Raw genomic sequence first — 288358 nt, forward strand, 5'->3', positions numbered from 1 at the left:
CGGGAGCTGAAGAGGCGTTCATCCAGGTCTCCGTGAGGAAGGCAACGTCAGGGGCTGTGGCGTCTAGGAGGTTCCAGAGTTCGATGGCGTGTCTGTGGACGGAGCGGGTGTTGAGCAGGATGCACTTGAGGTGGGTGCTGCTGGTGTTCGACTTGGCGGGTGCTGGTGCGAGGCAGGTCCGGATGCAGGTGAATTTGCAGGCGTGGCAGCTGAAAGGTCCGTGGGTGCGTCGTGGTGTGGCTTGGTGGCATTCTGGGAGTCGGCCTGTGTTGAGTGCGATGAGGGTGGCGGCGGAGTACGTCAGGCGGGTAGGTCGGGGTCTTCGTGGGCCAGGGGTCCTGGCGCTGGTCGCGATCGGGTCGCGGACGGGCGCAGACGGGCTTACCTTTGGCGCACAATCGGCGCACCCGCTGCGCGTGACCGCTGCGCGTTCGCACGGTCTCCATATAAGGCCAAGTGCGCGGGTGGGCGGAGCAGCTGGGAGGCGGGAGAGGGGAGGGTACAGAAGAGAAAAAGGGGCGGGGTAATCGGCGGTGGCGGGAAGCGGGGAGGGAGAGCGGAGGGCGGCGAGGTAGGCGGGCAAACAGGAAGGAAAACGTCAGCAAAACACCACAAATTTACAAGGAAACAAGCACAAATTTAAGGCAAAACAAGAGAAAGCAGTCAAAAGCGCGGACCACGCCGCTCGGAGGAGGGGGCGTGGTCAGCGGCAGCGAGGCAAACAACGAGGCAGTGTAGCCAGGGCAAGGGGCACACGCAGCAGCTGGTGGCCGTGCGGCGCGGGGGTGTCCCACAAGTGGGTCACACTCACCTGCGTCGCACGGTCTCCATATAAGGCCAAGTGCGCGGGTGGGCGGAGCAGCGGGGAGGGTACAGAAGAGAAAAAGGGGCGGGCTAATCGGCGGTGGCGTGAAGCGGGGAGGGAGAGCGGAGGGCGGCGAGGTAGGCGGGCAAACAGGAAGGAAAACGTCAGCAAAACACCACAAATTTACAAGGAAACAAGCACAAATTTAAGGCAAAACAAGACAAAGCAGTCAAAAGCGCGGACCACGCCGCTCGGAGGAGGGGGCGTGGTCAGCGGCAGCGAGGCAAACAACGAGGCAGTGTAGGCAGGGCAAGGGGCACACGCAGCAGCTGGTGGCCGTGCGGCGCGGGGGTGTCCCACAAGTGGGTCACACTCACCTGCGTCGCACGGTCTCCATATAAGGCCAAGTGCGCGGGTGGGCGGAGCAGCGGGGAGGGTACAGAAGAGAAAAAAGGGCGGGCTAATCGGCGGTGGCGTGAAGCGGGGAGGGAGAGCGGAGGGCGGCGAGGTAGGCGGGCAAACAGGAAGGAAAACGTCAGCAAAACACCACAAATTTACAAGGAAACAAGCACAAATTTAAGGCAAAACAAGACAAAGCAGTCAAAAGCGCGGACCACGCCGCTCGGAGGAGGGGGCGTGGTCAGCGGCAGCGAGGCAAACAACGAGGCAGTGTAGCCAGGGCAAGGGGCACACGCAGCAGCTGGTGGCCGTGCGGCGCGGGGGTGTCCCACAAGTGGGTCACACTCACCTGCGTCGCACGGTCTCCATATAAGGCCAAGTGCGCGGGTGGGCGGAGCAGCGGGGAGGGTACAGAAGAGAAAAAGGGGCGGGCTAATCGGCGGTGGCGTGAAGCGGGGAGGGAGAGCGGAGGGCGGCGAGGTAGGCGGGCAAACAGGAAGGAAAACGTCAGCAAAACACCACAAATTTACAAGGAAACAAGCACAAATTTAAGGCAAAACAAGACAAAGCAGTCAAAAGCGCGGACCACGCCGCTAGGATGAGGGGGCGTGGTCAGCGGCAGCGAGGCAAACAACGAGGCAGTGTAGGCAGGGCAAGGGGCACACGCAGCAGCTGGTGGCCGTGCGGCGCGGGGGTGTCCCACAAGTGGGTCACACTCACCTGCGTCGCACGGTCTCCATATAAGGCCAAGTGCGCGGGTGGGCGGAGCAGCTGGGAGGCGGGAGCGGGGAGGGTACAGAAGAGAAAAAGGGGCGGGCTAATCGGCGGTGGCGTGAAGCGGGGAGGGAGAGCGGAGGGCGGCGAGGTAGGCGGGCAAACAGGAAGGAAAACGTCAGCAAAACACCACAAATTTACAAGGAAACAAGCACAAATTTAAGACAAAACAAGAGAAAGCAGTCAAAAGCGCGGACCACGCCGCTCGGAGGAGGGGGCGTGGTCAGCGGCAGCGAGGCAAACAACGAGGCAGTGTAGGCAGGGCAAGGGGCACACGCAGCAGCTTGTGGCCGTGCGGCGCGGGGGTGTCCCACAAGTGGGTAATGGAAACGCCTTTAATTCCCCATACTTTAGATGATGCACCAGTTAATACGGTGTTTCTAGATAAAGAAAGAGAAGCATTGAATAGAACTAAAGAGGAAATGGTACTGAAAATAAGTCAATTGAATTTAAATACTGAAGCTTTGACAGTACCAGTGACTATAGGTCCTGTTTTCCCATTATATTGAGATAAATTGAGTTGCTTAAAACCTCAAGCTGTAGCAATTCTTTTGAATAATCCCAGAAAAGAGATAGTGATATCTGATGATCAAGCTAGTGAGTATGATTCAGTCATTTCCTTAATGGATCTTCAGATAAGGGAACCTTTAATTGAAACTCCGAAAAGAATTGCTGGAAATTCGAAAGAGAAAAGGTCTGTGCTACCTTTAGGAACCAGAAGCTCGACAGCGGTCACTCCAGAAGATTTAGAAAGATAGGCACAGGGAATAGAACAACAAAGCTCAACACCAACAGATTGAAAGTGGAGCTTCGGAAAGCTTCATTTTATGTGTGCCGCGCTTCATACTTATTTGGTGCTTAAGCGAGCTCATTAATAAGCAGAAACGCGATTTTAAACGCAATTTTAAAACACTTCCGTTTTTTTTTCACTAAAGTGTCTATTATTGTTTAATTGATCCCGTATCTTACCAGGACCATTGCCCACACACTTGCACTGCAATTGTGCCCCCACCGCTCTTTTAGCGGGCCGAGTTGACTGGTGAATCCTCGTGTAGCCGCCATCTTGGGGGTAGTTGGGGAGGTCTGCCTGTGACATCACGCTGAGCGCTCTAGTGCTCAGGCGGCCAGGTCAGGTGAGCCCTATTTAAACCTACCATGCATACGCGCAGCGGTGATGCGCAGCAGGCGCGCCAGACTCGCGCCGGAGTCGAGCCAGAGTCCTGCCCGTCTGCGCCCGTCAGCGCTAAGGTGGCGCTCGAGGCGGGGGACTCTGTGCTGCTTCATGGCCCTCGTAAGGCTCTCATAGGTATGTCCAGGGAGTTACTAAATTCCTATAATACGACTAATACGCACTGTCATGGGGTTGTAACCCCTGACAACTGGTATGGACCCGTGTGCTGTGGTCAGTGTAAGTTTACGCTGACCCCAGAGCCTGTCCTGGAAGTTCCCTCTCACAATCCTGTGTTTCGAGGAGGACTCATTAATGCCCGATCACTCTGTAGAAACGCCCAGAACATAAACGACCTGATCGTTGAGACCAATCTGGACTGGCTCTTAGTCACGGAAACCTGGTTAAGACCTTGGTCCAATCCTGATTTGGCAAAAGCTCTTCCTCATAATTATCGATACAGCGCCTGGATAGGAGTGAATAACGAGGAGGAGGGCCTGCTATAATCTATCGCAACTCACTTAAATGTTCCACCTACAAATTGGCGTCATTAAAGGTGCTGAAGCTTTAGCCTTTTGTTTAGGTATCCATGATTCCTTCACCTTTTCCGGCGCCCTCATCTACCGTCCCCCTGGCTCTCCTACTGAGTTCCTTTAAACTGTGGGAGATGCACTGAGTGATTTGGTGCTCAGATATTCACACTTTATGGTGTTAGGAGACCTAAACCTGCAATTAGACTCCCCTAAAGAGCCAGGAGTGGGTGGCTTACAGATATCATTGACATTCTTGGTCTCACTCTCTGAAATCGAGAACCGACCCATGTAGCTGGACACCTTTTGGACTGTATTTGCTCCAATTCGGCTAGGTTAATGGTTAAATCACCGCGCCCTCAAATTTGGTCCGACCACTTTTTCATTCCTTTTGACATTGCACTAAATAACAACGTCTCAGCTGACACCATGAAAAATAGAAGATCTGACAACACGTACAAACTGGAAGAAATTTTCCAGCAGACCAGATCTGATAGGAATGTTAAAAGAAGGCACGCCCGCTCTAACAGGCAATACTTCAATAGACAATCAGAAATTCTGTGACTGGATAGGTACGGCTGGCGCTCTATTAGGACCAGCTGATAGGAAAAATTCAGCTGCCATTAAGGGCAAAAGGAATGCCCCATGGTTCTCGCCTGCCCTGAAGTTGGAGCTGGGAGAAGTGAGAGCACTTGAGCGGAGATGGCGTAGGAAATACGAGTGGGCCGCTCGTAATATCTACAAATCAGCCAGAAGGCATTACCATGCAGGGATTAAACTAGCTAAGAAAGCCCATTACCTACAGGCCATATCCACGGCGGGCTCTGGACAAAAATAAATCTTTAAAATGGTAAAAGATTTCACTAACCCATCGGCCCTGTCACTAGAGATTCCTCCATCTCAAAACCTTTGCAATTTGATCGCTGATTAATTTGAAAATAAGATCCTCGACATTGTGAAGACCTTTCCCCTGACACCTTCTACTCCAGGAAACCTAGAACTGGTTGAAGGAGGTAAGACAGTAATGAGGATCCCTTGCCTCGAGTCTTTTGCGCCTGTCTCCCTTGAGGAGACCTCTAAATCCATTCTGGCTAGTAAATCTGGATCTCCTTTTGACCCATGCCCCCCTTTGGTTTTGCAGGCATTGGTGGTGGTTGTTAATCCTACCATTAACAGCATCATAAATTCATCGCTAGCCACAGCAGGAATCCCCAGCGAATGGAAGCTCGCAGCAGTTAAGCCCCTCCACAAAAAGGCCCTAGCTGACCCAACGACCCTCTCTAACATGCAGCCTATATCCCTGCTCCCATTGGTGTTCAAACTGGTGGAAAAGTTTGTTAACAGTCAACTTACGAGCTTTCTGGAGGAGAACAACATCCAACATCCCAAAAAGTCAGGGTTTCGGTCGAAACACTCTACCGAGTCTGCCCTGCTGTTCACAGCAGAGACCCTACGAATGGCCATAGACCAGGGAAAGAAGGCTGTCCTGATTTTATTAGATCTGTCAGCAGCCTTTGACACGGTTTCACATAACATCTTAGTGGACCGGTTGGTGGCCGCAGGAATAGGAGGGACAGTCTTGGGTTGGCTCAGGAACTTTTTAAACAACAGACGCCAAATTACAGTTTGGGGAAAATTCCAGTCGGAAGCTAAGGTCATCAGCTACGGGGTCCCTCAGGGCTCAAGGTTAAGCCCTGTTCTTTTTAATCTATATATGGTACCCCTGATTGAGCTAATTGCATCATTTCATATTAGTACAATATCATATGCAGATGACACTCAGCTCATTCTGGTACTGGATGGGGAACTGCCTGGGGCGGAGGAAAACCTGAAAAATTGCCTAACAGCTACATTTAAATGGATGACTGAGAACCATCTCAAATGCAATTCCGGCAAGACGGAGATCTTGCCTTTCGGAAATCAAAATCTGTTTTCCCCGAAAAACTGGTGGCCAGACGATGCTGAAGCCCCCCCCCGGATACCATCTTGTCTGCTCGAAACCTGGGCATTAAATTTGATGACCAACTGTGCTTTAAACAGCAAGCGGTGGCCGTAGCTGGTATGTGTTTCCACATAATTAAATCTCTGAGGAAGTTTTTTGATCTTCTTCCTCTGTTAGCCAGAAAATCAGTCGCAGTTGCCTTAATAACCTCGAGGCTGGATTACTGTAATAGCCTATATGCTGGAGTCAATAAGTCCGTACTCCATAGGCTACAGATGGTCCAACATGCTGCTGCCCGGCTGGTGCTACGTTGGCCCTGTAAGTCATCTGCGTCAGCTGCGCTTAAAGCGCTGCATTGGCTACCAATTGGCAAAAGGATTCTATTTAAGATTTGCTGATCACATTTAGAGCCTTCCAACAGCAAGGGCCTAAATATCTGTGTAACGGTTTTAAACGGTACCATCCCACCTGTTGCCTGCGGTCTGCTAGTCAGAACCTGCTAATAATCCCCAGATTCAGACTGGCTACCAAAGGAGGAAAATCTCTCTTCGTTCTGGGTGCTAGGGCCTGGAACAAGCTTCCACTCTACCTTAGGTCATTGTCCCACGAAACTCAGTTTAGGAAAGCTTTAAAAACTTGGGTGTTTTCTCTAACAGATGTGGCCTGCAGAGCATTGGTGTAAAGTGTAAAGCATTCTCCATCGAGTTGATCTCTTTCCCTCAACCTTGTCATCTGGTTGTCTGAGCGCCAAGATACTCCTTGGAGTGATAGGTGCGCTATAAAAGTGTCCTTTACTTTTACATTTACAGAAATGATAGCTGTAAATGTAGGAATATAAAGGTTAAATCTTTACAATGATGAGTAGTTGTTATTTGTATGTAGGAGTATAACCAGAAAAATAAAACGTGTTTCATGAGAGATTGACAGAGCTTGCTTCAGAGATTAGAGTCGATACAGGGAGATCAACATTATTACAGAAACCATATCAAGTAGAGTTTACTGACAAGGATTTGGAGACTATGAATTGTCTGGTAAAAGACTACAGATCAAAGAGTTAATGAACATTTTGCAGAAATGGGGAGACATTGACAAGTGGAGGACTAGGTGGACAAGAAAGTAGGAGGAAGCACAAGCAAAGGAAGCATCATCTGCATTCTTACTAAAAGAATAGGAAAAAGCAGAGAGATTGTGTCTCATGAGAGAGGTTCCTGGAGGTGGGTATGTTCATGTTCCATGGAACAGACAGGATATTTTGTTATTTACAAAGCATTCTCCTAGGTTGAGAGAAAAACCTGTTGATTGGAATAAACAGTTTGAAAAATTTGTGAAAGTTTTGAAGGTTCTGTTGAAGGACTTGGATAGTTTGTTTGATATTGTGGTACCTGCTGACTTATGGACAGAATGTAAGATCACAGTTGATTGGCCAAGTCAGAATGTGAAGAATTGGCTTGGTAGTTTAGTCTGCCCTGTTCCCATGATGCACTGGGCCAGGGACAGACTGATTTGCATATAGCCAGGTTCTGAGCTGGGATGGTGCAGTGAGCTAAATAACGGTGATGGATCAAGCCCTGATCTTTGGACTGGGTAAGAGTGGTCTGCTTAATTCAGACACTCTGTTCATCACCACCCCCTTTTCTGAATCGTCTTTGGCCACTATAGGTGTGGCAGGGTATACTCAGACATGAGTCCCTTGCTCACTGCACCATCAGGATTCAAGCAAGCCGGGCCGAAGACGGCTGAAATGCCAGAAACCGGTCCCCGGAAGCTCGTCTCCTTTCTGGTGAAGAATTGTCTTGGTAGTTTAGTCTGCCCTGTTCCTATGATGCACTGGGCCAGGGACAGACTGATTTGCATATAGCCAGGTTCTGAGCTGGGATGGTGCAGTGAGCTAAATAACGGTGATGAATCAAGCCCTGATCTTTGGACTGGGTAAGAGTGGTCTGCTAAATTCAGACACTCTGTTCATCACCACCCCCTTTTCTGAATCGTCTTTGGCCACTATAGGTGTGGCAGGGTATACTCAGACATGAGTCCCTTGCTCACTGCACCATCAGGATTCAAGCAAGCCGGGCCGACGACGGCTGAAATGCCAGAAACCGGTCCCCGGAAGCTCGTCTCCTTTCTGGTGAAGAATTGGCTTGGTAGTTTAGTCTGCCCTGTTCCCATGATGCACTGGGCCAGGGACAGACTGATTTGCATATAGCCAGGTTCTGAGCTGGGATGGTGCAGTGAGCTAAATAACGGTGATGGATCAAGCCCAGATCTTTGGACTGGGTAAGAGTGGTCTGCCTAATTCAGACACTCTGTTCATCACCACCCCCTTTTCTGAATCGTCTTTGGCCACTATAGGTGTGGCTGGGTATACTCAGACATGAGTCCCTTGCTCACTGCACCATCAGGATTCAAGCAAGCCGGGCCGACGACGGCTGAAATGCCAGAAAACGGTCCCCGGAAGCTCGTCTCCTTTCTGGTGAAGAATTGGCTTGGTAGTTTAGTCTGCCCTGTTCCCATGATGCACTGGGCCAGGGACAGACTGATTTGCATATAGCCAGGTTCTGAGCTGGGATGGTGCAGTGAGCTAAATAACGGTGATGGATCAAGCCCTGATCTTTGGACTGAGTAAGAATGGTCTGCTTAATTCAGACACTCTGTTCATCACCACCCCCTTTTCTGAATCGTCTTTGGCCACTATAGGTGTGGCAGGGTATACTCAGACATGAGTCCCTTGCTCACTGCACCATCAGGATTCAAGCAAGCCGGGCCGACGACGGCTGAAATGCCAGAAACCGGTCCCCGGAAGCTTGTCTCCTTTCTGGTGAAGAATTGGCTTGGTAGTTTAGTCTGCCCTGTTCCCATATTGCACTGGGCCAGGGACAGACTGATTTGCATATAGCCAGGTTCTGAGCTGGGATGGTGCAGTGAGCTAAATAACGGTGATGGATCAAGCCCTGATCTTTGGACTGGGTAAGAGTGGTCTGCTTAATTCAGACACTCTGTTCATCACCACCCCCTTGTAGCGTAGTTCCTATTTTCCCAATAGGCCCTGCGCATTGGAATAACATAAACAGTAGTATCGACGTAGAAGTGCGGATCTTCCAGGCCTCTACTGACTATGCTAAACTTAATTGGGTTTGTTACCAACTAGCTCAGAGGTCACTGGAAACGCTCTTGACTGAAATAGGAAGTGATCAGCTTCCCTGGCACAGACAAGAAGGGATTCAGTTTTCCAACAACCGTGCAACATGACAACTTTGCTCCTCAGATCAAGAGTCAATCTCTAGGGTCGTGTGAAGCAATAGACAGTTATTTTACTCAGTCAGGTTGGTGCAGTTTACTTTCACAATATGTAGAGAACAGAGAGACGGGCGTTTGTCAATAAAAGGTAACATTTATTGAACAGTCTTTCTTCTCGTACAAGAGAAATGTATTGCCACAATTGCAAGACTGGAAAGGGGCGACCATTCGGTCCCCCCGAACGTATGGTGGAGTACCACGATCCCCCCGGGAAGCCATCTTGGGCGGGAGGCGAGTCTCGGCTGGTATGCCCAAAGCGGCGTAGCCGGGGCGCGCCTTTTTCCCGCCCTAGAGTGGGCTGGCCTAGACACCGACGCGGCCGGCTCCGCCCTCGGAGGCAGGCGGGGGCGGGTTCACGCCCACCCTGAAGACGGATAAAAGGAGCGGAAGCCAAGAAAGCATCCTCTTGTTCCTGTGCTCTGAAGCTGCACCTCCCCGCTGCACGTGAGCTCGAGACGGAACGAAGAGCAATTTTGAGCGTTGTAATCTCTCTTTTTGTCTTATAGATATCCCGTCTGAGAATGCCCAAGAAGGTCGGAAAGCGGGTCGGTACCGAGGAGATGCTCCGCATACTCATGAAGGAGATAGCCGATCTGAAGAGAAAGGTTGAGGCTAAGGATGGGGAGGGAGGACCGAAACGGCCTTTACAGGGAACAGTCCCCGGTGGAAAAAGCAAGAGGCCCAGAAGGGGAGCACTTGGGGGGGAGACCCCGGTTCCCGAAGCCCTACGAGAAGAGCCAACCCCGGTGCCGAAAGAGGGGAATCCAATCTCTGTGGTGGTCACCCCTGCGAACAGGGAGGATATGCCCCCCGAGTTAGCGGCACAATTGGCAGCGTGGTTGGGAAACGATAGCGAGGGCGCCACGGCTGACGACGCCCGGGCAGTGATGAGGCAACTGCGGGAATCTAGGGAGGCTGCGAAGGCGCCATCTTCTGTTCCCCCACAGGTCCCGGCGGTTGGAAGTACAGCAGGCCCAAGTTCGGCGACAAGCGTGGGGTCTACTTCAGGTAAGCGGCCATTGCCGATTGCGGGGGGGGGAGTCTGCACCTTCTCGAAAGGAGAAGATTGCCCAGCACGTCCCACAAGAAATCAAGGAATTGATTTGGGCGGATAAATATGTAAATATGTTTTCATTGCTTACCGACCATTACGAGATCGAGCATGTGAAGAGTCAAAAGGAGCTCATGCATCCGAGTGTTTGGCGTGCCAAAATGGCCGCCTTTAAGGTCGACGAGACCATTGGTACTTGGGGCAGAGCGTGGGGAATTTTTACTTCCATCATGGGGGAGCGCAGGCCTGAGTTGTTGACCGAGTTACCCATTTATCAGTCGCGTATTATGGAGTATTCTGTGGCATATGGGGGCAATCAGTGGTTCTGCTATGATAATCTGTTTAGAAAAGCTAAAGAACACAACCCGTTGTTGTCTTGGGATTGTTACGACTCTGTGTCTTGGCAAAAGATGGAGAGTACAGGGATGTTGAAGGTGCCATTAGTAGGGAGTAACGGGGGGGAATCCTCCCGCCAAAACTCTGGGACGCCCTTTTGGACGGGTCCAGGTAACGAGTACCACTCGAAGCCGAGTGGCAACACAGGTAAAAGGGGGATCTGTTGGAATTTTAACAGAGGCAAATGTACTAGGCCCCAGGGGTCATGCAAATTCAGACATGAGTGTGGGGGGTGCGGGCAGCCATCCCATCCTGAGTCCATGTGCAGAGCCAAAACGGGTGATAACGGTGGTAAGGGAGGCGCCAAACAGGTCTAATATAGTCCGAGGGGCGCCTTTACCTACCCCGATTGACACCATGGCAATGATTCCTTGGCTCAGCGAATACCCGGATCATGCTTCCGCTGGGGTGTTACGGAACGGGTTTTCATATGGTTTCCGCATCCCAGTGGGGGATTTTCAGGGGGTACCGGACTGTAAGAATCAAATGTCGGTCTTACAGAACACGGCGGTGGTGCAGGTAAAGATTGGGAAAGAGGTGACTCGAGGTCGTGTCGCCGGTCCATTCGATTTGCCACCAGTTGCTAATTTTGTGTGTTCTCCTCTAGGGGTGGTCCCCAAGAAGGACCCGGGTGAGTTCCGGCTGATACATAATTTGTCAGCCCCACGTGGTCTTTCCGTGAATGACGCGATAGACCCGGAAGTATGTTCGGTGCGGTACGCATCTTTCGATGAAGCCGTTGCCATGTTGAATCGCCTGGGGCCCGGGACGCTGATGGCCAAATCGGACATCGAGTCAGCGTTCCGGTTGCTCCCGGTACACCCAGACGATCAGCGTCTCCTTGGTTTTCAGTTTCAGGGTCACTATTACATGGATAGATGTATGCCTATGGGATGCTCGATTTCATGTGCCTATTTCGAGAAATTCAGTTGTTTTCTGCAGTGGGTATTCACGAGGAAGACAGGTTTTCAACATGTTATGCATTATCTCGATGACTTTCTGTTTCTGGGGGCAGCCGGGGATTCTGAGTGTGGACAGGCTTTACATGAATTTTGTGTCCTAATGAATCACCAGGTAAGACGGTGGGTCCCTCGACCTTGATCGAGTTTCGGGTGATCGAGCTCGACTCTGTGGAGGGTTGTTTTCGATTACCTAAGGAAAAAGTGTTAAAATTCAGGTTATCCCTTGAGACATGTATTCGTGCAACGAAAGTGAACCTGCATCAATTGCAACAGGTGGTGGGTCAGTTGAATTTTGCCCTAAGAGTAATGCCGATGGCGCGCCCCTTTTCCCGCTCGATTGCACAGTCCATGGTCGGCTTGAAGGAGGGACATCATCGTACGAGACTCTCGGCAGAGGTTCGCCAGGACATGCGCATTTGGATTGCATTCCTGGCGAATTTCAATGGTCGAATTGTCTGGAATAAACCAGCAGTGTCTTCCGAGGAGTTGGGGCTTTGGACAGACTCGGCGGGGAGTATGGGTTTTGGCGCCATATTGGGTACACAATGGTCGGCTCAAAAATGGCCGTCATGGTGGCATGAGTGCGGGTTGACGAGTAACATTGCTTTTCTCGAACTGTTCCCTATTCTGGTGGCTTTGAAAACATGGCCAGAAGGGTTTAGGGATCACTCTGTGGTGTGCTGGTCTGATAACATGACCGTGGTTGAGTGTATCAATAGTCAGGCAGCACGTTGCAAATTGATTCTGAGACTGCTCAAGGAAATTGTGTTGTTGTGCATGCAACTGAATGTACTGTTTAGGGCGCGACACGCGCCGGGGGTGATGAACCAAGCGGCTGATGCGCTCTCTCGTTTCCATATGCAGGCCTTCTGGGGTTTTCTGCCCACAGCGGACCCGGTGGCGGCACCCTTTCCCGAAGCTCTCTGGTCTCTCGGTGCCCCGAACTACAAGACCTCGTGGGAGAGAGTTTAGCACCCAGGACGAGGAAGGCATATGAAGGGGCGTTCCGTTCCTATTGGGCCTTTTTGGGTACTGCCGGGAGGGAGCTTTGGGGTCTGGAAGAGTGTGTAGTAAGATTCCTGCTCTCTTTACGTCACGCAGGCAAGTCAGTAGCTACGGCCCAGAGGCATCGGGCCGCCATTTCCTTCATGGCAAGGGCTCATGGGATCCAGGACCCGACAGCGTCTTTCGTTGTGCAGAAAGCGCTACGTGGGTGGCAACGCCTTGAGGGTCGCAGAGTAGACGATAGGCACCCGATAGGTCTGGATAGGTTGGCCCTGTTATTGTCCGTACTACCGGCAACGTGTTCATCCCAGTACGAAGCAGTGTTGTTCCGAGCCGCATTTGCATTAGCATTCCATGGGGCTATGCGGGTAAGCAAATTAGTGGCAAAGAACAAGCAGGATACGATGGGGGGACTGTGCCGGGAACACATTCAGGTCAGAGAGGAGACGATGACGGTCTCGTTTGTCAGGTCCAAATCCGATCAGGATGCAATCGGGGACTGCGTAATCATCCAGAGGATCCCCGGGTCTGCCATGTGCCCTGTTGGGTGCGTAGAGGAATATTTAGCGCAGAGGGTGGCAGCATGGGGGGGGACCTTGTTAAGACACGCTGACGCCACCCCACTGACGAGGTTTCAGTTTCAGCGGGTGCTTGCGATGTCGATTTCTGCCGTGGGCTTGAACCCCGGCGACTTTGGGACCCATTCCTTTCGGATAGGGGCTGCTACGGAGGCTACAGCCAGGGGTCTGAATGTTGAACAAGTAAAACGTGTGGGGCGTTGGTCCTCGAACTGTTATAAGAGGTATGTGCGGTTGCACATGTTGTGAAGCTGTAATGATGTACTCACGCTTCTTGTTTTTTGTTTGGTTTTCAGTTGCGCAAGCCTACGAGGCGGGGCGGACTGTCCAGTCGACCCGACACCGGGGGGCCAGCGGTCAGACATTACCGGCTGTGAAAAAGGAGGTGTGGGTCGTGGGCCACTCATACGTGAGGCGTGCCGCGGACGTATTCAAAGCAGGTGACATGATTCACGTGGCTGGGGAATACGGGTACAGTGTGTCCTTCTACGGAAAGGGCGGGCTCTGTATTGACCAGTTTCGATCATTTTTCGAGGGTTTGTTAGGGCGGACGAGGTCACCGCCGTCTGTAATCATAGTACATCTTGGGGGCAATGATTTGGTGACCACTGGTAGACGACTTCTTCTTGAGGCGATGCTTTCCACGGTAAGTTGGTTGGCGAGAAGAGTTCCAGGATGCACAATTGCATGGTCCCATATGATCCCACGGAAAGTGTGGCGGGGGGCTATTTCTGTTTCTGCTCTGAATCATTCAGTAAGGAAAATTAATAATAAAGTGAGTAGACTGTTTCGCTCAAGTACACTGCATTCTATTTCGCATGGTTGTATTAAAGGGGACAGTATGTATTCGGGGGATGGTGTTCATTTGTCCCGGATGGGGAACGAGTTACTCATAGGAGACCTGATAGCCTGGCTAAAGACTTTATGACATGACCTTTAGGCAGGAGTTTTGTGGGGGGTCCGGATAGCCGGTCAACTATCCGGCCTGTGGTGGTAAGGTCATGATCGGTGAGCAGTAATTCGAAGATCCCTATGAGGGGGCGTCACCCATTACGGATGGGAGCGCGCGGGGGAGGTGGCCAATTGGCCCCTCAACGGGGAGGCGGTCCTGTCTAAGGAGAGGCCGCCGGAAGGAAAGGAAAGGTGGTCAAGGCCCCTTCCTGGATAGGAGGGGCTACGGCCCCTCCTGGGGAATTTCCCGGGGCCAGGTCATCTGCGACGGCAGATGGGTAAGTTGTGTGGGGTGCGGGAGGGGGTTTACGCTACCTTTTAGACACCTCACACGAGTCCTCGAACGACCGTTAAATGGCGTTGAGTTTATTGGGGCCCCCGTCAAGTACAAAGGGAAATTGGTAGATGCACTTGAGGTACGCCTCTGTGCGGTCGCTCCTCTCACAAGTGAGGGGGGTATTTCTGGTTTAGGGATCTGACACCGGTTACGACCTTGCCGTTGGCCCTTAACGTTAGGATGTACAATTTCAAGTCAAATATTTTGTAGGATGTTAGTTCGGCTAGGAGAACCTTTGTATTAGAGATCTGTTAAGGTTAGCCAAACATCGTAATGTGGAAATGAAATTGTACATTATATGAAACTGTTATTTTAATGTTTTCTTTTGTTTCATATTTTTAATAAATACGGCCGGGAAGGGTGACTCCCTTCCCGCCTTCCAAAAATTCAAGAACTGTTTCCAGTTTCCCAATTCTTGGGGATTGTGTTGAGAGGGGGTGGCGGGTATCTCGGCCATATGGAAAGGGGCGACCATTCGGTCCCCCCGAACGTATGGTGGAGTACCACGATCCCCCCGGGAAGCCATCTTGGGCGGGAGGCGAGTCTCGGCTGGTATGCCCGAAGCGGCGTAGCCGGGGCGCGCCTTTTTCCCGCCCTAGAGTGGGCTGGCCTAGACACCGACGCGGCCGGCCACGCCCTCGGAGGCAGGCGGGGGCGGGTTCACGCCCACCCTGAAGACGGATAAAAGGAGCGGAAGCCAAGAAAGCATCCTCTTGTTCCTGTGCTCTGAAGCTGCACCTCCCCGCTGCACGTGAGCTCGAGACGGAACGAAGAGCAATTTTGACCCACCCACCAGCCCCTGAGGACAGCGATTCGTTGTGAATACAGTTGATATCGTATCTTTTTTGTTTTCTCTGTTTTCTTACAGGTTGTGATGATTGTCGTGAAATGTCTTAAAGATGCAATAAAGATTGGTTATTTTCAGTATGTTTTTCAAATAAAGTAATTTGAACAAGGATTGATCAGTATTTACGCTTGATAATAGATGATGTTTTGCTTTGTAAATCTTAGTAACTTAGGTTAGAATTGTCGTATTTATTTTGGTCGGGCGGTAAGGTCATGATCGGTGAGCAGTAATTCGAAGATCCCTATGAGGGGGCGTCACCCATTACGGATGGGAGCGCGCGGGGGAGGTGGCCAATTGGCCCCTCAACGGGGAGGCGGTCCTGTCTAAGGAGAGGCCGCCGGAAGGAAAGGAAAGGTGGTCAAGGCCCCTTCCTGGGGAATTTCCCGGGGCCAGGTCATCTGCGACGGCAGATGGGTAAGTTGTGTGGGGTGCGGGAGGGGGTTTACGCTACCTTTTAGACACCTCACACGAGTCCTCGAACGACCGTTAAATGGCGTCGAGTTTATTGGGGCCCCCGTCAAGTACAAAGGGAAATTGGTAGATGCACTTGAGGTACGCCTCTGTGCGGTCGCTCCTCTCACAAGTGAGGGGGGTATTTCTGGTTTAGGGATCTGACACCGGTTACGACCTTGCCGTTGGCCCTTAACGTTAGGATGTACAATTTCAAGTCAAATGTTTTGTAGGATGTTAGTTCGGCTAGGAGAACCTTTGTATTAGAGATCTGTTAAGGTTAGCCAAACATCGTAATGTGGAAATGAAATTGTACATTATATGAAACTGTTATTTTAATGTTTTCTTTTGTTTCATATTTTTAATAAATACGGCCGGGAAGAGTGACTCCCTTCCCGCCTTCCAAAAATTCAAGAACTGTTTCCGGTTTCCCAATTCTTGGGGATTGTGTTGAGAGGGGGTGGTGGGTATCTCGGCCATATTGTTATTATAAAAAGTACGTACAGTAAGATGAGTATTGCGAAATAATACTGTAAAAGCATTGATATGGTTTCTTAGCCATACAATGGTTTAAAAGTAATAACACATATATACATTCATATATACATTAGGCTAACATACTCAACTGGTGCTTCTAACTACGCCTACCCCAGTGTGCCTGACCTAAGCCTAATACTTGGGAGGGGAGTAAGTAAGTAGCTTTAAGTTAAGTTGGTTTTGCCAAGGTTTGCTTCAAGAATTTGCTCTCAAGGGTTTAGTCAACACCATACCTCTGGAATAGAATGATGGAGGTCTGGTATCTCCCTCAGGGCTCGATATCCCAGTCACCCGCAAGGGTAGACCAGAAACGCTGGAGCTGGATTTCTCTGCAGGAGAAAGGCAGCGTCTCTTCTTCAGCGCGTCGAGGAGGAGGAGGGGCAGCGTCCGCGGGCAGCTTGCATCTGCTGGGCTCTTTGCAGGGGACGGCTGTTCAGCTCCTAAGTTCACCACACCATCTTTCGCTAGTTAGCAGCGATAGCAATAGCGATAGCAGCTATGGTATCATCAGCATGACAGCTTCTTCAGCTTCAGAGAAGATAGCAGCGATGGCATTGAGGCAGCTAGCGTTTGCTTAAGGCAACGTTGGTAATATTTATACCTGAAAGGTGCCTTGTTTGACGTAAGTTTGCTGGACATAAGACGTCTATAAAGATGTCACTAGGACGTGATCGTCTATCAGTGCTCATTAGAGTTCTATTACTAATCAAAACACAGCAAGCGGGGATTTACAGGTTTGCTGAGTTTTTATCTTGTTGAAGAACTCGGAGTGTTAATCTAGGAATCTCAGATAGTGACTTCTGCTCTGTCATTGCACTAATTGGTTGCAAAGGAAGTGGCAGAGAAAGCTATTCTGGAATGTGGCTCTGTTCGTGTGAGACCAGAGATGAGTTACTGAATATTGCACTCGAACGGTTATGCCAATATAGGGAATAAATGGATTTATAGCCGAATAGGGGCATAAGGTCACAGTATCGATCAGGATCCTAGATAAGCACGCAACACCCACTCCACGAATTCATGTCCATCAAATTACTAAAACTAGAGCAATAAGATGCATGTGTAACATTGCCCACCCCAAAATACATATATGCATTTGAAATAGGCGTATATTGTAATACGTGAAAATATAGGTTCTGTACGTTTTTGAAGCATAGAAATCATTCAAAAATTATTGCATATGGAATCAATGAACGATTATGCAAAAAGAATTACACATGAAATATCTCTGAAACAGAAGAAGGGCGAGATAAATGATCACATATAAATGCATTGCAATAACATGTGCTAGAGGCTGGTGTAAAGTTATTATGTCTCTAGATGTGTTTATAAATAGAAGTTTGAAGCTTCTGTTCTCTAAGAATAGTTTTTACCTTAAGCAAAGAATTTTTCGTGCCAAAAAAGGGTGAATATTAAAAAGTGTTCAATTCAAAAGAATTATTGCTTGATCGGGGAAATTAGAGTTCCAACGCTTTTAGCAGTTTTTGTTGATCAAAACTGAAGGCCGAATTCTGAGTTCATGGGAACGCTGTGTGTTGGAAAGCTTCTCCAAAGTTATTATTTCTGTTCGGGTGAGAACATCATATCAGACAGGCTCTCAAAGAATTGGTCTACAAAATCAGGTGACAGTTCGACCAAATTCGATAGTGCTGTAACTTGGCAAGTGTGAGAATGATTGCTGTCATCATAGTCTGGATCAGCAATGCTCACAGAAGGTCGTACCTGGTTGATGCTGCTTTTGTCACTCGCTCCATTGTTACCACCTCGTCGTAGCACAGGAGTCTCAACGAATGCCGTCATCAGGATTGGTAGCCGCTGGGGACAACACAATGCGTGAGCCGTTATCGGACTGAGCAAAGTATCGACGTCCATTGGTACTGCTGATGGAAGTGAAAGACAGATGTCCAACACGCACTCATCTCCGCATAGCATACATCAAAGTACCGGTAAGATACAGGTCTGCCATATAGGTCTGAATGAAAGGAACCAGGTCATGTTTAGATCTCTCAGCCTGGCCAATCCAAGGACTCTAGTTATTCTGTCCCGGTAGCGCATTGCTAGGATTGTCTCTTCCATTCCCATGGGAGCTATGTCTGAGCTTTGGCTTGCCATAACGAAGCAGAAGGGTCAAAAATAAAATCCCTGCTACAAGTCCCAAAAATAGGGGTATGCCGCCAAAAACAGAGTGGACAAAATTTGGAACGATTCCCAGAATTGCTTGAAACGGTGTTAGCAGTCCCGTAAAAATCGTCTTAAATATGCCTGGGATGCCTGTGGCACTAGACATGTTAAGGAGTTGGCTAAGCATTTCTACGAAATGCATGGGGCAATTTGTTGATAAAAGTTCATGAACCTCCGTAGCTGTCCTTGCAACTAGAAGATCATACATCTCTTTTGATGACGTTATGGGCACTGTTGTCTGCAAAAGCACAGACTTCATTTTGCTTAAAGTATCAATTCGTATAGAATAGAGATTCAGACGAGGCCAAATGGGAGTCTCTGTGTCTACAGGCCCGCTCGGAAACAATGCTTGCATACAGCATTTGACCATGGATGTTACGCTTACTAGATAACTTTTCCCTGGCACAAGGCCACAACATCTGTGATCCATTCTAAGAATGTAACTCCCGTTAGCAAGTTGCATAAAGAAGGGCTCTATCTGAGTTGCTGGTGTGACTAGCTGGTGGCATGAAAGGTTGTTAGAATTACCTTCACAGGCTCCGTGTAAATTAATACCCTGACACAAAAGTATACCGCTTAGTGAATTTTTACAATTTTCACCACTAAGAAATACATTTTTGTCGCTGTCACTATAGCATGAATGTGTGTATGGTAATTTCCATTCTGATTTTACATAACCTTTACCCAATCGTTCATACTGGCCAGTAGGTATGTATTCAAGGCACTTTTTAAATCGGAAAGTTGTTATCGGAATTGTGATAATTCCGTGTATTATCCATTCAATGACAGGACTCTCTGACATTGTCAATGGTAATCTCTCAAGTTTTTCGATGCTCAGGATTGTATAAAGTCTGCTCCTTTCTGTGCCAAACTGATTTGTTTATCAGTAAGGTTAAAAATGGAAAATAATGATGTTGTGTTGATTAAACGTCAAGGCACATAGCCTGAACGAAGATTTTGCAGCGTCCAGCCTAATTGTACAATAGAACGTAATTGAGATTGACCATGCTGTAACATTAGCAAGTCTCTATCTATTATGTCAAAGGCAGAAGATACAATATTCTCCAACGAATATATTCTGGAGGACAGAGTCATTAACCCATTGTCCACTAAGAAAGTGATTTTTCCAAATTAATACGATCAATTTCTCGTATTTTTTCTGCTGTTTCAATTTGTGTGACTTTCCAAGCCTCGTTGTACGCAGCATAGATACTGGTCGCTATGAAACGCTTTTGACGCTGTTTGCGTGGTCCAAGAATGAAATCGCGCAAATCAGCACCATCTTTTAGTAAAGACAAGTGTTGCTTAATTTCAGCCAGTGTGGATGTTCCTAGCCATTCAAGGCAGAGTTTCCCTACACTGTATGTTGTTACTATCCCTGGATGTTGTCTCTGGGAGTATCTAGGGTCTTGTCTGGTCATTTTTAACCCCTGTGTTTTGTTCAGGAATCTATCTTGACAGTTGTTTGTGTCAGTAGGCCAGATTAACCACTTTTTCCAATCAGGATGTGTTCTGTTAAAATGTAAAATTTTAGTTACGTCTATCTCAATATCTGTTGTTGCATTTTCAGGTATTGGCTTCGGAATAGACGGGTTGTTTAGGTCTTTGATCTTAGCTAGGCCAAGACACGATGTTTGGTGTTTTGTGTCATTTAAAAACATCATTTGTTCTGGTATCATGCAGGTTCTGAATAGTGCTTCAAGGCCTTGTACCTGCCAATCTTTTGTACCCCAAATGGTTTTTGTTTCAATGTTATTTTTCCAATAATCAAAACCAAATGTCATCATTTTGTCATAAAATGCTTCTGAATATATTAATTTAGAATTTGTCAGCATTGTTTTCATTCCTGTTTTATCTAACAGTTTGTAATAAAACGTTTCTGCATCACTGGTGTTAAACCCTGAGAAGTATTTGAATTTCTCAACTGCTTTTAGGTGGTGTAGCACAATGTTCCCATTGATTATACTGAAAAACATTTCTAGGCTGTGCAGATTTATGCAAATAATGATCGCCATAATGTGTGTAGCAGAATGTTTGCTCATAACTAGATGAACCTTGTAAATAATCATGTTCTGTGAATCTAGCTGACATTACTAAATCAGACATCATGTCATTTATACCTTTAAAGTCCCAATCATCAGAGAATGTACTAGGTTTTACAAAGTCACTTAAGGAAACCTTCAGTTGATGAGGATACTTCAGGATCTCGACCGGACCATAGATCTCATAGTCAGTTTTCTCCCATACTACCCCACCAGGTATTGGAATGGCTGTGACATTTACTGTTGACAGTTCTCTTTTCTTCACGTGGGATGATCTGTGTGGTTTCAGGACTAGGTTGATGTTCTGACTTGCTGTGTCCATTGTACTATATTTTCCCTCAATGAATTTTCCCAAACAAAGTACCATGATGAGCCAAAGCAAGATGAAAAATACACCTAGACCGAACCAGAACTCTAACAAAGGGGAAATAAGGTAGATTTCCTTTAGTTGATGAAAGAGTTCCGTTGCTTTTTCTTTAAAAGTCTTTTTTGTTTCTGGCATCACTTCGGGGTCGTTTTGATCTTCAGAGAAGTTGTTGAAGTTGAAGAAATAACCAGAGGCAGTTCTGTCAATTGTTGGGATTGTTCTTTCAATCTGTCTTTCGGGAGCATTTTCTAATGCTATATTATTGTAGACTGGTGTTTCTTGATGAACTGTTTCAATCTTTGTCTCAAGAGGCACGAGTTCCATGGCATTATTGCATAGTCCTTCTCTGTGCACTGCAGGCTGATCGAATGTGATTAGTCTTTCAGTTTGAACCTCTTGGATTGTTGCAAGTTTGGGTATTCAGTTGTTTCTTGGGAGTCCACTGGGCCTACTGTTGATTATAGGCCACATGGTTGTGGTTTTACCAGGTCAATAGACACGACTCTGTTCTCCTTTTTACCAGCAAGGGGCGGTAGTACTACTGATCTTGTTCCGGTGACTGCCAAGACAGGTACTGCTTTTCTGTAAGAAGGCCCAAATTCCTTCTTCACCGCGATTTTTTCTCTGACTAGATCCCCAATCTTTGGAATCCAGACAGGCCTTGCTGGGGCTGTTGCTTGTGGTGCCTCGTCAGTGGTATCTGGCTGTTGCTTTAACTTTATGTTGCTTAAGGATTTTCTTGTTTCATTCAGTTCCTGTAAAACAGCCAAACGATCTTTGATGTCAAAGTCTGTTTTCTTATCTTGTACCACTGATACCTGACTATCTAAGTCCTGAATTCTCATTCTAATTCCGAACAATAGCTCGTATGGGCTGAAACCTTTTAGAGATTTTCTTGGCAAATTGTTAAGACTGGACTGGACACTTATTAAATGTTTGACCTACCCAGCGCCTGAACCTAATACCTTCGCTGTTATAGATCGCTTTATGTCCCGGTTTTTTCTTTCAACCACACTATTCCCTTCGGGGTGCGACGGACAAGAATACTGCAACCCAATTCCCATGCTGGCCATGGCCTCCCTATGAGCTCGAGAGCTAAAAGCAGGACCCTGGTCAGAATGGAAAGTGGTAATTGCGTATGTGCCAATAAAGACTCGCAGATCTTTTATAACCGTTCTAGCGTCAGCCGAGCGCTGGAGGCCTCATTTTTTAAGTGTGTTTTAGCTTAACGATGTACAATGGGACGCGCTTCTCTTTTTTGATAGCGCGGATAGATTGCCTGATGCTTTCTATCATGGCTTCTGACACTACACTGGCCGGTTCTCCACTGCAATCTCTATTGCAGTCTTCACAGTTTTTTGCAAACTCATGAATGCCTTCACTCATTTCCGGCCACCAGTACTCTGATTCCAATTCTCTCAGAGAGTCCCTGATTGTTTGGTGTCTCGGACCCAACCCCATATGTGCTTCCTGTAATAGGAAGCCCCTCCGGTCCCTGTTTGGAATTACCCTATCCCCCACTCCAGGGATTCGAGCAAAAGGAACGGAGTTTGCATCAATTACGTATGCATAATTGAGTGGATAGTTCACGGGGAGTGCTGCACAGTTGCCTTTTACGGTCGTTTTTACTGCCAGCATGGTTTCCCCGTCTATGTATTTTTCTGTACGCTTTTTTGTGGCTACGGAAGCCGGTTTAGTTGCTTCCGCTATGGCTGTATTAGCCAATGAATTCCCTGCAACGTGAACGCCATCACGTCGAAGACTCTGTGCGTGTATCACGTGAGTCTTTTGTAGTTCTTTATGTAAAAGAGCTACCTGTTTCCAGAGCAATTTATGCTTTATTGTGGCACCTGTGTCATCTTTGTAGTCGTTTTCAATCCACCTCTGCAGTTTATTATTGTAAGAGTTGACGCAAAAATGAGAATCGCACACGATAAGTGTCGGGAATTCACGTTCTGCATTTTCGAGCGCCATCTTCAAACATCTGATTTCGGCTCTTCGAGCCGAACAGTTTCTCAATGATTCAGTTTTTGTTACTTTCGGTCTGAATTTACCGCACAGCCAACGACCTTTAACAATCGCACAGGCTGCATCGTAGGATTTGCTCTCTGCGTTGAAATGCTGTACAAATCTATCTGTATAGATTATACAGGCGTATTGTGGGAGAGGCAGAATTTCGATTGGCAGAGGATATTCTTCTTCATATTCTAAATCATTCAGTTCTTCGAATTGCGGAGCGAAATAGAATCTCACATCTTCCGCTCCTAGAGAATCTACACACTGTATCCATTTCGGATCCAGTGATACTGTAGGCAGCTTTACTGGGCTGAATAGCGCCTCGAAGGCGGATTCCGCTGTGAGGATATTAATCCTTTTGCCGTGTGCTAGTTCTCTTTCATTTGCTAATGCGATTTGCACTGCTTTCACAGTTCTTTCTGTGAGACTGAATGCTTTTTCTGCTTGTGTGTACAAGTGAGATTTAATTGAAATTGGTACCTTTTCACCCTCATTAGAGGTTAGGTACATGAATCCGCATCTTCCTGGGATGACTTGGATTACAAGACCGCGTGTGTTGTCACGTGTATCTAATTTAGTTTTAGCTAACATATCTGTTTGCAATGATCTCAAAATTTCTGTGTGTTTTTGAGTCCAATTGATTTGTTTAAAATCAAGTTTTATTAGTTCGTAGAGAGGTTTAACCCTCTGCGTAATTTAGAATGTAAGTTCTTCAGAAATTCAGAAAACCTAGTATGGATTGTAAATTCTTCAGCGTTTTTGGAGCTTGGAGTACAGCGCACTTCTCTAAGAAGTTGTCCGCTAGGCTTTTTCCTTCACTTGATAATTCGTACCCTAAAAATAGCACTGTCAGATGGGCAATTCGAGACTTTTTAAAGTTGAATTTGTAGCCCTCTGCTGCGAACCCAAGTATAATGGTGTTCACTCTTTTCAAGTGAGTATCCAAGTCGTCGTCTGTGAGATAGATATCATCTACGTAAGATAATGCCTCATCATCATATATTTGTAGTAACTCTGTTACCCTAGCTGAGAATAGTCCTGGGCTGTTCTTGAACCCCTGTGGGAGTCGACAGAATTTTTTCTGCGACCCAAATGCTAAGAAAGCGGTCAAATATCTGCTTTCTGGTGCAATGTTTTGACAAAAGAAACCATTAGATATGTCTAATGTCGTTTTATATTTTTTCCTAACTATGTTATTCATTAGGGCTGCACTATGCGAGTTTTGTACTGCAAATGTTTTACAACATGCATTAAGGTGTCTGTAGTCCAAAACTAGACGATATGAATTGTCTGGCTTGGAGACAGGAAACAAAGGATTGTTCATTTGAGAGGTGCATGTTTCAATCACCCCCTGGTATTCAAGTTGATCTAAGATCTCCCTGACCTGTTTTTTAGCTTCTTGCTTAATGGGATACTGCCGTTGGGCAGTTGGTTCATTTTTTAACTGGATTTTGTGAGGCGGAGAGTCCTCATCCCATCCTACATGATTTTTATGTAATGCCGGTGCCTGGGCTACTGCCCATTTCCTTGCATATGTATATTTTTTGTGAATTGGAATGTGATCCGAGAAGGCAGGCATAATCACTTCTTCGCCACGAGGGCACTCCCTGACAAACTCTGGGGGCCAATCTTTTTCAGCTAACAGAATATCATAGCCTTTTGAGAGCTTATCCCAAAATAGACCTCTTATTTTCCTAGTTTTATCACCCTCTATACGCAATGTTATTTCGTATATTTTATGGGGCTCGCTAAGTCTGGTGTCGGCAGTTTCAACCTGAATGTATTCATTCGTGTCCACTGTCTCCAGATGACTCATCAGGATCTTGTGGGCTATACTGATTTCTGCTGCACTGTCCAACATTGTCAATGCCCACTCCCCGTTTTTCAACTGTGTCCTCAGTATTCTCGGCATGGTTGATTACTCTAATACTGGCTACCTTCTTTTTTGGAAATTGAGATTTTTTACTCTGAGCAGGTTCCTTGTCTTTGGGCTTGGTGTGCTCTCCTGGGTCTGACCGTCCTCTTCTTTCCGATTTCTGCGAAAAAGATCGAGAGGGACGTGTATCAATACTTTGATATCTATCAGGTTTTTTCAAATTATCCCCATTTCTAAGGTTATACCTTTTCCCAGAGGGCTCCCTCTGGGGAGACTGGTGTTCTCGAATCGGAGTTCTTTCCCTCCGTCGAGGAGACCTTCCTCTGGACTGGAAAACTTTTTCCTTGGGAGTGGATTGTTTATTTCCATCCCAGCTCTTTTTAGGAGTATTTGAATTATTTTTAATAAATAATTTTTCAGGATTTTTGAGCAGTTGGGGCTTAACTGGTTTCCCACCCAAGCTGTCTCTACCTATTTCTTCATAGCATTTTTCTATGATTCTGGCCAGCTCAACTGGCTGATCTTTTATATTTGTTTCCTTCAACTTCTGGCGGATCGCCACAGATGCTGCTTCTCCCTTTATGTTGGCTAATAATATAGCCGAGACCTGCTTGAAGCCTTTCAGTAATTTCATACCAAGATTTAAAGCGGGCTCTGGACCGTATTCATTTTGAATCTGTTTTAGCACTTCTGGTATTACTGCCATAGACGGAACACCGTGTGTTTTTGTGTAAATGGAAGCAAAGACTGTACCCCAAGTGTCGCAGTCCTCTATGTGTGGTGTGATTCCCATAGGAAGGCAGATGGTCAAGATTCTGTGTTTCTCTATAGGGGTAGTATCAGGAAATACTGCCTCTATTTGAGTGATTTTCTGTTCTAACCAGAAAGGAATTTGTTCCCGTTTTACAGGTGTTTACCAAGACATGACTGTATGGTCTGTGGTGTAATTTTATTAGTGTTCCCCTGATGAGGGGTCAGCTGTGGTACATTAACAGCTGGCTGGACTGTTGTATTTTTATTAATGTTTTTAGCTGTACTAACAGCTCTTCTCTAGACATTTTTGCAATGTCTGGATGTGGTGTGTAGCTGGCTAGAACCGGCCACGTTGCTCCTGGTCTACCTAGTGGACCGAGCCTGGTAATATGATCATTATGTTTTAGGGCTCCATTAAACCAGAGCAGGTGCTCTTGGAATTTTAGTGGGATTTCAGTCTCCTCGAAAGGAGCGTACTCTTCCGGAGGTTTCTCTATTTTGTAATAGTGAAACTCTTTTGTTCTAGCGTTTGTCACTGGAAAGTTTATCCATGAATAGAATACCTCTGTCTGCCAATATTCGTGAGCCTCTATCACGAAAATTACTGTACCACCTTGTGGTGTCAGTCCGTTTTCTATAAGTTTTAAAGTTATAGATTTTCTTAAGTGGACCGGGATGATAATTGCATCCGGGTCTGTGTCTAGGAGACTCGTGTCTTCCTCTATTAGTAGGGTTGCCAGTCTAACTGCTTCCCTTTCTTCTTCACTGTCTGTCATTTTATAAATGCAGGTTAAGTAAAGGGGGGTTCACCCAAGTAAGTCACTGGGACCTGGGTACATATGTTGCTGAGAGAAAGGGGTCCCAGTAAACAACCACAGAATTAAATACAATTAACAAAAATCAATTGACAACAGTTTGCTAACATTGTTTTTATTTTCAATGTAGCTCAGCCATAATATTCAGGCAATTGAAGTAACACTTATAATTACTATAAAGTGCCCTGAAAAAGGAGGGGAGGGGGATTGGTGCAGTGAGTGTAGGAAGGGTAAGTGACATAAAAAACAGAGCCAAAGGCTACAAACAGTCAAAGGAATTAAAGCTAGTTCAAATTGGTAATGACCATAGGTTCCAAATTATTATTTATAATATAACATGCTTCATGTAAGTATTAGATATCGTTGTTCATGGGATGAAGCTGAGAAGCACACAAAACAGTCGACGTTTCGACCCCTATTGTGACCACAGGAAGAAGTTGATGCCTTGCAATGGGGTCTTCATCAGGACAGAAAGAAGGGGGCACAACCTATTTTATACAAAGGGAATTGTATTAGGAACTAATCCAGAATTTCAAAATTAACCAAATAGGCACATCCAAAGATAAAACAACAAGACATACCGTGGATGCTTGTTATTGTTGGTGGAGAGCGATATACTCCCACAAAGCAGAAACATGCAAGGACTAGATGGAAGGCATAAGTCTGGTCTCAAAACCACTGAAGAGCGTTGGACAGAACGCAGAACGTAGTTCTAGATAGGAACAAAATGATGGCATAAATGTGATGGTACACAGAGCTAATAGAATAAATAAGGAAACTGGAATGATAAAAACATTGTAAGTGCCAATCGCAGAGATATTCAAGTCTACAAGGGAACTTCATTATAAAGCCAAGAAACTATATAAGTGCCCAATCATAGGGTCGGTATTATCAAACAACCCAGAGTTGGATGTATAACCGAATGTGACCCGATGTTACAAAGCGCGGCATGGCCAAGCTAGGTTGGTAAGCAGAAGGTAAGGCCTTCTCAAAGTCAGGCATACCCGGTTGATTGAGTCGGTGTCTAGTACAAATAAGGGTACCGGTCCAGATTAATCATGGAAGAAACAGCAGTCTCTGTGAAAGAGGGGGCACAGAGGTGAACTGTCACTAATAGTACTGTGTTACACGGCTGAGTAATTCAAAATGGTAGACACTCGTTCTGCCCTACCCAAATCAAGCGTACCTGGTTATACACAATGTATTCTCCTGGTTAAACACAACGCATTCTCCTATGGATAGTAATCTCAGTGATCATACTACGTAAAAAATGCATCAGCGAATGAAAAAACTGTAAAGAAAAAAACACAAAAATAAAACACTATTACCTGTGCAGTATTGAGTAACAAAAACATTTTAAAAAACGTTAATTAAATAAGGCATATCACCACATTAGTCAAGATGGTAGACTGACACAATTCTTACTCCAAATCAATAGTACCTGATTGGGCAACTTCGTGTCTACTATGGAAATTGTCACAATAAATATACGTTGTGGCGGGAAAATCAGCAAGTCTGTAGAGAAGCAACACAAGAAAGAGTTCACGCTGTGTGTCAAGTATTCATGGAGGAGATATACACGTTGGTAAACAATCATACTCACTACGCCAATGATTCATACCTTATACAACATGACGAGATGTCATCTCAATAATAACCTCAATGAACCTGCTACACACTAAGTGGATCAGCAGTTGAATGGCTAAAACGAGAGAGAAACAGAATTAATGTGTAGCTACTCGCGCAATGTTATTTATCTGGACCGGTACCCTTATTTGTACTAGACACCGACTCAATCAACCAGGTATGCCTGACTTTGAGAAGGCCTTACCTTCTGCTTACCAACCTAGCTTGGCCATGCCGCGCTTTGTAACATCGGGTCACATTCGGTTATACATCCAACTCTGGGTTGTTTGATAATACCGACCCTATGATTGGGCACTTATATAGTTTCTTGGCTTTATAATGGAGTTCCCTTGTAGACTTGAATATCTCTGCGATTGGCACTTACAATGTTTTTATCATTCCAGTTTCCTTATTTATTCTATTACCTCTGTGTACCATCACATTTATGCCAACATTTTGTTCCTATCTAGAACTACGTTCTGCGTTCTGTCCAACGCTCTTTAGTGGTTTTGAGACCAGACTTATGCCTTCCATCTAGTCCTTGCATGTTTCTGCTTTGTTGGAGTATATCGCTCTCCACCAAAAATAACAAGCATCCACGGTATGTCTTGTTGTTTTATCTTTGGATGTGCCTATTTAGTTAATTTTGAAATTCTGGATTCGTTCCTAATGCAATTTCCTTTGTATAAAATAGTTTGTGCCCCCTTCTTTCTGTCCTGATGAAGACCCCATTGCAAGGCATCAACTTCTTCCTGCGGTCACAATAGGGGTCGAAACGTCGACTGTTTTGTGTGCTTCTCAGCTTCATCCCATGAACAACGATATCTAATACTTACATGAAGCATGTTATATTATAAATAATAATTTGGAACCTATGGTCATTACCAATTTGAACTAGCTTTAATTCCTTTGACTGTTTGTAGCCTTTGGCTCTGTTTTTTATGTCACTTACCCTTCCTACACTCACTGCACCAATCCCCCTCCCCCCCTTTTTCAGGGCACTTTATAGTAATTATAAGTGTTACTTCAATTGCCTGAATATTATGGCTGAGCTACATTGAAAATAAAAACAATGTTAGCAAACTGTTGTCAATTGATTTTTGTTAATTGTATTTAATTCTGTGGTTGTTTACTGGGACCCCTTTCTCTCAGCATTTTATAAATGCAGGCTTTGCAGAGTTGGTCTCCAAGGAGACAAAGATTAGGTGCACAATATTTTGGAACACTGTATCCTTCAACGTTGAATAAACCAGAGCTTTACATAGGAATCTCTTCCTACTGAGTTCGGGCGGATTTTAACCTTTCACACACTCCAGACGTCTATTGGAGTATTTACGGGAGAAAGGGGTCTGTGTGAAATATGCACGACTGAGTTACTCTAACGTCTTGCGTTAGTTTATCGCCTTACCAAACGTTGGGCGCCATGTAGCGTAGTTCCTATTTTCCCAATAGACCCTGCGCATTGGAATAACATAAACAGTAGTATCGACGTAGAAGTGCGGATCTTCCAGGCCTCTACTGACTATGCTAAACTTAATTGGGTTTGTTACCAACTAGCTCAGAGGTCACTGGAAACTTTCTTGACTGAAATAGGAAGTGATCAGCTTCCCTGGCACAGACAAGAAGGGATTCAGTTTTCCAACAACCGTGCAACATGACAACTTTGCTCCTCAGATCAAGAGTCAATCTCTAGGGTCGTGTGAAACAATAGACAGTTATTTTACTCAGTCAGGTTGGTGCAGTTTACTTTCACAATATGTAGAGAACAGAGAGACGGGTAACATTTATTGAACAGCCTTTCTTCTCGTACAAGAGAAATGTATTGCCACAATTGGAAGACTTGTTATTATAAAAAGTACGTACAGTAAGATAAGTATTGCGAAATAATACTGTAAAAGCATTGATATGGTTTCTTAGCCATACAATGGTTTAAAAGTAATAAAACATATATACATTCATATATACATTAGGCTAACATACTCAACTGGTGCTTCTAACTACGCATACCCCAGTGTACCTGACCTAAGCCTAATACTTGGGAGGGGAGTAAGTAAGTAGCTTTAAGTTAAGTTTGTTTTGCCAAGGTTTGCTTCAAGAATTCTCTCTCAAGGGTTTAGTCAACACCATACCTCTGGAATAGAATGATGGAGGTCTGGTATCTCCCTCAGGGCTCGATATCCCAGTCACCCGCAAGGGTAGACCAGAAACGCTGGAGCTGGATTTCTCTGCAGGAGAAAGGCAGCGTCTCTTCTTCAGCTCGTCGAGGAGGAGGAGGAGGGGCAGCGTCCGCGGGCAGCTTGCATCTGCTGGGCTCTTTGCAGGGTACGGCTGTTCAGCTCCTAAGTTCACCACACCATCGTTTGCTAGTTAGCAGCGATAGCAGTAGCGATAGCAGCTATGGTATCATCAGCATGACAGCTTCTTCAGCTTCAGCGAAGATAGCAGCGATGGCATTGAGGCAGCTAGCGTTTACTTAAGGCAACGTTGGTAATATTTATACCTGAAAGGTGCCTTGTTTGACGTAAGTTTGCTGGACATAAGACGTCAAAACACAGCAAGCGGGGATTTCCAGGTTTGCTGAGTTTTTATCTTGTTGAAGAACTCGGAGTGTTAATCTAGGAATCTCAGATAGTGACTTCTGCTCTGTCATTGCACTAATTAGTTGCAAAGGAAGTGGCAGAGAAAGCTATTCTGGAATGTGGCTCTGTTCGTGTGAGGCCAGAGATGAGTTACTGAATATTGCACTCGAACGGTTATGCCAATATAGGGAATAAATGGATTTATAGCCGAATAGGGGCATAAGGTCACAGTATCGATCAGGATCCTAGATAAGCATGCAACACCCTTTTCTGAATCATCTTTGGCCACAATAGGTGTGGCAGGGTATACTCAGACATGAGTCCCTTGCTCACTGCACCATCAGGATTCAAGCAAGCCGGGCCGGCGACGGCTGAAATGCCAGAAACCGGTCCCCGGAAGCTCGTCTCCTTTCTGGTGAAGAATTGGCTTGTTAGTTTAGTCTGCCCTGTTCCCATGATGCACTGGGCCAGACTGATTTGCATATAGCCAGGTTCTGAGCTGGGATGGTGCAGTGAGCTAAATAACGGTGATGGATCAAGCCCTGATCTTTGGACTGGGTAAGAGTGGTCTGCTTAATTCAGACACTATGTTCATCACCACCCCCTTTTCTGAATCGTCTTTGGCCACTATAGGTGTGGCAGGGTATACTCAGACATGAGTCCCTTGCTCACTGCACCATCAGGATTCAAGCAAGCCGGGTCGACGACGGCTGAAATGCCAGAAACCGGTCCCCGGAAGCTCGTCTCCTTTCTGGTGAAGATTTGGCTTGGTAGTTTAGTCTGCCCTGTTCCCATGATGCACTGGGCCAGGGACAGACTGATTTGCATATAGCCAGGTTCTGAGCTGGGATGGCGCAGTGAGCTAAATAACGGTGATGGATCAAGCCCTGATCTTTGGATTGGGTAAGAGTGGTCTGCTTAATTCAGACACTCTGTTCATCACCACCCCATTTTCTGAATCTTCTTTGGCCACTATAGGTGTGGCAGGGTATACTCAGACATGAGTCCCTTGCTCACTGCACCATCAGGATTCAAGCAAGCCGGGCCGACGACGGCTGAAATGCCAGAAACCGGTCCCCGGAAGCTCGTCTCCTTTCTGGTGAAGCATTGGCTTGGTAGTTTAGTCTGCCCTGTTCCCATGATGCACAGGGCCAGGGACAGACTGATTTGCATATAGCCAGGTTCTGAGCTGGGATGGTGCAGTGAGCTAAATAACGGTGATGGATCAAGCCCTGATCTTTGGACTGGAAAAGAGTGGTCTGCTTAATTAAGACACTCTGTTCATCACCACCCCCTTTTTTGAATCGTCTTTGGCCACTATAGGTGTGGCAGGGTATACTCAGACATGAGTCCCTTGCTCACTGCACCATCAGGATTCAAGCAAGCCGGGCCGACGACGGCTGAAATGCCAGAAACCGGTCCCCGGAAGCTCGTCTCCTTTCTGGTGAAGAATTGGCTTGGTAGTTTAGTCTGCCCTGTTCCTATGATGCACTGGGCCAGGGACAGACTGATTTGCATATTGCCAGGTTCTGAGCTGGGATGGTGCAGTGAGCTAAATAACGGTGATGGATCAAGCCCTGATCTTTGGACTGGGTAAGAGTGGTCTGCTTAATTCAGACACTCTGTTCATCACCACCCCCTTTTTTGAATCGTCTTTGGCCACTATAGGTGTGGCAGGGTATACTCAGACATGAGTCCCTTGCTCACTGCACCATCAGGATTCAAGCAAGCCGGACCGACGACGGCTGAAATGCCAGAAACCGGTCCCCGGAAGCTCGTCTCCTTTCTGGTGAAGAATTGGCTTGGTAGTTTAGTCTGCCCTGTTCCCATGATGCACTGGGCCTAGGACAGACTGATTTGCATATAGCCAGGTTCTGAGCTGGGATGGTGCAGTGAGCTAAATAACGGTGATGGATCAAGCCCTGATATTTGGACTGGGTAAGAGTGGTCTGCTTAATTCAGACACTCTGTTCATCACCACCCCCTTTTTTGAATCGTCTTTGGCCACTATAGGTGTGGCAGGGTATACTCAGACATGAGTCCCTTGCTCACTGCACCATCAGGATTAAAGAAAGCCGGGCCGACGACAGTTGAAATGCCAGAAACCGGTCCCCGGAAGCTCGTCTCCTTTCTGGTGAAGAATTGGCTTGGTAGTTTAGTCTGCCCTGTTCCCATGATGCACTGGGCCAGGGACAGACTGATTTGCATACAGCCAGGTTCTGAGCTGGGATGGTGCAGTGAGCTAAATAACGGTGATGGATCAAGCCCTGATCTTTGGACTGGGTAAGAGTGGTCTGCTTAATTCAGACACTCTGTTCATCAGCACCCCCTTTTCTGAATCAAGTGAGGAGTACCCCAGAGACTTGAAGACAGGTGCACCATCAGAGGAGGTGATGAAGAAATATCACCAAGTAATTACTTTCCTGAAAGGGAAAATTCCTCCTAAAAAAAGCTGATTGGGTAAAGATAGATAGAACAACTCAGGAGCCAAATGAGTCTGTTCATGCATATTATGAACGGTTTTTACAAGTGCTTAAACAGTATAATGGTTTTGAGTCCATTGGAGATGAAGATATAAGACATTTTGTGTAACGGTTTGTGTATGGTTTGAAACGGGAGATTTGTCAGATGATTCAGCAGCACATGTTGTGCTGTCAAGGAAAAATGATCAACGACATTTTGAAATATGCCAAGTATTGCGGAGACGACATTGAGGAAAGGCATAGAAAGTTAAAATTATGTGGGCACAAGTGAAAGTGGCAGAATTGCAGGAGAATAAATTAAATGCCCAGACTGATAGTCTGACAGGTGAAAGAGCAGAATCAGAATGATCAAGTAAGGTATGGTGATAGAGTGAGAAGAGGAGTGAATGGAGAGGAAGGAAGAAGAAGTTTCCTTGTAATGCGTGCGGAAAGCTTGGAAATTGGAGGAATGAGTGTAAGAATATTCAGCATAATAATGGGCAAAATATAAATTTAAATCCACAGACGCAGAATGAAGTGAATTTTAATCAGCCGCAGCGGGTAGTTACTCCACAGTATCAGGTGCCCCAGCTCCCATGCCAATCTTTATGAACCATCAAAAACTACAGTGTGGACGCCGGATTCCCATTAGGAAGTGGTAAGAAAAATACTGTGGTTACACAATTTTTTTTACATAATGATAATGACAAGACGCACAATGTACAATGATGGTGCCTGAGGGGAGAGGAAGAGGAGTGTGCTCTTGGCGCATCCTTGCAGGTAGATCTGTCCGTTCCATTTATTGATGGGAAATTGGAAGTAGTATTTTGTTCATGCATAACAGTAATTAGGATAGTGTAGCTTAGTTCTGAATTGTGCATGCCCATCTGCAGTGTTAGTGTTCCATCTCTCATCAGGTGTGATTCCAGCTTCAAGAGGGAGCCTACGAGGACAAAAAACATTGAAAAAGACTGAAGAGGTATCAATAGCGTATCACTCTTCACAGAGAGCCCAAGGTTGAAGGTTGTCACTCACTGTATTTTCTTCAGGGTCATACTGTGCCAGTCCATGCAAGTACCTATAGAGAAACAATTGCGAAAAGGATTTAAAACATTTAAGTGGTACAGACCTTATTATAAAGTCTGAATAGGAATGTTTACAATAATACATTAAAAAGCCTCTTTTAAAACAATTTCTAATTGTACAGTTGCACAACACTATTATTCATAAAAGTTTTTCACTTACGAAAAAAGGATAGTTATTAGGAGTAATCTAAATAACATATGAGAAAATCTTACTCAACTCAGCATAAGAGAATCATAAATAGAAGAGGAACAATAGCTTGTCTTATTAAGGGTATGTTCTTTCAAGAAGAGTAAAATACCTAGAATAATAAGCATGATAAGTTTGGAGATTATTTAAGTGTGAAGTAATATGTTCATTTGTTTTACAGTGTTCTAAAATATAAAACAACAAGCTCTAGAAGTAGAAGTAGAAAACACCTTAAGAAGAAGACCAGGCAGTCTCTTCTCTATCCCCATCCCCTTTCCCCTCTGGGAAATCCTTCACCCCCCTTTAGTTCTACTTAGGGGTGTGAAGAGGATGCCAGAGAGGGATTGGGAAAAGGCTTCATTCTGCTCATGTGAAGTTCTGATAGACTCTTGATACCTATAGAAACATCATCTATCAGTGGTGAAACCTTTCTCCCTTGAGAAGATGGCTGGGTTAGGAATGAGTGACATTGTCTACAGAAGTCTAAGCCCACACTTTTGCCTCTTGAAATAATAACAAATTTGCTGAGCCTTAGGTGTTGCAAGCTTGTATCTTTGATGAACCAAAAACCATGAATGATGGATATAAACTCTCTAAATTACTACATCAACTTGGACATTAAATCATATTTACACACCACGTGCATTAACCTTTATTTGAAACACTGACTTAAGAGTCTGATGACTTCAAAACACTTCAATGCAAGCTCCCTCTTTCCGCTCTGTTTAGTGATCACTGCGGTGAACACACTTCAGCACCCTCCCATACTCTGCAGTAATCCCTGCAGTGCAAACCCCTCAGTGCCCTTACATACTCTGCAGTATAATCACTGTAGTGCACACCCCTTGGAGCCCTTACATACTCTAGAGTATAATCACTGCAGTGCACACCCCTCAGCACCCTTGCATACTCTGCAGTGTAATCACTGCAGTGCACACCCCTCGGCGCCCTTACATACTCTGCAGTATAATCACTGCAGTGCACATCCCTCGGCGCTCTTACATAGTCTCCAGTATAATCACTGTAGTGCACACCCCTTGCTGCCCTTACATACTCTGCAGTTTAATCACTGCAGTGCACATCCCTCGGCGCTCTTACATACTCTGCAGTATAATCACTGCAGTGTACATCCCTTGGCGCCCTTACATCCGATGCAGTATAATCACTGAGGTGTACACCCATCGACACCCTTACTTACTCTGCAGTATAATCACTGCGGTTCACACCCCTCAGAGCCCTTACATACTCTGCAGTATAATCACTGCAGTGCACACCCCTCAGCACCCTTCCATACTCTTTAATAATCACTGCTTTGTGCACGGATGCTTAGGGGTGTGTATTGCAGAGTCATATGCAGTAGTTTCTAAAGTTAAGAAACCATGGCGTACCACTCGCAGTCAGTGCCTTACATACTCTGCACTATAATCACTGCTGAGTATGTAAGTGTGCCAAGCGGGGTTCACTGCACTATTTTCTTAGCACAAAATGCATCTTTGCATCCATTTTTGGACGCAAGGGTGCATTATGTGCTAAGAAAATAGCGCCAAATGCCCGTCATGGAATTGAGCGGATTCTTATGGAATTTTATTGTAACTCAGTTGTATCCTGTAGAATTAAACTCTGCCAATACGGCCAACTTCTATCTCTTAATTAAACTGACACAGTGAATGAACGTTATCACCTTTTTACTTAAAAAAATACTATTCTATATTTATAATCTTTTTATTATTTGGAGCATGCTAAATAAAATGAGTTTGAGTTTTGCAATAAAATTTTATAGAAAGGAACCAGAGGCTCAAAGGCGGCTTATTTTTGCAGGTTCTCATCAATCATATAAGTCAGGAGCATAGAGGCAGGTTCTTTGAGGTGGTCTTCTTTACTCAAGGGGTGTGTTCTTTTTAAGGGTGGGGTACTAGGGGACTGGATCAGAGTAAATTGTTCTGGTGGATCCAAAGAGTAAGAGGTAAGAGATTGGTCTGATCAGATTACTGGTGCGGTAGAGTGAGCCTGCCTGTGGGCGCGTCTGCTGAGAATGGCTTCAAGAGCAGCTCTTTGGTGTGGACCGACCAATGCTGAGTACAGTAGAAGGGTTCTGACTTCATCTATGGGCATCAATTAAGGGTCACAGCGACTGCACTAGCATGCTCATGGTACCCTGCCCTTGATGCCTCTGTTTCAGGACCTTAAGGTAGCAGCAATTGAAAGTGAATGAGGACAATTTACTTTATTATTCAGATATTAATGTAAACATATAGGTCTTTATGTATGTCAGAAATAAACAAAACTCAAATACATTAGTCATACATCTAACATACAGGCGTATACCTATTATGTATCTTGTAAGAACTGAGCATTTGAATAGTAACAGAAATCACAGTACATAAGGTGCCCCCAGTTATGGCGGTGTGTACACAAAAATGTGTGAGCTGTATGATTGGTAGCTAATTTGAGTAATATACTTTCTAGATCAACTAGTAAACATATCCAAAGCAACATATTGGCTCTAAAGGGCATGAGAGAGTCATGGGGCATATTTACAAGAAATGACAGAGAGGGAGATGCAGCAAATCTTGCATCCCCAAGGTCCGCCATTTCCAAAACGCATGGATGTAAGAGTGGGCGTAGTTGCCGGAGTACCACTACATGGAATTCTGCGGAATTGATCAAAAACACAGGTAATTCCGCCCCACAACTCCATTCCGTCTCACCACAATTAATAAAACAGAAACCTCACATACCCTTGGTAAAGAGAAACAACTCTATTATTATGTGCTAAAATTGCATATAATCATCTCACAAAAGTGAAAATGAGAATACAGCAAGCAGTGAGAGAGGTGATGATTTTGATTTCCTCACTAACCTAGGGAGAGAACCAAGCAGATGCCTTGAAAACAAGGATCATGCGGAACGATTGGTGGTGGTCCCATCCTCTTAGGACCACCCCAAGCACAGTTATGGGCAAAAAATACAATTGCAACCAAAGGCCGTGCAAAGCATTATGGGACAATATTCTAGGGTGCCGTGAATAATATAGTATCCAATATCAAGAGGGGCAGGCTCTTGGGCTCAGCTGAGAGCAAATACTATAATATTCACTAAACTCTAGAATCTTGCCCCATAATGCTTTGCTGGACCGTTGGTTGGCACTGTATTTTTGCCCATAACTTTGCTTGGGGTGGTCGTAGGAGGATGGGACCACCACCGTATTGTTCAGCATGATATGCTCTTTGTGTTCAAGGCGTCTGTTTACCCTCCCCCTAGGTAAGGGGTGACCCCAAAATCATCACCTCTCTTATTGCCTGATGTTTTTCAAAGTTCACTTTTGTGAATTGGTTATATGTTTTTTAGCATGTAAAGGTAAAGTTGATTCATCAAAGGATTGTGGGTACAGTGGGTGACTCCATTGCGTAGCAGAGTGGGAATTATTGCATGAATTCCATGTTGTCAATGAAATGCGTAGTTACCAAATCGCTGCAACTTCCGTTAGCGGAGCGGAGTTCATTGCCCAGGGTCAATTTAAGGGTTTCTCATCTGCAGGAAAGGATCACTTTCAAAGCAAAAGCAAGGAGAAATAAAAGTGTTTCTCCTCGTTGCGCCACTATAGCGCCTGTTTTTCAATGGCATTTGTTTTTGGCGCTGCCTCAGATTTACAGATCCTTGTACATCTGGAGCAGCATGAAAAGCAATGGTGTTGAGGTGGAACGCCCAAAGCAACACCCGTTGCACGCCCCTTTCACGCACATACCTGTGTGAAAAGGTACCATGTTTACAAAGCAGCGTTAAGCCTCAAAAAGTGGCTTAATGCCTCTTTGTAAATATGGTTCAGGACATTGTGCCACTGGAACGTCGGTAAAAGGGACATTCCGGTGGTGCAACTCCCTTGTAAATATGTCCCATAGTGTTTCAAATTAGGTGAACGAGGATTAGCTCAGGGTCCTCTCCAGACTTTGGGGCATATTTACCTTTATCTCTATTCACAGCACTTTCCCTTGCACAAATGCCTCTTTTCACTCTTTCTCTCTCTCTGTCCCTCCCTCTCAGTCTCTCTCTCTCTCTTCCTTTCTCCCACCCACCTCCCTCCTACGCAGCACTGAAGATAGGTGTTGGTGATGCTGCCTCTTATCTTGACACTCAGCATCTCTCCATCTCACACAAACTGCAGCAGTTACAAGATTGTATCTGATCCTCTGCACCTCCCTCCCTCCCCCACAGTGTGCATCATGGAGAGATGCATCAGCACTTTCTAGGGTGTTTCCTGTGTATGTATTAGGTACAAACCACCTCTCTTCAAGCTCTTCTCTTCACAGAGCCCTGTGGATTGCAGAGGATCAGATGGCTTCAACCAGTGCTCCGAGGAGGGGTGAACCTTCACCCTCAGGTAAGGCCGCCCTTCGAGATGCTATGAGGATACAGTGTGATGGGGGCAGCTTTCCACTCACACTGGGATTGACTCAACAGTCATGGAATACACTGTGTTGTCTCTAACTGATAGTCAGTGTCTCATCTTGGCAGACACTGAAAGCCAAAGCTCTAAATATGGCTCTCACTGAGACACACAGGCTAGTCATGGAGCTCACTGGGAGTCACTGACCATGAATGATGCACACGGATATTTACAGACTAGTCATGGATACACTGAACTGACCTGCTAGTGTTGTGGCACGCTGTTAGTCAGTGTCCCATCTTGGGAATCACTGAGTCAAAGACCACAGTACTCGTTGAGACTCAGAAGCTAGTCCTGGTGGACACTAGGAGTTACTGGGTACACCTGGTACACACAGACAATCAGGGACTGGGTTTGGCACAAACAGAGTCACCGGCCTGACTGCAAACACGCTGAGAGTCAATGGTCAGTTTTGACACACATTGAAAATTGATAACTAGACCTGCCACACACAAGGAATCGCTGTCTAGGTCAGCACACACTGAGAGCCAATATTACACTTTGGTATACACCAGCAATCTGTGGTGTCTTGGCAGATTCTGAAAGTCATTGACCAATGTTGGGACAGATGGGAGGCACTGGTTACCCTAGCACACACTAAAATACTCTGACAGTTGTGGCAAACGCTCAGTGTCTTGTCCTGGTACACACTCACTGTCATTGACTGGGCCTGACACACACAGGGTCACTGACTAGTCCTGGCACACACACTCAGAGGCACTTGCTGGACCTGGCACACACAGAGAGGCACTTACCAGACCTGGCGCACACACAGAATCACTGACTCGACCAGGCACACACAGAGTCACTCACTGGACCTGAGACACATACAGTGACTTACTGGACCTGACACACACACAGAGTAAGTTACTGGACCTGGCACACACACAGAGTAAGTTACTGGACCTGGCACACACACAGAGTTGCTTACTGGACCTGGCACACACACAGAGGCACTTGCTAGACCTGGCACACACAGAGACACTTACTGGACCTGGCACACACACAGAGGCACTTGCTAGACCTGGCAAACACACAGAGTCACTGACTGGACCTGTCACACACAGAGGCACTTGCTAGACCTGACACACACATAGTCACTTACTGGACATGGCACACACACAGAGTCACTGACTGGACCTGGCACACACAGAGTCACTGACTGGACCTGGCACACACAGAGTCACTCACTGGACCTGACCCACACATAGTCACTTACTGGACATGGCACACACACAGAGTCACTTTCTGAACCTGGCGCACACACAGTGTCACTGACTGGACCTTGCACACACGCACAGTCACTGGCTATTCCTGATACACAATCAAAGACACTCGCTATGACAGGGCCGTACATCTTCACTGAGGTTGTACTTCAGGTATTGAAAGGTGAATAATAATCATGTATTATTTTATTTGCAGTTCTCTTAGAGCTCCGTCGCGTGAGGAGACAAGCTATAGCCCTGGGAGTGATGACAGCCGTGAGCACCTTCATAACCATCGTTCTTTACCGTTTGGGTAAGCAGCAGTGATCAGATCTTCACACACCGGACCGGTCTATGGCCCACCAATACAGCTACAAACATAGATAGTTTTGTTAGGAGCCGGTAGCAAGGATTTGGAATTGGATATACTATTCCCATTCACAAACTAGGGATGTGCAGTTTCCCACCGACTGATTTGCGAAAGGAAATGCAATTTTTTTTTTACTTAGAGTTCAATTCATAGTATGACATATATATACAAAATAAAGTGCTTGGTGCTTGCAGTGCTCAATTTCGGTTGACATCATTACCACATACATAACCCATTCTAGATCACATCAAAAAACATTGATGAAAAATACATAGAACAGGAAATAACAAAAAGGGAGTCGCAGTTTACACAATTTCCTTTTAACATTTCTCTTTTTTTTCTCATTCTTTTTCTTTAAATCAAATCACAGATTAATTTTCTATGGAATTCCTGTGTGTCTCAAATTTTGTAAGAGACCCTGATCTTAAAGCATATCGTCTCTCTAACTCTTTGTCTTTATGGAGTTTAGCTCTCCAAGCTTGAAAGGGGGTATAATATCGCTGCGCCAATTTTGAAGAATTAATGATCTTGCCTCTAGGGCTGAAATCAATAAACATTCCTCTTGCATTTTATCCATCCATATGTTTGGAGAGCATCCCAGGATGGAAATATTGTTATCAATAGTTAAAACTTGCCCTGTAGTCGTTCTGAGGTACTTCTCAATTTTTCCCGTACTTGCTTGATCTTTGGGCAATCCCAGACAATATGAGACCAAGTACCTCCTCCCTCCCTGGAACAACAAAAACACCTCTCCTCAATCTGAGGGTATATATTATGGAGAAACGCTGGGGTCCTATATATTAACCATTTTGTGTAAAATTGCATTCTTCTAAAATTGGTGCCTCTGATTGTTGTTACATTAAGTTTATTCATTCTAATCCAGACTCCTCTACAGATCTGAAGGCCTTCTTTTTTCTGCCATTCATCTTGAGCTTTTTCATAAACAATGGAGGATTTATTTTCATTGAAGATTTTCACCCAAGTGCTTACTGACTGCTTATCTGTTTTTTCTTGTAATGCTTCGCTTAATTCTGTTCTTATTTTTATCTCTCCAAGATCAATACTTTCTAAAAAATGCTTGATTTGGATATATGATCAATTGAGCATATCCCTGGAATAAAGCAGCGCAATCTCTGAGTTAAGAAAGTCTCCTACTTGTCTGTACCCCCCTTCTTCTCCCATTTATTTAATACACCGGTTTGCAACAGACTGTCCTCCTTAATGTATAGGTCAGCCAGTCTTGTAGAACTATTTATCCAAGGGCTATCATAACATTTTAACATTTGGGTTTTTTGTTTTAAAAGTCATTGGAGAACCCTGTACTGCACTTTCTTTGGGTTCTTAGTTATCCTCATTGGGTCTGTGATTTTATATTCATCTAACATTTTTGTCATAACTGGAGAGTTGAGCTGTGATTATTGTGTGCAAAGTTTGCGTGGTAGTACTCCCTTATGTTTGGGAGGGAGAGCCCTCCCTCCTCAGTCGGGTAGTTTAAAGTAGGTAGCGCTAGTCTTGGTACCTTATTGGACCTGGTGCTGCTGCAAACAGAAAATTAATTTATGGTAGGAGTGTCATTTGTAGAAGCACCACCCGGCCTATTATTGATATTGGAAGTTGATTCCATTTTGTTAGTAAATGTTGAACTTTTTGCACCAGGGCAACGTAGTTTAAACTATAGAACTCCCCTACTCTTTCCGACACATGTATCCCCAGGTACCTCTTGAGTCGGGAGTAATATATTAGCCTAAAACTTGCTATTAGTGTATCAACCAAGGAATTATAAAGCAACATTTCTGTTTTGGCCCTATTTATTTTATAGCCACCTATCGCCTGAAAAAATCCCTCATATTTCCTTCTGGATACTCTCCCTGAGTTTTAGAAATAAAACAATGTCATCGGCGTATAGTTTTATATTGGTCATGCCCTGTAGGGGAGCAGTATGTGATGCATTATGCCCAGAGGTTCTATAAATAGGGCAAATAAATTGGGGATAAGGGGCATCCTTGCCTTGTGCCCCTACTTATTTCTTGAATTAATTGTTATTTGTGTCTGCGAGCCCTTTTATAAACTTCTATTTGTATAAAACTTTCTGAAAGCCAAATTTATCAAGAATTAAAAAAGCCATACCTGTGCCGCTTGGTTGTTTTTATTAAAATAATCCAATGCTTCTATTAAAATTTCAGGTTGGCTGACAGTTGTCTGCCAGCTACAAAGCCACATTGGTCCATGTGGATCAAAGATCCCACAATTTTATTGAGCCTGTTTGGTGGGAAGCTTTGTAAAAATCTTATAGTCAACATTAAGAAGACTTATTGGCCTATAGGAGTTGATATTTTCCCTATTTTTATCCTTCTTCAGAATGCTTACTACCACCGCTGTATGAAAGGAGGCCAGAGGTGTGCTCCCTTTTAGTGTGTACTTAGTAAATTTAAGGAGTTGGGCATTCAATATTGAGGCAAACCTTTTGTATAGTTCTACCGGCAATCCATCCTCCCCAGTCGCTTTGCAGTTGGCCATTGAACTTTTGCATCAAATTGGTACCTAAAGTGGGTTTCTTGTAGGAATATAACACCTGGTAGTGACTTCTGAGCCAGCTTTCTATTGTCCTGTTTTTATGTTTATTATTCAGTCTATTGGCATTATAAGAGAGTACTGTGAGGTCTTTACTACTTATTACCTACTAGTAATTAAGCTTGAAAAAAGGGGGCCTGCGCTGTTCTGAAAACCAAATGCTGTAAACATATACTCTCCAACCTCACAAAAAGTGCAGTGTGCAAACAAGGCTTCTTGGTATATCTAAAGGCTTTACAGGTGGAGGATTTAGAGCTCATATTAGCCAGAATGAACCAAAAATATATAAAGTGATTTGTGCATAGCCTCATCCTTTAGGAGACATTTCATCCAGTCGGATACCGTATCAACTTGGAAAGAGATTTGTACTAGCACAAAAAAAGTGCATCAGTGTGTATAAAGTGACACGTGCTCATAAAAACAGGTACTATAATAAAATAGGCCTCTAATCTATTGAAAGATTGTTGCCCTTATACCTCGCGTCTCAATTGGGCTGATTCACAGAACTAATCTGAGACAAAATACTAAACTTACTACTTTTGGTATTCACAGAAGGCATTTAGTAGTAGTAAAGTTAGGATTTTGTCTTTAAATTGAGATTTTGTCTTAAGTTAGGATTTTGTTTTAAGACCAAAACTTAAGACAAACTTAAGGTTGACTTAAGACAAAATCCTAACTTAAGAAAAAATCCAAATTTAAGACAAAATCCTAAATTAAGATAAAATCTTAACTTAAGAAAGAATCCTAAATTAAGATAAAATCCTAAAGTAAGACAAAATCTTAACTGAAGACAAAATCCTAACTTTGCTACTACTAAATGTCTTCTGTGAATACCAAAAGTAGAAAGTTTAGGATTTTGTCTCCGATTAGTTCTGGGAATCGGCCCCAATACAAAGATCCCTCCAGTTGGAAACCTTAGCAGGTGAGGTTCTAAAGTGCATCTAGGGTGTATTCGAAGTGCATAGGTGCATAAAGAGACTTGTGCTATGTAAACAGATACTGTAAAGAGAAACATCCATTTGAGTACCAAAGCAGCTGGAGTTTGAAAGTATGGCTAAAGAGCATAAAAGAGGCTGGTACTTTCTAAACAAATACCATTAACATAGATTATAGTTATATATCCCTGAGCTTTCCAAGCAGGCACTGCGTGCAATCAAAGCATCTTAATTGATTGCCTTTCATCCGTTTGCCTACTATATCAGCTAGGACGTAGTCCATATCAAAACAAAAGAAAAACACTGAAATACAAATACATTTTTGAAAATTACATACCCTCTTAGTGTACCCACCCCCGAAAGGTAATGCAATTTGTGATGCAACATATGTACAAAAAGTTGAATGGCTAAATGTACATTCGCAGGAGGTAGCAAAAGGACCTGTCTGATGAACATTAATTAGGAAGGTCACAATTTGCGATCCTTATCCTTAACTGTGAATTCAGGGCCGAGGACCTGCCAGGAGATGCAGACCTCCATTCTTGTATTTACATTGCAAAACACTTTTTCTTTAAAAAAAGGAGCCTTGTTTCATTAAAGGGGCTGGTGCTGCTTTAAAAAAATCTCATTTGAGAAGATCTCGGGGAGAGCAAGCCGTGGTCCCGTTGACCGTTGCTTGTGCCCCCCGTGATCGACTGACATGACTTTCAAAGGTCCCCTTCTGAACCCCTTCCTCTTAGCAAAGCAGTTTCCACCTCCTTTGAGGTTTCGGGAACTGGTCAATGGTTTGTGACGGCAGATACGGTGGGAAACCATTGTGCGTACAATACCACACTGTAGTTAAGAAGGAACACCCCTTTTACAGCCCTTCCTAATTGAGATTTGATATGTGTGGCAAAACCTATGCTGGTCCAACGGATTTAGTACATAGTAAATGGACATTTTGTGGTGGCAAACCCTCTGATTTTGTGAATTGTAGGGTTTGTGATTGTAAAATGGCTTTGTATGTGTAACCCTAAATTGTGCTTCTAAACCGTAGACTTGCAATAGCGCCCATCAGATTTCATTATTTGAGTCCATTGCAAATGTTCTGTTTCAAAGTATTTTTAATTGCCCTATATTGCTCTAAGGATTGGCTTCATAATCTGACTGTTATGTTCCAGATGTCTATGCATATAAATGAAATATGTGACATTGCCCAAGTTTTGTACGTATGTATGTGGTATGTATATAGAGCTAACATAGCTGAAAGGCAGCAGGGCATTTAGAGTGTCAAAGGCAAAGATAGAGTCATCGTGTGACTGTAGAGTCCGCTGTTTATTAATAACAAAGGCACACTGTACTGCATTGTTAGCTAAAGTTCTGTATTGAGGTGGATATTTAGCGCTTTCTTTAAATTGGAGCACTTCTGGCTGTTATGGGATTGTTGTTCCATATTCTAGATGCATGGATGGAGAAGGCCTGTTGCCTTGTTGTTGATTTTTCCATCTCTTCATCGTCAGTCTGATAGTGTCCCTGGTGGAGGTCCACGGGAGATGGTTGGCTTACGAGCTAGATGTGCGGGGTTACCATTCGTTAAGGTTTTGTAGATGATACAGCTGGTCTTGACGATGCTACAGGCTGTGAGGTGCCATCAGTGGAGATCCATCAAGGCGGGGGTCATTGGTCATAGTTCTTCAGGTCCATCATTAGCCGTCCTGCTGCACTGCTGTGTGACGAGTGCTTCTAAGGAGAAGCTTGTGGCGCAGAGCATTGCAACCAAGCAGATTAATGGTGGGTCTAAAGTTGCTTTCTAGTTAGTCTCAGTTAGTAGAAAGGGCTGGCCTCCGGCCCTCTTAGTTTTCTTGGGAATGTGTTCCATGAAGGTGAGATCTGTGTCTAGAGTGAGATGGCACCGGGTGTAAATTTGTGTTTAAATCCATCCAGGTTCTTTGTCCTTGAGCCAGGCATGACTAGTTGTGGGATGTTGTTCTTGGTAACATCAGGATTTCTAGTTTGGTCAGATTGAACTTCAGGTAGTTGCTGTACATCCCGGTCTGGACGAAGTACAAAAAGCACTTTAAGAATTGGGTGTTTGTCACAGGGGTGACCTTCGAATACAGCTGTGAGTCATGAGTGTAGTGGTGTCCTTTCATGTTATCTGTGAGTAGAGCCAGAAGGGGCTCCCTGTTGGGGCTGAAGATGATGCAGGACAATATGAAACACTGAGGTACTCCACAGGTGAGCCACATCTTTGGGGACCATCAGGGGCCCATATGAATGAACTCATGTTAGTTGCAAAGTCAGGTGGAGAACCAATGAAGGGCATCTCCATGGAAACCCATTTGAGACTAAACGGTGTCAATTAGGATGAGGTGCTCACTACTGTGATGGAAGCTGGGAGGTTCAGTAATATCAGGAGGCAACCGTCATCTCTATGGGTAATCAGAAGGACACAGTCTATGGTTTGTAGGTTAGTTGTCTCTGTGCTGCAGGACGACGGACGTCAGATCGATAGTCAGGCAGGGGATGGTTGGTGTTGATCTTGAAGTTGGGCGTAGTCTGCTTTCTCTGTGATCTTGTTACAAAATGATCAAGACATGAATAGTGGCACATCTTAGATGCCGTGGACCAATCAGCATTGTTTGTGTCTAGTAGTCTAGATCCTAGTTATCATGGTCATTCTCTTGTATTGTTATATCAATTGGGTCAGTCACTTCTCACACTTTACCAATGTTTACATTGATCGTGTAAAGTGCCTCTTGAGTGCTTCTTGTTATTACTGTAAACAATGTAGACCTATCTATGTTGGTCTTGCTGAAGAGTACCTTTTCTCCTCGTTCAGTCTCCCATCCTGTACTCACTCTGTCTTTCCTGGTCCTTCTGTCTTGCAGTGGAGCGAGAAATATTTTACAATCCCAAAGCGAGGAGCTCTTCTGATCTCCATCTTAATGGAAAGAGCTGTGCTGGTCTTCAACAAGCCGTTCAACATGAGGACCGGTCATTCCAGACTTCTGTAGCCTCTCTTCTGAAACCCACTCAATGCCTCCGTCCAGCTGAAAAGAATCATATACTATTTCAAAAAGGTATGTACTGGTAAAGTTTCTGTGATGAGCTTGAATTACAAGGGAGGGATGTCAGTGTGCACCAGGGACCAGTGCATAACAAGGGAGGGATGTCAGTGTGCACGAGGGACCAGTGCATAACAAGGGAGGGATGTCAGTGTGCACGAGGGATGAGTGCATTACAAGGGAGGGATGTCAGTGTGCCCCAGGGATCAGTGCATCACAAGGGAGGGATGTCAGTGTGCACCAGGGATCAGTGCATAACAAGGGAGGGATGTCAGTGTGCCCCAGGGATCAGTGCATTACAAGGGAGGGATGCCAGTGTGCACCAGGGATCAGTGCATAACAAGGGAGGGATGTCAGTGTGCACCAGGGATCAGTGCATAACAAGGGAGGGATGTCAGTGTGCACCAGGGATCAGTGCATAACAAGGGAGGGATGTCAGTGTGCACCAGGGATCAGTGCATTACAAGGGAGGGATGTCAGTGTGCACCACGGATCAGTGCATAACAAGGGAGGGATGTCAGTGTGCACCAGGGATCAGTGCATAACAAGGGAGGGGTGTCAGTGTGCACCACGGATCAGTGCATAACAAGGGAGGGATGTCAGTGTGCACCAGGGATCAGTGCATAACAAGGGAGGGATGTCAGTGTGCACCAGGGATCAGTGCATAACAAGGGAGGGATGTCAGTGTGCACCAGGGATCAGTGCATAACAAGGGAGAGTTGTCATTGTGCACCGGGGATCAGTGCATAACAAGGGAGGGATGCCAGTGTGCACCAGAGATCCGTGCATAACAAGGGAGGGATGTCAGTGTGCACCAGGGATGAGTGCATAACAAGGGAGGGATGTCAGTGTGCACCAGGGATGAGTGCATAACAAGGGAGGGATGTCAGTGTGCACCAGGGATCAGTGCATTACAAGAGAGGGATGTCAGTGTGCACCAGGGATCAGTGCATAACAAGGGAGGGATGTCAGTGTGCACCAGGGATCAGTGCATAACAAGGGAGGGATGTCAGTGTGCCCCAGGGATCAGTGCATACAAAGGGAGGGATGTCAGTGAGCACCAGGGATGAGTGCACAACAAGGGAGGGATGTCAGTGTGCACCAAGGATCAGTGCATTACAAGGGAGGGATGTCAGTGTGCACCAGCGATCAGTGCATAACAAGGGAGGGATGTCAGTGAGCACCAGGGATGAGTGCACAACAAGGGAGGGATGTCAGTGTGCACCAAGGATCAGTGCATTACAAGGGAGGGATGTCAGTGTGCACCAAGGATCAGTGCATTACAAGGGAGGGATGTCAGTGTGCACCAGGGATCAGTGCATTACAAGGGAGGGATGTCAGTGCACACCAGGGATCAGTGCATTACAAGGGAGGGATGTCAGTGTGCACCAGGGATCAGTGCATAACAAGGGCGGGATGTCAGTGTGCACCAGGGATCAGTGCATAACAAGGGAGGGATGTCAGTGCACACCAGGGATCAGTGCATTACAAGGGAGGGATGTCAGTGTGCACCAGGGATCAGTGCATTACAAGAGAGGGATGTCAGTGTGCACCAGGGATCAGTGCATAACAAGGGAGGGATGTCAGTGTGCACCAGGGATCAGTGCATAACAAGGGAGGGATGTCAGTGTGCCCCAGGGATCAGTGCATACAAAGGGAGGGATGTCAGTGAGCACCAGGGATGAGTGCACAACAAGGGAGGGATGTCAGTGTGCACCAAGGATCAGTGCATTACAAGGGAGGGATGTCAGTGTGCACCAGGGATCAGTGCATTACAAGGGAGGGATGTCAGTGTGCACCAGGGATCAGTGCATAACAAGGGAGGGATGTCAGTATGCACCAGGGATCGGTGCATTACAAGGGAGGGATGTCAGTGCACACCAGGGATCAGTGCATTACAAGGGAGGGATGTCAGTGTGCACCAGGGATCAGTGCATTACAAGGGAGGGATGTCAGTGCACACCAGGGATCAGTGCATTACAAGGGAGGGATGTCAGTGTGCACCAGGGATCAGTGCATAACAAGGGAGGGATGTCAGTGTGCACCAGGGATCAGTGGCTTATGAAGGTGAGAGGCGGATTCAGTAGAGCTGTGGATTCATGGTAAGTTGGCTGCACACACAACACTAGAACCAGCCTGCAATGCATTCATATCATAATCAGACATTACTTTATATTATAGAAACCATAGATGAACTTAGGGCCCGATTCACAGAATTAACTTAAGACTCAATCCTAAACTTACTACTATTTTGGTATTCACATAATGCACTTACTACTTATGGCATTCACAGAAGTTAGGATTACGCTGAGTGTTACGTGTCTATCTTGTCAGTGTGTGGTACCTTTGCATGAATCATGCTTAAACTAGTGCGTTCCACACCCACAATATAAGGGCGTTGATGGCCTCAGCATGCACTTGTTCTCAATGCACAGCATGCTATTTTTTGTTCTGTTCATTTTCTTTGTTTTATTTACTTCTTTAGGTCATCTTTTATCCTGAAGGTATACTGTATACAAGTGTGATATTTTGTAGGGTGCGGCATAACTCACAGACACTTGCCACCGACCTCACACGAGTAGATTAGGGCACTGGTCCTGATGAATTGGTATGATGTTTTCGACAGTAATTAGATAAGAAAAACTTTGAGCTTCTCTTAAAACATCACCTTGTGCTTGATCGGACCATTGCATCCATTTCTAGCCGGCCTGACTTTAAACATAACAAAGGAGCGCAGTTATTAAAATCACCGAGGGTTTTCCAAGTTATTTTTACCTCATCTCTACACCAGTCTACTCACATTATCACACCCACTCTACACCTCACTCTTCACATCGGCAAAAAATAAAAGAACTCCAGCAAAACCCCCCCTGCTGGGCCCTTTGAGCATTGCAGCGCCGGCCGAACGAGGAGCTGCCCGATGATGAAGCATGACACCCCTCGGGGGGGGGTGAGGACCCGTTGGGTATTGCAGCACCGACCGAATGAGGAGCTGCCCGATGATGAAGCATGACACCCCTCGGGGGGGGTGAGGGCCCGTTGGGCATTGCAGCGCCAGCCCAACGAGGAGCTGCCTGATGATGAAGAATAACACCCCTCGGGGGTGAGGGCCAGTTGTGTATTGCAGCTCCGGCCCAAAGAGGAGCTACCTGACGATGAAGCATTTATTTATTTATTTATTTATTTATTTATTTATTTATGCGTTTTTATATAGCGCAGACTTTACCGAAGGTGTCAGAGCACTTTACAATAGGAACAGAACTGATACATGAGAACATTACAGGTGAACAAATTACAAAAGCAGACATTAAGTTACATGAGGCAAAAGTGACAATTGTGAACAAACAAAATACACAAGGTGCAAAAGGTGCATTACAGGAGGAAAAAGTGACATGTGTGCAGGTTACAAAAGCGTACAAAACAATTAAGTGAGTGTAAACAGACTATTTATCGCACTCACTAGGGTGCTATAAGTGTGACCGCAGGTCCTGACCAAGAATCCCGGTCAAAACCCCTTGCCGCATCACTCCAGGGAGCACTCACAGCAAAACGCTAGCGTATGCTTGGTGAGGGAATCCCCCTTGCACACTTATAGCACCTTAGTGAGTGCAACACGATTACAATCACTTAATTGTTTTTAACCTGCACTTGCACTATCTACGGTCCTGAGGAAAGTCAGCATTACTAAAGGCACTGGCTGAAACATGTCGACCACTACTGGATGTAGGAGGTCTTAATTTTACCACCACAACGTCCACCTGCCTTGTTTTTAACCGCTAACGGAGGCCCAGGTATTAAAATGTAATTCACCCTCGGGTACTGGAACCACCGTCTTAGCCGTTTTAACTTCACTTCACAATCCACCACACTGCACTTTCAGTAACATACCTGCTCCGCTGTAATTAGGCATCGAAGCACACCGGGGACACGCGAGGTGTCAGTGGGTGGGCCCGATGATGAAGCATGCCACCAACCAGGTTGGTGGGTGAGGGCTTTTTAAATACACCCAATGGGTGCCTGCTGATAATACCGTCCAGAGTCCAATAATACGTTTACTAGTAATACTAGTAATACATTTAGCTAGTCCTTGTTGATAACATATAAATCCCTGGGGATACGGACTAGCTTTCTAGTCCTCTCTCTCTCTATTGATACGCATACAAGGCACTTCCATAGTCATGGAGAATAGACATTTTCTATACTTAAAGGTCTTCCTTCAGATAATAGAGAGAGCATGAATTAACTTTGGAAGTGTCTTTGAAGGAGGAGAACTTTGAGGTCAGTTTTGAAGGCCTGGGAGGAGGTGGTGGTCTGGAGTTGAGGCGGAAGTGAGTTTCAGTTCTCACTGCGTTGCCTGAAAAGGATTGGGCCATCAGTCTTTCCTTCTTAAAAGTGGGAGGTTCACACAGTAGATTTTCCGCATTTTGTGATGGTCTAGAGCCTCCAGAGAGTTTCAGTTTATTCGCCAGGTAGCAAGGAGAGGAGGAGTGCAAGGTTTTGTGGGTGATGCAGGCAGTCTTGTAGATAGATCTTGCCTCGATGGGAAGTCAGCGGAGGGTGGATAACATGGGTGTGATGTGGTCACTTCTTTTGGCCCCATAAATGAAACGAGCTGCTGAATGGAGAACAGACTTAAGGGGGGACAGGTGGGATTTGGGGAGGCCAGTAAGAAGAGAATTGCAGTAGTCCAGTCTGGAGAGGACCAGTGATTGGACCAGGGTTTTAAGGTCATGCTCCGAAAAGAAGAAGCGACGAATCCCCCAAAGAAGGTGCAGTTGGTATCGAGCAGACTTTGCAATTGAAATAATGTGGGACAATAGATTGAGTTTTGTGTCAAGTATGACACTAAGGGATTTTGCACTGTCGAAAATGATGGGTTTATTGTTCAGTAGATTCATCTGGTCCATCCATGATTGAACCGGGGGAGGAGAAAGTGAGGAGGAGAGGAGGAGGAATTCAGTTATGGAGGGATTAAGAATTAGTTGATACGTTGACATCCAGTTTTGAATGGAGTCCAGAGTAGAGCTTAGGATGGAGAGATCGTGAGTAGAGGCAACCTTGAGGTAGATTTGAGTGTCGTCTGCGTAGAGATGATAGTGGACCCCGGATTTACTTAGGAGATTTCCCAGTGGTTCCAAGTAGAGATTGAACAATGTGGGTGCAAGTATAGAGCCTTGAGGAACACCTTGACCCACCGCCGAAGGAGATGAAAGACTGTCCGCTATTTTGATCATTTGGGATCTATCAGAGAGGAACGAAGGCAACCATTTAAGCACAGTGCCCTCACTGCCCATTCTCTGTTGAAGAGTGTTGAGGAGGGTGTTGTGATTGACAGTGTCAAAGGCTGCAGAAAGGTCAAGGAGAATAAGAAGACAAGACCCCCCCGAATCGAGAATCCACAGCGCGTTATCAATCCCTTGCAGCAGAGCTGTTTCAGTGCTGCAATTTTGGTTGAAGCCGGACTGAAAATTGTCAAGAAGATCATTGTGCTTGATATGACAAGAGAGATGTTTCGCAACACATCGTTCTGTGATCTTTGCAAGAAAGGGTAGGTTAGTGATGGGGCAGAAGTTGTTGAGGTCATTCGAATCAGAGGGGTGACCTGCCCAGTTTTGAAGGGAACAGGAAGGGAGCCTTGACAGAGGGAGAGGTTGACCAGAGTGGTCCAATAGGGAAGAGAATGGGTATAGAAGTCAATTGCAATGGCACTAGGGATGGGGTCAGGAGAATGGTTGTAGGGCTTTGTTTCGAGGATGCACTTGAGGAGGACTTCTTCAGAGATGGGGTCGAAGTTCTGCCAAACGACTAGTGATTTGCGCTCCTCTGGAGGGGTAGGATGAGTGACCTGAACCACAAGAGATTTCCCTTTTTCGTCAAAGAATACAGCGAAATCCGCAGCTTTCTTTGTAGAATCCTCCAACTTGGAGGTTGGGGGAGAGCAGTTAGTATTCTTCATGAGATCAAATAGTTTTTTGGGTCTATTTTTGGCTGAGTCAAGGAGGGTTCTGAAGTGTGATGCTTTCTCAAGGAAGATGTGCTTGTGGTACTGGGATCTTGCTGAACGAAGAGCGGCCAAAATTTTTCTAACAATCCGGCGATAACTGTAATGCCGGCGAATAAAGGAGGGGAAATAGTGTTGTGGGACACTTAAAAATATTATCAAGAAATTACGAACCAATTGTCCAATCAATTGTTTTATAGACCACTAGAAACTAACCCTACACCTATACTTAAGGAACAGATTCGAGTTATAACTCAGGAAGGTTTAGACGGGGGTTGGCTGTGTAAAAACAAATTTGACTTCCTTAACAGTGACCAAAGGAAGATTCCAAACATTTATGTACTCCCAAAAGTGCACAAGTATCTAACAAATCCACCAGGGAGACCCATTGTGGCAGCCTGCGGTTCTATTTTAGAACCATTAGCACAATATGTGGATGTATTTCTGCTCCCACTAGTGAAAGACATACCAGCATACATTCGTGAGACTATGGACTTCATATCGAAGGTAGAAGGATTGAATTTTAATCCAAGTGAACAGCTACTCTCTACATTCGATATAGAATCGCTTTATACCAATATACCTGAATATGAAGGCATTGAATGTGATGGAATTTGTACTTGAATTACGAGATCGCCCCCATCAAGTACCAACTAACTTTATTATACCTTTGGCTCAGTTATGTTTGAAAAACAACTTCTTTAACTTTAATGATAATTTGTTTCTTCAAATTTCCGGTGTGCCAGTGGGGTGTAGTTTTTCACCTGAAATAGCCAACATAGTGATGGCTCAGTTTGAACTTAAGTGGATATATAGCGACACCAACCCATATAAAGATCTAGTGGAGTTTTGGTGTCGCTATATTGATGACATTTTTATGATTTAGAGGGGTGATACTGTACAGTTGGCTGAGTTCCACAATTGGTTGAACTGTAGAACACGTGAATTTAAGTTTACAGTTTCAAGCAATTCCAATAAAATAATTTTCTAGATTTGTACATCGAACATGAAATTGGTAAATTAGTTGTTAGTCTGTACACAAAACCAACAGACCGCAACACGTTGTTACACTTTACAAGTAACCACCCACGTACACTAAAAGAAAATTTACCCAATGGGCAGTTCCTCCGAGTGAGGAGGAACTGTAGCAATAAGGAAGACTATTTTTTCCATGCCAACAAACTGAAAGAAAAACTTATAATGCAAGGCTATCCCAAACGGTTAATCAAAATAGCCCTCAAGAGAGCCTGTACACCCCCAGAGAAACATTGCTAGTACCGAAAGAGAAGGATACTAATATGCCACTTACATGTGTTTTAACTTTTGACCCCCGGGCCAATAAGGTCAAGAAAAGAATTTAAAAAACTGGAAATTTTTAGGTGAACTTGACATTCCAAAACCACTGTTTGCTTTTAAAAAAGGCCAAAATATTCGCAACTAATTAGTAAGAGCAAGAACATCGAAAAATGTGTCTCCTTTAACAGACACACGAGATCTACTTGGATTACCTCGTGTGGTTGGACATTTTAGATGTCAAAGCTGTGCGGCATGCGGCCTAACTAAAGACTTTAAAGAAATTGTGATCAATGGAACGACTCATTTGCAAAGATCATTTACCAACTGTAATTCTAAAAATACGATATACTGCATTAAGTGTCCATGCGACAAGTTTTACATTGGGCAACCAACTCAGCCAGTGAAATCTCGTATACTGCAACATAAGTCTAGAATAAAATGTAAAACTTCAGGGGCCCCGTTGGTTAGCCACTATCTAGAACATAACCACTCTGAAAAATACATACACTGGTCAGTGTTATGTAGTGTCACTAAATTAAATAAAAGAGAGGCAGAAATGAAACTCAACCATCTGGAAGCCAGAATGATAGAGAAATACCAGACGTCAAAAATGGGTCTGAATGATAGAGATGAGATTTGGGCTTTACTGCTATAGAACTGTTTATACCTGTCTCATTTAATACTGCGTTTACAATTCAATCTGTGAATTTACGTATTGTACTAATGGATATTTGATTATTAAATATATAGAATGTACGAGGTTGAGGCAACGCACTGGGATATAGGTTTTCTTCTCTTTATAACTGACTTTAAGGGTGTGCAATTTTAATTGTGATTATAGTGGATTCAGAATATGGATTTACATTTAGGTAGAGCATAGGTTTGATTTATATCAAAGTGTTCATCTAGTAGTGCCGTGTGTCTATGTAATTATTCAGTACTTTGTGAGTTGTTGTGTTAGGTATCACAAATTTTCTAATAGATTATTTTTGTTGGTATTTTTTATGTAATTTATTTCGTTTAGATATAGATTTAACTAGCACCTCCCTCCCCTGGAGAATTATTATTATTTTTCTTTCCATTTTTACTGCATTATTGCAGTATTGTTTAGATGTAGGTACAAGAAGCGCGAGTCCTTTGTTTATTTCCTTCCGAGGCGTATCCCGCCTTAACACGCATTACAAGTGGTCCTCTCTCTATCGCTATGCCTAAGGTGAAGAACCCCAGCGGTTTGTGTGACGCGAGCGCTCACTAAGGAGGAAATCGTCACACACGGAAGTTAGAACAGCGTCGGTGGTGACTGAGAAACGCTGAGTAGGGTCGCGGATGAGAACCAGAGCGTCCGGGAACTAGAATTTGGGTTCCCAAGTGATATTGATTTGTGGGAGGTAGGTTTTCTTGGTACTTGTATGAGCGTCAAGAGATGGATTGATAGCCAGAGGGTGCATGACCGCACACCGGATTTATTTCTATTATGATTTATTTCCATCATTTCTAGATACTCCAGGTTGGGGTTTCGTAAATTACAGTCAGCCAGCCCGGCAGGGCAGGCTGTTTACCGACTTGTAGAGTAGTGTGAACTACAAGGACAGCACTTCGTTGCAGGTATATTTGTTTATGTTTATTGTGGTTTTAGGTTGATAAGCACAGTTGTAGCACTGTCACATAAAGCAGATTTTTCACTGGGCACGCTGTTGTGTTTTTGTGTTGATGTGGTTTTAATTGAAATTGACTTTTTCTGATTTTCTGCACTATCTATGAGCACTAGTAACACCTCTGTTGCACGATATTGGTGTGATATATATAAAATTGAGTTGCCAATATACCTTTAGGGATCGAGCATTTCTATGTTAAAATGGTCACTTAATGATATGGTGTATGGCGTCGTGACTAGGTAGTCTGAAAAAATTTATATTTGTAATATATAATTTATTTACTTTTTTTAGGAAACTACTTTTTTGCCCAAGTCCTGAGGAGGCCTTAATAACTATAGGCTGAAACGCGTCGACTGTTATCTATTTGTGCACCACCAACAACATTTTGAATTTATTTTGAAAGAGTTTATGAGAGCCAAAAATATATATAAAAAATAAAAAGGAAGTACAAAGGATTTTGATCTTCCCCGGCTCCATGTAAATATTTTGTGGTGACCAAGATAAAGGAATAAGGTCCTATAATTAAGTACCATTTGTATCCTTGTATAAATAATTGGGGTTTTGGAACCAACAAAACGGTTTGGGAGAAAAATATTTTTTTACTTCTTTGTGTTTGTTCATATGTTTGTAGATAGTGTAGATATTGTACAAATATGTATGTTGAAAAAATGTCCAATGTGTTTTATATATGTACAAAAAGTAATTGAAAATTAGATTGAGAGAAAATTGATTTTCCTGTAAAATAAAAAAATAATTGGTTACTAAAATAAGACATAGAAACCTATTTTTGTTTTGTGGATTTATTGAATTGTTTGGATAGTGACCAGATGAATGATGAAAAAGCAGATTTGTAGATTAATTCATGAAGTTTTTTTTCAAAAACTGAAGACAGATAATTTGTTGTATCTGTCTTGAATTAATGTTTCTTAGAACTAACACCATAGGCATTGTTTCAGATAATTTTTAGTTAAGAGTCCCAGATGCCTTTTTTGGTTTAATGGGTTGCCCCTGTGATACATACGAATTATCGGTGAGGGCGCTTGCCTCCATTGTTTCTCCAGGAGTCTTAGGTGCTTCCTTTCTTCATAGAGGGATTTGTTGAACCAAGGTGCTGAGGGAATGAGCCTTTTCTTTTTGCTTCGGAGAGGAGCGACGTGATTGATTTTGACTGCAAGGACTGAGAGGCATTGGGAGTCGAGAATGTCAACCTCTAGGTTTCGGGTCTAGCCTTGGAAGTGACAGCAAAGCTGATTCACAGAGGGAAACAGTGTCAATATTTTTAGTGTCACGGAACCAGGAGGTAGCCCTTTTAGGTTGGCCAAGAGTTATAGAGTGCGCTAGGTTAAGAGAGAATGGGATGAGAAAGTGGTCAGACCAGTCTACGTGAATTGGGGTAGCGATAGAAAGCATACCTGCTTTGGAAATAACAAGGTCCAGGATTGAGCCCTTAGAGTGTGTTGATTCTGTGCAGTGTTGGATAAGATCATTTGTAGAGAGGAAGGTGGCCAGCAAATTCGTGAAAGAGTCTTGCAGAGAGCCCCAGTGGAGATTGAAGTCACCCACGAAGGTCTGATTGTCACTTTGCGAGTATTGGTCGCTGATGAAGTCAGTGAGTTCCTCCATAAACGAAGGGCCGCTGCCAGGTGGGCGGTAAATGACATGGAATCTGAGGGGTGAGTGGTGGTGTAGTTGAAGCTCAAGAGATAGACATTCAAAAGTGTGGAAGGCGCTGATGGGAGAAGCCTTAAGTTGAAGGGAGTTTCTAAAGATGACTGCAACACCTCCCCAAACTTTGATAGGTCTGTCATTCCTAAAAATAGAATAGCCTGTGGGTAATAGAAGATCAAACATAGAGTGAGAGGTATTGTTGAACCAGGTCTCTGTTAGGAAGAACATGTCACTATTGTGAAGGGTGATGGGGTGGTGAGGGCCCATTGGGCTTTGCAGCGCGGCCCAATGAGGAGCTGCCCGATGATGAAACATGACACCCCTCGGGGGTGTGAGGGCCCGTTGGGCATTGCAGAGTCGGCCCAACGAGGAGCCACTCAGTACAGTACGCTGGAGTGTTCAGCGGTCTGTGGGGCCATGGGGCGTGGGTACAGAGGGGTGCCAGTGGCCACTCCCGGAGCCACTCAGTACTGTACGCTGGACTGTTCAGCGGTCTGTGGGCCGTGGGGGGTAGGTACAGAGGGCAGCCAGTGGCCACTCCCGGAGCCACTCAGTACTGTACGCTGGAGTGTTCAGCGGTCTGTGGGGCCATGGGGTGTGGGTACAGAGGGGGGCCAGTGGCCACTTGCAGACCCACTCAGTACAGTACACTGGAGTGTTCAGCGGTCTGTGGGGCCATGGGGCGTGGGTACCAAGGGCGATCAGTGGCCACTTCTGGAGCCACTCAGTGCTGTACGCTGGAGTGTCCAGAGGTCTGTGGGTACAGAGGGCGGCCAGTGGCCACTCCTGGAGCCACTCAGTACAGTATGTTGGAGTGTTCATCGGTCTGTGGGGCCATGGGGCGTGGGTACAGAGGATGGCCGGCCAGTGGCCACTCCCGGAGCCACTCAGTACTGTATGCTGGAGTGTTCATCAGTCTGTGGGGCCATGGGGCGTGGGTACTGAGGGCAGTCAGAGGTCTGTGTGGCTCTTGGTGAGATGGCACAGAGAGCAGCCATGGACAACACCCAGACACACTGTGTACTGTCCACTGCAGTGCTCAGCAGTGTGTGGGCCTGTGGGGGGTGAGCATAGTGGGTGGGACATTACACGGCTGGTTCTGGAGCCACAGGACAAAGGATCCACCCTGCAGCAGAGTGCAATGCGGGATGTACAAAAGGTTGTAATATGCAAACTTTTTGTTCATTTACTTATTAATATATGAAAATGTATTTTTATCGCACAAAACAGCTGCTGCAAAAGAGAGCGTCTTGGCGCTAGGCAGAAAATCAATCATGACAAGGAAAGCACAGTGAACCCTTCTAGCTATCTATATTCCATTGAAAGGCAGGTTTTGAGGTTAACCTTGAAGACTGGCTCTATTTCAAGACAGCGAGGCTGGCCCCCAAAGAGTTCCATAATTTAGCTGCCTGGAAAGAGAAAGAACTACCCCATATCCACTACTGGGTATTGTAGGAATATTAAGAACTATTCTTAGAATATTAATGCACTCTTTGTAATCTATTTAACAGTCGGATTGGTTGTCCCAAATACTGGACATTTGCATATTCCAGCCTAGAAATTGCTAGGGCATGTACAATATCTTTCCGTGCTTCAGCTGGAAGAAATTGTAGAATATTTTGTAAGGCCTTTAATGAGGGAAAGCCAACTGCAACAGCAGCTTGCACCTGTGGTTGGAAGAATAGTTCTGCGCCTAGTTTAACCCCCACATTTCAGGCTATTGCGGTTAGCATCAGGGCAACCATCAACTATATATGCCACTGACCCCAACACCACCCTCAGAGGAACACTCGTCTACAGACCCCCAGAACCCCGGCCACAGTTCAGCGACACCATCGCCGACCTCGTCAGCACCCACGTACTCGCCTCCACGGACTACATCCTCCTCGGGGACCTGAACTTCTACCTCGAGAACAACAAAGACGCCAACTCCGCCACCCTGATCGACAACCTCGGCCTCAGACAACTCGTCACTGCTCCCACCCACGCCGCCGGCCACACGGTTGGCCCCATCTTCTCCACAAGCACCCACATCTCCTTCGATCGCTCCACCGAACTCCACTGGACAGATTACCACTGCATCCATTTCACCTACAGGAAGCCCACCACGCACCACCACACCAAACAGCTGCCCTGCCGCTGCTGGAACAAAGTCACCAAAGACCAGCTGGCCATCACCCTCGCCCAGAACTCACCCACCGACCCCACCAACCCAGACTCCGCCGCCCGCTACCTCAGACAGTGGATCAACGACTGCGCCAACACCCTCGCCCCGCTCAAGAAACCCTCCAACAGCCGCACCAGCAAGAAAGCCACCTGGTTCACCGAAGTACTCCAGCCCCCCTATGAACACCCGAATCAACCGCCTGACCTCCTGGACCAATGTCAACAATGACGAAACACGCAAGATCATGAACTCCATCCACTCAGGATCACCGTCAGACCCCTACCCACACCACATATTCAACAAAGCAGATGCAGCCATTGCATCCCAACTACGGAAAGTAATCAACATCTCCTTTGAGACAGCTACATTCCCGGAAAGCTGGAAGCACGCCCTTCTCAAGAAGCCCAAGGCGAACCCCAAGGACCTCAGGAATTTCCGGCCCATCTCCCTGCTTCCGTTCCCTGTGAAGGTTATCGAGAAAATTGTCAACACACAACTGACATGCTACCTCGAGGACAACCACATACTTTACCCATCCCAGTCCGGATTCTGAAAAAAACACAGCACCGAGACAGTCCTCATCGCTGCCACAGACGACATAAGGATCCAACTAGGAAACGGCGAAACATCAGCCCTCATCCTCCAGGACCTATAAGCCGCCTTTGACACGGTCTGCCACCGCACACTAAAGACACACCTCCAAGAAGCCAGAATCCAAGAGAAGGACCTGAACTGGACCACATCCTTCCTCTCCGGCAGAACCCAGAGAGTCCGACTTCCCCCCTTCCGCTCCGAAGCCACCAACATCATCTGCGGCGTACCCCAGGGCTCATGCCTCAGCCCGACGATGTTTAACGTCTACATGGCCCCCCTCGCTCACGAAGCCCACCAGCACGACCTCAATATCATCTCCTATGCCGACGACACCCAGCTTATCCTCTCCCTCACCAAGGACCTGCACACCGCCAAAACCAACCTCCACGAGGGAATGAGAGGCAGCCGACTAAAGCTGAACTCGGAAAAGACCTAGGTCCTCATCCTCGGATCCACCCCCTTAGCCTGGGATGACTCCTGGTGGCCGACCACACTGGGAACAGCACCGACACCCACCGACCACACACGCAACCTAGGAATCATCCTCGACTCCTCCCTCTCCATGTCGAAGCAGGTAAACGCCTTCTCCTCCTCCTGCTACAACACCCTCCGCATGCTCCGCAGGATCTACAAGTGAATCCCCACTAAAACAAAAAAAACAGTGACACAGACCCTCGTCAGCAGCAGGTTGGACTACGGCAACGCACTCCATGCAGGAATCCCCGCCAAACACCTGCGATGACTGCAACGCATCCAAAACGCCTCCGCCCGACTGATCCTCAACGTCTCTCGCTGCAGCCACATCACACCCCACCTGAGAGACCTACACTGGCTCCCCTTCGACAAGAGGATCGCCTTCAAGATACTAACCCACACACACAAAGTACTCCACAACACCGGACCAGCCTACCTCAACAGCAGACTCAGCTTCTACACCCCCACCTGCCGGCTCTGCTCTGCCAGCCTCACCCTCGCCGCTGTCCCCCGCTTACAATGAATGACCTCCGGCAGCAGATCCTTCTCCTTCCTCGCCGCCAAAACTTGGAACACCCTCCCTACCCACCTACGGCAGACCCAAGACCTGCTCTCCTTCAGAAGACTCCTCAAGACCTGGCTTTTCGAGTAGTAGCGCCCCCCCAGCGCCTTGAGACTGTCACGGGTAAGTAGCGCACTTTAAAAGTACAATGATTGATTGATTGATTGATTCTTTGAATGTCCAGAGGGGATAAGTTTCCAAACGTTAAAATTTCCGAATTCCTTGAGTTTGCCTGAAGGCAACTACTTTGCATCACTCATCATTAATGGACCTGCACTTGTCGTTTTGAGTAAAGGCCCCACTAGTGCTTTCTTCCAGACATAGAAATAGTTTTCTTGCATGAGTGACAAGTTAAATAAGGAGTTGACCAAGCCCTTTATGGAAGAATCTGCCCTGGACAGACCATGAGGAGGTCAGACTTCAAGGGAGATTCCTTCAGGGGTCTTTGGATGTCCATAGGCCCTGGATGGAACCTGTATGGCGCATGGACACTGACAGTGCAGCGGACTTGCAGAACGAAAAGATCTGGAGTAGAAGGAGTCTTCCCGGTCACAGTCTTGTTGCCCAAAGTGAAGTTCAATGGGGTCAGTCCGACGCAGTCAGAATGGCCAGATGGTTGAAGGGGACACAGAGTTATATCTGAATCAAATCCCATGACAAATCTAGGGACCCACCCTCAGGTAAGCCCTTAAGTACACTAAGGAAAAGGTTGGGATGTTTCAGGGGTCCCTCCCAAGGACTGGCTTGACAGCGGTGAGGATACTCCCATGTCCTTTGCTCAGTTTCAAACCAGAACAGGGGGCAACGGTTCCCCGAAATAGTTTGAGCTGGAGCATGCAAAGAGGGTACCAAGTGTACGCCTCAAGCAGTCTGAGTGACTCTGGTAACCTCCTCACCCTGTCCCAATACGCTAAACCCCATCTGGGAGGTGGTCACACCTAACTGTGACAGGATATCTCTTGTTCTGCTTTTTCCTGCATGAGGTTGGCTCAGCAGCAGGAGGCCAGAATCAAGTCTCAGGTCGGCAGCTGCACTAGCTTGCTGTCTGTTCTGGATGACTGGTACCTGAAGCACCGAGGGCCCCCCAAAGGAGACTTTACAGTGCATGGATTCATGCCTCCCACACCGTATGATTCCAACATTTGTGATACCAAACATGACAGGGTTTGTTACAGCCAGTTTAGAGATGGTCATCGTGTAATGACGCATGGCCACTCTATATATCATAAGGGCTGATGCACGGACAACCCAGGAGAATGGACTGGAATGAAGGTTGAAGGGGTGTCCTGCTTATGCTGGGACACTCTCACACTTAGAACCGAGCACCCTGCCTTTGGGACTGAAAGGCCTACTAAAGGGGTGACTTAGAGGTTTTAAGTGCAGTGATGTTAGATATAAGGATAGGTATATCTGTCATGAGAGGTGCAAGCACCACCTCACACAGGCTACAATGTCAGGCCTGTAGTAGAATTTTGAAGTGTCCCTCATGGGTGGCATAATAGATGCTGCAGCCCATGGGGACCCCTGGTGTACTAGGCCCTAGATACCTTAGTACCAGATACTAGAGGGCAGATTTATGTTGCCTGACGCATCTCTGCAAATCGGCAGAGATGCGCCAGGAAAGATACGGCACGCAGGTTTATCCATGCGCCACATTTACAATGCGGCGCCCCATGGTGCAGGAATAAACAGATGTGTGTCTAGGGCGTGAAGTTGAGGCAGTGCTGAAGTTGTGTTGCGTGTGGCACGCAACTCCAGCACTGTTCCAACTTGCCCTATCTCTAACGTGGTGTGTCAAGCCTTACGCCTGCTTCAAGCAAGCGCAGGGTTTTGACACATCAGCGTTGGGAAAGTGACTCAATGAAATCTTGTAGATTTCACTGAGTCACTTTTCAGGGGCGTTCCTGCGACAGAAACCCCCCCCCCCTGCGTGGAAACGCCCACATGAAACCTGACGCATGTTTCATGTGGCGCAGGGCTTACACCGTGACGCATCTCCATAGATGCGTCACGATGTAAGTATGTCGCAACGTGGCGCAGGGTTTACGCCGCTGCTGCGTCACAGAAGTGACGCAACGGTGGCTCAAAAGTGCCGCAAGTCAGACATAAATCTGCCCCTAGGTACTTACTAGGATACCGCAGCAGCCAATTAGGAATGTACCATAGCCAATTTAGGGAGGAAGCACAGTGACTGGTGCCCTGATTAGCAGGATCCCAGTCAGACTAGCCAGAGAAACAGTATGACACCAGCAAAAGGGGAGAGGGGGTAACCATGAAAGCAGACCCTACTTTCCTACACACAGAGAAAGTGAGTTCAAACATGGTGAGAACTATCTACCTGCATTAGCTGAAGGAGATATATGCGGAGCCAACGGATTTTAGAAAAGGATATCTGAACACCTACTGTGAGTGGCACAGACATTAATGACTTGCAAGGAACGTGGCTATCTCAGGGGTCTCCGGCCTTTCGCAAATAGACATACAATAGGGGAGGGCCCTTGAGTGAGACAGTCTCCATTTTGTTCTCGCCCTTATTTCTTTCACAAGCCACAATCCAATAGAGAACCCATTTCAGTGACATAACCCCAGACTAAGGCTCTCTCTGTGGCCATCTCGGAGTAACACGCCAATGTAGCAGCAGAGTGAGAGGTGACCTCAGCAGTAAAATACCGAAGACAACCCTGTGCTCATTTCAGTCAAATTCTTTAAAGCACACTGTGTGTGCTAGCAGTCATGGACAACATCAAAACTACACGGAGACCTGGAGTTTGTGCGGTAACATGGATGGGCATTCTCCCTCCGACAAGGACACTGATACTCCTTCACTGCTATGCAGCCAGGCCACTGGATCAATGAATCAGTGAAAAATGGGCAAAACAGACAAGCAGCAATCTTGCCTCACATTTGAGGCCAAGAGGGTGGCCAAACCCAGTGGAGAGGCGATGTCGGATTCAGAGCAGGTTGTTCGGCCCAAAGGATCTGCTGCGTTGGCTTCCACGCTGGTGGCGATACAGCAGAGCCTTCAATCTATAGACGCCAAAATTGATGCGCTCAACCTACGCATTGACCACATGGCGACTAAAATGGACAAGCAGTCGTCCAGGATAATGAAGGCCGAGCAACGTACATCCACAGTGGAGGACACGCTCCGCAGCACTTAAGAAAAATGGCTGAATGTGGAGAAGGTTTTGGAGGTGATTCAAACCAAGAATGAAGATCTCAAAGCTAGATCTAGAAGGAACAACCTGTGGATTATGGTGTTTCCAGAAACCACCAACACAGGAAATATGGTGGTTGAGAGAGCACACAGATCCCTGATGGCAAGCCCTCCACATGGCACCCCTCCACGTCCCATTATTGCGCGCCTCCTAAACTACCGGGACAGGGATGCGGTGTTGCGCCAGCCCAGAGAATGGCAGAAAAAACAATACCAGGGAAATGCCCTCTTCTTTTTACCGGATTTTATAGCTTGAGTGCATGCTGCTCGCAGGGAATGCCTTCAAGTAAAAAGAAATTGCAAAAGGAGGGCCTCAAGTATGCTATGTTGTACCCAGCCAAATTAAGGATCGACTACAAGAGCACACAAAAGTTATGCAAACTACAAGAGCGGCAAAGGCATATGTGAAGCAGATCAGGTGGACCCGGCGGCCCTCCCAGGAGGACTAAGCAGCCCATTGTGGGATACAACAGCAGGTAGCTGCATGGCTGGGCGAGCTGCCTGCTGGCTGACGTGATTAGTGTTCTCACCGGTTATGTCCAAATGATCTGTAAGTACTATATTTGAAGTAAGCAAGCCTCAGCTAGGCCTACCAGTGCAAGGGGTTCACCCTTCTCTGCACAGAGTCCTCAGACCATAGGAAGAAGTTGGCACGGAAACTGGAAAATACAAAAGCATAGTTTATTAAACCTTTAAAGGTGGTACTACAGTCCACACAACACCCTTCAGCATTGCGTAGAGTAGCACACCGAACTAAAGCACATGGCCCCTTTTATACACAATGAGGAGGCTCAAAAGAAGGCGGTACAAAATACAAGAGCAAGTTTTATGTACATATAAGGACATATTGGAAGGCATAATCGTTGAGTGGGCGGAGTTAACAGTTTTCAGAAACTAGTAAACACATTCCTATCTGGAACTAATTAGTAACAGCTGCAGACCATACTGGGCATGTCTGGGCATGCTGAAAGTGGGGGATGCTAAATATAGCCTGTTACTGGGCAAATTTCAGGCGCAGTTAACAAGGAGGTAGGACAAAGCACAAAATGAGCACATGGCAGTGTATGGCATACAAAATGGCCGCTACAAATGCAAAATGGAGTCGGTTCATTTGCTAAGACAATGCTCAAATACAGAATGTCTTCTGCTAATGCTTAACCTAATCACCGTTAATTTACATCATATTGAGCTGGCACAGTGCTGCAATGGTTAGTCAAGAGACACTAGCAAAGGTCTTGAGGCAGGTGAGACACTATGGATCGTGCACACAGCGTACCTGCCCAGCCCACTTTGCTGCTGGTCTCACGAACGAATAGCGGTGAGTCAGCACCCCGGTTGCCTCCATCCACCAGGAGGTTACCCGGGCAACTAACTGCCCCCACTTGGGTGAACCCTACTCGAGTTCTGTTCCATGTGAGACTTATGTCTTGATTATGGTATTGTTTTGTAATGCACTGCATTTGAAAAGTTCAGTTAACCAGGGATGCTGCCTTAAGCATGTTTGGTATGCTGTAGTGCGAGGGGGTGGTAGTTTTGTTTGTTTTTTATTAAATGTCTGCAAATGAATGTTTACTGAAACTTCCAGGTATGATGACATGCTCAGATTGGGCACACACACACAATGGCTAAAGCAGATGGTTAAAACACCACAAGCTGAACCATTACATCTGATAACATGCAACGTATGGGGGCTCAATAACCCGAAAAAGATTAGACTAGTGCTAACCTATCTGGATAGGCATACGGTCCAAATAGCATTGCTACAAGAGACACACCTCAGGGGTAGAGCTGCAGAGAAGGCGGTGGCCAGGTGGGTGGGGTACTGAGTGGCCTCTTACGCTAACCATGCAAGGGGGTAATGCTATTGATCAGAAAGGGGGTTCCATTTGAGGCAACATACTCTTAGATTGATAAACACTTCCGGTATGAGATAGGTAAGGCTGTACTCTCGCACAATGCTGACTATCATTAACACCTATGGCCCCAACGTGGACGACTCAGATTTCTATGCGCACATTTGACTCCGGCTGAGGGCGTTGCGGCCCTCGGCGACTAAATGGGGCGGAGATCTGAACCTATACTTGGACCCGAACATGAACAGGTCAGCTAACGGGAAGGGGAGTTGAGAGGGAAGCAGTTGGCGCATATAATGCGCAGTGAAATGGACAACGTTGGCCTCATTGACATTTGGAGACTCAGGCATCTGAGCAGTCCATTGTTCCTGGTCTTGCTTAGATTACTGTCTGGGAACAAGGGAGCTGAACACTTTGGTGAAAGATATACGCCACTTGCCCAAAACACTATCAGATCATGCACCTTCTGGCGGTGTCTATCCCAATACACGCCCCTTGATAGTTGCAGTGACGCCTACACCCCACTGAGCTCTTAGATTCAGTTTTCCGGGACACCATGAGGAAAGCTTTAGTGGAATACTACACCATAAATACAGATTCAGTTGATATCGCTGGGGTTCTCTGGGATGCATTCAAAGCCACCATTTGTGGGGTATGCATGGGAATGTGCACAGGGATCTTAAGGGACATCCGCACCCTGTTAAAGAAACTGGAATACAACATGCAGAAGTTGGAGCGGGAGTATGATAGAGACCCAAAGGCAAGCAACCTGACACACATAAGGTACCAAATCTTTGATTATGAGACTATGGCAGAGCAGGAGTCGCGCCATGGACCCCGTAGGAACGTGGCACATGCGTATGGGGAAGCTGACAGACCGGGAACCATTTGGCCATGTCGTTGAGATCACCATCGGCGCAGTCAGATGTGACCGAAGTAGATAAAGTGGAAAGGCCCAATGGAACACCCTGCTATGACACCCCCTCCATTGGTGTGGAATTCTCTCATTTTTTTGCTCAATTAAGTAGTCCCCGCTAGGAAGCAGCAGAGCCTGAGATCTCAGGATATTTGAAAGATATTGCCCTGGTATGGTTATCAAGGGGCCAGAGAGAATACCTGATGCAACCCGTCACAGTGGAGGAAATTAAGGAAATAATAAGTATGCACCCCAACAACAAGGCCCCGGGCCAAGATGGCTTGTTGGGTGAATTCTATAAGGAATACACAGATCTCTTAGCCCCGAACTTGCATATGATGTTTGAAGAAGCATACGATAAGCAAGTGCTCCCCCGTCACTTTATGAAGCCTTTTTGATAATGATTTTAAAGCCCATAATCCCCCAAACCAATGCTCCACATATCGGCTGCTGTCATTAGTTAGCATAGACATGAAAATACTGGCCAAACTGTTAGCGACCAGAGTGCAGCCACTGCTCACCAACATGATTATACCAGACCAGTCTGACTTACTCCCTACCTGCTCAACAGCGCAGAAACTAAATACCGTCTTTGCCATATTTCATCAGCTCGACCCCTTTTTGAAAGCCCCAACAGTCTTGCTAGACTACGCGAAAGCACTCGATTCAGTTGAATGCTCCATCATGTTTACTATCTTACTCAGGGGTGGGGTTGCCCGAGCCTTCCTCCGCTGGGTTTGCTTACTATATACTGCCCGTGGCTCAACTCAGGGTGAATGGGGTTACATTTGAGGCAATACCCATACACAGGGTAATGAGACAGTGCTGCCCACTGTTGCTGATCTTCTTCACTCTCTCGCTAGAACCTCTGGCATGTATTATATGCCTGCAACATGCGGTGGCCGTACTACATTTTAGTCTCCAACCATTAGCGATTTTGATGTACGCAGATGACATGGCCATTTCTGTTCGGGAACCAGACATTTATCTGGACATGGCCATTTCTGTTCGGGAACCAGACATTTATCTGGACCCGATCATTTGGGAATATATTAATTTTGAGTGGATGTCAGGCCAGAGCATAAACTGGGCGAAGTCCTTTGTGGTGCCCCTCACTCCCTTTAAGATACCCTGCGAGCTGGAGTTCTCCCAGGTGTGGCACAGCGATCCAGTAAAGTATCTGGGGATGTGGATTCACAGGGACCCTGAAGTGGTCGTTAGCTATAACTATGGTAGTATGATTTCCCTACTGGAAGAAAGGTTCTGCAGATGGTCACATCCGCCACTCGCCCTAGCCGATAGTGTCGACATCATGAAAATTATTATTATTATTATTATTGCATTTATTAAGCGCACAGCTACCCGGAGGTTTCCTGGCCCTTGCCTTGGGAACCCGTCCTGGCTTTTCCCTGTGAGATAGCCCCAACAGGGCATCCCCAAGGTGAAAGCCAGGCATCCCGCCGCAGGGGGCCGTTGTGGAGATTAAGCAAGCTTAATGCCCAGAGTTGCAGAGTGAGAACCCATGATTAGAGCAGGCACCGAAGCGAGAATTATCGAGTCCGTTGACATTTGAGCTCAAGACCCTGCCGCGTCGGGAATTGAACCCTGGTCCCGGGTCTGACCTCTGCTTCCGGGTCTGCCTGCTCTACACCGTGAGCCACACTTCTCCACTTCTCAATGATAGCATTGCCAAAATTTCTTGATATATTCAATTCGATTCAAATGACCCTTGCACAGGAGTTCTTTAAATCGCTTATCTTCCTCTTAATATCCTTGACCTAAGCAGGTAAACAGCCTAGGATTGCATGGAGGATGCTTACTCTCCCATTTGAGCAGGAGGACTTTGCAGCCCCGGATATGTGGGTATACTACTTATGCACTCAAGATCAGTGCGCACACTATTGGGTCTCTCCCCCTGACTTCACACCACACCTAGCAATAGAACATGATGCTGCACACTCAGTATCACTCAGAACCTTGATCCCGTACGCTATGAAGACCAATAGATCAACGGAAATCTCCGCTATCTCGTGCACCACTAAGGCATCGCCGCTGCTGGGTCATAAAGTGCGCAGAACTCCGCTGTATGCGAAGGCACTACCGTTAGCTCCCCACGCAGCAATGTCAGTCACGGCAGAACGCAAGGCGCTAAGCATACTAGCTAAGATAAAGTTGTAGACAATGGGTGATGTGTTCCCGGATGTGAAATTTATGGAATGGACTACATTTTGCATGCCTGCGGCTGCGCAAATCCATGCTTTGACTGTGCCCACAGTTCTTGGGGGAGCCCTCAGCTATGTCAGCACTCAGTTACTTCTGTCCACTCCAACTAGACAGAAACTAATCACCAGGATATCCAACGCATTACACCTGGACGGCGCTCAGTCCAGCAACTTCATTGGGGACAAATGGAATGACATCCTAGATCCACACCTCACCCCAGAAGAATGGACATTCTGCTGCGCACAAACAGGGAAGCTCATCTCTAATGGGAATTTGTGCATTATTCACTTTAAGGGGCACATTAGGATGGCGGGCGTACTTTGTCCGCCGGCAATCCTCGTGGAAAAGAGGATTGCCCACGATCTGAGCGGCGGTCCCGCCATGCACATTTTGATGAGCCCGCCACACTGGCGGGCGCATCATGCATGTTTAATATTGCGGCGGGCGGTGTTTACACCAGCACCCGCCGCAATATTAAAAATTCATGTTATGCATTTGCATACACAAAGCAGCAGGCACCGCTCGGTGCCTGCCGCATTGTGTATGCAAATGCAGGGGGTACCACAGGTACCCACCATGTGCACCCCCCATCTTGCCTTCACCATGACCAAGTATAGACCGCATGCTTTTCCGTGGCGGCATTGCTGCCACGGAAAGGCATCTGACAAAGCCCATCCTGATATGGCTGGCGGTGTCTGATAGACACCACCACCATATACACCCTTTTCTGCCCCGGTCGCAAGGCGACCGAGCGGAAAAGCGGCGGACGGTGTTTCCGTCCGCCACGGTCCCCCCGCCATAGTAACATGGCCGGGGAAATGGGTGGCGGGCCGGCAAGGATGTTGGGCGGATCGCCACTGCCATGCACCCGACATCCTAATGGGCCCCTAAGTTTCAGTTGTTCCGCACACCACTCAGACTTCAGAGACATAGCCTTAGGAAGGATGATAATTGTAGTTGATGTGGGTACCCAGGGGCTGATTTTCTACATTTAGCTTGGGGCTGCCCCTGGATACTCCACTACGGGGAGCAGGTTACACACATCCTTACTGAGGTGGTGTCTGAAACAGATCAATGTACTCCAAAAATATGTCTACTTGGATACATGAAAGCACAGAAAATGGCTTGTCCTAAGGGCATGGCGGTTAGTCTCCTACTGGCTAAAAGAGGAGTTGCAAAACATTGGGGTCAAAGAACATATCCTAAGTTAGAGGGGTGATATAAGGACGTATTGTAGAGACCAAATGAAAACATATGCAGAGGATTTGCCGAGCGCCTCCAGACCAAAAACATCTGGGCACCGATGCCGACGTACCTCCTTGCCCTTCCGGAGTGATCCCCGGCTGAACAAAGACTGTAGTATACTGTGATGAGCAACATTGGTTCCATGTGAAAAGTGTATTACCATATGTCATGTTATCTGCGAATGTATCAATATCAGTGGGCAATTAATGTTTACTGTTTTTTTATGTGCATTTAACTGAAATGCAATAAAAAAAATTACAAATTTAGAAACACAAGCCTTGGCAGCAGCAACAGACATGGTAAACGAAAAAGGTGCAGCATTGGGACCAGCAAGGTCTGAGGGACTCACCAGGTGCAAGAGAGTCAGAGCAGGCCCAAGCGAGCAGAGGAACCCACTGAAGCCAAACTAAAGACCCTCAAGAGGACCCACAGGCCGAAGGCACAGGAGTCGCAAGAGGACCTCAAGCAGCTCACCAAAGATGCAGGCCACGGTGCAGAAGAAGTGGTGAAGACAAAGATCTTTTCAGGAAGAGATGCTGGAGGCTCGAGCTTCTTGTAGCTCGAAGAGCACTGGAGGACAGAGTCAACAAGCCTTGGCCATGGCAAGTTGATGTGATGCACCGGGGCTCTTTTCCAGCGGTTCCGACCAGGGCCTCAAACTTGCTGCGAAGACAGTGCAGGTCTCGAGGGAGTTGCAGAACCACCACCTGTGTCCAGCAGGAGGAGCAGCAGACCGGTCAGCTTTGTTGCAGTACCTGCAGAGGAGGGGGAGTGACTCCTTCACTCCAAGAAAGATTACTTTGGATGTCTATGATGCCCAAAGGCCTGGAGAAGAACCTGGATGAAGCACAGGCACAGACAAAGCAGAAGACTGGCAAGATGACGAGACGGGGAGCAGCAGGAGTCTTCTTTGATGCAGTCTCAGTTCTAGGCGAAGTCCCATGAAGTCCAAGGTGCCCAGACGGCTGAAGTTGAAGTGGTTTCAGATTTGAATCTTGTCCCATGACGAATATGAAGAGCCACCCACAGATGAGCCCTTAAGTACCCTAAGGAAAGGGTTGGGACGAGTCAGGGATCCTTCCCAGTGGAGGAGCTGTACAGAGGGGAGGACACTCCCATGTCCTTTCTCCAGTTTTGTGCCAGAGCAGGAGCCAATGGCTCCATGGACTGGCTCAAACTGAAGTATGCAAGGTGGGCGCCAAATGTGCCCTTCAAAGCAGACTGGTGGTGCTGGCAATCACCCCTTCCCCAGCGCAATACACTAAGTCCTGTCTGGGAGTGGTGTGTGGCCTAAGGCCTGCTTTGCACGCATGTTATGTTCTAGGGGTGCAGAGAGCTTTTGCTGATCCTGATGTGATTTACTCTTACAGAGCGGAAAGGTAATGGGGTCCCCAAACAAGCCTAAGAGACCTTCTTCAGTTTTATAAACTTAGTTCCTATATAGGGAGGGTGTAAAAACTCGGCGCTATAAGACCCGTTTGCACAATCATTGTAATATGATTTCTCCTTTTGTATTTTATGGAATTGTAACAATGCTGACCATATTATTTCTAATCATATGTCTGCTTATGTTGGCTGAGATACTGCAACTGAGATCACGTCGCTAAAATAAATATTTTAAACTTACCCTTGTCTCTAACTTACTCCTGTTGTCGACTGGTATGAGAGTATAACGAAAGAGTGTTCTTACTTCCCACCATTCCTGAGTTTGTTCTAAGTCGCATATTCTAGGCTGTCTAATCATTGGTTACTTTGCTATTGGACGAAGAGCTAATGTGACACTGATGCTAGCTGGTTGGGGTTTTTCGAGGTACTGAGGTGAGTTTCTGGAACACCACAATTCACTGATGTCCTGGGTCTCTTTGCACAGTTCTGTGTACGAGCAGGATCCTTGCAACAGTAGGTAGTCACACCTCTCTGTGACAGGACACCTTTTGTTCTACCTTTCCCTGCTCAAGCTCAGCTCAGCAGCAGGAGGGCAGAATCGTGTCTGAGGTGTCTGAGGTCGGCAGCAGCACTAGCTTGCTGTTAGACCCTGAAAGGCTGGAGCTAGGAATACAGGGAGACATCCAGGGGGAGCCCCCAGTACATGGGATCCTACATCCAATACTAGAATTGGTGTTGGGGCAGTATTCAAACATGTTTGATACCAAACATGACCGGTTTTGTTGCAGCCAGTATATAGTTAGTCATCTCATATTTGACTTGATGTTCACTATGTGTATTAAATAATAAATAATAATATGAAATTTATAATGCGCTCAGCTTACCCAGGGGCGTCCCGGCGCAACAGACCAGAAGGAGAGACTCAGCTAATCACTACTGTGGAAACAAGTGGGTCTTAAAAAGTTTCCTAAATGGTAGGATCTTGGGCTCTGAGCGAATCCTGAGGGGCAGAGAGTTCCAAAGAGACGCCCCCTGCACAGAGAAACGCCTGCCCCCAGAACGAGCTCTTCTTACTCTCGCTGACTGCAAAAGGTGTTTTTGGTCCGAGCGCAGCAGACGTGAGGGTTTATAAGGACGGGCCATATTAGCAAGGATGGGGGGGCCTTTGCCATGTAGAATTTCGTGGGCTGTACATAGCGCTTTAAATTTCACCCGCTCCTTCACGGGGAGCCAGTGAAGCGCTTTGAGGGCCGGAGCAGCAGACTGCCTTCTGGGAACATCCATAAGGATTCTCGCAGCTGCGTTTTGCACCTGTTGGAGGGTTTTAAAGGTCGCTTCGGGAGCACCGAGAAACAGCGCATTCCCATAATCGAGCCTCGATAGAATTAGGCCACGTATCAACAGCTTCCTTGCTGGATCAGGAAGCAGAGGTAGCACCTTTCGGGCTGATTTCAGTAAGCCAAAGCAAACCCCTGCGGTCTTCCTGGCATGAGTCCTGAAGGACAGATCTTCTTCCAACCATACTCCCAAGGACTTGATCTCCTTCTTGGGGGATGGTGGGTCACCAAGAGACCGGGGCCAACAGCTCGCAATAATGGAGGGACTAGAATTGCCCAGGAGCATCAGCTCGGTTTTACCTCCATTGAGCTTTAGGGCGGAGATAGACATCCAACGATAAACATTGGCGAGGCAGTCTTGTAAAACCTCAGGTTGTTCCGCCAGCTGAGTGAGGCCCACCACCAGCTGAGTATCATCAGCATAGCTGATGATCTTCACCCCTGAAGGGGCGACCACTCTTTCAAGTGGAGTCATATATATATTAAATAAGGTAGGGCTCAGCGATGAGCCCTGCGGGACTCCACATTGAAGAGGGATTAGGGCAGATTGCTCTGACCCTTCCCAGACTTGGTAGAAACGGTCAAAGAGAAAGGATCCCAACCATTTCAGAGCCGTCCCTGAGACACCTACCTCTGACAGACGTTGGAGGAGCACTTGGTGACTCACGGTGTCAAAGGCAGCACTCAAGTCCAGAAGGATCACTGCCAATCACCCTCCTGTATCTAGAGTGCTCCTTGCCTCCTCCACTACTGCCAGCAAGGCAGTGTCTGTTCCATGGCCGGGGCGGAAACCAGTCTGGGAGTCTCCTAGCAGGTGGTTAGACTCAAGATGGTGAGAGAGCTGACGGTTAACCAGCTTCTCTGCAATTTTTGAGAATCCAGGCAGAAGTGAAATTGGCCTGAAGTTGGTCAAGTTGGATGAATCCAGTCCTGGCTTTTTCAATAAGGCCTTCACCACAGCCTTTTTCCATCTCTGGGGCACTGTGCCCTGCGCGAGTGAAAGGTTCAAGAGGTCAGTCAGAGGAGTTGACAAGGTGTTAGCCACGAGTTTAAGATGTTTTATGGGGACTGGGTCACTCGGGGAGCCACTCTTCATCTCTAACAGGACTTTTATAACCTCCTCTTCCGAGAAGGGGCCAAAGGATGCTAGCTCAGTCGGGCGACTTGTAGGACTAGTAACCGATTCATGGCTTTGAGGGATAGTGGGTAAGGAGGATAATATTTTCTCTATTTTAGAATGGAAGAAGCTGGCCAGTTCCTCACATTTTTCTTTGGGATTATCGTGCAACACTGGAGGGACCGGGGCTTTCAGAAGTTCCTTGAAGATTTTAAACGATTCTCCTGAAGAATTGCTTGCTCTCTCAATCCTATCGCTAAAGAAAATCTTTTTAGCGTCCTTCAGTGCGCTTTTATATTTCCTCAACTCCCTTTTGTAATTGGCCCGGCTTTCTTCCGTCCGCTCTCTCCTCCAAGCACGTTCAAGCCTTTTACAAGAGGTTCTGATACACCTAAGTTCGGGGGTATACCAGGGGGCAGAGCCAATTCTTCTCTCCCTGACAAGCCTCCTTTTATTCGGGATCAGTAAGTCCAGAGAGTTAGTAAGCCATTCGCCCAACAGCTGATCAGCAATGTTGGGGTCATCTGCGAGGTGAGGACAGGTTCTAGCTAGCTCTTCCGCCCAACTGTCCACCGGGAGCTTCGACCAGAGTCGTTCCACAGTATGTTGCCTTGGTGCGGGGTCTCTCCGGTTCCCCAGCAGCCAGCTAAACGGAATAAGGTGATGATCAGTCCAGGGGAGAGCCAACATCTGGAGAGCCTGCAGGTTCGCAGAGTTAGCAAAAACCGCGTCAAGCTGATGACCTCTGTTATGGGTAGCTCCCATATTAACAAGATGTAGGTCCAGTGCACCAAGCGAGCTTAGAAGCTCCCTTGCCACTACGTCATTGGGGTCGTCAAAATGAAAGTTGAAGTCCCCAAGAGTGACAAAGTTGGACGAGGCAGCAGCCAGTGGGATAACAGCCTCCATGAAAGAATCCACGAAATTCCCTAGCGTAGCGGGGGGCCGATACACAAGGAGGCCAGAGATAGAGACAGTAGAGGAGATGCGAAGGGTAAACTGACAACTTTCAGCGTTGTTAATGCCGCAGTCTACTGCTTTGCATACAAATGTGTCTCTGTAAACAATGGCCACTCCACCCCCTCTCCCATCCGGCCTATCAAGATGGAACATGAGGTATCCCGAGGGGAGAGCGTTGACAATGTCGGGATCGGAACCTGTAGTCAGCCACGTTTCCGTCAGGAATAAGGCATCCAGACTATGGTCCAAAAGGAGGGAGTGAACCTCGGTGGCATGACAAGGCAGTGATCTGCAGTTAAGCAGAGCCATAGTAAATGAGTTAAGGTCCTTGCAAGTGTTGTGCGGGCGACAGTCAAGACAATGTTTAAATGCGGAACCCTCAGCCCAATAATAGCCGCAGCTGGGGTGTCTGGGCATGCGTAGAGCAAGCAGTGTGTCCCGTGAATACCTGTAGAAGGGGATCCGAGGGCTAGAAGAGTTAAGCAGAGTGGTATGCCCTGGGCCCGTCTGGGCCCGGACGGGCACAGACGGGCTTGACTCTGGCGAAACTCCGGCGATAGTCCGGCGATGACGCTGCGTGATGACGCTGCGCGTCAGCATGGCTGGCTTTATGTTCGCCGAGCGCGTGGACACTAGAGCGCTACCCGTGCCGCCTGCAATGTCCCCCCTCCCAAGATGAACACCGAACGAGACAGTGGGCAGGGACCCGCTAAAACGCAGTGCTTTGACCAAATTTAGGTGGGAGTAAGGTGGCAGCAATGCGGGTATGCGAGTGGCCCTATTTGAAAAGCAGGGGAAAAACGAGTAACTCAGAATAAAATAATGGACAAAAACGGGACGTTTTAAAAATGAATTAAATGCAGCAGTCAGCAGCAGAATAGCGGTAAGTGCGAGGCTTTCCTAACAATAATGGTCAAGATGTTAAGGGTGCTCACCTGAGAGTTGCCTGGCTTTATGCTCGCCGAGCGCGTGGACACTAGAGCGCTACCCGCGCCGCCTGCAATGTCCCCCCTCCCAAGATGGCCACCGAACGAGACAGTGGGCAGGGACCCGCTAAAACGCGGTGCTTTGACCAAATTTAGGTGGGAGTAAGGTGGCAGCAATGCGGGTATGCGAATGGCCCTATTAAATGGCTGACAGCACTTACAAAGCCTGGAAAATAGACTCCAGGGATTGTAGGGGGTGTCCTGCTCATACAGGGCACCCTCACACTTATAACCTAGCACCCTCCCTTCAGGGCAAAAGGCCTGCTTTAAGGGTGGCATAGGGTTTTAGCACATTGACCTCAGATATCATAAAAATTATATCTGTTGTGAGTGGTGCTAGCACCAACGTACACAGGCTGCAATGGCAGGCCTGTAGGTACAGTTTAGGCGGACTCCCATTGGTGTCACAATGCTTGCTGCAGCCCACGGGAGACCCCTGGTGCCCCTATGCCCTGGTTACCTTAGTTCCATATACTAGGGACTTACATGGGTACACCAGTACCCAACTGGGAAGGTGCCAAAGTACTAACCATTGTCAAATTTAGGGAGGGCGCACAGTGGCCGGGGTCCTGATTGGCAGGATCCCAATCAGACTTATCACAAAACAGAGCAACACCAGCAAAAAGTGGGGTTGACCATGAAAGAAGATCCTACCTTCCTACCGGCAAAGTAGCTGTTCTGGACATATTCTGGTTGCATACGGGTGCAGATGGGCTTGCAATTGGTGCGCTGTGCTAAGGAGTTCATTTTATGGGTAAAGAAGTTCCAGTAACCCCGCCCCAACTTCAAGAACTAGATCATGTACTGCCCAAATATATCCTGAGGGCATGGCTTATATGTCCTGAGACAGTTAATGCTGGTGCATTAATCTCATTAGCTGAAAATGGCAGCTCTGCAAGCAACCTTTTTAAAGTTAGGGTTGTTTTCTTTGATTTGTTTTCTGCAAGTGGGTACATATTTTCATTTATTTAATTTGTAATTAAATATCAGTATTTAATAACCCAAATAGTATATAATTAAATAACAAATATGCACTATTCCATATATGTTAACATTAATGTATATTTCATTATATTTGTATCTATTTGAAATCATTTAATTTCATTTAATATTTTTTCCAATGGGATTTAATTTTCTATGGAAGGGTGTTGCAATACCAGTGGTTGGCCATCAGTAGTGCTGGATATACTACAAAAGTGTAAGTTACTACAAAAGTGTAAGTTATTACAAAAGTGCAGATTGTGAATACCACAAAGTAGGTAACTTACTAAAAAGTGTAAACTTACTTAAAAGTGTAAGTTAACTTTGCGAATCAGTACTGCATTTTGAGATGAAGAGAGGTGTTGTAGCCGAAGAAGTGTCTTATGGCAAAGATGCACGGCAACAAGACATCTCTACTCTCAATATAATAATAGGGTTAATATTAATATCACCAGAATATCAACTTATACACAAGCAAAAACTGGAATATAATTCTATCTGCTTCGCTGTCGCTGTGTGAGGTGTGGACATTGCATCTCGTCCCCTCTTTGCCAATGAAAGTTTTCTAGAATTGTAGCCACATTGCTGGTCTTGAATGATGTCCCTGCCTCCTTCACTCTTCCTGTCTATTTCCCTCTCTCTTTATCTCTCTCTTGATTCCTCCATCTCTCTCACTCTTCATCCTCCTTCTCTCTATCTCTATTTCTGCCTCTCTTTCTCTATATCATTCGGTCTTTCTAGATTCTTTTTCTCTCTCATTCTGCCTTTAGTTCTCCTCCACTCTCGTTTTCTTTCTCTTTGAAGTTTCTTCTCCTCTCTTCTTTTTTCTCTTTCTCTCATTAACCTTTTCTCTATCCTTTTCCAACAACCGTGTGCCTATGGACAATATAGCCAGGATTCAAAAACACATTAGGGCTGATTTAAAAAAGTATTTATGAAGAATGGAATGTATATTGGAATAATACTAAAAGAGTAATATTTTACAGTTTTGCTCTCACTCTCTTCCAATTCGCACTCTATCTCTCTATTTCTTGATCTACCTGTATCCCTCTTTCTCTTGCTTTCTCTATTCCCCCCTTTCTTTCACTCTATCTGAATTTCACTCATTCTCCCTACTCACTCCCTGTCTGCCCTTTCTCTTGCTCTGTGTCGTTCATGTTCTCCTAGTCTTTCTCTCAACTCTTTGTCTCTTTCTCTGTCTCTCTCTCTCTACTCAGCTTTCCCCTATGGCCCTCTTGCTTTCACTTTTCTTTTACTCTCTTTTCTTTTCTCTTTACCGCTCTCTGCCTGTAGCTCTCTTTCTTCCGAACCCTCTAATTTCAACTCTCTTTCTCTCACATTCTCTCTCTCTCGGTCTCTCTCGGTCTCTTCCTCTTTAAATCAGTCACTCTCCTTTTTCCCCTGCAGCAGTGACCCAGTGTGACCAACATGACAAACAAGGCAGACCCGGTGGACAGGACCACACCTGTGTAAGACACGAGCCTGGAACTGAAGATTCCTCTTCCTGGATGGGTTTATCCCCCTACCTGAGACAGACACTATGTCTCCGTGCAGGTAAGTTGACTTTATTTCAAAATGTTAAATTGTTTGTTGAATTAAAAAATATAGTACCAGAAATTAAACTTTAAGCCCCTTCACAGGAGTGTTATTAGGTTTAAATATATTTTATTTTATTGCCAGGTTGCCTGCCTTTTATATATAAAAAAAACCATTGAAATGAGAGAAATGTCCAGAACAAAAGATCTCAGAGAAATGTGAGCTAGATGGCAAAAAAAATGTAATAAAGAAAGGGAAATATTCCAACTGATTAGAAAACTGATAACATGGCATAACAGAAACTGTGAATATCTAATTGTGAAACACTGTAAACCCCTGACTCAGAGATATCCAATGTAGGTCCAAGAGGGCTGGATCCATACCATAGGATAACTACATGAGATACCTTAACATGCACTCAAACCATTATACCACAGGATAAATACATGAGATACCTTTACATGCACTCAAACCATTATGCCACAGGATAAATACATGAGATACCTTTACATACACTCAAACCATTATACCATAGGATAACTACATGAGATACCATTACATATACTCTAAGAATTCTATCATAGGATAACTACATGAGATACCTTTACATGCACTCAAACCATTATACCACAGGATAAATACATGAGATACCTTTACATACACTCAATCAATTCTATCATAGGATAACTACATGAGATACCTTTACATACACTCAAACCATTATGCCACAGGATAAATGCATGAGATACCTTAACATACACTCAAACAATTCTATCATAGCATAACTACATGAGATACCTTTACATAAACTCAAACCTGTATACCTAAGGATAACTACATAAGATACCATTACATACACTCAATCAATTATATCATAGGATAACCACAAGAGATACCTTTACATGCACTCAAACCATTATGCCATAGGATCAATACAAGAGATACCTTTACATACACTCAAACCATTATACCACAGGATAAATACATGAGATACCTTTACATACACTCAAACCATTATACCACAGGATAACTACATTGGATACCTTAACAAACACTCAAACAATTCGATCATAGGATAACTACATGAGATACCTTTACATACATTGAAACCATTATACCACAGGATAACTACATTGGATACCTTAACAAACACTCAAACAATTCGATCATAGGATAACTACATGAGATACCTTTACATACATTGAAACCATTATACCACAGGATAACTACATGAGATATCTTAAAATACACACAAACAATTCTATCATAGGATAACTACATGAGATACCTTTACATACACTCAAACCATTATACCATAGAATAACTACATGAGAGACATATACATGCACTCAAACCATTATGCCATAGGATAACTTAATGAGATACATTAACATACACTCAAACGTTATACCATAGGATAACTACATAAGATACCATTACATACACTCAAACAATTCTATCATAAGATAACAACATGAGATACCTTTACATACACTCAAACCATTATACCATAGGATAACTACATGAGATACCTTTACATACACTCAACCCATTATACCATAGGATAACTACTTGAATACCTTAACAAACACTCAAGCAGTTATATCATAGGATAACTACATGAGATACCTTTACATACACTCAAACCATTATACCATAGGATAACTACATTAGATATCTTTACATACACTCAAACCATTATACCATAGGATAATTACTTGAGATACCTTTACATATACCCATACAATGATACCATAGGATAACTACATGAGATACTGTAGTGAAGTTCCTATATTCCCAATAGGCTCTGTGCGTTTGAATAATATATACTACAGAATTAACGTAGGACTTAGGTCGACTAGGTCTCTATCGAATATATTAGACTTAATTGAGGGAGTGCCAGCTATGTCAGAGGTCACTAGAAACTTTCTCGAATGAACAAGAAGGGATTAGTTTCTGACAACCGCATAAACATGACAACTTTGTTTCCACAAGATAAAATGTATCTTCAGAGTCGTGGAAACAATAGATTGATATTTTACTTAGTCAATCGTGCATGCTTCGTTTCACCAGAGGTGCAGAGAAATAGAGAGACGGGCGTTTCCAATAAAAGGTATTTATTGAATAGTCTTCTTTCTCATGTAGAAGAAATGAACCGCTACAATCGTAATACTGGCTGTAAAGTAAAATGCGTACAGTAAGAAGAGTATTATAAAACAATACTGTTAAAGCATGGTATGGTTTCTAAGCCATAACATATATACAAAAATAACAATGACTAAAAAAGTACTCAACTGGTGCTTCTAAATTATGCCTACCCCGATCTACCTAACCTAGGTTTAGTAGGAGGGAAGAAGTGAGGAGTTGCATAGGTTTAGTATTCTTTGCTGAGAATCTATCCAAGATTTCTCTTAGGGTCTAATATGCTCTGTACCCTGGTTTAGAATGAAGGCGGTCGGGTATCTCTCTGTCTCACGACTCGATTTCCAAACACCCCGCAAGGGGAGCTTGTAAACACTGGAGCTGGATTTCTTGGCAAGAGAAAAGACAGCGTCTCTCTCAGTGCTTCTGCTGGAGGGTCGGCTTCCTTCGGCACTTGCTGCGGCTAGTTGTGTCGGGTAGGTAGATAGTCGAACTGCTCCAAACCACCGTGTTGGCTTTGGCAAGTGTGTGCATATTTATACCTTGAAGGTGCTGAGTTTGACGTAAGGTTGGACATAATAATGTCATCAAAGACTTGCAGTTCTTTGAAAACTCCATGAGTTCTTGGACAAATTAATATACAAGCAAGGGGGAAGTCCCTGACTGCTGAAGGCAAGTTTTCCAAGAAATCGTTGTGGATTTTCGGACCTAGTTGAAGTAGCCATGCCGTATTTAGACTGTATGGGCTAAGTCTAAATATGGTTATGATTTCTATGCCTATATACGGACAAGGGGCCCAATTCACAGAATGAACTTAGGACTCAATCCTAAACTTACTACTATTTTGGTATTCACAGAATGCACTAACTACTTTTGGCATTCACAGAATGAACATACTACTTTTGATATTCACAGAATGAGCTTAAAACTTTTGGCATTCACAGAATGAACTTACGACTTTTGGTATTCACAGAAATTAGGATGTTGTCTTAAGTTTGTCTTAAGACAAACTTAAGACAGACTTAAGACAAACTTAAGACAGACATAAGTTAGGATTTTGTCTTAAGTCTGTCTTAAGTCTATCTTAAGTCTGTCTTAAGTTTGTCTTAAGTTTGTCTTAAGTCTGTGTTAAGTCTGTCTTGAGTTTGTCTTAAGACAAACTTAAGACAAAATCCTAACTTCTGTGAGTATCAAAAGTCGTAAGTTCATTCTGTGAATGCCAAAAGTAGTAATGCATTCTGTAAGTTTAGGATTGAATCTTAAGTTCATTCTGTGAATCGGACCCAAGATGATTTATACCTATATATGGGCATGAATCGGGAAAATTACACTAGGGTCCTAAAATGCTATACAACTCCAACTCCACTTTATTATGTTTGACATTACTAAATTCTACGCATTTAAAACATATCTAAAGCGTGTGTTTACAATCCCACCCAAAAATACATAAAATGCATTTTAAATGGTTTGCACACGAAAAAATGAGCATGTGAACTGAACGCATTTGAAAGCAATGATTTTATCTAAAGCATATATTATGATATAGTAAATGCTAACTAAATGAATCATGAAAATTATATTTATGAAATGGCTCTTAATTACAGAATAAAAGTTCGAGACCATCCCATAGCAGAATATATAAACTGTTTTGTTTTGAGGACAAGGTCAAATATTGTCTCTAGGAAGTATTCAAGGATTTTTTGTTCTCTAAGAATAGTTCTACTTTAAACAGATTACTTTGTGCCCCAAAAAAATTCAATTTTGGGAAAAAGTCCAATCAGATTTGTCGAAAAAATAGAGTTCCCAAGTTAGAAGTTTTGTTTTGAAAAACGAAGGTTAAATTCACAGTTTATAGAACTCTGTGTGCTAATTTCAAAAGTTATTCTCGCTGTTAGGAGAAAACATTAAATCTTCTAATTTGGCAAAGAAATCGTCTACGACAGAAGGTGAAAGTTGGACTATTTCATTAAGTAGATCAATCGTACATGAATGAGAAGCATCGCCGTCAGCGTAATCTGCATTAGCAATGTTCACAGTAGATGGTACCTGTGTGCCTGTTGGTCCAGGTATCTTACCCTCAGCTGGAATTGCCGGTGAGACCTCAATGAATGCCATCATCAGGATTGGTAGCCGTTGGGGACAACATGATGCATGAGCCATTACAGAACCAAGCAAATCGTCAACATCCGTTTGCAGCGCTAATGGAAGTGTCAGACAAACGCCCAATACGCATTCTTCTCCGCAAAGCAGGCATCATAGAATAGGTAAGATGCAGTCTTGCCAGATTGGTCTGAACGAAAGGAACCAAGTGGTGTTCAGATCTCTCAAACGAGCCTAGCCAAGAATCTGTGTAATTCTGTCATGATACTGCATGGCCAGAAGAGTGTTCTCCATGGTAGTCTGGGTATCGCTGGTGACATGTTTAAGATACGACCTAACATTTCTGTGAAATGTATAGGGCAATTTGGGGATAGAAGGGCATGTATCTCCGCAGAAGACCTTGCAACTTGTAGTTCATAAGTCTCTTTGGACGAGGTAAGTGGCACAGTTTTTTGCTAAAAGTATCAATTCGTATAGAAGAGATGTTCAGTGAAGGCCATAGCGGCGACACCCCGTCTGTCTTGCTTTAAGGAAACAATACGTGCATACAACAAGTGACCCTGGCTGACACACTAACGAGATAGGCTATTCCTGGCATCATTCCACAACAGCTGTGATCATTCAACATTATGTATCTACCATTGGATAGCTGCCTAAAAACTGGATCTATCACTGCTGCCGGGGAACCCTGCAGGTGGCAAGAAAGGTTAGTCGAAGAACCATCGCAGGTTCCATGTAAATTAATACCCTGACACAAATTTGTACTACTTAGTGCATTTTTGCAATTTTTACAACTAAGAAATACCTCCTTTCCCCCACTCCAACATTTGTGTGTGTATGGTAAATCCCATGTCGACTTTATGTACTCTTTACCCAACCTTTCATCCAGCAATACTGAAACTGGAAAATCGTCACTGGTATCGTGATGGTGCCATGTATTATCCATTCCACGACTGGTTTCTCAGAAACAGTTAATGGTAATCTTTCCAGTTTTTATATGCTCAGTACCGTATAGTCTGCTCCCCTCTGTGCCAAAGAGATTTGTTTATCTGTAAGATTAAACCCAGTAAACAATGACGTTGTGTTGATTAGACACCATGGCATGTAGCCTGAACGGAGATTTTGTAACGTCCAGCCTAGCAGCAGTATAGAACGCAATTGAGACTGTCCATGTTGTAACATGAGCAAGTCCAGTTCTATTATATCTATGGCAGACGATACAATGCTGTCCAAAGAATAAATTCTGGAGGAAAGAGTCGTTAACCCATTGTCCACTACAGAGACAACTTTCTCTAAATTAATACGATCAATTTCACGTATTCTTTCTGCAGTTTCCATTTGCGTGACTTTTCATTCTTCATTATAAGCAGCGTATATATCGGCGTATATGAAACGTTTATGACGTGGCTTAGGAGGTCCTAGTAAGAAGTCTCTCAAATCATCGCCATCTTTAAGTAAAGTTAAGTGTTGTTTTTTTTCTGGAAGTGTGGATCTCTGTAGCCACTCAAGGCATAGTTTTCCTACACTGTAAGTTGTTATTATCCCTGGATGTGGTCTCTGGGCATATCTTGGATCTGGCCTATTCACTGTGAACCCTTTTGTTTTGTTCAGGAATCTATCTTGACAGTTATTTGAATCTGTGGGACAGATTAACCATGTTTTCCAATCAGGATTAGTTCTGTTGTAAAACATGTTTTATGTCTACCTCCTCATCTGTAGTGCCATTACTATCAGGTGTGGGTTTAGGTATGGACAGTTTGTTTAAATCTTTTAACTTAGCTATGCCAAGACAAGAAGTTTGTTGAACAGTGTTATTTAAAAACATTATTTGTTCTTGGATGATGCAGCCTCTAAATAAGGGTTCTAATCCCTGCACCTGCCAGTCTTTTGTGCCCCAGACAGTTTTTGTCTCAATCTTGTCTCTCCAAAACTCAAAACCTAATGTGGACAGCTGAGCATAAAAGGCCGCAGAATAAATGTGCTTGGTATTAGTCAACATACTTTTCATTCCTGTCTTATTCACATTTTTTAAAGTAAAAAGTTTCTGTATTTGTGACATTAAAACCTGAGAAGGATGGAAACTTTTCATAGAATATTTTTGAGCTACCCTTCGGTGGCGTTGGACAATGTTCCCAAGGATTATAGGAAAAAACATTTCTAGGGTTTGCAGATATGTGCAAATAATGATTACCATAATGATTAAAACAAAACATTTGTTCATAATCTGATGAACCTTCTAAGTATTCATGCTTTGTGAATTTTGCAGACATTTCTAAGTCTGACATCATATTATTGACAGTCTAAAAGTCCCAATCATCAGAAAATGTGCTGGGTAAAATGAAGTCACTCAAGGACACCTTGAATTGGTGTGGAATCTTCAACAGCTCAACCGGACCATAGATGTCATAATCAGTTCTGTCCCATGCTATACCACCTGGTATAGGAACAGCTTTGATGTTTACTGATGACAGGTCTCTTTGTTCACGATGAGAGGATTTGTGTGGCTTCAGGAGCAAGTTGATGTTCTTACTTGCTGTGTCCTTTTTACTATATTTTCCTTCTATCAGTTTTCCCACACTTAAAACAAGAATGAGCCAAAGTAGAAGAAAAAGTACACCTAACACAATCCAAAATTCTACCCATGGTGAAACCAGGTATATTTTGTCAAGTTGATGAAAGAGTTCTGTTATTTTTTCTTTGAAAGTTTTATTTGCTGGCTTTGTTTCAGGCTCACTGGGATCCTCAGAAAACGTATCAAAGTTGATGAAATAGCCAGAGGCAGTTCTGTCAATTGTTGCAATTGCATCCGTATTTTTTGAAATCGCTGGAGCTGCTTCATCCTTTGTCATATTATTATAGTCAGTTGCTATCTCCTTGTAGACAGGTGATTCTTGACAAACTGTTATTTGGGTCTCAAGAGGCGTAGGTTCCATGGCATTATTGCATAGTCCTTCTTTTCTTACTGCAAGTTTATCAAAGGTGATGAGTCTCTCAGTTTGAACCTCTTGGATTGTAGTAAGATTTGGTTGTCTGCTACATCTTTGGAGCCCACTGGGCCTATTACTTATTATCGGCCACAAGATGTGGTTTTACCAGGTCGATGGATACGGACCGATTCTCCTTTCTTCCAGCAAGGGGCGGCAGTAACACTGTTCTTGATCCGTGGATTGCTAGTACAGGTACTGGTTTTCTGTAAGAAGGCCCAAATTCTTTCTTGTCCGTGATCTTTTTCCTGACTAGATCCCCAACCTTTGGAATCCAGACAGGCCTTGCTGTGACAGGTGGTTGTTCTTCATTGGTCGTTGGCTTCTGTAGTGTGTTGCTCAGACTTTTTCTTGTTTCATTTAAGTCCTGCAAAACAGCCAAACGGTCTTTGATATCAAAAGGTTTTTGTTCCACCACTGAAGTGTGACGATCAAGATCCAGGACAAGCATTCTAGTACCAAAAAGGATTTCACATGGAGTGATTCCACCTAGAGAATCTCTTGGCAGATTGGTAAGACTACGCTGAACACTTATAAGATGTTTGACCCACCCTTCACGCTAGCCTAACACCCTAGCTGTTATAGATTGCTTTATGTCCCATTTTTTTCGTTCCACTACCGCATTTCCCTCAGGATGGAATGGACTTGTGAATCGCAATGCAATGCTCAAGCTGGCCATGGCCTCTTTGTAAGCTCGAGAGATAAACTCAGGACCCTGGTCAGAATGTAGCGTGCCGATTTGCGTATGTGCCGATAAAGACTAGCAAATCTTTTATAACAGTTCGGGCATCAGCCGAGCACTGGGGCCACATCCAAAAGAATCTTGAGCAGGAATCCACTGCGACCATGATGTATTAATAGTTGCCATCCCTTTTTAGGGGACCACAGTGGTCCAGGTAAACAAACGCTAATGGTTTATCTGAAATTAGAAGGGGAGTCTGCACCGGACGTTTCACTGTGGAAACATTCATTTGTTGGCAGATTTCACATTCTAGTACATAGTTTCTAGTTTGTTTCCTCATGCGTGGCCACCAGTATCTCTGTTTTAATAACAATACTGTGGCGGAAACATCTGCGTGTGCAGAGGCGAGCCCTTCATGTTCTGCTAAAATTAGTCCTAATCTATGTTCCATTTTTGAAAATTACTCTATCCCCCACTCCAGGGATTCGAGCAAAAGAAACATTATTTGCATCAGTTATATATGAGTACTTGAGTGGAAAGCCTTTTGGGAGTGTTTTACCACTGTCTTTTACTGAAGCAGTGACAGCTTGCATTATTTCGTGATCTATTTTTATTTTTGAATGAGTGAAAGCACAGCTGCCTTCGCGGCTTCGTCAGCCAATGAATTCCCTGCAACGTGAACGCCATCACTTTGATGACTCAGTGTATGAATCTCATGAGACTTTTGTAGTTCTTTCTGTAATACAACTACTTGTTCCCAAAGTAACTTATGCTTGATTGTGCCACCTTTTGCGTCTTTGAAACCGTTTTGAACCCAGTTCTGCAAATATTCATTGTAAGATTGAACGCAGTAATACGAATCGCACACTATGAGTGTGAGGAATTCGCGATCAGTATTTTCAAGCGCCATCTTCAAAGCCTGTAGTTCAGCTCGCTGAGCTGTACAGTCTCCGAGAGATTGAGTTTTGGTGACCATGGGTCGAAATTTTCCATCTCCAGCGACCTTTAACAACCGCTGTTAGATTTGGGGGTTTCTGGTTGGCACAGGTAAGAACTTGTGACAAGCAGGGACCCTCTCCTCTAGTCAGGGCAAGGGACTTACTGTTTAAAATAACCCCTGCTCACCCTCTAGGTTGCGTGGCGTGAGCAGACAAGGCTAATCTCAGAGTGTTATTGGTTAAGCATTTGCAATCACAAACAGTAACTCAGTGACAACACCACACCAGGGTTTGCGTCAAAATAAGTATTCTTTATATGATAAAAGACTTAGCACAAGATCCATATAATGTTTTAAATTAGGCCACAATACTATTTAGGCAAAGGAGTTCTTAAAAATGCATTATTCAATAGTCTGTGTGCGGTATACTCTTCAGCTCGGCCCGGTGGTGAAACCAACAGAGTCTGGTGCGCACGGAGTTCGCTTCAGGCCGGTGCGCGTTGAACACAGCGTACGATGCGGGCACAGTACCTTTTACTTGGGGGATTCATCACGGATGGTGCGGTGCAGCGCCAGGCGTCTTACGCGGCGGTGTCCTCCTTGTTTTGTTGCGAGCCATGGCTCGTAGGGCTCAAGGTCGCGTTACTGAAAGGGGACGATGTTTTATTGATACGGGGGCACTTCCTTGCGGCGTCCGCGCCATACCTATAGAGGGGGCGCCTGAGTGTGGTGTGAGGAGGCAGTATGCTTCAGAGGTACGAGACTGTAACCGGGACCGGCCGCATCACCCCGAGGAAGGGCGCGAATTAACAACTTGTGACCCCCCCTCTTATCTCCACAGTCCCCGCAGCTCCCGGAGTGGTCAGGAGAAGAGAAATACAGCTGCAACGATGAGGACGAGTACGGGCTCTTTAACTGGATGGGAGGTCCACAGGAGGAGGAGGAGCCACGTACTCCGATAAGAGACGTCTCTGACAACCTGCAGGTGTGTTACTACACCGGAGGAGTGGACAATGAGAAGCAGAGTGGAGAGGCGGGAAGCAGCGGAGAGGCGTGGAGCAGGAGAGAGACGTGGACCAGCGAAGGGAGTGCAGCAGAGAGTGAGAATATGGAGACACGAGAACCGAGGGAGGCGGGAGTACTCCGATCACCATCTGGGACGGAGGAGAAGCCAGGAGGAGAGGACGGGAGTAAAGCTGAGGAGCCGAGAAAGCCAGAAGGCCAACCCCACGCGTCGCCCAGCCACACACCAGGAGGGGTGTGGCTATCAGAGTTGCGTACCCGTATCGTGGGCTGGGTGAAAAAGAAAGGCAAAAGCCTTAAGTAGTCAATCCTTACCCATCCCCTGGGAGCCTTGCTCAAAACCCCCCCCCCTCACGACCTGACAAGAGCTGCACCTTCGGTTTCCCTCACTCTCCCTGCCCTGTGTGTTGATATCCAGAAAGTCTGGGAAACTGATACGTGCCTCTTTTCTGTTTTCCCCGGTACCGGTGGAGCCTGGGTCATTACGGAGCCTAAGGAGCATAGTCGAAGGAGGAGCCCCATCCGACGGAGGGAGGAGGGAATACTCCGGAAGACCCGAAGGGAAAGAAGCAGATCACCGCGAAGAGGAGCTAATAGAAAGACCTGTACTGACTTTTTGTTGGAATCAATAAACCCTTGTAAAACCAAGACACGTCTCCTACCCTTTCCTGCCCCCGGCGTTACAGTGGTGGAGAATGTGGGCAAAACATCCGTCTGTATGACCAAGATGGAAGAAGTAGTACAGGCCCTCGTGAAAGGACAGGAAAGACTGGAGTGGTATGCAGAACAACAGATCAGATCTGCGGATGCGGACCGGGAAATCATGAAAGCGGCCATGGCGGCCCGCGCTCTCGACCCTCTTCTGACAAGCTGACCTGTGACAGTAAGCGGAGTTCCCCAGAGCATCAGCAGGGTATCCTTGCAAAAGTATCAACCCGGTGAGGATCTCGATGCTTTTCTGTTAAACTTTGAGAGGGCCGCCAGGGCCTGCGGTTGGCCCGGTGCGAAGTGGCCGTTCTTTCTAGCCCCTTTGTTAGTGGAAGAGGCACAAGCCGCTTACCAGGTGGCAAACCCGAGAGGCGACACCCCTATACAGACATAAAAAGGGTCATTCTAGATCATCTCGGCCTGGACCAAGAGGCCTATCGTCTCCGGTTCAGGAGAGAGAGAGGTGTACTGGGAGAGACACCTAAAACTTTATTTGTCCGTCTCAAGATGGCTGCTGATAAATGGCTTAACACCAATGAGTGTTCGAAAGAAGAAATCATGGACAGAATATATCTGGAACAATTTTTAGAGGCACTACCGTTCCCAACTCAGAGGTGGTTGAAACAACATCACAATCTAACCACTAGCCAAGCTATGGAAATGGCTAACACCTTTTCAAGAGTACAACAGAGACCCCTCCCTATGTGGGAACCAGAAAAACAAAAAACTGTCATGAAAAACGAGAAGAGACCCCAGAAATTCATGGAACCGATGAAGAAAAAGACTTGGAGAACAGAGAACCCCTTCCTCATAGCGGGCCCCAATGCTTTGAATGCGGTACCTGGGACCATATAGCCCGGCTGTGCCGAAGGAAGAAACCGTCTGAGGAGCCTATGGAGGTTGGGTACCTGCCAAGGACAGTGCTATACTCCGCAGAAATGGGGCATGCATATCGGGTAAGTATAGAGGTGAATGGTAACCCCGTCCAAGCCCTCCTAGATTCAGGTTGCCACCAATCGGTGGTACAGGCTCATCATGTGCGCCCCCATCAGGTCGTTCCCAGGGAAAGGGTGTATATCAGGTGTGTCCACAGGGATGTGAGACCCTACCCCGTGGCTGTGCTCCCCTTGATCCCCCAGAAGGGAAACCCCTTTAAAGTTTGTGTGGGGGTGCTCTCCTCGCTTCCTGAGGACTTGATAATCGGAACAGACAATCCCGCTGTCTTAGACATGTTCAGGCAGAGCCTAGGTCCAGCCCACCCAATACAAACAACCAAGGACAACCCTAGGTCATTGCCAGCTTTGGTGTCCCCCGAACCCTGGATTCTAGACAAAAGTTTTCATTTCGCTCAGGCCAACGATGCGACCTTATCCAACGCCTGGGAAACCGCTCACCAAAACAACGGACAAATACCGGTTAGGTACCCCCGTTTGTTCATCAAAAATGACCTTCTGTATCGACAGGGGCAAAAGGATGACCCAGAACAGTTACTGGTACCGGTACCGTTCAGAGAACAAGTGCTCTTTTATTTACACACTCGCACTTAGTGGCCGGGCATACAGGAGCCGAAAAAACAACACAGAATATCCTCAAATATTTTTATTGGCCGGGCATATACAAGGATGCGATGACCTATTGCCAGGAATGTGACATTTGCCAGAAAAGAAACATGTCCAGACCCCCAGCGGTACCCTTGTAACCCCTTCCCATTATAGGAGTCCCTTTCGAAAGAGTTGGTCTCGACCTCATTGGCCCTCTCCCCAAGACAAGGAAAGGACACCAATATGTGCTCGTTATCGTTGATTATTCAACCCAGTTTCCGGAAGCTTTTCCGCTCACCTCTACGACCACTAAAAACGTAGCGGATAAAATGCTGGAACTGTTTTCCAGGGTGGGGTTCCCGAAGGAAATATTAACGGACCAGGAAACCCCCTTCGTGTCGCGCCTCAGGCGAGATGCATGCCATCTTCTACACATACACCAAATCCATACCGCGGTGTACCACCCACAAACGGACGGACTAGTGGAAAGGTACAACAGGACCCTGAAGACCACCCTCAGGAAGATGTTGGAGGTGAACGGAGCCGACTGGGATCAGATTCTTCCCCTAGCGTTGTACGTCATACGTGGACAAAAACAAAGCAGCATGGGCTTCTCGTCATTCGAGCTGCTGTACGGTCGTCAACCCCGTTCCTTACTTGATATGACGAAGGAGGCCTGGGAGAAGGAATCCCCAGAAGAAATGCTAAAAACTCTGGAGTACGCTCGCAACCTTCGATCAAAACTGGCGAAACTAAGAGACTTGGCATTTGCCAACTTGGAAAAAAGCCAAATTAAACAGAAGACTCTGTACGACAAGGGGAAGAAATGGTGCAGATTACAGAAAAATGACTGGGTTCTGGTCCTTCTTCCCTCATCATCCCAGAAGTTCAAAGCGGAATGGGGAGGTCCCTACAAAGTGGTCGACACGATAGGGAATACCAGTTATCGGCTACAGATTCATCCAAGGAAAACCCAGGTGTATCACATTAACATGTTAAAGAAATGGCTTGGCACCCCACCCGCGGGAATACACGTGGCTGATCACAAACCCCCGGAAGGATCGAACACAATAGACTGACTCGTGATCAACGAGGACTTGAGGGAGACAGAGAAACAGGAACTGCTGAAAACCCTACAAGAACACTCCGAAGTATTCTCTGATATTCCCGGGAAAACCACCCTGGCGGAACACCACATAACAACCCTACCCGGAAAAAAAGTCAAGATCCGTCCCTACCGGATACCCGAAACCAGAAGGAAGGGGATACGACAAAAAGTGGCTGATATGCTAAAACTAGGGGTTATACGCCCCTCCCATAGTGACTGGTCTAGCCTGATCGTTATGATTCCGAAACCAGATGGGACAAGACGGTTTTGTATGGACATTCGGGCGCTTAACGAAATTTCAACCTTCGACGCCTATCCCATACCGAGGATAGACGAACTGATCGAGAAGCTAGGAGACGCCAAATACATAAGTACCATCAACCTCACTAAAGGTTACTGGCAAGTTCCCTTTAAAGAGGAAGATCGACACAAAACAGCGTTCTCAACGGACGAGGGACACTTCGAATTCACGGTGTTACCGTTCGGACTGCACGGAGCCCTGGCCACCTTCCAAAGGCTGATGAACAACATGTTGAAGGAGATCTCAACCTTTACATCAGCCTACCTGGACGACATTGTGGTCCTTAGTCCAGACTGGGACACCCATTTACAACACCTGCACCAAGTACTCGACACCCTGGAGAAAGTTGGTCTAAAGATCAATGCCAAGAAATCCCGAATGGCTTTCCAAAAGGTGAAATACCTAGGATATGTCCTTGGACACGGCCTCATCGAGCCCCAAATAGAAAAAGTACAGGCCATAGCCGAGACACAATTCCCTAAAACAAAAAAAGAAATGCGAGCGTTCTTAGGCCTCATTGGCTACTATAGACGCTTCATACCCCAATTCGCTCAAATAGCCACCCCTCTAACTAACACCCTTCAGACACGAGTTAAACAAATAGAGTTGGCCACCCCAACCCCAGCGATGTTGGATGCCTTCACTACGCTGAAACGTATGATCACCCCGACTCCTATCCTAACCTCCCCGGACTTCACACGGCCCTTCTCCCTGCATACGGATGTGTCAGATTATGGCATAGGAGCAGTGCTGTCACAGGTGGGGGGGGATGGATTGGATCACCCTATTCCGTATATTAGCAGGAAACTGTTCCCCAGGGAGTTCAGGTATCCTACTGTCCAGAAGGAATGTCTGGTGATCAGGTGGGCGGTAGACAAACTAGCCAATTACTTGGAGGGGAGGCCATTTACTCTCTATACCGATCATGCACCCCTCCTCTGGATGGCACGCAACAAATCCAACAATGCGAGAGCGATGCGCTGGTTCCTGACTCTACAGTCTTATGCCTTTCGTGTGTGTCACAAAAAAGGGACTGATAATAAGGGCGCTGACTTCTTCTCCAGGAACCCACTTCCCGAACGGAAGTGTCCAGGGGGGATGGTGTGTAACCGGGACCGACCGCATCACCCCGAGGAAGGGCACGAATTAACAACTTGTGACCCTCCCTCTTATCTCCACAGTCCCCGCAGCTCCCGGAGTGGTCAGGAGAAGAGAAATACAGCTGCGACGATGAGGACGAGTACGGGCTCTTTAACTGGATGGGAGGTCCACAGGAGGAGGAGGAGCCACGTACTCCGATAAGAGACTTCTCTGACAACCTACAGGTGTGTTACTACACCAGAGGAGTGGACAGTGAGAAGCAGAGTGGAGAGGCGGGAAGCAGCGGAGAGGCGTGGAGCAGGAGAGAGACGTGGACCAGCGAAGGGAGTGCAGCAGAGAGTGAGAATACGGAGACACGAGAACCGAGGGAGGTGGGAGTACTCCGAGCACCATCTGGGACGGGGGAGAAGCCAGGAGGAGAGGATGGGAGTAAAGCTGAGGAGCGGAGAAAGCCAGGAGGCCAACCCCACGCGTCGCCCAGCCGCACACCAGGAGGGGTGTGGCTATCAGAGGTGCGTACCCGTATCGTGGGCTGGGTGAAAAAGAAAGAAAAAAGTCTTAAGTAGTCAATCCTTACCCACCCCCTGGGAGCCTTGCTCAAACCCCCCCCCCCCCTCACGAACTGACAAGAGCTGCACCTTCGGTTTCCCTCACTCCCCCTGCCCTGTGTGTTGATATCCAGAAAGTCTGAGAAACTGATACGTGCCTCTTTTCTGTTTTCCCCGGTACCGGTGGAGCCTGGGTCATTACGGAGCCTAAGGAGCATAGTCGAAGGAGGAGCCCCATCCGACGGAGGGAGGAGGGAATACTCCGGAAGACCCGAAAGGAAAGAAGCAGATCACTGCGAAGAGGAGCTAATAGAAAGACCTGTACTGACGTTTTGTTGGAATCAATAAACCCTTGTAAAACCAAGACACGTCTCCTACCCTTTCCTGCCCCCGGCGTTACAGAGACGTACGCAGCTGCTCTACGCACCACAGCCTGTTGATGACAGAGGCAGGGGGCGCATCGATCAGGACGATGCAAAGGAGAGAAGCGAAGCCCAAAAGGGGAGCCAGGGCCCTGCGTTGCGATGTATGGCTCGAGGATGGCAGAAGTCACGTTGCTCGGGCCAGGCAGGTCCATTTGTTGCGAGCTACGGCTCGAGGATGGCAGAAGTCATGTTGCTTGGGCCAGGCAGGTCCGTTCGTTGCGAGCTATGGCTCGAAGGTGGCAGAAGTCGCATTGCTTAGGCCCGGCAGGTCCGTTCATTGCGAGCTACCGCTCGAAGGTGGCAGAAGTCGCATTGCTCGGGCCAAACAGCTGGGCTCAGGGTTCTCAGAGTGCACGGTGAGTTTTCACAAGGCGCACACAGCTTTCTCCTTCAGCGCTGCAGGGAAGGCGGCGCTCTCAGCAGCTTTTCTCCACGTAGTTGGAGTCCAATGGTCCTGTGACTCCATTCAGGGGGCAAGCCCACACACAAGGCCTTGGAGATCTTTCAAAAATGCACAGGTTGAATAAAGTCACTTCAGTCTTTTCCTCTCCTTTCACAGCAAGGCAACCATGGCTGGTCAATCCCCCAGGTCAGGGACAGTACTCCTCCTGGCAGCTTTCCCAGTTCATTCTTGTTGGGCAGATTAAGCAGGATCTGATTTCTTAGGAGCAGGACTCCTATATTTATACTGCATTTCTTTTTTTCTTTCAGGCCAGGGGGGCTTTGCCTTGTTCAGTCCAGTTCTTGAGCACTTTGTTGTGGTGACTCTGGCTTGTCTTTTCAGTGTGCAGGGCAGAGACAGTAGACGCTCCACAGTAGGTGGAGCCAGCATTGTGGTGGCAGAGCACAGCCCTATTCAGAGTCAAGGGGCACTCCTCCCACCCATCCTGGTGTAATCTTCCTATCCACCACCTGGCAGCCCCAGCCTGTCTCCAGGAATTCCCCAGCCCTGTCACTCACAGCAACCAGACAGCAGATACACATCAGAGCAGAGGCGGGCTGAAATGATTAGGCAAGCAAATACCAACTTTCTAAAAGTAGTATTTGTAAACACAGAACATTAAAATAAACTTTACTAAAAGATGTGTTTTATTATTCTGAGTTCAGGCATACCAAACTCTAATTTCTACCATGTTCCCTGAGTCTGTTAGGAATGTAGAATGTAACAATTCCAACAGTCCATTCTGGACTATGAGAACAGTTAGCTTTACAATAATGAAAAACAAAAATGGCTGTAATTCACTATTAAGACATGCCACACACATCAGGGCTTGTCCTACCTTATGCCTCCAATTCACCCTGCCCTTGGGCCTACCATAGGGGTGACTAATATGAAGTTAAGGGAAGGTTTAGGGACTGGCAAGTGGGTGCACTGGCCAAGTCAGCATGCCAGTACCAGACAGCACACAGTTTCTGCAATGGCAGACCTTAGACACGTTTTACAGGGCTGCTTCTGTGGGTGGCACAATCAGTGCTGCAGGCCCACTAGCAGCATTTGGATTTACAAGCCCTAGGCACTCCTGGTGCACTTTACTGGGGTCTGACAGTAAACCAAATAAGCCAATCATGTAAATCAATCAACATATAAATTTTTATATAGGGAGCACTTGCACTGTGGCACTGATTGGCAGTGGCACAGTGTTCTGAGCAGCTAACACCAGCAAAAACACATGAGGCACAGTAACAAAAATGGACGGGAGACCCACGCCAATAGTGCCAGGTCTAACAATCGCGCATGCAGCACTATAAGCTTGTTTACCCCAAATTGCGGGCTGTGCTGATCCGTCTGTATAAATTATACATTCCTACTCTTCTAGAGGCAGAATCTCAATAGGCAGAGGACATTCCTGTTCATATTGTAGAAATTCTTGTGTTTTTAAGTAAGGGTCAAAAACGTATTCAACGTCTGTTGCAGCAAGAGAATTAACCCATTATATCCATCTTGGATGTAAAGCTTTTGCATTTGGAAAGCTCAATTTTGTCACTGCCTCTAAGCAGGTACAGGGGTAATGACCATTATGCGTTTTCACTGTGCGGGGGCTCTCTCGTTTGCTACTGAAGTTTGAACCGCTGTCAGAATTTTTTCTGTTGAGGTGAATTTCATTTCAGCTTGTGTGTACAAGTGTGATTTATAAGCTATTGTTACCTTTTCAACTTCATTAAAGGTCAGGTATGTGAATCCGCATCTCCCTGGGATGATTCGGATTACAAGGTTGCGTATGTTTACACGTGTCTGTAAATGTGTTGTTGCTAACATGTCTGTTTGCACTGAACGCATAATGTTTGGGGGTTTTTGAGTCCAACTAGTTGGTTTGAAATCAGGTTTGATTAGTTCGTAGAGAGGTTTCACCCTTTCTGCATAATTTAGAATGTAAGGGGCATATTATCAAGGGTGGCGATAGAGAATTATTGCCGCTTTTGCGGACGTTTTTGGCCGCTAAGCGGCAATAATTCTATCGCCCTATTACCAAGTTGTCGCTAACTGCTGTTAGTGACAGCTTGTACCCGATAGCGAGCGGTTTAGGGCCCGCTTTGCATGTCAGCGATATTTATCGCTAATGACATGCAAAGTGGGCATTCCCAACCTGTTAGCGACTGAAAGCAGTCATTAACCTCGCTATAGTCTATTACCAACACAGGCGTAGCTTTGGAAATATTCGCGTTAAGCACGAATATCTCTAAAAACTAACACCTGCTCAGACCAGTTCTTAGCCATTATATCCAATGGGAGGTGGATATAATGGCTAAGACCCTGTTAGCGATAATGCATGAATATTGCTGTATTCTCAGCGATATTCACAGATTTTGCCGCTATCGCCTGGAATTTTATCGCTTTTGAGATAAACGTTGCTAATAGCACGTTATATCAGCGATAAAATCCAGTGATGCGCGGTAATAAAAAAATTGCCGCTATGCCTAGATAGCAATAAATATCGCTATTTCTTAATAATATGCCCCTTAGTTCTTCTGAAATTCAGGAAACTTAGAATTGACTGTAAGTTTTTCAGAGTTTTTGGAGGTTGGAGCAGCGCACACTTTTCTAAAAAGTTGGCTGCCGGGCTTTTGCCTTCACTTGAAAGTTCATATCCTAAGCATAGGATGTTGAGGTGGGCAATTCATGATATCTTAAAATTGAACTTTACCCTTCTGAGGCGAACCCAAGTATAATGGTGTTCACTCTGCTCAAGTACCTGTCCAAGTCATCGTCTGGAAGATAGATGTCATCAACATAAGATAATGCCTCATCATCATACATTTGTAGTTACTCTGTTACTCTGGCTGAAAATAACCCTGGACTATTTTTGAATCCCTGGGGGAGACGGCAAAAATTACGCTGTGTCCCCATTATTGAGAAAGCGATCAAGTACCTGCTTTCTGGTGCAATGTTTTGACAGAAGAAACCATTAGAAATATCTAATGTGGTTTTATATTTTTTACGCACAATGTTATTCATCAGTGCTGCACTGTGTGCATTTTGTACTGCAAAAGTTTTGCAACAAGAGTTTAAGTGGCTGTAGCCCAAAAATAGACGATATGTTTTGTCTGGTTTGGAGACAGGAAACAAAGGATTGTTCATGGACGAGGTGCATGTTTCAATCACCCCTTGGTATTCAAGTTGATTTAAGATCTCCCTGACCTGTTTTTTAGCTTCCTGCTTAACAGGATATTGCCTTTGCATTGTTGGTTGAGTTTTTATTTGGATTTTATGGAGAGGAGAGTCCGCATCTCATCCCACATGATTTTTATATAATGCTGGAGCCTTGGCTACTGCCCATTTTCTGCCATATGTGTATTTCTTATGAATTAAAACATGATTTGAAAAGGCTGGTAGATAGATCTCGTCACCATGTGGGCACTCCCTGACAAATTTTGGTGGCCAGTCTTCTTCAGCTAGAGGAATGTCATAACCCTTAGTTGGCTTCTCCCAAAAGAGTGTTTTTATTTTCCTACTTATGTCCCCCTCCATCTGGAGTGTTATTTCATATAACTTATGAGGTACACTAACCCTGGTATCGGCACTTTCAACTTGAATGCATTCATTCAAGTCCACTGTCTCCAGATGATCCTTCAGGATCTTGCGAGCTATGGTAACCTCTGCTGCGCTGTCCAGCATTGTCTGCCCACTCACTGTTCTTGAGTTGTGTCCTCAAGATCCTCGGCATGTCTGATATTTACACTTGCTACCTTCTTCTTGGTGAATTGCTGTTTCTTTTTTTTTGGAACATGTTGATCGTCTTTGGACTTCACGTGTTCTTCCTTGTGTTTTGATCGTCAGCCTCTTTCTGATTTCTGTGAGGAAGTCTGAAAGGTACGAGAGGAACATGTATCAGTATCTCGATATCTATCAGGTTTTCTCAAATTATCCCTATTCCTGAGGTTATACCTCTTTTCAGAGGGCTCCTGTTGAGGAGACCTTCCTCTGGACTGAGAATGTTTATCTTTAGGAAATGTTTGTTTAGTGCTTTCCCAATTCTTTTTAGGAGTACTGAGATTATTTTTAATAAACAACTTTTCAAGATTTTCTGTTAGTTGGAGTTTTACTGGTTTTCCACCCAAACTTTCTCTACCTACTTCTTCATAGGATTTTTCATTGATTCTTGCAAGTTCATATGGTTGCTCAGTAATATCTTTTAGTTTTTGGCGGATTGGCCACGGATGCTGCTTCACATTTTATGTTAGATAATAATATAGCAGAGACCTGTTTGAAATCTTTTAGTAATTTAATACCAAGATTCAAGGCAGGTTTTGGTCCGTATTCATTTTGAATCTGTTTCAGGACGTCTGGTATTACCGCCATAGATGGAACACCATGAGTGTTTGTGTAGATTGCAGCAAAGACTGTACTCCAAGTGTCACAGTCCTCCAGGTGTGGTGCGATCCCCATTGGTAAACAGATTGTTAGAATCCTGCGTTTCTCATGAGGTGTACTATCGGGAAATACTGCCTCAATTTGAGTAATTTTTTGAGCTAACCAGAACGGAATTTGTTCCCGTTTTGCAGGTAATTTACGAATAACTGATTGTATAGTCTGTGGTGTAATTTTGTTTGTGTTCCCCCGACGAGGGATGTGCTTTGGAATCCTTATAGCAGGTTGGACTGTTAGAGTCTGCATGAAATATTGAACCAATTGTCTATGGATTTTCATTAACTGTTTTAGCTGAGCTAACAGTTCTGGACCTGTCATTCTTTCAATGTCAGGATGTGGTGTATAGCTGGACAGTACCGGACATGTTGCTCCTGATCTACCTGGTGGACCGAGCCGGTTAATGTGATTTTGATGTTGTAGGGCGTCTTTAAACCAGAGCTGATGCTCTTGGTAAGTTAGTGGAATTTCAATATCCTCGAAAGGAATGTATTCCACTGGAGGTTCCTCTACTTTGTAGTAGTGGAACTCCCTGTGTTACTGGATTTGCTTTAGGAAACAGAATCCATGAATAGAATACCTATGCCGATATTCATGTGCCTCTATGACAAATATTACCTTACCACCTCTCTATGATACGCCATTTGTTATAAGCTTTATAGTGATTGTTTTCCTTACGTTTACCAGGATGATTATAACATCCGGGTCATCTTGTTGGAGACCTGTAACGTCTAAAAGTGGTTGGTCTGCTGCTGCAGATCTATCCCTTTCGTTGTCACTCATTTTGTTGACCGAAAGTTTGCAGAGCAAGTTTCAAGGAAGCAAAGATAAGGTGCACAATATTTCGGAACACTGTATCCTTCAACGTTGAACGAACCAAAAAACTAATATATAAGATTTTTCATCCTACTCAGTTATGGCGAATATTTTATCCTTTCACCCACCCCAGATGTCTATCGGAGTATTTTACAGGAAAAAGGGGACTCTGTGAAAAGCACGACTGAGTTACTCTAGTATCTAGCATTAAATTAGTGCCTTACCAAACGCTTGGCGTCATGTAGTGTAGTTCCTATATTCCCAATAGGCTCTGCGCATTGGAATAATATATAATATACAATTGGTGTTGGTCTTACGTCGATTGGGTCTCTATCGAATATATTAGACTTAATTGTGAGTACCAGCTAGCTCAGAGGTCACTAGAAACTTTCTTGAATAAACAAGAAGGGATTAGTTTCTGACAACCGCATAAACATGACAACTTTGTTTCCCCAAGATAAAGTGTATCTTCAGAGTCGTGGAAACAATAGATGGATATTTCACTCAGTCAATTGTGCATGCTTTGTTTCACCAGAGGTGCAGAGAAATAGAGAGACGGGCGTTTCCAATAAAAGGTATTTATTGAACTGTCTTCTTTCTCATGCAGAAGAAATGAACCGCTGCAATCGTAATACTGGCTGTAAAGTGTAATGCGTACAGCAACAAGAGTATTATAAAATAATACTGTAAAAGCATGGTATGGTTTCTAAGACATAAAATACATACATAAATAACAATGACTAAAAAAATACTGAACTGGTGCTTCTAAAATACGCCTACCCCGATGTACCTAACCTAGGTCTAGTATGAGGGAAGAAGTAAGTGAGGTGTAGCATTGGTTTAGTATTCTTTGCCAAGAATATATCCAGGATTTCTCTGAGGGTCTAATCATCTCAGTACCTTGGTTTAGAATGAAAGAGTTCTGGTATCTCTCTGTCTCATGACTTGATTTCCCAACACCCCGCAAGGGGAGCTTGGAAACACTGGAGCCGCCTTTTCTTGGCAAGAGAAAAGACAGCTTCTCTCTCAGTGGGTCTGCTGGAGGGTCGGCTTCCTTCGGCACTTGCTGCTGTAAGTTGTGTTGGATGGGTAGATAGTCGAACTGCTCCAAACCACTGTGTGTTTGCTTGGGCAAGTGTGGGCATATTTATACCTTGAAGGTGCCAAGTTTGACGTAAGGTTGGACATAATAACGTCATCAAAGACTCACAGTTCTTTGAAAACTCCATGAGTTCTTGGACAAATTAATATTAAAGCAAGAGGGAAGTCCCTGACTGCTGAAGGTGAGTTTTCCAAGAAATCGTTGTGGATTTTCTGAACTATTGGAAGTAGCCATGCGATATTTGGACTTCATGGGCTAAGTCTAAATATGGTTATGATTTCTATGCCTATATTAGGACAAAGTGATTTATACCTATATATGGGCATGAATAGGGATAATTACTCTTTTACACGTTGAAATTCCCTCGCTACACAAACCAGTGTTGGAGATCAACCGTAAGATGGCCGCCGTGTTAAAACGAGGCTTGGAACGCACATTTGGAACGCACGTTACGCATAGTCCTGATGCGTCACTTCCACTAGCCCCGGCTCATTATCCGGACTTTAAGATGGATTCCTGTTGCTCAATAGAGAACACTACAGGGTTGCTAAGGAGCGTTTCAGAGCCACGCGCTCTACTCACAAATCAACGGCTGAGGTAAATTTCTTATTTTCTTTAACGCTGTAGATCCAAATTTTCGGACTCTCGCCGACAGCTTTCACTCTCCAACACCTCTCATGTTGTTATTTGATACAATGAGAGTTACATGGGTTTGTTTTCCGCTGGGTCCTCTTCTGCTGTGTCAAACTTGTTTATCCTTGAATATGCGCTTGATTTGACGATATTCTGGATTTTGCTGGCCAGCTGTCAATCGTCGCCAAAATTTAGTAAATAAGCTACACTCCTTGTAGTCTTAAAGAGATGGTTTATTCAGGAGCACAGCAACACTGAAGGAAAGAAGGTTCCTTTTACGGAGAGGCTGGATTAACAACGAGGTTAGATCATGCAGAGCCGCAGTATTAGCCTGCTTCGATCCACGGAACATCAGCCTAAACTGTGCCCTAGTAAGGTTTACGGAACAAGCTGCAACAAAACTAGGGGAGGTAATTTCATCAGCAGCAACCCCCACCAGAAAAAAAAAACTGTAGCACCCCCATGTAGGACAAGAGGGGCTCAGTGCACAGGTCAGCACACTCCGGGACTTGACTTGCTAACACGGTCATCATTCTCAACGAGCCAAAAGGGCCAAACCTAAAGTGCTGGCGGAAGTGCAATGTTGATTGTGCAGCCAGCAAAAATGGGGGGCCTGGGGGCCTATTACCAAGAAAGGGGGTCTACTTTTAATTTTCGGAACTTTACTACATTGCCTCAAAGGGTTACATCTAATGAGTTGGCGAAAGGGCAGCTATAATGATGCACTCCGCAAACATGGGCGACACCGAGGTCATTTTTATAACAAACGGAGGCTTTTTCCTTCTTTTTAAATGTGCAATAATTTTTTATCTTTTGTAACTTGCAAAGGTTTTTCTTAAATCATGCAATAAAGTTATGATTATTATTATTATTACATAAGCACCAGTCATATTACGGGAGGTCTTTTTTAGGCATTGACAGAATGTGCGATTCTCCTAGAATTGCGGAATGTTGAGGCAATGCTGAGACTAGAACCTGGTTCTCCAGTTCTCAAGTCGTCCCCTTCTGCTCAGCGGGAGGTTTCTGTCCTCCCTGACCTCGCCTTAGGACACCTGTGTTATCGTTTGACAGGCTTACCGCCCCAGTCAAAGTCCCCACCTGCCACTGTCTCCGGAGAGGTTCGCGCCCAGCAGGCGGCGGGCGCTTGGAGCCTAAAGCGAAAGCACCACGGGGCTCGCCTCACCGGGTAAGTGAAAAAACAATAAGAGTAGTGGTATTTCACTGGCGGCCCGAGGGCCTCCCACTTATCCTACAGCTCTCATGTCTCTTCACAGTGCCAGACTAGAGTCAAGTTCAACAGGGACTTCTTTCCCTGCTGATTCTTCCAAGCTGGTTCCATTGGCTATGGTTTCGCTAGATAGTAGATAGGGACAGTGGAAACCTCATTCATCCATTCATGCGCGTCACTAATTAGATAACAAGGCATTTGGCTATTTATGTACCACCTCGCGGTGGCTCATTCTGGGTTATTATGCTGCCCATCAGCGTCAAATCAGTTTTGCTTCCAACAATGCAAAATTCTTTTGCTCTGGAGTACAGCCACACTGAACGCTATCCTCACTGGAAAAGGGATGACATATAGGCCAGAGATTGTACACCCTGCAGAACTATTCCAACAATTTAAAATTGTCTATGAACAGTCCACAAAAAATAAAGTCAATCACTACAGCTGTACCATTTTTGGTGAACACTACATCTGGTTTTCGTAGTTCACATTGATTATTCTTAACATGAGGTTCCCTATATGCCATCCAACCACACCTTTTTGCTCTATCAATGAGCAATTACAGAATTGTATTATGTCTTTTTATCCTAATAATGTCCTTGGTTTTAGGACATGGTTTTAGGACATGCGCCTGAAACATGTGGAATTGTTTCGCAAACATAATTACAATACCCACATGTAGCAAATGTACGATTTCTTCCACTAATGATGGTTTCTCTAGTATAATAAACATTTGCTCTTAACATCAGCGCAGCTATGCACTGATTTTCTTTCATTTTGTTATGCTTGCTGATCCAGAAATTTGAGGTTGGATTACTTTCTAAGCATTTTATACCATCACCTTGGACAGGGATATTTGACCATTTCTCAAATTATTCTTTTCTCCAATAAAATGTTGCTAACAAATTCAAAGCATAACTCAGAAACCTACTGTCTAAAATGTTGAGTTTGTGCGTTTTGATGATGTTATCAGTTTTTTCATTTATTACTTCTCCTGTATACATGAATGAATGAGATATGTACAGATCTGGAGCTGCCCTGAGATACAATAAACTGTTGACTTTATTTAGACCAATTGTTGTACATAGTTTTGGTATACTGAGGCCCTCAAATGATCTTTTTGAATATAGGAGACCATCACATGTGTATGCAGGAAGGTGTAGAAAATGCATGACATACTTTTTTATTGTTTGATCCAGAAAATATAAAGTTTTAGCTTCTGTTCCAGTCATTTCCAATTTAAATGACAGTGTAGGGACCAAGTACTGACACAAAATTGCTATTTTGTGTGTGGGCTTAAGTGGTAGAATATCACGGTTTTGAGCCCAATTGACAAGAGCCTCATTCATTTTGTTGTTGCCTGCATGGCCAGTGTGTGGATCAAAGAGAGTCATAGTTACTCCTGCCGTTTACCCGCGCTTCATTGAATTTCTTCACTTTGACATTCAGAGCACTGGGCAGAAATCACATTGCATCAACACCCCCCCCCTCGGGCCTTCGCGATGCTTTGTATTAATTAAACAGTCGGATTCCCCTGGTCTGCACCACTTCTAAGTCAGCTGCTATGCGCTGGCCGAGGCAGAACGCCTGCCCCACGCCCCTGGGGAGGGGGATTGAGGAGAGGCAACAACCGCAGCTGGGGCGATCCACAGGAAGGGCCCGGCTTGTGTCCAGATTCGCCGCCGCCCCGAAGGGATGCACCTCGTCCAGCCGCTGTGCACACCCAGTCCCACTTTGTGTCCCAGCCCGACCGACCCAGCCTTTAGAGCCAATCCTTATCCCGAAGTTACAGATCTTACTTGCCGACTTCCCTTACCTACATTATTCCAACATAGCAGAGGCTGTTCACCTTGGAGACCTGCTGCAGATAGTGGTACGGCCCGGCGCGAGATTTACACCATCTCTCCCGGATTTCAAGGACCAGAGAGCTCAACGGACGTCACCGGAACCGCAATGTTTTCCAAGGCTGGGCCCCTCTCTCGGGGTGAACCCATTCCATGGTGCCCGGCCCTTCACCAAGAAAAGAGAACTCTCCCCGGGGCTCCCGCCAGCTTCTCCGGGATCGTTTGCTTTACCACATTGGACCCGCAAGGGCACCCGTCTCAGCCACTCTGGGTTCGGTGATCTGAAACTGACTCCCTTTCGATTGGCTGAGGGCAAAAGAGGCCATTGCCCGTCCCTTCCGAACCGCGCTCGCCCATCTCTTAGGACCCATGTTCAACTGCTGTTCATATGGAACCCTTCTCCACTTTGGCCTTCAAAGTTCTCATTTGAATATTTGCTACTACCACTAAGATCTGCACCTGCGGTGTCTCTACCCGGGCCCTCGCCCCAGGCTTCCGTGCTCACCCCTGCGGCCCTCCTACTCATCGCGGCTTAGCCACCCGGCTCTCAGTGACGGCGACAGCTGGGTATCAGCCCGACGCTCCAGCACCATCCATTTTCAGGGCTAGTTTTTTCGGCAGGTGAGTTGTTACACACTCCTTAGTGGATTGTGACTTCCATGGCCACTGTCCTGCTGTCTATATCAACCAACACCTTTTCTGGGTTCTGATGAGCATTGGCACGGGCACCTTAACCCGCCGTTCTCTTCATCCCACAGCGCCAGTTCTCCTTATCAAAAGTGGCCCGCTAGGCACTCACATTCCATGGCCGGCTCCACGCCAGCAAGCCGGGCTTCTTACCCATTCAAAGTTTGAGAATAGGTTGAGATCGTTTTGGCCCCAAGACCTCTAGTCATTCGCTTTACCAGATAAAACTGGGGGCTCTGATTTGCACATCAGCTGTCCGTCGCCGAGCGGCCTGAACTGTGCCAGCTGGCTGGCGATCAGCCCACCACCACATTTGCCTGGGTCAGAGGCACTGGAAGGGAATAGCCAGGCGGCGCCCCATCCTGCACACCTCACACCGAGAGGAGCCGGGGTCTCCTTGCAGGGCCTCAGCCCCTTCTCTTCCAGGCCACCCTGCCGCATGAGAAGGGCCGCTCCTCGGTTGCCCGGAACCCGGACAGGCCGGGACTTGGGTGCAGGAGGGCCCAGCCGGCGCCAGGGCCATTTTGAGGGAGGGGCGGTACTAGCACGGGGATGCACTGTCATTCGGTTTCCCCCACCGCTGGGGGGGTTGTGCTGAGTGAGCTTGGGCTCCCGACATCGCCATCGCTATCCCAGAGGGCTACAAGATCGTCCGGAGGGACCGAAACGCCAACCAGATGGGAGGAGGCATCGCCATCATCCACAGGAACACCATCCGTCTCACGACCAGCACCGACAACACCCTGACCAGCGCCGAACACCTGCATTTCCAGATCCACACCAACCCGAACACCACCCTCAGAGGCACCCTGATCTACCGACCCCCTGGACCACGCACGCAATTCAGCGAGGACATCGCCGACTTCGTCAGCCCGCACGCCCTCCCCTCCGCTGACTACATCCTCCTGAGGGACCTCAACTTCCATCTGGAGAACAACAACGACCGCAACACCAGCACCCTGCTCGACAACCTCGCCAACCTGGGACTCAAGCAACTGGTGTCCACCCCCACCCACCTCGCCGGACACACACTCGACGCCGTCTTCTCATCCAGCACAGACATCGACGTCAGCCACGCCACAGAGCTTCAATGGACGGACCACAGCTGCGTCCACTTCACCTTCAAGAGAACGACGACCCACCAACACCAGCAACAGACCGCTCGCAGAAGCTTGAACAAGATCACAGCAGACCAGCTCGCCACCTCCCTGAGCCAACACCCTCCTGCCAGCTCAGCGAACCCCAGCCAGGCCGCCGACAACCTCACGAAGTGGATCAGCAACTGCGCGGACGAACTCGCCCCGCTGAGGACCCTGCCCAGCAGACCCGGCAGCAAGAAGGCCCCATGGTTCACCGACGAACTCAAAAGCTCCAAGAAGAACTGCCGAGCCCTCGAGAAAGTCTGGAAAAGGGAACCGACACCGGACAACAGAACCTCCTACAAACTTGCCACCCGGAAACACCACCAGCTGATCCGCGCCGCCAAGAAAACTGCATTCAAGGACCGGTTGGACAACAACGCACACAACTGCAAGGAACTCTTCAACATCGTGAAAGAGCTTTCCAACCCCAGCGCAGGAAACAACGACATCACCCCATCGCAAGACCTCTGCAACTCCCTCGCCTCATACTTCCACAACAAGATCACGGACATACACAGCAGTTTCAACAACCAACCAACGCACACCACGACCGACCAGCCACCCCCCCCCACAACCACCCTCCACGCCTGGACCCCGATCAGCACCGAAGACACCATCCGCACGATGAACTCCATCCACTCCGGATCACCGACCGACCCCTGCCCTCACCACGTCTTCAACAAGGCCGACGCTGTCATCGCACCCCACCTGCGAGACATCATCAACACCTCCTTCGACACCGCCATCTTCCCTGAAAGCTGGAAACACGCCGAACTCAGCGCTCTACTCAAGAAACCAACAGCGGACCCCACCGACCTCAAGAATTACCGCCCCATCTCGCTTCTCCCGTTTCCAGCCAAAGTCATCGAGAAGACCGTCAACAAGCAGATGGCCGCCTTCCTCGAGACGAACGGATCCCTCGACCCCTCACAGTCCGGCTTCCGAGCCAAACACAGCACCGAGACCGCCCTCATCGCCGCCACCGATGACATCCGAGCCCTGATGGACAATGGAGAAACAGCGGCCCTCATCCTCCTAGACCTCTCCGCGGCATTCGACACGGTCTGCCACCGCACCCTAGTACGGCGCCTCAGCAACATCGGAATCCAGGACAAGGCGCTGGAATGGATCATCTCCTTCCTGGACGGAAGAACACAGAGAGTCCGCCTACCACCGTACAAGTCAGAGGCCTCCAAAGTCATCTGCGGCGTCCCCCAAGGATCATCCCTGAGCCCCACCCTCTTCAACGTCTACATGAGCCCCCTCGCGGCCATCGTACGCAAACACCACCTCAGCATAATCTCCTACGCCGACGACACCCAGCTGATCCTCTCCCTGACCAACAACCCCGCCGCCGCCAGAGCCAACCTGCACGAAGGGATGAAAGAGGTAGCCGAGTGGATGACGACCAGCCGCCTGAAACTGAACTCGGACAAGACGGAGGTCCTCATCCTGGGCTCCTCACCCTCCGCCTGGGACGACTCCTGGTGGCCTCCCGCCCTGGGCACCGCACCCAAACCAACAGACCATGCACGAAACCTGGGCTTCACCCTGGACTCCTCCCTCTCCACGACCAGGCAAGTCAACAGCGTCTCCTCGGCGTGCTTCAACATCCTACGCATGCTACGGAAGATCTTCTGGTGGATCCCCACAGAGACCAGGAAGACCGTCACCCAGGCCCTCGTCACCAGCCGACTGGACTACGGCAACGCCCTCTACGCCGGGACCACCGTCAAGCTCCAGAAGAGACTCCAGCGGATCCAAAACGCCTCAGCCAGACTCATCCTCGACATCCCACGTTCCAGCCACATCTCCGGACATCTGAGAGACCTTCACTGGCTCCCCGTCAACAAAAGAATCACCTTCCGCCTCCTCACCCACGCACACAAAGCCCTACACGACCAAGGCCCGAGCTACCTCAACAGCCGAGTCAACTTCTACGCTCCCAAACGCCACCTCCGATCAGCCAACCACGCCCTCGCCGCCGTCCCCCGCATCCGAAGAGCGACTACAGGAGGAAGGTCCTTCTCCTACCTGGCCGCCAAGACCTGGAACTCCCTCCCGTCCGACCTGCGCCTGACCCAAGACCACCTCTCCTTCAGGAAGAAGCTGAAGACCTGGCTGTTCGAGCAGTAGCGGCACCCCCCCCCCCCCCCCCCAGCGCCTTGAGACCCTACGGGTATGTAGCGCGCTTTATAAGTGTAGGTGATTGATTGATTGATTGGTTCCGTCTTGGTCGTGCACCAGTCGAGCATCGGTTGGGCCTTCCCCAGATGGAAGAGGCCCGCCGAAGTCCCAGTCCTCACCCGAGCGCCCCATGCAGCCGCGGAACGCTTTGCCGGCCGGGGCGCGCCAGTGCAGGGCCGGGCCCTATGCCTACGGTGCGTGCTTGCAGGAGGCGTCTGAGGGTTTCAGGCTGGTGCCGTCAGTTGCTCCGCTGTTAATGACCCTTCCGCAGGTTCACCTGTGGAAACCTTGTTATGACTTTTACTTCCTCTAGATAGTCAAGTTTGATCGTCATCTTGGTGCTCCGCCAGGGCTGTTGCCGACCCCGGCGGGGCCGATCCGAGGACCTCACTAAACCATCCAATCGGTAGTAGCAACAGGCAGTGTGTACAAAGGGCAGGGACTTAATCAACGCAAGCTTATGACCCGCACTTACTGGGAGTTTCTCGTTCATGGGAAATAATTGCAATCCCCAATCCCTATCAAAAACAGGGTTCAGCGGGTTACCCGCACCTGTCGGCGAAGGATAGATACACGCTGATCCATTCATTGTAGCGCCTGTGCAGCCCCGGACATCTAAGGGCATTAAATACCTGTTATTGCTAGATCTTGTAGGCTGAACGCCACTTGTCCCTCTAAGAAGTTGGACACCAACCGCTGGTAAGAATGGCCATGCACCACCACCCACCGAATCGAGAAAAAGCTATCAATCTGTCAATCCTTTCCGTGTCCGGGCCGGGGGAGGTTTCCCTTGTTGAGTAAAATTAAGCCGCAGGCTCCACTCCTGGTGGTGCCCTTCCGTCAATTCCTTTAAGTTTCAGCTTTACAACCATACTCCCCACAGAACCCAAAAACTTTGGTTTCCCGGAAGCTGCTTGGCGGGTCATGGGAATAACTACGCCAGGTAGCTGGTCGGCATTGTTTATGGTCGGAACTACGACGGTATCTGATCATCTTGTGGTAAATAAAATATTACCCTGTCATAATTTCTATACTTAAACAAAGGGTCATGCATATAATGAGAGGCAGAGTCCGTGGTGTCCGATTCAAAAGGGCTTTATTTCAGTAACTCGAGTTAAGGGAGAATCGGGTTCCATCACCACTAAGGTTCAGGAAGGATCGTCATCTGAACTTTATTCGCAGAGTACATTATTTATACGTTAAACATACATTAACTTGCATAGAGAGGGAGGAGCGCTCCAGGCGGAGCAAGAAAGAGAGAGATAAGAGCATGTGGGTGTGCATATGGGCGTACATGTAGGCGTTCCCTTGAGGAGTCATAGGTGAGTCATAGGGGGTGGATACATGGAGTGGTCAGCTGGAACCTTTGCCCTACTTGTGTGCGCCACTTGGTCATGACGTGCAATTGACGTGTATCTGGGGGAAAGCTGGGGGGAGCTGACTTTCGTTCTAGTAGAGAAACCTTGAGTGTCAGGACGACCTGCACGTCTAGTAATATCTGATATTTTGAGTTTGGAGGATGTATTATCTGAAGTAAAGGTCGCTCAAGCAAAGGTTGCCCATCACTAAGAACCAGTGTGTGCATATATTTCTTCGTGCATTGCGTGGGGGCCATGGGCTTTCTATGGATGCGAGTTCTGTAAATCACTGAAATGGAGACAGAAAGGCTAGGCCCTATCTCCTGCAGGCAGATTATGTTTACCTTCTTCACTAAGCAGGAATGTGTTTCTGTAGAGCAGAGCAGATAACTGTAAGCATAATACTGTCTTGGCAGGCCGACTGGGCCCTTCTCGGCTGAGCAGAAAGTATGCAAGAGGTCAGGATACGTAGCTAAGCTGCAGCTTTCAGAGTGTCAGGAGCCATAAAAAACTGAATTCGGAGACTGGCTCAAGCTGAGCCACAAAACGGGTTCATCTCAATTTTAAACGTGCACCATGCAAATACGTTGGCAACATAGGCCTCAGTGCAGAATTAACGTTTCATTCATGAAAAACTTGGTAACTGACATCCCAATGTGGGACGGAAATGCAGATGCATTATTGTTGCAGGCCATAGAGGGAAAAATGCATGAGAGACATGCACATACACTAAACATTGGGGTGCAAGAGGGGACATACTGGCCATGTAAAATTTCATTTTCCTCATTCCCTCCTTGTCCCCTACTTGACCCTTCAGGTAACATCTATTTGCATGAGACCGTATATCTGATCATGCAGCATAATTTGCTCGTCTTTTTTCTTTTGTATACGGGGATGGGGAATACAGGCAGTGGCCCACAAGCCGCAAATCGCCGGGCAACACTGTAGACAGAGACAGCAGCCGAATATCATAAGCAGTATCATTCCTAGGAACGACAACACTTTCCATCCCCATGCTGATATTACACTCCAGAGCCAACCGGACCAAGTCCATGTGCCTGGGTTTTGATGTATCTCATGAGCTATCTTGTGGAGTCTTGTTATTGCTGCTTACACGGATGGCGCGTTATTTGGAATAAACACGCAACAACTGGAACCAATCACTCTACAAGCCCCGCCCCAATCTGCCAGAATGACGTCAAGAACAAGGCGGTTCTGAAGAACAACAAGTCTCATAGCGGACTGCTCCTCGGTCAAGTTTGCCAGGGCAGATGCAGTCTCATTCACTACTGCTTCTAGAGTTCTTGTTAACCTACGAATGAGTTTACTGTTTTGGATGGGACCTATGAAGAAAAAGAATCCTTTATTGAAATCCGTATATTGCTCCCAAGCTGTCTCAGTCTGATCAATCACTGGGGAATCGGTCTCCCTCCTGTGTCTAACATGCATTAGTCGTGAATCTCGGTGATAATTGGAAGGGGCTAGGAAGACGGGTGGCAGCAGGAACGCAATATAGCACGTTCCACCCCAATCCAAGGGCAGATATACATAGGCTGTCTGACCGCAAATGAAATAGGTATGGCGAGATGCTTTGAAAGAAGACTTTCCTTTATCATTAAACTTGACTACAGTATTACATTCACTGTGTCCAATATGTACTGAACCTTACTTTCTGACACACAAATCGCCTTTTACTGGTAAAACTGAAATAAACGGTGGACCTGCATTTTGCTTGGGCTGAACATTCAAAATCATAAAACTAAGGGAAGCATCTCCTTGCTCGTACTCTTCATTTTCTAGATCAATTCCTTTTCTTTGGGGAAGACCGTCTTCGTCTGGGGAACATACCTCATGCATTACTTTATTCAAGTCTCCCCATATACAGTCGCCCTGTGTAACTGCAGACTTTCTGTCTAGTGAGGTCATTAAGGCAAGCCATGCTCCGCACGAGCCATTGTGGGAGAACGGAAAAGGGAAGAAAGGCAGTATTCCCTTCGTCTTTTGAAAAGGGGGGAGTTGGCCACATACCCAGCAATCAGTTGCGTTGCTGGTCTGATGAGAACGGTGCAACATCCGAATAAAAGTATTGTTGCGCAGGGCTAGTCGATATGACAGTTCATGGGGTGGCAGATCACTAAATGTATGTTCTACAGTGTTATTAATGGAAGAGTGTATATGTGAAGAGATAGGAGGAAAGAAAACATGTAGAATTAAGCTGATACATATTATAGTGATGCACAGAAGAAACATAAAAATCAGAGTTACTATACATCTACTGCGTAATAGCTTGCAATATTTGGCTCTCATCTTGCTCTTTTTACTATTGGGGTCTGAGATCTTATACATGTCAGAAACCTGTCTAACCGCTTCACCACCGGGTGGTCTTAAACAATCAAACGTCGTCTTACTTTCTAGATCTTAGCTTGGACCTATACTCTTGCTGCGGAGTCTTTTCTAGCAAAGGGGGCTTAAAGTCTGTACTGTCTATAATGTCCGCTTTCTTAACCACAGTTCCAGATTCACCAAAGAATCGCTTGCAGAGTTGGGCGTGGAGCCAGCCTTTTCGTCCTTCAACCTTGACGGCAGTCCTCGTGGTGAGTAATACTAGCTTCGGTGCTTTCCAGGGCGGCTCAAGGGGGCTTGATCGATCGAAGTTCCGAATATACACAAGATCCCCAGGGACGATGGTGTGCTCCTTGACTTGTGTGTTGTCAGGGAAGGCGGCGGCAACCTGTGAATGACAAGAGAGTAGTGCAGACATCAAGGAAGCCAGGTAATCTGTCAGCATGTTACTGTCAACATCAGTTATTTTCTTAGGCATAGGCGTACCCCACATATTCGGTGGTCTACCAAAAACCACTTCGTAAGGAGATAGGCCTGTTCTGGAATGAGCTACCATACGCATGTAAAAGAGGGAAACCGGCAAGGCTACCATCCAATCCACGCCTTTTTCTGCACAGACTTTTGCTAATTTCGTTTTAAGTGTCTGATTATGGCGCTCTACAAGTCCAGCTGCTTCTGGGTGTCTTACACAATGAAACTTCCACTGGTATCCTAACAGAAGGGACACTTGTTTCATTAATTCAGAGGAAAAAGGCTGACCATTGTCTGAGTACACAACACGGGGCAATCCATACCGTGGGAAAAACTCACGCACCAATTGCCTGGCGGTGGTCACAGCAGTATAATCTGGGACTGGGTACGCTTCTGTCCATCTAGATAGTGCACATACAACTACTAGGACATACTTGTAACCTCTACATCTGTCCATTTGGATATAATCCATCTGGAGAACTTCAAAAGGATGGTCAGGAGGATGAAATCCGCCTTGTTCCACTGGAATGCCTTTGCCTGGATTGAACTGGCAACAGGTCATACAGGTACGTACTTTCTGTTTCGCTGCTGCACGCAGGTGTTTGTTAAACCAAATATTCTGTAGACTGTCTAGCATTGCCTTCTCTCCCAAGTGTGCTGGACTATGTGCTGTGTTTATTATTACTTGTACCATCGAGTCTGGCAGAAACCATGTGGCTTTGCCTTTTGTCATCCAACCCTGGTCAGTCTGGATCCCTCCTTGTTCAGTCCATTTCTTTATTTCGTCTGGTGTGGCATGTGTCTGTATGTCGAGTACATCTTGTGAAGGATCCCTGACTGTCATACTTTTAGTCGGTAATGCTACCTCTGTCTTTGTCGTGTCTGTTGGTGTCTGGGCTGTAAGTTTAGCAGTTCGGTCTGCCAGGTCATTACCCTGGGAAATGGTGTCTGTTACTTTGGTGTGTGCTTTGCATTTCAGGATGGCTATGGCTGTAGGCAAATGTATTGCTTCTAACAGAGCCTGAATAAGGGGACCGTGCTGAATTTTAGTCCCATGAGAGGTCAAGAAACCTCTCTCCCTCCACAGGACTCCGAAATCATGAACTACACCGAATGCGTATTGTGAATCTGTATATATGTTTACTTTCAAGTGTTTAGCTCTTATGCAGGCTTGTGTCAGAGCGATGAGCTCTGCTGCTTGTGCTGACAGTGTGTCTATTCTTTGTGTCTCTATGACTTCAGTATCAGTGGTCACGGCATATGCTGCCACTAACTCTCCTGTGCTTGTTCTCATACATGAACCATCTACATAAAGTGTCAGGTCAGGGTCTGGAAGTGCAATATCTGTCAGGTCTTGTCTTGGTTTTGTCACTGTATTTATTATTTCCACACAGTCATGTGGTGCAGTGTCTACTGCACTTGAGGGCAAAAGTGTAGCAGGGTTAAGTATATTGCATCGTCTGATCTCTATGTGTGGCTGAAATAACGTTAGTTCATATCCTGTCAGTCTCACTACAGTCAGGTGTTGGGTCTGTGTCCTGTTCAAGAGAACTTCCACTGCATGTGGTACCTGTACTGTCAGGGGGTGTCCTAACACTATGGAGTCACTCTGTCTTATAGCTAGGGCTGTTGCTGCAACTGATTTCAGGCACGCAGGCAGAGCCTGGGCCACGGGATCCAGTGTACTAGAAAAATAAGCACAAGGCTTGTGTTTTCCTGCTTGATCTTGTGTGAGGACAGATAATGCTGTTCCATCTCGTTCAGTCACGAAAAGGGTTTGCTGTAACAAGGAGTCGCTAAAACTGGTGCTTGACATAAGGCTCTTTTTAATTCTTCAAATGCCAGGGTATGTTCTTGTGTCCAAGGGAGGACAGTCGAAGACGCTGCCTCCTGTGTTGTCAACTGTATAAGTGGTTTGGCTAGATAAGCATACTGGGGAATCCATTGTCTGCAGTATGAAGTGAGGCCAATGAAGGCCCGTACTTCCTTTTGTGTCTTGGGCTGTAAAAGGTTAGCAATTAACTGAATGCGTTCTTGTGTCAGTTGCCTACCCCTCTTGGACAGCAAGTGTCCAAGGTACACCACTTGCTGTGCACAGAATTGCAACTTTGAAGGAGACACTTTGTGCCCCTTGTATGCCAGAAAGTGTAAGACTGTCAGTGATGCATTTTCGCAGTCTGGTTCTGATCGTGCTGTGATTAGGATATCGTCTACATATTGGAGTAGTGCAGTGTTGGCAGACATGTGAATACTGTCCAGCTGTCTTTTTAATGCTTGGCTGTAAATGCTTGGACTCTCTGTAAAACCTTGGGGAGCTCTCGTAAATTTAAAGCTGCGTCCATTTAAACTGAATCCGAAAAGATACTGACTATCGGGATGGATTGGGACACTGAAAAAGGCATTCTTCAGGTCAATTACAGTAAAAAACGTTGCCTCAGAATCAATAGCAGTCAGGAATGAAGAAATGTCTGGGACCACTGGGTATTGAGGGACTATACATTTGTTCAATTCTCGGAGGTCGACCACTAGTCTGTAAACTGGTGGTGCATTAGGGTCTGTTCGTTTAAGAATAGGGATGACAGGCGAATTGCATACATTTGAGTCAGTCTCTACTACCACCCCATGAGCAATGAGTTCGTCAACAATTTTCAGTAGGGCTACTACGGCATCAGGTGGTAACTTGTATTGTCGGATTCGTGGTAACACTACTCCTGCTTTGAGAGTGACACGGTGTGGTGTAATGTGCATGTAACCTACGTCAGTCGGACCTTGTGCCCATAAGTGCTGTGGTACATTCTGAAGTCTGTGGTCAAAATCTTTCAACACATAATGTCCTTTAAAATCACGTAAGAACAGTCGCACTCCTTCCGGAGAATAACATATAACTGCTCCTAGTTCTTTCAATGTCTTTATACCAAGCAAGTTTTCTGGACATGACTTAGTAAGTAGCAAGTCTGTGGTACGTGACAATGGACCAACTCCTAGGGAGACTGGTTTCAATACTTCATTAACAATAGGCTTTCCTGAAAATCCCAGGGAAATATTCTGTGAGCCTGAAAGGGGTGCCCCTGGAACCTCGTCATGGCTGATGGTAGTTCTGCTCGCCCCTGTGTCAATCAGAAATTTTCTGTCCTTTCCCAATACACGACTATGTACATAGGGACCCTCTTGATCTACAGGAACCTCAATAATTATTTATACGTTAAACATACATTAACTTGCATAGAGAGGGAGGAGCGCTCCAGGCGGAGCAAGAAAGAGAGAGATAAGAGCATGTGGGTGTGCATATGGGCGTACATGTAGGCGTTCCCTTGAGGAGTCATAGGTGAGTCATAGGGGGTGGATACATGGAGTGGTCAGCTGGAACCTTTGCCCTACTTGTGTGCGCCACTTGGTCATGACGTGCAATTGACGTGTATCTGGGGGAAAGCTGGGGGGAGCTGACTTTTGTTCTAGTAGAGAAGCCTTGAGTGTCAGGACGACCTGCACGTCTAGTAATATCTGATATCTTGAGTTTGGAGGATGTATTATCTGAAGTAAAGGTCGCTCAAGCAAAGGTTGCCCATCACCAAGAACCAGTGTGTGCATATATTTCTTTGTGCATTGCGTGGGGGCCATGGGCTTTCTATGGATGCGAGTTCTGTAAATCACTGAAATGGAGACAGAAAGGCTAGGCCCTATCTCCTGCAGGCAGATTATGTTTACCTTCTTCACTAAGCAGGAATGTGTTTCTGTAGAGCAGAATAGGGGGTGGTGATGAACAGAGTGTCTGAATAAAGCAGACCACTCTTACCCAGTCCAAAGATCAGGGCTTGATCCATCACCGTTATTTATCTCACTGCACCATCCCAGCTCAGAACCTGGCTATCATTTTTGTCCACCATAAGCGTGGAAGGGTATACCCAGATGTGAGTCCCTAGCTCATTGCACCATCAGGATTCAAGCAAGCCGGGCCGAAGACGGCTGAAATGCCAGAAACCGGTCCCCGGTAGCTTGTTTCCTTCCCAGTATAAGAATTGGCTTGGTAGTTTGGTCTGCCCTGTTCCCATGATGCACTGGGCCAGGGTCAGACTAATTTGCATATAGCCAAGTTCTGAGCTGGGATGGTGCAGTGAGCTAAAAAACGGTGATGGATCAAGCCCTGATCTTTGGACTGGGTAAGAGTGGTCTGCTTAATTCAGACACTCTGTTCATCACCACCCCCCTTTTCTGAATCATTTTTGTCCACCATAAGCGTGGAAGGGTATACTCAGATGTGAGTCCCTAGCTCATTGCACCATCAGGATTCAAGCAAGCCGGGTCGAAGACGGCTGAAATGCCAGAAACCAGTCCCCGGTAGCTTGTTTCCTTCCCAGTATAAGAATTGGCTTGGTAGTTTGGTCTGCCCTGTTCCCATGATGCACTGGGCCAGGGTCAGACTAATTTGCATATAGCCACGTTCTGAGCTGGGATGGTGCAGTGAGCTAAAAAACGGTGATGGATCAAGCCCTGATCTTTGAACTGGGTAAGAGTGGTCTGCTTAATTCAGACACTCTGTTCATCACCACCCCCCTTTTCTGAATCATTTTTGTCCACCATAAGCGTGGAAGGGTATACTCAGATGTGAGTCCCTAGCTCATTGCACCATCAGAATTCAAGCAAGCCGGGCCGAAGACGGCTGAAATGCCAGAAACCGGTCCCCGGTAGCTTGTTTCCTTCCCAGTATAAGAATTGGCTTGGTAGTTCGGTCTGCCCTGTTCCCATGATGCAATGGGCCAGGGTCAGACTAATTTGCATATAGCCAAGTTCTGAGCTGGGATGGTGCAGTGAGCTAAAAAACGGTGATGGATCAAGCCCTGATCTTTGGACTGGGTAAGAGTGGTCTGCTTAATTCAGACACTCTGTTCATCACCACCCCCCTTTTCTGAATCATTTCTGTAGAGCAGAGCAGATAACTGTAAGCATAATACTGTCTTGGCAGGCCGACTGGGCCCTTCTCGGCTGAGCAGAAAGTATGCAAGAGGTCAGGATGCGTAGCTAAGCTGCAGCTTTCAGAGTGTCAGGAGCCATAAAAAACTGAATTCGGAGACTGGCTCAAGCTGAGCCACAAAACGGGTTCATCTCAATTTTAAACGTGCACCATGCAAATACGTTGGCAACATAGGCCTCAGTGCAGAATTAACGTTTCATTCATGAAAAACTTGGTAACTTACATCCCAATGTGGGACGGAAATGCAGATGCATTATTGTTGCAGGCCATAGAGGGAAAAATGCATGAGAGACATACACATACACTAAACGTTGGGGTGCAAGAGGGGACATACTGGCCATGTAAAATTTCATTTTCCTCAGTCTTCGAACTTCTGACTTTCGTTCTTGATTAATGAAAATATTCTTGACAAATGCTTTTGCTTTGGTTCGTCTTGCACCTGCTGACGGGGTGGGGTCGTGTGCCCATCTCCCCGACCGGCAACCTTAACTCTCGGGAGCCTGCTAGTGGGGAGATGCAGGCGGATGGGCACCGGCAGGCCCAGCAGTCTCCCCCGGGATGGAGAGGCAGGCTGAGTCACAGCCATAGTGAGACGCAGGGGTGCCGGAGCCTGGCGTTGACTGTACCCCTTGGAACAGTCGTTCTGACCTTCTGTGGAAATGTGCTGGGCAGAGAGGGCTGACGGCATGGCACGCGCGGCCTTCAGACCTGCTGGACAGCAGCATCCAAGGGCCTGGCGCCACCCGACCCCTTCCGCTCAAGTCAGACCACTGGGGGGCATGAGCTGCCGGGGCTGCTCGGCCTTCACTCGGTCCATGAGGGGTGGAAGCACTTTGCTTGAAACAACAGCCGAGGCTAGCCAAGCAGCCCTTCCCTAAACAGCCACATTTTACAAGTTGCTTCTGTGGGTGGCACAACCAGTGCTGCAAGACCACCAGCAGCATTTGATTTACAGGCTCTGGGCAGACATGGTGCACTGTACTAGGATCTGACTAGTACATCAAATAGCTAATTATGGAGTCTTTAATCGATTACAACAAGAGCACTTGCACTTTGGCACTGAATAGCAGTGGCAAAGTGCCCAAAGCATCGAGACCAGCAAAAGCATAGCAAAAAACCTGGGAAGCAACAGCAAAAAAACAGATGGGGTACCCACACCAATGGTGCCAGGTCTAACAAGTTTCCCCTCTAGCTGAAATGTGGGAAGAACTACCTACCCCTTGGGAGTTCTCTTTACTTCAGCGTTGGCGTGTTCTGTACCTGGGTTGTGTTTCACTGTGAAATCCATCCCCTGTAGGGAAATGGACCACCTCAACAGCTTGGGATTCACATCCATCATCTCATCAACCATCAGAGGGGCCTGTGGTCTGTCCGGAAGTGATTCCCAAACAAGTATGGTCTCAACTTCTTCAGTGCCCAGACCACAGCAAATGCCTCACGCTCAATTGCATTCCACCTCTGTTCCCGTGGAAGTAACCTCCTACTTATGAAGGCTACAGGTTGGTCTAGGCCCTCCTCATTTATCTGTGAAAGAACAGCCCCCACACCATGCTCTGAAGAATCTTTCTGTACAATGAACTTGTTAGAGAAGTTGGGCATCAGAAGCACAGGTGCCGTGCACATGGAAGTCTTCAGGCCATCAAAAGCTTTTTTACAGGTGTCTGTCCCGTTCACTTTCTTGGGCTGCTTTCTGGAAGTCAGCTCTGTCAAGGGTGCAGTAATGCTGCCATGCCTCTTGAAAAACCTCCTGTAGTATCCAGTGAGTCCTAAAAAGACTCTCACCTATGTCTGGGTCTTGGGGGGTTCCTAATCCAGGATGGTCTTAATCTTGGGCTGTTAGGGTATCATCTAGCTGCTCCCAACCTGGCGTCCAAAGTACACCACACAACGCTGCTCAATCTGGCACTTACTCACCTTGATCGTGAGGCCTGCTCTCCGCAGCACCATCAGCACTTCCCAAAGGCAGCGCAGATGTTCTTCCCAACTGGTGCTTAACACTGCTATGTCATCCAAGTAGGCGGCACTGAAATCTTCCAGTCCAGCCAACACCTGGTTGACCTGAGGTAATAGAAATTTTCAGGTAGCTATTGTGTCCCCCACTCGCACCCTATCCATGCACCCATGTTCCTTGTATGTCGTGTAATTACTTTTCCGTGCATGCTAGAAAGACGCATATACATTTGCGTCCAACGTTAACATGTTAGTTATCTAGTTCTCCAAGAAAATCACGTTAATTAGGCTTCTAGGCCTATGGTGCCAACGTCTTTTCATGGTACACTCCTGAATCTCGCACACGTTATTCTCCATGTTTCCTGGCTCCGTCGAGCTAGGCCCTTGATTGAGGCTCCAAGTCTTTTCTGTCTCTGAAAGCTATAGTTTAAGTATGCATCCCTGACCCCTGCCTTACTTCCTGCCCAGCGAAGCGGTGCCCGGCTCGGCCTGGACTGCTTGCCAAAATAGTATTTTGCCTACAAGTTATCTGCTCAGCCTCCTCGAAAACACATTCCAGTCTAGTGAAATAGGTAAACATATTCCCGGCTGCAGATCAAAGGGCCCAGTTCTCCTGTCTCCCTGCAAGTGGTTTAATGAACCCGTTACCATGGTAGGCCCATGGCCCCCGCACTGTGCATGAAGATCTGTATGCACGCATTCAGTATTGAACAGCCTCTGCCCGAGAGACCTTTTACTACAGATAATACATTCTCCAAACATGAGATACCAGATATGCTATAGGTACAGGTCGTTATGACATCCCAGACATTAGTCTCCTCTACTAGTGCTAAAGTCAAAGCCCCCAGCTCTCCCCAGTTATACGTCATGTTTAGTTGCGCGCGCATCTGGCGCATCCAGGTCAAAAGTTTCTGTTGATCCTGCAAACTTTCTCTAAGCATCCACCCACTTGCGACGTTTCATGTGACGTTTCTCTGACATGTCAAGTACACGCCCATGTGTACGCCTTCTTACACGCCTCCTGTTACGCACATGTGTTCTTATCTCTCTCTTTTCACCTGTTACGCCTACTGTATTCATTTCAATTATACTGTTTTACTATATATAATATGTGATGTTAATAAACGTTGAATATCCCTTCCTGAACCTTAGTGGTGATGGAACATGATGTCCTGTTCCTCGAGGATCATAATTAAAGCCCGTATGACTCAGACACCACGGACTCTGCCTCTCATTTGATTGAGCTATCCTTATTGATATTTAATATATGGAAAAATAGTCCGGTAAAATTATTTACCACATAATCTGGCGCCCGAACAGGCACCCCCCCTTCCCCACTCGCCGGCGATGTAACGCAGGCCTTGACCCCTTCTACAGCTGCGACGGAATCCGTGCACACCTGCGGGTTTTCCTGCTATCTCCCTCGGGCCCACGGAGGAGACGGAGACTGCGGTCCGGCATCCAGACGAGGCGGTGAGGAATGCGGAGGATCCCGACCGGAGCCCCAAGTCGAGAGAGCAAGGTCCGAGGTGTCCGGAGGCCCACCTGTTCCGAAGCGCATGCGTAGTAGCAGCCAGACGTTGTAGCAGTCCAGTCCAGTCCAGTCCAGTATCCGAGGCCTTCAGTTTTGCTTTCCGGTGAGTACCGTTGTTGGGAACGCATCTAGACGGGTTCATTAATTTGTGCCCGGTCAAGACAGGTCTGGGTACACAGACCTGGTCCAGACGTGTTCACTTAGGTGGACGCGGTATGACGTGTCTCTGTATGGGACCGGTATTGTCTGTACTGTTTTAGCAGTGCATCTAGTGATTCAGTATTCTAGTATTGTATCTCGAGATCTCAGTATTCGTGTTTTCTATGTACCAGGTAATATCAGTCTGAAATATTTCAATATGTTTTAATGTTGTGGTATGAATGATTGTTTGCTATTCATTACTGTGTTTATTGTGCTCACGTTCAAGTCAATTCAAACATGCCATTGTTCTCGAAATTACGTCAGATAGGAACTAGGAAAGGGATACTCGAAGAAGCAGTTCCCGTCCCGCCCAGGGACACTCCAGGACATTGTATGTACCATAAACATGGCTTAGATGCCATACTGTACCTAGACTTGTGGGTGGATTACACTAAAGATCTGGAAGAGAAGTATCGATGGCCTGTCTCAGGGACATGGGATGCTGATTGCATCATGAGAGTAGAAGAAGCATTATGGAAGAAGAAGGCCAGACAATCCCAGAAAGATGCCATAGAATTGTGGCGTAAAGAAGCACATAAAAGAGCAGAGAAAGAAATCAGGAAAGCAGAGAAAAGTAGAGAAGAATCTGAAAAAGCTAAAGAAATAGAGTTACTAGAAGAAGGAGAACGAGTCAGAATAGAACAACAAGACAGACAACGAAATGCCCTTATTACAGGCATGTATCCTGTTCTCGCCGAGGGCCTGCCCAAGGCGACCCCGGAAGTACCTCGTAACTTGTCACCACCATTGGTCCCGACTAAATTCCGTCACAAACAGACCGCAGCGGACATTTTCCTTTCTTCCTATTTAGATGATGTAGCTCCAGCATATACCAATGTACACGTACCACCTGCTAATAATCAGCCTACTCAGCCTATTCAACCTGTTCAAGACACGTTACCGCCACTCCCTCAAGACTCGACTCCCCCACCCATTGTCACGTCCCATCCTACCACTACTACTCCTATTGTTACTGTCCCTCCTGCCACTGGTCCTACCAATCCTTTTAAGGCACCTGTAACCCAGAGTCAGCCTACATTACCTACACCTACTTTTCAAGCTATGACACCAGTAACACAGCTAGTTGATGGTTATGTTTCCGCTTCAGGAGGTGCAGTAGGAGGTCACCCTGTCACGCCGCCTCAAGTGAAACGAATAACGCTTAGAGAAACAGCATTACAACGTACACCCAGAGCTGCGACATTCGCATCCCTCAGACAGTGCATTACTGATTGTAGATATGATCCAGTACCAGGCGAAGACGAGATGATGTTATATTCATTACGTTTACGACGTGTTACAAACTATTTGGTTCTTTTACCAGAAATGATTGACCATTTAGACAACATATATCATTTTATTAGAACAGGGGAAAAAACAGAAAGTATTCACGAGGCCATGGCACACCACAAGGTTGAGACACAAAAAATGATCTTACAGTTTTTGATAAATTGTTTGATAAGGGAACGAGATCGGCCAAGTACCAGTAAAGAAGAGATGGACGCCCTGATAAAGTGGAGTAACAATATAGCTGATGGTAAACATGATAAACAAAGTAGCATAGAATCCATGTACAGAAAGATTCGTAAAGAAATTCTAGACATACACACAAAGGAAAAAGCAGTGAGAGAAAACGAGAAAGCAGATAGTGACGTCTCAGAGGACAATGATATAGACACCGGAACACAAGACGGAACACGAGACAGAATAGCGTACGTAGGAAGAGCGAGACTTCCTAAACAGAATCCTTTTGACAGACCCATTCGCCTAGAAAACAAGCAACGTTTTCTTTCTCCCATACCAGAACAATGTTCTCTTGAACGTTTATTCCAAGCCACCGATAAAACACTGAAAGAACGAACAGGTTATAGTGAACTTCGTACCATGCCTGAACAAGAACTAGCACGGTCAGCAGTACAATGGGCTGGAAATACTAGTATAAATAAAGATGATTTAGTAGCGCAAACGTTTCTGAGTCTTACCCCAGACGAACAGCGATTAGCTGGTATGTATATGATCCAGCATCTCATCACACTATATGAAAGTCAGCATTCTGATCCAGGTCCCCTATATAATGTACTAGAAGAATTACTCCTAAAAAGATGGAGAGGCCTAGGTACCGATTTAATTAATATCATTCTAGAACAACGCCACAAATACAGAACTTTCCTGACTCCTCATTTCGTTCCTGTTCCTCCCCCAGTAAGACAACCGTTTTATATAGACAGACAGAATCCCTTACGAGAAGTTCATCCCGTCCAGACCCCAGGGGGTGCGCTCCAGCGAGTATTCGTATACACACCCCTGACCAAAATGGAATTATTGGAAATGAAGAAATTAGTGCCCTGTCATGATAAAGATCCAGCAGGATTCCACCGTGAATTAAAAGACATGTTACTCATGGGAGATTATACGTATCCCGACATTCTTAAAATGTTAAAGGTATTGTTGCCTGCTGGCATTTACGAAAAACTCAAGGAGAAAGAATGGGAGGTGGGAGATAAAAAGATTATTTGGACTGAATTAGACGACAAAGAAAATAGACGAGTCCCAGGCACTGGTCTTGGGGACAAAGCCAAAGCATTACCAGGATTGTTAGTACAAGTCTTGCCTAGGTTATTGACAGTTAGAAAGGAAGACTGGGATGCAATCTCAGCCTGCAAACAGAAACAAGATGAAGACACTAGTGATTTTTATTCCAGATTTCAGAAATGTTTTATTATTAATAGCGGCCTGAAAACAAGTAGTGAATCATATCCTCATCTTTTTGTGACCAAACTAGTCGAGAATTCCTTACCACAGGTTAAAAACAGAGTATTGAAAGTCGAGAGTACATGGCAAGCAAATACCCCTTCCCAAATGTTACAAATGTTACAGTACCACCAGAACCGAATGAGAGGAACACGAACATGAACAGAGGCGTATGAAAGATACGAAAATGAAAGTACTAGTTGCCCAGTCCGTCCCAACAGATGGTCAGAAGAGGGGTACGACACAGACTAGTCATCCTGCAGCTCCTGTTAAAGGGAATTGCAACTACTGTAAACAGCCAGGTCACTACATAAATGAATGTCCGGTTCTGAAATACAATATTGCTACAGGCAGGACGAAAGAAAGACCGCGTCCACCTAGACCAGAACATGTCCCGCAGAATATTCCACAGAATACGCAACCTCCACAGAATGCACAACAACAGACAGTAGCTGTACCCCGGCCCCAACCTATTGCTGCCACGCAACATGTCACACAGCAAATGTACCAGTATGCACAGTCAGATTATCCCGATTATCAGCAGTATTCATGAAACAGCCTATAGAGGGAGGTTGGCTTGCCCCTTATCGAGGTTCCTGTAGATCAAGAGGGTCCCTATGTACATAGTCAGGTATTAGGGAAAGACAGAAAATTTTTGATTGACACAGGGGCGAGCAGAACTACCATCAGTCATGACGAGGTTCCAGGGACACCCCTCTCAGGCTCACAGAATGTTTCCCTTGGATTTTCAGGAAAGCCTATTGTTAACGAAGTGTCAAAGCCAGTTTCCCTTGAAGTTGGTCCATTGTCTCGTACTACAGACTTGTTACTTACGAGATCATGTCCTGAAAATTTGCTTGGTATTAAAACATTGAAAGCATTAGGAGCAGTGATATGTTGTTCTCCGGAAGGAGTGAGATTGTTTTTACGTGACTTTAAAGGTCATTATGTGTTGAGAGATTTTGACCCAAGATTGCAGAATGTACCACAGCATTTATGGGCGCAAGGTCCAACTGATGTAGGTTGTATGCACATTACACCCTATCGTGTCACTCTCAAACAAGGTATTGTACTACCCCGAATCCGACAATACAAATTGCCACCTGAGGCTGTAGCAGCCTTACTGAAAATTATTGACGAGCTCATTGCACAAGGAGTAGTTGTAGAAACTGACTCAAATGTATGTAATTCTCCAATCATTCCGATTCTTAAACGAACTGACCCGAAGGCACCTCCAGTCTACAGACTGATGATCGACCTTCGAGAACTGAATAAATGCATAATACCACAGTACCCGGTAGTCCCAGATATTTCTTCCCTATTGACTGCCATTGATTCCGAAGCTGCGTTCTTTACCGTAATCGATCTCAAGAACGCCTTCTTTAGTGTCCCCATTCATCCTGAAAGCCAGTACCTCTTCGGATTCTGTTTAAATGGCAGAAGCTCCAAATTTGCACGTGCACCTCAAGGGTTCACGGAAAGTCCTAGTATTTACAGTCAAGCACTGAAACGACAATTAGATTGTATTCACATGCCTACTGACACTGCTCTACTGCAATACGTTGATGACTTGTTAATCACAGCACGGACCGAACGTGACTGCGAACGCGCATCACTGACAGTCTTGTATTTTCTGGCCGAAAAGGGGCATAAAGTGTCCCCTTCAAAGCTACTATTCTGTGCCCAGCAAGTGGTATACCTAGGACACTTGCTGTCCAAGAGGGGTAGACAGTTGACACCAGATCGTATCCAGTTAATTGCACATCTGCCACAACCCAAGACACAAAAGGAAGTACGGGCTTTTATTGGCCTTACTTCTTACTGCAGACAATGGATTCCTCAGTATGCATATCTAGCAAAGCCACTCATACAGTTGACAACACAGGAGGCAGCGACTTCGACTGTCCTCCCTTGGACTCCGGAACATACACAAGCTTTTGACGAACTGAAGAAAGCTTTATGTCAAGCACCTGTTTTAGCGACGCCATGTTAAAGCAAACCTTTTACACTTTTTGTTACAGAACGCGATGGCACAGCATTATCTGTTCTCACACAAGATCAAGCAGGACCCCATAAGCCTTGTGCTTACTTTTCTAGTACATTGGATCCAGTAGCCCAGGCTCTGCCTGCGTGCTTAAAATCAGTTGCAGCAACAGCTCTAGCTATCAGACAAAGCAACTCAATAGTATTAGGACATCCCCTGACAGTACAAGTTCCACACTCCGTGGAAGTTCTCCTGAACCGAACACAGACACAACACTTGACCATTGCACGACTGACAGGTTATGAACTGACATTGTTCCAACCACACATAGAAATCAGACGCTGCAACATACTTAACCCTGCCACATTGTTACCCTCAAGCACAATCGACCCGACACCACATGACTGCGTGGAAGTCATTAATACCGTGACCAAGCCCAGACAAGACTTGACTGACATTGCATTACCCAACCCAGACCTGACACTTTACGTGGATGGTTCATGTATGAGAACAAGCACAGGAGAGTTAGTGGCCGCATATGCAGTGACCACTGAAACTGAAGTCATAGAAACACATCGTATTGACACACTGTCTGCTCAAGCAGCAGAGCTCATCGCTCTGACCCAAGCCTGTATACTAGCCAAGAACAAGAAAGTAAATATATACACAGATTCACAGTACGCATTCGGAGTCGTTCACGACTTCGGCGTTCTCTGGCAGGAGAGAGGTTTTCTGACTTCTAACGGTGCCAAGATACAACACGGTCCCCTCATTCAAGCCTTGTTAGAAGCAATCCATTTACCTACAGCCATAGCCATCATGAAGTGCAAAGCACATACTAAAGTCACTGACACCATTTCCCAGGGTAACGACCTGGCAGATCGAACAGCCAAACTCACAGCTCAGACTCAAACAGACATACCGACTGATCCGACAAAGACTGAAGTAACCTCATTGACACATTGTATGACAGTTAAGGATCCCATACTAGATATACTCGATATACAGACACATGCGACTCCAGATGAAATCAAGAAATGGACTGAACAAGGAGGGATCCAGACAGATCAGGGATGGATGACGAAGGGAAGAGCCACATGGTTCCTCCCCGACTCTATGGTTCAAGTTATCATTAACACAGCACATAGACCAGCACACTTAGGAGAGAAAGCCATGTTAGACAGTTTACAGAATCTTTGGTTCAACAAGCATTTACGTGCAGCAGCAAAACAGAAAGTGCGTACCTGCATGATCTGTTGTCAGTTCAATCCAGGCAAAGGTATCCCCGTGGAACAAGGTGGATTTCATCCTCCTGACCATCCTTTTGAAGTCCTCCAGATGGATTATATCCAGATGGACAGATGCCGAGGATTCAAGTATGTCCTCGTAGTTGTATGTGCCCTTTCCCGATGGACAGAAGCATATCCAGTCCCAGATTACACTGCTGTAACCACTGCCAAACAACTGGTCCGTGAATTCTTCCCGCGATATGGTTTGCCCCGTGTCGTGTACTCTGATAATGGACAGCCATTCTCGTCCGAGCTCATGAAACAGGTATCACTCCTGTTAGGTTACCAGTGGAAATTCCACTGTGTACGACACCCCGAAGCAGCGGGTCTCGTTGAGAGACATAATCAAACCCTGAAAACACGGTTAGCGAAGGTCTGTGCAGAAAAAGGTGTAGATTGGATAGTAGCCCTGCCAGTTGCCCTTTTCTACATGCGAATGGTAGCCCATTCTAGAACTGGATTGTCCCCATACGAAATAGTTTTTGGACGTCCCCCCAATATGTGGGGTACGCCTATGCCCCGAAAAGTCACTGATGTTGACAGTACTATGCTGACAGATTACCTAGCTTCCTTGATGTCTGCACTACAATCTTGTCGTTCACAGGTTGCGGCTGCCTTCCCAGACAACACCCAAGTCAAACCGCATGAAGTCGTTCCGGGAGAATTTGTCTACGTCAGAAATTTCGACAGATCAAGTCCGCTGGAACCCAGATGGAAGCAGCCAAAACTGGTGTTGATGACCACAAGGACCGCAGTAAAGCTGGAAGGTCGCAAGGGATGGCTCCACTCCAGTCATAATAAAAAAGTTCAGGGACTGTGTCCAGAGACTTCGATTAAGGACTGCCCCCTTTCAGACACTGACTCTAAACTCCCCCTGTTAGAGAAAACTCCGCAGCAGGAGTACAGAGCCAAGTTGAGGTCTAGTAAGTCAGACAGCGTTTAATTGTTTAAGTCCCCCTCGGGTGAAGCGGTTAGACAGGTTTCTGACATGTATAAGATAGACCCAAATAGTCAGAGTGATAGACAGAAAGTCAAGAAAACGAAATACTGTAAAGATCTGCGAAGCAGATGCATCATAACATTACTTTTTATGTTATTTCTGAGTCTTACGATAATATGCATAAGTTTAATGCTACATGTTTTCTTTCCTCTTGGTTCTCATATACATACTTTTTCTAATGACTCTGTAGAGCACACTTTCAGCGACCTGCCTCCCCACGAACTGTCCTATCGATTAGCAATGCGCAACAACACTTTTATTCGTATGTTACACCATTCTCACCAGACCAGCAATGCCACCAATTGCTGGATATGTGGTCGACTCCCTCCCTATCAGAAATACAAGGGAGCTCTGCCTCTCTTTCCTTACCCATTTACACATAATGGTTCGTGTGGTGCATGGTTTACTTTAATGTCCTCCCTAGACAGTACGTCCACAGTTTCCCAAAGCAATTGGATATGGGGGAACCTGAATACAGTCATGAACAAAATATGTTTCCCAGACAAAGAAGGTTTGCCCCAGAGGACAGGGACCGATCTAGAAAATGAAGTGTATGGATTAGGTAACTTTTCCCTTAACCTCATGATTCTGAATGTGCAGTCTGAGACTAATTCGGACTTGCCGTTTATTACAGTTTTACCAGTAAAAGGCGAATTATGCGTCAGAAAGAATGGTTCAGTACATCTAGGACACAGTGATTGTAATATTGTTGTCGAATTTAGTGATAAAGGAAAGTCTACGTTCAAAGCTTCCCGCCATTCTTATTTTATATGTGGTCAGACAGCTTATGTACGTCTGCCATTGGATTGGGATGGAACGTGTTATATTGCGTTCTTATTGCCACCTGTTTTCCTAGCCCCGCCTGATTATCACCGAAATCCACATCTTGTGCATGTACGACATAGAAGGGAGATTAAGACCCCGATTGTCGATCAGACTGAGACCACATTGGAGCAATATACAGATTTCAATAAAGGATTCTTTTTCTTCATAGGTCCCATTCAAAATAGTAAATTAATACGTAGATTAACAAGAACTCTTGAAGCAGTAGTGAATGAGACTACTTCTGCTTTAGGTAACCTGACCGAAGAGCAATCCGCTATGAGAATTGTGGTTCTTCAAAATCGCCTTGTCCTTAACGTCATCCTGGCCGATAGGGGCGGGGCTTGTAGAGTCATCGGATCCAGTTGTTGTGTTTTCATTCCTAATAACGCGCCATCCGTGTATAAGGCCATAACAAGGCTTCACGAAATAGCTCACCAGATACACCAGAATCCAGGCTCATGGACTTGGTCTGGTTGGCTCTGGAGTGTGAGATCCGCCTGGGGATGGAAAGTATTGTCATTCCTAGGAATAATACTGCTCATAGTATTCAGTTGTTGTCTCTGTCTGCAATGTGGGCCAGCGATTTGCGGCTTGTGCGCCACAGCTTGTATTCCCCGTCCAAGTTCACGTTCCCGTTCCCGAATAAAGAAAGATGAACAAATGATGCTATATGAACAGATAGATGGTCTCATGAATATAGATATATCCTAAAGGGTGTAGTAGGGGCCAAGGAGGGAATGAGGTAATAGAAATTTTCAGGTAGCTATTGTGTCCCCCACTCGCACCCTATCCATGCACCCATGTTCCTTGTATGTCGTGTAATTACTTTTCCGTGCATGCTAGAAAGACGCATATGCATTTGCGTCCAACGTTAACATGTTAGTTATCTAGTTCTCCAAGAAAATCACGTTAATTAGGCTTCTAGGCCTACGGTGCCAACGTCTTTTCATGGTACACTCCCGAATCTCGCACACGTTATTCTCCATGTTTCCTGGCTCCGTCGAGCTAGGCCCTTAATTGAGGCTCCAAGTCTTTTCTGTCTCTGAAAGCTATAGTTTAAGTATGCATCCCTGACCCCTGCCTTACTTCCTGCCCAGCGAAGCGGTGCCTGGCTCGGCCTGGACTGCCTACCAAAATAGTATTTTGCCTACAAGTTATCTGCTCAGCCTCCTCGAAAACACATTCCAGTCTAGTGAAATAGGTAAACATATTCCCGGCTGCAGAGCAAAGGGCCCAGTTCTCCTGTCTCCCTGCAAGTGATTTAATGAACCCGTTACCATGGTAGGTCCATGGCCCCCGCACTGTGCATGAAGATCTGTATGCACGCAGTCAGTATTGAACAGCCTCTGCCCGAGAGACCTTTTACTACAGATAATACATTCTCCAAACATGGGATACCAGATATGCTATAGGTACAGGTCGTTATGACATCCCAGACATTAGTCTCCTCTACTAGTGCTAAAGTCAAAGCCCCCAGCTCTCTCCAGTTATACGTCATGTTTAGTTGCGCGCGCATCTGGCGCATCCAGGTCAAAAGTTTCTGCTGATCCTGCAAACTTTCTCTAAGCATCCACCCACTTGCGACGTTTCATGTGACGTTTCTCTGACATGTCAAGTACACGCCCATGTGTACGCCTTCTTACACGCCTCCTGTTACGCACGTGTTCTTATCTCTCTCTTTTCACCTGTTACGCCTACTGTATTCATTTCAATTATACTGTTTTACTATATATAATGTGTGATGTTAATAAACGTTGAATATCCCTTCCTGAACCTTAGTGGTGATGGAACATGATGTCCTGTTCCTCGAGGATCATAATTAAAGCCCGTATGACTCAGACACCACGGACTCTGCCTCTCATTTGATTGAGCTATCCTTATTGATATTTAATATATGGAAAAATAGTCCGATAAAATTATTTACCACATAATAACCTCTGAAAGGTGGTAGGGGCATTCTTCATCCCAAAGGGCATAACCCGGAATTGGTAGTGCCCATCTGGTGTGGAGAATGCTGACCTCTCTTTTGCCCCATCAGTTAAGGCAATCTGACAGTACCCAGATGTTAGATCAAACGTGCTGGGGTACCGGGCAGCAATCAATGAGCTCATCAGCTCTGGGGATGGGGTGCGCGTCAGTCCTGGTGACTAAATTAAGCCCTTGGTAGTCCACAAAGAACTGGAGTTCAGGCGTGGCACCCGGTGCGGCAGCCTTTAGGGCCAAGACCACTGGGCTGGCCCAAGGGCTGTTAGAGGACTCAATTACCCCCAATGCAAACATCTTGGAGACCTCCTCCTTGATGTAAGCTCTCACCCTTTCAGTCACTCTGTAAGTTTTGTGCTTAACAGGAGGACTGTCCCTAGTGTCTACATCATGGACACACCAACCAGTGGCACTGGGAATCAGGGAGAACAGATCAGAAAACTGTCCCAACAACTGGCGACAGTCATTCTGCTGCTCATGGTCAGGGAGAGATTTACACCATCCACTGACCCATCCTGCTCTGTTGCAGACAGAAGGTCAGACAGAGGCTTAGTCTCCTCTTCCATTCCATCATCTGTTGCTAGGAGCATGCCCACTTCGGACCTCTCTAAGTAGGGTTTCAGGCGGTTCACATGCAGGACCCACCAAGGGTACACGGGAGACCACAAGTCCACCAAGTAGGTGACATCACTTTTGCTCTCCACCACCTCAAAGGGTCTGGTCCACTCGTCTTGGAGCGCACAGGGCACCACTGGGGCCATGACCCATACTTTCTGACCAGGCTGAAACTCAATCAGAATGGCATTCTGATCGCACCACCACTTCATCTCCTCCTGGTTGGCTTCCAGATTCGCCTGAGCGACGTGCCTGAAACGCCAGGTTTGGTTTCTGAAGGCCAGCATGTAACAGATGCAGCCAGCTCTCGGGGCACTAGTCGATCCCCGGGGTGTTGTAAATGAATCTAGGACCCTATTTAAATATACCGTTATGCGCCCTTGTGTGGTTATATCAAATCATATCCTTATAAAGGCATAAGAATCATACCCATATTAAGTCATAGCCAATTCAGTCCAAATACGGCAAGGCTACTCCCATAGACTCCTAGAAAGCACAACGCTTTCTTAAACAAACCAAGCCTCCAGCTGCCCGGGAATCCCCCTTGCTTCTGTATTGATTTGTCCTAGAACTCCTGGAGTCCTGAAAGAACTGTGAGTTCTTAGTGACGTCTTACGTCCAACCTTACGTCAAACTCGGCACCTTCCAGGTATAAATATACCAGCATCTGCCCTAGCAAAACACACGGTGGTTTGGAGCAGATTGGCTATCTACTTGAACGACGCCCTGCTGAAGCGGGTGCCGAAGGATTCCTACACTCCAATTGATGCACTGAGAGAGATGCTGTATTTTCTCCTGCCGAGAAATCCAGCTCCAGTGTTTCCCTGTCACCCTCGTGGGTTGCTGGGAGATCGAGTCCTGAGAAAGAGATACAAGACCTCCTTCATTCTATAACCAAGGTACGGAGCTGATTAGACCCTTACAGAATTCTTGATCCAGATTCTTGGCAGAAACTATCTTAACTCAAAAATACAACTCATTTACTTCGTCCCATGTACTAGGCTTAGGTTAGGTACACCGGGGTAGGCGTATCTTAGAAGCACCAGTTGAGTACGTTTAGTCAACTTTTATCATTGTATGTATTTTATCCATTTTAAGTATCTTATGGCTTAGAAACCATATAAATGCTTTTACAGTATCATTTCATAATACTCCTTTATCTGTACGCACTTTACTTTATGACAAGTATTGCAATTGTAGCAATTCACTTCTCTTGCATGAGAAAGAAGACTGCTCAATAAATAACCTCTTTTATTGAAAACGCCTGTCTCTCTATTTCCCTGCACTCCTGGTGAAACGGAGCATGCACGATTGACTGAGTGAAATAGCTATCTATTGTTTCCGTGACTCTGGAGATATACTCCTTGTTCTAGGGGAGCAAAGTTGTCATGTTGATGCGGTTGTCAGAAACTAATCCCTTCTTATGTACTCGAGAAAGTTTCTAGTGACCTCTGAGCTAGCTGGCATTCATAATTAAGTCTAACATATTCAATAGAGACCTTGTAGACCTCAAACCTATGTCTAAACTATTGTTTATGTTATTCCAATGCGCAGAGCCTATTGGGAATATAGGAACTTCACAGTGTGGCTCACTGGTTAGAGGCGGCAGACCCGAGAGCAGAGGACGGTCCGGGACCAGGGTTCGATTCCCGGCACGGCAGGTTTCTGGACCAGAGTCAGCTGACTCGATAATTCTCTCGCCTCGGTGCCCACTCTGATCAGCGATCACACTCGGCAACTCTGGGCATTAGCTTGCCTCATCTTCACTAACGGCCCCACCAGACCGCCGGGGATGCCTGGTCTCACCCTGGAGATACCCATTAAGGGACCATCTCTCAGGGAAGCCAGGAAGGGTTTCGCAGCAGTCGAAGCGCCTTGGGACCCTACGGGTAAGTAGTGCGCTATATAAATGCCAATACATTTACAATACATTTACATGGCGCCCAACGTTTGGTAAGGCGATAATTTAATGCTAGATACTAGAGTAACTCAGTCGTTCTTTTCACACAGACCCCTTTTTCCCGTAAAAACTTCAATAGAAGTCTGGAGTGTGTGAAAGGTTAATATCCACCAAAACTTAGTAGGAGGAAAATCTCTTGTATTAGTTTTTGGTTTAGTCAACGTTGAAGGATACAGTGTTCCAAAATATTGTGCACCTAATCTTTGTTTCCTTGAAACTTGCTCTGAAAACTTTCTGTCAGCAAAAATGCCGGAAAGTGAAGACGAGAGGGAGAGAGCTAGAATAGCAGCTCAAGTAGTCTTAGATGACACAGCCCTGCAAAATGACCGGATGCTATAATCATCCCGGAAAATGTAAGGAAAACCATACCTATAAAACTTATAGAAAATAGAGTATCACCAAGAGGTGGTACAGTCATATTTGTTGTCGAGGCACATGAAAATCGGGAGACAGAGGTATTGTATTCATGGATAAACCTTCCAGCAGCAAATGCTGTGACACACGAGTTCCACTACTACACAGCAGAGGAACCTCCAACGGAATACGCTCCTTTTGAGGACGTTGAAATTCCATTAACTTACCAAGAACATGAGCTCTGGTTTAATGGCGCCCTAAAACATAAAAATCACATTACCAGGCTTGGTCCACTAGGTAGACCAGGAGCCACATGGCCGGTACTAGCCAGCTATACACCACACCCTGACATTGAAGAAATGTCAGACCAAGAACATTTAGTTCAGCTAAAACAATTAATTAAAATACATAGACAATTGGTCCAATATGTCATGCGGACTTTAACAGTCCAACCAGCAATAAAAAATCCACAGCACACCCTTCACCAGAGGAACACAAATAAAATTACACCACAAACTATACAATCAGTCATTGGCAAATTACCCGCAAAATGTGAACAAATTCCGTTCTGGTTAGCTCAGAAAATTACTCAAATAGAGGCTGTATTCCCTGATAGTACACCTCATGAAAAACACAGAATTCTGACAATCTGTCTACCAATGGGGATCGCACCACATGTGGAAGACTGTGACACTTGGGGAACAGTCTTTGCCCCAATATACACAAAAACACATGGTGTTCCGTCTTATACCAGACGTACTTAGACAGATTCAAAATGAATACGGTCCAGAGCCAGCTTTAAATCTAGGTATGAAATTACTGAAAGACTTTAAGCAAGTCTCGGCTATACTACTAGCTAACATAAAAGGAGAAGCAGCATCTGTGGCGATCCGCCAGAAATTAAAAGAAACAGATATAGCAGAACAACCCTTTGAACTTGCCAGAATAATTGAAAAGTGCTATGAAGAATTAGGAAGAGATAGTTTGGGTGGGAAACCACTAAAACCACAACTAACTGAAAATCCTGAAAAAACATTTATTGAGAATAATCTCATTACTCCGAAAAAGAAGTGGGAGGGTAATAAACAAACCACTCCCAGAGAAAAACAGTTTCAGTCCAGAGGAAGGTCTCCCCAACGGAGAGACAGATCTCCAGAACGGGGGGGGCAGGTCTCCTCAACGTGAGCCCTCTGAAAAAAGATACAACCTTAGAAATAGGGACAATTTAAGAAAAACTGACAGATATCAAGATATTGATACACGTCCCTCTTGATCTTTTAAGACTTCCTCGCAGAAATCAGAAAGAAGAGGACGGTCAGAATATAAAGAAGAGCACGTCAAGTCCAAAGACAAGGAGCCTGCTCATCAAAGTAAAAAATTACAATTTCCCAAAAAGAAGGTAGCAAGTATTAAAATAAAACATGCTGAGGATTCTGAGGACACAACTCAAGAACGGAGAGTGGGCCCAGAAAATGCTAGACAGCGCAGCAGAAGTGACCATAGCTCGCAAGATCCTGAGTGCCCACATGGCGAAGAAATGATTATGCCTACCTTCTTGAATCACATTCCAATTCATAAAAAATACACATATGCTAGAAAATGGGCAGTGGCCCAAGCCCCTGCATTATATAAAAATCATGTAGGATGGGATGAGGATTCTCCCCACCATAAAATCCAGTTAAAAAATCAACCTACTGCACAAAGGCCGTATCCTGTTAAGCAAGAAGCTAAAAAAAAAAGTCAGGGAGATCTTAGATCAACTTGAATACCACGGGGTATTTGAAACATGCACCTCACAAATGAACAATCCTTTGTGTCCTGTCTCCAAACCAGACGATTCATATCGTCTAGTTTTGGACTACAGACACCTAAACTCTTGTTGCAAAACATTTGCAGTACAAAACTCACACAGTGCAGCACCAATAAATAACATTGTGCGCAAAAAATATAAAACGACATTAGATATTTCAAATGGTTTCTTCTGTCAAAACATTGCAGCAGAAAGCAGGTACTTGACCGCTTTCTCCAGTATGGGGTCCCAGAGGCAATTTTGTCATCTTCCCCAGGGATTCAAGAACAGCCCAGGATTATTTTCGGCCAGGGTGACAGAGTTACTACAAATGTATGATGATGAGCCATTATCTTATGTCGATGACATCTATCTCACAGACAATGACCTGGAGACACACTTAAAAAGAGTGAACACTATAATACTTGGGTTCGCATCTGAAGGGTACAAATTCAACTTTAAAAAAATCACGAATCGCCCACCTTACAGTCCTATTTTTAGGATATGAGTTATCAAGTGAAGGCAAAAGCCTAGCTGACAACTTCTTAGAGAAATGTGCAGTACTCCAAGCACCAAAAACACTGAAAAACTTACAATCAATTCTAGGTTTCCTGAATTTCGGAAGAACTTACATTCTAAACTACGCAGAGAGGGTTAAACCTCTCTACGGATTAATAAAACCTGATTTCAAACCAATTAATTGGACTCAGAAACACACAGAAATATTACGATCATTACAAACAGACATGTTAACTAAAACAAAACTGCAAACACACGCAAACGAATGCAACCTTGTAATCCGAGTCATCCCAGGAAGATGCAGATTCACGTACCTGACCTCTAATGAGGGAGAAACTGTACCAATAGCTTATAAATCACACTTGTACACACAATCTGAAATGAAATTAGTTCTACTGAAAAAATTCTGACTGCGGTTCAAACTGCTGTAGTAAAAGAAAAAGCCCTAGCACAAGGGAAGAGTATATCTGTTTTAACAGCAGTATCAGCCCTTGAGGCAGTAACAAGACCGAGCATTCCAAATGCTATGGCATTAGATCCAAAATGGATCCAATGGGTTAATTCTCTTGCTGCAACTGACGTTATACACGCATTTGATTCCACAATGAAAAAGCTAGAACATCTAGAATACGAAATTGAATGTCCTCTGCCCATCGAAATTCTGCCTCTGGAACAGTACACCTGTGTAATCTACACAGACAGATTTGCACAACACTACGTTGTGGATAAAAAAGTTTCCAATGCAGCAAGCGCGATTGTTAAAGGTCGCTGGCGCATAGGTAAATTCAGACTAATGATCACTAAAACTGAATCACTCAGAAACTGTACAACTCAGCGAGCTGAACTACGAACTTTGAAGATGGCACTTGAAAATGCCAATCGCGAATTCCCCACACTAATAGTGTGCGATTTGTATTACTGCGTCCATTCTTACAATAATTTGATGCAGACCTCGATTGAAAACGGTTACAAAGATGAGACAGGTGTTATATTAAAGCATAAAAAATTATGGGAACAAGTAGTTCTTTTACAGAAAGAACTACGAAAGACTCACGTGATACATACGAAGAGTCTTCAACGTGACGGCGTTCAAGTTGCAGGGAATTCATTGGCTAAAAGAGCCACAGCGGCAGCTGTTCAACCGGCTTCCGTAGGTACAAAAAAGCGTTCTAAAAAATAAATAGATGGAGAAACCATGCAGGCAGTAAAAGCCTTATTAAAAGGCGACTATAAAGCATTACCTCTAAATTACTCACTCAATAATACATACATAATTGATGAGAACTCCGTTCCTTTTGCTCGAATCCCTGGAGTGGTGGACAGAGTAATTCCAAACACGAACTGGACGGCTTACTTGATTCAAGAGGCACACATGGGAATGGGTCTGAGGCACCAAGAGATCTTGAAATCTCTAATAGAATTACAATCACAATACTGGTGGCCTGGGATGAGCGTGCAAATTTATAACTTTGCAATGGATTGTCAGGACTGCAATAGAGATCACAGTTGTGAACCGGACTATATACCAGCCGAGACACCACTATTAGACAGCAATAGGCTATCTACAAGCAGACGTCCACACGAACAGAAGCGATCCCATGAATATTGAGACGAGATTCATTTGGATGTGGCCCCAGCGCTCGACTGATGCCAGAACTGTTATAAAAGATTTGCGAGTCTTTATCGGCACATACGCAATTGGCATGCTACATTCTGACCAGGGTCCTGCGTTTAGCTCTCGAGTTTACAAGGAGGCCATGGCCAGCTTGGGCATTGCATTGCGGTACTCTAGTCCATTCCATCCTGAGGGAAATGCTATAGTGGAGAGAAAGAAACGTGACATAAAGCAATCTATAACAGCGAGGGTATTAGGTTCAGGTGATGGGTGGGTCAAACATCTAATAAGTGTCCAACGCAGTCTTAATAATCTGCCAAGACATTCTCTGGGTGGAATCACTCCGTATGAACTTTTGTTTGATACAAGAATGATAATCGAAGACCTCGATTGTCAGACTTCAGTGGTGGAACAAAAAGCTTTTGATATCAAAGATCGTTTGGCTGTTTTACAGGACTTAAATGAAACTAGAAGAAGTCTAAGTAACACAAAGTTAAAGCCAACGTCCACTGAAGAAAAACCACCTGTCCCAGCAAGACTTGTCTGGATTCCAAAGATTGGGGATCTGGTCAGAGAAAAGATCGCGGTGAAGAAGGAATTTGGGCCTTCTTACAGGAAAGCAGTACCTGTCTTATCTATCAACGGAACAAGATCAGTAGTACTACCGCCCCTTGCTGGTAAAAAGTTGAACAGAGTTGTATCAATCGACCTGGTAAAACCACAATCATGTGGCCAATAATAAGTAGTAGGCCAAGTGGACTCCCAAGATGTAGCAGAAGACCAAACCTTGCTACAATCCAAGAGGTTCAAACTGAGAGACTAATCACATGTGATACACCTGCAGTGAATAAAAAAGGACTATGCAACAAAGCCATGGAACTTGTGCCTCTTGAAACCCAAACTGCAACAGTTCATCAAGAAACACCTGTCTACAATGATGTAGCCTCTGACTATACTAATGTGACAAAGGAAGATCCAAAGACTAAGGAAAATCCGGAAGCAATTCCAACAATTGACAGATCTGCATCTGGCTACTTCATCAATTTCGATGACTTTTCTGATGATCCAAGTGAACATGAAGACAAGCCAGCAAACAAAACTTTCAAAGACAAAATTACAGTACTTTTTCAGCAACTTGGAGAAACATATCTGATTTCACCATGGATTGAATTGTGGATTGTGTTAGGTGTACTTTTCCTCCTGCTCTGGCTCATTTTGGTTTTAAGCTCGGGAAGAATGATTGATGGAAAATACAGTACAATGGACACAGCAAGACAGAACATCAACTTGGTTCTAAAACCTCACAGATCCTCTTACATTGAAAAAAGAGAACTATCATCAGTGAACATCACAGCCATTCCTATACCTCGTGGTGTAGTATGGGACGCAACTGATTACGAAATCTATGGCCCGGTTGAACTCTTGAAATATCCACATCAGTTCAAGGTTTCTTTAAGTGACTTTGTATCACCCAGTACATTCTCTGATAATTGGGACTTTGAAAATATTAACAATATGATGTCAGATTTAGAAATGTCCGCAAAATTCACAGACCATGATTACTTAAAAGGTTCATCAAATTATGAAGAAATGTATTGCTTTAATCATTATGGGCATCACTATTTGCATAAATCTGCTAATCCTAGAAATGTTTTTACTTATAATCAATGGGAACATTGTCCAACTCCGTCAAAAGGCAGCTCAAAAACATTTTATAAGAAATTCCCATACTTCTCAGGGTTTGATAACACTGATCCAGAAACGTTTTATTTTAAAATTATGAATAAGACAGGAAGGAAAAACATGTTGACAAATACTAAACTGATTTATTCTGAAAAATGTTATGAAAAAATGTCTACATTTGGTTTTGAATTTTGGAAAAAAAACATTGAGACAAAAACTGTCGGGGGTACAAAAGACTGGCAGGTACAAGGTTTAGAATCATTATTCAGAGCCTGCATGATCCCAGAACAAATAATATTCCTGAATGACACCATTCAACAAACAACCTGTCTTGGTCTAGCCAAGATAAAGGACTTAAACAAACCGTCTATTCCAAAGCCATACCTGATAGTAATAGCACTACAAATGTGGAGATGGACGTATCCCATATTTTACAACAAAACAGAACTAATCCGGATTGGAAAAAATGGTTGATCCGGCCCATAGACACTAATAACTGTCAAGATAGATTCCTGAACAAAACACAGGGGTTCAAACAGAACAGGCCTGACCCAAGATATTCCCGGAGACAACATCCAGGGATAATAACAACATACAGTGTAGGAAAACTATGCCTTGAATGGCTACAGAAATCCATGCTGCCTGAAATTAAGCAACACTTGACTTTACTTAAAGAAGGTGCTGACTTGCGAGATTTCTTATTGGGACCTCGCAAACAGCGTCAGAAACATTTCACTTACGCCGGTATATATGCGGCTTACAACGAAGCTTGGAAAGTAATGCAAATTGAAACTGCTGAAAAAATACGAGAAATTGATCGTATTCATTTGGAAAAATCACTGTCTGTAGTGGACAATGGGTTAACGACTCTGTCCTCCTGAATTTATTCACTGGACAGCATTGTATCATCTGCTATTGATATAATAGAGCAGGATATGCTCATGTTACAGCATGGCCTGTCCCAACTACGTTACATTGTACAGTTAGGCTGGACATTACAAAACCTCCATTCAGGCTACGTGCCATGGCGTCTAATCAACACAACGTCATTATTTTCTATCTTTAACCTTACAGATAAACAAATCTCTTTGGCACAAAAAAGGAGCAGACTATACGGTGCTGAGCATTGAAAAACTAGAAAGATTACCATTGACAATCTCCGAAAGACCTGTCATTGAATGGATAATACATGGCACCATTACAATTCCGATAACGACTTTACAGTTTCAATATTGCCAAAAGCATATACCAGCGGGCCTGTATGAAAGGTTGGGTAAAAGGTAAATAAAGTCAATCTGGAATTTACCTTACACACATAGATGTTACAGTGAGGGAAAAAGAGGTATTTCTTAATGGTAACAACTGTAAAGATTCACAAAGCGGTACACTTCTGTGTGAAGGAATTAACTTGCATAGAGCCTGCAGAGTTTCATCAAATAACCTTTCATGACACCTGCAGGGCACCCCTGCAGGTGGCATGAAAGAGCCTTTTTTCAGACATCTTTCCAACTGCAGCTAGGTTATAATAAGTGACCACAGCTGTTGTGGCATGGTGCCAGAAAATGGCCTATCTCGTGAGTGCTACTTCCAGGGTCACTTGCTGTATGCAAGTATTGTATCCAAACAGCAAACCAGACAAGGAGGCAGCAATATGGCCTTCCTTGAATATCTCTTCTATTCAAATTGATACTTTAATAATAGAAGTCTATTCTTTTAAAAACAACTGTGCCTTTAACCTCGTCTAGAGAAACTTATGATCTGCAAGTTGCAAGGACAGCAGCAGAGATACATGCATTATTATCGACAAATTGCCCCGTGCATTTCGTAGAAATGTTAAGTCAAATCTTAAACATGTCAGATACCAGTGGCACCGCACATGTATTTAGGACAATTTTTTCGGGACTGTTAGCACCCTTTGAAGCAGTCCTGAGCATCTTCCCGAATTTCGTGCACTCTGTGTTCGGCGGCCTGCCTCTCATCTTGGGACTCGTAGCAGGAATCTTATTTTTGTTCCTTCTGCTCCGATATGGCAAGTAAAGTCACAGACAAAACTCAGGCAACAATTGAAGACACGATCCTAGCAATACGATACTGAGAGCGGATCACTAAAGTCCTCGGCTTGGCACGGCTAAGAGATCTGAATACTACCTGATTTCTTTCATTCCAACCAATCTGGCAAGATTGCATCTTACCTGTTCTACTATGCCTGCTTTGCGGAGAAGAATGCGTGTTAGACGTCTGTCTCACACTCCCATCAGCAGTACCTATGGATATCGATACTTGCTTGGTTCGGTAAAGGCTCATGCAACATGTTGTCCCCAGCGGCTACCTATTCTGATGACGGAATTCGTTGAGACCTCACCATTACGATTAGATGGCGGTGAGGTATGAGATGAAAGTGGCACACAGGTACAACCTTCTGTGACCATTGCTGATCTAGACAACGATGACGGCAATGCATCACACATATGCACTATTTCTACTTTTTTGGACTTGGTTCAACTTTCACCTACTGTTGTAGACAAATTCTTTGCCAGCCTATCTGAGTTAATGTTCTCTCCTAACAACGAGAATAACTTTTGAAAACATGAGCACACAGTGTTCCCTGAACTCTGAATTCGGCCTTCAGTTTTGATAAACAGAACTTCTGAAAAGTATGGAACTATTTTTTTCCCCTGAAAGCAAAACTATATTTTTCCAGGTTCCCAAAATATTTACCTTTTTGGCACATGATACTCTGCTTAAAGTAGAACTATTCTTAGAGAACACAATTTCTATTTTTAGAAACTCTAGAGACAATATTTTGACTCAGCCTCTAGCACATGTACAGTCTTGTATAAATATGTGATGAAATGGTCTCGACCTTCTCTTCTGTATTAAGAGCCATTTCATAAATGTAAATTTAGTGATTCATTCAGTCAACATTCCAATGCACAAAAAATATTATCTGAATGATACCACTGCTTGAAAAACGTACAGTATATTACAAATTTTTTCGTTTATATACCATTTCAAATGCATTTTATGTATTTTGGGGTGGGCTGGAAAACACAAGCATAGAAATGTTTAAAATTGCTTAGTATTTACTAATGATGGACATTAAACGTGGAGTGGGTGTTGTAAATGAATCTAGGACCCTATTCAAATATACAGATTTATGCCCTTGTGAAGTTGAAGTTGAAGTTGAAGTTAAAGGGTTTTATATAGCGCTGTACTACCAGGCGGTTTCTTGGCGCTGCAGACGGAAACTAAAACTGAGGAAGGAAGGGGGTGAGCATTAATAAGTATAGGCAGAAGAAAAAAGATGGGTTTTCAAAGCAGCCCAAAAGTCCAGATAGGAGGGAATGGACCTAATTGTCAGAGGAAGTGAGTTCCAAAAGAAGGGGGCAAGTGTCGAGAACCTGGAGCCACCCGATTTCTTCTTACAAAATCGGGGGACAAGGAGAAGGAACTGGGTAGAGGACCGAAGATTTCTAGCAGGAACATATGCAGTGATCTTAGATCTAATGAAAGCATGAGCAGTGCCAGCTAGAGACATAAAGGTCAGACATCCCAGCTAGAAGAGTGAGCGCTCCTTGATGGGGAGCCAATGGAGAGTCTTGAGCAGAGGGGTGGTGTGACTAGATTTAGGGAGCGTAAAAATGAGGCGAGCCGCTTCATTTTGGATGAGCTGCAGGTGACGGCATTCATAGGCTGGGATGCCCACATAAAGGGCATTGCCATAATCTAGGCGGGAAAGAATCATTGCCGAGACAACAAGTTTGAGGACTTCAACCGAGAAGTAACGTGAGACTTTACGGATGGTTCTAAGGGACAGGAAGCAAGAGGAAACTACTGAGCTAATCTGGGGGTGCAGAGAAAGATCCTGGCTGACCTTGATGCCGAGGGTTCTAACGGAGGCAGAGGGAGGCGGGGGGGAACCAAGGATGGGGGGCCAAAAAGCAGAAGACCAGGGGTTAGAGGGACCACCGATAAGAACCAGCTCTGTCTTATCAGGGTTCAGTTTAAGTTGATTGAGGTTCATCCAGTTGTAGATGAAAGTAAGAGTGGAGTGAACCCTGGAAACTGAATCAGGAGAGGAGGAGAGATTGAAAATAAGCTGGAGGTAATCGGCGTAATTGAACGCTGTGACCTCCATGTCCTGTAAAGCAACAATAAGGGGGTGTATGTAAAGGTTGAACAGAAGGGGGGAAAGAGAGGAGCCTTGGGGTACCCCACAGGAGACGGGGCGGATAGGTGCGAGAAAACCTTCCAGTCGAACAGCCTGAGTTCGGCCTGCTAAAAAAGAGGTGAGCCAAGTCAGGGCCGACCCCCGTAGGCCGGCACCCGTGACACGGTTGAGAAGGATGGAATGGTCGACCGTGTCAAAGGCCGCAGACAGATTGAGCAGAACTGAGGCCTGGGGGGAATTAGTGTTGGCGCTACGTCTGAGCTCATCAACCACTGAGAGGACGACAGATTCCGTAGAGTGTACAGGTCGCAAAGCGGCCTGGTGGTCAGCCAGGAGGTGATGAGCCTCAATATAGGTGGAGAGTGAGGAGGCAATATGGCTCTCCAAGATCTTGCTCAAGAGTGGAAGGAGCGAAATCGGTCAAAAGTTGGAGGGAACAGTGGGATCGGCACCATTTTTTTTAATAATAGGAATAACCATGGCTGATTTAAAAGATTCCTGAGGTGATGGAAGTGTTAAGCAGGGTAATAGGAGGGGCTGGACAGCATGAGAAGATCTCCCTCAAAATATGTGCCGGGCAGACGTCAGCGGGGAACCCGTTTTAACTTTTCCCAAGAGGGTATCAAAGGCTTCTTCTGAGATCAGAGGGAATTGGTCAAGAGAGGAGGGGGGTAGTGGAGGGCAGGAGAACAAAGGAGGTGCTGAAGGGATAATCCGCTTTATGTTGATGATCTTCTCAGTAAAATAGTCGTTAAGGGTGTTACAGAAGGATTGGGAAGGAATGGGTCTAGGCGCAACTCTGTCGGAGGCAGCAAGCTCATGCACGATCGTAAATGTCTCTTTGGGTTTGTTTGCTGCCTGGTTAATTTTCTGGGAAAAGTACTCTAGCTTGGCGGTGAGTATAGCTTTTTTGTAGGCCCAAAGGAGAGACAGATAAAGAATTTTAAGGTCTGGGCAGTATCTGCAACGCCAATGGCGCTCAGCCTGACGAAGTGCTAGTTTCTGTTTTTTTAGGGCATTAGTGAACCATCTGTTGGCGTCGTGAGGGCGACGTGTTCTGACTCATCTAAGAGGCGCAACTTGATTACAGGCCTCTGAGAGCCAGTTATCGAGAGTTGCTACCTGCCTATCGGGGGGAAAATCTGTCAAGATGGGGGCCCACATCGCAGGTCACACACTCGACCCCATCTTCACATCCAGCAACCACGTATCCTTCAGCCACACTACAGACCTCCTCTGGACCGACCACAGCTGCGTTCACTTCACCTACAACAAGCCGAAACCCATCAACCACTCCCAACCTACCCTGCAAAGAAACTGGAACAAAATCACCACGGACCAAATCTCCGCATCGCTCCTTCGAAACTCCCCAGCCCTCTCTTCTAACGCCAACGAAGCCGCCGCCAACCTCACCCTATGGTTATCCAACACCGCCGACACATTAGCACCACTGAAAAAACGTCAAAGCAAACCTGGCAGCAAGAAAGCCTCATGGTTCAACGATGATCTCAAGAAGTCCAAGAAACTCTGCCGCTCCCTTGAAAAGGTCTGGAAAAAAGACCCAACCACCAGCACCAAGGACGCCTTCAAAAACGCCACCCGCACTCACCACCAACTGATCCGAAAAGCCAAGAAAACAACATTCAAGGATCGACTTGACAACAACGCCCACAACAGCAAGGAACTTTTCAACATCGTCAAGGAATTTTCCAATCCCTCGGCCAACTCCAACGACATCACCCCCTCTCAAACCCTCTGCGACTCCCTAGCCTCTTTTTTCCACAACAAGATTGCAGACATCCACAACAGCTTTGACAACCAACCCGGAAACCAACCCAACCTACCACCCGCTGACCATCCTCCCCCCGTGAACACCCTTAACGCCTGGAACCCAATCTCCACCGAGGACACCATCCGCCTGATGAATTCCATCCACTCAGGATTCCCCACAGACCCATGCCCTCACCACATCTTCAACAAAGCAGACTCCGTCATAGCACCGCACCTCCGAGACGTCATCAACTGCTCCCTCAACTCCGCTACATTCCCAGAAGACTGGAAACACGCTGAACTCACCGCCCTTCTGAAAAAACCAACAGCGGACCCCACCGAACTCAAAAATTACCGCCCCATCTCGCTTCTTCCATTCCCGGCCAAAGTCATCGAGAAAGCCGTCAACAACCAGCTCGCCGCCTTCCTCGAAGCCAACAAATCCCTCGACCCCTCACAATCTGGTTTCCGAGCAAAACACAGCACTGAGACCGCCCTCATCGCAGCAACAGACGACATTCGAACTCTACTGGACAATGGAGACACAGTTGCCCTCATCCTCCTCGACCTCTCTGCAGCATTCGATACAGTCTGCCACAGCACCCTTCTACAACGCCTCAATAACATCGGAATCCAAGGAAAAGCACTTGAATGGATCACCTTGTTCCTCACCGGAAGAACCCAGAGAGTCCGCCTTCCTCCATTCAAGTCCGAGGCCTCTGAAGTCATCTGCGGCGTACCTCAAGGATCCTCACTCAGTCCCACCCTCTTCAACGTATACATGAGCCCCCTCGCGGCCATCGCACGCCAACATAACCTCAACATCATCTCTTACGCGGACGACACTCAACTGATCCTTTCTCTCACCAATGACCCCAGCACCGCCAAAACTAACCTTCACGAAGGAATGAAAGAAGTTGCCGAATGGATGAAACAAAGCCGTCTGAAACTGAACTCAGACAAAACAGAAGTCCTCATCTTAGGTACCTCCCCCTCTGCATGGGACGACTCCTGGTGGCCGGAAGCCCTCGGAAAAGCACCCATCCCGACAGACCACGCACGGAACCTAGGCGTTATCCTGGATTCTTCACTTTCAATGAACAAACAAGTCAGCGCCGTTTCCTCTTCTTGCTTCAACATTCTTCGCATGCTCAGAAAAACATTTCGCTGGTTCCCCTCCGAAACAAGGAAAACAGTCACCCACGCTCTGGTCACGAGCCGACTGGACTACGGAAACACCCTCTACGCGGGTACTACCGCAAAACTCCAGAAGAAACTCCAACGAATCCAAAACGCCTCAGCCAGGCTCATATTAGACATCCCACGCAACGAACACATCTCTGGTCACCTTAAAGACCTCCACTGGCTACCCGTCAATAAGAGGATCACTTTCCGACTGCTTACCCACGCACACAAATCACTCTACGACATCGGACCAGATTGCCTCAACTCTCGACTGTCCTTCTACACCCCCTCCCGCCAACTACGTTCTTCCAGCCAAGCCCTCGCCACTGTACCTCGCATCAACAAGACCACCATGGGAGGCAGATCCTTTTCATACCTAGCTGCTAAAACATGGAACTCACTCCCCGCTTACCTTCGCCTCACCCAGAACCACCTAGCGTTCAGAAAACAGCTTAAGACGTGGATATTTGACAAATAATCCCCCTCCCCTTCCTAAGCGCCTTGAAACCCTCTGGGTATGTAGTGCGCTATACAAATCTTATGACTTGACTTGACTTGACGTGTTCGTCTCACTCAGGGGAACGGAAGAGGTAATCAGGGAATGGTCGGACCAGGCACAAGGAGATATAGTAGTCACGGAAATTGACAAATTGGCAGACCAGACTTGGTCAAGGATGTGCCCATGAGTATGGGTGGGGAAGATATATGGGGGATAAAGTTAAGGCACTGAAGGGTATCGGAGAAATCTTTGGACATGATGTCCTCGCGTGACCCAATAGGAGGACAGCGGAGTTGTTAACCACCAGAGTGGCCAGTAGGTCCTGTATGGCTGGAATGAAGTGGGGCATAGGTTGAGGGGGACGGTAGAGGAGCACAATAGTGAGAGGGATCGCAAGATTCATAGAGCGTGCCACCAGAAAGTCAGTAGAAGTAATGGGGTGGTGGGTAAGAGGTTGGAATTCGAGATTAGAGCGTAATATCATTGCTTCTCCGCCGCCGGTCTTCCCCTCAGGGCGGTCGGCGCGGAGGATGTAGTAAGGATCAGGGAGGGAAGTACGGCTATCGGTTAGGGAACCGGCCGTGTACCAGGTTTCCGTGAGGCACAGGATCTTGGGTTTAATAGTGTCAAGGAGGTCAAAGAGCTCCAATTGATGCTTGACTGCAGACCGGGTGTTGAGGAGAGAGACTGAAGCCATGAGGGGGAGGCTAACAGGGAGTTTGGAGCGGGAATGAAGAGAGGCAGGGCGTGACAGCTCCTTGCGAGGGCTAGGGCAACTGCGTGCGGAATTAGTATGATCAGTACGGGCGATTTCAAGGGAATTAACCCGGGTCAAAGTTGAAGGGCTGTTGGCCAGGCGTCGTGGCATGCCAGGAGTTGGTTAGGCAGGTAGTGAGGGAACAGGCAGAGTGGAGGGCCCCGGGACCCGGCTGGTGTGGACGGGTGTAGACGGGCTTGCCTTTGGCGTGCCTTCGGTGCGCCACCGGCGCGCCCGCTGCGCGAGTCTGCCGCGTGGCCGGGAAAGACACATCGTTAAGAAAAGAAAGAAAAGGGGTGTGGCCTAGCGTCAGTGGGCGTGGCCTGTGCTGAGGGCTTCCCGGAAAATGGCGGCAACCCTTCTACGACCCGCGGTAGCGCCAAGATCGGCTGCGCTGGTAGAAGTGCTCAGGGTGAGAGTGTCAAGGTGCAGAGAGCAAGGTAACTGTTAAAATCACTGCAAAAATACAATTTTAAACACAATCATCGCTCCCGGCTTCCGCCTCAGGAGTTAGCTGCCATCTAAGATGCGCGATAAGGGAAGCGCGGTTTAAATAGTGGAAAGGGGCGTGGCCTAGCATCAGTGGGCGTGGCCTGGGCTGAGGGCTTCCCCGAGAATGGCGGCAATCCTTCTACGACCCGCGGCAGCGCCAAGATCGGCTGCGCGGGGAGAAGTGCTCAGGATGAGAGTGTCAAGGTGCAGAGAGCAAGGTAACTGGTAAAATCACAGCAAAAATAAAATTTTAAACACAATCATCGCTCCCGGCTTCCGCCTCAGGAGTTAGCTGCCATTTAGGACGCGCGATAAGGGAAGCGCGGTTTAAATAGTGGAAAGGGGCGTGGCCTAGCATCAGTGGGCGTGGCCTGGGCTGAGGGCTTCCCCGAGAATGGCGGCAATCCTTCTACGACCCGCGGCAGTGCCAAGATCGGCTGCGCTGGGAGAAGTGCTCAGGGTGAGAGTGTCAGAGAGCAAGGTAACTGATAAAATCACAGCAAAAATAAAATTTTAAAAACAAACGTCGCTCCCGGCTTCCGCCTCAGGAGTTAGCTGCCATCTAAGATGCGCGATAAGGGAAGCGCGGTTTAAATGTTGGAAATTGGCATGGCCTAGGGTTAGTGTTCGTGGCCTGGGCTGAGGGCTTCACCGAGAATGGCGGCAATCCTTCTACGACCCGCGGCAGCGCCAAGATCGGCTGCGCGGGGAGAAGTGCTCAGGGTGAGAGTGAAGGTGCAGAGAGCAAGGTAACTGTTAAAATCACAGCAAAAATACAATTTTAAAAACAATTGTCGCTCCCGGCTACCGCCTCAGGAGTTAGCTGCCATCTAAGACGCGCGATAATGGGAGCGCGGTTTAAATAGTGGAAAGGGGCGTGGCCTAGCATCAATGGGCGTGGCCTGGGCTGAGGGCTTCACCGAGAAATGCGGCAATCCTTCTACGACCCGCGGCAGCGCCAAGATCGGCTGCGCGGGTAGAAGTGCTCAGGGTGAGAGTGTCAAGGTGCAGAGAGCCAGGTAACTATTAAAATCACAGCAATAAATACAATTTTAAAAACAATCGTCGCTCCCGGCTTCCGCCTCAGGAGTGCCCTTGTGTGGTTATATCAAATCATATCCTTATAAAGGCATAAGAATCATACCCATATTAAGTCATAGCCAATGCAGTCCAAATACGGCAAGGCTACTCCCATAGACTCCTAGAAAGCACAACGCGTTCTTAAACAAACCAAGCCTCTAGCAGCCCTGGAATCCCCCCTGCTTCTGTATTGATTTGTCCTAGAACTCCTGGAGTCCTGAAAGAACTGCGAGTTCTTAGTGACGTCTTATGTCCAACCTAACGTCAAACTCGGCACCTTCCAGGTATAAATATACCAGCATCTGCCCTAGCAAAACACAGGGTGGTTTGGAGCAGATCGGCTATCTACTTTCCCGACGCCCTGCTGAAGTGAGTGCCGAAGGAAGCCGACCCTCCCATTGACGCACTGAGAGAGACGCTGTCTTTTCTCCTGCCGAGAAATCCAGCTCCAGTGTTTCCCTGTCACTCTCGCGGGTTGCTGGGAGATCGAGTCCTGAGAAAGAGATACAAGACCTCCTTCATTCTATAACCAAGGTACGGAGCTGAATAGACCCTTAGAAAATTCTTGATCCAGATTCTTGGCAGAAACTATCTTAACTCAAAAATGCAACTCATTTACTCAGTTCCATGTACTAGGCTTAGGTTAGGTACACAGGGGTAGGCGTATCTTAGAAGCACCAGTTGAGTACGTTTAGTCAACTTTCATCATTGTATGTATTTTATCCATTTTAAGTATCTTATGGCTTAGAAACCATATAAATGCTATTACAGTATTATTTCATAATACTCCTTTCACTGTACGCACTTTACTTTATGACAAGTATTGCAATTGTAGCAATTCTTCTCTTGCATGAGAAAGAAGACTGCTCAACAAATAACCTCTTTTATTGAAAATGCCGGTCTCTCTATTTCTCTGCACTCCTGGTGAAACGAAGCATGCACTATTGACTGAGTAAAATAGCTATCTATTGTTTCGCGACTCTGGAGATATACTCCTTGTTCTAGGGGAGCAAAGTTGTCATGTTTATGCGGTTGTCAGAAACTAATCCCTTCTTGTGTACTCGAGAAAGTTTCTAGTGACCTCTGAGCTAGCTGGCATTCATAATTAAGTCTAACATATTCAATAGAGACCTACTCGACCTCAGTCCTACGTCTAAACTATCGTTTCTGTTATTCCAATGCGCAGAGCCTATTGGGAATATAGGAACTACACTACAGGGGAGCTGCTGACTGCCTCGCCCCTCTGCATGGCACCACCAGTGATCGCGCTGCTTACAGCAGTGGGGTTATGGAGGCTCCGAAGTGAGAGGCATTAGAGCCGGGCCTGATTTTTGCAGTTGTTGAGCTGTAGCAGAACTGCTTTGTTGCCACCAGTCATTTTGTACAAAAATCTACCCTCACACCTTCTTTCAGACCTTCTTCTCTCCAAAAGGGCAGCTCCTGACAATGTCCACAAAAAGAAGACTGCTCCTTAAAAACAAACAAGGACCCTTAACTGGACCCTAACCAGGCTTGTCCTCAGTCAGTTGTAACAGAAAGAGGACTGTACAAACCCCAACCAGGCTTGTCCTCAGTCAGTTGAACAGAAAGAGGACTGCACAAACACTACAAACTAGGTGGGCCATCTTGTAGTGGCACCGACCGATTGGATTAGCCTACAAAAAACCTGTTACAATCCACAAAGAAAGTTGTTTCTTAGGAACTCACCCACAACCCGGACAATCCGTTATATCCTATAAAGTTCCACCATTCTAATGACTATGGTCATAGTAACTGCTGCTTACTGATCTAGGTCTCCGGAGTGTGCCCAACCCTAGCCAGCATGGTTGGCCCTGGTCTGACTGCCTCTGGGACAAACTCTTACACCCTGGTTTACCCCCCTAAATTCTCAAAAACCGCTACAAAAGCCTTCAAACACCTCACCCTGAAAAACCATCCAGAGTCACTTATCTCTGACCTATGTTTCTGTGCGGACAAAGGCACCATCATCAACGACCTTGTTTTCTGTTCCAGAGGAATCCCCTCCTGGCGCAATACCTTTTCGCAATTCCTCAATATATGCTCATCCAGGAACATTCCCTACGGCACTAAGCTCACAATAGTGCCCTCAGCAACCCTGCGAGCTGACCTCATCATCACCCTCTACAAAAGCGGCATTGTATTGATCCAAGCTTCAACAAAAAACCTTGATAAATTTGCAGATCTCTTTACCATTCTCCGAAGCCATGTGCATGACACTGGGAAGATGACCAACACCCGGCCTGACTTGAATCCGACCCCCCTGCCCAACATGACTAACTTCTCCCAAGCCACCTCTCCTTGAGTCTCCAGCACAGTTCCTCCTAACCCCCCCAACTCATCTTCTGGCCTGGTCGCGGGGAAGACGACCAACACCTGTGCTGACGTTCCTCCGACCCTCCTGCCGAACATGACTAACTTCCCACAAGTCACCCCTCTAAGAGCCTCCAACACAGTCCCTCCTAACCTCCCCTGCTCATCTACCGGCCTTGCAAACACTTCCACCACAAGACCTCGGGTCTCCTCCCCTCTATCCACCCCCACAGTCCCCATTGTTTCCAACACAGTACACCCAACTCTCCTTAGATTTCCTACCAGTCTCCCCAACGCAATTGACCTGAGACCCCTGATTCCCTCCCTTCATGCTACTCACTCAGAATCCACGGTTTCCAACACAGCACACCTTAACCCCCTCAGCCCTCCTACAACCCCCCCGAACGAAATCAACCCGGGACCACCCTTCAGGCTCCCCACTCGGTCTCTAAGACTATTACGTCTTCAACGACTTTTGCTGATGCAGGTCATACTAGCCCGGCTAACACTCAATCCACTCCTTCTATGACCCCTATCACAGTCCATCCTAACCCTCACACCCCTCCTCCATTGATATCCACACTCTGCACTCCAGAGCCATCAAAATAATTCAGAGCATCTACTCCTCCATCCTGGATCTAACGAACCTCCTTCACCTCGCCGAACTCTCCTTCATTAGCCTCATGCCTCAGCTGAATTCCTCTTCCCTTCCCATCCCAGAGCTCCCCAAACGCCCACTACCGACATCCTTGAGGCATTTTCACCCTCGTAAGCACCCTAGTTGCCTATCAGAGGAGGAAACCCTTGACCTCGCCCTCTCCTACAACCTTTCCCTTGTTACAACAAATCCGCTAGACCTCACTGAAAAGGAAATCCCTTACATTCTCCAGGACCATAATGCAGCCCCTACCACTCTTTGTCTATCAGACGTGAGTGCTGCACACCCCATCTGCATGATCGCTATCAACCCCTGCAGATCAGCTCCCCTATGTAAGAGAAGGGTGATCAGAAGCAATCTAGCACCTGTACACCTGTCTGCACGACTCCCGACACCACCTCCCTCCCCTCTCTGACTGGTCTCTTAATTAACTTCCTATCGGCAGTAAAGCATGCCGTCGATGTCGCTTCTCTCATTCTGAACAAAAACACTGACTTAGCTATTCTTACAGAATCATGGCTTAATGATTCCTCATCCCCATGCCTGGACCTCTTAGTCCTCCCAACTTTAACATTGCTAGGCTAGACAGTCCACATAACAAGAAAGGTGGTGGCATCGCCTGCATCCATCGCTCTAACCTCCTTGTCACAGAGCTTCTAGCGGATACTACAGACTCCTGCGAATATCTAGCCCTCTCAATCTGCAGTAACGCCACGCAACCATGCAACCTGCACATCTTTTACCACCCCCCAGGCATGAACGACCCCTTCACTGACTACCACACGGAAATTATCACAGCTAAGACCTCCCCCAACACCAAAGACATTTTCCTCGGAGATTTCAACCTGCACTGGAACGATCTTAAGGATCCTCATTTCAACGCCATTAAAGACCTCCTGGCCGATCAAGCCCTGACCCAAGCTTGCTCACTCCCAACCCATTCGAAAGGGGCCACCCTTGACTGGATCATCTCTAAGGAGGCAGCCGTCAAGCTTATCTCTATAGACCCTTGTGATTGGTCTGACCAACACGCCATTGCCTTCCTTCTACCTGGCACACGCAAGACAAGGGCACCACAACCGGTGCTGCCTAAATGCTGGGTGTTAGACGGACCGGGAGGGTCGGCCGAGGTTACGGGGAGAGGTCTCCGGGGAGAGCCGTCTCCAACGACTGTACAGACAAGCAACTTCCCCCCCACAGATGGACACCACACAAGATTGACGTATAACGAGACTTTATATGCAATTCTTAGGTTACGATGAGATGATACAAGGAGGTCTGAACTCAGGGGTCCCCTCGGTTCTAGTCTCTGGTTTAGGAAAGGAGTAGCGGGACAGTCTTGTTACCAGAAAGTGGATATAGCTCTCAATCCTCGAGCTCGGCGTTCTAGATGATCGGGCCGCGGCGGAGCCAGCAGGTCCCGAGATGGACGAAGGAAAACGACGGTCCGCGGCGGAGCCTGCAGGTCCCGGTGAAGATGACGGTTACAACGGTCCGCGGCCACGCCAGCAGATCCCGACGACGATGAAGGATGAAGGTTACGAAGGCTGTGGCAGCGCCAACAGGCAGGACGATGGTGCACAAGACAGAGCTACGGCAGCGCCAGTAGTCCGTCTAGGATGAGTTCCTCTTTACGTCTCTCGACTCCAAGATACAACTGCCTTCCTGCTCTGGAGCTGCCCCAGTTATAGGGCTGGCGTGCTTTGATGTCCGGACCCTCGCACTTGGAGGTCGGGAGGTCCGGGATGAGGGAGTCCAGACACCCAGCAGGGGGGTGGAGCCAGCGCCCGGGGAGGCGATGGGCGAGCGGCACTTGGCGGGGGAGAGCCATCGGCACCTCTTTCTCCCATTGACTTGCCAAGTAGCCCGCTCACCTCCTGGGTGGAGGGTGGTGCCGGAATGTCTGAGGCCGGGCCAGGCCCAGGGTTGAGGTCGATCGGGGGCCAGGCGGCCTCGTGGTGAAGTGTCCAAGATGGCGGCCTAGGCTGGGCGCGTGGGCCGGCAGTGGATCGGCCCCACGAGGTTAACGTGCTCGAGGGCAGGGGCCCTGAGGGGACAGAAGACGTGCCATGGTGGTGTGTGGTACTTGCGTGACGGTACTCAGGTCTGGTTGGGCCGGGGGAGAGCGGCCCTTCATGTGGCCTGTCCAACATGCGTCCCCCCCAGCTGAAGGCGGGGAGAGTTACCCATCCTCTTGGGGACTCTCCTCGTCGAGGCGGAAAGACCGGGACAGGCCATCCGCGTTGGCGTGATCTGGCCCAGGCCGGTGTTCGACGGTGAAGTCCATACCTTGCAAGGAGATGGACCAGCGTAGCAACTTTGGGTTTTCCCCCCGCATATGCATCAGCCACTGCAGGGGTCGGTGGTCGGTCTGCACCCGAAAGTGGGTGCCAAAAAGGTAGGGCCGGAGCTTCTTGAGGGCCCATACCACAGCGAAGGCCTCCCTCTCTATGGTGCTCCAGCGTTGCTCCCGTGGTAGGAGCCTCCGGCTGATGAAGGCCACCGGTTGATCAAGGCCTTCGGTGTTCATTTGAGACAGGACCGCCCCAATGCCCTGGTCGGAGGCGTCCGTCTGGACGACGAACTCCCGGCTGTAGTCTGGGGCCTGGAGCACAGGAGCGGAACACATGGCGGCCTTCAATTGCTCGAATGCAGTTTGACACTCTGGGGTCCAGTTGACTTTCTTGGGCTGATTCTTTGACGTGAGTTCTGTGAGGGGCCCCACTATGGTACCATAGTCTTTCACGAACCTTCGGTAATAGCCCGTGAGGCCCAGGAAGGCTCGTACCTCGGTTTGGGTGATGGGGGGCTGCCAGTCCTGGATGGCGGCAATTTTCAGCTGTAGAGGGGCCACTAGGCCGCTTCCCACCTGGTGTCCGAGGTAGGTTACAGACCCTTGTCCAATTTGACACTTGCTGGCCTTGATCGTGAGGCCAGCTCGCTGAAGGGCTTGCAGCACTGCTCGGAGGTGGTGGAGGTGCTCGGTCCAATGGTGGCTGTATACAGCGATGTCGTCTAGGTAGGCGGCGCTGAATCCTTCGAGCCCCGCCAGGACCTGATTGACGAGCCGTTGGAATGTTGCTGGGGCATTCTTCATGCCGAAGGGCATGACCGTGAAATGGTAATGGCCATCGGGGGTGGAGAAGGCAGAACGTTCTTGCGCTCGGGGTGTGAGGCCGATCTGCCAATAGCCTGCTGTCAGGTCGAAGATGCTGAGGTAGCGGGCAGCTCCCATTCGGTCGACCAGTTCATCTGCCCGGGGGATGGGATGTGCGTCTGGTCTGGTGACCGCATTCAAGCCCCGGTAGTCGACGCAGAACCGGAGTTCTGGTGTGGTGCCGGGGGCAGCTGCTTTGGGGACCAGTACGACAGGGCTGGCCCAGGGACTGTCTGAGGGCTCGATGACCCCGAGCGTGAGCATCTTGGCTACTTCTGCCTGGATGCAGGCCCGTACCCGATCTGGCACGCGGTAGGCCCGGTGGCGGATAGGAGGGCTGTCTCCGGTGTCCACATCGTGCACACACCAGGAAGTGACACCTGGGGTGAGGGAGAACAGACTGGCGAACTGTGACAGGAGGGCTTGACACTCTTGGCGTTGTTCTCTGGTGAGGGTCTCCGAGAGCCGGACCCCATCCACGGAGCCGTCTTGCTCCTGAGTCCGCAGGGGGTCGGGGAGAGGCTCGGAGTCTTCTTCAACCCCATTGTCTGTGGCCATCAGGAGGCTGAGTTCTGTTCGTACAAAGTGGGGTTTTAGTCTGTTAGCGTGGAGGACCCGGAGAGGGTTCCGGGAGGATTCCATGTCGATGAGATAGGTGGCAGGACCCTTGCGCTCGATTACTTTGAAGGGCCCCGTCCATTTGTCTTGTAGAGCGCATGGCTCCGTGGGGGACATTACCCATACCTGTTGGCCAGGTTCGAATTCAATGGATGAGGCATTCTGGTCATACCATTTTTTCATGTCCTCTTGACTGGCCTCTAGGTTGGCTTTCGCTAGTTCTCTGAACCGCCGGGTCTGGTTGCGGAGGGTGAGGAGGTACCGGAAGACATCTGGAGGGTTCTTTAACGGGGGCATCTCCCAGCCCTCTTTGACTAGGCTGAGCGGCCCCCGCACTGGGTGTCCATATAGCAGTTCAAATGGGCTGAAGCCTAGGGATTTCTGAGGGACCTCTCGGTAGGCGAAGAGGAGGCACGGCAGCAGCACATCCCACTGGCGACGGAGGGGCTCTTCCAACCCCCCGATCATCCCCTTTAGCGTGCGGTTGAACCGCTCAACAAGTCCGTTCCCTTGGGGGTGATAGGGGGTCGTGAATCGGTAGGTGACCCCGCACTGTTGCCAGAGGGATTTCATGTATTTAGAGATAAAGTTCGTGCCCCTGTCGCTGACGACTTCTCGGGGGAAACCCACACGGGAGAAGATCCCCATCAGAGCCCGGCCGACTACCGGGGCTGTCACAGTCCGCAGAGGAACAGCCTCAGGGTAGCGGGTGGCGTGGTCTACTAGCACCAAGATGAATCGATGGCCTTGTTTTGTGCGGGGGTCCAGGGGCCCCACAATGTCTATTCCGACCCTCTCAAATGGAGTAGTGACTACAGGAAAAGGTTGCAAGGGGGCCTTTAGTTTGCGGCCGCTCTTTCCACTGGCTTGGCACGTGGGGCAAGATCGGCAATGCTGGTGCACATCGTTCCTCATTTTGGGCCAGAAGAAGTGGGTCACTAGGCGACTGTAGGTTTTATCTTGTCCCAGGTGCCCTGCCAGGGGGACATCGTGGGCCAGGTTTAGCAGAAAGTCTCTAAAGCGGTGGGGCACTACTAGTACTCGGTTGGCCCCCAGCTCGGCTATTCTTTGCTCGCTGTACAGCAGATCATTGTCCCAGTAGACCCAATGAGTTCCGGAGGTATCCCCTGCGCTTTGGGCGAGCGCTTGCTGGCGGAGTCCCTCGAGGGAGGGACAGGTCTTCTGTTCTTGGCGAAATTGTTCTTGCGTGGGCCCCCCCTCTTGGGCCCACTGGTCGAGGTTAGCGAGGTCGGAAGGTTGAGCTGGTTCGAGGGGGATGTCATGGTCGGTGGTTTCGGCTGGGGCGACCGGAGGCGGTGGCGCCGGCCATTCTGGTTCTTCTGGGCGATGGTTGGCACGGGCGGCCATGGACCGGGTGGTGACGCACGCCCAGTCCGGCACGCCTAACATCCCCAGGTGTTCTCTTCGCTCCACGGCTGCCCACGGGGAGCTCTCAAGGTCATTTCCGAGGAGGCAGTCTACGGGGGCATCGTCTCGGACCGTTACCTTCAACATGCCGGAGACCCCTCCCCATTCGAAGGGGACGCAGGCCATCCGACACAGACTTTCCGAGTTATCGGCTGATCGTACAGGGCAGAGAATGTTCGGTAGATACTGTTCTGGGGTCACCAGGTGACAGCGGACGGCTGTTACACTGGCCCCGGTGTCACGAAGGGCTTCGGCCCGGTGTCCATTGATGCTCACCCATTGGCTGTACTTCTGGGTGTTAGCGGGTAGGGGGACCCGCGGGACCATGTCTTTTCCCCCTAAGCATGCGAGAGTCATGGCGGCTGGCTCCCATTCTTGATGCTCTTGTTCGTATGTTTCCTGTTCCTCGGAGATCTGCTCTTCCCCTAGGGCCGCAGCGGCCACTTGGCGGGGTCTTGGACTCTGGTACTGCGGGCAGCTTGGGTCGTTTGCATAGTGGCCGACTCGTTGGCATCGGTGACACGTGACATTGGCTCTGTACCCCGGTCGCGCCGGGGTGCTGCCCCGGTTGGCCGGGGGGGTGGTGCTGGTAGCGGGGGCGACCGGAGCGTTGTCTCTTCCTCGTCCTTGGCCCCCTCCTCCTCCTCTTGGTCGGTGCTGACCATGGTTGTTCCGGTTCTGCTCGTAGGACCCATTCCGGCCCACTCTGGTGATCTCCCACCGGTCAGCTTCGGCTGCGAGCTGCCGTGGATCCGTTAACTTGCTGTCGAGGAGGTGCTGGCGTAGTTCAATGAAGCAATTGTTCGACAGATGCTCCCACACCATCAGATTGAACAGTTGTTCGTAGGTCGTGACGTTGCTTCCTCTGATCCAGCCTTCGAAAGCTCGGCTAAAGTACGTTACATAGTCCACCCAAGTTGTACCCGGGATGCGGGTGCAGTCTCGGAACCTCTGACGGTACATCTCGGGTGTGAGGCCATAGCGGGTGAGGAGTGCCGCTTTCATATGGTCATAGGAGGTCATCTGGTGGTCCGGGAGCTGTAGCAGTGTATCGCGGCCCTCATTGAGGAATCTCCCCCATAGACCGGCTCCCCAATCGCTCCTATCGATCCGGTGTGCAGTCATAGCGATTTCATAGGCTTTAAACCATTGCTGGATGTCGTCCTCTCGGAAATATTCTCGGACAACATCCTTGGGGATGTGTACTTTTTTCTCCGTGGTCCCTGAGGTGTGGGGTCGCTCGGACACCCCTAACTCTTTATTCTGCTTGCGCAGGTTGATCTCGGCTAGGTTCCGTTCGTGTTCGTACGCCAGTTTCTTTTCCTCGAGCTCCCTTTGTCTCTGTTTCTCCTCTCTTTCTTCTCGGAGACGCAGGTGCTCTAAGTTGATTTTTTGTTCGGCCAACTTGAGTTCCACGTCCATCTTGAGTCGGGCCATTTCTAGCTCGTGTAGTCGGTTTCTTTCTCTTTCCTGGATCTCGTCTTGCGAGAGACCCGTTCTTTGCCCTTCAGGGGCCGTGGTGGTTTTTTCCGCGGTGCTTTGATCGGGGGTTCCGGCAGCCCCGGTCTCTGCCCAAGATTCTAGGGCATGCTTAAAATCGTCTTTGGTGCTTAGCCCGGTGGTAGCGATACCCAGTTCGATGCAGAATTGTTTTAGTTCACGGTGGCTGTACTCCTCTAGTTTCTCCATTTGGAACTTCTCGGTTGATCCGCTTTCTTTAGTTGTCATTGTGATTTCGTTGTGGGGTGAGCTACTCTCTGTACGTTATGCGGTGATTCGGATCGCGCCGCTGGCCACCAATGTTAGACGGACCGGGAGGGTCGGCCGAGGTTACGGGGAGAGGTCTCCGGGGAGAGCCGTCTCCAACGACTGTACAGACAAGCAACTTCCCCCCCACAGATGGACACCACACAAGATTGACGTATAACGAGACTTTATATGCAATTCTTAGGTTACGATGAGATGATACAAGGAGGTCTGAACTCAGGGGTCCCCTCGGTTCTAGTCTCTGGTTTAGGAAAGGAGTAGCGGGACAGTCTTGTTACCAGAAAGTGGATATAGCTCTCAATCCTCGAGCTCGGCGTTCTAGATGATCGGGCCGCGGCGGAGCCAGCAGGTCCCGAGATGGACGAAGGAAAACGACGGTCCGCGGCGGAGCCTGCAGGTCCCGGTGAAGATGACGGTTACAACGGTCCGCGGCCACGCCAGCAGATCCCGACGACGATGAAGGATGAAGGTTACGAAGGCTGTGGCAGCGCCAACAGGCAGGACGATGGTGCACAAGACAGAGCTACGGCAGCGCCAGTAGTCCGTCTAGGATGAGTTCCTCTTTACGTCTCTCGACTCCAAGATACAACTGCCTTCCTGCTCTGGAGCTGCCCCAGTTATAGGGCTGGCGTGCTTTGATGTCCGGACCCTCGCACTTGGAGGTCGGGAGGTCCGGGATGAGGGAGTCCAGACACCCAGCAGGGGGGTGGAGCCAGCGCCCGGGGAGGCGATGGGCGAGCGGCACTTGGCGGGGGAGAGCCATCGGCACCTCTTTCTCCCATTGACTTGCCAAGTAGCCCGCTCACCTCCTGGGTGGAGGGTGGTGCCGGAATGTCTGAGGCCGGGCCAGGCCCAGGGTTGAGGTCGATCGGGGGCCAGGCGGCCTCGTGGTGAAGTGTCCAAGATGGCGGCCTAGGCTGGGCGCGTGGGCCGGCAGTGGATCGGCCCCACGAGGTTAACGTGCTCGAGGGCAGGGGCCCTGAGGGGACAGAAGACGTGCCATGGTGGTGTGTGGTACTTGCGTGACGGTACTCAGGTCTGGTTGGGCCGGGGGAGAGCGGCCCTTCATGTGGCCTGTCCAACACTGGGTCAGAGACACCAAAAACCTAGACCACAATGAACTTGAGATCCACTGCAAATCCGACCTCCCCCCCCACATATCACATCGGTCAGTGACCTAAATGATCACTACTCTCTGGTTGGCACAGGTAAAGACTTGTGACAAGCAGGGACCCTCTTCTCTAGTCAGGATAAGGGAATCACCCTTTAAAATAACCCCTGCTCACTATCTCGGTAGTGTGGCGCAAGCAGACAAGGCTTATCTCAGAAGCGTGCTACAGGTTAAGCATTTGTGAACACATACAGTAACTCAATGACAACACCACAAAGGGATACCACACTAGGGTTTGTATCAAAATAAGTATTCTTTATATGTTAAAAGACTTAGCGCAAGATCCATATAACGTTTTAAATTAGGCCACAATACTATTTAGACAAAGGAGTTCTTAAAAATGCATAATTCAATAGTCTGTGCATGGCGTACTCTTCAGCTCGGCCCAGCAGTGAAACCAACAGAGTCTGGTGCGCACTGAGAACACTTCCGTCCGGTGCGCGTTGAACACAGCGTACAATGCGGGCACAGTACCTTTTACTTGGGGGATTCGTCACGGGCGGTGCGGTGCAGCGCCCAGCGTCTCACGTGGCGGTGTCCTCCTCCTTGTGTTGCGAGCCACATCACGTTGGGCTCAAGATCGCGTTACTGAAAGGGGACTGTAGGAGAGATGGGTCTGCTTTCCTATGGTCACCCCAATTTTTGCTTTTTGCCTCATTTGTTTTCGACTTAATGTGGCTGTGTTGTATTTATATCTAGGACCCTAATTCGATATTCCCGATGTATGCCTTTGTGAGGTTATAATCAAAAAAGGCATAAGAATCAGATCCATATTCAGTAATAGCCCATGCAATCCAAAGCACAGCACGGCTACTCCTATCGGCTCCTAGAAAGCACAACGCGTTCTTTAAACAAACCAAGCCTCCAGCAGCCTGGGAAATTCCCTCCCTGCTAATGTTTTGATTTGAACAAGAACTCCTGGAGTCCAGCAAGAACTGTTAGTTCTTTGGTGACGTCTTATGTCCAACCTACGTCAAACCCGGCACCTTTCAGGTATAAAATACCAACAGTTGCCTTAAGCAAACGCACAGTGGTTTGGAGCAGAGCGGCCATCTACTTGCCCGAGAGCCCAGCTGATGCGAGAGCCCACGGAAGCCGCCCCTCCCATTTGACGCACTGAGAGAGACGCTGTCTTTTTTTCCTGCCGAGAAAACCCAGCTCCGGTGTTTCCAGCCTACCCTTGCGGGTTGCTGGGATATCGAGTCCTGAGGAAAGAGATACCTGACCTCCCATATTCTATTACCAAGGTACGGAGCTGACTAAGGGCCAGATGTAGGTCGGTCGGTAACGGACGAAAATTGGTATTTTTGGCCGTTACCGACCGGTATACATGATTTGGTATGTAGGGGCACAATTTTACAGAATCGGTAACTTTACCGATTCGGTAAAGTTACCGATTCTGTAAAATACCGAATCGGTATTTTTACCGATTCGGTAAATCTCTGATGTAGGTGGGACTCTTCTGAGTCCCAAAGGCCCTACAAATTCGGTATTTTACCACACAATCCTATTGTGTGGTAAAATACCGATTTCAGGTGTGCATGCACATGTGTGCATGCACACCTAGCCATGTGACAGACAGACATGCCCTTAGGGCATGTCTGTGTGCCACATGGCGCACATGCCTATTTGTGGGGTGCCAGAGGGTGTCAAAGTGACACCCCCTGCACCCTTGCAAAATTCGGTATTTACCGATTCTGTAAATACAGAATCGGTATTTCCCATTGATTCCTATGGGCTTTGAAGCCCATAGGAATCAATGGTAAATACCGATTCTGTATTTACAGAATCGGTAAATACCAAATGTGACAGATTCGGTATTTACACATCTGGAAATACCTACATGTCCACCACATTGATTTATGGATTTTCAATTACCGAATCGGTAACATTCGGTAATTGAAAATCAGTAAATCAATTTTACCTACATCGGGCCCTTGATCCTTAAGAGAATTCTTGATGCAGATTCTTGGAAAAATAATCTTAATCAACTTAACTTGAACTGCTACTTATTCATCCCTTCCCAAGTATTAGGCTTAGGTCAGGTACACCGGGGTAGGCTTAGTTAGAAGCACCAGTTGAGTACGTTAGTCAATGTTTTTAAGTATGTATATATTTTATCCATTTTAAAGTATCATATGGCTAAGAAACCATATCAATGCTTTTACAGTATTATTTCATAATACTACTTTTACTGTACGCACTTTACTTTATAATGAGTATTGCAATTGTGGCAATTCATGTCTCTTGCATGAGAAAGAACACTGTTCAAAAAATACTACCTTTTTATTGAAAACGCCAGTCTCTCTATTTCTCTGCACTCTGGTGAAACTAAGTATGCACTGCTGACTGAGTGAAATAACTGTGTATTGTTTTCACACAACTCTAGAGATATAATCTTATTCTGGGAGAGCAAAGTTGTCATGTTTATGCTGTTGTCGGAAACTTAAGCCCTTCTTGTCTGAGCCAGGGGAGCTTGTCCCTCCCTATTCATTCAAGAAAGTGTCCAGTGACCTCTGAGCTAGCTGGCGCAAACCTAAATTAAGTTTAACATAGTCAGTAGAGACCTAGATGACCTCAGTCTTACATCTACACTGCTGTTTATGTTATTCCTATTGCGCAGAACCTATTGGGAAAATAGGAACTACACTACATGGCGCCCAACGTTTGGTAAGGCGATAATCTAACGCAAGACACTAGAGTAACTCAGTCGTGCTTTTTCACACAGACCCCTTTTTCCCGTAAAAACTCCAATAGACGTCTGGAGTGGGCGAAAGGTTAATATCCGCCGGAACTTAGTAGGATGAGAATCCTATGTATTAGTTTTTGGTTTGATCAACGTTGAAGGATACAGTGTTCCAAAATATTGTGCACCTAATCTTTGTTTCCTTGAAACTCAATCTGCAATAAAAAACTTTCTGTAAGTAAAATGACAGAAAGTGAAGAAGAGAGAGAAAGAGAAGCCTTAGCAGCTCAGCTCTTAAAGGATGATACAACCATCCAAGAAAGTGACCGAAGAGTTGTACTCATTCCGGTCAACGTAAGAAGAACTATAACTATTAAACTTATAGAGAATGGACTGTCACCACGAGGTGGTACAGTCATATTCGTGGTAGAGGCCCATGAATATCGGCAGACAGAGGTATTCTATTCATGGATACATTTTCCAGCAGCAAATGCTGTGACAAAAGACTTCCACTACTACAAAATAGAGGAACCTCCGGATATATATACTCCTTTCAAGGACGTTGAAATCCCACTAAATTACCAAGAGCACGTTCTCTGGTTTAATGGTGCCCTAAAACATAATGATCACATCACCAGGCTCGGTCCACTAGGTAGACCAGAAGAAACGGGGCCGGTCCTATGCAACTATGCAACACACCCAGACTACGAAATAATGTCAAGCGAACAACTCCTAGTTAAACTAAAAGAATTAACAAAGGCATATAGAGAATTAGTTCAATTGGCAAGGGATGATATAAAAAAACCTCCAAAAATTGAAGGAAACAGATATAGCAGACCAACCATTTGAACTTGCCAGAATCATAGAAAAATTCTATGAAGAACTAGGAAGAGATCGTTTGAGTGGGAAACCGGTAAAACCCCGACTAACTGCAAATCCTGAAAAAACCTTCATTAAAAATAATATGAATACTCCAAAAAAGAGTTGGGATGGTAATAAACAATTCACTCCCAGGGAAAAGCATTTCCAGTCCAGAGGAAGGTCTCCTCAGCGTAGAGAGAGATCTCCAGGCCGAGAAGACAAGTCTCCCCAAACGGAGCAATCTGAAAAAAGATATAGTTAGAAGAAGGGATGGTTTTTAGGGTGTCAGAGAATGGGCGCACTGCCAGTATGGTAGCACTGTAGGACTAAGTGGAATGTGGTGCAACTGGGTGAGTGGACAACCATATAACCACTCAACGGAGAAGCAAGCAAGCTATACTACTCCAAAGTTACAAGAGAAAGCATACCCTATGCACACACTTGAAATGTAAAAATTGGATACAATGTCCAAACGCAGTTATACAATATGATACAGAGAAACAACAATAATATGCAAATTGTGAGAATAGGTAAGTAGGTGTCAATAAAGAAGTCTTGGTCTCCTTGTTTTATTCAAACACAGCATGTGGACAACCAGCCGACACGTGTTTCATCGCGTCTCGCGAATCTTCAGGGCTGGAAAATGATACAGAAAACAAGGGGCTATACTTGGGGATTTATACATTTGTATGTACGACCTTGAATAACACTTCAGGTCAGCCGTTGAGACAAACATTGCATTGGATAATCTCATGCATAAGTTCATGCCCTTCGAGATGGTTGTGGGAAAACATCTTTTAGTGTGCTGAGGTGCTTAGAAATAGCTCACGTATACCATGCAATTGAGGTGAGCCGTCGTGCACTTAAGCACCCTAATTAATGGAGTGCATTCACGTACAGTTGTTGTTTCAAAGTTGTGCACGGTGAAGTGCCAAGCTAAGTTCTATGCCGATGTGAAAGATCATGCGTGCTATAGGTTGATTGAAAGAGAATGGTAGATTTTGAGAGACAAGAGAAAGAAAAACAATGGGAGAGTGATGGGAAGACGAGGAAGGGAAAAGAAAGGAAGAGAAGTCAAAAAATTAAATGTATGTCGATGTAAATAATTGTAGATTTATCATCATAATAGGAATGCCAGTTCTATTCATCAATGAGTTAAGATTTAGAGTTAAATAACGATCTTGAGCAAAACGGAAAGCTCACCGCTCTTCCGGTGATATTTCCGACCCGGAAGGGCCCAGGACCATTCAATATTTATTGCGAAGTAAAGTACAATTGCTGAAATAAAGTTGAAAAATATCGTGCTATATCTTTCCTGATGTATAGTAGAGTAGATTAGTGTTGCTATTCTTAATCATTGTTGTGAACAGCGAAATGTCATAGGTGCCTTCATATGTTGGCGCTCCTTTATTGAAAAGACGCAACCTGCACCGAGTGATTATATGATAGACACATTGCAAATGCTCCCTTGAGCTAGCAAGTGGAATTCCCAGCGTAAGTATGTTGGGATTGCTGACAGCCGTGAAACATTTTAAATTGCTTCGTTTGGTAAGTAACGCCCCATTCTGTTTGGGACGGTCAAATGTTGTAAATTAAAAAGAGGCCACTATTCAAGTGAGATTATTGAAAGACAAAGATTACTGTACTAATTAGGTATGTTCTGTTACCTTGCAAGCGAAATGCGCTTGTTGTGGGTCGCCCGGGGGAAGGATATCGATGTCAGTCACTTTGTATCTGAAATACGATATATTCAGGTTGTATTACGTTGGAATGTAAGCATGCTGACACAAAGCATGTAACACTATATAGTACTCAGGGTATGGATTGAGGCAGCCTACCTGTGCTTCTGGTATGTCTCGATCAAAAGGAATTGTTCCGTAGCCTCGTCCGGACTTGGTGTCTGTAAGACAAGCAATCCGGACAGGCGGGTTGAAATATCTGCGCTGTAGCTGTTATGTCAAAAAACATCGAGCCCCCTGAAAAAACATCGCCGTTTGCGTTACCTCATGGGCGTTGTTGTTTCTTTTCCTCTTCTCCCGGGTCTCCGTGTTCGAAGTGCGAACACGTGACCCGGAAGTGTATCTGTCTTAAGTAGTGTACGGCCCCCTGGGTGACGTGAGCGTCAACCCGGTTAAAGAGATTTAAAGGAATAGAAGCAGTGAAAGGAAGCCTGGACAGGGGTGTGCCTCGTCAAAGTTGTGTTTACATTAGATATTGTGATCATCACGTCGGAAAAGAACTGAATACGAATTTCTTCGGAGGGGCATACCTATTATTACTCATTGGGTATAGTGGTACATGCAAAAGATGGAAATAATCATTCATGACGATCCGCAGTGTGCAGCAGGTGAATATTATCGTGAGCATAGTGCTGATAGATTCCATGCTCAGTGCTATTTTTGAATCTGTCAGTGAGCAGAGAGAATGTTGCAATAGTCTCACATATTCTCACAGCGGTTGTGAGGAAATGTGAAACGATCTCTTCCCAACCTCTCTTACAATCTAAGAACAACATTCAATTATTCGGATCATAAGGAAAACATCATTGTTAAAGTATAACCAGAATGCAAACAATGGTTTACACTGTGGTTATCCTTGTAGTTAGTCACATTCAATTGAAGCAGAATTATGTTCATTGTTAAAAAGGCGAACTAGAAACCTAGTAGATACCCATATGACAAACAACAAATTCCGTAAGAGTCAATAAAATAGTATGATTCATCAAATCATTGTCTCATAATAGTTATCACAGTACATGGTAAAACAATTCCTAACTTACTTTAGTGTTATTCAGAAATTCAGTCGCCTAAGAAAAATTGAAGCTCCGAATCGAAGTTGAGGCCTAAGCCGACTGCGTACATTTTCATGATCCACATGGCCTCCGTGCGTCTTAATTTCAATTCTCTATTGCCTCCCCTGATTCCTAGATTTACCACATCGATGCCGAAGAAAGAGACAACTTTCTCACTCTCAGAGTTTTGGCAGCCTGCCACATGCAGTGCTACAGGGTATCTTGGATCTTGTTTGATGATTGCCCTTATATGTTCCGAAATTCTGTCCTTGAGGGCACGTATGGTGCTCCCCACGTACTGTTTGCCACACTTACATTCTATGATGTAGACCACGTATTTGGTGAGACAGTTGATGTTGGTGTTTATAGAGAAACATTCACCTTTAGGATTAGAAAATTGTTTTGTCTTGTGTTTTGCCCACCTGCACATGGCACAGAATCCACATTTGTAAAAACCTTTACTTTTTAAGGAAAGCCAATCTGTTGCCTGTAAACCATGTGGTACAGTTGGACTCAATCTGTTTCTGAGGGTATTTCCTCTTCTAAAGCAGATCTGGGGCCTGTCTGTGATAAATGGAATCAAGGATTTCTCATTTTTTAGAATTCCCCAATGTTTAATCATGCTTTTTCTCAAGGTGTGGTGAAAAGAGTTAAATTCAGTAATCAACCTTATTGTGTTGTTTGTGGGCAAAGGTTGTTTTTTTGGTTGCAAAATGTCAGTTCTTACAATCTTGTTAATTCTCCTTTCTGCTTGTTTGATCACGTTACTGGCGTAACCTCTTTTGGAGAACCTGTTTTTCATGTCATGTACGCAGTCTATATATTGGGATTCTTCACTACAGAGCCTTCTGGCTCTTAGGAATTCACCGTACGGTATAGACTTCACCTGGTGCGGCGGATGAGAGCTATTCGCATGCAATAAGAATTACATGAAGTAGATTTTCTAAAGAGCTTGCTGTGTAAGGTGTTATCTGCCACATATAGTTCTATATCTAGAAATTCAATTTTGGTTTGGCTATATGTCATGGTGAATTTGATTTCCCATGTGTTGTTGTTTAAGTAGTTAAAGAATTCCATGAGTAATTCTTCTGAGTCTGACCACAGGAGAATGCAGTCGTCTATGTAGCGACCCCAGAAGATTATAGAGTCAATGTATTGGGAGCCCTTATCCCCCCAGATGAGATCAGATTCTAAGTTACCCATGAAAAGATTTGCAAACGATGGAGAAAATTTCGATCCCATCGCCACTCCCTTCTTTTGGCGATACCATTTTTTATCAAAAACAAAAAAGTTGTTGTTCAACACCAATTCCATCATTTCTGATAACATTGCAGTATGTTGATACAGTGAAGCTGGTATGTTGCCTAAACATCTATTCATAGCAAGTAGTCCCAAATCGATATTGATGCGAGTATATAAGGACACAACGTCCATAGTGACAAGAAATGTATCTGGTTGCCAATGAATATCAGAAAGAATGCTCAGAATGTGTCTGGAGTCTTGAATATACGAAGGAAGATTGTGTACTAGGGGACCTAGAAAGAGATCAATGTATTCAGCCATCCTTTCGGTGGGACCCCCTATGCCCGAGACTATAGGTCTACCTGGAGGGAAGGGCTGGTTCTTATGTACTTTGGGGAGTGTGTAGAGCCAAGGGTATGTAGGTCGAAAGACTTTAAGATATAAGTATTCTTGGTCATTCAATAGACCTGATTGTTTCCACAACAAAAGTTTATCGTTGATCTTAGTTGTCAAAGGACCTATTGGATTGAAGGGTATTGGTTCATAACAAGTAGCGTCTGCCAGTTGGCTGTGAATTTCCCCTTCGTAATCAGTTTTGTTCATTACCACTACATTGCCGCCTTTATCGGCCTCTCTGATAACAATGTGTGTATTGCTACTGAGAGAAGTTAAGGCTGCTCGTTCTCCTATTGTCAGGTTGTCCAGATATTTGAAAGATTTTGCAGCATTGTTAGTATTAGTTCTATCAATATCTTCTAATACTCTCTTGTGAAATTGATCTATTGCATTTCCTCCCGATAGTGTGGGTATCCATCTGGATTTGCTTTTTAAACCACTAGAAACACTGTAGTCTGGGTCTATGTCAAGTTCCATTAGCAGTCTATCCATATCGTATGGTGAATCTTCCATATCAGTAATAGACAAGAGTAAATGTGTAGCTTGTACATCTATAATTGACAAAAAATCATCTGTATTGGCAAGGACAGGAATATTCTTTCTACCTACATCAGTGCTGGTTTTATCAGAAAAGTGTTTTTTCAGCTTCAAATTTCTAATAAACTTAAAGAGATCTATTTTAAGTTTACAAAGATCACCTGTGGCAAATGGATTGAAGCTCAGACCTTTGCTCAACAGTGAAATCATATCTGAATTAAGTTCATGTGAGGAAAGGTTAATTACTTGGACTTCTGTCTGGTTAATTGGGTTCAGTTCCTGTTCATGCCTGATCTGAGCTTGCTTCTGTACTCTGTTCTTTGATCTCCTACCCCTACGGGTTTTGGATCGGGTGGATCTCTCTGGACTGGGAACCTGTTGCCTCTCCTGATTCTCTGAACCTCTTGGGAAAAAGTCGCCACACTGCCCGTGGCTGAGGTTTCTGGTTCCCCACTGCTTAATCCCGCACTGCTGATAGAAGCATTGCTGGACGAGATCGAACTAGCTCCTGCTGTAGATTGATTGTTAGTATTTCTAGTCTTACTGTTAGGAATGAGTGGATCGTATTTACTGGCGTAGGTGAATACCCTGCCTTGTTGGTAATCATTTTCGTCTCGTCTGATCTGTCTCGCTTTTCTATTCTTAATGTCACTTTGTTGCTTGAGAAGGATATCATCTAGGATATCATAGTTCTTCATTGTCGCTTCTGGAATATTCAGATCTTTAATTTCTTGTTCGACCACAGCAATATCTGCTTGTAGCTTAGTGACTTTGCGGTCCGAACTTTCTATTAGAATATCAATAATGGTCATTGAATTCGCTGTGAGTGAATCTTCCCACTTAGACATAAGGTCTGCGTCTAGGTCATCATAGGTGGGAAAGATTTGCCCTCTGAGGCCCCTGGGTATTCTTTTAAGTCGTAGGTATTGTTTGAGAGTAGTGCCGTCCCACCATTTCGCATTCTCCTGTTTTTTGAGACGTTCTAGTTTGATAAACTTGTCTCTAAGGCCTTCCTTACGTGGAGGATTCGTACTGGTGGTAGCAGTTATGGTGGACATGCCTTTCGCTAAATTATCAAAGAGTTCCTCTGCTGCTTTGCCGCGATCCATATGGGCTGATTCTAGTGATCGGTTCTAATAGAAGCAAACAATCCAGGTAAGATTGTCTGTAGAGTGCTAGGCGGCAGCCCTGTGCTGACTCAATTAAGTTAGAAGAAGGGATGGTTTTTAGGGTGTCAGAGAATGGGCGCACTGCCAGTATGGTAGCACTGTAGGACTAAGTGGAATGAGGTGCAACTGGGTGAGTGGACAACCATATAACCACTCAACGGAGAAGCAAGCAAGCTATACTACTCCAAAGTTACAAGAGAAAGCATACCCTATGCACACACTTGAAATGTAAAAATTGGATACAATGTCCAAACGCAGTTATACAATATGATACAGAGAAACAACAATAATATGCAAATTGTGAGAATAGGTAAGTAGGTGTCAATAAAGAAGTCTTGGTCTCCTTGTTTTATTCAAACACAGCATGTGGACAACCAGCCGACACGTGTTTCATCGCGTCTCGCGAATCTTCAGGGCTGGAAAATGATACAGAAAACAAGGGGCTATACTTGGGGATTTATACATTTGTATGTACGACCTTGAATAACACTTCAGGTCAGCCGTTGAGACAAACATTGCATTGGATAATCTCATGCATAAGTTCATGCCCTTCGAGATGGTTGTGGGAAAACATCTTTTAGTGTGCTGAGGTGCTTAGAAATAGCTCACGTATACCATGCAATTGAGGTGAGCCGTCGTGCACTTAAGCACCCTAATTAATGGAGTGCATTCACGTACAGTTGTTGTTTCAAAGTTGTGCACGGTGAAGTGCCAAGCTAAGTTCTATGCCGATGTGAAAGATCATGCGTGCTATAGGTTGATTGAAAGAGAATGGTAGATTTTGAGAGACAAGAGAAAGAAAAACAATGGGAGAGTGATGGGAAGACGAGGAAGGGAAAAGAAAGGAAGAGAAGTCAAAAAATTAAATGTATGTCGATGTAAATAATTGTAGATTTATCATCATAATAGGAATGCCAGTTCTATTCATCAATGAGTTAAGATTTAGAGTTAAATAACGATCTTGAGCAAAACGGAAAGCTCACCGCTCTTCCGGTGATATTTCCGACCCGGAAGGGCCCAGGACCATTCAATATTTATTGCGAAGTAAAGTACAATTGCTGAAATAAAGTTGAAAAATATCGTGTTATATCTTTCCTGATGTATAGTAGAGTAGATTAGTGTTGCTATTCTTAATCATTGTTGTGAACAGCGAAATGTCATAGGTGCCTTCATATGTTGGCGCTCCTTTATTGAAAAGACGCAACCTGCACCGAGTGATTATATGATAGACACATTGCAAATGCTCCCTTGAGCTAGCAAGTGGAATTCCCAGCGTAAGTATGTTGGGATTGCTGACAGCCGTGAAACATTTTAAATTGCTTCGTTTGGTAAGTAATGCCCCATTCTGTTTGGGACGGTCAAATGTTGTAAATTAAAAAGAGGCCACTATTCAAGTGAGATTATTGAAAGACAAAGATTACTGTACTAATTAGGTATGTTCTGTTACCTTGCAAGCGAAATGCGCTTGTTGTGGGTCGCCCGGGGGAAGGATATCGATGTCAGTCACTTTGTATCTGAAATACGATATATTCAGGTTGTATTACGTTGGAATGTAAGCATGCTGACACAAAGCATGTAACACTATATAGTACTCAGGGTATGGATTGAGGCAGCCTACCTGTGCTTCTGGTATGTCTCGATCAAAAGGAATTGTTCCGTAGCCTCGTCCGGACTTGGTGTCTGTAAGACAAGCAATCCGGACAGGCGGGTTGAAATATCTGCGCTGTAGCTGTTATGTCAAAAAACATCGAGCCCCCTGAAAAAACATCGCCGTTTGCGTTACCTCATGGGCGTCGTTGTTTCTTTTCCTCTTCTCCCGGGTCTCCGTGTTCGAAGTGCGAACACGTGACCCGGAAGTGTATCTGTCTTAAGTAGTGTACGGCCCCCTGGGTGACGTGAGCGTCAACCCGGTTAAAGAGATTTAAAGGAATAGAAGCAGTGAAAGGAAGCCTGGACAGGGGTGTGCCTCGTCAAAGTTGTGTTTACATTAGATATTGTGATCATCACGTCGGAAAAGAACTGAATACGAATTTCTTCGGAGGGGCATACCTATTATTACTCATTGGGTATAGTGGTACATGCAAAAGATGGAAATAATCATTCATGACGATCCGCAGTGTGCAGCAGGTGAATATTATCGTGAGCATAGTGCTGATAGATTCCATGCTCAGTGCTATTTTTGAATCTTTCAGTGAGCAGAGAGAATGTTGCAATAGTCTCGCATATTCTCACAGCGGTTGTGAGGAAACGTGAAACGATCTCTTCCCAACCTCTCTTACAATCTAAGAACAACATTCAATTATTCGGATCATAAGGAAAACATCATTGTTAAAGTATAACCAGAATGCAAACAATGGTTTACACTGTGGTTATCCTTGTAGTTAGTCACATTCAATTGAAGCAGAATTATGTTCATTGTTAAAAAGGCGAACTAGAAACCTAGTAGATACCCATATGACAAACAACAAATTCCGTAAGAGTCAATAAAATAGTATGATTCATTAAATCATTGTCTCATAATAGTTATCACAGTACATGGTAAAACAATTCCTAACTTACTTTAGTGTTATTCAGAAATTCAGTCGCCTAAGAAAAATTGAATCTCCGAATCGAAGTTGAGGCCTAAGCCGACTGCGTACATTTTCATGATCCACATGGCCTCCGTGCGTCTTAATTTCAATTCTCTATTGCCTCCCCTGATTCCTAGATTTACCACATCGATGCCGAAGAAAGAGACAACTTTCTCACTCTCAGAGTTTTGGCAGCCTGCCACATGCAGTGCTACAGGGTATCTTGGATCTTGTTTGATGATTGCCCTTATATGTTCCGAAATTCTGTCCTTGAGGGCACGTATGGTGCTCCCCACGTACTGTTTGCCACACTTACATTCTATGATGTAGACCACGTATTTGGTGAGACAGTTGATGTTGGTGTTTATAGAGAAACATTCACCTTTAGGATTAGAAAATTGTTTTGTCTTGTGTTTTGCCCACCTGCACATGGCACAGAATCCACATTTGTAAAAACCTTTACTTTTTAAGGAAAGCCAATCTGTTGCCTGTAAACCATGTGGTACAGTTGGACTCAATCTGTTTCTGAGGGTATTTCCTCTTCTAAAGCAGATCTGGGGCCTGTCTGTGATAAATGGAATCAAGGATTTCTCATTTTTTAGAATTCCCCAATGTTTAATCATGCTTTTTCTCAAGGTGTGGTGAAAAGAGTTAAATTCAGTAATCAACCTTATTGTGTTGTTTGTGGGCAAAGGTTGTTTTTTTGGTTGCAAAATGTCAGTTCTTACAATCTTGTTAATTCTCCTTTCTGCTTGTTTGATCACGTTACTGGCGTAACCTCTTTTGGAGAACCTGTTTTTCATGTCATGTACGCAGTCTATATATTGGGATTCTTCACTACAGAGCCTTCTGGCTCTTAGGAATTCACCGTACGGTATAGACTTCACCTGGTGCGGCGGATGAGAGCTACTCGCATGCAATATAGAATTACATGAAGTAGATTTTCTAAAGAGCTTGCTGTGTAAGGTGTTATCTGCCACATATAGTTCTATATCTAGAAATTCAATTTTGGTTTGGCTATATGTCATGGTGAATTTGATTTCCCATGTGTTGTTGTTTAAGTAGTTAAAGAATTCCATGAGTAATTCTTCTGAGCCTGACCACAGGAGAATGCAGTCGTCTATGTAGCGACCCCAGAAGATTATAGAGTCAATGTATTGGGAGCCCTTATCCCCCCAGATGAGATCAGATTCTAAGTTACCCATGAAAAGATTTGCAAACGATGGAGAAAATTTCGATCCCATCGCCACTCCCTTCTTTTGGCGATACCATTTTTTATCAAAAACAAAAAAGTTGTTGTTCAACACCAATTCCATAATTTCTGATAACATTGCAGTATGTTGATACAGTGAAGCTGGTCTGTTGCCTAAACATCTATTCATAGCAAGTAGTCCCAAATCGATATTGATGCTAGTATATAAGGACACAACGTCCATAGTGACAAGAAATGTATCTGGTTGCCAATGAATATCAGAAAGAATGCTCAGAATGTGTCTGGAGTCTTGAATATACGAAGGAAGATTGTGTACTAGGGGACCTAGAAAGAGATCAATGTATATGACTATAGGTCTACCTGGAGGGAAGGGCTGGTTCTTAGGTTCATAGGTTCTTAGGAAATGCAATAGATCAATTTCACAAGAGAGTATTAGAAGATATTGATAGAACTAATACTAACAATGCTGCAAAATCTTTCAAATATCTGGACAACCTGACAATAGGAGAACGAGCAGCCTTAACTTCTCTCAGTAGCAATACACACATTGTTATCAGAGAGGCCGATAAAGGCGGCAATGTAGTGGTAATGAACAAAACTGATTACGAAGGGGAAATTCACAGCCAACTGGCAGACGCTACTTGTTATGAACCAATACCCTTCAATCCAATAGGTCCTTTGACAACTAAGATCAACGATAAACTTTTGTTGTGGAAACAATCAGGTCTATTGAATGACCAAGAATACTTATATCTTAAAGTCTTTCCACCTACATACCCTTGGCTCTACACACTCCCCAAAGTACATAAGAACCAGCCCTTCCCTCCAGGTAGACCTATAGTCTCGGGCATAGGGGGTCCCACCGAAAGGATGGCTGAATACATTGATCTCTTTCTAGGTCCCCTAGTACACAATCTTCCTTCGTATATTCAAGACTCCAGACACATTCTGAGCATTCTTTCTGATATTCATTGGCAACCAGATACATTTCTTGTCACTATGGACGTTGTGTCCTTATATACTAGCATCAATATCGATTTGGGACTACTTGCTATGAATAGATGTTTAGGCAACAGACCAGCTTCACTGTATCAACATACTGCAATGTTATCAGAAATGATGGAATTGGTGTTGAACAACAACTTTTTTGCTTTTGATAAAAAATGGTATCGCCAAAAGAAGGGAGTGGTGATGGGATCGAAATTTTCTCCATCGTTTGCAAATCTTTTCATGGGTAACTTAGAATCTGATCTCATCTGGGGGGATAAGGGCTCCCAATACATTGACTCTATAATCTTCTGGGGTCGCTACATAGACGACTGCATTCTCCTGTGGTCAGGCTCAGAAGAATTCCTCATGGAATTCTTTAACTACTTAAACAACAACACATGGGAAATCAAATTCACCATGACATATAGCCAAACCAAAATTGAATTTCTAGATATAGAACTATATGTGGCAGATAACACCTTACACAGCAAGCTCTTTAGAAAATCTACTTCATGTAATTCTATATTGCATGCGAATAGCTCTCATCCGCCGCACCAGGTGAAGTCTATACTGTACGGTGAATTCCTAAGAGCCAGAAGGCTCTGTAGTGAAGAATCCCAATATATAGACTGCGTACATGACATGAAAAACAGGTTCTCCAAAAGAGGTTACGCCAGTAACGTGATCAAACAAGCAGAAAGGAGAATTAACAAGATTGTAAGAACTGACATTTTGCAACCAAAAAAACAACCTTTGCCCACAAACAACACAATAAGGTTGATAACTGAATTTAACTCTTTTCACCACACCTTGAGAAAAAGCATGATTAAACATTGGGGAATTCTAAAAAATGAGAAATCCTTGATTCCATTTATCACAGACAGGCCCCAGATCTGCTTTAGAAGAGGAAATACCCTCAGAAACAGATTGAGTCCAACTGTACCACATGGTTTACAGGCAACAGATTGGCTTTCCTCAAAAAGTAAAGGTTTTTACAAATGTGGATTCTGTGCCATGTGCAGGTGGGCAAAACACAAGACAAAACAATTTTCTAATCCTAAAGGTGAATGTTTCTCTATAAACACCAACATCAACTGTCTCACCAAATACGTGGTCTACATCATAGAATGTAAGTGTGGCAAACAGTACGTGGAGAGCACCATACGTGCCCTCAAGGACAGAATTTCGGAACATATAAGGGCAATCATCAAACAAGATCCAAGATACCCTGTAGCACTGCATGTGGCAGGCTGCCAAAACTCTGAGAGTGAGAAAGTTGTCTCTTTCTTCTGCATCGATGTGGTAAATCTAGGAATCAGGGGAGGCAATAGAGAATTGAAATTAAGACGCACGGAGGCCATGTGGATCATGAAAATGTACGCAGTCGGCTTAGGCCTCAACTTCGATTCGGAGCTTCAATTTTTCTTAGGCGACTGAATTTCTGAATAACACTAAAGTAAGTTAGGAATTGTTTTACCATGTACTGTGATAACTATTATGAGACAATGATTTGATGAATCATACTATTTTATTGACTCTTACGGAATTTGTTGTTTGTCATATGGGTATCTACTAGGTTTCTAGTTCGCCTTTTTAACAATGAACATAATTCTGCTTCAATTGAATGTGACTAACTACAAGGATAACCACAGTGTAAACCATTGTTTGCATTCTGGTTATACTTTAACAATGATGTTTTCCTTATGATCCGAATAATTGAATGTTGTTCTTAGATTGTAAGAGAGGTTGGGAAGAGATCGTTTCACGTTTCCTCACAACCGCTGTGAGAATATGCGAGACTATTGCAACATTCTCTCTGCTCACTGACAGATTCAAAAATAGCACTGAGCATGGAATCTATCAGCACTATGCTCACGATAATATTCACCTGCTGCACACTGCGGATCGTCATGAATGATTATTTCCATCTTTTGCATGTACCACTATACCCAATGAGTAATAATAGGTATGCCCCTCCGAAGAAATTCGTATTCAGTTCTTTTCCGACGTGATGATCACAATATCTAATGTAAACACAACTTTGACGAGGCACACCCCTGTCCAGGCTTCCTTTCACTGCTTCTATTCCTTTAAATCTCTTTAACCGGGTTGACGCTCACGTCACCCAGGGGGCCGTACACTGCTTAAGACAGATACACTTCCGGGTCACGTGTTCGCACTTCGAACACGGAGACCCGGGAGAAGAGGAAAAGAAACAACGACGCCCATGAGGTAACGCAAACGGCGATGTTTTTTCAGGGGGCTCGATGTTTTTTGACATAACAGCTACAGCGCAGATATTTCAACCCGCCTGTCCGGATTGCTTGTCTTACAGACACCAAGTCCGGACGAGGCTACGGAACAATTCCTTTTGATCGAGACATACCAGAAGCACAGGTAGGCTGCCTCAATCCATACCCTGAGTACTATATAGTGTTACATGCTTTGTGTCAGCATGCTTACATTCCAACGTAATACAACCTGAATATATCGTATTTCAGATACAAAGTGACTGACATCGATATCCTTCCCCCGGGCGACCCACAACAAGCGCATTTCGCTTGCAAGGTAACAGAACATACCTAATTAGTACAGTAATCTTTGTCTTTCAATAATCTCACTTGAATAGTGGCCTCTTTTTAATTTACAACATTTGACCGTCCCAAACAGAATGGGGCGTTACTTACCAAACGAAGCAATTTAAAATCTTTCACGGCTGTCAGCAATCCCAACATACTTACGCTGGGAATTCCACTTGCTAGCTCAAGGGAGCATTTGCAATGTGTCTATCATATAATCACTCGGTGCAGGTTGCGTCTTTTCAATAAAGGAGCGCCAACATATGAAGGCACCTATGACATTTCGCTGTTCACAACAATGATTAAGAATAGCAACACTAATCTACTCTACTATACATCAGGAAAGATATAACACGATATTTTTCAACTTTATTTCAGCAATTGTACTTTACTTCGCAATAAATATTGAATGGTCCTGGGCCCTTCCGGGTCGGAAATATCACCGGAAGAGCGGTGAGCTTTCCGTTTTGCTCAAGATCGTTATTTAACTCTAAATCTTAACTCATTGATGAATAGAACTGGCATTCCTATTATGATGATAAATCTACAATTATTTACATCGACATACATTTATTTTTTTGACTTCTCTTCCTTTCTTTTCCCTTCCTCGTCTTCCCATCACTCTCCCATTGTTTTTCTTTCTCTTGTCTCTCAAAATCTACCATTCTCTTTCAATCAACCTATGGCACGCATGATCTTTCACATCGGCATAGAACTTAGCTTGGCACTTCACCGTGCACAACTTTGAAACAACAACTGTACGTGAATGCACTCCATTAATTAGGGTGCTTAAGTGCACGACGGCTCACCTCAATTGCATGGTATACGTGAGCTATTTCTAAGCACCTCAGCACACTAAAAGATGTTTTCCCACAACCATCTAGAAGGGCATGAACTTATGCATGAGATTATCCAATGCAATGTTTGTCTCAACGGCTGACCTGAAGTGTTATTCAAGGTCGTACATACAAATGTATAAATCCCCAAGTATAGCCCCTTGTTTTCTGTATCATTTTCCAGCCCTGAAGATTCGCGAGACGCGATGAAACACGTGTCGGCTGGTTGTCCACATGCTGTGTTTGAATAAAACAAGGAGACCAAGACTTCTTTATTGACACCTACTTACCTATTCTCACAATTTGCATATTATTGTTGTTTCTCTGTATCATATTGTATAACTGCGTTTGGACATTGTATCCAATTTTTACATTTCTGTGCATAGGGTATGCTTTCTCTTGTAACTTTGGAGTAGTATAGCTTGCTTGCTTCTCCGTTGAGTGGTTATATGGTTGTCCACTCACCCAGTTGCACCACATTCCACTTAGTCCTACAGTGCTACCATACTGGCAGTGCGCCCATTCTCTGACACCCTAAAAACCATCCCTTCTTCTAACTTAATTGAGTCAGCACAGGGCTGCCGCCTAGCACTCTACAGACAATCTTACCTGGATTGTTTGCTTCTATTAGAACCGATCACTAGAATCAGCCCATATGGATCGCGGCAAAGCAGCAGAGGAACTCTTTGATAATTTAGCGAAAGGCATGTCCACCATAACTGCTACCACCAGTACGAATCCTCCACGTAAGGAAGGCCTTAGAGACAAGTTTATCAAACTAGAACATCTCAAAAAACAGGAGAATGCGAAATGGTGGGACGGCACTACTCTCAAACAATACCTACGACTTAAAAGAATAGCCAGGGGCCTCAGAGGGCAAATCTTTCCCACCTATGATGACCTAGACGCAGACCTTATGTCTAAGTGGGAAGATTCACTCACAGCGAATTCAATGACCCTTATTGATATTCTAATAGAAAGTTCAGACCGCAAAGTCACTAAGCTACAAGCAGATATTGCTGTGGTCGAACAAGAAATTAAAGATCTGAATATTCCAGAAGCGACAATGAAGAACTATGATATCCTAGATGATATCCTTCTCAAGCAACAAAGTGACATTAAGAATAGAAAAGCGAGACAGATCAGACGAGACGAAAATGATTACCAACAAGGCAGGGTATTCACCTACGCCAGTAAATACGATCCACTCATTCCTAACAGTAAGACTAGAAATAATAACAATCAATCTACAGCAGGAGCTAGTTCGATCTCGTCCAGCAATGCTTCTATCAGCAGTGCGGGATTAAGCAGTGGGGAACCAGAAACCTCAGCCACGGGCAGTGTGGCGACTTTTTCCCAAGAGGTTCAGAGAATCAGGAGAGGCAACAGGTTCCCAGTCCAGAGAGATCCACCCGATCCAAAACCCGTAGGGGTAGGAGATCAAAGAACAGAGTACAGAAGCAAGCTCAGATCAGGCATGAACAGGAACTGAACCCAATTAACCAGACAGAAGTCCAAGTAATTAACCTTTCCTCACATGAACTTAATTCAGATATGATTTCACTGTTGAGCAAAGGTCTGAGCTTCAATCCATTTGCCACAGGTGATCTTTGTAAACTTAAAATAGATCTCTTTAAGTTTATTAGAAATTTGAAGCTGAAAAAACACTTTTCTGATAAAACCAGCACTGATGTAGGTAGAAAGAATATTCCTGTCCTTGCCAATACAGATGATCTTTTGTCAATAAAAGATGTACAAGCTACGCATTTACTCTTGTCTATTACTGATATGGAAGATTCACCATACGATATGGATAGACTGCTAATGGAACTTGACATAGACCCAGACTACAGTGTTTCTAGTGGTTTAAAAAGCAAATCCAGATGGATACCCACACTATCGGGAGGAAATGCAATAGATCAATTTCACAAGAGAGTATTAGAAGATATTGATAGAACTAATACTAACAATGCTGCAAAATCTTTCAAATATCTGGACAACCTGACAATAGGAGAACGAGCAGCCTTAACTTCTCTCAGTAGCAATACACACATTGTTATCAGAGAGGCCGATAAAGGCGGCAATGTAGTGGTAATGAACAAAACTGATTACGAAGGGGAAATTCACAGCCAACTGGCAGACGCTACTTGTTATGAACCAATACCCTTCAATCCAATAGGTCCTTTGACAACTAAGATCAACGATAAACTTTTGTTGTGGAAACAATCAGGTCTATTGAATGACCAAGAATACTTATATCTTAAAGTCTTTCGACCTACATACCCTTGGCTCTACACACTCCCCAAAGTACATAAGAACCAGCCCTTCCCTCCAGGTAGACCTATAGTCTCGGGCATAGGGGGTCCCACCGAAAGGATGGCTGAATACATTGATCTCTTTCTAGGTCCCCTAGTACACAATCTTCCTTCGTATATTCAAGACTCCAGACACATTCTGAGCATTCTTTCTGATATTCATTGGCAACCAGATACATTTCTTGTCACTATGGACGTTGTGTCCTTATATACTCGCATCAATATCGATTTGGGACTACTTGCTATGAATAGATGTTTAGGCAACAGACCAGCTTCACTGTATCAACATACTGCAATGTTATCAGAAATGATGGAATTGGTGTTGAACAACAACTTTTTTGTTTTTGATAAAAAATGGTATCGCCAAAAGAAGGGAGTGGCGATGGGATCGAAATTTTCTCCATCGTTTGCAAATCTTTTCATGGGTAACTTAGAATCTGATCTCATCTGGGGGGATAAGGGCTCCCAATACATTGACTCTATAATCTTCTGGGGTCGCTACATAGACGACTGCATTCTCCTGTGGTCAGGCTCAGAAGAATTACTCATGGAATTCTTTAACTACTTAAACAACAACACATGGGAAATCAAATTCACCATGACATATAGCCAAACCAAAATTGAATTTCTAGATATAGAACTATATGTGGCAGATAACACCTTACACAGCAAGCTCTTTAGAAAATCTACTTCATGTAATTCTATATTGCATGCGAATAGCTCTCATCCGCCGCACCAGGTGAAGTCTATACCGTACGGTGAATTCCTAAGAGCCAGAAGGCTCTGTAGTGAAGAATCCCAATATATAGACTGCGTACATGACATGAAAAACAGGTTCTCCAAAAGAGGTTACGCCAGTAACGTGATCAAACAAGCAGAAAGGAGAATTAACAAGATTGTAAGAACTGACATTTTGCAACCAAAAAAACAACCTTTGCCCACAAACAACACAATAAGGTTGATTACTGAATTTAACTCTTTTCACCACACCTTGAGAGAAAGCATGATTAAACATTGGGGAATTCTAAAAAATGAGAAATCCTTGATTCCATTTATCACAGACAGGCCCCAGATCTGCTTTAGAAGAGGAAATACCCTCAGAAACAGATTGAGTCCAACTGTACCACATGGTTTACAGGCAACAGATTGGCTTTCCTCAAAAAGTAAAGGGTTTTACAAATGTGGATTCTGTGCCATGTGCAGGTGGGCAAAACACAAGACAAAACAATTTTCTAATCCTAAAGGTGAATGTTTCTCTATAAACACCAACATCAACTGTCTCACCAAATACGTGGTCTACATCATAGAATGTAAGTGTGGCAAACAGTACGTGGGGAGCACCATACGTGCCCTCAAGGACAGAATTTCGGAACATATAAGGGCAATCATCAAACAAGATCCAAGATACCCTGTAGCAGTGCATGTGGCAGGCTGCCAAAACTCTGAGAGTGAGAAAGTTGTCTCTTTCTTCGGCATCGATGTGGTAAATCTAGGAATCAGGGGAGGCAATAGAGAATTGAAATTAAGACGCACGGAGGCCATGTGGATCATGAAAATGTACGCAGTCGGCTTAGGCCTCAACTTCGATTCGGAGCTTCAATTTTTCTTAGGCGACTGAATTTCTGAATAACACTAAAGTAAGTTAGGAATTTTTTTACCATGTACTGTGATAACTATTATGAGACAATGATTTGATGAATCATACTATTTTATTGACTCTTACGGAATTTGTTGTTTGTCATATGGGTATCTACTAGGTTTCTAGTTCGCCTTTTTAACAATGAACATAATTCTGCTTCAATTGAATGTGACTAACTACAATGATAACCACAGTGTAAACCATTGTTTGCATTCTGGTTATACTTTAACAATGATGTTTTCCTTATGATCCGAATAATTGAATGTTGTTCTTAGATTGTAAGAGAGGTTGGGAAGAGATCGTTTCACGTTTCCTCACAACCGCTGTGAGAATATGCGAGACTATTGCAACATTCTCTCTGCTCACTGACAGATTCAAAAATAGCACTGAGCATGGAATCTATCAGCACTATGCTCACGATAATATTCACCTGCTGCACACTGCGGATCGTCATGAATGATTATTTCCATCTTTTGCATGTACCACTATACCCAATGAGTAATAATAGGTATGCCCCTCCGAAGAAATTCGTATTCAGTTCTTTTCCGACGTGATGATCACAATATCTAAAGTAAACACAACTTTGACGAGGCACACCCCTGTCCAGGCTTCCTTTCACTGCTTCTATTCCTTTAAATCTCTTTAACCGGGTTGACGCTCACGTCACCCAGGGGGCCGTACACTACTTAAGACAGATACACTTCCGGGTCACGTGTTCGCACTTCGAACACGGAGACCCGGGAGAAGAGGAAAAGAAACAACGACGCCCATGAGGTAACGCAAACGGCGATGTTTTTTCAGGGGGCTCGATGTTTTTTGACATAACAGCTACAGCGCAGATATTTCAACCCGCCTGTCCGGATTGCTTGTCTTACAGACACCAAGTCCGGACGAGGCTACGGAACAATTCCTTTTGATCGAGACATACCAGAAGCACAGGTAGGCTGCCTCAATCCATACCCTGAGTACTATATAGTGTTACATGCTTTGTGTCAGCATGCTTACATTCCAACGTAATACAACCTGAATATATCGTATTTCAGATACAAAGTGACTGACATCGATATCCTTCCCCCGGGCGACCCACAACAAGCGCATTTCGCTTGCAAGGTAACAGAACATACCTAATTAGTACAGTAATCTTTGTCTTTCAATAATCTCACTTGAATAGTGGCCTCTTTTTAATTTACAACATTTGACCGTCCCAAACAGAATGGGGCGTTACTTACCAAACGAAGCAATTTAAAATGTTTCACGGCTGTCAGCAATCCCAACATACTTACGCTGGGAATTCCACTTGCTAGCTCAAGGGAGCATTTGCAATGTGTCTATCATATAATCACTCGGTGCAGGTTGCGTCTTTTCAATAAAGGAGCGCCAACATATGAAGGCACCTATGACATTTCGCTGTTCACAACAATGATTAAGAATAGCAACACTAATCTACTCTACTATACATCAGGAAAGATATAACACGATATTTTTCAACTTTATTTCAGCAATTGTACTTTACTACGCAATAAATATTGAATGGTCCTGGGCCCTTCCGGGTCGGAAATATCACCGGAAGAGCGGTGAGCTTTCCGTTTTGCTCAAGATCGTTATTTAACTCTAAATCTTAACTCATTGATGAATAGAACTGGCATTCCTATTATGATGATAAATCTACAATAATTTACATCGACATACATTTAATTATTTGACTTCTCTTCCTTTCTTTTCCCTTCCTCGTCTTCCCATCACTCTCCCATTGTTTTTCTTTCTCTTGTCTCTCAAAATCTACCATTCTCTTTCAATCAACCTATAGCACGCATGATCTTTCACATCGGCATAGAACTTAGCTTGGCACTTCACTGTGCACAACTTTGAAACAACAACTGTACGTGAATGCACTCCATTAATTAGGGTGCTTAAGTGCACGACGGCTCACCTCAATTGCATGGTATACGTGAGCTATTTCTAAGCACCTCAGCACACTAAAAGATGTTTTCCCACAACCATCTCGAAGGGCATGAACTTATGCATGAGATTATCCAATGCAATGTTTGTCTCAACGGCTGACCTGAAGTGTTATTCAAGGTCGTACATACAAATGTATAAATCCCCAAGTATAGCCCCTTGTTTTCTGTATCATTTTCCAGCCCTGAAGATTCGCGAGACGCGATGAAACACGTGTCGGCTGGTTGTCCACATGCTGTGTTTGAATAAAACAAGGAGACCAAGACTTCTTTATTGACACCTACTTACCTATTCTCACAATTTGCATATTATTGTTGTTTCTCTGTATCATATTGTATAACTGCGTTTGGACATTGTATCCAATTTTTACATTTCAAGTGTGTGCATAGGGTATGCTTTCTCCTGAAAAAAGATATAACCTTAGAGATAGGGATAAAATAAGAAAAACAGACAGATATCAAGCTATTGATACACGTCCCTCTCAATCCTTCTTACTCAATCTTTCTCGATCTTCCTCACAGAAATCGGAAAGAAGAGGACGATCAGAACACATAGAATAGCACGTCAAGTCCAAAGACAAGGAACCTGCTCATCAAAGTAAAAAATTACAATTTCCCAAAAAGAAGGTAGCAAGTATTAAGATTAAACATGCCGAGGATACTGAGGACACAGCTGAAAAACGGAGAGTGGGCCCAGACAATCCTAGACAGCGGAGCAGAAGTGACCATAGCTCACAAGATCCTGATGAATCATCTGGAGACAGTGGACACGAATGAGTACATTCAAGTGGAAACTGCAGACACAGGAGTTAGTGTGCCCCATAAGCTATATGAAATAACATTACGTATAGAGGGAGATAAAACTAGGAAAATAAAAGGTCTCTTTTGGGAAAAACTTTCAAAAGGCTATGACATTCTGTTAGCTGAGAAAGACTGGCCACCAGAGTTTGTCAGGGAGTGCCCTCATGGCGAAGAAGTGATTATGCCTGCCTTCTCGAATCATATCCCGATTCATAAAAAATACACATATGCAAGAAAATGGGCAGTAGTCCAAGCTCCTGCTTTACACAAAAATCATGTAGGTTGGGATGAGGATTCACCTAACCACAAAATCTAGTTAAAAAATCAGCCCACTGCACAAAGGCAGTACCCAGTTAAACAAGAAGCTAAAAAGCAAGTCAGGGAGAACTTAGATCAACTTGAATATCAAGGGGTGATCGAAACATGCACCTCTCAAATGAACAATCCATTGTTTCCTGTCTCCAAGCCAGACGATTCATATGGTCTAGTTTTGGACTACAGACACCATAACTCCTGTTGTAAAACATTTGCAGTACAAAACTCACACAGTGCTGCACTAATGAATAACATAGTACGCAAAAAATATAAAACAACATTAGACATCTCTAATGGATTCTTTTGTCAAAACATTGCACCTGAAAGCAGGTATTTGACCGCTTTCTCAATAATGGGGTCACAAAAACACTTCTGTAGACTCCCACAGGGATTCAAGAATAGCCCAGGATTAATCTCAGCAAGGGTAAAAGAATTACTACAAATATATGATGATGAGGCATTATCCTATGTCGATGACATCTATCTCACAGATGATGACCTGGAGACTCACTTGAAAAGAGTGAACACCATAATACTTGGGTTCGCTTCAGAGGGTTACAAATTCAACTTTAAAAAGTCACGAATTGCCCATCTAACTGTCCTGTTTTAGGATACAAATTATCAAGTGAAGGCAATTTCTTAGAAAAATGTGCTGTACTCCAAGCACCTAAAACGCTGAAGAATTTACAATCAATACTAGGTTTCCTGAATTTCGGAAGAACATACATACTAAATTGTGCAGAGAGGGTTAAACCTCTCTATGAATTAATAAGACCTGATTTCAAATCAATAAATTGGACTCAGAAACACACAGATATTTTGAGATCACTACAAACAGACATGTTAACTAAAACAAAATTGCAAACACGTGAAAACGTGCGCAACCTTGTAATCCGAGTCATCCCAGGAAGATGCGGATTCACGTACCTGACCTCTAATGAGGGAGAAATGGTGCCTATAGCTTACAAATCACATTTGTACACTAAAGCTGAAATGAAATCCAGTTCTACAGAAAAGATTCTGTTAGGGGTTCAAATTGCTGTAGCAAGAGAAAGAGCCCTATCCCAAGGCAAGAGAATAACTGTTTATCCAGCAGAATCAGCCCTTGAGGCGTTAACAAGCCCAGTCAATCTAAAAACGGAGGCATTAGATCCAGAATGGATACAATGGGAAAATTCTCTTGCTGCAGAAGACGTAAAATATTATTTTGACCCGAAGCTGAAGAAACTAGATGATCTAGAATACGAACAAGAATATCCTCTGCCTATCGAAATTCTGCCTCTAGAAAAGTACACTTGTGTAATCTACATGGACAGATTTGCACAACACTACAATGTAGTGGAAAAACAGTACAAAGCGGCGTGCGCAATTGTTTAAGGTCGCTGGCGCTCTGGTAAATTTAGACCAATGATTACCAAAACTGAATCAATCAGAAACTGTTCAGCTGAACGAGTAGAAATAGGAGCCTTAAAGATGGCGCTTGAAAATGCTGATCGTGAATTCCCGACACTAATAGTGTGCGATTCGCATTTCTGCGTCAAGTCTTACAACAGTGACATGCAGACATGTAGTAAAAACGGTTACAAAGATGACACAGGAGCCAAAATAAAGCATAAATCGCTTTGGGAACAGGTGGTTCTTTTAAAGAAAGAACTACAGAAGACTCACGTGATTCACGTACTGAGTCATCAACGTGATGGCGTTCACGTTGCAGGGAATTCATTGGCTAAAACAGCCACAGCGGAAGCGGTTCAACCGGCTTCCGTACCCACAAAAAAGCGTTCAGAAAAACACATAGATGGGGAAACCATGCTGGCGGTAAAAGCCTCACTTAAAGGCGATTATGCAGCATTATCTCTCAACTATCCACTCAGTAATACATACATAATTGATGCAAACTCTGTTCCTTTTGCTCAGATCCCTGGAGTGGGGGATAGAGTAATTCCAAACATCAACAGGAGAGTCTTATTGGTAGCAGACACACACTTGGGAGAGGGTCCAAGGCATCTAGAAATCACGAAATCTCTAAAAGAATTACAATCAGAATACTGGTGGCCGGGGATGAGCCTGCAACATTACAAATTTGCAAAGGATTGTCCGGACTGCAACAGAGATCGCAGTCGTGAACCGACCGGAGTATTGCCAGGACCTTTTTATTAGAAAGCTTCAGGCATTCTATGATATAGAAATCCAACAAAAGAAATGCGTCCCATAATAACTAAGACTAGATTCACTTAAAATGTAGACAACAGCACTCGGCTGACACCAGAACTGTTATAAAAGATTTGCGAGTCCTAAACGGCATATATGCAATTGGCATGCTACATTCTGATCAGGGTCCTGCGTTTAGCTCTCGAGCTTGCAAAGAGGCCATGAACAGCATGGGCATCGCATTGCGGTACTCTTCTCCCTTCCATCCTGAGGGAAATGTGGTAGTGGAAAGAAAAAAACGGGACATAAAGCAATCTATAACGGCGAGGGTATTAGGTTCGGGTGATGGGTGGGTCAAACATTTAACAAGTGTCCAACGTAGTCTTAATAATCTGCCACGAGGGGGGAGGAGCTTCGCCGGCGATCAAGATGGCCGCGTGAGCTCGGAGCTCCGAAGACCTCCTGGTCCTCCGCAATAATCCTGCTATCTATCCTGTCCCACGATGGTGGGAATCGACTGCTGAGTGGGTCCTGATGCGGCGCCCGCTTTCGGAATGAAAATCGGACATTCCTGGACTTAGTTAGCTCGACGAAGCCCGGAGGCTCCTCCCGTGTCATTGCACATCATTGAGGGGTACAGCGGTGCTTCCGCACGGGCGCCTCTTTGTCTGAGCTTGGTTCCACCGGGGAGCAACTCTGATATCTGCATGCCCCGCTACTCGGCCAACGTACCGGACCCTGGTTTTATCATCGTGTGTGTGGCGCGCCTATCAAGAGGATCCTTACCCCTGCTGGCCGTCTGACCCGAGGTACCAACATGGCGGGCAAAGGAGACCTGGACAGAGGCAAGTCCCAGCGGGTCACCAAAAAACCGTCCCAGTCCCAGTCTACTATCCCGGAACGCTTTTCCCAGTCAAGAAGCTCGCCGGCGCAGGCGGGCTGCACTACTGACTCGAAACGGGATGGATCACCGGACGATTCTGCCATAACGCTTCGGGACGTTCTGGGTGCGATCACGGGAGTGCAGACGGAGATGCACGCACTCCGGGAGGAACTGTCCAGTAAGGTCGACTCCCTGAAGATCGATATGAACCTCATCAGGACGGACCTCGGGAAAACCAATGACCGGGTGAAGTCGTTGGATCTCAAGACGACTAGCCTGGTCACTGATGTGTCCGATATCCAGACGGAGGTACGTGGCCTGAAATTGGCGAACGGAATGCTGGCGCGCCGACTGGACGAGTTCGAAGGCCGCGCGCGGCGCCAGAACGTCCGTATTACTGGGGTACCGGAGAAGGCCGAGGAGGACTCGGCTGAACTTTTCGTGGAGGAGCTGGTGCTTAAGAACTTAGCGCCGGGGGGCCTGAGTAAGTTCTTCTCGGTGGAACGGGCACACAGGATACCGGGGGGACCACCCAAATCTGGCACTTTCCCTCGCCCCATCATCGCACGGCTCTTTAACTTCAGGGACAGAGACGCTATCCTGCAGGCGTCGAGAGCCGCGGGTCCTTTGCGATTCCAGAACTCAGACGTGAACTTTTTTCCGGATTTCACCCAGGCTGTGCAAAAACAGCGTCAGAGCTTTACCGGGGTGAAACGAAGACTTAGAGAAATGGGCCTGCGGTACTCCATGCTCTACCCCGCCAAGCTCCGCATCGAGCGGGACCACCGGACTTTGTTTTTTGACTATCCAGACGAGGTGGGACACTGGCTGGATACCCTGCCACAGGAGCGACGCGAACCGGCTGACCAGACGGAGGAGTCCACCGGGGGCGCGGAAGCGCAGGAATGAATATTTGTTGTTTGACGTTCTGTGAGCTGGGTAGCCGTATGGGACTTTCACTTCAGACACTGCTGCTATGGTTTGACTCGTTCTGTCAATAATATGGGGGATGACGGGGGGTGATAGGATGTCTCCTTTCTCCTCTGTGGGCTTTTTGTAGGTTAGTTAAGGGGCGACAGGCACACTGCTAGTTGGGGTGGATTTTAGTCTTATGCAGGGGTGCAGGGTGGTGGGTAGTTGGGGTGTGTTTTTTCTACTTCTTTTCTTGTCTTATTCTTTGTCCTGGCTGAGGTCTTATTGCACTGCTATGTTACTGCTGTGGGCGCCATTGCGGGCATGGGTGGGGGGAAGGGGGCGGAACGTCCCTGATGATGGGGGGTAGAACTCTTAACTTGTTAAGCTGGAATGTAAACGGGTTGGGGGACCGTATTAAAAGGGGTGTGGTGTTGCAAATGCTCAAACGTTGTTCACCAGATGTGGTTTTCCTGCAAGAGACCCACCTAGTGGGGCACACTTGTAAAGCTCTGACCAGACGTGGTTTCAAAATGGTGGCACACTCAGGGTTCTCTTCGGGATCACGAGGGGTGGGCATCATGGTGCGCATGTCCCTCCCGCTGGAGGTGGAGTCGGTGCTTGCGGATGAGAGGGGCAGATATGTTGCTGTGGTGGGCAAATGGGAGGGCCGCACGCTAGTTTTAGTTTCGGTTTATGTTCCCCCGGGGCTACAAGAGACTACTTTCAGGGATCTAGCTGGCGCCATTTTGGGTCTCCCTGAGGGGCTGCTGCTTGTGGGTGGTGACTTTAATTCTGTCATTTCCGGGGACCTGGACCGCTTCCCGTCCAGAGATCTGCGTCCTTCCCAGTCCTGGCTGTCTGATTTCTTAGATTCCATGGGGATGGTTGACTGCTGGCATCTGTTGCACCCCTCCCAGAGACAGTACACGTTCCTCTCCGGCGCCCATGGTAGCCTTTCTAGACTGGACTACGTCCTCACTCCGGCTGCCCAGGCGCAGTCCGTGTCCACTGCGCGTCTCCTGGCTAGGGGCATTTCGGATCACTCCCCGGTTTGGGTCTCCTTTGACTTTCGAACCCCCGTGTCCTCGCGGGTGGCTCCCATCAACCCTTGGTATTTTCGCGACCCGAAGACCAGGTCGCTCCTGGCTAAGGCTATGGATCGGTACTTCACCGAGAATACAGGATCAGTTGCCTCGTCTGTTTCCCTTTGGGAGGCCTTCAAAACTGTGCTCCGCGGCGAGGCCTTCTCCCTGATTGCGGAGGTCCGCCGGCGGCGGGACGAGGACGTAGTTCGATTGGAATCTGACATTGCTGCATTAAACTCCCAGCTGGAGCTGGGCCCGTCTCCCGAGCTACTCCACGCTCTCTCCCTCAAACAGTCTGAGCTTCGGGCGACCGCCACTGACGCGGCGAAAGCCCTGAGCAGGGAGCAGCAAGGCAGAATTTATGACGCGGGTGACAAGGCTGGCAAGCTCCTGGCGTGGCTGGATAGAAGGGAACTCGCGTCTCGGGTGGTCCCGGAGCTGACCAGTGCGGAGGGCCTGTCCCTCACGGACCCGGCGGCTATAGTTGGGTCCTTCGCGGACTACTTTGGGGAGGTTTACGCCTCGGCGGACCCCCTCCCGGAGTCTGCGTCGGCATCCTTCTTGGAGGGCATTGAGCTTCCCTGCCTCTCGGACCTCGAGCGCGAAGATATGGATAGGGACCTAACGGTGGATGAGACGGCCTTGGCTATTAAATCATTACGCTCGGGCAAAGCGCCGGGGCCAAACGGCATCCCGGTTGAGCTCTACAAACTCAGGGCCGACGCACTTGCGACACCTCTGTTAAACATGTTCCTTGAGGCCCGCGAGGTGGGAGAACTCCCCCCCGACCAGCGGCTGGCCACCATTGTGTTGATACATAAGGAGGGGAAGCCTCGCGATCTTTGTCGATCCTACCGACCCATCTCCCTCTTAAACGCCGAACCCAAAATTCTGGCCAAACTATTGGCTAATCGGTTAGTGGGAGTGATCTCGGACTTGGTGCACCCGGACCAGTCCGGTTTCATCCCGCATCGGAATACGGCGCTCAATCTGAGACGGCTTCACGCAGTAATGGCGCGTGTCCATCTGCTCCGAGAACCCGCTGTCCTCGCCTCCCTCGACGCCACTATGGCATTTGACTCGTTGGAGTGGAACTACCTGTGGGCAGTTCTGGCCAAGTTGGGGTTTGGCCCCGCTTTCATCGGCTGGGTCCGGCTGCTGTACTCCGCTCCAATGGCCAATGTGACGGTCAATGGTCGGTTGTCTGCCTCCTTTGCGCTGCACAGGGGCACTAGGCAAGGCTGCCCGCTTTCCCCGCTCCTATTTGCCTTAGCACTTGAGCCACTGGCGGCCTGGATTAGAACGCACCCCGATATCTCTGGGATACCGTGGTCCCCGGGTTTCGAGGACCGGATATCGCTCTATGCGGACGACATCCTTCTGTACCTCTCCTCTCCATGCCACTCGCTCATAATGGCCTTTGAACTCTTGCGGACCTTCGGGACCCACTCGGGCCTGGCGATCAATTGGTCTAAATCCTCGTTGTACGTACTGTCCGGAGACACGCCGCGCCTCCCCCGTGGGTGCTCAATTCAGGTGGCCCAGCAGGGCTTTCGGTACTTGGGCATCTACGTGTCGCGGGACTCCCGAGCCCGGTACTCGCACAACCTCCTCCCGCCGTTGGAGCGATTGCGCCGGGGCGTCGAAGGCTGGAAGAAGTTGCCGATCTCCCTGATGGGTAGAGCCGCGCTTTTTAAGATGATGGCGCTGCCTCGCTTCTTATATGCCCTGCAGAATACACAGGATCCCGTACCGGCGAAATACTTTACTGATATCGAATCACTGCAGCGGGCGTTGCTGTGGGATGGTAGGCCGAGAATCTCGTTGGCTAAGTTGACTATACCGAGTTATGACGGGGGCATTGCCCTACCTGACGTAAGGCGCTACTATTGGGCGTCCCAGCTGGCGGCAATCAATCATGGCCTCTACGGCCCGGCGGTCAACCCGGGCTATGCTATGGATCGGTGGCTAGTGGGAGATGGGAATTACTATAGAGCGTTGTACTCCGGATCTCTGGATCGGAAGCTGACAGGTCCCACTATGACGATGGTGCGTATATGGCGCACAATTACTAAAACTCTGGGCTGGCATAATAAGGTTACTATGGCCACCCCGCTGTTTGATTCGGATATACTGGGGAAGCTGTGGCATACTAAGGGCTTCGACAGGTGGGACACCATTGGGATTTCCAAGGTGGGGGACATGGTGGCCAGAGGACGGGTCAAGTCGTTTGAAGTGCTGCAGTCTGAACACCAACTGGCGGCGACGGAATACTTCCGACACGCCCAGCTTAGTCATGCCCTCTCTCCCTATGTAGTGGAAGGGGAGCCTATCCCTGAATCATCCCCCCTGGAGGATCGGGTGCTGGACGGCCATATGCCGGACAGCGCTATCTCCCTAACGTATAAAAAACTTATTAATGTACGAGTGGACTTGCTGGTGCGACTGAGAGAGCTGTGGGTGCATGACGGTATAGAGGTGGATGACGAGGAGTGGCAATCGGCGATCTCCTCCCCTAGGGAGGTGGCCATATCTGCACGGCTCCGCCTGGTGCAGCTGAAGATACTGCACAGAGTGTATGTCACCGGCCCAAGACTTCTACGTATGGGGCTTTCTATGGACGGCATGTGCCGGCGGGGGTGTGGTATGCTTGGGACCTTCCTGCACATCATATGGGAGTGTCCGGATGTGGCCCGTTATTGGAAGCGTGTGCATGAGGTTATGGAAGAAGTGACTGGTGTGACCCTGCCGGCAGAGGCCCGGAGATGCCTCCTTAACATCTGGGGCCCGACCGACTACAATGTCGCACAGACCCGCTGGATCACCCTGGGCAATATGGTGGCTAAGAGAGACATCGCCCAGAAATGGGGTGCGCCTGCTCCTCCCTCGCTCAGCCTATGGGAAACTAATATGGACTGGTGCATGCTGCGTGAAAAGACGGTGTATGTAGCCAGGGGTAAACCTAAAATGTGGAGATCTGTTTGGGGTGCCTGGAACACTTATAGAGGTGATATTTGCGACCCCCCCGTTGAACTTGATCCCGAGATCCAGCTTTCCCCGTAGTGCCCCCTACCTGTGGCTCCAGATTGTTTATCCTGCGGTACTACTTCCCACATGCCTCATTGTTGTCATTGTCAGTGTGTTACCTTGGGTGTGCAGCCCCCGACCTCCTGCCGCCACGCAAGTCCGCTGAATCTGTATTGTCCTCAGCCTACCCTCTCTTCCCTTCTTTTTCTCCTGTGCCTCTTGCACACTTCTTTTTCTTGGCCTTCTGGGCCCTTTTACCTTATGGTTTACTTGTTTCAGCCTTGATGTTATTTAAAAATTAAACCTGATTGCTCCTGCTTCCGATATGGTACATGACCTATCCTATTGCCTTAATGCTGCCTGGCCTCCGGGATGTATGGCTGAATAGCGGTGTACTTTTTCCTATAAATAAAGGTTTTCCAAAAAAAAAAAAAAAATAATAATAATAATCTGCCACGAAATTCTCTAAAAAGTCTCACTCCATACGAACTATTGTTCGGGACTAGAATGCTTATTCAGGATCTTAATAGTCATACTTCAGTGGTGGAAGAAAAATCCTTTGATATCAAAGAACGTTTGGCTGTTTTACAGGATTTAAATGAAGCAAGAAAAAACCTGAGTTACACAAAGTTGAAACTACAGCCGACAGCCACTGAAGAAAAACCACCTGTCCCAGCAAGACCTGTCTGGATTCCAAAGATTGGGGATCTGGTCAGAGAAAAGATCGCGGTAAATAAGGAATTTGGGCCTTCTTACAGAAAAGCAGAACCTGTCTTAGCTTTCAGCTGAACAAAATCAGTTGTACTACCACCCCTTGCTGGTAAAAGGGAGAACAGAGTTGTATCCATCGACCTGGTAAAACCAAAATCATGTGGCCAATAATAAGTAGTAGGCCAAGTGGACTCCCAAGAAATAGCAGAATACCAAAATTTGCAACAATTCAAGAGGCTCATGCTGAGAAACTTATCAAATTTGAGAAAGCTGCAGTGAATAATACAGGACTATGCAATAATGCCATGGAACTTGTGCCTCTTGAAACCCAAATTGCTACAGTTCCTCAAGAAACATCAGTCTACAATGATGTAGCCTCTGACTATTCTAATGAAACAAAGAAAAATGCAAAAGCAAATAAAAATCCGGAAAAAATCCCAACAATTGACAGAACTGCATCTGGTTACTTCATCAACTTTGACGACTTCTCAGAAGATGCAAGTGAGCATGAAGAAAGCCTGCAACAAAAACATTCCAAGACAAAGTAATTGAACTTTCTCTCCAACTAAAAGAAACATATCTGATTTCACCATGGATTGAATTCTGGATTGTGTTAGGTGTACTTTTTCTCCTACTTTGGCTTATCATGGTTCTATGTTTGGGAAAATTCATTGATGGAAAATATAGTACAATGGACACAGCAAGTCAGAACATCAACTTGGTCCTAAAACCTCACACATCCTCCCACATTGAGAAAAGAGAACTGTCACCAGTGAACATCACAGCCAATCCAATACCCGGTGGGGTAGCATGGGACAGAACTGATTATGACATTTTTGGCCCGGTTGAGCTCTTGAACTATCCACACCAGTTTAAGGTTTCATTAAGTGACTTTGTGACTCCAAGTACTTTCTCTGATGATTGGGACTTTGAAAACATTAATAATATTGTAGGAGAGTAGGGTCTGCAATCCTATGATCACCCAGATTTTTTGCTTTTGTTTCACTGGTTTACGACTTTCTCTGGCTGTGGGCCTGCCAATCAGACCCACAGCCTGGCTGTTCTCTTTCTAAATTACGAGATGTACCCTATGTGCATTTACCAATTGGTACTGGGCCACCTTATCAGACCCTGTAACTCAGGGCATAGGTGTACCCAGGGCCGCCAGGGGCTGCAGCATGTATTATGCCACCCCTGGCTGGCCTCCTAAATTTGACACAACTGGCTGCACGACAGCTGGGGCGAAGTCGTGTAATCACCCTTCGCTTTAGGTATAGTAGTTCTATATCTAACCATACAATGGACACCCGAGTTCCTATCAGTCACTCCTATGGCAGGCCTTAACAATCCTGAAGGCAGAGTGCGTGGGCTCGTGTGAGCTAGGTTCAGGCCCGAGCCGAGCCGGTTGCAGCTTGCGGAATCAAGACCCAATAGCTGTTCCATGATAACGCGTACCATATCGGTAACTCCGGTGTCGCGTTATCAAGGCATGTCGAGTAAGGTGTCATACGAATCGGGATGCTGCCCTCTCACCAACTCTGGCGACGAGGTTAGCATTCCGCCCTTCTAGAGGGACACGACATGTACGTAACTGTGAACCCCGGTTAAAGTTAACTAAAGCCTCAGCTCCACAAAATGGATGCTGCCACCACAGACACGAGTCTGACCTCCTGCTGCTGGGAGTCCTTCCAGCGAGGAGCGCTTGGACAAAGGGTTTCCTGTCGAGGGCGGTGTTCGCACCGTCCCAGACAGGGTTTGTGTATTCTGGGTAGGTAGGGCTTTTGCGAGAAGGTGACTGCGGAGTGGCACCCCGGTGCTCACTACGCATCTGCCGGTCAGAACCAGTTCCAGGGGCGCCAGCCCTGGCCTGGGGAAAGTCCGGCAGGGGAGAGGGGTGTAACTACCCCCCTTCCTGGTCCCACCCTTAGGGCAGGACCTAGTCATGTACCCACCCCTTTCTTTAGGATAAAGGCCGGAGCGGGGACCCTTCCAAATTAGATCATCTTTGAATCAAGAACTACTTTCTACGAAAGGACATTCGAGACTCTTCTCAAGATTTCTCCCTTGTGACTAAGGAGTAGTCACCCTGCATCAGCGGGCACCATCTAAGAACTCTGCGGTTTGCTGTAAGTCCTTCCTCAAGGAATCCGACGGCCCAGCTCGACAAGAACCGGCTTCCCTGGCACCTCTGACCTCTACCCACGTCATCAGCTCAGCTGTGATGTTTGGGTGCGACGAGACCTCGAGGGACCGGCCATCATCAGAACCTGCACGCTCTTAACCAGCACGACCATCGAAGCAATTCCCTGGTGAGTGCTCTGGGGTCCGAGAAGCCCCGACCCTGAGCAGCTCCAGCACCGAAGTGCAGTCTCCCAGCATCTCCACGATCTGCGTGGGGCCCTTCTGCTCGCTGCTCAGCACGTTGTCTGGTCACTAGCCGCTGGCTTGTGCCCTTCTGTGACGACATCCGACAATCAACACTGCTGGTCTGGTTGCCCCAGACTGGCCCTTGCTTCCATCTTTGCGAGAAGCACCCCGGACCCTCCTGGTCCACTCAAGACGCCATCTTAGGCCCACCACGTGGCCCTGAGATCTGCCAAGGCTTGTTGCCCCATCCTGGGCCCAGCGACGCCGACAGCATCATCCTGCGTGGGACAGCTCGCACCTCCACCGTGGTCGCCGACAACGCCTCCTGGTCCGTGAGACTGCAGAGCCTAGCGTCGCCCACTCACCTGGTCGAGGTGACGGCCAACCAGTGCCTTCCTGGTACCCTCTGACTACTGGCTAGTAGTACGAACTTGGTCCCCTCTGCTTTCAGGTTCATCAATCTCTGATCCAGGCTTGGATCTCTACGAACTATTCATCACTGGTCGCCGGCCAGCAACTCCTTTTCTTCCGGCTCCTGGCTCGTCAGCGAAGACCCCGACGCCTGTAAGACTTGTGCAGCCGCAGCCCTCGTGGCTAGGTAACTCGGCATTTCGGTGCCTGCATAGCCTCTCTACTCTAGGGTCCCGAGTCCCTCGCTTCCGACTTGCCTTATCGGGTCCGCCCGAGACCTTAAACTTTCCGTGTCCTCGGACACTTGTTTTAATTGTGCACTTGAAGTATTTTCCTAAGAGATTTGGTTTGTGCTTAGTACCCTGTCCTCATAAAGAGTACAGGGCTGTTGTGAATCTTAATAAATATCCTGTTTATTTTCATAACACTTGTGTGGTGTCCTTTCACTTGGTGTTCAAGGGGTACATGTGTGGTAAACAGCTGGCTTAACACGCCCTCTCGAGTCTTTAGCCTTAGACTGCTCGTATCCACGCTACTAGGATAGCTGGTCTTTTAGGTTGACTTACAACCAATCATCATAAGGGTCGTTTGGAACGATACATAGCGATCGCTAGAATAGCGAACGCTGCATATCGGGCCAACTTCTCACAAATATGATGTCAGATTTAGTAATGTAAGCCAAGTTTACAGAACATGATTACTTGCAGGGTTCATCGAATTATGAAGAGTTATATTGTTACAACCATTTTGGTGATCACTATTTGCATAAAACTGCTCAGCCTAGAAATGTTTTATCTTATAACCAGTGGGAACACTGTCCAACTCCACCAAAAGGCAGTTCAAAAATATTTTATGAGAAATTCCAGTACTTCTCAGGGTATAATAACAGTGATCCAGAAACGTTTTACTTCAAAATGTTAAGTAGGACAGGAATGAAAACAATGTTGACAAATACAAAACTGATTTATTCTGAAAAATTTTATGACAAAATGTCTACATTTGGTTTCGATTTTTGGAAAAACACAATTGAAACAAAAATGATCTGGGGTTCCAAAGATTGGCAATTACAAGGTCTAGAAGCACTATTTAGGGCCTGCATGAGCCCAGAACAAATGATATTTTTGAATGACACAATTCAACAAACTACTTGTCTTGGCTTAGCTAAGATAAAAGACTTAAATAATCCGTCTATTCCAAAACCCATAACTGATGGTGACAGCACTACAGATGTGGAGATAGACATATCCCATATTTTACACCAAAACAAAACACATCCTGATTGGAAAAAGTGGTTGATCTGGCCAACAGACAGGAATAACTGTCGAGATAGATTCCTGAACAAAACACAGGGGTTCAAAATGACCAGACCAGACCCTAGATACTCCCAGAGACAACATCCAGGGATAGTTACAACATACAGTGTAGGGAAACTATGCCTTGAGTGGCTAGAGAAATCCACACTGACTGAAATTAAGCAACACTTGACTTTACTTAAAGACGGTGCTGACTTGCGTGATTTCATAATGGGACCACGCAAACAGCGTCAAAAACGTTTCATAGCGGCCGGTATATACGCTGCATACAACGAAGCTTGGAAAGTAATGTAAATTGAAACAGCAGAAAAAATACGAGAAATTGATTGTATAAATTTGAAAAAATCACTTTCTGTTGTGGACAATGGGTTAACGACTCTGTCCTCCAGAATATATTCACTGGACAGCATTGTATCATCTGCTTGTGATATAATAGAGCAGGACTTACTAATGTTACAACATGGTCAGTCTCAAATACGTTCTATTGTACAGCTTGGTTGGACGTTGCAAAATCTGCGTTCAGGCTACGTACCATGGCGTTTAATCAACACAACATCATTATTCGGTATCTTTAACCTTACTGATAAACAAATCAGTTTGGCACAAAAAGGAGCAGACTGTACAATTCTGAGCATTGAAAAACTCGAGAGATTACCATTGACAATGTCAGAGAGACCTGTCATCGAATGGATAATACACGGAACAATTACAATTCCGATAACAACTTTCCAGTTTAAATACTGTCAAGAGTATATACCAGCAGGCCAGTATGAAAGGTTGAGTAAAGAATACATCAAATCAACCTGGGATTTACCTTATACACACAAATGTTATAGTGAAGGGAACAAGGAGGTATTTTTTAGAGGTAAAAATTGTAAAAAAATCACTAAGCTGTACACTTCTGTGTCAAGGTAATAAATTGCATGGAGCCTGCGAAGGGTCTTCAAATAACCTTTCATGCCACTTTCTAACGGCAGTTACGTTTTAATAAGTGACCACAGCTGTTGTGGCATGCTGCCAGGAAAAGCCTATCTGACAACTGTAACTTCCAGGGCCATTTGCTGTATGCAAGTATTGTATCCACACAGCAATCCAGATATGGGGGCTGCGTTATGGCCTCGGTTGAATATCTCTTCTATTCGAATTGATACTTTAAGCAGAATGAAGTCTATTCTTTTACAGACAACTGTGCCTTTAACGTCATCAAAAGAAATGTATGATCTGCAAGTGGCAAGGACATCGGCAGAGATACATTCCCTTTTATCGACAAATTGCCCCGTGCATTTCGTAGAAATACTAAGCCAAATCTTAAACATGTCTGATACCAGTGGCATCGCACATGTATTTAAGACAATTTTTTCGGGACTGTTAGCACCCTTTGAAACCGTTCTCTACATTTTCCCGAATTTTGTCCATTCTGTCTTCGGCGGCCTACCCTTGATCTTGGGACTTGTGGCAGGAATTTTATTTTGCTTCTGCTGCACCGGTATGGCAAGCCAATCCACAGACAAGGGAAGTATGACGTTACAACGCATGCTTTTACCACGCATGCCTTTACAACGCGGTTTTTACAATGAAAACCTTTACAATGCATAGCGCTTTGGGGTGCTGGATAGTGAAAAGTTTAATTTACTATTCCAACTCCAGGCCCCGTGGACACTAGAGAAGGTGTTGGATAGTAAATTAAACGTATTCCTTATCCTAGAGCGCCCCCCAGCGCAATGCGTTGTAATGGTTTGCGTTGTAAACGTTGCGTCGTAAAGGCACTGCGTGGTAAAAGTTGCGTTGTAAAGGATGTTCCCCACAGACAAGACTCTGGCAACGATGGAAGAAATGATCCTAGCAATATGATACCGAGACCGTATCACTAAGGTCCTCGGATTGGCCCGGCTAAGAGATTTGAGTACAACCTGGTTTCTTTCATTCAGACCGATCTGGCAAGATTGCATCATACCTGTGCTTCGATGTCTGCTATGCGTAGAAGAATGAGTGTTGGACGTCTGTCTTACACTACAATCAGCAGTACCAATGGATATCAATACTTTGCTAGGTCCTGTAACGACTCATGCATCGTGTTGTCCCCAGCGGCTACCGATTCTGATGACGGCATTCTTTGAGACTTCACCACTACGAATAGGTGGCGGTGAAGTACGAGAGGAAAGCAGCACCAAACAGGTACAGCCTTCTGTGAGCATTGCTGATCCAACCATCAATGATAGCAATCACGCAGAGAACTGCACAGTTGCAGTATTTTCGAACTTGGTCGAACTTTCACCTGATGTGGTAGACCAATTTTTTGCAGGTCTGTCTGAAATAATGTTCTCTACAATCAACGAGAATACAATGAGCACACAGCGTTCACTGAACTCTGAATTCGGCCTTCAGCTTTTGATAAACAAAGCTACAGAAAATATTTGGAACTCATTTTCCCCTGAAAGCGAAATTATTTTTGCCCACTTTTCAAAATATTTACCTTTTTTTTGGCACATGGTACTCTGCTTATAGTAGAACTATTCTTAGAGAACAGAGATTCTATTTTTAGGATACTAGAGACAATATTTTTCCTCTGCCTCTAGCACATATACAGCAATTTGTATAAATATGTGATGAAATGGTCTCGACCTTCTTTTCTGTATTAAGAGCCATTTCATGTGTAATTTTCACAATTCATTCAGCTGATATATATATGCATTTATCTGAATGATGACACTGCTTGAAAAGCGTACAGTACTATCACTAAATTTCGTGTATTTACCTTATACCATTTCAAATACGAAATATGTATTTTGGGGTGAGTCGGAAAACACACATGCATCGTTGAATGTTTACTATTGCTTAGTTTTTAGTAATGATGGACATCAATCCGTGGAGTGGGTGTTGTATTTATATCTAGGACCCTAATTCGATATTCCCGATTTATGCCCTTGTGAGGTTATAATCAATAATATCCTGATAAAGGCATAAGAATCAGATCCATATTCAGTAATGGCCCATGCAATCCAAAGCACAGCATGGCTACGCCCATCGGCTCCTAGAAAGTACAACGCATTCTTTAAACAAACCAAGCCTCCAGCACCCCGGAAAAATTCCCTCCCTGCTTTTGTTTTGATTTGAACAAGAACTCCTGGAGTCCAGCAAGAACTGTTAGTCCTTGGTGACGTCTTATGTCCAACCTTACGTCAAACCCGGCACCTTTCAGGTATAAAATACCAACAGTTGCCTTAAGCAAACGCACGGTGGTTTGGAGCAGAGCGGCCATCTACTTGCCCAAGAGCCCAGCTGATGCGAGAGCCCACGGAAACCACCCCTCCCATTTGACGCACTGAGAGAGACGCTGTCTTTTTTTCCTGCCGAGAAAACACAGCTCCGGAGTTTCCAGCCTACCCTTGCGGGTTGCTGGGATATCGAGTCCTGAGGAAAGAGATACCAGACCTCCCACATTCTATTAACAAGGTACGGAGCTGACTAAACCCTTAGGAGACTTCTTGATGCAGATTCTTGGCAAAATAATCTTAATCAACTTAACTTGAACTACTACTCGCTCATCCCTTCCCAAGTATTAGGCTTAGGTCAGGTACACCGGGGTAGGCGTAGTTAGAAGCACCAGTTGAGTACGTTAGACAATGCTTTTATGTATGTATATATTTTATCCATTTTTAAGTATCATATGGCTAAGAAACCATATCAATGCTTTTTCAGTATTATTTCATAATGCTACTTTTACTGTACGCGCTACTTTATAATGAGTATTGCAATTGTGGCAATTCATTTCTCTTGCATGAGAAAGAAGACTGTTCAATAAATACCACCTTTTTATTGAAAACGCCCGTCTCTCTATTACTCTGCACTCTGGTGAAACTAAGTATGCACTGCTGACTGAGTGAAATAGCTGTCTATTGTTTTCACACGACTCTAGAGATATACTCTTATTCTGGGAGAGCAAAGTTGTCATGTTTATGCGGTTGTCGGAAACTGAATCCCTTCTTGTCTGAGCCAGGGGAGCTTGTCCCTCCCTATTCATTCAAAAAAGTTTCCAGTGACCTCTGAGCTAGCTGGCGCAAACCTAAATTAAGTTTAACATAGTCAGTAGAGACCTAGATGACCTCAGTCCTACGTCTACACTGCTGTTTATGTTATTCCAATGCGCAGAGCCTATTGGGAAAATAGGAACTACACTACAGCTGTGGGCCTGCTAATCAGACCCACAACCTGCTGTTCTCTCTCTAAATTCACATCCATGTACTTTATGTACATAACCAATTGGACATTGGGTCACCTTATCAGCCCCTGTACAGTGTACTATAGGTACCCAGGGCATAGGTGCATCCAAGGCCTACCAGGGGCTGCAGCATATCTTTTGCCACCCCTGGCTGGCTATCCAAACTGACACAACTGGCTGATCACTCAGCTGGGGCAAGGTCGTGTAATCACCCCTTGCTTAGATATAGTATACCTATGTCTAAACCTATATCTGGACACATATGCACCTATAAGTCACTCCATTGGCAGGCCTTATCAATCCTGGATGCAGAGTGCTTGGTTTTATGTGAGATGGTGCTCTAGCATGAGCTGGGCCTGTCTGCAGCTTTCGGGACCAACTCCCTTAGCTGTTCTGGGATATTGCCATGCCATATACTCTTAAGTGCATTATAATCCTTGCGGTTACTTGCTAACTTTGGTTTGGCTTTATCAAAACATGCCGTGTAAGGTGTCATACGCTTTGGAATACTACCCCCTCGCCAGTTCTGGCAACGGGGGTAGCATTCCACCCTTCTAGAGGGAGAAGACATGTTACTTTGCTTAAACGGGGTTAAATCTAACCAGAGCCCCAGAATCACAAAATGGATGCTGCTGCTACAGACACAAGTCTGGCCTCCTGCTGCTGACCGAAACTCCGGCAAGGGAGGCCTGGAAAAATGGTATCCTGCCACAGGGAGGTGTTACACCACCCCAGACAGGAGATAGTGGATTGTAGCAGGGAGGGTTGAATGAAACTAGACACTGCCTGGGGTGCACAAGGCACCCCATGCATAGTCCAGTTCAAACCGGTGTTGGGGCACTCCAGCCCCAGCTTTGGTGCGAAACTGGACAAAGGGAAAGGGGTGTAACCACCCCCTTCCTGGGTCCCACCCATAGGAGGGACCTAGAAGGTGATCCAGCCCCTTGATTTGGAATAAAGGTAGGAGCTGTGCTAATGCAATTTAGATCATCCTGACTGAAACTTTGAAACATACATCTGGACCCTTCAACATCCTACTTGACGTAGAAGACTGAAGAATCTCCCTTGTGGTCAAGGAGTGGCCACCCTGTGCAAGCAGGCACCATCAGCGAGACAAGACTTTCTTTGCCGTTGCTCCCACCGGAGCTCGAATGACAAAGACCAACAAGACCTGGACTCCCAGACTTGCAACAGCCCGATACACAATCCTAGCAAAGCTTAGACCCGTGGAGGCGACGAGAGACGTGGGACCGGCCATCTTGAAAAGTCGATGAAGTGCTCCCTGTGCAGCTCCTGAGGTTCCCTCGATGTTGGGCTTTGGGGTTTGAGAAGCCCCAGCCCCGAGCAACTAGTGCTCCAAAGATCACCTCTCAACACTCTCCGAGTGCTGCATGGGGCTCTTTTGTACTTTTCCTGCTTGATGCGTTGTCCGGTCGCTTGCCCGTTGGCTAGTGGCCTCTGTGATGACGAAACATCAAAACTACACTGCTGGTCTGGTTGCGCCAGACTGGCCCCAGCTCCCCTGAAAAGGAGCCTTCGATTTGACCCTCCCGGTCTGATCAAAAAGACATCTCCGCATCCTGCGTTGTTTGCCTTTGCCAAGGCTTGGTGGCTCCGAATCGAGTACTGACACCGCCGACAGCAAGAGCCTTCATGGGACAGATCGTGTTCACCAGCTGGTCATCCTCGATCCTTCCTGGTCCACATGGCAGTGGAGACAAACACCTTGACATCACCTGATTGCAACCCAACGTCGCCTGGTTCCTTCCTGGTTCCTCGCTGGTCACTGGGTAGTGACCTGAACATTGTCCCCTCTGCTTTCAGGTACTCTACATCTTCAATCCACCCTTGGATCCAACTGGACTCTTCTCTCCTGGCCGCCTGCAGCATCTTCATCTCCAGGCTCCATAGAACTTCACGACGAAACCCGACACACTTTGGCACCTATGCACCCGCTTCCTGTGGGTGAGGTAACGATCTAACTCCGGTGCTCCTATAGTGGATTACACCTCTAGTGTCCTAGTTTTAAGTGGCTAAGTTCTAGTCCAGTCGGAAGTCTCCGAAACCTATAACTTTCTGATTTTTACGCACCATTGACTTGTATGTTAAACGTGATTCTCTATAGACTCTGCACCCGCATCCTGTGGGCCTCTCCCGACCTAACCTTCATTAGTCCAGTGTAGGCACAGCGATTCCCAAGGCCCTAGGCCTGTTCATTGTTCGTGACGTGGTACTTATACCACTTTCTTAATATATGGTTTGAGTGGCCACCCGGCCTATCCATAATTGTGCAGCTTATTGTATGTTATACTGTGTTCTTTGTTAAACGCTTGTGCTCCTGTGCTCATAAAGAGTTAAGGGGATTATTCTAGAAATAAATACATATATTTTATACTATATAACTTGTGTGGTGTCACATGCCCTCTTGATTTTAGCCTAAGACTGCTTTGTCCAAGCTACCATTAGGATAGCTGGTCTATAAGGTTGACTTACAACCAATTACCATAAGAGTCATTTGGACTGGTGCAAGGTGCTGACTAGAATAGTGAACACCATATACCAGGCCAACTTCTTACATTGGTGTGCAGCGGTTGGGATTTGAGCTTGCTGTTGTTTTACCAATTGTAATCTTTGACAATATCATTTGAAAGATCACATCAAGTACCTTAGGTACATATAAACAAAGCTTAGCATACTTAAGCACTACTGAACTTAGTGGTTGTAGACCAAAGGGCTTAGTACACCCTGACTACAACCTCTAGAGAGGTTCCAGTAGGAAAACAAATAGTGTAGGTAAGTGCACCACTTGCACCTCACTAGTCATGCCTGGCACAGGTGAACCTTCCAGTTCTCTACCTGTGGGTGACTCTCACAAAGCACCATCCAGTTATGAAAAACTCAGCCACAAGGACTTGAGTGCCCTATGCACTTCAAGGGGGCTGAAAAGGGGCCACAACCCCACCATCCCTATCCTCATAGCAATCCTAGCGAAAGCTGATCTTGAGAAGGAATCTGCTTCAGGTCCTTCAAGTAAGATAGGAGAGGGAAACCCACCTGATAATACTGATGTCCCAGAAGTTGATCCTGAAGAGGTAGATGAGGATGAGGATGGAAATGAGTCAGATGATCAGGGGGAGGATGTCCAAGTTAAAGTTAGAATATTGAACCAGGCCAACTTAAGCCTACATGGGAATGGAGAAGGTGTCCACCTTTCCAGGCCCAATAGTAGACTTAACCCTGGCAATAGAAGGGTTAGATCTCCTTCCAGGGAATCTAACCAGTCTAATGCCTCTAGGGGATCTCAAAGGGGAATGACTTCCCCCCAGAGAAGAGAACATAAGGCTAGGATGAGAGCTGTCCAACTCCAGATTGAAAAGGAAGAGGTAGCCCTGGCCCAAGCTAAACATGCTTTAGCAAGGGAGCAAAAGTTAAGTGGATTAGATTCCACTGGTGGCAGCAACATTATCCCCAAGGATAAAGAGAGGTCCTATGATCATAGAAACCTGCGTAAGATTGTGCCCCCCTACAGATATGGGGATGACATCCACAAATGGATAACTGCTCTTGAGAGAGCCTGCATGGTACAGCAGGTTCCTCAGGATCAGTGGGCAGCAATCTTGTGGCTCTCCTGTTCAGAAAAAGGCAAAGATAAGCTCCTCACTGTTAGACCTGAGGATGCTAAAAACTACTCTGTCCTGAAGAGTGCTCTGATTGAAGGGTTTGGCCTAACCACTGAGCAATACAGGTTGTTGTTCAGAGATACCCAAAAGCCTCAGACTCCGGACTGGACTGACTTTGTTGATTGTGCCACTAAGGCTCTGGAAGGTTGGTTGCTGGGAAGTAAAGTTAAAGACTATATAGGATTGTACAACATAATAATGAGAGAACAGATCCTTAATAATTGCCAGAACCAGTTGTTGCATCAGCACCTGATTGACTCAGATCTGACCTCTCCCCAAGAATTGGGAAAGAAGGCAGACAAATGGGTCAGAACCAGGGTACAGCAGAAATCCCAGAACCAAGGTGGTGATCAGAAGAAGGCAGACCAGAAGGGTGGAGATCAGAAACAAAAAGACCAGAAGTCTTCTTCAGGCCCCCAAAGTAGTAATAAAGAGGGGGGTACCAAAATGGAAAGAAGAACAAGAATGATGGCCTAAAGAAACCTTGGTGCAATTACTGTAAGTCAGTTTCTCACTGGTTTGTGAGTGCACTAAGAAAGGTGGAGCCCCTGCCACTGCATTCCCTAAGGCAACTGCACCCCCTAGTACAGTCAGCAGGGGTGGTCCCCAAACTAAAGCTATAGTGGGTTTAACCATGGGTACTGAGATGGAGCCTGGCCTAGTCAGAGTTCCTACTCAGGCAGTCTTGATCTGTGAAGGGGACATGGACATGTCCCTTGCTATGTGTTCCAGTACTCTGGGCAAGTACAGGCAGACGCCTTTGATTAATGGTAAAGTGGCTCAGGCCTACAGGGACACATGTTCCAGTGTCACAATGGTGACACCTAACTTTGTGGACCCTGGACAATTTATACTGGGTGATAATTACCTGGTGACCAATGCTAGCAATGTCACTACTCCCCATAGTGTGGCAGTTGTTAACTTCTCCTGGCTTGTACATGGCCTCAAGAGAGTTGTGGTAAGTGCAGACCTCCCAGTTGACTGTCTTTTGGGCAATGATCTACAGGATTCACTGTGGTCAGAAGTGGAGTACATGACTCATGCAGAGATGCTAGGTATTTCAGCACATTTCCTTGCTGTGAACAGGTCACAGGCCAAAAAGTGCTTACCTGAACCTGTGCTGGATCTTGGAACAATAGACCAAGCACAACCCAAGAGAAAGAGCAAGAGGGTTAAGGCAGTGCCTTCCCACTTGCCCCAGGTTGAGGATCAGACCTCACAGGAGGCTGATTCTATGATCCAAGAGGAGACTGTCCCTGAAGAGCTTGAACCTGATCAAGTTGAGTTTCTGGGGACAGGGGGACCCTCAATGGCAGATCTGGGGCAGGCTCAATTAACTTGCCCTTCTCTCGAACACCTCAGACAGCAGGCTGCTGCTGAGGCTGCTGGGAATGCTCAAGGTACCCATAGAGTGTATTGGGATGATGGGCTCCTTTATTCAGAGGCTAGAGACCCCAAGCCTGGTGCTGCCAGGAGGTTGGTTATACCTCTGCAATTTAGGGGCTTCCTTCTAACCTTGGCACATGATATTCCTTTAGCAGGACACTTAGGCCAGAACAAGACTTGGGACAGGCGTGTCCCTCTCTTTCACTGGCCTCAGAAGATACCAAGGAGTTTTGTCGCTCCTGTGTCACCTGCCAAGCCAGTGGCAAATCAGGTGACACCACAAAGGCCCCCCTCATACCACTACCTGTGGTGGGGGTACCCTTTAAAAGAGTGAGGATAGACATTGTTGGACCAATGGACCCGCAAACAGCACCTGGGTACAGATTTATACTGGTGGTAGTGGATCATGCCACCAGGTATCCAGAGGCAATTCCCCTGAGGACCACAACAGCTCCTGTTGTGGCAAGGGCCCTACTTGGAGTTTTCTCCAGAGTGGGCTTTTCAAAGGAGGTTCTTTCAGACTAGGGTACCATACTTCATGTCTGGATATCTAAAGGCAATGTGGAAGGAGTGTGGTGTAAACTACAAATTCACTACACCCTACCATCCACAGTGCAATGGGCTTGTTGAAAGATTCAACAAGACCCTAAAAGGGATGATAAAAGGGTTACCTGAAAAGCTTAGGCGAATATGGGACATCCTTTTACCCTGCCTTCTCTTTGCTTACAGAGAGGTTCCACAAAAGGGGGATGGCTACAGCCCTTTTGAACCTTTGTTTGGGCATCCTGTAAGGGGTCCCTTGTGTCTTGTGAAGGAAGGATGGGAGTTACCTCTCAAAAAGCCTAATCTTGACATAGTGGATTATGTACTTGGTCTCTGCTCCAGGATGGCTGAATACATGGAGAAAGCATTCAAAAAACTTGAGGCTAGCCAGGAGCTCCAAAAAGCTTGGCATGACGAAAAGGCTGTGCTGACTGAGAACCAGCCAGGACAGAAGGTGTGGGTGTTGGAGCCAGTGGCCTCAGCAGCTCTCCAAGACAAATGGTCTGGGCCCCACACCATCATTGAGAAAAAGGGTGAGGTCACCTACTTGGTGGACCTTGGCACCCCTAGGAGCCCCCACAGGGTGCTCCATGTAAACAGATTGAAAGCATTTGTTGACACGGCAGACATGGGCTTGCTCATGGCTAAAGATGGGGAGGAAGAGAGTGATCCTCTCCCAGACTTGTTATTCCATAACCCTGATGATGGTTCAGTTGATGGTGTGGCCTTAGAGGGCAGCCTCACTGACCAGCAGCAACAAGACTGTAGACACGTTCTACAGTCTTTCAGACACATGTTTTCACTCACACCCAGTCAAACTAAACGGGTGCACCTATGAGGTGGACACTGGTGACAGTCTGCCTGTGAAGAGTAAAATCTACGGGCAACCTGACCATGTCAGGGATTGTATGTAGGCTGAGGTGCAGAAAATGCTTGAACCTGGAGTAAGTGAGCCATCAGAGAGCCCCTGGGCCAGCCCAGTAGTCCTTGTGCCAACACCTCATACCAAAGATGGAAAGAGAGAAATGAGGTTCTGTGTGGACTATAGAGGACTCAATGCTGTCACTAGGACATATGCTCATCCTCTTCCAAGGGCAGATGAGCTCATAGATAAATTGGCTTCTGCCAAATTTCTGAGCACATTTGATCTGACAGCTGGCTATTGGCAAATCAGGTTAGCTGAGGAGTCAAAGGCCAAAACAGCATTCTCAGCCCCCAGTGGACATTATCAGTTTGTGGTAATGCCCTTTGGTTTGAAGAATGCACCTGCCACTTTCCAAAGGTTGATGAATCAAGTCCTTGCTGGGTTGGATGACTTTTGTGCAGCATATCTAGATGATATTGCTGTCTTCAAGTCCACCTGGAAGGATCACCTGATCCACCTGAAGAAAGTTCTGGAGGCCCTGCAAAAGGCAGGCCTGATTATCAAGGCTACCAAGTGCCAGATAGGGCAGAGCAAGGTTGTGTACCTGGGCCACCTGGTAGGTGGGGGTCAGGTTCAACCACTGGAGAGTAAGATCCAGACCATACAGGACTGGGCTCCTCCAACCACCCAGACACAGGTCAGAGCTTTCTTGGGCCTGACTGGGCACTACAGGAAATTTGTAACGAACTATGGGTCCATTGTGACACCATTAAATGATCTGACATCCAAAAAGATACCAAAGAAGGTTCAGTGGACAGTTAGCTGTCAAAAGGCATTTGACGACCAGAAGAAGGCCATGTGCTCTGCACCTATCCTATAGACTCCTGACTACTCCAAAGAGTTCATTGTCCAAACAGATGCTTCTGAGTTGGGGGTGGGAGCTGTGATTTCACAACTTAATGTAGATGGTCAAGACCAGCCCATTGCTTTCATTAGCAGAAGGCTGACCCCCAGGGAGAAACGTTGGTCAGCCATTGAGAGGGAGGCCTTTGCTGTGGTTTGGGCCCTGAAGAAGCTGAGGCCATACTTGTTTGGCACTCACTTCAGAATTCAGACAGACCATAAGCCCCTCTTGTGGCTAAATCAGATGAAGGGTGAAAATCCCAAACTGCTCAGGTGGTCCATTTCCCTACAGGGGATGGACTTTACAGTGGAACACAGACCAGGGACTGACCATGGTAATGCAGATGGTCTCTCCAGGTATTTCCACTTAGAACATGAAGACTTATCTGGTCAAGGTTAAGTTTAAGGTCCCTGCATTTGGGGGGGTTATGTAGGAAAGTAGGGTCTGCTTTCCTATGGTCACCCCAATTTTTGCTTTTTGCTTCACTGGTTTTCGAATTAATGTGGCTGTGGGCCTGCTAATCAGACCCACTGCCTACTGTTCTCTCTCTAAATTCACATCCATGTACTTTAGGCACATAACCAATTGGACATTGGGTCACCTTATCAGCCCCTGAACAGTGTACTATAGGTACCCAGGGCATAGGTGCATCCAAGGCCTACCAGGGGCTGCAGCATATCTTTTGCCACCCCTGGCTGGCTATCCAAACTGACACAACTGACTGATCACTCAGCTGGGGCAAGGTCGTGTAATCACCCCTTGCTTAGATATAGTATACCTATGTCTAAACGATATCTGGACACATATGCACCTATAAGTCACTCCTATGGCAGGCCATATCAATCCTGGAGGCAGAGTGCTTGGTTTTATGTGAGATGGTGCTCTAGCATGAGCTGGGTCTGTCTGCAGCTTTCGGGACCAACTCCCTTAGCTGTTCTGGGATATTGCCATATCATATACTCTTAAGTGCATTGTAATCCTCGCGGTTACTTGCTAACTTTGGTTTGGCTTTATCAAAACCTGTCGTGTATGGTGTCATACGCTTTGGAATACTACCCCCTCGCCAGTTCTGGCGAGGGGGGTAGCATTCCACCCTTCTAGAGGGAGAAGACATGTTACTTTGCTTAAACGCGGTTAAATCTAACCAGAGCCCCAGCATCACAAAATGGATGCTGCTGCCACAGACACAAGTCTGGCCTCCTGCTGACCGAAACTCTGGCAGGGGAGGCCTGGACAAATGGTATCCTGGCACAGGGAGGCGTTATACCCACCCAGACAGGAGATAGTGGATTGTAGCAGGGAGGGTTGAATGAAACTAGACACTGCCTGGGGTGCACAAGGCACCCCACGCATAGTCCAGTTCAAACCGATGCTGGGGTACTCCAGCCCCAGCTCTGGCGAGAAACTGGACAAAGGGAAAGTGGTGTCACCACCCCCTTCCTGGGTACCACCCATAGAAGGGACCTAGCAGGTGATCCAGCACCTTGATTTGGAATAAAGGTAGGAGCTGTGCTAATGCAATTTAGATCATCCTGACTGAAACTTTGAAACATACATCTGGACCCTTCAACATCCTACTCAACGTAGAAGACTGTAGAATCTCCCTTGTGGTCAAGGAGTGGCCACCCTGTGCAGCAGGCACCATCAGCACGACAAGACTTTCTTTGCCGTTGCTCCTGCCGGAGCTCGAACAACAAAGACCGACAAGATCTTGACTCCCAGACTTCCAACAGCCCGACCCACAGTCCTAGCAAAGCTTAGACCCGTGGAGGCGACGAGAGACGTGGGACCGGCCATCTTGAAAAGTCGACGAAGTGCTTCCTGTGCAGATCCCGAGGTTCCCTAGATGCTGTGCTTTGAGGTTTGAGAAGCCCCAGCCCCGAGCAGCTTGTGCTCCAAAGATCACCTCTCCACACTCTCCGAGTGCTGCTTGGGGCCCTTTTGGACTTTTCCTGCTTGACGCATTGTCCGGTCACTTGCCCATTGGCTAGTGGCCTCTGTGGCGACGAAACATCAAAACTACACTGCTGTTCTGGATGCTCCAGACTGGCCCCAGCTCCCCTGGTAAGGAGCCATCGATCTGAACCTCCGGGTCCGATCAAGAAGACATCTTTGCATCCTGCGTTGTTTGCCTTAGCCAAGGCTTGGTGACTCCGAATCGAGTACCGACACCGCCGACAGCAAGAGCCTTTGTGGGATAGCTTGTTTTCACCAGCTGGTCAGCCTCAATCCTTTCTGGTCCACGTGGCAGCGGAGACAAACACCTCGACATCACCTGATTGCAACCCGACATCTCCTGGTTCCTTCCTGGTTCCTCGCTGGTCACTGGCTAGTGACCTGAACATTGTCCCCTCTGCTTTCAGGTACTCTACATCTTCGATCCACCCTTGGATCCAACCGTACTCTTCTCTCCTGGCCGCCTGCAGCATCTTCATCTCCAGGCTCCATAGAACTTCACGAGGAAACCCGACACACTTTGGCACCTTTGCAAATGCTTCCTGTGGGTGAGGTAACGATCTAACTCTGGTGCTCCTATAGTGGATTACACCTCTAGTGTCCTAGTTTTAAGTGGCTAAGTTGTAGTCCAGTCGGAAGTCTCCGAAACCTATAACTTTCTGATTTTTAGGCACCATTGACTTGTATGGTAAATGCAGTTGCCTATAGACTCTGCCCCCGTATCCTGTGGGCCTCTCCCGACCTAACCTTCATTAGTCTAGTGTAGGCCCAGCGACTCCCAAGGCCCTAGGCCTGTTCATTGTTCGTGATGTGGTACTTATACCACTTTCTTAATATATGGTTTGAGTGGCCACCCGGCCTATCCATAATTGTGCAGCTTATTGTATGTTATACTGTGTTCTTTGTTTAACGCTTGTGCTCCTGTGCCCATAAAGAGTTAAGGCGATTATTCTAGAAATAAATACATATATTTTATAATATATAACTTGTGTGGTGTCCTTTCATTTGGTATTAAAAGGGATTGCATATGGTAAAACAGCTGGCTTCACATGCCCTCTTGAGTTTAGCCTAAGACTGCTTTGTCCACGCTACCATTAGGATAGCTGGTCTATAAGGTTGACTTTCAACCAATCACCATAAGGGTCGTTTGGACTGATGCAAGGTGCTCACTGGAATAGTGAACACCATATACCAGGCCAACTTCTCACAGGGACGATACATTGTCGATCCGGGGGCACTTCGTTGTGGCGTCCACGCCGTACCTGGAGAGGGGAGTGCCTGAGTGCGGTGCGAGGCGGCAGTACGCTTCGGAGGTACGAGACATACCCAGCCTGTTGATGACAGCGGCAGGGGGCGCATCGATCAGGACGATGTGAAGGGGAGAAGCAAATCCCAAAAGCGGAGTAGAGGGCCCTGCGTTGCGAGCTACGGTTCGAGGATGGCAGAAGTCGCATTGCTCGGGTCAGGCAGGTCAGTTCGTTGCAAGCTATGGCTCGAAGGTGGCAGAAGTTGCGTTGCTCAGGCCAAGCAGGTTCGTTTGTTGGGAGCTACGGCTCGAAGGTGGCAGAAGTTGCATAGCTCAGGCCAGACAGGTCCGTTTGTTGCGAGCTACGGCTCGAAGGTGGCAGTAGTCGCGTTGCTCGGGTCAGACAGCTGGACACAGAGTTCTCAAAGTGCGCAGTGAGTTTTCCCGAGGCGTACACTGCCTTCTCCTTCAGCGCTGCGGGGAAGGCGGCATTCTCAGCAGCTTTTCTCCAGGTAGTTGGAGTCCACTGGTCCTGGGACTCCGTTCAGGGGGCAAGCTCACACACAAGCCTTTGGAGATCTTTCAAAAATGCACAAGTTGAATAAAGTCACTTCAGTCTTTTCCTCTCCTTTCACAGCAAGGCAACCACTGCATGCCAATCCCCAGGTCAGAGACAGTACTCCTCCTGGCAGCATTCCCAGTTCTTTCTTGTCGGGCAGAGGTTCTTCTTGTTTCAGCAGGATCTGATTTCTTAGGAGCAGGGCTCCTATATTTATACACAAATAACAACAAAAGAGTGACTACTTGTGTAACCAAAAGGCGGTTGCACTGAGCAGCAACAGACAAAACCAACATTTGTAAAAGGAACCCTCACTCACCGACCTGGTCAGTGACATGCTTCATCATTGGGTTCCACCATAGAAGCCGAGTGCGTCCCTGGTGTGCTTCTACGCCTGGTTTACAGCGGGGCAGGATGTTCAAAGGCGTGTGTGCACTAGTGATCGAAGTGAAATGAGATTAAAAGGTGTATGGTGCTAACCTATCAACAATTTTATTAAAGGCTGACCAAAAGCCGTTAAAAGGGGTGAGACATGTTAGGATTCGCTACCGGTTGTCACGCTAGCTGCGTGAAAATAGGGAAATGAGGAAGCAAAGAAGAAAACTACATATCGCATGATTCCTGACAGTGGCGGTTAGCGTAGAATGAGTATGTCGCGCCGGAAGTCATATAAAGCCGACAGAATGAAGACCAGCGGTGCCGATAATTCCCCATTGCTAGTTGAGCAACACTGATGTTCTTGGTTCATAGGACTCGGTGATTGTACGGAGTTCACTCTTGGCCCCCAGACTAACCAGGATTTCAGGTATCGTGCAGGACTTTGGTGATGCTCCTCTGTTCGATGAGGCGCCTTTCCGCGTTCTCGTGCAGAGGAGAGACGGCGCCCGTAGTAGCGTTTGGGCAGCATGATCTTCCTGTTGGAGAAACTCCTTGCGGGTTTCGTGTAGGGGGGTAGTGGCGCCCGCGACTTTTGTATTGATGCTCATCTGTTGGAAGAGATGCCTTTCCGCGTTCTCGTGAAGAGGAGAGATGGCGCCCGTAGTGGCGTTTGGGCAGCGTGATCTTCCTGTTGGAGAAACTCCTTGTGGGTTTCGTGCAGGGGGGCAGTGGCGCCCGCAACTTTTGTCTTGGTGGTTTCTTGAAGATATATGGCATCAGAACTATACTCAGTGTAAAGATAGTGTTTAAGACTTTATTAAGCACACCTAGAGTATAGCTGTCGATATATAACTTTTCATGTGACTTTTATGTCGGAAGAGATACAGGATTGTATGTCTACGCAAACTACTGCCAAATTGATATTTCCAGTAGCCACACGTTTATTTTCTTAAATGATTTTGAGGAGAGAGAGTGCGTGGTAGAGGACTAATGAATAGCGCCTAGACTTCAGTAGACTCTGTGACAGTCTGGATCGTGTTGCAGCTCTCACCCTCTCTTCCATACGGATTCCAGAGCATTTTTTTTTTCTTTACAGGTAGGAACTTCTGGTATTGAGGAAAGAGAAGGCTAAGTGGGTAGAACAGGAAGAGAACCATTGAGTCAGGGTTTTGATTATATGTTCTTGTCGCCCTTACAGGTCTCCCTCCCCGCAGTTCCCACCCCTTCCTTTTTCACCCGCTCAATTGCTCCCAAAAGTCTATGCATGCTTGCAAACCAGACTCGGGTAAATTCAGAGGTGGGCCCCCATTGAGCATCAACACAGCCTTGAGGATTCGGATCTCGGACGGCCTGACAGAATTATCGGCCCAAGAATTGACTCCCTCCTGGTTGTGTTGATCGGAACATGGCCTCGTTAGAGAACGTGGTTGAGGCTCAGGCGCTTTTTCAAGCAGAGTTAGTCGCTTACGTCAAGAAACAACAGCCCTACATGCCCGGGTGGACCAGCTACAAAGAAACCCCTTTAACCTTGAGGATACAGCACGTCCCACACCAGTTGTAGTGGAAATGCTAACACAGGTCCCTCTAGTTCCTTCAGAAAGGTTTCATGGGGAAATAAAAAAGGTACAGGTCTTCCTAACACAGGTGTTATTACACTTCACATGCAAGCCTAAACTATTCACTACCAATCAGGCTAAAGTAGCATTCCTCATATCGTATCTGGGTGGAGAGGCGGCTCAATGGGCTGTTCCCATACATCGCAATGAGGACCATTTGATGAGTTTCGGGCAAGTTTCGAACGCACGTTTGATCGGAGAGCAGACACCTTCTCCGCAGATAGGGACCTCCTAGAATTACATCAGGAAACGTCGGATTTGGTGACATACCTGAACAGTTTCCGAAGACTGGTCGCTGAAACTGACTCGCCAGAGGTAAAGCAATCAGCTGTGTTCTACCGAGGGCTCATCGATGAGTTGAAAGACGTGCTGGCCCAGATAGACCCTCAGCCATCGACTTGTTTAGCACTTATCGATCTTGCTCTCAGATTAGATCATCGCTTAAGGGAACGTCGAGGGGAGAGTAAAATAAAAGAGATGTTGCTACTCTATTCTTGCTAGAAGACGTCAGGATCAGAGAAAAAACAGTACGTCAGCAGAGCCTATGGATATAGGAACAGTGAGAGCATCACTAACCCTCAGCGAAAGAGACCATCGTCGCAAACAGAGGTTATGTCTTTATTGTGGCAAAATGTCCTGTTAAGCCCAAATACTGGAGACCAAGAGCAGGACTAGAGTCTGCCCTGTCGACCGGAAAGGAAGAGGGAAACTCCAGCGCTTGAGGAACAAAGAAGGAGGTTCTTCGGGTGGTCATGTTATCTCTTCGGTGAACACCCTCGTCTTCAGAGAGAAAGACCACTTTTTCATACCTTTAACCATATTGGTCGGAAATGAGGCACTAGACCACAGGGAGAAAATATCCTTCAATGTAATACATGCCCCTCTTTATGGGGTGATATTGGGGCTTCCATGGCTACAGAAACATGAACCCACGGTGAACTGGGGTGCGTAGACGATTCACCTTGACTCGCCGTATTGCATGGCCCATTGCAACCAGGAGATGACTCGTCCTTCGGGGTTCATGGACTCCCATCATCATGTCGCTACAGCTGCAGAAAAAGAAGTATCCTTACCTTCTTGTTACAAGAACTTTGCCGATGTTTTCTGCGATACCAAGGCTGAGGTGTTACTACCCCATAGGGAGTACGACTGCCGGATATATCTGATTCCAGGGTCGGTCGTCCCCTGTGGACGAGTGTACTCCCTTACCGTACCGGAAACCGCCTACCTACTTGAATATCTGGACAAATTTCTGAAGTTGGGAGACATACGTCCTTCGCGATCTCCCGCAGCCTCTCCCCTCTTTTTTATCCCTAAAGCCAACAGTGACTTGAGATGATGCATCGACTGTAGGATGCTGAATAATATCACCATCAAGAATCAATATCCTCTTTCTCTAATACCAGTGCTCCTGGAACAGGTGAGAGCCGCTGCTATTTACACTAAGCTAGACCTACGGCTAGCCTACCATTTGGTCCGCATCAAAGAAGACGACGAGTGGAAGACAGCCTTCAAGACGCGGTATGGGCTCTTTGAATATTTGGTGATGCCCTTTGGGCTATGCAATTCCCCGGCGGCATTCCAATTCTTCCTGAATGAGGTCCTCCGTGAATATCTGGACGTCTTCACGGTGGTGTATATAAACGACATACTTGTATATTCCACCACCGAACAAGAACACGTTAACCATGTCTGTTTAGTTCTACAAGCACTGAGGAAACACCATCTGTTTTGTAAAATCACTAAATGCGATTTCCACGTATAAACTGTGGAATTCCTTGGGGTGATGCTCACCCCCTCCGGCCAAGTCATGGCAGAAAGGAAGGTAAAAGCCATCGAGGACTGGCCTCGTCCGCTCAATGTGAAGGAGATACAGAGCCTGTTAGGCTTTGCGAACTTTTATCGCCGGTTCATTCGACAGTTCTCAGACATGGTGGCTCCTTTGACCAGATTAACCAGTTAACGAAAACCTTTTGTGTGGACCGAGGTAGCTCAAAAGGCATTCGATCGCGTCAAACAGGCCTTTACTACGGCTCCTGTTCTCACCCATGCCAATCCTGCACTACCGTACATAGTAGAAGCAGACGCCTCAGAGGTGGCTATTGGGGCAGTGCTCTCTCAACGACAAAACACCACGGGCTATATGCATCCCATAGCATTCATGTCCCGGAAGTTGAACGCCGCAGAGCAGAACTACACAATCGCGGAAAAAGAACTTTTGGCGATCCGATATATCATTTCATGGTGACGTTTCGCCCAGGAAGAAAGAACAAAAAGGCAGATGCCTTAACACGACAAGATACCGCCCGATGAGTGATGTTCCTCTAGAAGACTCCATCATAGAACCCTGCAACGTGGTGTGTTTGACATAAACCAATACCTTCCTTCAGAAAATTTGTCAGGAAATGCGTTCATTTGTTTGGAGGAGCTGGATCAGAGCACATCCGGACTGGAAAAACGTGTCAAGGTATTCCAATACGGGGACATCAGATTTTGATTCCGTCCAACACGTTTTACGTCTGGTGTTTTCATGGTGTCATACCCTTCCGTGTGTTGGGCATCAAGGAGGCGAGAAGACACTAGATAAGATATTACGTCAGTTCTGGTGGGCTTCTGTTCGCACAGATGTCTTGTTGTGGGTGAAGGAATGTACGGTGTGTGCACAGATAAAAACGGACCATCTACGCAAACAAGGCCTTCTGCAGATCATGCCTACACCCGAAGTACCGTGGGAAAGAATCTCCATAGACTTTATAGTGGGGTTACCGGTGAGTCAAGGCAACACAGCCATCACAGTGGTGGTGGACTACCTAACCAAGATGGGCCACTTTATAGCCTGCAAAAGAGTGCCTTTAGCAAGTCATTTGGCTAAACTGTTGCTGATACACATTGTCAGACTACATGGACTTCCCAGGGATATAGTGTCGGACAGGGGGGCTCCATTCACGGCAAGATTCTGGAAAACCTGGTGCTCGGAATTACAAATGAAGTCCTCATTGTCCACAAGCTTCCACCCACAGATGGACGGCCAGACCGAGCGTCTCAATCAGACCCTCAAACAATACCTCCGTTGCTACGTAGATAACAACACTGACGCCTGTGTGGAGTGGCTGTGGGTGGCTTAAATCGCTTACAACAGTGCCAAACACACTTACACACTACATACCCCATTTTACAGTACATATGGGTTTCACCCTAGGTTTTCTCCTGTTGCCCTCCCTCACACAAACACTAGGCTTCCTGACCTCCGTAAAAGGCTACAGCAGATGCGCAAGGTGCACTTAACTGCTAGGGCTCCCAAAAGTCTGTGCATGTTTGCAAACCAGACTTGGGTCAATTCAGAGGTGGGCCCCATTGAGCATCAACACAGCCCTGAGGATTCGGATCTCGGACGGCCTAACAAGACAGATGTAAACTAGTCCTGTACAGTAAATAGTGGCATCCGATTTATGTAATTAAAAATTGGTCAACATGTTTCTGCTTATAACGCTATTAGCAAAGCATTCGTCAGGACCTAAACAAGGTTCCACGGCGGTATGCGCTCGCTAAGGCGCACCCTAATCTGTGGAACAAATCAGTGCAGTACAACTCACGGTTGTACCGGGAAGGTCTTGCGTGGATACGGAGACCTTTCGAACCTGCAATCTAAAATAAAAAGGAAAAACAAGGGCCTTTTTTTCCCCATTTCTTTCCCTGCTTTGACTGTTCAGGTTGAATGGCCGCCCTAGACATTAAACAAAGGGGTGGGGCACATTAGGACAAGTCTTTTGCTACTAATAGGGTCACTGTAGCAGCATGCAGGGAGCTTCCAGCATTATAATCATACATTGTGATACCATCACTGTTGCCTACAGTAAACTGTCAAAATATCGATTTTTTTATTTCGACTTACACTTATATCGAGTTGCTAATATCGATGGGACAGAATATCGATGTCCAGAATATCGATGGCCAGAATATCGACCCTAAGGTAAGTAATATCGACATTACTTATATCGATAGCATATATATCGATGTAAGTAATTTCGATTTACTAATATGTGTTAGAAATATTAGTTAAGTATTTAAATTAATTGTTATAATATGTGTTTAATATGTTTTTATAAATAAAAAATATATAAAAGTAAATAATATGTTTTACTACCAGAGCGGGTTGTGGGTTTATAGGGGAATAGGATGGGAAGTAATTTATTTGTAATTAAATAATTATTTTTCAATTATTAATTTATTTTGCAATTAAATATTAATTGGCAATGAATTATTTTAATTGATTAATAGATTAATTAATTGCTAATTCATGTATTTTTTAAGTAAATTATATGTTTTACTACTGGAGCGGGTTGTGGGTTTATGGGGGAATAGGGTGGGAAGTAATTTATTTGTAATTAAATAATTATTTTTCAATGATTAATTTATTTTGCAATTAAATATTAATTGGCAATGAATTATTTTAATTGATTAATTGATTAATTAATTGATATTTTATGTATATTTTTAAGTAAATTATATGTTTTACTACTAGAGCGGGTTGTGGGTTTATAGGGGAATAGGGTGGGAAGTAATTTATTTGTAATTAAATAATTATTTTTTAATGATTAATTTATTTTGCAATTCAATAGTAATTGGCAATTAATTATTTTCATTGATTAATTGGTTAATTAATTGCTAATTTATGTATTTTTAAGTAAATGATATGTTTTACTACTGGAGCGGGTTGTGGGTTTATAGGGGAATAGGGTGGGAAGTAATTTAATTGTAATATTTATTAATTTTGGGTAAAGGAGTATTTTTAGGGTTCAGGGTTAGTTTTTGGGTAAAGGGGTATTTTTAGGGTTCAGGTTTAGTTTTCAGTTTTTGGGTAAAGGGGTATTTTTAGGGTTCAGGGTCAGTTTTTAGTTTTTGGGTAAAGGGGTATTTTTAGGGTTCAGGGTCAGTTTTTAGTTTTTGGGTAAAGGGGTATTTTTAGGGTTCAGGGTCAGTTTTTAGTTTTTGGGTAAAGGGGTATTTTTAGGGTTCAGGGTCAGTTTTCAGTTTTTGGGTAAAGGGGTATTTTTAGGGTTCAGGGTCAGTTTTTAGTTTTTGGGTAAAGGGGTATTTTTAGGGTTCAGGGTCAGTTTTTAGTTTTTGGGTAAAGGGGTATTTTTAGGGTTCAGGGTCAGTTTTCAGTTTTTGGGTAAAGGGGTATTTTTAGGGTTCAGGGTCAGTTTTTAGTTTTTGGGTAAAGGGGTATTTTTAGGGTTCAGGGTCAGTTTTCAGTTTTTGGGTAAAGGGGTATTTTTAGGGTTCAGGGTCAGTTTTCAGTTTTTTGGTAAAGGGGTATTTTTAGGGTTCAGGGTCAGTTTTCAGTTTTTGGGTAAAGGGGTATTTTTAGGGTTCAGGGTCAGTTTTCAGTTTTTGGGTAAAGGGGTATTTTTTGGGTTCAGGGTCAGTTTTCAGTTCTTGGGTAAAGGGGTATATTTAGGGTTCAGGGTCAGTTTTCAGTTTTTGGGTAAAGGGGTATTTTTAGGGTTCAGGGTCAGTTTTAGGTTTTTGGGTAAAGGGGTATTTTTAGGGTTCAGGGTCAGTTTTCCCTACTGTTGCACCTACTGGAGTGGGAATAGTAATTATTGTTAAGTAATTATATATTATATATGATTTTTAATTATTATTTTTTAAATTAAATATGTATTATTCTTTTTTTTACCATTATTACATATATTTAAATATGTTTAAGTAATTAATAAGTATTATTTACAGTATTTTTTATGTTATTTTAAATAAATAAAAAAATCGATATATTTAACAATGATATTTTTAACATCGATATAATTTTTTCGATATTTTGGTACTTACCATGTTGTACATAGGGCGTCGATATTTTTGCTATCGATATAATTACGCCGATATTTGTGTAGGTCGAAATTCTGTCTGTCGAAATTCTGTCATAGATCCGTTGCCTACCGATCCATCCAGGCAACCTAATAGCTTACTATCATTGTCATCGATTTATCACCTTCTGAACCGAGGGCTGCACCCACATCCATATCGCTGGTCAAAATTAGGGGTGGGCGGCCAGCTACGCTCCGTTTGCGGAGTGTGCGTAGTGCCGCCTACTCCGCATTTTGCGGAGCCGGCGGAGCCAGGCGGCACTACGCACACTCCGCAAACGGAGCGTAGCTGGCCGCCACCCGCCTCCCTCCCGCCCTCCCTAAATACTTTAAAGTAAAGGAATAAATTAATTTAAAACGCACTTACCTTGCCGGCCGCTGCCCGCCGCGTCCCCGGGGCTCGCTATCTTCCGTCTTCGTCTTCTTTCGTAATGCGCATGCGCGGGCGGCCGCGCATGCGCATTTTCTCGTGAGAAATGCGCATGCGCGGCCGCCCGCGCATGCGCATTACGAAAGAAGACGGAAGATAGCGAGCCCCGGGGACGCGGCGGGAAGCGGCCGGCAAGGTAAGTGCGTTTTAAATTAATTTATTCCTTTCATTTAAAGTATTCAGGGAGGGCGGGAGGGAGGCGGGAGGCGGGTGGCGGGGCTGGCGGCCGGGTGGTGTTTGCGGAGTGGGGCTACGCGGAGTGCGGAGGTGGGCGTAGTTTCTCGCCCACTTCGCGTAGCTCCGCGAAGCCCCACTCCGCCAACTCCGCCCAGGGTTAGTCAAAATGCACAATTCCCTGCACCAAAGGAATGGCTAGGTGTTCTCTGGTGGAACCCTATGATGAAGCATGTCACCGACCAGGTCGGTGAGTGAGGGTTGCTTTTACAAACATTGCTTTTGTCTGTTGCTGCTCAGTGCAACCGCCTTTTGGTTACACTAGTAGTCACTCTTTTTGTTGTTATTTGTTGATTTACAGGGGGTTTAAGAGTGCCTCACTCCCTCTCTCTCTTGTTGTTAAACATATCCTATATTTATACCACATTTCTTTTGTTCTCTCAGGCCAGGGGGCCTTTGCCTAGTTCAGTCCAGTTTGTGAGTACTTTGTTGACATGAGGCTGCCTTCATCTCTCATCTGTTGACAGGCTTCCCTCTCTCTTTACAAGGTGCAAGGCAGAGACCCCAGACGCTCCGCAGGGGGTGGGCCAGCATTGTGTTGGCAGAGCACAGCCCTATTCAGAACCTAGGAGCACTCCTCCCACCCATCTGGCTGTAATCTTCCTATTCACCACCTGGCAGCTACAGCCTGTCTCCTAGAATTCCCCAGCCCTGTCACACACAGAAACCAGACAGCAGATACACATCAGAGCAGAGGTAGGCTGAAATGGTTAGGTAAGCAAATGCCAACTTTCTAAAAGTGGTATTTGCAAACACAAAACATTAAAATAAACTTTGCTAAAAGAGGTATTTTATTATTCTGAGTTCAGGCATACTAAACTCAAACTTCTACCATGTTCCCTGAGTCTGTTATGAATGTAGAATGTGACACTTCCAACAGCCCATTCTGGCCTATGAGAACAGGTAGCCTTACTATAGTGAAAACCGAAAATGGCTGTAATTCACTATTAGGACATGCCACACACATCAGGGCTTGTCCTGCCTTATGCTTACAATGCACCCTGCCCTTGGGCCTACCAGAGGGGTGACTATTATAAAGTTAAGGGAAAGTTTAGGGACTGGCAAGTGGGTGCACTTGCGCAGTCAGCATGACAGTACCAGACTGCACGCAGGTTCTGCAATGGCAAACCTTAGACACATTTTACCCGGCCGCTTCTGTGGGTGGCACAACCAGTGCTGCAAGCCCACCAGCAGCATTTGTATTTACAAGCCCTGGCACTCCTGGTGCACTTTACTGGGGTCTGACAGTAAACCAAATAAGCCAATCATGGAAACCAATCAACATATACACTTTATACAGGAAGCACTTGCACTGTGGCACTGATTGGCAGTGACACAGTGCTCTGAGCAGCCAACACCAGCAAAACACATGAGGTAACAGCAACAAAAATGTAAGGGAGACCCACGCCAATGGTGGCAGGTCTAACACCCTCTTAAACTAAAAAGAACTCAAGTCAAAGATAGAAACCCATGGTTCACTGGTTCCCTCAACGACGAGAGGAGGTCCCTCCAACAAGCCGAAAGAATCTGGAGACAGCACCCCTTGACCGATCACCTAAAACTTCTCCACCAGACCAGAAATACATACAGCAAGAACATCCTCAACTCTAAAAAAGAGTTCTTCAGAGCGGAACTAGGAAATGCCCAAAACAGACCACGCAAACTCTTTGAGCTGGTCAAACACCAATCAAACAAATTGTCCAAAACAGTGAAAGAAAACCCCAAGTCTCTCATCTCTTCCGAGGTATTCTCCTTGTTTTTCGCAAACAAAATCAAAACCTTAGGTAACGAAGTTAGTGCTGCCTCACTCCCTCTACTGAACCTTGACCTCCCCTCCCTGCCTCCACAGTCCTCACCTAAGAATCTAGCACACTGGACCGATTTCTCACTCTACGATGAACACTCTGTCGCCAAAATCTTTCCTCCTTAAACCCGAACAACCATTACAACGACCCGCTCCCTTCAAACTGTCTAGCGACCGCTACCCAATCCATTATTCCCAGCTGGACTGCGATAATCAATGCCTCTCTCTGGCAGGGATCAATCCCGGACTCTCTGAAAGCGGGCCAAGTCCTCCCCATTCTGAAATAGCCGACGCTGGACCCAGCCTCCCTAGACAATTTTAGACCAATTTCCAACATTCCTCTCTTGGCTAAAGTGCTAGAAAAGTGTGTGCAACTACAGCTAAGTCACCACATCAACAACTTCCATCTACTCGTTGGCTGCCAATAAAAACAGGTTCTACAACCACCTCAGAGACTACTGCCCTCATCCTGCGACCTCGCCCCACCAAGAAACTGGGGGTCTGTCTTCAGTAATTGTACTTGTAATGTTATCCTGGTATTCTCCCATCCCTCTGGTGCCCAGCACCCCTCCCCCTAATGTACAGTACTCTTGTGAGATCCTGCCTATTATATGACTCTCTAACTCTGTAACGAGCTCTGATACCCTTACAGGTCAAGTTTGCGCTCTATAAAACACAAAAATAAATAAGTAAATATTAAATAAAATTCTGGGGAGGTTTCCTGGGACTTTCTCACAGCCTTCATTTACCAAACTCAGAGGTTCTCCTACAGGGTGACCATACAGCAGTTCAACTGGGCTGAACCCTAAGGACTTCTGTGGCATCTCTCGGTAAGCAATGAGAAGGCATGGCAAGAGGATTTCCAACTTACACCTCATATGTTTCTCAAGACCCATAATCATGCCTTTGAGGGTCCGGTTGAATCTCTCAACCAACCCATTACCTTGGGGACGGTAAGGAGTGGTGAACTTATAGGTTACACCATATTCCGGCCACAGGGACTTCATATACTTAAAAATAAAGTTTGTATCACGGTCTGACACCACATCTCTGGGGAACCCCACACAGGAGAAAAACCCCATCGACTCACGACTCACCACGGGAGCCATCACTGACCGGAGAGGGATGGCTTCAGGGTACCGGGAGGCATTTTTTCCACCAAGACCAGGTGGACCCAATACTGTCTTGTTTAGCACTTTACCTAGCCGCAAATCTTAATTGCTTCTTAGTGCCCTTAGAGCTTTGACCTGTTTTTAAAATTGAAGAATCTCTTAACGTTTGTGTGCTTTACTTGTGATTTACTCCGTGTGGGAATTCAAATTTTATTTTGCACACTAGAGCGGGAGGGGGAATCGAAAACTGACTTTTGCACAGTTCCGACCGCCACCGCGATCTTTGCAAGATGGTGCGGTCTAGGTGTTTTGCGTTGCTCTCACGCTGGCCTTATTTAAACGGGACGCTGCACGAGCACGCAAGACCCGATACTGACTAGTTTAGCACTTTCACTTGCTACAAATCTTAATTTACTCTTAGTGCCCTTATCGCTTTGACCTGTTTTTAAATTTGAAGTATCTCTTAACGTTTGTGTGCATTACTTTTGATTTACCTTGTGTGGGAATTTAAATTTTATTTTGCACACTGGAGCAGGAGGGGTAATCAAACCCTGACATTTGCACAGTTCCAACCGCCACCGCCATCTTTGCTAGACAGTGCAGTCTAGTTGTTTTGCGTTGCTCTCACGATGGCCTTATTTAAACGGGACGCTGCGCGAGCGCACAGAGGACATGTCGCTGGCGATCCAAAAGGCAAGCCCGTTTGCACCCGTCAGCGTCCCGTAGGAGGCCGGGGCCAGCATGCTGCTAGACTGCTATCAGAACATCGACCGATGATCATGGAATAACTCCCAGCATCTTCTTGACATTGGCAGGTGTACGCCGTGTAGCCCTCATTATTATGTCCCAGGGAGTAAGACCCCTCCCGGCTGTAAAGACTGCAGCTGGGTAGTTTCATCTACTCTGGGGTCCCCTGATGCTTCATCTGCCGTTTGCACACATAGGCCTTCGCAGGAACACTCTGATAAACATCTAAAAGCTTTTTTATCAAATATTTGATTCGTAAGGAAACACGAGCTTCAACTATATGATGTTTTATTTGTCTCAACCCAGATGTGTTTTTTTTTGACAGAGACATGGCTCACTGAAGCCTCTAATCCTACCATTGCTAATTCTTTCCACCTGGGTACTTGATTTTAAGGAAAGATTGTTCTACGGGTAGGGGAGGCGGCTTAGCCGTAATTTTTAAGAGCTCTCTCAGCTGTATTCCCCTACTACTGCCAGATCTGGAAGGTGCAGAGAGTTTGGGTTTCCTTTTAACGGTTTTGGTACATCAGTCAATCGCGGGGCCCTTATTTACCGCCCTCGGGGCCCCGGCAGGATATTTCCTTGAGTCTTTTGGTCAGGTGTCAGCTTTTATTGCTGCCAATCATAGCCAATGCCTGGTTCTGGGCGATTTTAATATCCACATGGATAATGTTCGAGATCCAGATACTATAAAATTGTATGAATCTTTGAACATTTTTAACCGAATCCTGTGTCTTAATTTACCCACGCATGATAAAGGACACACTCTAGAACAGGTCTTCTCCTCTATGAAAACTGAAATTGAGGCCCCCTCGCATTAACAAGGTCAGACCATTATTGAATACATTTCAATATGAGGAAGGAACTGGGTAAATCGTGCCCTTCAAGAAAATTTCTTTCCCGTAGTAGTTTTAGACCTTTCCACCTGATTTCACCGGAGGCAATACAGAGTGCTCTGCGGCAATACCCTATCCATCTTAGTGGACAGCCCGAGCAGGATGAACTCTCTCTAGAGGACTGGCTAAATCAACAGGTGTAGGAACTTGCCCCTGGACTATGAAAGAAGCTAAATTTACCAGAGTCTTAGCTCCTTGGTTTATGCCTACTCTAAAAACGAACAAAAGTGCATGTAAACATCTGGAACGAGTATGTCGAAGGCATTATAGTCCTTCAGATAAAGCCATTTATAAATCAAGCTCTAAAAGAACATTATAAGAAAGTTTGCAAGGAGAAAAAATTGTTTCTTACCACCAAAATAGAACAGGCAGCTAATAAAAGACAAGAACTTTTCACTATTGTTAAAAGTTTCTCGTCTCCCTCATCTATTAGCCGCCCGTTTATCACAACTGGCGACTGAACCAAGTGGGTGACCAGCTTCTTCCATGAAAAATTCTCGGTATTCAGGACTTCTTTAAGACTAAACACTCAGAGGTGGAGGTAGTTGCCCATACCTGGGACATCCCTGTTATGCAATTTCCAAATATTGGTCTCAATCAATCTCTTTCTTTTATGAAAAATATTAAGTCCGGTTCGCCCTCTGACCCTTGTCCGGCTAAAGTTTTGTTGTCCATAGCGCAAGTGAATAATTCAATTCAATTCTAAACACCATATTGTGGGAGGGCCTTATGCCTCGAATTTGGAAAAACACCAAAATCCTTCCTCTTTTAAAAAAACCTACGGCAGACCCTGAGGTGATTTGTAATTATAGGCCCATCTCCCTCCTGCCCTTTTTCTCCAAAGTATTGGAGAAATATGTGAATGAAGTCATTACGAATTTTGCAGAGGCCAATAATCTTCACCCCAGTCAATCGGGTTTTAGAGCCAACTTCAGCACAGAAACTGCCCTGCTGGAGGTTGCTGAGACGATTAAAGCCACGTTAGATGGAGGCGGGAGCGCGGTTCTGGTGCTACTCGACCTTTCCACGGTCTTCGATACCGTCCCTCACAAGCGACTTTGCAAAGACTTGAGGAGGGCTGGTTTTCGAGGCTCGGTATTGAAATGGTTGACTTCCTTTCTCAGTAACCGCTCCCAAACAGTCTGGTCACCACCTTTTTCAGCAGAAATTCTGCCCTTGAATGTGGGGGTCCCGCAGGGATCGACTCTCAGTCCCACGCTGTTTAATTTGTACATGGCCCCTCTTGCCCTTCTAGCCGAGAAGCATGGTGCTATAATAGTAATATAATAGGCCCAGAACACATACCTCTCATCTCTTGTCCTCACTTCACTGGCTTCAGTGCAATTTTTTTTTATTTCAAAGCCTTAGTTCTGGTTTTCAAGGCATTCCATGGGATCGGGCTCCATATCTAAGGGAAAGATTTCAGCCTTATATGCCTCAGCGCTCTTTAAGATCTTCTACCCGGTGCCTGATCTTGACTCCAAGGATCAGGGTCTCACGGATATGAGGAAGATCTTTCCAGGTAGGTGCATCCTGATTCTGGAATAACCTCCCTCCCTTGCTGCGACAGAGCCCGGACCTTCTGACTTTTAGGTGAAATCTGAAGACGTGGCTTTTCCAGCAATAGGATTTTCTTGCACTGTGATTCAGGGTATATGTTTGTTAGTTGTTATGGTGGTCTTTTCCCAGCACCGGGACACTCTTTGGAGTAGCCACGCGCTCTACAAATTCCAGATAACATAACATAACCTGCCCATGGCTGTCTTGGGATCCAGAGTCCCCACAATGTCAATGCCCACCCTTTCAAAGGGGGGGCTGACCACAGGGAAAGGCTGGAGAGGAGCCTTGTGCTTCTTCCTACTCTTACCACTTGCCTGGCAAGTCTGACAGGTCCTGCAATGAGTATCTGAACTCTTGCGCATTTGGGGCCAATAAAAGTGGGTGGCAAGCCTTTCAAAGGGCTTGTCCTGCCACAAATGTCCTGCTAAAAGTACACCATGAGAAACACTCCCTCCTGGATGATTCGCAATTCGGATTTCGGAAATATCACGGCACGGAAACTGCTTTAATTAAAGCTGACAATGATATAAGGACCATCAGAGACCAGGGAGCAACGGCAATCTTAGTAATGCTGGATTTATCCGCGGCCTTCGACACGGTCGACCATAAGATCTTACTCGACCGTGTCGGAAAGAGTGCCATCCTCCTTACTGCAAGGGACCTAATTGCATCCTTCCTGGCTGACAGAACCCAGAAAGTCACCCTGGGCCCATATCAATCAGTTGAGATGTCGCTTCCATGCGGGGTCCCACAGGGCTCGTCCATAAGTCCGACCCTATTTAATATATACGTGTCGGACCTTTCCAATGTCATCAGAGCATATGGGATGAGCATAACCTCATACGCCGATGACACCCAACTGGTCCTAGTATTAAAAATAATGGACCAGAGGTGGCAGAGCGCTTTCAACGTGGAATGCTAGCCGTCGAAGAATGGATGGCAGCGAACTGCCTTAAGCTGAACGCCTGAAAAACGGAGGTGCTCATTTTTGGACCGCTCTCTCCTGACTGGTCAGCAACCTGGTGGCCTGCAGAGATGGGAGACCCTCCCATGCCGGCTGCTAAGGTTAGGAATTTGGGCATAATCTTTGATGGTGACCTCAACTTTTTAGCTCATGCAAACAAGGTAGCAGCAACAGCCCACCACAAACTAAGGCTGATCTGGAAAATTCTCCCATTTCTACCGGACTCTGCTGCTAAAACCCTGGTCACCACCCTAGTGCTATCGTCCCTAGATTACTGTAATGGTTTGTTTCTAAATGCTCAGGTAAGGGTCATCACCAAGCTTCAAATTATTCAGAATGCAGCTGCACGTCTGCTCTCTGGGACTCCTAAGTTCACCTCCATAGCAAACACCATCAGGAAATATCATTGGTTGACCATCTCCAATCGAATAAAATTTAAATCCCTGTGTATTGTATATAAATCACTGAACGAGTCAGGGCCTCGGTACTTTAAGGATCAGTTTACTTTCTATAAACCAACCAGACAGCTTCGATCGGCTAATCTAAACTTACTAGCCACCCCACGATCAAAAACTGTTTCTTGGGGGGACCGTCGCTTTTCGGTTGCAGTTTCTAAGCTGTGGAACACTCTACCCCAGCACATTAGGATGTGCCCTTCCTTGCTACTGTTCCGTAGTGCCTTAAGACGTGGTTGTTTGACCAATAATTAGTTCAGCACTCTGCGAGCTTTCAGGATGATCAAGGGAACAATCTAGCGCCAAGACCCCTACGGGTAATCGCGCGCTTAACAAATGGCAAAAATAAAAAATAAATAAAATGAGCGAAACCCAGTAGGGAAGCTCTGAAGCACTGGGTACCACCAGCACACAGGATGACCCAGGCTCAGCAAACTTAGGCTCACTATACACGAGACCATTCTCCCAGTAGATCTAAGGTGATCCAGAATGATCACCTGCTTCCTGGTTTGTGGCCTGTTTCCGCAAACCCTCAAGAGAAGAACACTTTTTCTGCTTCTCACAGAACTCTTCCCTGGAGGGCCCTCCTTCGTGCTGCCAATGGGTCAGCTTAGATAGGTCTCCCAGTTGAGCAATTATCTCCCCTGTAGGTTCCAGGGCATCCCCCTCAAGGTCTGCATACTCCTGGACCGTGTGAACTTCGGGGGCTGGTTTCCCGTGCCCGTACCTTTTTCTTTAAGGCAGGTACCTGGGCCCCTCTCTCAGGCTCCAGGTCCTCTTGAACACCCTTACTGGCTGCCATTGATTGAGTGGTCACCCCTGTCCACTCAGGCAGACCCAACATTTCCTAATGATACTTCCTCTCCACCTTTCCCCATGGGCATTTTTTTCAAGTCGTTGCCTAACAGACAGTCAACAGGCATGGCTGGCCTCACACCTACTTGAAGGGTACCTGAGACACCCCCCCCCCCACTCAAAGGGAACCTGGGCCACCTTACAGTGGCTCTTTGAGTTGTCAGCGGCAACTACAGGGACGTACGCATGGGGAATTACCTGCTCCTTAGACACCAGCCGACAACAGACAGCTGTCACACTGGCTCCGGTGTCTCTCAGAGCCTCCACCCTCTGCCCATTGATGGTCATGCCATTATTTTTTAGTGTTTTCAGGCAGCTGGGTCCTGGGGACCACCTCACAGTCTCCTAAAGTGACTAGGGACATTTTTGTGGGACCTCACCCACCTTGGGCACCCATCTCCTCACCCAGGGCTACACTAGCCATCTGCCAGGCGGTGCACCAATGGGTGCTGTTTTTGTTCTCAGTGGTCACTTGGGATCATGGAAACAGTGACCCACCTCACCACACTTAAAACATTTCAGGCGTCCCTTACAAACAGGTTTATCTGTCGGGCCCCTGGCTTCTTCTCAGGAGGAGGCTGGGAATCCTTCCCTTTGGGATTACTTTGGGGTCCTTTCTGGAAGTCCCTCTGTTTACCCTTATCCCCCCGACTCTTCTGCTGGGCACCCTGCCCACCTTTGGCAAAGTCTCCCACATGTCCCTTGTGGACCCGGGTGCTCACCCAGCAGTCCGCCTCCTCAACAAGCTTCCTAGGATTAGTCAGCTTACTATCAATCAGGTGCTGGCGTAGCTCTGGAAAACAATTATTGGACAAGTGCTCCCAAGCAAGCAAATCATAGAGCGCCTCAAAATTATCCACTTTGCTACCCTTCACCCAACCATGCAATGCTCTGCAAAAGAAAGACACGTATTCCAGCCATGTGGTAGACTCCAGTTTCTTGCAATTCCTAAACATTTGTCTGTACAACTCTGGGGTCAAAGCATCTCTGGACATTAGGGCTCCCTTCTTGTGGCCATAGGACACGTGATCCTCTGTAGGTAAATCTAACAAGGTGTGCCGCCCATCACTAACGAAGCAGCCCCATAACCACACACCCAATCCTTCTCAGGGACCCATTGAGCCAACATTGCAGCTTCATAAGCCCTGAATCATTGACCAATATCCTCATGTTTGTGGAAATCCTTAACTACTCCTTTGGGGATGTAGGCCCTTGTTTCTACAGGCACCAGTGGTACGCTGCCACCAGAGGGAGGAACCTCTAAACTTTTCCAATTCCCTCACCACTCTCTCATGTTCAAAATGCATTTTCTTTTCCTCTAAGGCTAACTTCTTCATTTTTAATTCCATCCCAACTTCTATTTTCTTTCCCTCTATGTCCTTCTGACCATCTATTTTGAGCATGGCTAGCTCCAACCTGTGCACTTTCTCCCTCTTCGTGTCCTCCAGCCCTCAAGGGGGCAGGCCCTTGGAAGAAACACTGCTGCCCGCCCTGGAAGGTACTTTCCGCCCGGTTGGGCTCAATGGCCCCTCAAGCTGCCCATCTAAATTCTCTGCCCCCCCACCAGCTCTTCAGGATGCTCACTGGCATTCCTAGATTCTATCTAAACAACAAGGAGCTATAGAGGGCCACATTTAAGCCAGATCACCCTCCACCCATCAATTATTCAAACAACAAGAATCTGGCTATCAGGGCACTCCTCACACCTTTTAGTAGGACCGAAGTCAGGGGGTATTTACCGCAACCCAACAACTGTTTCAATAATAACACAGTCTAGTACGGTCCTCTATGCCCAGAATATTAGGTTAACTTAAAAAGGAATCACAAAACAGGTGTATGTCAGACCACTCACAACAACACATCCAATTGACATTAGAAGATGTGTCCCACCAAAAATGTGTGTGAAAAAGAGAAAGTGCCTCACGTGCGCACCACCAGAGGAGCTACTGGCAGGTTCTCACCAGCTTGCCCACATATTCATCATCATCTGCAACTTTCTCATATAGAGTGAAAAAGATGTATAGTGTCCAGTAAAATAAATGTGTAGAGGTGTGCTTAATGAGAGAACCACTGAAAAAAAAAGAAAACAAGACCCAGTGAAGTGCAAGAGATAAAAATGAGATAAGACTCACATACCAATTTGACCATTTAATCCGAAATTGTTCTAAGTAGGCCAACATGTTTCATTGCCTTTATTTCTATACAGCAAATTTGTCAGGGCTCTGAGGTCATAGATCTCCTCACTGGACATCTGTCTGTATACATAGAGTGACAAGTGGAGCCACGGGCCGCGTACCAGCTCCCACGATGTCAGTGAATGTGTATTTCTTACACTATATCCCTTTTCAAAGACAGCACAACTGTTGCTTATATGTATTTATCGTGATTCCACAGCCGTCTTACATTTGGTAACAGCTCAGAGTGGATGCTGGTGTGTCATTGGTGACCCTGCAGTGTGGATGCTGGTGTATATTTGGTGACAGCGCAGTATGGATGCTTGCGTGTATTTGGTCACAGTGCAGTATGAATGCTGGGATATATATTTGGTAACAGTGGAGTATGGATGCTGGTATGTATGTGGTATCAGCACATTATGGATGCTGGCATATTTGTAATAGCACAATGTGGATGCTGGTGTGTATTTGGTAACAGCACAGTATGGATGCTGGTGTGTATTTGGTATTGGCGCAGTGTGGATGATGGCGTGCATTTCATATAGTTATCATATGATATAATGGCTTGAGAGTATGTAAAGGTATCGCATGTAGTTATCCGAAGGTATAATGGTTTGAGTGTGCCCAGGGCGTGTAAATCCAAATGCTACTGGTGGGCCAAAAGGTGGTGGTGATGGACGGAGCATCTAAACCAATCAAACACTCACACCCAGTCAAAAGATCTGGGTTTAATCCATCAAAGTTCTTTAGCCCACTCTGCCACCTCAGTTCAGACATGGCCGTATGCAAATCAGTCTGACCCTGTGCCTCATGGGAACAGTCCAGCCCGAACTGCCAAGCCATGCCTTCGCTGGACCAGAAACAAGCTACCTAGGACCGGTTTCTGGCATTCCAGCCGTCTTCAGCCAGGCTTGCTTGAATCCAGTGGCAAAGTGAGCAAGGGACTCACGTCTGAGCATACCCTGCCAAACTTATGGCGAACAAAGCGGTACAAAAGGGGGTGGTGATGGACGGAGCATCTGAACCAATCAAACACTCACACCCAGTCAAAAGATCTGGGTTTAATCCATCACCGTTCTTTAGCCCACTCTGCCATCCCAGTTCAGACATGGCCATATGCAAATCAGTCTGACCCTGTGCCTCATGGGAACAGTCCAGCCCGAACTGCCAAGCCATGCCTTCGCTCGACCGGACACAAGCTTCCTAGGACCGGTTTCTGGCATTCCAGCCTTCTTCAGCCAGGCTTGCTTGAATCCAGTGGCAAAGTGAGCAAGGGACTCATGTCTGAGCATACCCTGCCAAACTTATGGCGAACAAAGCGGTACAAAAGGGGGTGGTGATGGTCAGAGCATCTAAACCAATCAAACACTCACACCCAGTCAAAAGATCTGGGTTTAATCCATCACCGTTCTTTAGCCCACCCGGCCACCCCAGTTCAGACATGGCCATATGCAAATCAGTCTGACCCTGTGCCTCATGGGAACAGTAGAGCCCGATCTGCCAAGCCATGCCTTCGCTGGACCGGAAACAAGCTTCCTACGACCGGTTTCTGGCATTCCAGCCATCTTCAGCCAGGCTTGCTTGATTCCAGTGGCAAAGTGAGCAAGGGACTCATGTCTGAGCATACCCTGCCAAACTTATGGCGAACAAAGTGGTACAAAAGGGGGTGGTGATGGATGGAGCATCTGAACAATCAATCAATCAATCAAAGCATTTGTATAGCGCACTACTCACCCGGAGGGTCTCAAGGCGCTAGGGGAGGGGGGGGTCCGCTACTGCTCGAACAGCCAGGTCTTGAGCTGCTTCCTGAAGGCGAGGTGGTCCTGGGTCAGGCGGAGGTGGGTAGGGAGGGAGTTCCAAGTCTTGGCGGTGAGGTAGGAGAAGGATCTTCCCCTTGTGGTGGCTCTTCGGATGCGAGGACGGCAGCGAGTGCGTGGCCGGTCGATCGAAGCTGGCGTTTGGGAGCGTAGAAGTTGAGGCGGTTGTTGAGGTACCCTGGGCCTTGATTGTGCAGGGCTTTGTGTGCGTGGGTGAGGAGACGGAAGGTGATTCTCTTGTTGACCGGGAGCCAGTGCAGGTCTCTCAGGTGTCCGGAGATGTGGTTGCGACGGGGGATGTCCAGGATGAGTCGTGCTGAGGCGTTCTGGATCCGCTGGAGTCTCTTCTGGAGTTTGGCGGTTGTTCTGGCGTAGAGGGAGTTGCCGTAGTCCAGTCGGCTGGTGACGAGGGCCTGGGTGATGGTCTTCCTGGTCTCGGTGGGGATCCACCAGAAGATCTTGCGTAGCATGCGCAGGATGTTGTAGCACGACGAGGAGACGGCGTTGACTTGTCTGGTCAATGAGGGGGAGGAGTCCAGGATGAAGCCCAGGTTGCGTGCGTGGTCTGTTGGTTTAGGTGCGCTGCCTAGGGCGGGGGGCCACCAGGAGTCGTCCAAGGCGGAGGGTGAGGATCCCAGGATGAGGACTTCCATCTTGTCCGCGTTCAGTTTCAGGCGGCTGTTCTTCATCCATTCAGCTACCTCTTTCATCCCTTCGTGTAGGTTGGCTCTGGCGGTGGCGGGGTCGTTGGTGAGGGAGAGGATCAGCTGGGTGTCGTCGGCGTAGGAGATGATGTTGAGGTTGTGCTGGCATGCGATGGCTGCGAGGGGACTCATGTAGACGTTGAAGAGGGTTGGGCTGAGCGAGGAGCCTTGAGGAACGCCGCAGATGACTTCGGTAGCTTCTGATCTGAACTGGGGGAGGCGGACTCTCTGTGTCCTTCCGGCGAGGAAGGAGATGACCCACTCCAGTGCCTTCTCCTGGATTCGACGTTGCTGAGGCGCTGTACTAGGGTACGGTGGCAGACAGTGTCGAAGGCCGCGGAGAGGTCTAGGAGGATGAGGGCCACTGTTTCTCTGTTGTCGAGCAGGGCTCGGATGCATCAGTTGCTGCGATCAGGGCGGTCTCTGTGCTGTGGTTGGCCTGGAAGCCAGACTGCGAGAGGTCGAGGGATCCGTTCGTCTCGAGGAAGGCGGCCAGCTGCTTGTTGACGGTCTTCTCGATTACTTTTGTGGGAAACGGGAGCAACGAGATGGGTCGGTAGTTCTTGAGGTCGGTGGGGTCGGCTGATGGCTTCTTTAGCAGGGCGCTGAGTTCGGCGTGCTTCCAGCTCTCCGGGAAGGTAGCGATGTAGAAGGAGGTGTTGATGATGTCCCGCAGGTGGGGTGCATTGACAGCGTCGGCCTTGTTGAAGACGTGGTGAGGGCAAGGGTCGGTCCGAGATCCGGAGTGGATGGAGTTCATCGTGCGGGCGGTGTCTTCGGTGCTGATCGGGGTCCAGACGCGGAGGGTGGTGGTGGGGGGCGGTGGTTCGGTCGTGGCGTGCGTTGGTTGAGTGCTGAAGCTGTTGTGTATGTCCGCGATCTTGTTGTGGAAGTAGGAGGCGAGGGAGTTGCAGAGGTCTTGCGAAGGGGTGATGTCGTTGTTTCCGGCGTTGGGGTTGGAGAGCTCTTTAACGATGTTGAAGAGTTCCTTGCTGTTGTGTGCGTTGTTGTCCAGTTGTTCCTTGAATGCAGTTTTCTTGGTGATGTGGATCAGTTGGTGGTGTTTTCGGGTGGCGAGCTTGAGGGCAGTCATGTAGTCCGGTGTTGGGTTTCTGCGCCAGGCTTTCTCAAGGGCTCTGCAGTTCTTCTTGGAGCTCTTGAGTTCGTTGGTGAACCATGGGGCTTTCTTGCTGCCGGGTCTGCTAGGCGGGGTCCTCAGAGGGGCGAGGTCGTCTGCGCAGTCGCTGATCCACTTCGTGAGGTTGGTGGCCGCTTGGCTGGGGTTCGTTGCGCTGGTGGGTGGGTTCTTGCTCAGGGAGGTCGCGAGCTGGTCGGCTGTGATCTTGTTCCAGCTTCTGCGTGCAACCTGTTGCTGTTGGTGGTGGATCGTGGTCCTTTTGAAGCTGAAGTGGACGCAGCTGTGGTCCGTCCAGTGGAGTCCAGTGGCGTGGCTGAAGGCGATGTCTTTGCTGGATGAGAAGACGGGGTCGAGTGTGTGTCCGGCGTAGTGGGAGGGGGTGGTCACCAGTTGCTTGAGTTCGAGGTTGGCGAGGTTGTCCAGCACCAATCAAACACTCACACCCAGTCAAATGATTTGGGTTTAATCCATCACCGTTCTTTAGCCCACTCTGCCACCCCAGTTCAGACATGGCCATATGCAAATCAGTCTGACCCTGTGCCTCATGGGAACAGTCCAGCCGAAACTGCCGAGCCATGCCTTCGCTGTACCGGAAACAAGCTTCCCAGGACCGATTTCTGGCATTCCAGCTGTCTTCAGCCAGGCTTGCTTGAATCCAGTGGCAAAGTAAGCAAGGGACTCACGTCTGAGCATACCCTGCCAAACTTATGGCGAACAAAGTGGTACAAAAGGGGGTGGTGATGGACGGAGCATCTGACCCAATCAAACACTCACACCCAGTCAAAAGATCTGGGTTTAATCCATCACCGTTCTTTAGCACACTCTGCCACCCCAGTTCAGACATGGCCATATGCAAATCAGTCTGACCCTGTGCCTCATGGGAACAGTCCAGCCCGAACTGCCAAGCCATGCCTTCGCTGGACCGGAAACAAGCTTCCTAGGACCGGTTTCTGGCATTCCAGTGGTCTTCAGCCAGGCTTGCTTGAATCCAGTGGCAAAGTGAGCAAGGGACTCTCGTCTGAGCATACCCTGCCAAACTTATGGCGAACGAAGCGGTACAAAAGGGGGTGGTGATGGACGGAGCATCTGAACCAATCAAACACTCACACCCTGTCAAAAGATCTGGGTTTATTCCATCACCGTTCTGTAGCCCACTCGGCAACCCCAGTTCAGACATGGCCATATGCAAATCAGTCTGACCTTGTGCCTCCTGGGAACAGTACAGCCCGAACTGCCAAGCCATGCCTTCGCTGGACCGGAAACAAGCTTCCTAGAACCGGTTTCTGTCATTCCAGCCGTCTTCAGCCAGGCTTGCTTGAATCCAGTGGCAAAGTGAGCAAGGGACTCACGTCTGAGCAAACCCTGCCAAACTTATGGAGAACAAAGCGGTACAAAAGGGGGTGGTGATGGGCGAAGCATCTGAACCAATCAAACACTCACACCCAGTAAAAAGATCTAGGTTTAATCCATCACCGTTCTTTAGCCCACTCTGCCACCCCAGTTCAGACATGGCCGTATGCAAATCAGTCAGACCCTGTGCCACATGGGAACAGTACAGCCTGAACTGCCATGCCTTTGCTGGACCGGAAACAAGCTTCCTAGGACCGGTTTCTGGCATTCCAGCCATCTTCAGCCAGGTTTGCTTGATTCCAGTGGCAAAGTGAGCAAGGGACTCACGTCTGAGCATACCCTGCCAAACTTATGGCGACCAAAGCGGTACAAAAGGGAGTGGTGATGGACGGAGCATCTGAACCAATCAAACACTCACAACCAGTCAAAAGATCTGGGTTTAATCCATCACCGTTGTTTAGCCCACTCTGCCACCCCAGTTCAGACATGGCCATATGCAAATCAGTTTGACCCAGTGCCTCATGGGAACAGTCCAGCCCGAACTGCCAAGCCATGCCTTCGCTGGACCGGAAACAAGCTTCCTAGGACCGGTTTCTGGCATTCCAGCCGTCTTCAGCCAGGCTTGCTTGAATCCAGTGGCAAAGTGAGCAAGGGACTCATGTCTGAGCATACCCTGCCAAACTTATGGCGAACAAAGCAGTACAAAAGGGGGTTGTGATGGACGGAGCATCTAAACCAATCAAACACTCACACCCAGGCCATGTCTGAACTGGAGTGGCTGAGTGAGCTAAAGAATTGTGATTGATTAAACCCAGATCAGTTGAGTGGGGGTGAGTGTTTTATTTACTCAAACGCTCTGTCCATCATCCCCTTTTGTATCGCTTTGTTCGCTCTAAGTTGGCAGGGTATGCTCAGACGTGAGTCCCTTGCTCACTTGGCCACTGGATTCAAGATAGCCTGGCTGATGAGGATTATGAATCCGAAACCGGTCCCAGGATGCTTGTTTCCGGTCCAGGGAAGACATGGCTTGGCAGTTCGGGCTGGACTGTTCCAATGAGGCACAGGGTCAGACTGATTTGCATATGGCCATGTCTGAACTGGGGTGGCTGAGTGAGCTAAAGAATTGTGATAGATTAAACCCAGATCAGTTGACTGGGGGTGAGTGTATTATTTACTCAAACGCTCCGTTTATCATCCCCTTTTGTATCGCTGTGTATTTGGTAACTGCAGAAAAGTGGTCGGCTATGCAACATTTCATAAAACAAACTTTGCAATGAATGCTTAAAGAGGTACGCAAAATAAAGGAATTTAGAAAACTGAATGTTAACATAAACGCTCAATTTACAATTAGCCATAGATGGCTCTCGTGTAATGTTTTATTGGGAACCTTGTGATCTATTTGAGACTGGAAATGCTCTTAGATGGATTTAGAATTGTTCACAGGACACAATTCCTTTTCTTTGTCCCTCCATCTATTCCAACCACACCCTACCCTATCTGTTTGAACCCTTTTCTTTTGCACCTACGGAGCACTGTAAAATGTGATTACTATATGAACCATGTTAGTAATTACACTGTATGTGATGAAATGGGTGATATATCATATGTGAATGAAATTAACATTATTGCATACAGCTGAATTAAAATTCATTTTTCTAAATTCCTTTATTTTGTGTACCTCTTTAAGCATTCATTGCAAAGTTTGTTTTATGAAATGTTGCATAGCCGACCACTTTTCTGCAATTACACTATGAACCAGGTCGGTTAGTATCAAGGGGTTACCCCGTGTATTTGGTAACAGCGCAGTGTGGATGCTGGCGTGTATTTGGGTACAGCGCAGTGTGGATGCTGGCGTGTATTTGTAACAGCGCAGTGTGGATGTTGGTGTGTATTTGTAACAGTGCAGTGTGGATGATGGCGTGTATTTGGTAACAACGCAGTGTGGATGCTGGTGTGTATTTGGTAACAGCGCAGTGTGGATTCTGGTGTGTATTTGTAACAGCGCAGTGTGGATGCTGGAGTGTATTTGTAAGAGCGCAGTGTGGATGCTGGTGTGTATTTGGGTACAGCGCAGTGTGGATGCTGGTGTGTATTTGGTAACAGTGCAGTGTGGATTCTGGTGTGTATTTGTAAGAGCACAGTGTGGATGCTGGTGTGTATTTGGGTACAGCGCAGTGTGGATGCTGGTGTGTATTTGGTAACAGCGCAGTGTGGATTCTGGTGTGTATTTGTAACAGCGCAGTGTGGATGCTGGTGTGTATTTGTAACAGCGCAGTGTGGATTCTGGCGTGTATTTGTAACAGTGCAGTGTGGATGCTGGAGTGTATTTGTAAGAGCGCAGTGTGGATTCTGGCGTGTATTTGTAACAGTGCAGTGTGGATGCTGGTGTGTATTTGGTTACAGCACAGTGTGGATTCTGGCGTGTATTTGTAACAGCGCAGTGTGGATTCTGGCGTGTATTTGTAGCAGCGCAGTGTGGATGCTGGTGTGTATTTGTAACAGCGCAGTGTGGATTCTGGTGTGTATTTGTAACAGTGCAGTGTGGATGCTGGTGTGTATTTGGTTACAGCACAGTGTGGATTCTGGCGTGCATTTGTAACAGCGCAGTGTGGATTCTGGCGTGTATTTGTAGCAGCGCAGTGTGGATGCTGGCGTGTATTTGTAACAGCGCAGTGTGGATTCTGGTGTGTATTTGTAACAGCGCAGTGTGGATGCTGGAGTGTATTTGTAACAGTGCAGTGTGGATGCTGGTGGGTATTTGGTTACAGCACAGTGTGGATTCTGGCGTGTATTTGTAACAGCGCAGTGTGGATTCTGGCGTGTATTTGTAACAGCGCAGTGTGGATGCTGGTGTGTATTTGGTAACAGTGCAGTGTGGATGCTGGTGTGTATTTGTAACAGCGCAGTGTGGATGCTGGTGTGTATTTGTAACAGCGCAGTGTGGATTCTGGCGTGTATTTGTAACAGCGCAGTGTGGATTCTGGCGTGTATTTGTAACAGCGCAGTGTGGATGCTGGCGTGTATTTGGTAGCAGTGCAGTGTGGATGCTGGCGTGTATTTGGTAACAGCGCAGTGTGGATGCTGCGTGTTTATTGTATTCATGCGCAGAGGTTGTGCGGTGACTGTTTTCACAGGATGATATTTTGTGAGGCAGAATCCCGGCTCCCCCAGCCTCATCCCTGTTTTCCTCTCCACATGTTGTCCTCTCCTCTCTGACATGTCTCTGTTTTTCTTTCCACAGAATGCTCTGGTCGGACGGATATAAAGGCGGACGTGGTGCTTTTAGTCCATTCTTTTTTTCTACGCAGTAGGAGTTTCCCCCTCCTGAGGCCCTTCTTGGAGGAGCTGTTGAGAAGCTTCCACGTGTCCCGGGACTCGGTGCGGTTCAGCCTGGTCCAGTTCAGCGGTGATGCTCGGATAGCGGTTTCCTTCAACGACTCTCTGCCGACCTTGCCATGGATGGACATTCCTGCTCATATTGGGCGCGCCCTCTCCTTCGTCAGACGGAGGGTGCTGGTCGAGCGGCGGGGGGCCAGAGCCCACGTGCCCAGGGTCCTGGTCCTCATCACAGGTCGGTGGTCAGATGATGATGTCACAGGTCCCGCCCTACAGCTCCAGGGCGCGGGGGTGGAGGTCTTTGCTGTTGGTGCGTGGGATGCGAGCCGCACTGAGCTGGAGGCCATCGCCAGCCCCCCGGCTGCGGCCCACGTGTTCATGAGGGACTACTTTGAAGAGCTTCAGCAAATCCTGCCGGAGCTGACAGAGTCCATCTGCCTCAGGGTCCAGTACAAACTGAAAACTATACAACACAACCTGCGGGTATGAAAGGGAGGCACTCCCGCTTCTTTTAAGTGACACAAGGTGGGGGTCCAGGTACAGCTATGTAGTTTAGAATAAAAGTCATTGAACACATGTCACAGCAAATATTTACATTTCATGACGAGGCGCAGGGAGAAGGGTAAATTGCAATAGCCTCCCTTGGGTGACTTCCGGCAGTGGGGAAAGGAGGCAGGTGGTGGTGCCAGAAGGAATAATGGAAGGCAGTTGTCTCTCACTACCTTGCATTTAAAAAAAAATAGACTGTGTTTGTGTGTGGAAAAGGGACCTTAGCGCCTTTTTCAAATTTCAGGGAGTTTACAGAACTTTAAGGGTTTAGAATTCGAATTAAGAATGGAACTCTATTTATCTTCTAGAACAGGTGGTGGTGCCAGAAGAAATAGTGGAAAGCAGTTAGTTATCTCTCACTTCCTCACATTTAAAAAAAAAAAAGTGTGTGTGTGTGTTTTAAAAGGGTTCCTATGTCCTTTTTCAAATTTCAGGGAGTTTACAGAACTTTAAGGGCCTCATTTGCGCCCTCATTGCAACACCAATGATGCGTCATATTTACAGTATGACGCATCATGGTGCAATGAGTTACAGATACGTCAGTATTTCTGACGTATCTGTATGGCGTAAAAGTGATGCATTGCTGGAGTGTGTCACAAAAGTGACGCAACTCCAGCAATGTGTCCTTTCACATGGGCAAGCCCCATGTGAAAGGGCCTGCGTCAGTCTTATGCCTGCTGTGAAGCAGACGCAAGATTTTGACGCAACGGTGTCCTAGAAGTGACGCAGTGAAATCTCATAGATTTCACTGCGTCACTGCTATGACCATTTCATGCTTCAATACGCCCCCCTTGCATACATTATACCGGGCGCAGGTATAATGTGGCGCAGGGGTTTACAAAGTGGCACATCTACCAAGATGCGTCACTTTGTGAATATGGCGCAACAAGGAGCATTTTTTATGCCACTGGTACGTCACAAAAAGTATATGAGGCCCTAAGGGTTTAGGATGTCTGGAGAAAGTTGTTAAATCTCACCACAAGAGCACATTTAGCGAGCGTGAGTGGCTGTTTGCACTGCTATTCGTGTTCTGTTGCATTCCGCAATATTTCTTGAGGCAAAATGCAGCCTCTCGTTCATTTTGGACGCAAGGGGCATTTTACTCTAAGAAAATAGCACTAAAGGAAGAACTACTTTTCTTGTGTCATTTTGCATAATCCTGTGGAATCTTTTAGGTAATTCTGTGTGACTACACAGCATTGAGTTACACGAGTTACGCCCACCCCTAATGTCAGCACAGAGAATACAAAGTGAAACTTAGCCAGAACAACCTAACTTGGCACCCTACCTATGACCCTAATAGAGATTGTCCAATCCGAAACCAGAATCTTCTGACTCATCAACTGCATCTCCTGATCTGTGTTCCCTGTTGTTTACCAGCAGATAATGCCCCCTCCTTACTCCCCCCACTGAGAAATTGAAATAGAATAAAATGACCCCATTTAGGATTTGAAGTGTCTTTGTAAAAATGGGTCTATCTGGAGGCCGAACACTTTTACCACCCTGTTGTGTCTTGTTTCCTGATTGGTCGCGTATTCTGCTTCTTTGTAATTTACCTTTGAGTTTTCCACTCCCATTTTTGTACTCCTGCCATTTGATATTGTTTTGCAATCCACCTATATTTCTGCTTTGTTGCATTTCAGTGTCTATTTCTGAATATGCGCCAGCTGAAGGGTGTTTAATAAAGAAATAAGCAAAACCTTCAAGTGTCCGTGTTTAATATGAATTGGTGACACCGATCGTTATTTGCATGTATTGAAAGTTCTGGTGCATCGCGTGCTTCTTCTTTACATGGTTTCGTCACTTCACAGTAAGCGGGTAACTAGCGCAAGATGTCCAGGTTTTCTTTGGTACAACTCCTTCAGACTCGGATCATCCATGGGATTATGGGCCTTGTAGTTCCATGGGATTATGGGCCTTGTAGTTCCATGGGATTATGGGCTTTGGTCATGCAGTTCCATGGGATTATGGGCCTTGTAGTTCCATGGGATTATGGGCTTTGGTCATGCAGTTCCATGGGATTGTGGGCCTTGGTCATGCCTCGTCGCTGAGGCAGCCATATGCATTACAAATCCTATAATAAATAAATAAATAAATAAATAAATATCCAAGCTCCCTCTCCTCTCTCACTGAACCCATTACCCCTCCTCCCCCCTCTCCCTTCATCTCTCACTCTGTCTGTCTGTCCTCACCTATCCAATCTTTCTCTTCTCTCTCTCTGATCTTTCTCTATACCTCCCCCTGCACCCTTCATCACGCACTCTGTCTGTTCGCACCTGTCCATTATCTCTCTCCTCTCTCGTCTCCCTCCCTCCCCCCTGCTCCCTTCATCTCTCGCTCTGTCTGTCTGTCTGCACCCATCCAATCTCATTCTTCTCTCGCTCTGATCTCTTTCCCTCTAACTACCACCCCTGCTCCCTTCATCTTTCTCTCTGTCTGTTTGCCACTGTCCATTATCTCTCTCCTCTCTCGTCTCCCTCCCTCGCCCCTGCTCCCTTCATCTCTCGCTCTGTCTGTCTGTCTGCACCCATCCAATCTCATTCTTCTCTCGCTCTGATCTCTTTCCCTCTAACTACCACCCCTGCTCCCTTCATCTCTCTCTCTGTCTGTTTGCCCCTGTCCATTACCTCTCTCCTCTCTCGTCTCCCTCCCTTCCCCCCTGCTCCCTTCATCACCCACTCTCTGTCTTTCTATCTTTTTCTGCCTTTCTCACTCTCTTGTCTGGAGTCAAAGTAAGATGAAGTAATATAAGCCCTGGTCCCCAAAAATGAATGGCGCTGCCCACTATCTGTAAGCACCTGCACAAATTAAACACTGCAGAGCCTCCACCGTCTACAACAGGAATAAGACGGCTTCCATGCTCTGCCGTCTGCTGCAGCAGCCATATCCTTGGGAGGGACTATTGTGTTTTACAAATCAGCCAATGAGTGTGCCGCCTGATCATAACATGGCCGCTGTAAGAGCACCCTTCTTTAACCTGATGCAGCAGCCATGACTTTGACTTCCAGAACCCGAAGCCCTGTTAGTTGTGATCAGCACAAGGGGCGCTTTGAGAACTGTATGTGTGCAAAGACATCTCATCACTGTGTCAGCTCGCCTGGTGTGAATCACAGAGAGGACTGCACAGACATGAGCACAGAATACACCAAGTGCAATCTCTGAATCTATGACTGTGACATAACTGAGCAGCATCGAGCGGAAGCCATGCCGGAGAGGCATGCAGGAGGGCCATGCAGGAGAGCCACGCAGGAGAGCCATGCAGAAGAGTCATACAGGAGAGCCATGCAGAAGAGTCATACATGAGAGTCATGCAGGAGTGCCATGCATAAGAGTCATGCAAGAGAGTCAAGCAGGAGAGTCATACAGGAGAGTCATGCAGGGGGGCCATGCATGAGAGTCATGCAGGAGAGTGAAGCAGGAGAGTCATACAGGAGAGTCATGCAGGAGAGCCATGCAGGAGAGTCATACATGAGAGTCATGCAGGAGAATCATGCAGGAGGGTCAGGCAGGAGAGTCATACAGGAGAGTCATGTATGCAGGAGGGCCATGCAGGAGAGTCATGCAGGAGAGACATACAGGAGAGTCATACAGCAGAGTCATGCAGGAGAGTCATACAGCAGAGTCATGCAGGGGAGTCATACAGGAGAGGCGTGCAGGAGGGCCATGCAGGAGGGTCAGGCAGGAGAGTCATACAGGAGAGTCATGCATGCAGGAGGGCCAAGCATGAGAGTCATGCATGAGAGTCATGCATGCAGGGGGGCCATGCAGGAGAGTCATACAGGAGAGTCATGCAGGAGAGTCATGCAGGAGAGTCTTGCAGAAGGACCATGCAGGAGAGTCATGCATGAGAGTCATGCAGGAGAGTCATGCAGGAGGGTCAGGCAGGAGAGTCATACTGGAGAGGCATGCAGGAGGGCCATGCAGGAGAGTCATGCAGGGGAGTCATATAGGAGAGGCATGCAGGAGGGCCATGCAGGAGGGCCATGCAGGAGAGTCATGCAGGAGAGTCATGCAGGAGAGTCATGCAGGAGGGCCATGCAGGAGAGTCATGCAGGAGAGTCATACAGGAGAGTCATGCAGGAGCATCATGCAGCAGAGCCATTCAGGAGAGTCATACAGGAGAGTCATGCAGGAGAGTCATGCAGGAGCATCATGCAGCAGAGCCATGCAGGAGAGTCATGCAGGAGCGTCATGCAGGAGAGTCATGCAGGAGCATCATGCAGCAGAGCCATGCAGGAGAGTCATGCAGGAGCGTCATGCAGCAGCGCCATGCAGGAGAGAGATGCAGGAGAGTCATGTATGAGAGTCATGCAGGAGAATAATGCAGGAGGGCCATTTACAAAAGTCATGCAGGAGAGTCATGCAGGAGAGTCATGCAGGAGCGTCATGGAGGAGAGCCACACAGAAGAGCCATGCAGGCAAGTCATGCATGCAGGAGGGCCATGCAGGAGAGCCATGCAGGACAGTCATGCAGGAGAGTCTTCATGGAGGGCCATACAGGAGTCATTCAGGAGAGTCATGCAGGAGAGCTATGCAGGAGAGTCATGCAGGAGAGTCATGCAGGCAAGTCATCCAGCCTGGTTTCTGCTTCCTCTAAACGAGTGTCTGGGTCTTCTCCAGCTGGCAGCACAAATGGTGATTCCGAGCCTGAACTACCGGAGGTCACTCCGCAGACGGTGGACTTGTTTGGCTGATCTGGGCCTGGACGGTGGGGAGTGACACACTTGCAATGCAACACAGGTTTGACTGTTGGGGGGCCTGTCCTGTGAGAAGAGGGGAGTTTGGCACCATTCGATCACAATTATTGGGGTTCCCAGGGGGCTGTCACTGGCTCTTTCACACTGGGCGGGGGGAGTGCCGGGGGGGCTTTTGGTCCCATTGGGTTGGCGCATGTCTCACTACCCATTTTGGCAAGGTTGATGGTTCTTTTACTTTGGATGGGGTCTAGTTTCAGGGAACCTATCCTGGGGTGTGGGAGTTGCTGGAGTTGGGGTGCAGGGGGAAAGGGTGAGACTAAGCATGTCGCCATGGGAGGTAGGAGGTACAGCATTTTCTTCGCCTTGTCACGGGTACCGCCGTAGGTATTAAATGTCTTTCTTGGAACATTAGGGGGATGCACACTATGACTCGTCGTCACAAAATACAAGCTTATCTTCGAAGACGCGGGGTGCAGATAGAACTATTGCAGGAAACACACTAAGATAAGCAGGAGGGACTGGCATTACAACGGAGGTGGCAGGGACAGGTGTTCTGTACCACATACTCTGCTTATGCACGGGGCTTGTTGATTTGGGTTAGGGCGGGGGTACCGTTTCAGAGAACTGGCCAGGTGATTGACCCTGAAGGTAGATATGTTGTGGTCACAGGGCAACTAGATGGCAGGGACATTGTTCTAGGGAGCGTATATGCCCCCAACACAGATCAGGCTTCCTTTTTTCCACACTTCTCTGGGAAATTAGCTCCCTTGTTGACTGGCTCGGTGCTCCTGGGTGGCGACTTCAATTGCATCACTGATGTCTCCTTGGATCGCTCTTACCCCCCTCTCTCGGATTACCCGAGCCATAGGCTGGCTGCGGTGCGGCGGGACTGCCAACAACAGTGGGGGCTGACTGATACTTGGAGGGCGCAACACCCATTTGACAGGGACTATTCTTACTTCTCATCGCTACATGACTTACATGTTCTGCTAGGCGATGGTACATAGTGAATACTTAGCAGGGACATCGTCTGATCATAACCCACTATTGATAATCCTGGCTACAATGGCTAGGGGATCGCCTAGCCATTCCCACTTGGCGGCTCCGACATGACACATTAGAGGATCCAGTGTTCCGTGCTACTATTATGTCGGCCATGGACGAATATTTTAGGCTTAACGCCAACACAGCATCTTCTCTGGTGGTCGAATGGGACGCTTTTAAGTCGGTAGTTCGGGGCGCTGCATAGGCGAGGTAGTGGGAGTGTGCAACGTGTTGCTGCAAGACGTACTTAAGGCAGAACAGTGGGTACGTGACTCGGAGAGGGAGCGTCCGAAGTGTCCAGACAGACAGGCAGGGTTACACTGAATCTCGGGAAGAACTAGAGTTCAAATCGAGAGATTGCGCTGCTTCGATTATAAGGCCTACACAGTTGAGGCACACGTGGAGCGTGATAAGGCTGGGGCATTGCTAGCTTGGCTGGCCAATCCGGCGAGTAGAGGGACCATGATAATGGATTTGAGGGGTCAGGGGATGAGGTGTTTCACACCCAAAAGCGTATGAACGATTATTTCTTACAGTATTATACCAGAGCAGGTTGGGTCCCAGGATCCCGGGGGATGAGGAGTTTCTGCCTAAGGCAGAGCTGCCACAGCTTGAGGCCCGAGGACGCCGAAGCTCTGGGTCGGGACATTGAAGTGGGTGAAGTACGCAGCGCCATAAAGCAAATAGCCAGGAACAAAACCCTGGGCACCGATGGGCTTACGGATGTTTTGGCTCCCTGTTTGGTGGTGCTCTATAACAAGGCGCGTCAGGAGGGTGCCCTCCCTGCCTCCACTCGTGAAGCCCTCTTAGTTCCCCTTCTCAAGCCAGGCAAACCTGCTTGGGACCATTCCTCGTACAGGCCCCTAGCGATGCTCAATCTTGATTACAAGATCTTAAGCCGAATTTTGGCCAGTCGTTTGATGCCCCATATGACGAAACTGATCCATACGGACTAAGCCGGATTTATTCCTTCTCTAAATACCGCGATGAATGTGCGCAGACTCATGCGCATTTTGAGTCTGACTCCTATGATAAGGATGAGGCCTGCATTTTTGCGGTCGATATTGAAAAGGCCTTCGATAGCCTGCAGTGGTCCTACCTTTTTAAGGTCTTGCGGGAATTTGGACTGGGAGAATGCTTTATACAGTGGACGGCGCTGCTATGCATTGCTTCTGCTGCCAGGGTGAGGACAGGGGCTTGATTTCTACTATCTGTACAGTAGCTCGGGGAACAAGGCAGGGGGTGCCCGTTGTCCCCTTTATTGTTTGCCCTGGCGATGGAGCCCAGGGCTGCTCATGCCAGGGTAGGGCAGTATTTCCCTGGGCTCTTGGTGAAGGGACGAATGCAACATATAGCATTGTATGCGGACAATCTCCTCAAGTTCCTGCCAGATGCTGGAGACGCCCTACGGGGAGCGAGGGACTTGCTGGAGACCTTGGGGAGGGTGGCAGGACTCCAGGTGAATTGGACCAAGTCGTGTTTGTTTCCTTCTAGACCAGACATGATAGATCATCCGAGGGCAGGGGATGTCCTGTGGGAATGCCAGTGTTTGCCATACTTTTGGACTCAGATCTATCATGCTCCGGCCGATCTTTTGGAGGGCAATGTGGGGTGGGCGGTGCGCGGAGCGAAAACCTTTTTTGATTTTTGGGGGTCTCTTCCATTATCTGTTGCCGGCATGGTTGCCTTGGTGAAGATGCCAGATTACAGCCAATTCCCAGCACATCAACCTATGGTATACAACCAGTATCTGGAAACGAGAAACAACTGGTACTGGAGAAGCTAGATCAACTCCCTATTTTCAATCTGAGTGCTAAGAAACTTACCATGCCGGCCATTGCTGTTCTGTCTAAAGGACTAACATTTGCACCACATTCTGGGCTGAATAAATTTGATTTATTCAGAGACTTACAGTCCTTTTTTCGCAAGATCAGACTCAAAATGTTTTTCTTGGGACAAGAAGAATCATCTGAGGTGTTAAATCGGTCAGGACTACGACCTAAATCTACTTTCACCCCTAATATAGATCAACTACCACCACAAGTTGCCATCTTTGAACGAATCATTTATGACAAATTCATGAATATCACTAGCCATACTCCCAAAACACCTTTCAATTTAACTGTGGCAGAGCATAAAGCCTTAAACAATATCAAAGGAGATAAGGACATCACAGTGAAAGCATGTGACAAGGGAGGAGGCATTGTAGTCTACAATACCCCTAGTTATGTATCTAAAATGGAAGACATGTTAAGCCACAACCCAGACAAAGAATAAAATCAAAAAAATTACAGACAAAGCCCTCATAGATGGAGAAATATGTAAAAAGGAATGGGAATTCCTAAACGTAACTAATCCCAAACTAGCAAGCATTTATGGAATTCCAAAAATCCACAAGAACAGTCTTGATCCACCTTTGAGACCTATAGTGACCACCATTGTCTCAGTCACAGAGCCTTTGGCGAAATACGTTGATGCTATTCTGTGCCCTCACATATCCCGTATACCGGGGTATGTACAGGACATTAGACATATAATCAACCTAGTAGAAGACACACAGTTTTGTAACACCTCTCAACTGTTAGTGACTATGGATATAGAAGCGCTATACAGTAATATCCCCATTATGGGAGCGTTGGAAGCAACCCATTGGTTTGTACAAAAATACAACGTCCCATGTCCAACGGTGTTTGTCCTAGAATGTCTCAAGATTGTTCTTAAGGACAATATTTTCGAATTCAATGGCAACCTGTACAAGCAACAGCAAGGAGTTAGCATGGGGGCTTCATGCGCTCCGACTATTGCCAACATTTGCATGTCTCTCTTTGAAAATCAATTCATCTTCAATGAAATTGCCCCATTCTATGAATCCGTGACCTCCTGGTCACGATACATAGATGATGTATTTTTCATTTGGGTAGACAATGAGGACAACCTGGATCAATTCTTTCAGTGGATAAATCTGTGTGATAATAATATCAAGTTCACCCATCACACAGACAGGTCTCAAGTTGAATATCTGGATGTCCTTATCAAACATCAGGATGGGCTCCTTGCAGTGGACTTATTTGTTAAGCCCACAGCAAGAAATACATTACTCCATTACGACAGTTTTCATCCCACCATACAGAAAAACAGTGTTCCCTTTGGTGAATTCCTCCGGTTACGACGTAACTGTACAAATCTATCAGACTATGATAACAAATCCATAATCATGAAGTCTAAATTCCTGTCAAGAGGGTACCCAAACAAGATAGTTCGCGATTCATATAAGCGGGCCCGCTTTTATGATCGACAACTATTGTTGGCACCAAGTAAAGAGAAAATTAACCCCAGCTTAGTGTTTATCACTAAACACTCAGTACTGAATGAACGAATTCGACAGACTGTTTGTGCCCACTGGCCCATATTAAATGTGAACATACCAAAAGAGAATCAGCTACCAAAACCAATGTTCGCTTATAAAAGGAACAAGTCTTTAAAAGATCACATAGTACGTTCCCGCATGGCACAAGGCACCCCCAGTAGACAACAATCCATAGTGAACACACTTCCAGTTACTGGTACTTTTAAATGTTCAAATTGTAAATCTTGTGCAACAGTATTGCAAGGCCCGACTCTGACCTTTAACAAACAACTAATCAAACCGATAGATCTAAATAATTGCAAGAGCTCCAACGTGATCTATTTAATTATTTGTCCTTGTCTTAAAGGCTATGTGGGACAAACAGGTCGAGCGTTGCATGTAAGACTCACAGAACACAGGTCGGCAATTAGGACACAAAAACTTACAGCTCCTATGGTTTCCCACTACTTAACACAGAATCATGAACCAGACCAAATGTCTTGGTACATCCTCGAAAGAATACATCCCAAAACAGGCATAGACACAGATAAAATAAGAAAACTTAGAGAAGTTTATTGGATTTTTGTGTTGGGAACAGCTGTGACAGGATTAAATGCTGAGATACCTTGGGAACAGGCTATTTTGTAATGGCAACTGATGATGCATATGTGAAAATATGTTTTTGACTTTGTATATATACTATGTTTCTGTCATTAATGATGAATGTCATTCCTAATGCATATTGACTATAGAGGATACATTAATTTCCCCTCTTTTCTTCCTACAAGATTCCCACACATGTGTTGCAGAATAGGGACTATTCATGGCCCCCCACCAACAATTTGGGTCGATTCCAGTTTCATGTTACAAGCCCCATTCTCATGATAGACTCTTATATACAGAGGACACCCTAGTTTCTGTCAATCCATTCTGTACACTAAATATATCTAATGTTAAACAAAACTAATAATTATAAGGCTCTTGTAACTCAATCGCAGTTTTTCCCAGTCTAAGATGGCGCCCATGTCAGTAAGGTCTGCTACACATGACACATAGATATATCAGGCTTTCCAGGCCGTTTATGGGCTCGTTACCAATCGCGCATTTAGACGCTGAATAATCCCTAGCTACTACGGTGTCTGGTCCGATAAATACACATAGAGGGCTTTCCCCATATTATTGAAAAAATCGGCATGTCGTAACCTGTTCTAATATCGTAATATCACAATATCAGAATAATACCAAGTCAACAATATTATCGTCTTTGCGCGGAATTTTGTCAACTTTCAGTTTTTCTATATTCAACATCAGATACTAGCTCTCTTGAAAGGATTTGTCAACCATTTCAAAATGGCGTTTTAGTTTGTTGGAACCTATCATTGCGCGTCACACGCTCTCTAACACTCGGTCCACTCATCTTCTCGCGAGAATTGTGGACGTCCGCAGCACCGCCAAACTTTAAAAGAACTGCATTCTGCAATCACTTTCATTGTCGGGACCTGCGGATGGTCGAACGGGCGACGGACGGAATTCCAAGATTATAGGTAAGTGCCTCCATCTGTGCGAGCCCCCGCTTTTTTGCCGTGTGAACAGATTACTTCCACGCTGCGCTTAGAACTTAATCAGCGTCCTTGTATCGCTTATGTCCATACCTTCGGTTTCAGGCTAAAGCTAATATCTTTATAGCTTCGAAGGAGCCTTTTATTCTTGTCAATCGGTATGCGTGCGTGCTACCTCGTTGTCAGTCAAATATGAGGATTCACCTCTCAGGAGGGAACATAAAGTTAATCACGATTGTGACAGTATGTTGCCATACAATGAGTTGCTAAGGAGAAGGTAGAGATATAGAAGTATTCTTAAACCACACCACCGTTTCCCTAGATATTATTAGATAGAGGTCTATGGAGTGTCTTTGATTTGTCAGTACATTTATCTAAGCTGACATACAATAATTATTGCAGATGGAGTCCCCATTGGATCCATGAGGGTTTACATCTCTCCCTTATAAAACCGGCGCCCTCTGATTGATGAAACCATACACCTCTATACAGGTAAGAATCTCTGCTAGACCAGTCCAGACCCGATTTAAGTTCACATAAACACTTGGTACACTAAACAGAAGCCTTTGTTTTCTCCTGGCCCTATAGTTATTTCGAGTGGAGTGATTACCACGCTATTTATCAATGTAATCGGTGAACCTAGGAGAATTTATCGACTGCGTATCCACAGACCATCCTCAGGTACACAAATTTATCATCAGTAGATCTAGTCTCGAATAGTGTCTCCCTACCTAATCTAATTAGAGTATTCGTTTTGTTGCATCTATGTCATATAGAATACTTACCCGACAACTATAAACCAGCTGGTGGACTGATTCCCAGATTATACTTCAGATTGCACGCAATCGTTCGTGCTTCATCCGCCAGTAGGTATCACATGAGTAACATGCTTTCTTGTTTTTGGACACCAGACCTAGACAAAAGGTAGTCTCCTTCTGCGCTCTCATTACAGGTGCCTTATATTATGGTATGGGAAGCGACTTCAACCACCTTATGCCACTCCACATCAGTTTACTTTATCCCCTGTTGTACGGTTCACACAATCAAAAATCCCCTTCCCTTCCCCTTTCCCCCCCCCCCCCCCCCCCACTTCCCCCTTGGGCCCTCCCCGCCTCCCTCTCTTCCCCTCCCAGACATGATCTTGTAGCCACTTTGTATAAATTAGTTAAATATGTATTGGAGGATGTGTTCATCCATGAACTCAAATTATTAGTTCCATGGTTCTGCACTATTAGTTAATAACATGTATAAATTGTATGTATACAAATGTATATAGAGTACATAGCGCTTACAATTGTATAAACCAGTTGCTGAGTTTTTCTAATCACAATATGCACTAATAGTATGTATATAGTGTAGATAGCACTTATAGTTTTAAAGAATCCAATTTCAGTATTTGTTGATAAACTTTGACCTTGTGTATATAAAATATATGATTACATATGTCAATTTTAAAATGCGTGTAGACATAGGGAATCCTGGGTTTAGTTCAGCTGCCACCAGAAGGTGTTACTAGAGAGATCTATTCAGAGCGAACAAATCATCAAATGAAATGTATTTGAAAAACATGTGAGGAATGAAAACGATATATCAGACTAATGACATATAATCTCTGTTTCTCAGTTTAAGATATTGGTGCATGAATACAGACTTCCTGAAGAAGGCTCACGCCGAAACGCGTTGAAAAAGGAATGCACTTCTGTATTTTTTTACAATAATTAATTTAATTGTTTATTATTTCACCATTTGCACATGTATTGTCCTTTTTATATATAGAAAATTGTATTTATAATGAATCAAGAAAAATAATTGCTATGAAAAAAAGATGTTATAAAAATAAAATATCATAATAAATTAACACTAGAGTGTTTCTAGTCATTAGTTGATTAGTTTTCTCTCCCCTTTTTCAACCAGGCACATAACCCGGTGCACATTTGCTCTTTCTTTACCCCCACATGCCTTGGTGAAGATGGTCATCCTGCCCAGGTTTCTCTATTTGTTTGGGACCCTTCCCGTTTGGATCCCGAGTAAGCTCTTTGCTCAGCTGAATACTTTAATTACAGGATTTATATGGGGAGCTGGGAGACGGAGGGTTGCTTTGACCACCCTGCAGAGGCCCAGGGCAGAGGGGGCCTTGCGTTGCCGGACCTAGAGGCCTATTATCACGCCGCACAGCTTCAATGGTTTATGAAGTGGGTGGTGGGCCATATTAGGCACCCGGAGGACAGGGTGGGTCAGATCCGAGTTGGCACCTGTTGTCCTGTGTGCTGCTACGAGCACCATCGAGAGGCGACTTAATGCCACAGGATTTGTGGATGGTGCGACAGTGCTGGGCACGCCTGGCCAGGAGGGCACACGTTAAGACTCCTTATGTGCCTGAAATCCCACTGAGGATGTGTGAGGTGTTACCTCACTGGGGAGATTGGAGCCAGTTGCTAGCCTGCGAAGAGGCGGGAGTTACGGCAATAGGTGACCTTTATGAAGGTGGTAATCTTCTCCCTTTTAATGACCTCAGGGAGCGATATGATCTCCCGTGCGGGGACTTTCTCTTGCATGCGTCCCTGACAGCGGCTATCAGGAAGCACTGGCGAAAGGGACTGTTGGAGCCAGATACGTCTCTCGCTTGTCAATATGTAGTGATGGCGGCAGGCACCTTTAAAGCGGTGACCTGCCTCTACAGCCGGATCACTCAAGATCTGCACCAACCCTTGATGGCGTTGCGGCTCAAGTGGGAGGCGGATCTGGGGGAGCTCATAGCAGAAAAACCTTGGGAGGCGATTGTAGAGGGCCGTGGAAATGTTCTCGGAATGCGCGCTTCCAGCTCATCCAATTCTATGTTTTCCATAGGGCTTACCTCACGCCTAGTAAAATTGCTGAATATTTTGGGGTGCCGGCCGCTTGTCCCTGATGTGACCAGGATGGGGCGAATTTTCTCCACATGCTCTGGGACTGTCTGCAGGTGGGAGACTTCTGGAGAGGGGTGACGACTGCTTTGCTGACTGTGACGGAGAGGGAGCTAATGGTGACACCAGGGGTCTGCTTGTTGCATTGGTTCACACACACTGCCAAGACTTAGGTCACCAGCAGGTTCATTGACCTGGGGCTGGTCTTGGCTAAGAGGGAAATGACTTCCCACTGGATGGCGAGGCAGGGGCCTAGTCTAGTGCGTTGGAATAGGGAGCTGGTGAAATGGGCAGAAAGTGAAGGGAACTATAGATTAAATATGGCTCAGCATAATGGAAGCGAGAAGTCACTGGAAATGGCCCGGGCATGGGTGGCACTCCTGGAGCTGACCAAGCATCCGACTGTCGAAGACGAGGATGCCCTTGATGAAAGGGATGTGGCACAGGCCTCTTGAGAGACCCTTCCCGCCTTCAGGAGTACAGTGCGAGAGGAGGCCACTTGACCATGATAGGAAGCTTCCCCCTGTGTTGTTGATCCACTCACAGCCGCGCCCTGCGAGGCAGGCAGACTGATAGGTGATGCGGGACTCATATTTTCCTTCTTGAATATCTTAGTGACCGGCGGGTGGTTGGGGTGGGGGGTTCCTGTTGGGGGGCTTCAAAAGTGAGAGAGGTGGGAGGGTGTTGGGGGTTCTTCTTGTTGCTCCACACCATTCGACTGGATCAAGCATGCAGACAGACTGCGCTGTATCACGGATGCCTGCTGGGAAGGTGGGTGAGACTCTGTAGTCAGTTTGTCATGGTATCCGTTGTGTATTTCATGCTGATTTCCATCACTGAGCATTCAGTGGACGGCAGGATTGAATGTCTGTTTTCATGAAAATAAATAAAAGTCTGTTTTAAAAAAATGCAGGCAAGTCATGCATGCACGACAGGCGTGCAGGAGAGTCATGCAGAAGAGCCATACAGGAGAGTTATGCAGACAAGTCTTGCATGCAGGAAGGCCATGCAGGAGAGCCATGCAGGAGAGCCATACAGGAGAGTCATACAGGAGTCATGCTGGAGAGTCATGCAGGACAGCCATATAGGAGAGTCATGCATGCAGGAGGGCCATGCAGGATAGTCATATAGGGGAGCCATGCTTTAGATTAATGTGGGAGAGCCATCATAACATAACGTGTATTTGTAAAGCTCACGTTCACCACTACGGGTATCTTGGCGATGAATAACAGATGTTGGTTGAGCCATGCAGGAAAGTCATGCAGGAGAGCCATGTAGGAGAGTCATACAGGAGAGTCATATAGAAGAGTCATATAGGAGAGCCATGCGGGAGAGTCATGCATGCAGAAGGGCCATGCAGGAGAGTCACGCAGCAGAGACATGCAGGAGAGTCATGCATGAGAGTCATGCAGGAGAGACATGCAAGAGAGCCATACAGGAGAGACATGCAAAAGAGCCATGCATGCAGGAGAGCCATGCAGGAGCGCCATGCAGGAGAGACATGCAGGAGAGTCATGCATGAGAGTCATGCAGGAGAGACATGCAAGAGAATCATGCATGAGAGTCGTGCAGGAGAGACATGCATGGGTCATGCAGGAGAGTCATGCAGGAGAGACATGCAATAGAATCAGGCATGAGAGTCATGCAGGAGAGACATGCAGGGGTCATGCAGGAGAGTCATGCAGGAGAGACATGCATGCAGGAGTGTGATGCAGGAGAGTCATGAAGTAGAGCCATGCAGGAGAGTCACTCAGGAGAATAATGCAGGAGAACAATACAGGACAGTCACGCAGGAGAGTCGTACATGCATGAGAGTCATGCATGCAGAAGGGCCATGCCGGAGAGTCATGCAGGAGAGCCATGCAGGAGAGTCGTACAGGAGAGCCAATCAGGAGTCATGCAGGAGAGTCATACCGGAGAGTCATGCAGGAGAGCCATGCAGGAGAGTCATGCAGGCAAGTCATGCATGCAGGAGAGTCATGCAGGAGAGTCATGCATGAGAAACATGCAGGCGTGACATGCAGAAGAGTCATGGAGGAGGGCCGTGCAGGAGACAGCGAGAACACAGCACAGCAGATAGGGAGTAGAGAGCACAGATGGGAGAAGTGACTGAGAGAACACGGCACAGGAGATAGGGAGTAGAGAGCACAGCTGGGCGAAGAAACAGAGAGAACACAGCACAGCAGATTGGGAATAGAGAGCACAGCTGGCAGAAGTGACAGAGACAACACAGCACAGGAGATAGAGAGTAGAGAGCACAGACGGGAGTAGCGACAGAGAGAACACAGCAGATAAGGATAGAGAGAAAAGCTAGGAGAAGTGACAGAGAGAACACTGCACAGGAGATAGTGAGTAGAGAGCACAGCTGGGAGAAGCGACAGAGACAACACAGCAGATACGAGTAGAGAGCACAGCTGGGCGAAGAAACAGAGAGAACACAGCACAGCAGATTGGGAATAGAGAGCACAGCTGGCAGAAGTGACAGAGACAACACAGCACAGGAGATAGAGAGTACAGAGCACAGCTGGAAGAAGTGACAGAGAGAACACAGCACAGCAGATAGGGAGTAGAGAGCAGAGCTGGAAGAAGCGACAGAGAACACACCACACAGGAGATACGGAGTAGAGAGCACAGCTGGGACAAGTAACAAAGAGAACACCGCACAGGAGATAGGGAGTAGAGAGCCCAGCTGGGAGAAGCGACAGAGAGAACACAGCAAATAGGAGTATAGAGCCCAGCTGGAAGAAGCGAAAGAGAGAACACTGCACAGGAGACAGGGAGTAGAGAGCACAGCTGGGAGAAGTGACAGAGATAACACAGCACAATCGAGAGGGAGTCGAGAGCACAGCTGGGAGGAGCGACAGAGAGAACAACAGCACAGGAGATAGGGAGTAGGGAGCACAGCTGAGAGAAATGACAGAGAGAACACCGTACAGGAGATAGGAGTAGAGCGCAAAGCAGGAAGAAGCAACAGAGAGAAGACAGCTCAACACATAGGAAGTAGAGAGCACAGCTGGGAGAAGTGGAATAAAGAGCACAGCAGCTAGGTAGTAGAGAGCACAGCTGAGAGAAGCGACAGAGAGAACACAGCACAGCAGATAGGAGTAGAGAGCACAGCTGAGAGAAGTGACAGAGAGAACACCACACAGAAGATAGGAGTAGAGCGCACAGCTGGAACAAGCAGCAGAGAGAACACAGCACAGGAGATAGGGAGTAGAGAGCAAAGCTGGGAGAAACGACAAAGAGAACACAGCAGATTGGGAGTAGAGAGCACAGCTGGGAGTAGCGACAGAGAGAACACCACACAGGAGATAGGGAGTAGAGAGCACTGCTGGGAGAAGCGACAGAGAGAACACAGCACAACAGATAGGAGTAGAGCGCACAGCTGGAAGAAGCGACAGAGAGAACACAGCACAGGAGATAGGGAGTAGAAAGCACAGCTGGAAGAAGCAACAGAGAGCACACCACACAGGAGATGGGGAGTAGAGAGCACAGATAGGAGACCCAACAGAGAGAACACAGCACAGCAGATAGGAGTAGAGAGCACAGCTGGAAGAAGCGACAGAGAGAACACTGCAAAGGATATAGTGAGTAGAGTGCACAGCTGGAAGAAGCAACAGACAGAACACAGCATAGGAGATAGGGAGTAGAGAGCACAGCTCGGAGAAGTGACAGAGAGAACACAGCAAAGCAGATAGGAGTAGAGAGCACTGCTGGAAGAAATGACAGAGAGAACACCGCACAGGAGATAGGGAGTAGAGAGCACAGACGGGAGAAGCGACAGAGAGAACACAGCAGATAAGGATAGAGAGAAAAGCTAGGAGAAGTGACAGAGAGAACACTGCACAGGAGATAGTGAGTAGAGAGCACAGCTGGGAGAAGCGACAGAGACAACACAGCAGATAAGAGTAGAGAGCACAGCTGGGAGAAGTGACAGAGAGAACACAGCACACCAGCTGGGGAGTAGAGAGCACAGATGGGAGAAGTCAAAGAGAGGAAACAGCACAGCAGATAGTAAGTAGAGAGCACAGCTTCGAGAAATGACAAAGAGAAGACAGCACAGCAGATAGAAAGTTGAGAGCACAGCTTCGAGAATTGACAGAGAGAACACAGCACAGGAGAAAGGGAGTAGAGAGCACAGTTGGGAGAAACGACAGAGAGAACACAGCACAGAAGATAGGGAGTAGAGCACATTGGGCGAGGCGACAGAGAGAACACCGCACAGCAGATAGAAGTAGAGAGCACTGCTGGAAGAAGCAACAGAGAGAACACTGCACAGGAGATAGGGAGTAGAGAGTACCGCTGGGAGAAGCGACAGAGAGAACACAGCACAGCAGATAGGAGTAGAGAGCACAGCTGGAAGAAGGGACAGAGTGAACACTGCACAGGAGATAGCGAGTAGAGAGTACAGCTGGTAGAAGCGATAGAGAGAACACAGCACAGCAGATAGGGAGTAGAGAGCACAGCTGGGAGAAGTGACAGAGAGAACACGGCACAGCAGATAGGGAGAAGAGAGCACAGCTGGTAGAAGTGACAGAGCGAACACTGCACAGGAGATAGGGTGTAGAGAGCACAGCTGGAAGAAGCGACAGAGAGAACACCGCACAGGTGATAGGGAGTAGAGAGCAAAGCTGGGAGAAGTGACAGAGAGAACAACGCATAGGAGATAGGGAGTAGAGAGCACAGCTGGGAGAAATGAAAGAGAGAACACAGCACAGGAGATAGGAGTAGAGAGCACAGATGGAAGAAGTGACAGAGAGAACACCGCACAGGACATAGGAGTAGAGAGCACAGCTGGGAGAAACGACAGAGAGAACACGGCACAGGAGATAGGAGTAGAGCGCACATCTGGAAGAAGTGACAGAGCGAATACAGCACAGAAGATAGGGAGTAGAGAGCACAGCTGGGAGACATGACAGAGATAATACAGCACAGGAGATAGGGAGTAGAGAGCACAGCTGGGAGACACGACAGAGAACACAGCAGATAGGGAGTAGAGAGCACAGCTGAAAGAAGCGACAGAGAGAACACCACACAGTAGGTAGGAGTAGAGAGCACAGCTGGAAGAAGCGACAGAGGCAACACGGCACAGGAGATAAGGAGTAGAAAGCACAACTGGAAGAAGCAACAGAGAGAACACCGCACAATAGATACAAGGTAGAGAGCACAGCTGGAAGAAGTGAAAGAGAGAACGCAGCACAGAAGATAGGGAGTAGAGAGCACATCGGGCGAGGCGACAGAGAGAACACAGCACAGCAGATAGGAGTAGAGAGCACTGCTGGAAGAAGCGACAGAGAGAACACTGAACAGGAGATAGGGAGTAGAGAGTACAGTTGGGAGAAGCGACAGAGAGAACACAGCACAGCAGATAGGAGTAGAGAGCACAGCTGAAAGGAGCAACAGAGTGAACACTGCACCGGAGATAGGGAGTAGAGAGCACAGCTGGTAGAAGCGATAGAGTGAACACAGCACAGCCGATAGGAGTAGAGAGCACAGCTGGCAGAAGAGGCAGAGAGAACACCGCACAGGAGTGGAGAACCGGGCCTTATGGGCCGGGCGGCGCAGGGCACGCCTAAATCCCCGAGTTCACCTGCCTTGTACAAAACAGAGACACAGGACACTCCGTTGAGCGTGGAAGCCAGGTTTATTAGCTGCAGCTAAGCACAGTTATCCTAAAAGTTACACGCAAAGGTGGGTTCTAAGGAGACTGCCACTTCAATCCGTGGCGCACAGTCTTTTATAGTAACATATTTACAATCATTCACTTCAATTGCAGACAAAACAGACCAATGAGAAAAGTTGGAAAACAAGCTATCAGGTATCTCAGGTACTCCTCTTCCTCAGACTCCGTGTGCTACCCCTCCCAACAATTTAATCAGTAATAGTGTCTACAATCCCCTTCTTGCAGGTGGCAGGACATTCTTGTGTACCTCAAAGGACAGTTGTGTAACAAGAGAATACAAGGAGAGAATAGCGAAGGCCAGTCGGATAAGATAATGTAAGGAAAGAAAAGGAGAAGGCAAATAGTCAGTCGAGACAGGGATCAATCGAGCCAGACATGGATTAATGAACTTAACCAAACCTTGACATCGGGTTTCGCAAACTAGCGCAATGAAGTTACTTTTTAACTAGAAGGACACGTAGCAGCTGGGAAAGCAAAAACACACCGTTCGCCGTGCTGCCTGAGTGAGGGCAACACAAAATGGCGACGGACACAAAATGGCGGCTAGATACGGGACAAAGTCAGAAATCGCAGAACCTCAAACCCTCCTTTTGCCATTACTCAGGCAACCATCAAGGACTCAAGTTAGTCTGTGTCGATATCAATGGCCATGAGGTAATCGAGCTGTTGCTGTAACATCATTCTAATATTCTCTGTTTTCTGTGACATGGGCTTCGGGACACACATAGTTGCACAAAGACCACATATTGCAGGTCCACACTGTACACAGAAACAACAAGAGAAAATGATGGCCAAAATCATTCCAAGAAATGTTCGTATCTTCCATCCCCATGTGGACAGTAGTCCCCCAAACCGTCCCATTACAGACCAATCTCCCGTGTCCTGATGTATAGACTCAGAGATGACATGTAGCTTAGAGATAGCTTGGTATACTGTAGGGGCATTATTAGGAATGTAAACACAGCAACTAGACCCGATTAATTTGCAGACTCCTCCACGATCTGCAAGGATAATATCCAAAACTATCCGATTTTGTAATGACGATCCGCCTGAAGCTCGGCTGTCAAATTACTCAAGGCTCCAGAGGTTTAATTTATTGTAGCCTCGTTAACACGAGCTAGTCGTCTGATGTCTCTGCTATTAGTTATCGGACCCCAAAAAGGGAGAAATCCATTAATGAAATCTCCTGCTTCCTGTCCAGCTATGTCTGTCTGATCAATAATTCCTCTACCATGTCTTTCCCTGAAATGACCTGAAGGAGCAGTATACGTTGGGGGAAGAAGAAAAGCTACATAACAAGTTCCCGACAAATAAGTAGGAAGCCAAGTATAGGCTCTATTGTGAAAAATGAAATATGTGCCTTGCGATGGCACCAGTGGTGAGGGAATCTGAGGCGTTTAGAAATAAGTGTGAGAGCAAACACTCTTCTCCTGTTGATTTTTAGGATTCTGACCATTAATTTGTAAACAGAAATTACCTCGATGAGGTACTGTCCAAATTGGTGGAGAGCTCCTCCGCTTAGCCTTTTCTGTGAGGCTAATAACATATTGTGTTATATTCCAACCATTGTATGCTCTTTTCTCATCCATGGGAATTTTACTAATCTGGGCAATTTTAGCCATCGTCACTATTCCCTTAATCAAAGAACTGTGACTAAAATCTGCTCCACCACCATATGGACTACCAGGAGGATATCGTAACTGGTTCTGATAGGTGTTAGAGAACATGGCCAAATAAGCCCAAGTGGAGCCTTCATAAGAAAATGGAAAAACTAAATATGGCATACCTCTCTCTATATTATGAGGCATAAGCCCACAGACCCAACAATCAGTAGTATTAATTACCAATTGATGCTGGTGTAGTGTTAGACGGACCGGGAAGGTCGGCCGAGGATAAGAGGAGAGGTCTCCGGGGAGAGCCGTCTCCAGCGATCGTACAGACAAGTAACTTCCCCCCCACAGACGGACACCACACAAGGTTAAAGTTCAACGAGACTTTATAGGCAATTCTTTAAGTTACGATGAAATGGTACAAGGAGGTCTGGACTCAGGGGTCCCCTCGATTCTGGTCTCTGGTTTGGGAAAAGGGTAGCGGGACAGTCTTATCACCAAAAGATGGAAATAGCTCTCAATCCTCGAGCTCGGCGTTCTAGATGATCGGGCCGCGGCGGAGCCAGCAGGTCCCGAGATGGACGAAGGAAGCGACGGTCCGCGGCGGAGCCAGCAGGTCCCGATGAAGATGACGGTTACAAACGGTCCGCGGCCACGCCAGCAGGTCCCGACGACGATGAAGGATATGAAGGTTGCAAAGGTTGCGGCAGCGCCAGCAGGCAAGACGATGGTGCACAAGACAGAGCTACGGCAGCGCCAGTAGTCCGTCCAGGATGAGTTCTTCTTTGCGTCTCTCGACTCCAAGATACAACTGCCTTCCTGCTCTGGAGCTGCCCCAGTTATAGGGCTGGTGTGCTTTGATGTCCGGACCCTCGCACTTGGAGGTCGGGAGGTCCGGGATGAGGGAGTCCAGACACCCAGCAGGGGGGTGGAGCCAGCGCCCGGGGAGGCGATGGGCGAGCGGCACTTGGCGGGGGAGAGCCATCGACACCTCTTTCTCCCATTGACTTGCCAAGTAGCCCGCTCACCTCCTGGGTGGATGGTGGTGCCGGGATGTCTGAGGCCGGGCCAGGCCCAGGGTGGAGGTCGATCGGGGGCCAGGCGGCCTCGTGGTGGAGTGTCCAAGATGGCGCCCCAGGATGGGCGCGCGGGCCGGCAGTGGATCGGACCCACGAGGTCGACATGCTCGAGGGCAGGGGTCCCTGAGGGGACGGAGGACGTGCAATGGTGGTGTGTGGTACCTGCGTGACCGGGCTCGGGCCTGGTCGGGCCGGGGGAGAGCGGCCTTTCCTGTGGCCTGTCCAACATGCGTCCCCCCCAGCTGAAGGCGGGGAGAGTTACCCATCCTCTTGGGGACTCTCCTCGTCGAGGCGGAAGAACCGGGACAGGCCATCCGCGTTGGCGTGATCTGGCCCAGGCCGGTGTTCAACTGTGAAGTCCATACCGTGTAGGGAGATGGACCAGCGTAGTAACTTTGGGTTTTCCCCCCGCATCTGCATCAGCCACTGCAGGGGTCGGTGGTCGGTCTGCACCCGAAAGTGTGTGCCAAAGAGGTAGGGCCGGAGCTTCTTGAGGGCCCATACCACAGCGAAGGCCTCCCTCTCTATGGTGCTCCAGCGTTGTTCCCGTGGTAGGAGTCGCCTGCTGATGAAGGCCACTGGTTGATCAAGGCCTTCGGTGTTCACTTGAGACAGGACTGCCCCAATGCCATGGTCGGAGGCATCCGTCTGGACGACGAACTCCCGGCTGTAGTCGGGGGCCTGGAGCACAGGGGCGGAACACATGGCGGCTTTCAATTGTTCGAATGCTGCTTGACACTCTGGGGTCCAGTTGACTTTCTTGGGTTGATTTTTTGACGTGAGTTCTGTGAGGGGCCCCACTATAGTACCATAGTCTTTCACGAACCTTCGGTAATAGCCCGTGAGGCCCAGGAAGGCTCGTACCTCGGTCTGTGTGATGGGGGGCTGCCAGGACTGGATGGCGGCAATTTTTAGCTGCAGAGGGGCCACCAGGCCGCTTCCCACCTGGTGCCCGAGGTAGGTTACAGATCCTTGACCAATTTGACATTTGCTGGCCTTGATCGTGAGGCCAGCTCGCTGAAGGGCTTGCAGCACTGCTCGGAGGTGGTGGAGGTGCTCGGACCAATGGTGGCTGTATACAGCGATGTCGTCTAGGTAGGCGGCGCTGAACCCTTCGAGCCCCGCCAGGACCTGATTGACGAGCCGTTGGAATGTTGCTGGGGCATTCTTCATGCCGAAGGGCATGACCGTGAAATGGTAATGGCCATCGGGGGTGGAAAAGGCAGAACGTTCTTGCGCCCGGGGTGTGAGGCCGATTTGCCAGTAGCCCGCCGTCAGGTCGAAAATACTGAGGTAGCGGGCAGCTCCCATGCGGTCGATTAGTTCATCTGCCCGGGGGATGGGATGTGCGTCTGTTCTGGTGACCGCATTCAAGCCCCGGTAGTCGACGCAGAACCGGAGTTCCGGTGTGGTGCCGGGGGCAGCTGCTTTGGGGACCAGTACTACAGGGCTGGCCCAGGGGCTGTCTGAGGGCTCGATGACCCCGAGCGTGAGCATCTTGGCTACTTCTTCCTGGATGCAGGCCCGTACCCGATCTGGCACGCGGTAGGCCCGGTGGCGGATAGGGGGGCTGTCCCCCGTGTCCACATCGTGCACACACCAGGAAGTGACACCTGGGGTGAGGGAGAACAGGCTGGCGAACTGTGACAGGAGGACTCGACACTCCTGGCGTCGCTCTCTGGTGAGGGCCTCCGAGAGTCGGACCCCATCCACGGAGCCGTCTTGCTCCCGAGTCCGTAGGAGGTCAGGGAGGGGCTCGGAGTCTTCTTCAGCCCCATTGTCTGTGGCCATCAGGAGGCTGAGTTCTGTACGCACAAAGTGGGGTTTCAGTCTGTTAGCGTGGAGGACCCGGATGGTATCCCCTGCGCTTTGGGCGAGCGCTTGCTGGCGGAGTCCCTCGAGGGAGGGACAGGTCTTCTGTTCTTGGCGAAATTGTTCTTGCGTGGGCCCCCCCTCTTGAGGCCACTGGTCGAGGTTAGCGAGGTCGGAAGGTTGAGCTGGTTCTGGGGGGACGTCACGGTCGGTGGTTTCGGCTGGGGCGACCGGAGGCGGTGGCGCCGGCCATTCGGGTTCTTCTGGGCGGTGGTTGGCACGGGCGGCCATGGACCGGGTGGTGACGCACGCCCAGTCCGGGACGCCTAACATCCCCAGGTGTTCTCTTCGTTCTACGGCTGCCCACGGGGAGCTTTCCAGGTCATTCCCCAGGAGGCAGTCCACGGGGGCATCGTCTCGGACCGTCACCTTCAACATGCCGGAGACCCCTCCCCATTCGAAGGGGACGCAGGCCATCCGACACAGACTTTCTGAGTTATCGGCTGAGCGTACAGGGCAGAGAATGTTCGGTAGGTACTGTTCTGGGGTCACCAGGTGACAGCGGACGGCTGTCACACTGGCCCCGGTGTCACGAAGGGCTTCGGCCTGGCGTCCATTGATGCTCACCCATTGGCTGTACTTCTGGGTGTTAGCGGGTAGGGGGACCCGCGGGATCATGTCTCTCCCCCCTAAGCAGGCCAGAGCCATGGCGGCTGGTTCCCATTCTTGGTGTTCCTGTTCATACTCCTCTTGTTCCTCTGAGATCTGTTCCTCCCCCAGAGCAGCAGCGGCTACCTGGCGGGGTCTTGGGCTCTGGTACTGGGGGCAGCTTGGGTCGTTTGCATAGTGGCCGACTCGTTGGCATCGATGGCACGTAACATTGGCTCGGTATCCCGGTCGCGCCGGGGTGCTGCCCCGGTTGGCCGGGGGGGTGGTGCTGGTAGCGGGGGCGACCGGAGCGTTGTCTCTTCCGCGTCCTTGGCCTCCTCCTCCTCCTCGGGGACGGTGCTGACCATTGTTGTTCCGGTTCTGTTCGTAGGACCCATTCCGGCCCACTCTGGTGATTTCCCACCGGTCAGCTTCGGCTGCGAGCTGCCGGGGATCCGTTAACTTGCTGTCGAGGAGGTGCTGGCGGAGTTCAATGAAGCAATTGTTCGACAGATGCTCCCATACCATAAGATTGAACAGTTGTTCGTAGGTTGTGACCTTGCTTCCTTTGATCCAGCCCTCGAAGGCTCGGCTAAAGTAGTTTACATAGTCCACCCAAGTTGTACCCGGGATGCGGGTGCAGTCTCGGAACCTCTGACGGTACATTTCGGGTGTGAGGCCATAGCGGGTGAGGAGTGCAGCTTTCATATGGTCATAGGAGGTCATCTGGTGGTCCGGGAGCTGTAGCAGGGCGTCGCAGCCCTCATTGAGGAATCTCCCCCATAGACCGGCTCCCCAATCGCTTCTATCGATCCGGTGTGCAGTCATAGCGATTTCATAAGCCTTAAACCATTGCTGGATGTCGTCCTCTCGGAAGTATTCTCGAACGACATCCTTGGGGATGTGTACCTTTTTCTCTGTTGCCCCTAGGGTGTGGGGTTGCTCGGACACCCCTACTTCTTTATTCTGCTTGCGTAGATCGATCTCAGCTAGTTTCCGCTCGTGTTCATACGCCAGTTTCTTTTCCTCGAGCTCCCTTTGTCTCTGTTTCTCCTCTCTTTCTTCTCGGAGACGCAGGTGCTCTAAGTTGATTTTTTGTTCGGCCAGCTTAAGTTCAACGTCCATTTTGAGTCGGGCCATTTCCAGCTCGTGTAGTCGGGTTTTTTCTCTTTCCTGGATCTCGTCTTGCGAGAGACCCGTTCTTCGCCCTTCAGGGGCCGTGGTGGTTTTTGCTGCGGTGCTTTGATCGGGGGTTCCGGCAGCCCCGGTTTCTGCCCAAGATTCTAGGGCATGCTTAAAATCGTCTTTGGTACTTAGTCCGGTGGTAGCGATACCTAGTTCGATGCAGAATTGTTTTAGTTCACGATGGCTGTACTCGTCCAATTTCTCCATCTGGAACTTCTCGGTTGCTCCGCTTTCTTTAGTTGTCATCGTGATTTCGTCGTGGGGTGAGCTACTCTCTGTACGATTATGCGGTGATTCGGATCCCACCGCTGGCCACCAATGTTAGACGGACCGGGAAGGTCGGCCGAGGATAAGAGGAGAGGTCTCCGGGGAGAGCCGTCTCCAGCGATCGTACAGACAAGTAACTTCCCCCCCACAGACGGACACCACACAAGGTTAAAGTTCAACGAGACTTTATAGGCAATTCTTTAAGTTACGATGAAATGGTACAAGGAGGTCTGGACTCAGGGGTCCCCTCGATTCTGGTCTCTGGTTTGGGAAAAGGGTAGCGGGACAGTCTTATCACCAAAAGATGGAAATAGCTCTCAATCCTCGAGCTCGGCGTTCTAGATGATCGGGCCGCGGCGGAGCCAGCAGGTCCCGAGCTGGACGAAGGAAGCGACGGTCCGCGGCGGAGCCAGCAGGTCCCGATGAAGATGACGGTTACAAACGGTCCGCGGCCACGCCAGCAGGTCCCGACGACGATGAAGGATATGAAGGTTGCAAAGGTTGCAGCAGCGCCAGCAGGCAAGACGATGGTGCACAAGACAGAGCTACGGCAGCGCCAGTAGTCCGTCCAGGATGAGTTCTTCTTTGCGTCTCTCGACTCCAAGATACAACTGCCTTCCTGCTCTGGAGCTGCCCCAGTTATAGGGCTGGTGTGCTTTGATGTCCGGACCCTCGCACTTGGAGGTCGGGAGGTCCGGGATGAGGGAGTCCAGACACCCAGCAGGGGGGTGGAGCCAGCGCCCGGGGAGGCGATGGGCGAGCGGCACTTGGCGGGGGAGAGCCATCGACACCTCTTTCTCCCATTGACTTGCCAAGTAGCCCGCTCACCTCCTGGGTGGATGGTGGTGCCGGGATGTCTGAGGCCGGGCCAGGCCCAGGGTGGAGGTCGATCGGGGGCCAGGCGGCCTCGTGGTGGAGTGTCCAAGATGGCGCCCCAGGATGGGCGCGCGGGCCGGTAGTGGATCGGACCCACGAGGTCGACATGCTCGAGGGCAGGGGTCCCTGAGGGGACGGAGGACGTGCAATGGTGGTGTGTGGTACCTGCGTGACCGGGCTCGGGCCTGGTCGGGCCGGGGGAGAGCGGCCTTTCCTGTGGCCTGTCCAACATGTAGTAACTGAATAAACGAATTGTTGAAGTATTCAGATCTCCTAGTCTGTTCGTGTTCTGAAAGTGGATAGAACTTGTGTGAGGAGGCAGTAGTAGAAGAAGATAAAGGGTCAGAGGTTGGGACAGGTGTTTGCTGTCTGCAATAAACAACCCAGCTTACACAGGCTACTGAAATACTTGAACATATTAGAATACATAAAATTATACCACATGGACTAATCTCTAGTCCCTTACACTTTTGTTTCATTTTTACAGTTTTTTCATCATTTCCCACTTCAGCATCCATTACTCTAAAATCGTTGCTCACGATAATCTTCCTAGATCACTTAGCTGTGATTATTAGCCATCCTATGACACTGCAAGTCCTGTGGAACCTAGGTCACTATTCAGGTCACAGCTTAAGACTCCTACCGTGACCCTGCAACTTGATGGATGGTGGGAAAAAAACACACAATAATGTCTCTCACAAAAATGTGTAATCAGAAAAATCTGAAAAAGGAAAGTTCAATTGTCATCGATTTTTCTTGGTCGCAAATTATATCGAGTCTTATTAGGGATCGTCTGGTCTTTAAACAAAACTTCTGGATCCGCTGTATTCAAACGTAGATGCAATGGTACAGCCTCTTGTAACACGTTGTCGTCTTCTTTCTCACAGTTCATTTGGTCCAGACGTGCACTACTAAATGGTACAAATCTAGGTACTTTCTCACTTTCACTATCGCCTATGCCTTTACGAGTCCACTGATCAAAAGGTAAAGGCAACGGAACTTTCTTACAGTGCACGCCATGGACCCAGTTCTTTTCCCCAACAACTTTAACTGACGTACGTGTCACCAGAAGGACTTGACGCGGTGGACCCCAACGAGGTTCCAAATTCTTTTTCCGCTGAAAATTCTTGAGGCAGACCCAGTCACCGGGTTGGATGGAGTGACCTGGATCTGTGGAGACCTCCTGCAAAGCGTTTTGAACCTGTTGGTGAAGAACACGTAATTTAGTGGTGAGGTCATGCAAATAGTCAATCAGCATTGGGCATGTTATGTTATGTTATGTTATGTTATGTTATGTTATGTTATGTTATGTTATTAAGGTATGTATTGAGCGCGCTATCACCTATTGGTTTCTTAGCGCTATGGTCAACAGTAACATAAGCGTGGATGAGGAGTGGAGAGTTATTAAAGTGCTTGTCTGAAGAACCAGGTCTTCAAGGCTTTCCGGAAGGAAAGAAGGTCTTGGCAGTTTCGAATCTCCAAAGGGAAGGTGTTCCATAGGCGAGGGGCAAGTGTTGCGAACCTACGGCCTCCCGCGCGCTTAAGTTTGAAATGAGGCGTCAGCAGGAGGCTCTGATGGAGTGAGCGTAGGTTTCGCGATGGTATGTATCTGATGATTAATTGGTCTATGAATTGAGGGCTTTTACACTACAGAGATTTAAACATCAGACAGCCAGTTTTAAAGGCACAACGCTGAGTGACTGGGAGCCAGTGCAATTTCCTAAGTAGGGGAGTGGCTGCCTGCCGCCTTGGCTGATTTAGGATTAGCCTCACAGCATAGTTCTGTACCATCTAGAGACGTTTAGATAAGTAGTTAGGAAGACCTAGATAAATAGCATTTGCGTAGTCCAAATGGGACAGAACGGTGGAGATCACGACCTGGGTGATTGCCTCGGGCGTGAGTATGCGACGGACCTTCCAAATTTTTTTTAGCTGAAAGAAACACTTGGAGACCACCTGGCCTACTTGTGCTTTCAGTGAGAGTTCGCAGTCAACGATGACTCCGAGTGTTTTGGCCGATGAAGAGGGTGTCGGAGCTGGACCTAAATCCGGAGGCCAATAATGTGGGCCCCAGTGCTTGGCGCTGTCCCCAGTAAGAACCAACTCGGTTTTCCCTGGGTTCAGTTTCAGCTGATTTTGGTCCTTCCAAGATTTGATGAATCGCATGGTTGTCTGAAAGTGCAGGATGGAGTTTTCAGTATTGTCGATGGTGAAAGGTAGTTGCAAGTCATCGGCGTAGTTGAAAACCCTCACCTGTTCGTCTCTAAGAGTCTGAATCAAAGGAAGTATGTATAAGTTGAATAGGTGAGGTGATAAGGAGGAGCCCTTTGGCACTCCACATGTGATGGGTTGTTTGGCACCTGTTAGGTCTCCAAGACGTACTGCTTGACTGCAGTTTTCCAGAAAGGACCTCAACCAGCAGGCCGCCGTGTCCCGTATGCCGGCCTGTCCGACACGATCGATCAAGATGTTGTGGTCGACCGTGTCGAATGCGGCCGACAAGTCCAGGAGCACCAAGGCCTGTGGGGAGCGTCTATCAGCGCAGTCTCGCAGCGTATCCAGAACTGTAGTGACTACTGCCTCAGTTGAGTGTGCCGGCCGAAAACTTGCCTGATGAGAATCAAGGCAGGAGGACTCCTCAAGGAAGTTGGAGATGCATTTAGCCACATGAGCCTCCTGGACTTTAGCCAGGTAAGGCAGTAAGGAGATGGGTCTGTAATTAAGCTTTACACTCTGGGTCAGCCCCGGGTTTTTTTTAGAAGCGGGATGACCGTGGCCTCTTTAAACGCTAGAGGGACTACGCCGGAGGTCAAGGAGTCCTTCAGGAGTGAAAGGGCAGGGGCCGGGTGTGTGGAGAAACACTCTTTCAAGATGTGGGGAGGGCAGCTATCTGAGGGTGCGCCAGATTTTACTCTTGTCAGTAGCTCCTGAAGTGGGTCCAGGGTTATGGGTGAAAACCTGCTAAGGGTGGCATTATTAGACTTGATTGTCGTACCAGTGGTGAGAAGGGAAGACGGTTGGAGAATGCTAGCTTTGATATCTGTGATTTTATCAGTGAAGTAGATGTTAAGTGAATCACAGAGAGACTGAGTGGGAGTTATCTTGGGGCGGACTTTGTCCAGATTTGTCAATTCATTAAGGATAGAGAAGATATCCTTGGATTTATTTGAGGATTCTAAGATTCGGCATGAGAAATAAGCCGCCTTGGCAGCGGAGATGGCAATCATGTACTCCTTCCTGGCCCTTATATAGTTCAGTTTTAACTCAGGATTATATTTGCGGCGCCATTGGCGTTCTAACTGTCGCAGAGCCAATTTCATGATTTTTAGATCGGAGGAGAACCATCTGTTAGCATTAGCCCGACGTGCCAGTCTGACTTTTTTATAAGGGGCATGAAGATCACTGGCCGCTTGTAACCAGCCAGTCAGAGTGGATACTGAAGAGTTAATCTCGCTCTGAGATGGTGGGATGGTATTAGCCAGAGACTGTAAAGAAGCAGTTTTATCCATTGCGTTCCAGTTCCTGGCTAACCCGCCAGCAGCTGGTGCGGTAGTTGTAGCAGGGATAGTACATAGTTTGAATTTAAGGAAGATATGGTCTGACCAGATGCATGGCACAATGGTAGGAGTAGTTACGCAGGTGGTGTTAGACCATACCTGGTCTAAGATGTGACCCCTGCAATGGGTACGGGAAAGCACTAGTTGAGTGAAATTCAAGTCGGTCATAAGATCAGTCAGTTCGGCCGATTGGGGGCCCTCGTGGGTATCTTTATACCAGTAGTTTAGGTCTCCTACTAGAAAGACCCTAGCATATTCGAGTGCCAAATTAGCAATTTGGTCACTCAGGGACATAGGGAACGATGGCATCGAGTTTGGGGGTCTATATAAGAGGACACAAGCTATCGTCATGAAATGAAATGAAATGAAATGAAAATGGGATTTCTATAGCGCATGGCTGTCCGGGAGCGTCCCAGCGCTGGGATAATTAACAACTGATGGGAGAAGCAGAGGAGAATAAGGGAAGGGTTATTGCGGGAAAAGGTGAGTCTTAAGTAGCTTCCGGAATTTCATGTGGTTAGGTTCGGCACGTAGCTGAGTTGGCAAGGCGTTCCATAGAGTTGCGGCTGTTACCGAGAAGCGACGCCCTCCAGTGCGGGCTTTCTTGACTCTGTGGACAGTAGCCAGGTTACCTTGGGAGGAACGTAGGGACCTGTTGGGTTTATATGGATAGAGCATGGCCTTAAGCATCGAGGGCCCTTGGTTTTGCATAGCTCTGTGGGTGGTACACAAGGCCTTGAATTTGACCCTTTCACGGATCGGCAGCCAATGGAGTGCCTTTAGGGCAGGTTTGGCTGATACTCTCCGGGGTGTACCTGTCAGAATCCTTGCAGCGGCATTTTGTGTTCTCTGAAGAATATTGATAGTGGATTCTGGGGCCGCCAAGAAGAGTGCATTGCAGTAGTCTAATCTGGATAAGATTAGACCTTGAATGAGCACTTTTTGTGACTTTGCGGGGAGTAGTGGGAGAATCTTCCTGGCTGAATGAAGTAAGCCCACACAGGTACCAGCTGTTTTTTTTGCCTGCGTTTTCAAAGAAAGGTCTTTTTCCAGCCAGAAGCCCAGACTTTTGAGTTCAGTCTTGGGTTGAGGAAGGGGTCCTAAGCATGATGGCCACATGGCGGTGGGAAGGGATGACATTTGATGTCCCAGCAGCATAAGCTCGGTTTTAGAGCCATTTAGTTTCAGCCTTGAGTTAGACATCCAGTCATGGATTCCTTCTAGACAGTCATGGAGATTTTTGAGTTTGTCACCTTCTAAGGAGAATGATACAACCATTTGGGTGTCATCAGCGTATGTGACGGCTTTTATCCCAAAGGGAGTGACCACATCCTCCAGGGGGGCCATGTATGTGTTAAATAGTGTAGGGCTCAATGAAGAGCCCTGGGGAACCCCACACTGGACGGGGAAAAGGTCCGATCGCACATTCCCTTCACAGACCTGAAAGGTTCTGTCCTTAAGGAAGGATGTGAGCCAACAAAGTGCTGTGTCCCTCACTCCTAGGTTAAGTAGTCGCTGGATCAGGATCTTATGGTCCACCGTGTCAAATGCAGCGCTTAGATCCAGGAGGATCAGTAAAACCGATCCTCCTGAATCCAAGATGCATCTGGCTTCCTCGACCACTTTCAGAAGAGCGGTCTCGGTCCCCTGACCTGGACGGAAACCTGTTTGTGAGGGGCGAAGGAGATTGTTGGATTCAAGGAAAGCCGACAATTGCTGATTGACCGCCTTCTCTGCGATCTTACTTATGCCTGGTAAGAGAGAGATTGGGCGGAGGTTGGAAAGATCTGAAGGATCATGACCTGGTTTTTTCTGTAAAGCTTTGACTATTGCATGTTTCTAATTGGGGGGACCACTCCTTGGCTAAGAGAAGCGGTAATAAGGTTGGTGGCCAGGTGTGAGATGGTAGGTCCAACTTGTTTGAGGATACGAATGGGGGCTGGGTCATTAGGTGAGCCACTTTTCATGCCTGAAAGAGCTTTCAGAAAGTCTTCATTGGGCAGCTGGTTTAAACTATCTAGAGTCGGGCCGGTTGTGGGGGGTAACAAGGCGGGAGGGGGGTTGTTATCAGCTTTAGGTGGGAGGGTTAGTAGGATGTTTGTAATTTTGTTTTGAATGAAGGATGCTACTTGGTTGCATCTAGCGACTGTGGGTTGCTGAGTTGAGGGGGGATTGGGAATTTTAAGTAGCTCTTTGACTATTTTATAAGTCTCCCGAGACGAGTTAGATGCAGCTTTGATTTTTTCTTCAAAGAAGGAAGCTTGGGCTGATTTTCGGGCTAATTTGTAGGTCCTCATTGCTTTTTTGTATTCTTCCTTGATGTGGGGGTCCCATTTTTTCCTCCATTTCCGCTCTTGGATTTTACAAATTTTTCTTAGGTTCCTACGTTCTTGTGAATACCATGGGGATTTGAAGGTCTTACTTTTTTTCTTTAGATTTTTTTTGGGAGCGACTACATCCAGAAGGGAGGTGAGCCATCTAGTGAAGTTTTCATCTGCTTTTACAGGGTCAGGGTCTGCGGGAGGGGCAGAGAGTGTTAATTCCTGGGTCCAGCGCTCACATGAGAGTCTGGACCATATTCTATCCTGTTCTCTGGAAATCGGGATTTGGGGAGTGATTAAAATAGTTTGCCAAGTAAATGGGATGAGGGAGTGATCAGACCATGGAAGAGGGAGTGAGGGTAGGACTTCTATTTTAGACAGGTTGGTGAAGAGAGGGTCTAAAAGGTGACCCTTGGTATGTGTTGCCTCTGAGTTTAGTAGGTGAAGGTCAAGTGCCTTTAATTCTGAAGTGAGGTCCCCTGCGATTTTGTCTGTGGTGTCCTCGAAATGGAAATTTAAATCTCCAAGCAAGATGAAGTTGGAGGTCGAGGTACAGGAGGAGATTGTGGACTCTAGCAATGAACCGATGAAATTTCCTAGACTGCCGGGTGGTCGGTATATGAGGGTACCCGAAAGGGATTTATTAGGGGTTATTTGGAGGGAGAAGTGGACGCTTTCGCAGTCCTCGATTCCTCCCTCTTGTAGCCTGCATAAGAAGGTGTTTCTGTATACAATCGCTAAACCACCTCCTTTTCCCTTCATTCTGTTCTGGTGCTGTATAAGGTAACCGTGGGGTAGCATGTTGACAATGTCAGCCTCGGAATGAGACGTCAACCAAGTTTCCGTGAGGAAAAGTATGTCCAATTTAATGTCTTGGATCAGTAATTTGATCTCTAAAGAATGTTTGGATGCAGATCTACAGTTCAGCAAAGCAAGGCTAACAGAATTAGGTGAGTGGCGATCATGCCAGGGGTGGTAATTTTCAGCACTAGGTTGTCTGTGTTTTCTAACAGGAAGCTGGTCAAGGTAGTAACGACCAGATTAGAGCGGATAATTGCCGCAACTCCACCCCCCCTTTACCCGTGGCACGGTCTGCGTGAATAATATAATAGTTCGGTGGGAGGGCCGCTATTATATCGGGGGCGGAATCAGGAGTTAGCCACGTCTCCGTGAGTAAAAGGATGTCCGGTTTCCCCATGTCCAGGAGCAGGAAAATATCCTGCTGGTGTTTGACAAGGGAACGGGTGTTTAGGTAGAGAATAGTAAGCGAGGGGAGAAGTGGGACAGACTGAACCTAGTTGTTTGCAGGGGTTGTCAAATGACAGCCTTGACTCAGAATGCCATACTTACAGAGTCGACTAAGAGTCTCCCTCGATAGAAGGCCCTGGGCGTTGTTTCTAAAGTCCATTAGGTCGGACCTGGATGTCAGAATTCTTTTTAGGTCGAGGAACTTCCCAAACATTTGCTGGGCGTCCAAAAGCGACCTCTTACGGACTCAAACCTAAACGAGAATGCACAGTAGTTCTCGTAGACAAAAGTGCTAATGGTAGGGCATCAGGCCACGCTAGGCCTGTGCTTGCCTGTATCTTTGCCAATTTGAGCTTGAGAGTGCCATTATAGCACTCCACCAATCCTGCTGACTGGGGATGGTTTGCTGCATGGAATTTCTGTTTAATACCAAGACCTGTACATACTTTCTGCATAATTTGGCGTACAAATTCACTCCCATTGTCAGACCAGAAAATGCGCGGCAAACCAAACCTCGGGAAAAACTCCTTCAAAAGGACTTTAGCAGTAGACAAAGCAGTATTGTCCTTTAGGGGGTAGGCCTCTATCCATCTGGAAAAGGCACACACCACCACCAGAACATACTTGAGGTTATTACAACGATCCATATGAATGTAATCGATTTGTAACACCTCAAAAGGATACGTAGGGGGATACGTAGGGGGAGCAAAATGGCCTGCTGGAGTTGGGGTTCCCTTTCCCGGATTATACATTAAACAAACAATACAATGCTTCACCACATTTTCTGCACATTTAGGAATTCCTTCATTCTGCCACACCGGAGCCAAAACCTTACAAATGCCCTTTTCACTAATGTGGGCTGGACCATGCGCCATAGTAACTACAGGTAGTACATAGGCATCTGGTAACAACCATCGCTGGTGTTCTGACAGTTCCGTCCAACATCCAGTCGCATCCAACATTCCCGTACTCTCTCTCCACTTACTCAATTCTTTCTCAGTAGCTTCTTCCTTAATCATTCTCACACTTTCTATTGTATCCTCACACATTCCTCCTTCTCTGATCCATCTTGCAGGGCCCGCAACACACATACGACTCGTAACATCTCTTGCCGTCTCTTTCGCTGTCTCATCTGCAAAAGCATTCCCGTGCCCTACATCATCAGTAATCTTTTTATGAGCACTACACTTGATGATTGCTATTTGAGTAGGCAAAGTAAGTGATTCAAGAAGGTCAGTCATCAGCTGACCATGCTGTATCTTAGTCCCATGGGAGGTAAAGAATCCTCTTTCCCTTCACAAATGGCCGAAACTATGGGCCACACCGACAGCGTATTGGCTATCGGTGTAAACGTTCACTCTTTTTCCTTTGGCCAATATACATGCTCTTGTCAAAGTGATTAATTCAGCTGCTTGGGCTGAATTTTGTGGAATGCGTGCTGTTTCCACTACCGTGTGCAAAGTAGTAACAGCATAAGCTGCAGTCGTCTCACCATTTGGAAGCTTGAAGCAAGACCCATCTACCCATAGGATCCCATCAGGATCCACAAGAGGTGTGTCTTTTAAATCTATTCTCCCTTTCGTTTCCTCATCTGTTCTGAGAAAACAATCATGCTGCTCTTGAATGCCTGTCTTCTCTGGTATGGGCAACAATGCTGCTGGATTCAGAGTGTTACACCGCTTGATGTGTATATGACTAGCTAACAACGTTAGTTCATATCCAGACAAGCGAGCACTCGTGAGGTGTTGTGTCTTTGTTCTATTCAAGAGAGTATCTACTGCATGTGGTACCATAACAACAAGAGTGCTGTCTAATACCAATCCAGCAGATTGACGAATAGAAATCGCTGTCGCTGCTGTAGCTCTGAGACAACCAGGCAATGCCTTAGCTACTGGATCCAACTTAGCCGAAAAATAGGCACATGGCCGTTGTTTGTCTCCAGATTGTTGCGTTAAAACTGACAACGCACAACCTTCTCTTTCGTGAACGTAAAGTGTAAAAGGCTTACTGTAATCCGGAGTACCTAACACAGGGGCAGAACACAGGCCAGAGCGTAAGTCAGAAAAACTCTTCTGACATTCGTCAGTCCAAGGAAGATGTTGTGGCGTATCTTTCAACGTAAGTGCCAGCAAAGGTTTAGCCAACAAAGAAAAATTCGGAATCCATTGCCTACAATAGGAGGTAATGCCCAGAAAGGCACATACCTCTCTCTATGTAGATGGCTCAGACATTTGCGCAATCGCCTGAATTCGTTCTGGGGTCAATCGTCTTCCCTCCTAATGACCTAAATAGGTAACCTCTTGGCGGCAATATTGCAACTTAGAAGGCGACACCTTGTGATGTAAGTCGGACAAATGTTGCAACAAAGAAACAGTCACATCCTTACAAACACCTTCCGAATCAGCAGCAACTAGCAAATTGTCAACGTATTGAATCAAAGTGGCACCGGGAGGTAAAATGAAAGTATCAAGCTAAGATTTCAAAGCCTGACTCTAAATGGAGGGACTTTCACAATAGCCTTGTGGAGCACGCTTAAAGCGAAAACTTCGGCCTCCGAGAGAGAAGCCAAAAATATCTCTACTCTCCTCAGCAATAGGAATGCTAAAGAAAGCATTCTTTAGATCGATAACAGAAAACCATGCCGCTGAGGCAGGGATCATAGTAAGCAAGGCAGTGATATCTGGAACAACAGGAAACTGGGGGACAACAATCTTGTTGACCTCCCGAAGATCAATCACAAAACGATACACAGGAGGCTGAGAGGGATCTGTGCGTTTAAGGACTGGCAGAACAGGACTGTTACAAACATTACCTCTTGTTTCTTCGACCACATCCTTCTGAACCAAATCATGAATAATAGCCATCAAAGCTCGTTCACCATCATTAGAAAACTTGTATTGAGGAATACGTGGCAACTTAACATCTGGCTTAATAGTAACCACATAAGGAGGAATCCGCAACAAACCAACATCATTCGGACCTGTAGCCCAAAGCGTAGCAGGAAGGGACTGCAACTCAGGCGGAAAATTATCTTTCGATAAATATATGGGAGAAACCAATTTCTCATCCAAAGTAAGACGCACACCAGAGGGGGAACAATACAACGTTGCATGAAGATGTTTCAATAAATCCAACCCTAACAAGTTTTCTCCACAACCAGTCGTTAAAATAAGTGGAGCTTCCAAATCGTAAGGACCAATCGAAAGAGGCAAAGGACAGGAAACCGGGTTAGTAACTATGGCGCCAGAAAATCCTACAGAAACGTTTGTTAAGCCAGACAAAGGTGCCCCAGGGAGTTTGGAATGAATGATAGAACTTCTCATTGCACCAGTATCCAAAAGAAATGGCTCTGCAACACCCAATGCAACTACTTCCACATAAGGTCCATTCTGATCAACCGGAACTGATACAACTCCCTTACTTTGTCCATGGCTGTCCTAACTAGAATGAAAATCCTGTACCTCACTCTCAACACAATCATTATCACTATAGTATTGCGCAGACTGCACATTCCGTTGATCAAAATAATTCGAAGAATTCTGAGGAGCAAAGGAACGCTGTCCTTGAGGCAACGCACCTCACCCTCTACCCCTAGATATTGACTGAGAACCACCACGGCCTCGTGATCCTTGAGATCCACCATTACGCGGCAATAAAACCGGACAACTATTCTTAAAATGACCTTCCTCTTTACAATAGGCACACTGATTAGGACGAAGCAAGGGTCGCGGAGCAAAAGGCTCAGGTTTCTGCAGCAACCTCTGAAACTGAGGAGGTTGTTGAAATTGGCCCTGTGTAGAACGGGGAGGATAAGCCTGCTGAAGAAGAACCGTCGTTTTTAAATCTCTAATTTTCTTCTCAGCCTTTTCTTTCTCCTCTTTTTCTCTATTCTAATAGTAATGAGCAGTGGCCAATATCTGTGCAGACGAAGAAAAAGCCCAAGAACTTTCCGAATTCTTCAATTTAAGTGACAATTCTGGAAGTAAATTAAATACAAATTTATCCACAAATAATCGCTGTCCACCCTCAGTACTCATATCCTGACCACTATGATCGATAAATGTCTCCTCAAACCGAGTAAAGAAATCGGAGACACTCTGATTCTAACAGTCAATTGCGTGATCAAATCATCTGGATTAGCACCACCCACTTGTGCTGTATCTGCAGCAGTCATAGCAGCCCAATTACCACCTAGAGCTTGCTCATGATAATCTTTACGAGTCCGAGCCCACAATGCTTGTGGAACCACATTCCCCATTAACATATCAATATCGGCCATATTCATAACACATGCATCAACAGTTTGGGACAGCTCCTCATAATATCCCGCTGGATTTTTACGTGGGTCCGGCAAAGACTGTTTAAGTGCCAAAACTTCAGCTCGTTTCCAAGGAACATGTACCCATATACGCTGGAAATGAGCAGGGACCGCTGGAAGATTGCCAACTTGTTGAACCGCGTCTTTCCATACTGGAGGAACTTCTTGCATAGGATAATTCTTCGTTCTCTGTCTAACTGCAGGATCAGGTTCAGAAATAGTCTGAGAAGAATACAAAGACCTGAAAGTAACAAGCATTTTTATAGCACCCTCGACTTCAGGACCCACAATGAGTCCTTTATCAAACTTGTCCTGTATATCCAATAAACCAATACAGGGAGAGGCAATCGAGTAGGAGCTGGAGCTCCTGGCTGAACAACAGGTTGTTGCACGGGCAGCAACAATGCGGGTGCATTAGCACCTGGCGCATAAGACGGAGGTGATCTCAACAAATGAGACATCAAGGGATCTTCATCAAGGTCTTTATGCTGCGGAGGCAACACGGGATAGCACCTATCAATTTCCATCCGATGCTGTCTATCTAATACTTCAGTCACTCGATCAGTCTCATCGTCTTTAAACTGCTGAGCAGCCTGTATAATTGTAATTTCTTTCGTTTTCCTATCTCTCTTTGCTTGTTTAATTTCTCTCTGTTTGGCTTCCTTACGCGAAAGGCGGAAAGAGTCAAACATTGCCGGCCGGGCTTTCTTTTTAAAGAGAATTGTTTCCAAATTATCTAATATATCAGGCTCGAAGCTACCATATTGTGGCAATCGTAAAATATAATCTTTCTTCGTCTATCGGATCCATGCCTCATTAAAGGCAATGGGGCCAACACCATGTTTAGAATAGAGCTCATAAGTGGGAGTTCCAACCGGAGGAATCGGACATGAATCCTCAAGCCGGGAATCCCTAGTACAGCAAAAGCAACAAAGTTTCCTAAACCCACTCAGACAAGGCATGTTAAGCACACTGATCCCGCTTACCAACGTCAAGGAGTGAAAGCAAAGAACACAGTACAAACGTACTCACCCCTCGGCTTCGGCTATTGCAACAGTCGAATTAACAAAAGTCAAAAACAAAACAAAGAAGTGGGCGCTACCCACGAATACTTAACTAAATGGTCTTCTCACGCCAACAGAGGTCTGTCTAAATGTCTCGCAATACCAGTCATCACCAGAGCGTCCAAGGCAGGGCGGTAGTCAGGGCAGCAGTCGTCAACAGCCGGCGGAAAGGAGTACCCGCGCTGCAAAAGACCTTCGGTCCACTTCGACATACAGGGGTCGCTGAGGTGGTTCGCGAGTCCTCCGGAATTTTCTGGCGAGGCTTCTCACGACCCTCGGGCTGAACCACCACCACTGAAACCGCCCCACGTTGGGCGCCAGTTGGAGAACCGGGCCTTATGGGCCGGGCGGCGCAGGGCACGCCTAAATCCCGAAAGTTCACCTGCCTTGTACAAAACAGAGACACAGGACACTCCGTTGAGCGTGGAAGCCAGGTTTATTAGCTGCAGATAAGCACAGTTATCCTAGAAGTTACACGCAAAGGTGGGTTCTAAGGACACTGCCACTTCAATCCGTGGCGCACAGTCTTTTATAGTAACATATTTACAATCATTCACTTCTATTGCAGACAAAAGAGACCAATGAGAAAAGTTGGAAAACAAGCTATCAGGTATCTCAGGTACACCCCTTCCTCAGAATCCCTGTGCTACCCCTCCCAACAATTTAATCAGTAATGGTGTCTACAATCCCCTTCTTGCAGGTGGCAGGACATACTTGTGTACCTCAAAGGACAGTTGTGTAACAAGAGAATACAAGGAGAGAATAGAGAAGGCCAGTCGGATAAGATAATGTAAGGAAAGAATAGGAGAAGGCAAATAGTCAGTCGAGACAGGGATTAATCGAGCCAGACATGGATTAACGAACTTAACCAAACCCTGACATCGGGTTTCGCAAACTAGCGCAATGGAGTTACTTTTTAACTAGAAGGACACACAGCAGCTGGGAAAGCAAAAACACACCGTTCGGAGGGGTGCCTGAGTGAGGGCAACACAAAATGGCGACGGACACAAAATGGCGGCTAGATACGGGACGAAGTCAGAAATCGCAGAACCTCAGGAGATAGGGAGAAGAGAGAACAGCTGGAAGAAGTGACAGAGAGAACAACGCACATGAGATAGGGTGTAGAGAGCACAGCTGGGAGAAGTGACAGAGAGAACAACGCACATGAGATAGGGTGTAGAGAGCACAGCTGGGAGAACTGACAGAGAGAATACAGCACAGCAGATAGTATAGAACAGAGCTGGAAGAAGGGACAGAGAGAACACCGCACAGGAAATAGGTTGTAGAGAGCACAGCTGGAAGAAGCGACAGAGAGACCAGCGCACAGGAGATAAGGAGTAGAGAGCACATCTGGAAGAAGCGACCGAGAGAACACCACCCAGGAGAAAGGGAGTAGTGAGCACAGCTGGGAGAAGTGACAGAGGGAACACAGCAGTCAGGGAGTAGAGAGCACAGCTGGGAGAAGTGACAGAGAGAACAACGCATAGGAGATAGGGAGTAGAGAGCACAGCTGGGAGAAATGACAGGGAGAACACAGCACAGGAGATAGGAGTAGAGAGCACAGATGGAAGAAGTGACAGAGAGAACACCGCACAGGACATAGGGAGTAGAGAGAACAGCTGGGAGAAACAAAAGAGAGAACACAGCACAGGAGATAGGAGTAGAGCGCACAGCTGGAAGAAGTGACAGAGAGAATACAGCACAGGAGATAGGGAGTAGAGAGCACAGCTGGGAGACACGACAGAGAACAAAGCAGATAGGGAGTAGAGAGCAAAGCTGAGAGAAGTGACAGAGAGAACACCACAAAGTAGGTAGGAGTAGAGAGCACAGCTGGAAGAAGCGACAGAGGCAACACGGCACAGGAGATAGGGAGTAGAAAGCCCAGCTGGAAGAAGCAACAGAGAGAACACCGCACAATAGAGAGAGAGTAGAGAGCACAGCTGGAAGAAGTGAAAGAGAGAACACTGCACAGGATTCAAATTCAAATTTATTTATTATGTTTTGGCTCTCAACGAGGGCCACATAAGCATATGCAATACAAAGCAATCACAAACACAAAAAAATACAAAAGTTTAAAAAGGCACAATATTCGATCCGTAATAGCTATACTGCCAACAAGCAATCCAACAAGGCCGGACAGACACAGTTTTTCCAGTACAATTAATAAATAGCTAAAAATCCTTTAAAAAAGTTAAAAATATAAGAACAAAACATTTCGTTTGGAGGGCAATAAAGTGCATGAAGAAAATCTTTTAAAGTGACAATGCTAAGGCGGAGACAGATTACTTTTAGCCATCGGTTGCGCAAATTACGTAACATAGGACAAATCAATAATACATGCATACAGTCCTGGTTGTTCAGTTTACATAAATTGCACAAGGCAGGAGTGCCATACCATTTGGATAGCAATATATTAAGTGGGATTAGATCATAACGTAATAAAAACCAAAACCTACGTATCCCATGTGGTAGATTCCATAGGGCATAAGGTTGTGGCTGTTTCAACCTATAGGAGGAGATGAGCGGCTCCACGTTCCTTTTGTCACCAACTGATTTTTTGTCAGAAAGGAAACAAAACTCCCACGATGCCTCCTTAAGGACATGCTTTAACTGCGTGGGAGAATAGGAAAAGAGGGCACTTTCATCAAGTTTAAGTATCTTCACAGCCCTTCTAAAATTGCTTACGAGTTTAGAGAACTCCTTAAAATTGCCCAATAGTTCGTTTTTGAGTAGAACTCGCAGGGTACCGTCTCTCGCTCTGGCCAAACTGGCCACCCATCTTATTAGGGCGCACAGACCCTGAACCCAGGAGCTCCTGAGTCCAAAGTCCAGCCTGCAGGCGGCCAGTGGGCAAGCATTGTTAAGAGTCGAGAGGGATCTTAAGAGTTTCCCCTCAATCTTGTGGCAAAAGTCCCAGTTATTTACCTCTATTAATTCAATACCGTACAAGATAGTTGCGGGGATTTTTGCTCTAAACACTTCTAGGAGGCTAGCAAAATGTCTTTTCCCCGTTGACTGGTATAGGGACTTTAACCCATTGCCATGGGCAAGAGCTTTGCGGGAACAGTGCTCTATATGGAGTTTCTCGCTCATATTGGCCGAGAAAATTTTCCCCAAAAAGGTATAGGAAGTTACAACCTCCAATCTATGCCCTCCAATAGCCCAACCAAAATTTGTCGAGCGGCACTTCTTCTTACCCGCTATACACATCACTTTACTTTTATTAATATTGATCTTCATGTAATGCTCCCCAGCGAAGGCCTGGAGAGCCTGTAGCCGGTTTGCAAGACCAGTAGGGGTCAAGTCAAGCAACAAAACATCGTCGGCATACATCAAACAGGATATTGGAGTCCCTCCTATCATCGGGGCAATCCCCTCACTGTCAGACACGGCCGCAGGGAGGTCAGTCGTATATAAGGAAAACAAAAGGGGTGCCAGTAAGCATCCTTGTTTAAGGCCATTCCGAGATGGTATTTTGGCCGAAAGCCCCCTTTCGCCCCCCATTAAGACCCTGCACCAGGTCTCAGTGTGCAGAGCCCGCACCAGTTCCAACAGGGGAGTAGGTGCGCCCAACGCCGCCAGCTTTCTCCACAGCGTTCCACGATCTACTTTATCGAACGCCGTGGAGAAATCAATGAAGGCGGCGTATACAACTCCCCCCCTCACCTGGACATATTTATCTGTGATCACCTGGAGGGCAGTCATGTTGTCCAGCGTGCCATGCTCCCTTCGGAAACCAGTCTGTTCAAACGGCAGAATATTGTGCTCCTCGACCCAATCAGAAAGAGAACTAAGGAGACATTTCGCAAAGACCTTTCCGATGGAGTCGAGGAGCGCAATCAGGCGGTAATTACTGGGGCTATCCCTTGAACCCTTTTTAAAGATAGGGACCAAAATACTTCCTCTCCAGGAAGCAGGAACAGATTTGGAGAGGTGACACGCCCTAAACAAGGGGTACAAGAGTTTACTCCAGCTTGAAGGATCTTGTTTAAGGACCGTCATCGGAAGCTCATCCGGTCCCATGGCCCCAGAGGGTCGCATATTTTTTATAGCCGTCTCGATTTCTTTCTCAGAGGGATAGAAGACCAGGTCTTCAGGGGCAGTATACATGAAATTATCCATACCTGTGGTCCCTATCCCGTTCCCTGCATAGAGTTCTCGGATATGAGAGGACCATAGCTCTTCTGGGATAGGAATGGGAATAGGGGCATGACGTGTACCACATCCTTTCCCAATTATTGCCCAAAATTCTTTAATGTTACCATGTGTAGCAGATTCCCTCAGTTTAATCCATATTTCATCCTCCCTATCCCTTTTAATTTTAAGCTTGAGTCTGCTTCTCTTTCTTTTTAACCTAGCGATAACTTTCCCACGTTCCAGGACCCTTTCAACATACTGTTCGCGAATTAGTTTATTTATTTCCCTATTCAAATTACGCAATGTCATGGGGACTACCTCTCCTTTTCTAGGGGGAACAGTTTTATTTGCGTACAATACGATCTTTCGCATAAATTCTTCAAAACAAACTAATTCGCTGCCGTTCCACTCGTTTATTACTCCAAGGGTATCGGCCAATAGGTCCTGCACCCCATGAATGGCGGCACTGTTCCAGAAGCACCTTCCAGAAGAGGTATGGAAGGTAGCCTCATTGCCATTTAGCGACCAAGACGCCGTATTCAAAGAATTTAAAGACACTGTTAAAAACAATATATTATGGTCGCTGAGTGACGTGGGTATAATCTTTAAGTCCAGAATCTGGGGAAACAGGCCATAGTCGGCAATAGCATAGTCCAAAATTGACGACCCAAAGGGGGATTTGTGAGTATAGTTAGCGGGGACGTCAGATGGAAATCTTCCATTTAAGATAATACCATCCCCAATCGCTAGTTCTTTTAACAGAATCTTCCCTCTTTTATTTGTCATCAAGTTCTCCGGAAAAAGCGCCTGGGGGATAAAATGTACCTCTTCCTTAACTTTATTCCTGAAGAGTTTTAGACTAGCGTTTGAAATTTTACAATTCAAATCACCAACAAGCAAAATTACAGGGAAAGGAGGGGAGTTTTTTATCTGTTCCATATACTGGAGAACCTGCTGCAAATTATCATTAAAACACTCCTCTGGGGGTATATACACATTAAAAATTACCATGGGATATTTTTTACCATCATGGAACAGATTTTCTAGTGTTATTGTGTGGAAAAGTCTACTGGAATCGATATAATGGGAGAATCTCCATTGAAATTTATTTGATAATAAGCAGGCGATCCCCCCCCTGGCATGTCCTTTCTTAGAGGGCACAGCTGGAACTTCCAGAACGTAAAAATCTTTTGAAGGAGTTAACATATCAATGCACCATGTTTCCTGAATGCACAATATATCAGCCCCCAGAGTAGATAAAAAAGCAAGTTTCTCTGGGCTGCTGTGGAATCCGGCCGCATTCCAAGAAATTATATTTAATGCGGTGTTAAAGATGGTGAAACAATTTGGGGTTATCCTTCGTTTTTGTTGATAATGCACTATGGAGCCAATTCCACCGGTTATTATCATCTATGAGTGAGGAATTCTCAATTAGTGTAAGTGGCTTCACATGCGACACTGAGCGTTTTCCCCTGGAGACCCAAATTTTCAAGTCTCTCAGGGGAGAGGTTACCCCGATTTGCTCACCACCCCCAAGCCCCTGCTTACATAAAGGGTTTGGCTTGCCTGGGTTGGAGATAGGGAGAATATCGATACCTAGACGCTGAAAGTTTTCAGCTTGTTCTAGTATCAAGTTTGTTATAATAGGCGAATAAAATTTCACCCGTATACTCAATACCCTACTTCCACCCAACAGGGACACCAATTCTATGTCTCTAGACTGAATATGATAGAGACTTTCAACCTCACTGAAACGTTTGAGAAGCCAAGCTCTGTTTAACAAAAGATCGGTATCAAATAAGGGAACAAAATCTAATACACGCACATCCACAGGGGCCTTAGCAATATTTACAGAACGGGCCGGAGGACAAGAATTTTCCGAATCAAGAGTTACAGCAAAGGGGGGGGCCAAAGGATTTAGAGCCCCAGATGGATAAGAAATTGGTACTCCTAGTGCACTCCGTGAAGGAGAGCATGGGAGAGAGCCCCCTATTTGCGGTGTATCTTCCTGCGTAAGCAGACTACCTTGTTCATTTTCCTCCTCTGCAGATGTTAAAGCCGTTAAGTCCCCTTCAATGTCCACCTTTAAGGAAGTAGATGAGGGTTCCCCATTCCCTACATCATTCTCCCTTGCCTCTGTGAGCTTTTGGAAAATAATCCTCCGCTGCTTCTTCTTTCTGTATTTTCGTATTGGTTTCCTCTTACTGGCTTTGTTAATTTTTTGTTTACCATTTTTTCCCCTTTCTTCATTTACCTCTAGTTTGTCGGCCAGGGGTTCTTTTCCACACTCAGGAACGAAGATAGGAAATAACTCCTGGACCGTTTTGGGGCCAGACAAAGCTTTATCCTCCTCCTCTATCTCCAGGACTATATTCTTGATACAGTTGGAAGCTGCAGTAGGGGGCATATCCTTGTGAGGATCCAAAGTAGGCACTGCATTGTTCCTATCTAGTTCCCCTCTAGAATCTCTAATTTTCCCCTCAGATAGATATTGTTCAGACTTGGGGGGAGAGGCCTTACTCATATCCGGCGATTTCTGCAGCAATGTCTTTAAAATTTGAGTGACTGATTCAAGAATACAGTCCGAGCTGCCAACAAATTTCCCTAGAAGCAGTAAGATTGAGGCTAGGAGTTGTTCCAGCGCGATCATGGACTCAGAGATCGGCTTTTCTCGTGCTTCCACAGTGCAACAATTATCCAGGAGATTGAGGTCGGGGCTCCTGGAGGTGTTTAACAAATCAGATATTTCATGTCTGTT

At 46.7% G+C, this 288358-nt stretch overlaps 1 protein-coding gene and 1 pseudogene across 1 annotated transcript; one reads left to right on the forward strand and one right to left on the reverse strand.

The window, feature by feature from the left end:
- The first annotated feature begins 38347 nt into the window (after positions 1–38347).
- LOC147736641 (collagen alpha-1(XII) chain-like) lies at positions 38348–242954 on the forward strand. Its single transcript, XM_086953795.1, has 5 exons — positions 38348–38393; positions 39882–39977; positions 46414–46605; positions 78636–78782; positions 241603–242954. The coding sequence occupies exons 1-5, from the start codon at positions 38348–38350 to the stop codon at positions 242184–242186; spliced, it is 1065 nt and encodes a 354-aa protein (XP_086809921.1). The 3' UTR covers positions 242187–242954.
- LOC147736642 (18S ribosomal RNA) lies at positions 109126–109943 on the reverse strand (annotated as a pseudogene; the record flags this gene model as incomplete).
- Positions 242955–288358: the final 45404 nt, after the last annotated feature.

Source organism: Lissotriton vulgaris, chromosome 1_2 (assembly GCF_964263255.1).
Source record: "Lissotriton vulgaris chromosome 1_2, aLisVul1.2, whole genome shotgun sequence".
Lineage (NCBI taxonomy): Eukaryota > Metazoa > Chordata > Amphibia > Caudata > Salamandridae > Lissotriton > Lissotriton vulgaris.

What these genes read in the sequence shown, in the direction of transcription:
- LOC147736641 (XM_086953795.1), top strand. Translation starts at nt 38,348, where the DNA reads ATGGCTTCAACCAGTGCTCCGAGGAGGGGTGAACCTTCACCCTCAG. An exon ending in CATCGTTCTTTACCGTTTGG is followed by an intron (nt 39,978 to 46,413) that starts GTAAGCAGCAGT and finishes TCTGTCTTGCAG; the next exon opens with TGGAGCGAGAAATATTTTAC. An exon ending in TCATATACTATTTCAAAAAG is followed by an intron (nt 46,606 to 78,635) that starts GTATGTACTGGT and finishes TTTCCCCTGCAG; the next exon opens with CAGTGACCCAGTGTGACCAA.